This window comes from Nerophis lumbriciformis, linkage group LG14 (genome assembly GCF_033978685.3).
Source record: "Nerophis lumbriciformis linkage group LG14, RoL_Nlum_v2.1, whole genome shotgun sequence".
NCBI lineage: Eukaryota > Metazoa > Chordata > Actinopteri > Syngnathiformes > Syngnathidae > Nerophis > Nerophis lumbriciformis.
In genome coordinates this window covers 19,979,835-20,233,209 of record NC_084561.2, presented here as the reverse complement: position 1 = coordinate 20,233,209, position 253,375 = coordinate 19,979,835, and the positions used below count along the sequence as shown (strand labels likewise).

The 253,375-nt window shown below is 38.2% G+C and overlaps 2 protein-coding genes across 4 annotated transcripts; both read left to right on the top strand.

The window, feature by feature from the left end:
- The first annotated feature begins 10,576 nt into the window (after nucleotides 1-10,576).
- Nucleotides 10,577-250,262, top strand: rabgap1l (RAB GTPase activating protein 1-like). 3 transcript variants are annotated; one of them, XM_061975869.2, is made up of 26 exons: nucleotides 10,577-10,684; nucleotides 30,480-30,700; nucleotides 30,897-31,047; nucleotides 33,207-33,420; nucleotides 39,520-39,694; nucleotides 45,507-45,664; nucleotides 46,041-46,151; nucleotides 49,289-49,355; nucleotides 49,494-49,596; nucleotides 55,409-55,575; nucleotides 62,972-63,095; nucleotides 75,473-75,566; nucleotides 79,631-79,781; nucleotides 157,859-157,972; nucleotides 183,616-183,690; nucleotides 187,681-187,806; nucleotides 191,205-191,348; nucleotides 205,875-205,916; nucleotides 211,403-211,531; nucleotides 229,006-229,098; nucleotides 239,179-239,289; nucleotides 239,493-239,597; nucleotides 242,471-242,554; nucleotides 242,701-242,772; nucleotides 245,486-245,686; nucleotides 248,545-250,262. In XM_061975869.2, exons 2-26 carry the CDS (start codon nucleotides 30,563-30,565, stop codon nucleotides 248,698-248,700), a joined length of 3,105 nt encoding a protein of 1,034 aa, XP_061831853.2. In that variant the 5' UTR covers nucleotides 10,577-10,684; nucleotides 30,480-30,562; the 3' UTR covers nucleotides 248,701-250,262. The 3 variants fall into 3 exon arrangements, with proteins under 3 accessions (XP_061831853.2, XP_061831854.2, XP_061831855.2); XM_061975870.2 differs by lacking the exons at nucleotides 10,577-10,684; nucleotides 30,480-30,700; nucleotides 30,897-31,047; ... (13 more) ...; nucleotides 191,205-191,348; nucleotides 205,875-205,916 and adding an exon at nucleotides 208,132-209,564; XM_061975871.2 differs by lacking the exons at nucleotides 10,577-10,684; nucleotides 30,480-30,700; nucleotides 30,897-31,047; ... (14 more) ...; nucleotides 205,875-205,916; nucleotides 211,403-211,531 and adding an exon at nucleotides 221,054-221,300.
- Nucleotides 104,296-110,094, top strand: gpr52 (G protein-coupled receptor 52). Its single transcript, XM_061975872.2, has one exon. The coding sequence runs from the start codon at nucleotides 105,343-105,345 to the stop codon at nucleotides 106,504-106,506; it is 1,164 nt and encodes a 387-aa protein (XP_061831856.1). The 5' UTR covers nucleotides 104,296-105,342; the 3' UTR covers nucleotides 106,507-110,094.
- Nucleotides 250,263-253,375: the final 3,113 nt, after the last annotated feature.

Here is a 253,375-nt window from a genome sequence, read left to right as displayed (position 1 = left end):
ACGCAACACATGACGTAAGTGTCTATAATAGCCTACTATCAAAATGACTTTAAAAGCCTTATATAAGTGTTATAATTAAGACAACACATGATGTAATTGTCTATATTAGCTATACTAACCTACTATCAAAGGCTGAGGCAAATCTTTGTTGACAGAAATGTTGTATTTTAATTTTTATTCTACACATTTTTGCAACATTGGAAATTATTAATAAAATGGAGGCTTCTCACAGGATGAGATAACTTCTGGAAATTACTGGCTGAGAATAGCCAAAGGTATAGATGTGTGTGTCCAAGTTTGAGGAAGCGGCAGGCTGTCTTCTCTTAATGGATTTATTACAATCTTTGCAAGCTGGGTAATGTTTGCTGTGGTCTGGAACAACATGGCACACAAACAACTATGAGAAATGCACCCTCATTACATACAGATAATGTGTCATAAGACATGCAAATATAAATTAAACACACAGCGGACATAAGTAAAGGAAATTAAATGAACTCAAATATACCTACAAACGAGGCATAATGATGCAATATGTACATACAGCTAGCCTATTTAGCATGTTAGCACCAATTAGCTTGCAGTCATGAATTGACCAAATATGCCTGATAAGCACTCCAGCAAATCAATAACATCAACAAAGCTCACCTTTGTGCATTCACGTACAGCATAAAAAGTTTGCTGGACAAAATGAGACAAAGAAGGAGTGGCATAAAACACGTCTTTCTGTGGCAGCATCGGAGAAAGTTGTACATGTAAACAAACTACGGTGCGTTCAAGGATCGCTGAAATTAGTAGGACAAAACTTTGCTTGCCAAATACTCTCATCAGTGAAGCATGTTTATTATAAACAATGTGATTTGTAACAATTAGGAAGGTTTATGTCATATTTGCCCTCTTACAGAAAATATATTAAAACAACAATTTTTTTTTTCTTCATCTTTTTCCATTTTCACACATCGCAGAAAGAGGTCCAGGGAGCCACTATGGCGGCGCTAAAGAGCTGCATGCGGCTCTAGAGCCGCGGACTGCTGACCCCTGCCTTAGTCCTTCACTCTCTTATCTTCCATGCTTGGAAAAACAAAGTTATGTCGATTTCTAGCCATAAGCTAATGGGAGCGAGTAAGGTCTCATGGGAGTTAATGTGACATGTGGCACACCAACTAACGGCGGGGATGCTCACAGCTCGGTTTTTGCTTGCAACTTAAAGCATAACAAATTGTTAAGACTCAGCTCTTATCTCAAAACACTCTTAAGTTGAGGTACCACTGTACTGTGTTCATAAAAGTCAGCACTAAAGTGTTGTCACAGAGAATGCATCTTTCATTTGTTCACCTCGGTATTGTATTACTAAATACGTTATTTTACTAGCGACTCAATCTGTCGACAGAATGTGAGGATATTTTGACAACAACAACATGGATGTGATCACTAACCTTTGACAAAGACACATTTTGACAAATAAAAGTTTGTAAGTGCTTGACATGTTGACATATTTGTGTGATTATTCTTAAACTGTACATTCAGTATTTTCACTGTAAAAAAAAATTATGTTAAACGGTCATCTACTGGCAGCTACGGCTGCCAAACAAAAACGATAAAATTAAAGTCAAACATTGTAAACCAAATAATGATCAAAAACATTATATTTACAGACATTTTTATGAAACGTTTTGCGGAAAAATATCGTAATTTTACAGATTTTTACTAAATTATTAAGATCAACCACCTTTAATAAAGTGACGATGCAAACAGTTCTGCAGAAAAATACCTTTATTCTACAGAATATTTCCAAATTATTACGATCAAACACCTTTAATGAAGTGACAATGCTGGCAGTTCCACAGAAAAATACCATTATTTTACAGCTTTTTTCTGAATTGTTAAGATCAACCACCTTTAATAAAGTGACGATGCAAACAGTTCTGCAGAAAAATACCTTTATTCTAGATTGTTAGTATGGACATAGACTTTTATATAACAAGCTACATATTTAATGAAAGATAATTACTGTAATTTTACATGACTTTGAAAGTAATTTAAGAAAACAGAAAATGCTATGTATAATTAATTTGGTATTTTTCTGTAAAAAAAATAGAAATATACATAGTTTGTCATATTGCTTAAAATGACAGGCGGATTGTTTATTTACAGATAATGTCTTAAATTCCACAGTTTTATAAACTATTAAAAAAAATAGAAAAATTACAGTAGAAATTTAGAGTAACCATAAAAATAGTTTTTTTGTTTTTTTTACAGTGTTCATCAAGCACATCTTCATCGATAGGTGACATCATACGCAGATACGGTGTTAGCTTTCACTGTTATGCTGATGACACCCAACTCTACATGCCCCTAAAGTTGACCGACGTCACCTTGAGGCGTGTCTATAATCTAGGCCACCGGTTTCAAACTCAAGCCCCGCGGGCCAGATCTGGCCCTCCTTGTCATTTTATATGGCCTGCAAAAGCCTGGAAATATGTTTCAATAAAATACCTTATGTTCTTTCTCTACTTTCTTATTTTCTTACTAAAGGTACCGTATTTTCCGCACTATAAGGCGCACCGGCTTATAAGGCGCACCTTCAATGAATGGCCTATTTTAAAACTTTGTTCATATATAAGGCGCACCGCATTATAAGGCGCATAGAATAGACGCTACAGTAGAGGCCGGGGTTACGTTATGCATCCCGTAGTTGCGAGACCTGTTGTGGCTCAATATTGGTCTATATATAAGGCGCACCGGATTATAAGGCGCACTGTCAGCTTTTGAGAAAATTTGAGGTTTTTAAGTGCGCCTTATAGTGCGGAAAGTACGGTATTAGTTTTTTTTCTACTTTGACAGGGGAAAAAATAGTGTCCAATATTGCAACAAATATAATATATTATCTAACTTTTTTGGTCAAAATCCAAATACATACTAAAATATCTGCTTAACTTATGGTTTCGAAGCAAAGTACCTATCAAATTGTACACTATAAAAATGACCAATAGATTTTACTGTTAAATTGAATTCTGTGTTGCCCAAATAAAATTTAACAGCGATACTGTATTTCTATTTACAGTAATATGTTGTAAAAATAATAATAATAATAAAAAAAAACACTATATATTTTACAGTACAATATTTTACTGGCATCTAAGCTGCCAGGTTTTTTTCTGTCAAAAACAGTGGGAAAAATCGGCAGATTTTTTTTTTACTCTTTACGTAAAAAAAAAAGTAAAATATTTTAATTCATTGGCTAATTCGTTAATTATTTACTGTTACAAGCGGCCCTCTAATGGCAGTGGTGTGGCCCTCAATGAAAACAAGTTTGACACCACTGATCTAGGCAACTTTTTGCATCTTAACGCAAAAAGTTGCGTTAAGATGCCACTTTTTGCACCTTAACGCGAGGAAAGCGGAAATGTTGATTATCAGCCCTGGCAGACTTAGTGCTGGGCGATATGGAAAAAAATGTATATCACCATATGGATCATTTTATATCACGATAACGATATACCACGATATAGCTATGGTACGCTTTCAGTTCTATGAAAAATGTAACAACCTACATGACCACTTACCTTTGTTTCCCACTTTATTTGCAAGTGAAATCAACAAATACATTTGGTATAGCAAACAACAATAGCAACAAAACACATTTTTCAGGGTTCACTGCCACATGAACACCAACACTCATCGTCATTGTCAGCGATCACTCGAAACAAGTATGATTGTTCTCCTGTTGGTGGGATTGCCTTCAGGAGAACGCCTGTGCGTGAAATCTTTTAAAATGGGGAGACTGGTGCACAGACAGCCACCACACTGTCCTTAGCAAAGAGAAGGCCAGGGTCCAATGGCATGGAGACCAAGACAATTGGGGCCCATCTTTGCTGCAGCCTTCTTCCGCCTTTGTGACCGTTGTGGAGCTTCTATGCAACCATCATCCGGCCACTGCGCCGTTAAAGTCTTTTTCGACGAGGGAGACGCGCAGACTCCAACGTCACCTCTTGGCTGTGGGGAGCTGTATCCGGTGGCAAGGGAAACCCAGGACGGCCGGCAGCTCCGGTCTGTCGGAAGACGCCTATGGTGCGCCTACCAGCACTTGCTTTTCTCTCAGGGTGTGCTCACCTAGCCTTTTGTCGTCCCAGACTAACCCACAAGGCAGCGGGGGACATCAACACTACACGAATCCTGACAGGACAGTTTAAGAATAAACGGGATACTGCATGCAAAGGTACACCCTTACACTCCATTCAGAGGTATGGTAGAAAAACGACATGAGAAACATGGATAAGCACAGCAATATTAACGTTAGCTGCCACACATACTACCGCGGCTTCAGTGTGATCATCTGGGAAATAAGTAGTTTGCAGGCAGCAATGAATAAAGCCAGACTGACAAGTTACCCCCTCGTTTGGGTAGGAGTTCGTCCTGGGACTGCGTTTGCTGATTGTGGGGGTTCAATTTCATCGCCTACCCGTCCTGTCTCCATGTTTACTTACAATGATCCCCTCATGTGTGTAACCCAAGTAACCCGCTGGACACAAAGAGGGCACATAAAGAGGCATCATGACGCAAAATCGAAAGAGAAATGCGAGCCTACACGTCAACGTATCCATTTCTTTGTAAGAAAATATTGTTTTCTCCCCCATTTGACACCAAATACACTTACTGAATGTGCAATTATTGTTGTTGTTAATATGAATCATCTAATGGCACAAGCCCTACAAATAAAATACAGCCTATCACTTGAAACGATAAAAATATAAATGGCACGATAGACATTTTTCTATCGTGCTCACAATATGTACCGACACCTATTTAATAATACCACCTTAACATTTGACAACCAAACAATTACACAAGGCGACTCGGTAAAAAATCTGGGTATTATCTTCGACCCAACTCTCTCGTTTGAGTCACACATTAAGAGTGTTACTAAAACGGCCTTCTTTCATCTCCGTAATATCGCTAAAATGTGTTCCATTTTGTCCACCAGCGACGCTGAGATCATTATTCATGCGTTCGTTACGTCTCGTCTCGATTACTGTAACGTATTATTTTCGGGTCTCCCTATGTCTAGCATTAAAAGACTACAGTTGGTTCAAAATGCTGCTGCTAGACTTTTGACAAAAACACAAAAGTTTGATGATATTACGCCTATACTGGCTCACCTGCACTGGCTTCTTGTGCACTTAAGATGCGACTTTAAGGTTTTGCTACTTACGTATTGAATTGTATTTCTGGTCTTGTCATCCTCGTCCGGACAGAAGGGTGACACGGCAGTTCGGCTAGATCAAAAGAGACGTCGGAGACGCTGTACTGAACCAAAAGTTGCTCTATTACAAGCGAGCATCATTATACAGGACTGCAGTACCCGGAGGAGTAGAGGTCAAAAATGAAGGTACAACTTTTTTGCCTCATCTTCCGCGAGAACTAATCCAGTCCACACACAAATGTCCGTACTAAAGGGCCCTATGTTATTATGTGCCCAAACTGAAATACCTACTAGTTAACCTGGTCGTTTGCTATGAACATTGACTATATGCAAAACATAATATGAGTTAATTAATTCACTTCAGTATAAAATACTAAACGCTCTAGCTCCATCCTATCCTGCTTATTGTATTGTACCATATGTCCCGGACAGAAATTTGCATTCTAAGAACTCTGGCTTATTAGTGATTCCCAGAGCCCAAAAAAAGTATGCGGGCTTTAGAGTGTTTTCTATTCGGGCTCCAGTACTATGGAAACAGTTAGAGATGCTACCTCAGTAGAAGCATTTCAGTCCCATCTTAAAACTCATTGTTACGTGCGGGGGGTCGCAGCTTGCTGCGAGGTTCGTTCCCAAGGGATGCAAACGGACCACTCCGGACAGGACGTGCAGGTAGGAACATGATTTATTCTTCGAAACTCAAGGAAGTACCAAAAACCGAAAACAAGCCGAAGCAACAACGTGCCGATCGCACTGGAAGCTAAGGCTAACACTTAGCATAGGCAAGAAGACAAGGAATACTCACGTAACTGTAGCAAAAGCAAACAAAGAAGCCAGGCCGACTGACCGGCAAAGGCAGGCTTAAATGATTCCTCTGATTAGTGCTCGGGGAACAGGTGAGCGTCCCGAACACCAATCAGAGGCAGGTGAAAATAACATGTAGCCAAGGTAACTAAACAAACTCAAGGGGGCACAACAACAGGAACTAAGGGAGTCCAAAACTAACAGAAAATAACAAAAACATGATCCAGGCCACGGATCATGACACTCATTTATACACCCTAGCCTTTAAATAGGCCTCTTTTAGACCAGTTGATCTGCCGTCTCTCTTTTCTGCTCTGCCCCCCTCTCCTGCGTGGAGAGGTTATCAGATGACCCCGGATCTGTTTCCACGGAGGAAACTTAGGGGTTTTATTCACCTCTAAGTACAAATATATGAATCATTTTCTCCTCTTCATCTTTGTGGCGCCCCCTTGAGAACACTGCCTTGAGAAATTGCCCATACGGCCGATAAGAACGTACAGTATGTATCAAAACAAACAAACACATGCATCTAAGCTTTGTGTTATAGATATAGTTATAAAAAAAAAATGTACATGACACTTTTTGTTGTTTTATTTTTTTTTAATGACAAATAATTCTGTGTTCTTTTCAAAATGTTGTTTTTGTAATATTTGACTTAATTCTTTTAATATCGCAACTTTTTTTGTAAGTCAAAATTCTTATTTTCTTCTTTCACTCTCATACTACTTGTAAATGACAGCTTTTTTCCCCAACAGGGAATTACTGTACTTTTTTTCTTGATATTATGAGTTTTTTCCAACAAACATGATTTTTCTAATATTATAACTGTTTCCCGACTTAATTTTCCAAACTTTCTGTCAGGTTCAAACACTGATGACATCTATTAAACGAGACAAGGAGCAAGGAATTAAACAGACAGAATTAAATTTGGCTCAATTGAGGAGAGCGCGTCTGGGCTGTACTCTTGTACAGTCTCCTTCACGCTCTGGCGAAATATTGTACGCCACCTCTTTTATTTGGACTTTCCCTGATTACATGGCAACAGCTGTTTCTAAAGGGACGGGGGTCGTAAACAGCCATCGCCTTTGATTACAACAGTTCAAAGAAAAGGTTGTAAAACAATTCACAGAAAAGGTCCCTGGAGGGAAGTTGGGTCCTGCTTCTTCTACGCTTTGTAGTTCTCGGGTCAAAACAATATTTTTCTGTTGATTACAATACATGAGAGAAACAGAACACCTTCATGTTGCTTCCCATCCTACACAGTGGAGTTTTACAAGCCTTCTTGGTAGGTTCAAAGACAGCTGTTGTCTTCTCGCCAGGAACTCAATGTAACACAAAGTTTTGTGATAACTTAGATACAATTATTCTGACACATTCCTTTTTATATTTTTGGTTGTTTAGGGCAGGGGTGTCCAAACATTTTCCAGCGAATGCCGCTTACATAAAAACTGAAGGATGCGGGGGCCATTTTGACACATTTTGTACATTAAAGACAACAAAACCAATATAATGTATATCAATATATGTTAAACTATCTGAACAAAACATCTACATCTTATCTTTGTGTTATAGCTAAACGAGTCAATAGGTGTTGTTTAATATCTTATTATTCTTTCCTACTATTTAATTAGGCCCCTTTTAGACCAGTTAATCTGCCGTCCCTCTTTTCTGCTGTTTCCCCTCTCCTGCGTGGAGAGGTTATCAGATGACCTCAGATCTGTTTCCACAGTCTCCCAATGGACTGGACTTTCACATGAAGTCGGGACCCGGGACGGACCACTCCTCATCATCAGTCGGTCCTTCGTCTGCTTCACCCATTTATTTTGTTTCACCCTAAATGTGTGTACAAAAAGAACAAAAGTACACATCAAACAGTGCTCAATAACATTCCACTTTCACCAAAGGCAAATGAAGTATGTTTGACTTCCTGTTAGAACACTTGCCAGCACACCGCCTCACTTTTCTGCCTGAGCCTGCAGCGTCCTCTGGTGTGCCAACAGTGTATGACAAGCACATTTTGCTTCTATTCTAAATGGGTACACAGTAAAAACATGCTAAGACAGAAATAGCAACATATTGTTATCCATCCATCCATATTCTACCGCGTATTCCCTTTGGGGTGGCGGGGGGCGCTGGAGCCTATCTCAGCTACAATCGGGCAATTCAAAAACACCACATCACACTAACATATATGCTTAATCAATTAATTGATTATTTGAAGAGCATTTATTGGGATCGCTCTTCTCTGAAAGACTCTCTGCCTAACCCATGTCAGAATGATAGAATAGAATAAAAAGTAATTTATTGATCCCTGGGGGAAATTCAGCACCACAGTTCGCTAACAATAAACAATAAATACTTAGGTATTTTTTACATGTGAATGATATACATACAGTCTATTATACAGCATTATTCACATGTGAATAATATAAGTACAGTCTATTATACAGCATTATTCACATGTGAATAATATAAATACAGTCTATTATACAGCATTATTCACATGTGAATATTATTCACATGTTGAAAATGTTGAGATTTCAATATAAATATGCTTGATTTTGTATTTGTATTTATATTGAATTTGTATATGTGGATCGCTTTTTTGCTTTTGTGTCGATGAGACATTCCTCCCACAAACCAGAGGCACAAATAAATGTGACCTACACACTCTCCTGAACAACCAGCAGAGGGCACTGCAGCCAGAGCGGTCTGGGTACACAGCACTGTTATTATTATTATTATTAGGCATGCATGTGGTCGCTTGAAAACTCGAGCTGGAAGACTACGCATGCGTGTTCTGCACCTCACCGGAAAAGGTGAGGTGGAGAGTTTTCTCTTAATATTATGACTTTTTCTTTCAATCTTTTCTACTTCATTCTTATAACAATACTTGTTTCCCCAACCTAATATTTCAAACTAATTTCATACTTTTATTTGTTTCGCATTTAATCATAACTCTTTTTTAATAGCTCAAATAAAAAAAGAACTACACAACATTTTCTCTCAATATTATGCCTTTATTCTCCAAACATTTTCACATTATTCTCGTAAAATGACTGCTATTTTTTATTTTAAGTGTTACATTTCTTTTTAGTTGTTGTTGAATTGTAATTTTAGGATGCCATTAAAAACATTTAAACTCCCTTTATATCCCTTTGATTTAACTGGTTTAGTTTAGTTAAAGTATACTTGTCAAATATGAAAGTTCTAAATAAATGAAATGAACGTTTCCAAAACATTTATTTTGCATATGAGTGCTGCTCTTTTCATGCCTGAACTTATTTCTTCCACGAAAAAAAATCCCTAATGAAATAGCCCTGATAACAGTACTGTTGTTATTATTATTATTAGGCATGCATGTGCCGCTTGAAAACGCGAGCTGGAGGACTGCGCATGCGTGTTCCGCAGGAGAGTTTTCTCTTAATATTATGACTTTTTCTTTCAATCTTTTCTACTTCATTCTTGTAACAATACTTTTTTTCCCAACCTAATTTTTCAAACTAATGTCATACTTTTTTTTATTTTTTATTTTTATTTTTATTTTTTATTAAATCAACATAGAAAAAAACACACGATACACTTTCAACTAGTGCATCAACCCCAAAAAAAACCTCCCTCCCCCATTCACACTCATACACACCCACTCACACAAAAGGGGTTGTTTCTTTCTGCTTCCAATATTCTGGTTCCCACAACATGGACAACACTTCTGCAAGGGACACAGTCCCTGAAGCACACTTGATTGTTTGTGCTGCTGGTCCACTAACATTTTCATTTAATTACTTTTTTTTTTTTTTTTTTTATGTAATTATCCTTATATTGTTTTACTTTCTTTTTTTTATCCAAGAAAAGATTTATTTATCTTATCTAAAATTTTTTTAAAAAAAAGGACCTTATCTTCACCAGACCTGGCTGTAAATGAAATTAGCTTCGTTTAAAGTTTTTTTTTAAAACCAGGTCCAGTCCAGATAATGTCCAAGTCGGGTTCAGCAACACACACCTTCATTCTGTACACAGAAAAAAAAAAAAAAAAATTAATTAAAAAAAACAACAACAAAAAAAACAAACGACAACATACTTTTTGTTTGTTTCGCATTTAATCATAACTTTTTTAATAGCTCAAAAAACAAACAAAAAAAACTACACTACATTTGCTCTCAATATTATGCCTCTATTCTCCAAACATTTTGACTTTATTCTCGTAAAATGACTGCTATTTTTTATATTAAGTGTTACATTTCTTTCTTTTTTTGTTGTTGAATTGTAATTTTAGGATGCTATTAAAAACATTTAAACTCCCTTTATATCCCTTTGATTTAACTGGTTTAGTTGTCAAATATGAAAGTTCTAAATAAATTCAATGAACGTTTCCAAAACATTTATTTTGCATATGAGTGCTGCTCTTTTCATGCCTGAACTTATTTCTTACACGAATAAAAAAACCCTAATGAAATAGCCCTAATAATAGTACTACTGTATACAGCACTGTTGTTGTTATTATTATTAGGCATGCATGTGGTCGCTTGAAACTCGAGCTGAAGGACTACGCATGCGTGTTCCGCACCTAACCGGAAAAGGTGCACTTAAAGTGGAGAGTGATGCCTCCCTCCTGTGAACATAAACGATCTTCGGCAACATCTTGACAGCTAGCAGGGAACTCCTCATCGCTTCGAACAAGTAAGTTGACAGCGTGTTTGTCAACAAATGTGCTCGCTTTAACGGCTTTGTGACGTCCTATCAAGTGAGACAATTTGTTGTCGGTCGTATTCCCTTGTCGGGGGCCGGTTTTGGGTGTTGTTGAGGTGTCGCTCTTCCGAACAAGGATCCAATGTTATGGACTTCGAGCTGGTTAGCGTTAGCCAAAGTTAGCTTGGCGTTAGCTAGCAGGTCTTAGCCTGGCACTGGTTGGCACTTCCGGTTGAGCCTGCACTCACCTGCTCTGTGCGATGGCTGCACAACTATATGCTGCTCTGCTGTGCAAACAAGCACAGAAATAGCTTTTGTTAAGTTAGCTTTACGCTAGCTAATTTTGCATTGCCTGCATTGTCTGCATCAACTTGCTATGACGAGCCTGTTTTTTCCCAACCCTGGTTGTAACTGTGTAAACACATCTTCCACTTTTGGTTTAATAGCTGCTACAAAAAGGAGAAGCTGTTGATGCTGAGAGGAAAAAGGCATGCACACAAAAGAAAGTTTCACTTACACAATACTGCTTAACCCTGACAAACTATTTTTGTATCAGGGAATTGAATGCACCACACCTGCCACCTTTTGAGAGTTTTATTTTGAAAATCTCTGGGTAGTGTTCAAATGAAATACATTACAACTGTTTAAGCCAAGAATGTTACTATATCTTCAACAGAGTGTTGTGATGTGCATATATATACAAAATACTGTCATTATTTTACATTATGTATTTGCTGAACTGCATGGTGAATTTGTCACCGATTCTGTTCATAACTTTTATGGACAGAATTTCTAGGCGCAGTCAAGGCGTTGAGGGGATCCGGTTTGGTGGCTGCTTTTTGCAGATTATGTGGTCCTGATGGCTTCATCTGGCCAGGATCTTCAGCTCTCACTGGATTGGTTCGCAGCAGAGTGTGAAGCGACTGGAATGAGAATCAGCACCTCCAAGTCCGAGTCCATGGTTCTCGCCCGGAAAAGGCTGGAGTGCCATCTCCGGGTTGGGGAGGAGACCCTGCCCCAAGTGGAGGAGTTCAAGTACCTAGGAGTCTTGTTCACGAGTGAGGGAAGAGTGGATCGTGAGATCGACAGGCGGATCGGTGCGGCGTCTTCAGTAATGCAGACGCTGTATCGATCCGTTGTGGTGAAGAAGGAGCTGAGCTGGAAGGCAAAGCTCTCAATTAACCGGTCGATCTACGTTCCCATCCTCACTTATGATCATGAGCTTTGGGTTATGACCGAAAGGACAAGATCACGGGTACAAGCGGCCGAAATGAGTTTCCTCCGCCGGGTGGCGGGGCTCTCCCTTAGAGATAGGGTGAGAAGCTCTGTCATTCGGGGCAAACTCAAAGTAAAGCCGCTGCTCCTCCACATCGAGAGGAGCCAGATGAGGTGGTTCGGGCATCTGGTCAGGATGCCACCCGAACGCCTCCCTAGGGAGGTGTGTAGGGCACGTCCGACCGGTAGGAGGCCACGGGGAAGACCCAGGACAATTTTATTTTAATTTTTTTCGTGTTTTCTCCTCTTTTAAACCGTTCAATTAAGTGTTTTTTTTCATCATTAATTCTCTACAAAAAATCTTCCGGAAAAGGAAAAAAAATGTACGACGGAATGACAGACAGAAATACCCATTTTTTTAAATCAAAGAGTTCATGCAGTCCAGAGGTGAGGACACCGTGCTGCTGGAGGACACTGAGTGGATACTTGACCTTGCATTTTTAACGGACATTACTGGGAAACTGAACAGTTTGAACTGTGAGCGGCAAGACAAAGGTAAAACTGTCGCCGATATGATAAGTGCTTTAAATGCATTTAAAGCAGAAAAAAAGTGCTGCACTTTCCCTCTGTGCAGATGGTGCTGAAAGACGATGCTTCTGCATCTGAAGCTTTTGACAAAGTTGCAGAAAAGTACTCTCAGGTCATAAACAGATTTGGGCAGGTTTTTTTGAGAACAGGTTTTGTGACCCGGATCAGCTTGAGCCATGTGTGTCGTTCATTTCTAATCCTTTCATGAACGTGGACATATCATGCATTGCTGAGCAGTTAAGTGCAACATTCAGCCTGCATGCTGAACAGGTGGAGATTGCAATTGTAACACTGCAAAATGACCTCCACCTCAAAGCCCACCTGGCTGCACCAAACTTTTGGTGCCTTGTTGACACAGAAATGTACAGTGGTGTATGCGCAGCAGCTATGAAGGTTGCAAGCCTGTTTGGTTCAACTTATCTTTGTGAATCAGCCTTTTCTGACATGAACTTCATCAAGAACAAACACAGAACACGCCTCACTGATGCACATCTGCAAGACTCACTCAGAGTTGCAGTGTCAAGTTACACACCAGAGTACAACACACTAGTTAACAGCATGCAATGCCAGGCTTCCCACTAACTGACAAAGAAACAGATAATAGATTTGGCGTCCAGTTCAAAGTGTGACATGATTTATTAAAACATTTGAGAGTTGACTTTTGTGTTTTACATGAGTTATTATTTGTACAAACAATGGTGCAAAGTAATTCATGATTTCTTAAAAAATGTTAGTGGCTAGCTAGTTAAAATGGGATATTGTGATTTCACAAGACTGTCTTAGAAGTGATCATTTGAAAATGTTCAATTTGAAAAATGTGCACATAGAGAAAATATAAAAATAAAGTGTTGCATATTGATATTTCTGTTTCTATTAGGGCTGCAACAACTAATCGATTAAAATCGTTTATAAAAATAGTTGGCGATTAATTTAGTTATCGATTCGTTGGATCTATGCTATGCGCATGCACAGAGGCTACGTTTTTTTTTTTTTTTTTTTTTTTAATTTTTTAACCATTATTTATAAAATGCAACATTTACAAACAGCTGAGAAACAATAATCAAAATAATAGGGGTGTAACAGTACGTGTATTTGTATCGAACCGTTTCGGTACAGGGGTTTCGTTTCGGTGCGGAAGTGTACCGAACGAGTTTCCACACGGACATATTAAGTAGCATACTGCACGTTGTGTAAACAATACTCAAAATGCCGGACATTTGAGGCATTTATGAAACCCCGCCCTGACAGTTCGCAAAAGAGGACATGTCCGGTGAAAAGAGGACGTATGGTCAGTCTATCCTAGCCCGTTAGCTGCTAGCATGCTAGCAAAAGAGGATTAGTCACCTAGCAGTGACCGGGCTAGGTCCTGACCATACGTCCTCTTTTCACCGGACATGTCCTCTTTTGCGGAGCCGTCGGGCGGCGTTTCTTAAATGCCTCAAATGTCCGGCATTTTGAGTTAGGGTTGCGTGTATTTTCAATATACGTTCAGGGTTAAGAAGGTTAAAAACACAACAAATTGTGCGTGCAGCAGCATTCGTGAGGGAGGGGGAGAGCGAGAGAGTTGTGATAAACGTGCATGCGTCGTCAGGCTCTGCTTTTTATTGATACATTTATCAGATTTAATTTTTTATTATCTATAGCAGGCGTGTCAAAAGTGTGCATTTTTGTAACATTTTCCTTGTTTTATTTGGCAAGTTGAAAGAACATGGCGCAAGTATGCTGTTTTTTTCAATAAAATACTGGAAAGGATAGAAATGTAGTTAGTCTCTTTTATCCGATTATTAATCGATTAATCGAAGTAATAATCGACAGATTAATCGATTATCAAATTAATCGTTAGTTGCAGCCCTAGTTTCTATATATATTTATTGTGAGAAATCATTAAGATGATCAGTGTTTCCACAAAGATAAATATCATTAATTATTAATAACATAGAGTTAAAGGTAAATTGAGCAAATTGGCTATTTCTGGCAATTTATTTAAGTGTGTATCAAACTGGTAGCCCTTCGCATTAATCAGTACCCAAGAAGTAGCTCTTGGTTTCAAAAAGATTGGTGACCCCTGCTGTAGTGTAATGTCCGCAGCTAAAAGCAACTGCGTGAGAACGTATACTCGATATCACGATATAGTCATTTTCTATATCGCACAGAGACAAACCCGCGATATATCGTGTAAATCGCCCAGCCCTACTTTCCAGCATTATTTTTATTCACTGGAATAATGCAGGAATCGAACAACATTTGCAAGACATGATGAACTATGATGGTTTGCAGGTGAATGCTGGAATTAGGATTGTTGGGTCTTGGCAGGGTTACAGTGCATCAAAAAAGTATTTAGTGCTTCACTTTTTCCACATTTTGTTTTAGTTACAGCTAGAGATGTCCGATAATGGCTTTTTTGCCGATATCCGATATTCCGATATTGTCCAACTCTTAATTACCGATTCCGATATCAAACGATACCGATATATACAGTCTTGGAATTAACACATTATTATGCCTAATTTTTTTTTGATGCCCGCTGGATGCATTAAACAATGTAACAAGGTTTTCCAAAATAAATCAACTCAAGTTATGGAAAAAAATGCCAACATGGCACTGCCATATTTATTATTGAAGTCACAAAGTGTATTATTTTTTTTAACATGCCTCAAAACAGCAGCTTGGAATTTGGGACATGCTCTCCCTGAGAGAGCATGAGGAGGTTGAGGTGGGTGGGTTTGGGGGGGGGGGGGGGGGTAGAGGGTAGCGGGGGGTGTATATTGTAGCGTCCTGGAAGAGTAGGTGCTGCAAGGGGTTCTGGGTATTTGTTCTGTTGTGTTTATATTATGTTATGGTGCGGATGTTCTCCCGAAATGTGTTTGTCATTCTTGTTTGGTGTGGGTTCACAGTGTGGCGCATATTTGTAACAGTGATAAAGTTGTTTATACGGCCACCCTCAGTGTGACTTGTATGGCTGTTGACCAAGTATGCTTGCATTCACTTGTATGTGAGAAAAGCAGTAGATATTATGTGAGTGGGCCGGCACGCAAAGGCAGTGCCTTTAAGGTTTATTGGCGCTCTGTACTTCTCCCTACGTCTGTGTACACAGCGGCCTTTTAAAAAGTCATAAATTTTACTTTTTGAAACTGATGCCGATAATTTCCGATATAACATTTTAAAGCATTTATCGGCCCATAATATCGGCAGTCCGATATTATCGAACATCCCTAGTATTTGCTGAACTGCATGGTGAATTGTGTTTGGTTGTGTGTGGCTATGCCTCAATGCCGGTTGTCACAACAAGGTACTGCAGTATGGTGATAGTCTTTGTTCAATGTTGTTTGTTAGTAACATTACAATAAGAGGTACTTTCCAGCATTATTTGTATTCACTGGAATAATGCAAGAATCGAACAACATTTGCAAGACATGATGAACTATGAAGGTTTGCAGGTGAATGCTGGAATTAGGATTTTTGGGTCTTGGCAGGGTTACAGTGCATCAAAGTATTCAGTGCTTCACTTTTTCCACATTTTGTTATGTTATAGCATTATTCCAAAATGGAATAAATACATTTTCATCTTCAAAATTCTACACACATAATGAGTGTGATTTTTTTATTTTTTTTGCAAATGTATAAAAAAAAATCACAGCCTTAGCTTAATACTTTGTTGATGCACCTTTGGCAGTAACTATAGCCTCAAGTATTTTGAAATACGATGCCACAAGCTTGCCACACCTATCTTTGGGTAGTTTCCCCCTTTTTTCTTTGCCCATTCGTCATTGCAGCACCGCTCAAGGTCCATCAGATTGGATGGGAAGCGTTGGTTTTCATCCAGGGTGTCTGTGTACATTGCTGCATTCATCTTATTCTAGTCAGGGAGGTGACCAAAAACCCGATGGTCACTCTGTCAGAGCTACGGCGTTCTTCTGCGGAGAGAGGAGAACCTTCCAGAAGGACAACCATCTCTGCAGCAATCCAGGCCTGTATGGTAGAGTGGCCAAACAGAAGCAATTTCTGAGGTAAACATTTGCCAACATCATAAGACTCTCAGACCATGAGAAACAAAATTCTCTGGTTTAATGAGACAAAGCTTGAACTCTTTGGCGTGAATGCCTGGTGCCATGTTTGGAAGAAACCATGCACCGCTCATCACCAGGCCAATACTATCCTTACAGTGAAGCATGGTGGTGGCAGCCTCATGCTGTGGGGATGTTTTTCAGCGGCAGGAACTGTCAGACGAGGCAGGATAGAGGAAAAGATGAATGTAGCAATGTACAGAGACATCATGGATGAAAACCAACAATTCTCATCCAACTGGATGGAGCTTGACAGGTGCTGCAAATAATAATGGGCAAAGAGGAATGGGTGAAACTGCCCAAAGATAGATGTGCCAAGCTTGTGGCATCATATTCAAAAGGACTCAAGGCTGTAATTGCTGCCAAAGATACATCAACAAAGTTTAAGCAAATGCTCTGGACATGTGTATTTTGTTTTTCTTTTTAAATACATTTACAAAAAAAAAAAATTAAAACATTTTTCTATTGTCTATTTTGGAATAAGGCTGTGTATGTATGTGGTAAAAGTGAAGCGCTGTGAATACTTTCCGGATGCATTTTATGTACTCCACAGCAACATTCCCTCTAAGGTGCGCACCTGCGCAATCGCGCACTGCTCACGCGTCCTCTGCGCACAGCAAATCTATGCCGCGCAAAAAATCAAATCCCACTCTAAACAAAATAAACAAATCGTTTGTTTTGTATGATTTTGCAATGCAACTGTGAGTAACAGGTGACGAAAGGCGGCCACAACAGATAAAACAATGTTTGTCAACACTTCAATTATTGTAACGTCTGTGGAGACACTTAAAGGAGGACAGGAATTCCATCGGTCCCTTTATTTAGCAAAATTGTTTGTCGGCCATAACCACACCAAAACAATGTGTAAAATACTTTTATCTAGCAAAACTGGTCGTTGTCTACCGTACAAACCAAGCCAAAAGCAACTTTTTGTCATTTGTTATATCAACAGCAGCCACTTGTTCTCTCTCTCACCTGCACCAACACATACACTATGGCAATTAGCCACTGGTGCGTTTATGGCCACACAAAAAGTTGGACAACTCCAACACTACACGTAAAGTGTACATTTCAGGTCGTTTTACTATGACTCCTCAATCAGTGTGCTTATTCTACTGTCATTTGTTAAGAATGTTATTTTTTGGATATTAATCATGAAATGATGTTACAGGACTACATAATTGCTAATAAAAATATTTATTTTAAGGACAGAAAATTAATAAACACTTCATCTCATGCAACATGTGAATGTTTTAAGGAGAACTAAATGTGATCTCTGAAAGGGGTACACAATCTTTCCAAAGCAGGACCCCCACCCAAGCATAAAATACAATATCTAAGTGGGCCAAATCACATATATTAGAAAATAATCTCTTGAAATTGACTAGTCACTTGATTATAATAATAAGACATTTAAATTGTTATGTCAGGTTTGAGACAAATGTGCTGCTGGTATGACCACAGTGTGCACGTCTGTATTCCACTGAATGCTCAGGGTGTTTGTGCGTTTGCTCACACACGTGAAAAATTAGAGGGAACATTGCTCCACAGAATGCTGTTCAACCATACAGTGGAATGTGTAAAATTAAATTCAAATCCATCCGATATAATCCATCCGATTTCCGCGGATTTTGAAACTACACCCTTGTGTGGTGTTCGGGTCTGTGGGACCCGTTTTCATTTTTTATTAAAAGAAAAATTATACAATAAATTAATTTTTCAAACTGAGACTCACTGACTTTGGCTCATTTTCTGTGAAGAACATATATGAGAATACATATTTAATGACCACACACCATACACCCCCCCCCCCTCCCTACACATTTCTATTACATATAAGATCACAAAATAGAAGTGTGGAAATTGATGTTCTGTGTACCACACACACACACACACACACACACACACACACACACACACACACACACACACACACACACACACACACACACACACACACACACACACACACACACACACAGCAGGCCTAGACAGGAGGAGGACAGAGTGTAGGTACACAGAACTTCAGAGGGTCAAATGTGCGAGAAAATGAGAGCAGGCAGTGTTGACAAACAATGTTGCAACCTTGTGTGGGAACTGCAGGTGCAGAAACACAAAAGAAGAATCCCTGTGAGATGCAGAAACTGGCAGAGACATTTCCGTGCAACGTTCATATTGTTGTTACTCAGCCAGCGTTTGTGGGTCTGATGGACCCGTTGCATGTTGTGGCTTTTAATGCCTCACAATCAAACACTTTTATGTTAAAATACTGAACAGATGTTTACCTTATCCCAATAAACATCTGCCACAAAATGCAACGGGTCCATCAGACCCACAAACGCTGGCTGAGTAACAACAATATGAACATTACACAAGGGTTAAAGGCCTACTGAAATGCGATTTTCTTATTTAAACGGGGATAGCAGGTCCATTCTATGTGTCATACTTGATCATTTCGCGATATTGCCATATTTTTGCTGAAAGGATTTAGTAGAGAACATCGACGATAAAGTTCGCAACTTTTGGTCGCTGATAAAAAAGCCTTGCCTGTACCGGAAGTAGCAGACGATATGCGCGTGACGTCACAGGTTGTGGAGCTCCTCACATCTGCACATTGTTTACAATCATGGCCACCAGCAGCGAGGGCGATTCGGACAGAGAAAGCGACGATTTCTCCATTAATTTGAGCGAGGATGAAAGATTCGTGGATGAGGAAAGTGAGAGTGAAGGACTAGAGGGCAGTTGGAGTGATTCAGATAGGGAAGATGCTGTGAGAGGCGGGTGGGACCTGATATTCAGCTGGGAATGACTAAAACAGTAAATAAACACAAGACATATATATACTCTATTAGCCACAACACAACCAGGCTTATATTTAATATGCCACAAATTAATCTAGCATAACAAACACCCCCCCCCCCCCCCTCCCGTCCATATAACCTGCTAATAGAACTCAAACACCTGCACAACACACTCAATCCCACAGCCCAAAGTACCCTTCACCTCCCCAAAGTTCATACAGCACATATATTTCCCCAAAGTTACGTACGTGACATGCACATAGCGGCACGCACGTACGGGCAAGCGATCACATGTTTGGAAGCCGCAGCTGCGTACTCACGGTACCGCGTCTGCGTATCCAACTCAAAGTCCTCCTGGTAAGAGTCTCTGTTGTCCCAGTTCTCCACAGGCCAATGGTAAAGCTTGACTGTCATCTTTCGGGAATGTAAACAATGAAACACCGGCCGTGTTTGTGTTGCTGAAGTCGGCCGCAATACACCGCTTCCCACCTATAGCTTTCTTCTTTGCTGTCTCCATTGTTCATTGAACAAATTGCAGAAGATTCACCAACACAGATGTCCAGAATACTGTGGAATTTTGCGATGAAAACAGACGACTTAATAGCTGGCCACCATGCTGTCCCAAAATGTCCTCCACAATCCGTGACATCACGTGCCGGCGTCATTATACCGAGACGTTTTCAGCTGGATATTTCGCGCAAAATTTAAAATTGCACTTTAGTAAGCTAACCAACACATGCCGTATTGGCATGTGTTGCAATGTTAAGATTTCTTCATTGATATATAAACTATCAGACTGCGTGGTCGGTAGTAGTGGGTTTCAGTAGGCCTTTAATAGAAAATAGTTGAACTACAAATAATCTGTTACAGAGTAAATCTGTTGCCAAAGGTTGCATTATTTCCCCCTCAAAAAACTACTTTACAAAAGTAACACAAACTTGTACTTTATTTTAATGTGGTCGAAGTTAACCTAAGTAAACAAAAACAGGGAGGGGATGGATGATGTCATCATCTAATTTGCATAACTAGTCATGACACAACTGAGTCAACAATCATTAAAAAACAAAAAAGCATTCACACTTTTCGTCGCTATTAGCGGCTACACGTGTTTGTACCATTGCGGAATGAAACGAAAGGGGTGAATTATCTTGTCCTCATTAAGTGAGTATGTGCAGTCTGTTAGGCCCTTAGCATCACACAGGGCAACTAGTTAGCATGTAGCAGCTAACATGGACAAAATGATCACAAAACCAAATGCCACTGCACCAATGTGGGAATATTTCAGTTTTATCCTTTGGAACAAGATGAGCCTATCGACACCGAACAAATACGTGCGATTACAACAACAGCCACTGGAAATACAGTACAATCACTCGACGGTCCAAACTCACTTTGCACTCCATTCGCGTTTGGTGAACAAGCCAGGTCAGTGTAAACAAAATAGTGTGCGCTCACACAAAGTGTGCTTAAATACATTGCCAAAGACATGCTGCCATTTAAGACTGTTATAAAACTAGCATTTAAAAAAAAAGTGTTGTCCTGTCATGTTGGTGTTCCTCACTCGGAATTTGCCAAACTTTTCATTTTATTTTGCAAATTACCTGATAATACATCTTTAAACTGTAGTTTTCATTGTTACTCTGCACTTTTGTTTAAACATGTCCTAACTTGATTATTAAGTAATGTACAACTCTACCTCTGCCTGCATGTTCAATGTTGAAGTGCAACTTTGTTTGTCAATACTTTATTTAGCTATTTTATTCATTGTCATGGTTGTGTAAATTTGAGCCCCACCCCCATCCCCTCCTTAAGATATTTTATTGCTTTTAGTTGTAATTTGGATTCAAGTGCAACATGTTACGAACAGACAAAGTATATTTTATTGTTATTTGTTTGTTTTATTTACTTTGGAGATTTAAAAATGTTCATCCCAATTACGTTAAAATACACGAGAAATAAAAGTTTATTGCATTTGAAAGGATATACCTGTATTATCATTAAATTAATGGTTAATTTGGTCTCATAAAATCATGGCAATAATATGGTTTGTGTGTGTGTGTGTGTGTGTGTGTGTGTGTGTGTGTGTGTGTGTGTGTGTGTGTGTGTGTGTGTGTGTGTGTGTGTGTGTGTGTGTGTGTGTGTGTGTGTGTGTGTGTGTGTGTGTGTGTGTGTGTGTGTGTGTTAATATAAATAATCAAACAAAATGTATCGGCCCAGGCCTAGCTATCATCGAATAATTTGTACAATTGTAAATAAGTCTGCTTACAGCAGGGTCAATGGAAGGTCCTCTATTTTGCCCACGAATCCAAAAAATACCATTTAAAAAAAAAAAAAAAAAAAAAAAAAAACAACAACAAACAAACACCAGCAATACTCCATTTACATTTCGTAATTTGAATATTGACCAAGTATTAGTGATATTGTTATTAATAGCGCTAACGCAGACAAACTATTTATAGCGGCGCTTTGATCACAAGCCTGTTTACAATTTGGACATGATCAACTGGCGAGGTGTGTCCTCGCTTCCTTGCTCCTTGGCAGTTCATTGTAGATCATAAATCATGCATCTCACCGAAACAGAAGAAGCCTGAGGACGTATTTCAACAAGTTGGTATATTTTGACAGCCATTTAGGACCCGGAAAGGCTTGATTTTATGTGAATCGATACCCAGACATCGGTTTGTACAAAAGATACAACTACCAAATTTGGTACCCATCCCTACCAGCTACGGTGTTTAGCGTAACAATATGCAAAATAACAAAGGATCATGTTGCTCGATATGTTGCTGTTAGTCATTTTTTTTGGAAAAAAAATAAATCTAGAATGCTCTGAATATTCGCTAAATATAGCACAAAAGTTGCTAACACTAATCACATGTAGTCCTAGTGCAGGGGTCGGCAACCTTTACCACTCAAAGAGCCATTTTGACCAGTTTCACAAATTAAAGAAAACAATGGGAGCCACAAAAATCTTTTGAAATTTAAAATGAAATAACACTGCATACAAAGTTTTTTTTTTTGCTTTGTGCTATGTATAAACCAAGGGTCTCAGACACGCGGCCCACACCTTGATATGAAAATTGAATGTTGGTGCGGCCCGCGAGTTTTATATCAATGGCGCTTGACAGCGTCATACTTGTCAACCCTCCCGATTTTCCAGCAGACTACGAATTTCAGGGCAACTATTCTCTCGAATGTGCCGTGATGGTACAGCATTTAGTGCCCACTACAACCAGCGTGCCGGCCCAGCCACACATTGTATGGGGCTTCTGCTTGCTCACGTAAGTGACAGTAAGGCATACTTTGTCAACAACCACACAGGTTACACTGACGGTGACGGTATAAAAAACTTTAACACTCTTACTAATAATGCGCCACACTGTGAACCCACATCAAACAAGAATGACAAACACATTTCGGGAGAACATCTGCACCATAACACAACATAAACACAACAGAACAAATACCCAGAATCCCATGCAGCCCTAACTCTTCCGGGCTACATTATACACCCTCGCTACCAAACCCCGCCCACCTCAACCGACGCACGGAGGCTGGGGGTTGGTGTGTGGGGGAACAGGGTTGGGGTGGGGGCGGGGTTTGGTGGTAGCAGGGGTGTATAATGTAGCCCGGAAGAGTCAGGGCTGCATGGGATTCTGGGTATTTGTTCTGTTGTGTTTATGTTGTGTTAAGGTGCAGATGCTCTCCAGAAATGTGTTTGTCATTCTTGTTTGGTTTTGGTTCAAAGTGTGGCGCATTATTAGTAAGAATGTTAAAGTTGTTTTATATGGCCACCGTCAGTGTAACCTGTGTGGCTGTTGACCAAGTATGCCTTGCTGTCACTTGCGTGTGCAAGTAGAAGATGCATACAACAAAAGGCTGGGCTGGCACGCTGTTTGTACAGATTGTAGAGGGCGCTGAATGCTGTACCATCATGGCACGCCCTTATTATTACTGTTAGGGTGAAAATCTGAGAATATTAATCCCCGGAAGTTTTCTGCGAGAGGCACCGAAATCCGGAAATCTCCCGGGAAAATCGGGAGGGTCGGCAAGTATGCAGCTGAGCCGCATCAGAGTGATCAAAGAGCCGCATGCGGCTCCGGAGCCGCGGGTTGCCGACCCCTGTCCTAGTGTGTGGTAGAAGCAGAGTTATGATGCCATCTACTGTACATGGTTGTAACGACAGGCTGCAGTCACAGACAGTCCTACCATAATGAACAAGGGCGTAACAGGTAGAACCGAAGCAGATTTTGACTGTCCAAATCTATTTGTGGCAAGCTTGCACAAATCTAAGACAGACATCAGGGGTCTGTAACCTTTGCAATCAAAAGTGACATTTTGGCCCCTTTTCCTCCAAAGAAAAATAGTGTAGAGCTGCAAAACATAATACAGCTTATAAACTTTTAAACGTATTGATCTTATAATTTATATTTTACAGAAAAAGCAATCGGCCCATGCAAAATCAAACTTTTTTTTCTCATGGGATTTTTCTTTTTTGGTAAGTATTCATTGTTAGCTTATCCTAGGGGTTATACACTCAAGTAGCGAACATCTTGCTCACTAAATACACAGGCTTCCAGTCTCTTTTACTTGCCTTCTTTACACCTCATGACTCAGCCTGTACACATTCACGGCCTCAGCCGGAAATTAGAAAACTCTTTTTAAAAATGCCTACTTTGCTCACTTCGGTGTTAAAAAAAATCTAAGGGGAGCCACAGCAAAGAGGCTGAACAACCACATACGACTACAGAGCTGCGGGTTGCAGACCTCTGCTGTATATTAACAACAAATGACAGCACGTATTCTGACAGACATTGAAGTCGTCTTACTTCACATCACTTTTAGTTTGTATTCTTTTAATCCTTTCATTATTCAGATTGATCCAAAAAGTCAGAAACTAAGATACAATCTTATGCCTAGAATGAGGGTTGATACTTTTTTTTAGGACAATTAAACCATCAAGTCTTTATCATGTGTCAAGGTCAATGAACTTGATTGTTGTGATTATTAGATACAGATTTTTGCTTTCGTGTCTGTCAAAAAGCATAATTCAGTTTGCAGAGACACACACACACACACACACACACACACACACACACACACACACACACACACACACACACACACACACACACACACACACACACCCTCTCTGATGTAATGCAGCCTGTGGGCTCAGTGTGTTTTGGTTGACGTGTAGCTGGTCGAAATCACTCACAAGTCAGGTTTTCCTCTCTAATGGTTGGGTTGCGAGGCTGCCAACTGCGTTGGAGGAGCAGACCGAGACTCGTAATGACTAGCTTTTGTTTCGGCACTTTTCCACCAAGAAGTTCAGTTCAGTTCAGTGCAGTTGAGCTCTGCATGGTTAATTCAGGAATAGTAAACTCTCTGGTCTGAGGTGTGTTCCCTCTCTGGCCTGACATTGTTAGACTGTGCAAGTGTATTTTGTATATAATAGTACATGTAGTGCAGCCATAATGATAGGCCTACGAAATTACCGGTAGCTATTTGGCTGAAATGTGTGCATGATTCATTCAGACTCTATCAGGACAGACCGGCTATATACTATATATATTACAACAACATATGTTTCTGTTCGGTCCCTTCTGGAAATGGCCCATTATTCGCCTGTGTTGTTCTGGCCACTTGCTATAATTGAATTAGTGTGATTGGAGCACATGATCCTGTTCCTACCCACTGTTTTCATATTAATCGGCAGGGTATGCATAAATGGAATCATGTGCCTGAAATGAATGAACGCCTCCTTTTATAAGATGGCTAGGCCTGGGCCGATAATACATTATTGTGATGGATGATATATTGTCCCACAAATATTGCCGGTAAACGAAATTATTGTAAGCGTTATTTTGAGACCAAATTAAGCACTAATGTAATCATAATAATACCATTCAAATGCAATAAACTTTTCATTAGTTTTTTTTTTTTTTTACCATTGTAACTGGAAAGTTAAGAACCTTTAATTATCCTAAATATGTTAAGAAAAAATTATAATAAAATGGAATCTCAATCTCTGTTAGCAAAATGTGCACTTCAATAAATATTGAACATTTTGGAGTGCAGTTTTTCCCTAGTTGAAAAGACGAGTCAGATATTTTATTTAGTTTTTTGTTGCTATCAGTTTCCAAAGTCCTCCCTGAGCTGCTCCCTAACCGTGGTGAAGAAGTTTGCGTGTCCCAATGATCCTAGGAGCGATGTTGTCCAGGGCTTCTGTGCCCCTTAGGCCATGTCTACACTAAGCCGGATAACCCCTTAAACAAATAATGATTTAGCCTAAGCCCCGTTTCAGCCACACTAAACCAGGGTTTAAGGTTCCCCTCCTCGGACAAATTTTTACACGGGTAAGTGCGCCGGGTATTTCTTGATTCTCCGGCTCTTAGCTTTGTATGGACTCATTGATCGTTTACAAACTGAGTTTGGAGAGGAAGTGACGCCAGAAAGACCGTGCACCACACAGGAAGTGATGTCAAAAAGAACGCGCCACAGCCAGCTTCATAACAACCGGAGCTAACTACTGGAAAGATGGAGGCAAGTCATGCAGACATGCCCGTGTTTGTCCTTCTTCTACATGTACAGACGCTTGTGGAAATCACACATCAATACCTTAAGTGAAGGAAACGCGCGATTGCAGCTATTTCGGATACAACACATCTCAGACGGCAAGAGAACTTTCAAATGTCCGGGTCAGCTGTGATTCTACTTACCGAAAAACTTCGTCCCTTCCGCCCGTGGATGTGATACAGGCAGTGTGTGACTATACATATTGCTTTATGGATGTGACTGTGAAATGACCAGGCAGCGTGCATGATGCCCGCATCTTCGCTAACTCCGCCATTAGCGCGCAGCTGAAAGATGGAACCAAACAACTGCTGGAAGATGAAGATCCGGTCCCTGTTTTTCTTTTGGGTGACCCAGCTTATCCCCTGACGCCATATCTCACGAAAGAATACCCCAATGGCGGAGTCAACCCACAACAACAATACTTTGGGTATTCTCTGTCTAGATTAACTGTTGTAATTTTTGTAAAATGTTCTTTATCACATTGTCTACTTTCTCATGTTGGTTAAAGATTGCTCGGGTGTGATTCACTACAATAGGGCCCCACAGCACACTGGATTCTAGTTAATTGAAATACCACAACACTGGATATTGTTCAAAGGAGATACATTTTAATTTAAAAATTTGCACACAAAACACAGCAAACCAATGTAAAATGCACAGCAAACTATTTACAATATAGCTCTTTTAAATAACTTCGCAGTGAAGTAAAGTCATCTACTGGAGAGCTTGGAGCAGATGGACGCTCAGGTGGATTTTATTTTATTTTTTCTCCGCGCATGCGTACTAGGTCGCTTTGCGCCGGCGGACGGAGAGGCGCGGGGGTCTTAAACGATTGCATTCTTGTGTGTGGACACGGATAAGGTTAGGTGAGATTTACCCTGGATAACCTTATTGGCTTAGTGTAAACGGGGCCTTTGCGTCTCTCATGACTAACAGGTCCTAGGTGAGGGACCAGAAAAAGAGCAGCTCAAAGACTTCTATGAATACCAAAATTTCCCTCGCCTGGACGCGGGTTGCCGGCGCACCCCTCTGGAGCCAGGCCTTGAGGTGGGGCTCGATGGCGAGCGCCTGGTGGCCGGGCCTGCCCGAAGAGGCAACGTGGGTCCCCCCTCCAATGGGCTCACAACCCATAGGAGGGGGTATAGAAGTCCGGTGCTCTGTTAGCTGTGCGGCAGCCGAAGGCAGGGCCATTGGCCACTGAGTACTTGTTCTACGCTCACGTTGGCAATGACAGTGAGACCTGGAGAAGCGTGATTGGGAGAAATGGCCGCCCTGATCTGAACCAGAGTGGTGTTTTGTTATTGGACTTTTGTGCTCATCACAGATTGTCCATAACAAACACCATGTTCAAACATAAGGGTGTCCATTTGTGCTCTTGGCACCAGGACACCCTGATGATCGACTTTGTTAATGTTGAAGTTAATGATTGTCACACACACACACACACACACACTAGGTGTGGTGAAATTAACGTCTGCATTTGACCCATCCCCTCGGTCACCCCTTGGGAGGTGAGGGGAGCAGTGAGCAGCAGCGGTGACCGCGCTCGGGAATCATTTTGGTGATTTAACCCCCAATTCCAACTTGTGATGCTGAGTGCCAAGCAGGGAGGTAATGGGTCCCATTTTTATAGTTTATGGTATGACTCGGCCGGGGTTTGAACTCACGACCTACAAGGCCACTGAGCAGGTGTTGTTGTATCATCAGATTTGTGTCATATTTAGGACAATTGGGTGAAAAGCGGGGCAGAGCTTTCAACCGTTCATCACCTAGTGGTAATTTGGCTCTGATGGTGGGGGAGCATGCCGGACAGTCCTGGCAGGCCCAAACGTATAGTGAGGGTTTGCTGCGAACGTCTGGCAGAGTCTCCCGTAAGAGAGAGTTTCAATTCCCACCTCCGGGAGAACTTCGAACATGTTACAAGGGAGGCACTTGATATTGAGTCCGAGTGGACCATGTTCCTTGCCTCTATTGTCGAGGCAGCCGATCAGAGTTGTGACCCCAGGGTGGTCGTTGCCTGCCGTGGCGGTAATCCCAGAACCAGCTGGTGGACACTAACGGTAAGGGATGCTGTCAAGCTGAAGAAGGAGTTTTGTTGGGTCCTTTTGGCTCATGGGACTTCGGAGGCAGCGGACAGGTACCGACAGGCTAAGTGGTGTGCGGCTTTGGCGGTTGCAGAGACAAAAACTCGGACATGAGAGAAGTTTGGAGAAGCCATGGAGAATGACTTCCGGATGGCTTTGAAGTGATTCTGGACCACCATCCGTCGCCTCAGGAGGGGGAAGCAGTGCACTGTCGATTGGGGATGTTGTGGATTGGTGGAAGGAATACTTCGAAGACCTGTGGAGAGTGCTAAGAGAGTATGGGGTATCGGACTGCCCGATTGTCACCGGTTCTGTTTACAACTTTTATGGACATAATTTCTAGGCGCACTCAGGGCGTTGGAGGGGATCTGATTTGGTGGCTGTAGGTATAGGTCTCTGCTTTTTGCAGAGGATGTGGTCCTGCTGGCTTCATCTGACCAGGATCTTCAGCTCTCACTGAGTGTGAAGCGATTGGGATGAAAATCAGCACTTCTAAGTCCGAGTCCATGGTACTCACCCAGACACGGGTGGAGTGACATCTTTGGGTTGGGGAGAAGCTACTGCCCCAAGTGGATTAGTTCAAGTACCTTGGGGTCTTGTTCAGGGCCACATGCTTACGTTCAAGGAAACTTGTTTTGTTTTTATTTCTTGTTATTGTCATTATTATTAGACTCCTCGTCGTCTTGTTGCCTTCAAATAATCATTCATTGGTTACTGTTCTTAAAGAGGAATTAAACTTGTTCCACAATGTCTGTGAAACACATATTTCTGTTTTTCGCATTCTAAATCTTAAAATAAATTCTAACGAGGTGGCTAACAATGGAGCTAATAGGGTTTTAATATATTCTGCCTATAGAGTCCTCTAAGAAAACTAAAAAAAAACCCAACGTTTTATATACTGTACATGTTGTGAGTATGTATGTAATGTAGTAACAGGCACATTCCTAAGAATAAGTATTATTTACTGTATTTTGGTCATTTTATTGATTGATTTCACAGAACGCATAGCATCGTTCGCTGTTTCCAACATAACCAACTACATTACTACTAATCATGACAGACTTCATGAAAACTAACGATGACTACTTTGGGACAAATTATGTACATGTTTTAAAACCTGGGTGCTAAGCAGATCCGGCAATAGTGAAGTACTAAGCATCATGCAGCAGTATTGGTAAATGCTAAACTAGAAATACAAACTGCAAACATAATAAAACAATCACTTACTGTACAATGTCCGCTTTCACTGTGATGTCGACTGATGGGATGTTTAAATTTTCCAGCACAAGACATGTGTTCCCTGTTTAGGTGATGAATTCACTATAATCCTCACTCCACAGGTAAAAAATGCTGGGAACAAACAAGCATCTTGTCGAGTCTTCCTAAGTTCCTACCATGTCTTCGGTTCTAAGTTGAATTTCAAAGTTGACCACATTCTCTGCTTATGACCACAACCTTCTACTAGACAAGTGTGAGACATGATTCATGATTTGGAATTAACTTTTACGAACTTAAGGGTGATACAGCAGCTCAATAAGTCAAGAGCTGCAGTAGCTATGTTACTATGTTATGTTAATTCCTCGGCTTTAGCTCTTACACTGTAACGGAGTATTGTTGGCGTTTTTTTTTTTTTTTAGAGTGCTTTTACAGGCAGAATAGATTACCATATTTTTCGGACTATAAACCACTACTTCCTGGTTTGTGCCGGAAGTATATTTGTCCATAGTGTTTCTGCTCGATATAATTCTTCATTCATCACTCCAAGCAGCGTTTGTAAATTTTACTATAAAAATAAAACAATTCATACTTACTAAACCGTCCCATTTGTGATGTCTGCAGGGGTATTTTTATGCACATTTGTACGTGCTATCCTGATGTAATCAAGCTAGCGTTGTTAATATGTTAACGCGCTTACATGTGTCTGTATTAGTATAAATACAATTAGCATCCTTTTTGTTTGTTTCAGTTTTGTAAATTCACCAAAAGGAAGTTATTGAGTCTGTTTAGCTGATTGGAGAGCTAGCTACCGCAGCTAGTGGGTCCATGACGATGACTTCTGTTTTGTTTGATCAGTGATTTTATTGCCGTGTTACAGACACCGTATGAAAACAATTAAGGTATGTAAATAAACATTTACAAAATTTTTCATCCCGAATTATTTCTGCGGCTAATATATGTACAAATATATTTTTTTACTTCTAAAATTTGGTGGGTGTGGCTTAAATACTGCTGCGCTCTATAGCCAGGAAAATACGGTAATCCCATTAGCTAAATTTTTAGCCGTCTCGTACAAATTGGTTTTTTTTACAATCTATATTGCACAAAAAAGAGAAAAACGTGTGTTCTTGTTCCAAATAAGGATTTTGAATGATTTCTTGGTGGAACTTAATACAAATGATCCATCAAGTCAAAAACGCAGCACGCTCGACGGTAAACATTGTTCTTGTCCATGTAGGATACAGAACTGGCTGACTTGGCGAGAAAGGGGGAGAGAGTCAACTCTGGTCTCCCCAGACCTTCCTGAGAGAAGAGTCAACCATGGATGACAGCCACTCTCTGAGCAAAGTCAGCAGTTCCACAGAATCCGTGGCCACCGTCACCAGCGAGGAGTTTGTTCTGGTACAACCCACTGCTACAGGGTCACCACAAGGCTCTGAGGGCAAACCAAGGCTTAAGGTCAGAAACTCGCCATGACAGACTCTGTTTTCTTATGGAGAAACATGGCCGTACTATACAGTAGATAGTATGGATTACTCCTATAGTCCAGGCAGCTTCCTGCCTTTCTCTATCTTTATGACTCATCTTCTTCACGGTTTGTTAGCGATACTTTTCTCTTCACCGCCCTCCTTTAATGTGTACGCTCTTCCTCCAGATGTCTTGGAACGGGAGTGAGCAGCTGGAGAAAGCCATGGAGGAGGTGTTGGATGATGATGATGACGAAGTCAAGGTGGAGAAGAGCAGCGTGGAAAAGATGGAGAAGCACAGCAACATGGAAATCCAAGTCCTAGAGCGCCAAACAACAGGTAGTCATTCTGGATCAGTCCTATTTACAATCGTTGTCCAGTTGTTTTATGAATTTAATACACAGTGGTACCTCGGGATGCCAGTTTAATTGGTTCTGTGTCACAACGCGTACCTTAGAAAACTCGTATTGAGAAACAAGGGCCATTGACATTAGTTGAAATCAATTTAACCGGTGCTTGGTCCCCCGAAACACCACCATTTTAACATGTAATATGCCTTTTAAAAAGAAAAACGTTTTTGATGAAAAATATTGTATCAAAAACTATACATAAGAATAGAGGTCTTCAACAGGGCGTCTGTGGAGGTACTGCTGGGGATGCGTGATATTTTTATATTTCCCATGCAAATTTTTTAATAAGTCATTAAACATACATTAACGTTGATCCAACACACTAGTGAACCGATATATGTAGACAGAAGACGTCTTTCAGTCAGCAATACACACATTGATGAAGTTCCTAACGGATAAATAAAATACTTTAATTGAGCTGAATAGAATTTAATTCGACACAAGGAGCTCTTTCAAGCAGGGCACTGGTTTTGTTGGTATGAATGGATGTGCTACTGTAGTGCACTACATTGTGTTTGTGTGATCTTCCTATACTGCCAAAGTATAATTTATATTTTAGGAACGTACACTAGAATAAATGTAATTTAATATAATGAATATGTAGACGATGAACATCATCGCTTTTTTTTTTTCAGACACGGTCGAAAACAAACTTCATAAATAGTATATAGTTTCACTGGTCACAACATTAGGTACACTTGTCCACTCTTGTGGTATTGTGCGCATGCCACAATTAGATGAAAATAATACTTGAGCCTATCTTATCTCATGGTCCCTCAGACCAAATCGCAATGGTGCCATCTTTTATCGTCAGAGTTTAGCGGCTAATCCAATTTCGTAGTGGTCAGTTGACAAAACAGTCCGGTGTATCAGGTTGTGGACAAATAGACACGAAGATATTCCTCCTTTGTAGACATCAGAGCAAGAAGGAATGTCACGCGAGCCTGCAGGCAGCAGCCAACACAACATTCTTACAACCTGAAGCAGAAGGGGATGAGGCTGGCAGACAGTAGTTTTATGAAGTAATGTAATAACATTGTACAATATTTACTATTTACCTTGAAGAGTGGACTCCTACGGCATCTCCCTCGAGTTGCTTCTCTGGCAAACACACCATCAGCATTATCTCTATATTTTCATTTTAGCTATTATTTTAACATTTTGGGCTGCCTATGTTCGATTCATTCTGCTTTGGTACGGTTTTGAAGTAGCAGTGATATGCTCAAACTGATTTACCAACTCGGTCATGTTTTGTGAGGAAGTTTTTCTTTAAGTCAATGAGTATCATATGCTTCTTCTTCTCAGCACCCTCCTTCGCCCTCACTTTTTTCATTCCCATGATTGAAAGTTATGTTGATCTCTAGCTATAAGCTAGTAAGACCAGATGCCTAGATCTTACGAGGTTTACTGTGGAATTCGCTACGCCAACAAGCAGTGGGGAGGCTAGTAACCCGGATTTTTGCTCGCAACCTAAAGCATAACAATTAGCTGGGAGACAGCTTGTATCCCGAAAAGCTGAGGAACTCGTTTCCTGAGGTACTTTTGTACTTCAAATCAATTTAGACATTTAGCACTAACTGCTACACAATTTGTCAAATAATTACCAGTAAGTGTATTCCACAACTTTTGGCACTTTTGTGAACTGAGAGGTTGTGTGTCAAATATAAGCTAGTCAGCAGTGGAATTTCATCTGCTGTGCTCATTGTTCTCCTTCCTGTTTGTGAAGCGTGAACATTCCAGGTCATTTGAACGAAGAGCCCCTAACATCCTGTGCCATTCTGTCACTTTTACATTTTCTGGCTTTTGGTTTGTTTTCCCTGTATCTACGTCTCTCTCTTTAGCCAGTGTTGAAAACTTGGATAGTGGCTCCCACTTCCTCTGGTAGCATAGCAGGCCTGTAGGCGCCACTTGTGAATGAAACTCGCATTTGGCAATATACAAGTGGCAAATAAATTTACCCAACCAAATTGGCCACCTATTGCCTGACAATGGGGCTTGAATATTAAGTACAGCAAAAGTATGAATGTGGACTGAATAACTAGGACAAGAAAAACAAACCTCAAACACAGTTTTTATGTCTGCCAACAGAGGAACCGCCATCCTGTCCAGCACCAACAAGCCCCACAAACCAAGAAGAGGACAGCGTGCAGTTCAACAAGCTGTCCTACCTGGGCTGCACCTGGGTCAAAGCTCCTCGTAATGAAGCCGAAGCACAGAAAGCAATGGCCACTTTACTGGCTGAGAGTGCCATACCGATCCCCATCACCCTCCACGTCCCCTGTGGACCAGATGGCTCTGTGAGGTCAGTCATGATTGCCCTGAGAATTAGTTCGATAGATGAAGAGAAACTTAAGTCACATGAACTGCAACCTAGTACAGTAATGTGTTACCGCTGTCAAGAAGGTTCCTCTTTGTTGTCTATTGTTGGGTTCAGAAGAAGGTATACGCAAAAAGCTATGTGCAAAACCTTGTGGAGATGTGGAGTAAGGATGGGCGATATGGCATAAAATCTATATCATGATATATATTGCAGCCCCCTGCATATAAATGATAATCGAGGCAATTCAAAACAGATGATAAAAACTACCAATTTAATTGCTGATGTATGCAGTAACATATTGCGTTATTTCTGGTTGTATTATTTTCTCAAAACTAATGTCAATCTACTTAATTAATTTAAATTTACAGTTAATATCTCGTTACGCTCTGTTGTAACATGGTTTTATCTACTCTTTTGTAAAATATAATAAGCTAGTTTATATTAGTTTTAGGTGATACTACAAATTTGGGTAGTAAGTATTTACAAGGGTGGAAATAGTTCATATCAATGCTGATACTTCAAATAAAAATAAAAAAAGATCACAATTATAATCAGAAAAAAACACAGGATGGCGGTGTAACAATATCAGTTAAATATTCTAATTATTTCCAACTGTTGGCTCTGATATAAATCCTTTGGTTTTTGCCCCTTGAGGCCTCATGTGACCAGGGACTTATTTCCAGAGTTTGTAAACAATAATAGAAACAATAGATGTTTTCGTAATAAAAAAATATTGAACTAACCACTACAGACATCACACATGGGACGGTTTAGTTGGTATAAAGAGTTTTAGTTATACTGTAAAACTTATAAACGTTGATTGGAGTGATTAACGAAGAATACATACGAGTAAGAATGCCATGAAAGATTAGAAGACGGAACGGCACTCTACTTCCGGTTGTTAGAAAGCACCAAAAGGAACGAATATTGCAGCACCTGCAGTCCAAAAGGTGGCGCCATAGCACAAACAATAAATCACCCTCTTTGTGTTTTGCTCGCTTTTTGTTTTTTAAAATATTTTTTTATCATGGTCCGTCTAATAAGTCGCAGGGTTCAAAGTGTAGTAAAAATGTAGGGGCTTATTGTCCAGAATTGATGGTACTTTGTATCGTTACTGTTTATATTTTTATCGATCCGCCCAACTTTGTTTACATTCAAGTGCTCTACCTGAGCAATTAGCATATCCTCCTACAGTGTATAGTGTAGCATGGTTAGCTATTCCTCGTCCTCCAGTGAAAGTGATACTTAAAAGACTGTGTTTATTTGCCGCCATGCGAGGATTTAGTGACTTAGAAGTGGCTTTACTACACACTGGAGGGACATTAACTGCTTGCTAGAATGCTACATTCCGTGTTCGTTAGCTTTTTGTCAAATTTGTAGGACACATTTAGATGATATAACATTAGTAGTAAAAGCTCTATTGTTGCCCAAAGTAATATAATTTATATCCTCCATGTCGCTCAACCCTGGTGTGTGGCATTGACCAAGCAGGAATTGACTACATTTCTGTGGCTATTTGTGGCATCCATCCATCCATCCATTTTCTACCGCTTATTCCCTTTGGGGTCGCGGGGGGCGCTGGAGCCTATCTCAGCTACAATCGGGCGGAAGGCGGGGTACACCCTGGACAAGTCGCCACCTCATCGCAGGGCCAACACAGATAAACATTCACACTCACACGCACTTATTCAAAAAGTCCCACAAAAGCAAAAATAATTCTTTAAACCAATCTGTGGAAATTACTACAAAATGATTAGCAGAGATAATTTGCGTCAATTAGTACACTTCTATAGGGGCACCTTTCATTGCACAAAGGACATCGAGCTTGTACTCGATTTCTTACTCTGGCGCTTAGTAATGGATATGGCATAAGTAATCTTTTACTACAGGTGGCTCATTATCGTTGCTCAATAAACATTTTTTAAATAAAAAATAAACAACTTAAAGGGGAACTGCATTTTTTATTTTTATTTTGCCTATCGATCACAATCATTATGAAAGACATGACGACTGATGTTTTTTTTAATGCATTCTAAATATTAAATACATTTGATCAAAAGTGTGCTTACAATGGAGCTTATGGGTGTCAGGCTTGGTCAAAAATGGGACTCAGATGCAGAGTAGAGAACAATCCGGCAGGCTTTTATTTTGAAAGTTTCTTTTCACCTCCAGAGTCAGGGCAAATCAACATAGGCTATAACCTGACTAGTCGGCGAAAAAAGATTCCACAAAAAGGAACAACCGAAAATCACTCCGAAAGTAGGAAACACAAAAACAATAACGAACTAAACTTGGCGCAGAAATATAATCTATGAAATTTATCATTAACAAAAAACGTTCCAAAAGGAGGAAGAAACAATGGCTATAAAACTTCTACACTGTATCTTATCTAAAAAAGGTTAACAAAAGGTGTCACTCAAAAATTGAGGAAAAGGGAGAACTGTAAGAAAAAACTGAAAACTCACCACTTCAACTGCAAAACTAAGGAACCAAAATCACTCTGCTGAGGACGTGAAAAAGAAAACTCAAAATATCAACAAGCTAATTCAGGATCAAGATTTTCAAACAAGAGACGAGGCAAGGCTTGGACAGGACACTAGACAGGCACGAACAAAGGGAGGCGTGGGCTTATAAGACACATGAGGGTAATGGGGAACAGGTGGAAACAATCAGGGATCAGGGATGACGTCAGACTGATGACACAAAAGGAAAGGCAAGTGACCTGAAACGAGAGAAGGGTTACACTTTTCAAACTAAAACATGCAATTCACAAGACAGAAAAAACCAAGACAAGACATCCCTCACTGAGGTGTGACAATGGGAGCTTTTCAATTTCGCCTCTAAATCCCTTAAAAACATCCAAACACCGGGTTTTATGTACATCATGTAAGTATATGTTGTTAGTAACGAGTACATTTATTTTAACATTTAATATTTGTTTATTTTGATCATTTTAAGCATACGCGGCGCATTAATAAAAAAAAAAAGCATCACGTTTGCTTTTTTTTTCTTCATCACTGATTTCTGTTCATGAGAGCCAACAAACATAACAAAACATCACTTACTGTACTATGTCTGCTTTCATTAGGATGCCGACTGCTGGGATGTTCATATATTCCCATTTAGATGAAAAATGTCTCATAATCCTCGCGAAGAAACTCGGTGCGGGGTCGTGGTGTGGGGCCGGAGCTAACAACCACTTTTCGTGTCTTTCTCACCAGTTCCAGATCCTTAATGGCTATCATAGTGTCCCACCTTGTCGGATTACCTACTGTGCAAGTGAGATGCATGATTTATTATCTGCAATAAACTTGCAGGCAGTGAGGAAGCAGCAGACCACTCAATGATATAAACATAGGGACACAAGCTTGTGACCTTGGCACCGCTATAAATAGTTTGTCTGCGTTAGTGCTTGTAATAACAATATCACTAATACTTGGTTAATATTCAAGTCACAAAATGTAAATGGAGTATTGTTGGTGCTTTTTGAATGGTTATTTTATTGGATTTTATTGGCGAAATAGTGGAGCTCCCATTGACACAACCTCTGACTTTTATTTACGTTTATTTAATATTTAGAATGCATGAAAAAAAAATTCATCTGTAGTCATGTCTTTCATAATGATTGTGAACAATAGGCAAAATTCCCAAAAAGTGCAGCTCCCTTTTAAATTGAGGCACCACTGTACTTTGCTATAGATTTAATATAGGGTTAGGCATTTATATGACCGTGATAAATTTCAAGTTGATTACGGTAATTGTATGTGAGCATATTAACTTGATCAAGCACAGCGGAAATGTCCGCGACTCTCAGACCATAAGAAACAAAATTCTGTGGTCTGATGAGACAAAGATTGAACTATTTGGCCAGGCATCATGTTTGGAGGAAACCTGGCACAGCTCAACACTAGGCCAAAACCATTCTTACAGTGAAGCATGGTGGTGGCAGCATCATGCTGTGGGGATGTTTTTCAGCAGCAGGAACTTGGAGACTAGTCAGGATAGAGGGAAATATGAATGCAGAAATGTACAGAGAAATTCTGGATGATAACCAAATAACTTTAAACGAGCCAACTGATGGGATGTTTGTTTGATATTAAAGAAACCTAAATGTGCCAAGCTTGTGGCATCCTATGCAAAAATACTAAAGCCTGTAATTGCTGCCAAAGATGCATCAACAAAGTATTGAGCAAAGGCTGGGAATACTTATGTACATGTGATTTTTAAAAGTTTTATTTTTTTTAATTACATTTATACTATGAGGTGTGGTCCGCCTACCGCCCGAATGCAGCTGAGATAGGCTCCAGCACCCCCCGCGACCTCAAAAGGGACAAGCGGTAGAACATTGATGGATGGATGGAAAAACCGAAAACAAAAAAACTTTTCATATTGTAATTATGGGGTATTGTGTGTAGAATGTTAAGGGACAAAAATTAATGTATTCTATTTTGGATTAAGGCTGTAACATAACAAAATACTGGAAAACTTTCCGGATGATCTGTAATCATGGCACTGACCTGCAAAACAAGATCTAATTACATCATATTACATCACACAACAAACACCCTTTTATTGCTTTGATACAAAAATATTCCACTTTATTTCCAAATAATCATACATCATGTAATGAGATTGATAGTGGTCATTTTTTATTTAGTGATAGTAGGGATTTCTCCTTCCTCTCCTCTGGCAGCTAAGGATTAGCACCTCTGCCCCAACCAACCAAAATGTAAATAAACACCATACTCCACGATTTATACTAATGCATAATAAAATAGCAAATAATCGATGCATAAGTGGTCCATGATTTAGCTGACAGAAATTTTGGCAAATTGATCTTGTTTCAAACATTACCCTGTGTAAACTTCTGAGCCACATGTCCAAACTAATGAAGAGAGGGGCTAGACCGACATTGGCCGTGAGAAAGCATGCTATTTTGTACTTGCAGTGTATCTTCCTGATGTACTCTGCTAAAAGAATCTTAAGGCTTCCAAAGTTTTAGTAAATTTTACAGACACACACAAAATATATTCACATTCGTAAATCACAAAGGTAAATAAAAAAATAAAAAACATAATAAATAATAGCATCGGTATTTTCAGTCAAATTGAACATTTGTTTTAACGTAAGTATGTTGAAGACTCCATGCATTTGAAGTTATGTACCCAAATAATCTGTTGTAATCTAGTGGTTAGTGGTGCCATAGCACATATACACACAACATGTTCTCAAAACCACATTTACACACCTTTCTGTAGCTATAACAACCCACCACGATCATTCTCTATTGCATTTAATTTGTTTGTTGGCAGATTTTTCATTTGAAGCAGCAACTATGCAAAAACACTGTACAGTATACAGTCGCAACTAGTGGTTGCGATGTGTAATTACAACCAAAACAAATGTTCCTTGTATTTCTAAGGGAAGCGGTTAGATCCATTTAGTATATGTAGTGAAAGCATTATAACATGTCAAGTTTTCAGTCTATATTAAAACATTTTTTTCCAATTGGAGTCAATGGGCAACCAAAATGGGGAAAGGAGCTAAGTGTATAGTAAATGAACATCTCCTGTTTGAAAGAACTTTGCAAAAAGTGCCATGGTGCCATTTTAAAGAAAAGCTTGTTCAAAATATGGGGCCAGATTTAAGTCCTCTAACCTTTTTAAATTTAACTGATTTTTCGGAGATGGAAAATAAAAATCCCTAAAATGTTTGGTTTTTTTGGTCATGGCAAACACATGGGTTGAGATACATGAAAAATAAATCTTTTTTAGCATATTCTTATTAAGAGACTTTGTGGCCACCCTCAGCATTTGCAATGGGAGTTTTTATTGCATGTCTTTGTCAATCGTCACGAAAGTTAAGAGTGTTTTATTGTTTCCTCGTTTCATTAACATAGATTAACTTCTTTTTGTACTTAGAAGACCGTAGATAATTTAAAAATGATTACTTTGATCAGTGTCTGGTAACAGTTTGATTATTAATTTAATTTCCACCTCTTCACATGTTCCATTAAAGTAGTCTTTTAACTGGTGTACAACATTTCACTTGTAAATCTTGTGTGTAAAATGATTTTCCCAGGGTTCTGGACCAGGCCTCGGGTACAGAGATCGCCTCCTTCCCCATATACAAGGTCTTGTTTTGTGCTCGTGGACGCGATGGTTCTTTGGAAAGTAACTGCTTTTGCTTCACTGAGAGTTACCGGAGCTCTGAAGACTTCCAAATACATGTCTTCTCTTGTCAAATCAAAGAGGCGGTAAGTCATTATTACCCAGGCAGCGCGACAGACACACTCGCACCGCTTTTATTGCTTCATGGAATATGTCATGTTCATCTGGAAGTTCAAGTGACAGCTGCATTTGTTTTGATGATGAATCCATTTAGTCCAGGCTGTAAACAAACTAGCAGTTTCATTAAATATGTTGAATATTAGCATGATATATGATGAAAAGCATCAACGAAAATGTTTAAAAAATTAAAATAATATATATTTGTCCACTAATGTCATCACTTTGGGCTGTACTATTCAATTAGCGGCCCGGGAATGACCCTAGACCAGCCCTCTCGAGTTATGTACAAAGACAGAGATGTTAACATTTTGCAGAAAATTAAATAAAAATTAGGCCTGTCAAAAATAAATGATAAATCACAAAAATATTGCATTAATCATGTATATATGCAGATTAATTATGCAATTTATTTCTAATGCACATGCTCCTTTACCTTAACTACATGGTTACCTGAAAGGCACTGCAAAATACACCTTTACTGAACTTTAGATATAGCATGAATACGTTTTGAGCAAATAAATGACATGCATTCAAGTAAAACATTTAAAAACATTTTTCCTGTATGACATTTGTGTCCAATATTGGGCTCTTTTTAAAAGTTAATTAGTGATTAATAACTCATGATTAATCATGAGTAATCTAAATTTAAAAGTGTGATTAATATGATTAAAGAAAATAAATCAACTGCCAGCACTAATAAAAACAATAGAGCACTTTTGTTATCGAGAGGAACTTTGACCAGAATCAGAATCAGAATCAGCTTTATTGTCATTACGCAAGGTAACGAGATTGAGGCCATTCCATACAGTGCGATGTGTGCATGCTAGAAAAACAATGTGCAAATATATAGAAATATAAAAAATGTAGAAGTGCAATGAATATGGTGTGAAATTAATATATACATGAAAAAACAAAACAAAAACAGGGTGGTTGGTGGAATGGGTTATTGCACCGAAGAGAAGGCAGTTATGAGGGACAATGGGGCAGTCCGTTCAGGATGGTTATGGCCCTGGGGAAGAAGCTGTTCTTTAGCCTGTTTGTTTTGGTTTTAATGCACCTGTAGCGCTTCCCAGAGGGCAGCAGGTGGAACAGGTCAGAGCCAGGGTGGGTGCTGTCCTTGATGATGGCACTGGCTCTGTTGAGGCAGCGGGAGGTGTAGATGTCCGTCAGAGAGGGGAGAGGGCGGCCGATGATCTTCTGAGCCGTCTTGACCACTCTTTGCAGCCTCTCCCTGTCTGCTGCAGTGCAGCTGCCGTACCATACCGTAATACAGTAGGTCAGCAGGCTCTCGATGGACGAGCGGTAGAAGGTCAGCAGCAGGTCAGGCTTCAGGTTGTACTTCCCGAGGACTCTAAGGAAGTGTAGCCGCTGCTGAGCCTTCTTGATGATTGATGTGGTGTTGACTGTCCAGGAGAAGTCATTAGAGATGTGGACTCCAAGGTACCTGAAGGTGTGGACTCTCTCTACACGCTCGCCGTTGATGTAGAGGGGGGCAGGGTCGGTGCTGCTCCTCCTGAAGTCGACGATGATCTCTCTGGTCTTGCTGGTGTTGAGAGCGAGGTTGTTCTCCGAAGACCAGGCCGTCAGCTTCAGGACCTCCTCTCTGTAGGCAGCCTCGTCACCCCTGGAGATGAGCCCGACCACTGTGGTATCGTCGGCGAACTTGACGGTAAGGTTGTCACTGTGGGCCGGACTGCAGTCATGGGTGTAAAGGCAGTAGAGGAGGGGGCTCAGCACACAGCCCTGTGGGGAGCCGATGCTCAGCGTGCGGGAGGATGAGAGGTGCGGGCCAAGTCTCACATTCTGGGGTCGGTCCGTTAGGAAGTCCCTTATCCAGGCGTTTGTGAGAGGGGGGAGGCCAAGAGTGTCCAGTTTATTGCAGAGTCTGTCCGGGATTATTGTATTGAAGGCAGAGCTATAGTCCACAGAGAGCATCCGGACGTAGCTCTGCTGCTGCTCCAGGTGGTTCAGAGCAGAGTGGAGAGCAACAGCGATGGCGTCCTCTGTGGACCTGTTTGCCCGGTATGCGAACTGGTGGGGGTCGAAGTCTGGAGGGATATAGTCCTTGATGTGCTGGAGAACAAGTCGCTCGAAGCACTTCATGATTACCGAAGTGAGGGCCACTGGTCGGTAATCATTCAGGCTGGTGATGGGAGACTTCTTCGGCACCGGGATTATTGTAGATGACTTCAGGCAGGATGGGATGACTGCCTGAGCCAGGGAGAGGTTGAAGATCCTGGTGAGGGGGGGAGCGAGCTGGTGGGCGCACGTCCTGAGCACCTTTCCAGGTACTCCGTCTGGTCCGGTAGCCTTCCTGGGGTTCACAGCCAGGAGCACTCGTCTGACACTGTGCTCCTGTACAGTGAGTGGAGTGGCGCCGGTGGGGGCGGGGGCAGGGCTGGAGCAGATGAGTGTCGCTGGGGGGTTTCGAAACGGGCAAAGAAACAGTTAAGCTCCTCTGCCAGTGTCGCACTCTGATCCGCAGTTGTCATATTGCAGCCTCTGAAGTTCGTGATGTCATGAATGCCCCGCCACACCTCCCGTGAGTTTTTGCTGGACAGATGGGACTCTATGCACCTCCTGTGGTCCGCCTTTGCTTTTTTAATCCCTCTCTTCAGGTCGGCTCTAGCAACACTGTACAGTGCCCTGTCCCCTGACCTGAAGGCTGCGTCGCGGGCCCTGAGGAGTGTGCGGACCTGGCTGGTCATCCAGGGTTTCTTGTTGGGGTAAACCCGGATGGTTTTTTCCACAGTCACATTCCCGATGCAGAACTTTATGTAGTCCAGCACCGTTCCTGTGGCTGTCTCCAGCTCCTGTTGTTGGAAGAGGTCCCAGTCTGTGTGTTGGAAGCAGTCCTGAAGTTTGGGGAGTGCATCGTCAGGCCAGGTCATAACAGTCTTTGTGATAGGCCTGGCCTGGCGTCTGATGGGGGTGTAGGTAGGAGAGAGCAGGAGGGAAAGATGGTCTGACTGTCCAAGCTGGGGGAGGGGTGTAGCTCTGTACGCGTGCTTTATGTTGGTATACACGTGGTCCAGGGTGTTCTTGCCCCTTGTAGAACACTTCACGTGCTGGTAGAACTTAGGGAGTACAGTCTTCAGATTGGCCTTATTAAAATCCCCTGCTATGATATGAACACCGTCGGGGTGGGCCCGCTGCTGTTCGTTGACGGTGTTCAGCAGAAGAGAGAGCGCTGTGTTTACTTTGGCGTCTGGTGGAATATACACAGCCGTGATGATAACAACAGACAGCTCTCTCGGGGGAAAAAAAGGCCGACATCTAACAGACATGTACTCCACGTCCGGGCAACAGTGCTGTTCAGTGATTGTCCCGTTGTTGCACCAGTTCTCATGCACGTAGATACAGAGCCCCCCTCCTCTGCTCTTACCGGAGTCCTTAGTTCTGTCCCGGCGGAGCAGAGTGCGTCCGGCTAGCTGCATGCTAGCATCGGGTATTTCCGGGTGAAGCCAGGTTTCGGTGATAATCATAGCACAACAGTCCCGAACATAGCGGTTTCCAGCAAGTTGTAACTCCAGGTCGTCCATCTTCTGTACAAGGGATCTGGCATTAGAGAGGAACAGGCTTGGTAGAGGTGGCTTGTGGGGTTGTTTCCTAAGCCTGAGCAAGACGCCGGACCTGCGGCCACGCTTCTGCTTCCTCTCCCTCCTCCGTCTACGCCGTCTCCCAGACCCGACAACAAACCACGGAGAGCCCTGTGCTCTCGCTATGTCATCTGGGATGTTGTGCTCGTGATGAAAGTCGCTCGAAACAGATATCTGGTGCGAGTTACCGATATCCAAGAGTGACTGGCGGGTGTACCGGGTGTTTGCAGTACACGTGGTGCACAAAAGGAAAAAAAACATGAAGAAAAGAAGGAAGAAAGAGCACTGAAATGGAGAGCCGTAAGCCGCTGCGTCTGTGCGCGCCGCCATCTTGGGGGAAAAAAAAAAAAAAAAAAAAAGTGTTGATAATGGACATTTTAATCTCATAATGGCCAGCATCCACTGCAATGGACACTTGTATGTTTTGCAAAACGGGGCTATTTTTTCCTGAATGTTTAATGAAGTGGACCAAAAAGCAAATGTCCACTGCAAAGAATGCTGGTTCTTAAAATAATAATAGTGATTGGAGAGGTCCGGTTGCCACAATCCTTCGCTTTATGGAAATGTGGCCTTCGTAACAATTTGATTGAATAGCGCTGACTTAAGGGATATTTAGTATTATTAGTATTTCACCGGATCGTTGCTATTTGCTTGTTGTAACTCTCAGAACTACTTACACACAATTACTTGCTACTACCTGCTTAATTACTTAAAAACTTAGGATTTTTTTTTTTCAACTGTAGTTCTAATACACATATTGAACTATTAAATATGTGTCTCAGACAGTTTTATTTCATATTTGCACGATGTTCTAAATTTGAAAAGGAATAAATTGAGTAACAGAACAGATAGTAACAGGAGTGAGTTTTTAGCATAGAGTTAGCAAGTTCATGAAACATAATCTTGTGGCATTTATGCTTCCAGCTTGTTTACACTAAGCACATTTCAGTAGTTCAACAAAAAGTTGTTATAAAAAAATAAATAACAGTAAAGAAATATTTAGGTAACAGGACTGTATCCCTGAGTCATAGAAATACTGTATCATCAAATATGGAGAAAGTAATAATAATAATTAGATTTATGTAGCACTATAGACACTCAAAGCGCTTTACAGTGAGAACTGAGAACCCATCATTCATTCATTCACTCCACATTCTCACAGAAAAATAAATGACTAACCTTACTTTTGGTCGTCTTCTCATGGTCTGCAGAGGATCTAAATCCGTGGTTCCCAAACTTTTTTCACCAAGTATCACCTCATAAAACACTTTGTTCTTCAAGTACCACCATAAAGACCAACATTAAAATACAGTAGTGTAGTAGGCTTAAATATTTAATAAAAACAAGGCAGAGGTTTTATTTAACAAGTATATTTAATATTTTTGGCCACTAACATTACACAGAGTTTGAATTTAAATATTTAATATATTTTTTGGCTATATGGAGTTTGAGTATTACTGCTCTAAATGATGCAACTTCCTTTGGAAATACTGAAATATATACATTTTTTTCAAAATGTTTATCTTTGCTCAGTTTTTTATTTGTTCCATTTTATGTTTTATTGTGGTTTATTTGTTGTCTTAACTGTATTTGTATGTGTGTTTTAGCTGTATCTTGTTGTCTTTTAGTTTTTATGCCTTTTTTATGTCTCAGCAATGATTCTGTTAAGCAGTTGGGATGAGGAGTAAAAACATAACATATCTGAAGGAATTGGGTATAAGTTTAAGATGCAGGGACAAGAGCATATTGTCTAATATTTTTGATACTTCAAAATATTCCTTTAAATAGTGTCTATTAGCAATGCAATCAGATGAATAGCATTTTTAATTTAATTTAATTTTACTGTTAACCTTATTATGCATTTATACCTTTTATTTCCTTGTGTCGCAAATGTCACAGATTTGGTAGAATGGCTCGCATATACTAAAACTATAATATCCAAATTTTGTGTTGTAAAGTTTTAAGCGTTTTTTTACAATCCTTTTGCAAGTACACTGATTAGCTAGCTGAGTACAGTCTTTGTTTTTATTGTCTTCTTAGGGAAAATAACTTTTTTTCATCATGCCATAATAATGTGCAATAATGCTGTTTCCTCTCCACACATCTTCCTCTCCTCTTATTCTCTTACCTGCCCCTCTACCTCACCTAACCTTAATCTCTTTTGCCCTTTTCCTTGTAGGTCAGTCGAATCTTGTACAGTTTTTCTACAGCCTTTCGCCGATCTTCACGGCCGGCCGACATCAGAGACGCGCCGTTGTTGAGTCCCCCTGACAGCGACCTCTTTATATTCACCGTCTCGCTGGAGATTAAGGAGGATGACGGCAAGGGCAACTTCAGGTGTTCGTCAACACATTCATAAAAATACAGAGAATCTTTTTTTTCCAAGGACAAAAATTTGCTCATGAATATACCCTCAGTGAATTTTTTGTTTTTATTAAGCACAAATGCTGTAGGCATGCATAGAAGCACTATTCATGTAGTGCTTGACTTAGAAATAAACTGTCAGCTGGATAATACGTAGATTCACTGCATTGCTGTAATATTAACAAAAGAAAACTGTTCATTGTTGCACTTTCCCTTTCCCAGGAATGATTAATGTAGAGATTTATTTACATTGTCTCCTATGCTCTCCTATCTCCAAAGCCCAGCAAGATAAAATACAGTGTGAAAGAAGGCAGAAGGTTTATGTTTAATGTCCCTTTCCTTTTTACAGTGCAGTCCCCAAGGACAGAGACAAATTGTACTTCAAGCTCCGGCAGAGTGTTCAGAAGAAAGTTGTGATTACAGTCCAGCAAATTGGCAACAAAGAACTCGGCATTGAGAGGTGAGAGATGAGAGGCTACCATGTGATCTAATGTCATCTCTACCGAAGTGCCGAAATGCATGAGTTTTTTTTTTTTTTTGCGGGGCTAAGAAACAACAAAAAAACAACAGAACAACGTCAGCAAATGTGATGTATACAAATATGTTACCAAAAAATTATAAAGAACCAATTAATTAAGTAGATAGTAATAACACAGAAACAACAATGAACAGCAAATAAAATACCAATATAAATAACAATATTATTGTTGAATAATAATACATATATATACATGTAAAAAATATTTGAACATCATTGGTACTTTAACTTTTAGTTTAACTTAATTACAAAAGAAAGCAGATAAAGATGAGGGGTGGGGGGGAACAGATTATATAACCTATACATTGTTAAGGTAAAAATAGGTTAAGCTTTAGCAGTGTGCCGTGTTAAAACCCAAATGCATGGCTAATTGAAAATGCCTATTATCACGTATGAAAAAGTTTGTCTTTGCTTGACTTTAATGTTATGACTGATAACTCAGCTGCTATTAAGTGTCAGGTGGTTAAAAAAAAAAAAATCTAGTGCTTATACCACAAATGTCAAACTCAAGGCCCACAATATTCTTTTATATGGCCTGTGAAAGCCTGGAAAAATATGCATCAATAAAAAACTTTTTGAAATGATTATTGCACTTAAGTATTTTTATTTCTACAAAAATGCACGTATTACATGTAGTTGCATAACCTTTAAATTTTTTGTCTAATAATGCAACAAACATCATACATTTCAAGTTTTTTTTTTGTTAAAATAGTAATTAAATACCTAAATATCTGCTCGACTTCTGATTTCAAAACAAGTTATCCATTAAATTGTACACTGTAAAAATGACACAGCCCAGTTGCCAGAATTTACTGTCAACCCCACAAACCCCCCCCAAAAAATAGTACCGCTATTGTATTTACAGTAATACACCTTAAAAACAACAGGAGATTTTACTGTAAAAAATGGCAGCGGAGTTACCAGAAATGTACAATTAAAACAGGTAAAATGTGTTCATTTACACTAATACTGTATGCTGTAAAAAACTCTTAAAATGTTACCAGTCCCTCCAGGAATTTGCGATGTCGCGATCGTGCCAATTTAAGCAAATTCAACCAATCCCTGCGAATTATGCGCAGCCTCGCAACTTTGTCCAATGACCGCAACTTTCCCGCACATTTTGGCCAGCGTAATTTTCGTCAATGGTATTTGTCTCGTAACGAAACTCAAACGCTAATTGTCTAACCAAAATGTATGTTTACTTCTTGTGTAGACGAAGCAGGAACAACATGTAACAATATAGCAACTTTATTGCTCAAACAGCGCAATTGTTGTCATCCCATGTAGCTCAGACCTACTTCCGGTTCCCGTCTACGGTGCTAAACTCATTTTGCAGATACACACCCAAGAGTCTTATATTTTGTCAATGACGCTATCTGGCTCGTGTGATAACTGTTACTTTTGTCTTTTCCACGCAATTTCTCTTAAATCTGTGTAGTATAAAACGAATAAAACACTAAGACAGTATTTGTTTGCCAATTTTTGTTTAAAATCTATGCTTTTTAGTTTATGGAACATTTAAAGCGTTGTTGTTTTTGGAATCTCAAATCACTGCAAATTTTGCAGCAATTTTCTAAATTCAGGCATTTTAGGCCGTAACAATCACAAAAAAATCCCACGAAATCCTGAAAGGAATATTTTACGGTAAAATTCTAGCAACTGCGCTGCCAGTTTTTTCCCGCATTATTCTACAGTTTTTTACAGTGTATGTAAAAATAAATAATCAAATGAACAGGAAATTCCATCCATTCATTTTCTACCGCTTGTTAATATCATGATGCAAATCCTTGTATATTTAATATCTATATGTATTCACTGTTACAAGTGTCCCTATGTGGGCAGCAATGTAGCCCTTAATTAAAAAGATTTTGAAACCTCTGGCTTTACTGTACTGTGAAGTTACAACAGTTAATTGGGTGAAAAGTTGAACCATTAGAGCACAATCCAAAATAATGCCATAACAGTGTTGCGTGCTTAAACCCTGTTCAACTTCCTGTAGCTTCTTGGGTTTTATTCACACTCTAGCTGCATGCCTGCACCAAAGAACTAGGTCATCCTCACCCCTTTACCCATATTGCCTTCCCAGGTACTTACCTCCAGTTTTCATCACAGGGCGTCAGACAACATGCCCTTTTCTTATCTGTGTCTCTCGACATTTTGTTTTTGCATTGTGGATCATGTCTATCATCTGTTAATTGCTTAGTGGCTATACAGTGTGCTTTTAGAAGTGTTTCCATATGCATGCGTTGTCATGCTTTGTATATTTCAAAATTAGTGCTGGTAAATTGTCTTAGCATTTTCTGCAATTTAAGCGCTTTGAGTGTCTAGAAAAGCGCTATATAAATCGAGTCTGTTACCATTAATTCATGCATCCTCAGTTATTTTTGAGATATCCCCATGTGGACCACCGGATGGCACCCTAAACAAACTTGAAGGACCAGTGGAAATTGCAGTTTATTAGGATGAGCTTCTATGTCACACACTGTATGATCAAAGCATTGTTCAGTTCAGTAAATTATATTCCAGACATGCATATCAGATTACATCTGTGCACAAACTAAGGTTGACAGTTTCCATTTTAACATGTCCAAAAAGGAGTAGGAATGTCCAAAAAGGCGGAGGAAGAAATAGATCGCATTAAACCCCACCCCTTCTCCACATCAGAACAATTCGTAGAGCAAGACAACATTTAATTTTGGTCAATCCGTGTGTTCAGTATTGTAATTTTTTTAAACTGATGGCAGTAATATACTGAGAAACAATACTGCAAGGTTTGTTCGATATTTTCTTAGCTCCGTTTCGGCTTCAGTGGTGATTAGACTTGCATTACAGTCCACTTCCACTTTAACACACTGAAATACAGTCATATGCATTTTGTATATTGTATTTTATATACACTTGTGTGTGTGTGTATATTATGTTTTCATGTGCCAGTCATTTTTCTGTATTTAAAAAAAATGCAATCTGGGGATTAAAATTTGTAGGATAAATTAGAAAAGCAATGACGAAGTAATAAGTAATTGTTGATGTGAATGCAGCTCCTGTGTTTTTGTCGTTAGGTGTTTTGGAATGCTGCTGTGTCCAGGACAGAAAGTCTGCAATAGCGACATGCATTTGCTAGACATGGTAAGAAATACTTATTTTCAAAATACAGATTGTGTGTTATTCAACACTACAATTATTTTGTATGTGTTTATTTGGAATACTGATGGGATGTTTGTTTGATAGTAAACAAACCTAATTCAGTGCACAATACCTGCCCAGGAATTGATGGGGAAGGGCCCGGATGGAAAAGCCTATGTGATCACAGGAACATGGGACCCCAACATGGCAGTCTTCCAGCCCCTAAATGAAGACACCCCGAAAGGTTTTTGACTATATTCTTTGAAAGCAACATGTTACTAAAGACTCTGTGGTATAAATGTGATTTTCCTTTACAAACCATACAGTTATTTTTGTGTCATTATATAATTCTCTAGGGTTTACTTTTTGTATTATTTTTTTTTTACTGCCACAAACATCTCATTTACCTGTATATTGTTGTTGTTTTTAGCTTGAAAAGGTTTATGAGCTTTGTTTTGCTGCTCTAGACCAGATTTTTGGTGGCAGAGGCAGCAAAATGGCTCTTTTGATGGTAAAGGTTGCCAACCCCGGTATAAAATATCAAGTAATTGGAGGCTGTAGTATGGTCGTCTATAACCACATTTGTAGTTTATTAAGCAGGTCTTTATCATTACCTGAAATGTATAATGAAAAATAAGCGTTCGTGGTTAATCGGTCCCTCCAGGATTTGCGGTAATTCATGCAAATAAAACCAATCCCTGTGAATTATGTGCTGGCTTGCATATTTGTTCAATGCCCGCAACTTCTCCGCACATTTTGGCCAAAAAGCGTCATTTTTGTCTTTCGAATTACTTACGCTTATGTTTTTTCTCGCATCGACGAAGCAGGAGCAACAATGTATATCAATACATAAACTCTTTACACTTTAACTTAACTTTATTGCTTGTAAGCAACAATTGTCGTCACCCTGCAAAGCTTAAACCTACTTCTGGTTCCTGTCCACGGTGCTATGACTTCGGGAAATATACGCTAGTATATAGACATTTACTTCCTTGGTTATTTGTGTATGTTTATTTAACCTTTATCTATCCAGTGTAAGGCAATTAAGAACAGATTTTAATTTACAAAGCTGACCTAGCAGAGAGGCAGAATTATTAGAGAGACGTTGAAGTGTGACGATAAACTTTCATCGTATCTTTTTTGCCAACAAATATTATTGCCGTATGTTGCTTTCAACAGTTCACAAATGCTCTTAATGTGTGGGGGAAAAACACTTTTCCAGCGTAAAACACACGCAGAGAATGTCTGCAACCTGTGGATGACACTGCAGACAACAGACAGTAAGGAGGAAGTCTTTGGTGGTGTTTCTTTCTGTAATTATAATTAGCAATTACTTTTAGTTATTAGATAAAACAGTCCAGTAATTTGACAGTGATACTCTATTTTTGTGCTTTTCCTGCCATTTAGTGTCTACTTTAGAAACTTATGTGGTATAAAACGAGTAAAACATCGATACAATATTTGTTTTCCAATTTATGTTGAAATCCTGCGCTTTTTGGGGTTAAGGTTACAAGGAACACTTAACAGATTGATTATAAATTCATAAAATCACAAGTTAAATCAATGTTTTGTTTTTTTGTTTTTTTTAAGCCTTACAATATCTCAACTTTTGGCAAATTTTTCTAAAAAAGCTTGCCGTGAATTCAGGCAGCTTACGTCATAATATTTTCTTCTCTTTGCTCTTCGTAATATTTTCTCACAAATATTAGGTTGGAATTATTATAGCCACACCTTAGCACTATGATGCTATACTTGGTTGTCATGCAGGACTTGCATTTGAGCTCGGATGTGTTTGTTACTATTCATTGTACAGCTTAACATGTAGTCCTGTGTCAGGCAAGTCTAGTGTCAGTTATGAACACACTCACAAGCAGATGTGGATATTCACTCACATGATAAACTGAATTAAATGCAGCAGTTGGAGATTATTTTTTATCTAATTCACTTTGCACTGTTTTATTTCCCTACTTCATACAGCCCACCATGTGGGTCATTGAGTTTTATACACATTGCACTTAATGACTTAGTTGTGCACGACTGAGCCCCTCATAATGTGACAAAACAGGACTTTTCCCCTTATTTTATTAGCCAACTTTTATGGGACTACAATAATAAATACAGTTAATCAAAAAGTTATACTCGAACAGAATATATATTTGACTCTAATAAGAGTCTTATTTGTTCCTGTTGTTAACTCTCAGGGGACAAAGGCTGACTTTTTTGTCTTTTAAATACATAATTTTTGCTGTATTTTTTGCCATAATGTTTGTTGTATTACTCCATTATACATGATCTTTCCTAAAATAATTTTTTTCATGTTAAATTTAAAAACATCAATGACCAATTCTTTCTCAGGTGTTCAACACACTAGCAGTTATGCGGCAATTCCCCAATGCCAAACAGTTATTTGTTTCTCAAAGGGCATAAGACATTTTGGAATCATATTTTTTTAAATTTATTTGCTGAAATCTTTCAATCAACTCATGCCCTAAACAAAAATACCAAACATAATGCTTTTTTTTTTTTATTACATTTTTAACCCATTTAAGGCCTGTTGATCAAATTATGTCATGGTTGTCAATTACTATGAATTTTACAAATACCTGTGACATTATCTGATCAAAAGACCTTTAAAGTTTTAAAGAAAATAACATTACATGTTTGAGGTCTTTATTAAAGGTCCAGAACTGAAGTTTGTTGAGAAATTTGAGCAAATAAGTCTTGTTTTTATGCCCATCTAGAAATTTAGGGACTTTTTTGTCCTGTTTAACGTTGAAGACAATTAAAATTGAAAGTTCCAAGAGGGTTAAACAAGTCAAGAAACTAAAGTGTTTAAATTGATTCATTTTGAGTCCAAAAATATAAAAGTATGTAATCATAATTTATTTAAATGCCTCCAATTCAGACCAAGAAATAAATCATGCAATACAACGACTGTTTTCTTCCAATCAAGTTAAAATCTTCCTCCAGTGGTGAATGGGTAACGACAGTACTCTCTCGTTTATCGCCTGAATGCTTAATGAATTTTTGCGATGTAGGATTCATATTCATGAATCAAACATTTTTATAAAGTACAAAAAACTTTGTTTACACATTTTTAATAAGGTTTTTAACATTGTTAGAGCCATATCCGTAATTTTACATGTACACTTGTTTTAACTCATATAAAAGCCTTTTACGTACAGAATGGCATCTTTGCTCTGACTGTCGTTGATGATTGCAGCACTATGTGGAAAGACCTCGTCACACCGTGTCAGGTGACATTTGATGTGCTAAAACCACGGTCATTAGTTATGTCAAAAGTTGGTGAAGTTGATTATCCCGGCGAAGATGGCGTCGACACCCTGTCCTTAGCACTAAGCAGTGCAAGTCCTGCTGCGTTGGTGCCGATTTTTTCGTTTGACATTGCTTATGTCAAAGGCTCACCAATATGGAGATGTGTTATTGATGAAGCAGGAGTTGAAGATGAAGTGCATAAACAGTTCTGCTCTCCACGTAAGATGAAAAACAGGCACGTAAATAATAGCTCTGTCGATATCAAGACAGAAGTTCTCCATGGTGAATATTTATTGTGATCACCACAACATAAGAGAAAAAAATACAAATAATGTACTGCAATGAGAATTAATTTTGGCCAAAAATACCTAAAAACAGCTTGAAAACAAAAATAAAACCATGATAGAGAGAAGCTGCAACATTCGAATTACAAGGACTGACTGTATTCTTGTTTGATTACTCATTTCATTATTATAATTCAGGAGAGTTTCTTGCAGTAGAAGCTGTACGTGACACAATGGCGAGTTATTCCTTTGGTGCCATTGTGGCGCCACCATTGCTATCCGTCCAACTGGCCAATCTGGTACTGGAGTCACAGGAACACGTTGTGACAGCAATAGTTGGCAGAATGATCACCTAGATCAGTGGTCCTCAACCTTTTTGTAACTGCAGACCGGTCAACGCTTGAAAATTTGTCCCACGGACCGGGGGTGGGGTGTTTTTTTGTTTTTGTTTTTTTTTGTCATAAAAAAATGCAATCGTGTGCTTACTACAGACTGTATCCCTGCAGACTGTATTGATCTATATTGATATATTGTGTAGGAACCAGAAATATTAATAACAGAAAGAAACAACCCTTTTGTGCGAATGAGAGTGGAGTGGTTTTTTGGGTTGGTGCACTAATTGTAAGTGTATATTGTGTTTTTTATGTTGATTTAATAAATTAAAAAAAAAATATATTTTTTTTTATTTTTTTATTTCTTGTGCGGCCCAGTACCAATCGATCCACGGACCGGTACCGGGCCGAGGCCCGGTGGTTGGGGACCACCGACCTAGATGAATTAATAGACGTTCTCAGGAATATTAATATGTAGCATTAAACACATCGGTGAAAAAATGTATTTTGTGTCGATCTTTTTAACATTGTTGAAATCAAATGTTGGCAAAGCCCGAACGACCACCTCTGCGTGTCGCCAAAGTATCCGCAGGCTGAAGAAATGTGCATACCTTAGAGCTTGAGGTTGGCGTGAGGCAGTCCACATCCTTCCATCAAGTTCACTCTTGATACATCTTAACTTATTGTTAAAACGGGCATATGCCAGTATGTTATGCGCTAGCAAGCTTAATACATGAGAACAAAAAGACAAAGCAGGAAGGATCATTAGTGTTGCGAACTAGGGACTTTGTTGCTTTTTTTTGGTGAATAATCCTTTCACTTTTAGATACTCTTTATCAAAAAAGATCCCCTAGTGACGAATCTAGTGGAAACTCTGCAATGAAAGCACCACTCTGCAATCCAGCCTTGTCTTGTGAAAATCAAATAAAATAAGAAAGCTTGTTTGTATTTTTCAACATATTTGTTCTGTTTTTCACATGTTTTTATCACAGCAAATGCACCATTGCAAATTATGCAACTTCGAAGGTTACATCATTACAACTTCCCCAACCCACCCGTGCACCCTGATTGTCATCATACCACTGTGCTGCAATAAATCCTCTAAATTGTGCCAAAGACTTAGTTTTTTCAAACTGGGTTTTATAATGACTGGATTTTGTAGATGGATGAGGAAATATTTACCCAGTATGATCTGGTGGCTGGCGCAGCATGGCTGCCAGGGGGAATTGCCTCGCTGAATCCATTAAAGCTAACAAATTAGAGAATGTGGCAACTTGCTGACTGGATGGCTCAGTGAGTTTGACTCCAAGGTGAGATGGCAGGTCTGTCAAAGCTGTCTACTTTAGGTTTTGCAAAGCCCACTGCACACACACACACTTTCTCGTTTGAAAAATTAGACACAATTTTGATTGATTGAACTGTTGGATGAAGGGCAAGTTTCATCAGTTGTTTTTATGCTGCAATGTACAAGTTTGTGTCGACACTATGGCTGCGTTAACACTTGTGGTGGGCACTCTGTGCTCTGGTCTGTGACGTAACTCTAAACCAAAATGTCTGCTGGTTAAAAGTTAAAGTACCAATGATTCACACACACACTAAGTGTGGTGAAATGTATCCTCTGCATTTGACCCATCACCCTTGATCACCCCCTGGGAGGTGAGGTGAGCAGTGAGCAGCAGCGGTGGCTGCGCCCGGGAATCATCTTGGTGATTTAACCCCCAATTCCAACCCTTGATGCTGAGTGTCAAGCAGGGAGGTAATGGGTCACATTTTTATAGTCTTTGGTATGACTCGGTCGGGGTTTGAACTCACGACCTACCGATCTCAGGGCGGACACTCTAACCACAAGGCCACTGAGTAAATACATACATTGTTATTTTTATATTCTGCTATTCATACCAGCTCAAAACCTAATTTTAATTAATCGTAACAGTGGTCTGTGTAACGTTCACAAAGTTCACTTGCAAGCGTGCTTAGACCCATTCGTTAAGCAATCGTGGTCAGCTTGGTTTGTGCTGTAAAGATTGCATGATCAGAGATTTTTGTGTGAACAAAGATGATCTAATGGGAAATGTTAAAAGAACTGTATTGGCATTTTTTGTTAAAACCATGTAATTCCTCTAGCAACACTTATTTTTCCTTTCTCCTCGACTGTCTGTTGCAGATAGGCAAGTGTTCATGACCGTGGCAGTGGACCTGGTTGTAACTGAGGTGGTGGAGCCAGTTCGCTTCCTGCTGGAAACTCTAGTCAGGGTTTATCCATCAAATGAACGGTTCTGGTACTTCAGCCGCAAGACTTTCAGCGAGACCTTTTACCTCAAACTCAGACACGTAAGTTCACTGCTACCCTTAGTAAACCTGCATGCAATACATTTGTTCAAATCACTGTCTGAAACAAATCAAAATGGTCCTCAAAACCTTGTCGTGGCACATGAACCAGGTATTTGAGTGACAGTCAATTAACAGTGTTTTAATGATGACTTCAAATTGGGGGTGTCCCAATCCGATATTGATAGTGCATGGTCCGATATCAGCAAAAAAAAACTAGCATCGAATTATGCTTGTATCTAAAATCGCCGATATACATACTGTAAGCGCTCTGATACAAGCAGTTCTGCATAGGATGGGTATCTTTCACGTTTGAACCGATATTATACCACTTCCCGGTACCTGGGAATTGATACCCATCCATCCATCCATCCATTTTCTACCGCTTGTCCCTTTTGGGTCGCGGGGGGTCGCTGGAGCCTATCTCAGCTGCATTCGGGCGGAAGGCGGGGTACATCCTGGACAAGTCGCCACCTCATCGCAGAGCCAACACAGATAGACAACATTTACCAACGATGCCAATTCTCAGTACTTTTGTCTGCGTCTGCTTTTTAATGTAATATCTAAAACTTAGGTCATTATGATAACTGTGCTTTCCAATCTTGTTTTCCTATTACATTTCTGATTCTCATTCGCAAGTACGAAATAGCAAACTTTGCATGCCTTTGCAATTCCAAGACGTTAGATGGCAGTAATGTGCTGCTTAGCTCGGAAGTAGTTTTTGCTATGAAGCTGAATGTGCCGGTCTAGTCTTATGTTGCGCCTTACAAGGTGCTTATACTGTAATTATTGTACTTATTACATACTTGCTGTTTAAATGTAACTTGTATCTTCGTTGTAGTTTTCATTACCAAATTGAAGGTGTTGAAATCGCCAGCAAAAATTGGTAATGCTAATCGGTAGCATGTCAAGTTTGAGAAGTCTCAAGGCGTCACTAACACCCTGGATACAGAGATTCTCCCAAAGTCCGACCATAAGGATGAGAATCACATCCTCATTGTGGAGGTTTTCCTGCTTTACACTTACCAACCTTTGAGCGACGTGCTGAACCAGCGTTACTTTATTTCCATCCCGTATGAACAATGCCAAAAGAGATGTTCGAGGCCTGTTTGTGCATGTACTCGAAACACAAGAAAATAAATATAATAATAATAAATTAATAAAATAAAAATCTATAGCAAATCCAATGTAAATTAGCATCGAGCTAGTGTATTTTGGAAAAAGTTGAGCTTTACTTAAAGTGTTTTTATCAGAAATACTTGCTTTTTTGTCATTTAAAATTGTAAAATTGCCTAGCGGCTGTTTGTCTGATTGCTACCTGAGTGATTGTTTCCTCGCCAAATGTTTAATCTGCAATTGGACGGGACTTCACAAGATATGTATTTTACGTGAATCGATACACTGTAGTACCGACGGAATTCGGTTGGTGCCTATAAAAGTACCGTATTCGTTACCCATCTTTACTCCTGCAGTGAGTTTACTTGTGCAAAGCTGGACAGTCAGTAACATCTAAATGTCCTGCAATTAGCACACAAGGTTGGTGTTTTTGGTGTTTTAATGAAGTCTTTTACAAAAGGTAAACATGGTAGGCTATATTTGACTAAGAGATAGCAGCCACATGACAGCTAAGCACGTAATAGCACACAAGCTAGACATAAGTAATGCATATCTTTAGTTGAACAATATTGTAGTCTAAAACACAACAAAAAATGTCAAATAATTAGACTCGCATATTACTTAGCGCAACAGAGTCTCCAAGGCAAAACGCATATTAGAAAGTATCGAGTAAAAAACATGTCTGCATCATTTAATTTACTGCGGCATGAGCTTAACATCATGAATTATTGTGATCACTATGTGTTGCCAAAAAAATAATTACCACTTCAACTTAATTAAACACAGCATAAGTCTTATTCCAGACTGTTAATAATGAATAATACAGTGTTTTTCATACCTGCCATTGTTCTGTTTCACTAATTTCACTTGATCAAGTGAAATCTTTCTAACATTCCACACTACAAAATTATAAAGGTATCTATGATTTTTGCTAATATTGCATTGGATCGATATCAATATCACATCGTCACTTCGAAAGTGATGAAGCTTTTTCAGGACAATATTATGGTAGATTTATTCTTGTCTTTCATGGCAGGATGCGTGGATTCCATTCCCCATGTAAAGAAAATATAATTAAGTTAGTTAATTTATTTGAGGATAGACTCAATAGTCATACTGTCTTGCTCTTCGTCATATCAACGAGTAAAACAGAAGATCCCTCTTTAAAGCAATATTTTACTGTTATTGCCGTTATATTTTTCTCCCTTTATACATCTAATTACATTAGTAAATTGAATTAAAGTCGAATCAAGAGACCGCACTGTATTTGAGCATGGTTATCAAATTTAAATCATAGCAACATTGTTAGGTTAGTATGATGGTTTTTGAGACCTTCTGTTACCTTCCCAGTAATATGCTAGAGTAATGCGGGTTTCTTCACATCTTCTCTGATTAAAATGTGCTGAAGAATGAGAACACCGTGTCTTACATTCCACTAAGTTATGACCATCCTGCATCTTCTACCATGGAACAAAAAAATCTACTTTAGTAAGCCACGGGGAGCTGGCAAAGCAGTGGAGTGTGGGGAAGCTTTACATTGTAGCAAGGTAATAAGTGGCTCTGTCTCATTATTGCCGTGTTGGTAATTAACGACGGCAGTCTGACTTGTACGCCTGATTGCCTCTGGAGTTATCTCCTTAGTAAATGGAAGACTGGTGCAGTGGTTAAGAGCTAATTAAAAGATTATATTGTGTGGTGTTTTTTTCCAGGAAGATGTCAATCAGGACACATACTGCTCAAGTATATCATCTTATTTTAACTCAAAAGAGTACCGGTATTAACTTTAGTCATAAAATATAATTGGTAAATGTTTTCAGTTTTGGTGCCTGAATAATGAGACTTTTGGACTTACAAACATCGCTGTAGGGCTATTTAACTATGTGCTAAGTTTAAAACTTGGGAGACAAACATTTTAGCAGAAAATTCCTAAAAATACTGTTGTATAGATGAACGTGGACCACTGTAAAAACATTGGCAGATCCTTGCATTGACATGTTAACCTTGCTCGAACGCTGGAGTCCTAACATGTGATTTACATACAGTAATTGAGGCGTACCTCAGAGCACCCCCTAGGTCTTCTCCTTTTTGGCAGTTACAAATTGTTTTCCTAATATAATTTATGTAAGTAAGGGGTTGCTGTAGCTTGTTTACTTCAGATGCAGCCAGTAGTCATTTATTCAACTTCTTTAATTATACTTCCCTCAAGGTTCCATTTAAAGTCCTCTCTTTTTTATCATTTGGGTTATTCAACTGGTGGCCTGTAGTAGGGATGTCCCGATCCGATATTTGGATCGGATCGGCCACCGATATTTGCCAAAAAATGCGTATCGGCCGGTCCGTGTTTTCCAACGCACCGATTTAAATAATACATTCCACTTTTCTGCTGCTCCCTAATTTCCGTTCCGCATTTTCCAGCACACCTTCAACACATCCACAGGTCTGTGGATTCTCACGCAGTTGCATTTAGCTGCTGGCATTACACTACAGGCTCTTCTCACTCCTTTTCTGTGTCTCCTTCTCACAGACAGCAAGCGCACCTTCTTACACACGTCATATACTGTCACGTCATACGTCACATACGTATACGCCCTCCCCCAGCAGAGAGGTAGCAGCATGGCTAACGTTAGCTGTGATGCTAGCGCAGCCGCCATGGTGCGCGCCTGTGCAATTGCGCACTGCTCAAGCGTCCTCTGCGCACGGCAAATCTATGCCACGCACAAATAAAAAAATAAGCGCATAACAATTTTCGACACACGGACACGACAGAGAAAACAGTTTTCGTCATCATTGTTCAAATATTGCAACGTCTGTCGAGACGCTTACCTCCATTCGGTGCCACACGTCCACACCACCAAAATGCCGAGGCAAACATTTCCAGATCAACACCGTATGAAAAAAATAGTGATTTTTTTAGTTGTGATTTCCTTCTCTGCATGAAAGTTTAAAAGTAGCATATATTAATGCAGTATGAAGAAGAATGTTTTAATGTAGACACATCGAATCATCATACTGCTGTGATTACATGCATCAAGTGTTCATTCAAGGCTAAGGCAAAATATCGAGATATATACATATATATGGTGTATCGCAATATGGCCTTAAAATATCGCAATATTTAAAAAAGGCCATATCGCCCAGCCCTAGTTCAATGATGCCATTTCTGTTTGTCATGTATAATTTTGTCTATTTTGTGTTTATCCTTGAATAAACAGGTCAGTTTCTTGTTACCAACCATTGTGTATTATTCAAACTCACCTAATTCAGCTGGCTAGTTGTTATCAAGAGTACTAAAACCCTTTTCAACATGATTCTGACAACTAAGTAGGCTAAATAACTTTAAACTTTAATACATGCTCGGATAGGCCAGCATCGGTCAGTATCGGTATCGGATCGGAAGTGCAAAAAAAATATCGGTATCGGATCGGAAGTGCAAAAACCTGGATCGGGACATCCCTAGCCTGCAGGTTCAGTAAAAGACTTACATTTTTGCAGCAGTTTCTTAAAAACACTAGAGTGTTGTCAAAGAAAGAATCTTTGATTAGCTTGTTTGCATAAGTCCCTTAAAAACAGCAGAGTGCTCCAGTAAGACACAAACCACATCTCAACTGCTGGTTCTCCGGAATATACAAAGTTGGACTAATAGTGAAGGGAGAAATGCCGGCCCCTGTCCTTAGTTTTCTGGAAATGCGGCCCCCAAAACAATTTTGTGGAATATCCCTGCATTAGTCTATCTAAGTAGTAGTAGTGTGTGTATGCCATAAAGGAGACCACATTAAAAATGATATATCTCACAGTCTAGTCTTAAAACTTTGGTTAAATAAATTTTTTCATGCAAATGAATTGGTATCCTAAAAAATCTGATACAAATTATATATATATATATGATAATATTACATAATATCCCCTTTGTATGCAACAGAAGGGCACTATCTCTGTTCAAGTGTTATTTGGCCATGCGATATTGTCTTCTCATTCTTGTCCTCATCAGTGACTTTAAAAATTAGATGTTACGGGGGTGGACGGATCAATACTGCATCAAAGCTCATTGATCCACTTTACCAGGTGCAGTAGAGAGGCGCAAGCATTACAGTAAATAGATTACAAATAAACATCAGGTGCTTATGACACCCAAGGTCAGGTTTGATTTTGTATTTATTCCCTTCTCCATTATTCATTCTACTTTTGGAAAAATACTCAATTTACTCCAAATCTTAAAAAATACATTTTGGCAATTTAACCAAGTCTTTAATTATTACAATTAACTTTAAGAACATGTTGTGCTATATTGAACAAAAATATAATTGCAACACTTGTTTTTGCTCCCATTTTTCCTAAGTTGAACTCAAAGATCTAAAACTTTTACTAAAAACACAAAAGGCCTATATTTCTCAAATAGTGTTCACAAATCTGTCTCAATATGTGTTAGTGAGCATTTGTTCTTTGCCAAGATAATCCATCCCACCTCACAGGTGTGGCATATCAATATGCTGATTAAACAGCATGATTATTGCACAGGTGTGCCTTAGGCTGACCACAATAAAAGGCCTCTCTAAAATATGCAGTTTTGCTTTATTGCGGGTTTGGAGGGGTCAGAAAAGCAGTCAGTATCTGGTGTGACCACCATTTGCCTCACAGCTCCTTTGCATAGAGGTGATCAGGTTGTTGATTGTGGCCTGTGGAATGTTGGTCCACTCTTATTCAGTGGCTGTGCCAAGTTGCTGGATATTGGCAGGAACTGGAACACACTGTTGTATACTCGGATCTAAACATGCTCAATGGGTGACATGTCCGGTGAGTATGCTGGCCATGTAAGAACTGGGATGTTTTCAGCTTCCAGGAATTGTGTACAGATCTTTGCAACATAGGGCCATGTATTGTCATGCTGCAACATGAGATGATGGTCTCGCGTGAAGGGCACACTAATAAGCCTTAGGATCTCGTCACGGTATCTCTGTGCATTCAAAAATCCATAAATAAAATGCCCTTGCGTTTGTTCGTAAAATATGCCTGCCCATACCATCACCCCACCCCCACCATGGGCCACTCGATTCACAACGTTATTATCAGCAAACCGCTTTCCTACATGATGCCACACACACTGTCTGCCATCTGCTCTGAACAGTGAAAAGAACACCTCTCCAACATGCCATACGCCATCGAATGTGAGCATTTGCCCATTCAAGTAGTTTATGACGATGAACTGCAGTCAGGTCGAGACCCCGATGAAGACGACGAGCATGCAGATAAGCTTCCCTGAGATGGTTTCTCACATTTTGTGCAGAAATTATTTGGTTACGCAAACCAATTGTTGCAGCAGCTGTCCGGGTGGCGGGTCTCAGACGATCATGGCGATGCACCTGCTGGATGTGGAGGTCCTGGGCTGGTGTGGTTACATTGGGTCTGCGGTTGTGAGGCCGGTTGTATGTACTGCCAAATTCTCTGAAACACATTTGGAGCTGGCTTATGGTAGATAACTGAATATTTAATTCACGTTTAAATAAATAAATGTTTATCCTCATCACCGTAATAAATGTTTATCCTCATCACCGACTGACAGAAAAATGTGTTGTGTAAAATCCCTGGAATTCCTAAATGGTAAATACCAATGTCAAGTGAAAAGTATTGAATTAAGACAGTCAAACACATAAAGTGGAGGTAGAGCTGGAAAATATTACCCAAAATGCATATCACATTCAATTGAATCCCTTCACGTAACAGTATATATCGCGGTATAAATGTTGCGATATAAATGTTGCGGTGTACAACTTATAATGGAGGTGTTTCTGAAGAAACACTTAGCAACCTTAGCAAAGCTAAATTGATAAAAAAGAAAAAAAAAGAAAAAATAGAATGTAATTATTGTGCACAAGAACAACAGAACTTCTAAAACGACAGAGCACAAATATCTACTGTAGCTAAATTTATATAGTTTCTACGTCATACCGTGTATACTGCACAGCCCTAAGCAGAGGTATTGGGTTTTCCTTGGGGAGCAATGTACAGGTATGTACATAATCATAAATACTTAAAACTGCTTCCTTTTTAAAAAGCCTTTTACTTTTACTTTCACGTTATGCCCCAAAACTTTGAAGACCTACACAAAGCTCAGGTTATAACTGCAGCTTGCTCAACTTAATTTTATGGCACCTCACAATCCTGAAGGTAAATTAAAGGGGGTCGAGTAGGATATCTTGTCAGTGTTCACTATTGACTACTTCTAGTTTTCCATTATTTACCTAAAGTGACCTGTAATACAATGCAACCATGTTGTGTGAACGTTCAGCATGCACCAGAGAGCGCAGGCCAGAGTGATGCTGTGTATGAGGTGGTGAGTCTTCAGAGGGAGGCAGAGAGAAACCAAGAAAGACAACTGGCCTCACCCACCGAAGAGGAGGAGGCAGATGATGGTAAGAGTATTCACTCACTCTTTTTGCTTGCTAAGTTGCACTACCATTTTACAGTTCATAATTACGAATTTCAAAACATGTGTCGAGCTCAGGACTAAGCACCACAACTTTGTATAAGGAAGATAAAAAGCACATGTTCTTTGTTATCACTACATTATACACTTTAGGAATATTTTTAACAGTAGATTGTTAGCTACAGATGTCTTACTGATTTTTTGGGTTCATATGTCCACTCAATGACTTGCCTCCACCAATGGACTACAATGATGATTTGTGTACTGTCTGTCAAAGGAGATCAGGTTTTCCCTCAGCAGAGGGTGGAAATTTTTGAGACCGTGCTGAGTCATATGCATTATCAGTTTATGCTAGCATTGATGGTTCACTTACTTCAACACTAATATTGTTACTGGAAACTGCCTTTTCCACCCCATTTATAACTGTAAACAGTTATTTGCTAACTTTGACCTGAATTTAGTAGACTTTAAATCTATGTATTGATATGTTATAATATCATGATATAGACCAGTGGTTCTCAACCTTTTTTCTGTGATGTACCCCCTGGGAAATATTTTTAATTTAAGTACCCCCTAATCAGAGCAAAGCATTTTTGGTTGAGAAAATGAGATAAAGAAGTAAAATACAGCACTATGTCATCAGTTTCTGATTTATTAAATTGTATAACAGTGCAAAATATTGCTCATTTGTAGTGGCCTTTCTTGAACTATTTGGAAAAAAAGATAGGTTTTTATTTATAATTATAAAGGATTTTTGAATTGTTGCTATTTTTAGAATATTTAAAAAAAATATCACGTACCCCTTGGCATACCTTCAAGTACCCCCAGGGGTACGCGTACCCCCATTTGAGAACCACTTATATAGACAATAACTGGACAACAATACATCTGGCTTAGGAAATGACCAATTGTTTATCAAAGCAATGATACATTTTTGTAATCCTTTTACCGAACTGAAAGGTACCAAAATAAAAAGTTGAAGTTGCTAGTTGCCCACCTGTTGTGTTTTTTGAACACAATATTAAAGCAGGTCTATTTAGCTGGCGGCCCAATCTGGCCCAGGAATGACCAAGAGGTCAGTTCAAAACTTTGGAGATGAACATTTTTGTCCAAAACATTACAGCACAGGTGTCAAACTCAAGGCCCGAGGGCCAGATCTGGCCCGCAACATTAGATGTTGTGGCCCCCTTTGCCATTTTATGTGTTCCACCTAGTCATTTTACCTGGCCCGCCTCATTATTTGTTGTGGCCCCCTTTGCCATTTTATGTGTTCCACCTAGTCATTTTACCTGGCCCGCCTCATTATTTATTGTTGCCCGCCATATTATTTTATCTTGTCTGTCACATTTTATGTGGCCCACCACTTAATTTACTTGGCCCGCCACCACATTTTATGTGTTACTCTATTTTATTTTATGTGGCCTGCCACATCATTTAACGTTGCCCACGTCATTTTATCTGGTCCGCCGCATTGTTTTATGTGTCCTGTCACAACATTTCATGTGTTCCTCCATTTTATTTTATGTGGCTCGCCACATCATTTAATGTCGCCCACCACCTAATTTTACCTGGCCTCCCACATTAGTTCATGTAGCGCACCACATTATTTCACGTGACCTGCCACACCATTTCATATGTTAAGCTATATCATTATTCTGGCTGGCTACACTATTTAATATGGCCCGCCACATTATTTATTGTGTCTTGTCCGCCACATTATTTTATTTAATGTCCCCCACCACATCATTTTATCTGGCCAGCCACTTTAATTTATGTGGTGTGCTGCATCATGCACATGTCCTGCGAAAGGTTGGAAATAATAAAGCTCTTTCTGGCTAAATGCATTTCTTCTTTGAAATTTGACCGGCAAAAGATGTACTGCTTGCAATTGCATTTGTTTTACGCTTTAATATTATCTGATCAAGCAAAAGGATATTTGAAGCATTTTTGTCACCTTGACTAAGGATTCAAAAGCATCTTCAATCTGTTCGTAAAGAATATAATAATAAAAAAAAGTAGCCTCTGCAAATTGTGTAACTATACATTTATATTTATATATATTCACTGTTTCAAGCTTGCAATGTGGCCTTTTAATAAAAACAAGATTATCACCTGTGCACGAGAGTGCTCCTGTTGTATAGAGGAACCTGGACCACTGTAAACATGTTGGCAGATCCTTGCACTGACATTTTAACCTTACTATTCAACCGAACACTGGGGTCCAACCTGATGCTTTCCTCAAGACTCCAGTTTAAGTCCTCTCATTTTTGGCAGTTACCATTTTTTTCATAAACTTGGGAGATTTTTGCAGCAAATTCCTAAAAATACTGTTGTATAGATGAACATGGACCACTGTAAAGACATTGGCAGATCCTTGCATTTAACCTTGCTAGCAAACAGAACGCTGGAGTCTAAACTTGTGATACAGTAAATGAGGCGTTCCTCAAAGCACCCCTTTAGGTCTTTGTTTACTTCAGATGCAGTCAGTAGTTATTTGTTAAACTTCTCTCGCTAGTTAGTGTTCCTCAAGGTTTCATTTTAGGTCCGCTCTGTTTCATCATTTGGGCTATTCAACTGGTGGCCTGCGAATTCAGTTAAAAAAAACGTGAGAGACCCACATTTTTGCAGCGGATTCTTAAAATTATGAGAATGATGTCATATACATATGGTCTTTGACTAGCTTTTTTGCAGACAAAATAGACCAAAATCGAATGTCTACTGTAGAGGACGCTTGTTTTACTGAAGATACAAAATAAGACCGTCCTCCCCGGTCCTTGACTTTCTAGAAATGTGGCCCTGAAAACTTCAGATGCAGTCAGTAGTTATTTGTTCAACTTCTCTCGCTAGTTAGTGTTCCTCAAGGTTTCATTTTAGGTCCGCTCTGTTTCATCATTTGGGCTATTCAACTGGTGGCCTGCGAATTCAGTTAAAAAAAACTTGTGAGAGACCCACATTTTTGCAGCGGATTCTTAAAATTACTAGAATGATGTCATAGACATGGTCTTTGACTAGCTTTTTTGCAGACAAAATAAATAGACCAAAATCGAATGTCTACTGTAGAGGACGCTTGTTTTACTGAAGATACAAAATAAGACCGTCCCCCCGGGCCTTGACCTTCTAGAAATGTGGCCCTCAAAACTTCAGATGCAGTCAGTAGTTATTTGTTCAGCTTATCTCGCTATTCCTCCAAGTTTCATTTTAGGTAATCTCTTTCATCATTTGGGGTATTCAACTGGTGGCCCGCGAATTCAGTTAAAAAAAACTTGAGAGACCCACATGTTTGGAGCGGATTCTTAAAATTACTAGAATGATGTCATATACATATGATCTTTGACTAGCTTTTTTGCAGACAAAATAAATAGACCAAAATCGAATGTCTACTGTAGAGGACGCTTGTTTTACTGAAGATACAAAATAAGACCGTCCCCCCCGGTCCTTGACTTTCTAGAAATGTGGCCCTCAAAACAATTTAGTTGCATAACCCTGTGGCCTGTACTAAACCATCAGTTGATTGTGCATGCTGCATCATGAATGTGTGAATGAGGTTCACTTCCATTCCAAGGCAGCAAATGCCATCATCTACAATATGTGAAAACGACAACATTAAAAAGTGCATTGAGTACATGCACAGTGGATATATGCTGGATAAATGCAGCCCATTTATTATTTACTCCACAAAATCACAGCAGTTCAGAAATAACTGCTGTGAGACTTTCACCAAGTAGAACAAGGCACTTTTCTGTGTCGTATATGGAACACGTTTTATTGTGTTTCCATTTTTAAGGGTTCCAAAGTAACTGCCAGTCCCAGGGATAGGATTTGATACACTTGTGCAAGGGCTTAATTCATGTCCCAACAAAATCGGAACCTAAACTAGAGGTACTAAATAGTGTGCAGCTCTCCACTAGGTGAAAATAATGTGGTCTGGATATCAGCACAAAAAATTACTGGCAAAGAACAATATTAAAATATATAATAATACAATACAATTTCTCATGTGAAACTAATTCAAAGCGGAACAGTCAATATGCAAAACTATAATGATCACAAGAGCGAAGCAAATGACCATGAAATGCTATAAAGACGCTCTGCCAAGTCTCCAAGGGTGCGATAAATTAAGCCAACACTATACACACACAACACATCATCCATCTACAAAGTAGAGAGAAATCCATAAGGATGTTTAATGCAATGATTGTAGTTAAAAAATGCAATGCACTTTATTGACCTGTGATTTTAAAAAAAAAAGAAAAAGAAAAAAAAGATTTTCACAAAAAAAAATATATGTGCACAGTAAGCTTTTGCTACTGTTTCATTGTGATATTGACATTAAAATTAAAACTATGTCAGAATAATAACAACAGTAGTCTTGTTGGAGCAGGACATCACTGTGTTTGCCTGCTGCCCTGTCACTTAGAGCCCAGGCACAAAAGTGGTAGCCTTTTGCTTATAATTATTCTTATTAAGTGTTTGCACTAAAGATACAGGACAACACAAGGAAATAATTTTTATTTAATATTTATATATTGTTTCAAGACTTAAACAGCAAAGAAATATATGTATTTACACAAAAAACATAAAGTTGTATCTTCGAAAACTGTAAACTAAAAGGGCTTAAGGGTGAATCCTAATATAATAAAAAAACATTCTAGAGATGTAAAGTAAACTACATAAAAAAACTAAATACAATGTCTTACCTTCCCAACTGAAAAACAGGACAAAACAGATTTGAAGTAAAATAAGGTTTTCAGCTCTTCTCAATTTAATCACACTTGTAACAAATATTCTGGGGATAGCTTGGCCAGATAAGAGTAGCTGGAAGGAGCTCTTCTGCTTTCTGGCATCCTATGTTGCCTTTTGCTGGTCCTCTGACACAGTGGACCCCAACGTCCGGACCAAATAAATTTGTTCCAAAACATTAAATTGTTTTGTCTTCCAGGTATCTTATTTTAAAAGGAGCCTCACTATGGGTCACACTATTGCACTTTTGAGGCTCCTTCATCATTGCGCGGCGTTCCGATACACTAGCAAAGTGAGTTTATTTTGGTAATGTAACTGTAGTTATTCTTGTGATTTTATTCATATTACATTATATCGCCTTACAATCCCTCGTGTAGCAATTCAATCACTAAAGAAAAAATTTAATGTCAGTCCTAAGCAGTGTTGGAAATAACCTTTTTTTTTTCTAACACCATTTATTTTTCTCGTGACGAGTTATCTAATTATGTCGTGCGTCTCAACATTGTTACCGTTACTGAAGATGTAAAGTGGCACGCTGCCTCTGAGGTGGTCATGTGTCAACAAGTCGGTTTCAGAAGCAGTTTTTTGTTGAATCTAAAACTGCCTTGCAAATCGTTTGCGTTTCTGTATGGATTGGGTGGTGACAGTAAATTGTTACCATGGTGACAGGAAGTGACGTAGTTCATGCGAGGACCGATCATGTCTTCCGGTACCGATTTTATAGTGACAGAGGGGACACAACTGCCTTGCATACACGGGGCGTGATTTGAAGTGGGTGTGGTTTTAAGGCATTAGATGCATGTTTTGGAATAATACCAATGGGAAGCAAATTGTTTTTTGTACGAAATAACACAATTAATATAATTGAATAAATTACTTAGTTTTTACAAGATTGCATTGTAATACAGTTTAATATTTACAATGTATGTCCTGGCAGGGAATCAAACCATGTCCCTGGGAACAAAAGATCCCATACACTACAATTTACGTTCTTATTTCATTAGCACAAGTCCTGGTCAACAACATAACTACCTTTTGAGTGGAGCACTGGACTCCTCTTGTTTGTATGTTTTATTTGTCTTACTTGTTCGTGATTTATATTGTTTTCATTCTGTATGTGACCGCTGATTGGTCAGCTGCTGCGTGCTGTCAATCATTGTCACGTTGGCAAGAAGGCAGCCAAATAAAGTCTAAAGGGAGAAGCTCGCAGCTTAGGCGGCTGTTTTCCACCTGGTACTAGTGTTTGACTTGTCTGTATTCAATAACATTGTTTTTGGACATTAAAAATAGCAGGGGACAAAAAGTGCTTTTTGAAAAAGTGCCTGTTAATGCTGAACTAACACAGCTGACGCTGCTTTCATCTCTTGGAAAAAGGCACCGCCTTTTTAAAGTGGAACATTATCACCAGACCTATGTAAGCGTCAATATATACCTTGATGTTGCAGAAAAAAGACCATATATTTTTTTAACCGATTTCCGAACTCTAAATGGGTGAATTTTGGCGAATTAAACGCCTTTCTATTATTCGCTGTCGGAGCGATGACGTCACGTTGTGACGTCACATCGGGAAGCAATCCGCCATTTTCTGAAACACATTACAAACACCGAGTCAAATCAGCTCTGTTATTTTCCGTTTTTTCGACTGTTTTCCGTACCTTGGAGACATCATGCCTCGTCGGTGTTTTGCCGGAGGGTGTAACAACACAAACCGGAACGGATTCAAGTTGCACCAGTGGCCCAAAGATGCGAAAGTGGCAAGAAATTGGACGTTTGTTCCGCACACTTTACCGACGAAAGCTATGCTACGACAGAGATGGCAAGAATGTGTGGATATCCTGCGACACTCAAAGCAGATGCATTTCCAACGATAAAGTCAAAGAAATTTGCCGCCAGACCCCATTGAATCTGCCGGAGTGTGTGAGCAATTCAGGGACAAAAGACCTCGGTAGCACGGCAAGCAATGGCGGCAGTTTGTTCCCGCAGACGAGCGAGCTAAACCCCCTGGATGTCTTGGCTCACACCGTCCCTTATGCCACCGAAGATGATCAAGAGAAGAATATCGACCCTAGCTTTCCTGGCCTGCTGACATCAACTCCAAAACTGGACAGATCAGCTTTCAGGAAAAGATAGCGGATGAGGGTATGTCTACAGAATGTATTAATTGATGAAAATTGGGCTGTCTGCACTCTCAAAGTACATGTTGTTGCCAAATATATTTCATATGCAGTAAACCTAGTTCATAGTTGTTAGTTTCCTTTAATGCCAAACAAACACATACCAATTGTTGGTTAGAAGGCGATCGCCGAATTCGTCCTCGCTTTCTCCCGTGTCGCTGGCTGTCGTGTCGTTTTCGTCGGTTTCGCTTGCATACGGTTCAAACCGATATGGCTCAATAGCTTCAGTTTCTTCTTCAATTTCGTTTTCGCTACCTGCCTCCACACTACAACCATCCGTTTCAATACATGCGTAATCTGTTGAATCGCTTAAGCCGTTGAAATCCGAGTCTGAATCCGAGCTAATGTCGCTATAGCTTGCTGTTCTATGCGCCATGTTTGTTTGTGTTGGCATCACTATGTGACGTCACAGGAAAATGGACGGGTGTATATAACGATGGTTAAAATCAGGCACTTTGAAGCTTTTTTTAGGGATATTGCGTGATGGGTAAAATTTTGAACTGATTTTTAATGGTTTTAACCCTTCTGAAATTGTGATAATGTTCCCCTTTAAAAGCACACACTCATGCACTCTGATCTCATGAAACATATGTCAGATATTTGAAGGTTTATAAATGGTAACGTAATAATTACTTTCAATATTGATTGATTACATTTATTAAAGTGTAATTTTGTCAGTAATTCAAATGCTTTTTTGGGAAAGTAACTATAATCGATTATTTTTCGTAAGTTATTCAATCAAATACATTTAAAAAAAGCCACATCTATAAATATGTTTTTACAGCTTATTGTTTTCATCGCAAGCAGTGTCCATTTTTTTCGTCTCAAATCACTGACATGTATTAACAGAGAAGGGAGGAAAATTGTCTCTACTGTGTACAATTGACCCAGCCAAAGTCATGCTTTTGCCTCCAATGCTGTAGCTGATGGCTTTCAACTGTCACTGGGGGAGCCATTCACTGGGCTTGTTCTATAACGCTCCTCTCTCCTACCCACGAGACGAAAAAATAGAAACACTCAGGGACACGGAGCTGGAGGTCAGCCTTATTGTGTACCGAGATGAATACCCTCAGAGTGTAGAAGCTTCGATATGAGCGCACACGCGTCTAATTAATTTTTTGTTCGTGGAGGCTTCAATGTGCCTGAAGCTGACATTCTTTTTCACTTCATGGTTCTGCCACAGCATTATTTTTGCCTGGTATTGTATTTTATCACCCTTTCCTACACACATAAACATGTTACAGTTAGGTATATCCATTGCAATATTCATCATATAATACAACACAATGATAGTTGTAATTGATCCTGGTTAATGCAATATGAAATCAATCTGCTCTATCCAATGGCAATCAATGTATAGTTTATTTTATGACATCTAATGATGTCGATGTTGTCATGCACATACAGTAGCAGGCACAGAAGTGTCAGAAGGAGCCATAATGAAAGTATAGTGAATGCCCCTCTCTCCCGGGCACGTGATCTCAGCAATCTGAGCACGGAAGCAGCTTCATTGTGCAGGTTCTGAACAATGTAAAGGGCTCTAAGAGGAAGTATAAAGCGCCTGAAAATCTCCCGCTCTTAAGATGTAGAGAAGTCACAGTGTGCAGAAAATAATGGCTATGTAAAATACATGTCTCAACTCACTAATTCGTAGAACATTTCAAAGTATACATTATTTTTTTAGATGGTTGCTGTTGAGTGATAGATATCCTTGCCAAAAAACTGCTAAAATATTAAGTTTAGTTTTGGTTAGGAGATTAGGGATGTCCAATTATATCGGACTGCCGATATTATCGGCCGATAAATACTTTAAAATGTAGTATCGGAAATGATCTGTATCGGTGTCAAAATTATCGGTATCTGTTTCAAAAAGTAAAATTTATGACTTTTGAAAACGCCGCTGTGTACACGGACGTAGGGAGAAGTACAGCGCGCCAATAAACCTTAAAGGCACTGCCTTTGCGTGTCGGTCCAATCACATAACATCTACGGCTTTTCACACACACAAGTGAATGCAATGCATACTTGGTCAACAGCCATACAGGTCGCACTGAGGGTGGCCGTATAAACAACTTTAACACTGTCACAAATATGCGCCACGCTGTGAAACCACACCAAACAAGAATGACAAACACATTTCGGGAGAACAGCCGCACCGTAACACAACATAACCACAACAGAACAATACCCAGAACCCCTTGCAGCACTAACTCTACGCTACAATATACACCCCCCGCTACCCTCTACCCCCCCCCCCCCCCCCCCCCATGCCTGCCCACCTCAACCTCGAGCATGTCCCAAATTCCAAGCTGCTGTTTTGAGGCATGTTAAAAAAAATAATGCACTTTGTGACTTCAATAATAAATATGGCAGTGCCATGTTGGCATTTTTTTTTCCATAACTTGAGTTGATTTATTTTGGAAAACCTTGTTACATTGTTTAATGCATTCAGCGGGGCATCACAACAAAATTAGGCATAATAATGTGTAATTCCATGACTGTATATATCGGTATCGGTTGATATCGGAATCGGTAATTAAGAGTTGGACAATATCAGATATCGGCAAAAAAGCCATTATTGGACATCTCTAGTTAGGATCCGTGACATTTTATCGGTAAGCATAACGTAGGTAAAATAAGTGTTTGATACCACCTGCTGAAATGTTAGTTTACCTCATTTGAAGATATGAACAATCCAGAAAGAGACCTTGTGTGGAAAAAAATAACATTAAATAGAGGTTTCAAATACATTTGCATTCTATTTAGGGGAAATATGCCTTCTGATCCCAAATGTGTCTGTGAAGCACACAAATTGGCACAAAAAAGTACTCCTAATCTCAATTTGTTGTGTGGATAAAAGACACCTGTCACATAAACAGTCTCTTCCATTGACACTTCACAACCACTAGACATGTACAAGACTAGAATGGACTTCAAGACCAGAGATTTTTAGGCTCTGATCTCTTGATGGTCAGTGTGATGTACTGTTGTTGGGTTTACTGTGATTTCTGGCCTATAGAGCACACCTACAAATAAGCTACACCCACCTCATTTTTGGTTCCTTTTTATTTTGTACATATATTGGCCGAACAAGTATATAAGCCGAGGGCTGTCAAATGATTACTTTTTTTAATCACATTTGGGAATTTGGATCAATCGTGATTAATCACAGGTGATTACCGTATTTTTCGGAGTATAAGTCGCTGCGGAGTATAAGTCGCACTGGCCGAAAATGCATAATAAAGAAGGAAAGAAACATATATAAGTCGCACTGGAGTATAAGTCGCATTTTTGGGGGAAATTTATTTGATAAAACCCAACACCAAGAATAGACATTTGAAAGGCAATTTAAAATAAATAAAGAATAGTGAACAACAGGCTGAATAAGTGTACGTTATATGAGGCATAAATAACCAACTGAGAACGTGCCTGATATGTTAACGTAACATATTATGGTAAGAGTCATTCAAATAACTAACATATAGAACATGCTATACGTTTACCAAACAATCTATCACTCCTAATCGCTAAATCCGATGAAATCTTATACGTCTAGTCTCTTATGTGAATGAGCTAAATAATATTATTTGATATTTTACGGTAATGTGTTAATAATTTCACACAAGTCGCTCCTGAGTATAAGTCGCACCCATGGCCAAACTATGAAAAAAACTGTGACTTATAGTCCGAAAAATACGGTACTTGCTTGTATAGTGGAAATTAGGTTAATAAAATACCCCAATATTTGTGTACACATGCATTTTTGTTGTCAGAATGTCATCCAGGCACATTTTTAAATGTTTTCCTTAAATGCTTTTCACTTAGTTGCACAAAACTTGGTAACAGTTGTATCAAAAGTTCTTCCATACTGTATTTTGGAGTAAAATTTGCCAGCGAGCACACCAGTTGGAGCCTCCTCACTCATTTGTGTACTGACATATGCATTGATCTGATCACTGACCGTATAGGGGTTAAGGTAAAAGTTTGCACGTGCAAAATAAATTGCATAATTAATTTAAGTGTGCTCATGAATAATGCGAAAAGTTTTGTGATTAATCACATGAGTTAATTTCTTAATTCTGACAGCCCTAAATGAAACATCAAATATTTACACAGGCGCTTGTGCTCCAAAAAACTTAACAAAAGACAGTGCCTGTAACGTGGCGTAAAGTAGCCCAGTAACGCGGTCTTCTTCCTTCTCCTCCTGCGGGCTATAACTGCCAATGTCGTCTTCTTAGGTGCGTGGCGGTCTGGTCGTCTTTGGTCCGTTAGTGGTGGTGGCTTTCCGTTCCGAGCATTTTGTCATTTCTTCTCCATAATGGGCTAAATGACTGGCTGACTGATTTTGTTAGTGCGTTTGATTTAATGTGAACAATTTCATTGGTTTGGTATGACGAGGCAAAATTTATTGGCAGCATGTAAATTGTGAACTTGGAAAAATCCATAATTTAGCTGGAGGATAGTATAAAGCGCTCGGTTCAAAGCGTAGGAAAAAAGTAGAGGCTTATAGCCCGAATATTATAAAAATCTTGTATCTCCAAACCCCTCAACTACATATGTTACAGTGGTATCCTGCTCAGACGTTAACCAGTTTGTAGTACTGCATAAACACACTTAATCCTCAAACTTATCCTGGATAAGCAAAAATCCTGCATCGGTGTACAAGCCTATCTTAAGAAGGCGGAAGTAGTCATACCATCATTCGAGACTGGCCAATAAAAAGGCTTCTAATATTGTTCAGAGTAGGGTCCAACCCACAAGATTGGAGCTGAAACGCCACCAAAACTTCAGGAAAAGCAAACAAAATATATACTTTCATTAAAAAATAGTTTTAATTTAACTAAAACAGATTTTGTATACATTTTGGTAAACAATTGTTTGTCAATCCTTTTTTAAAATTATTTCAAATCTTTTTCTCTTTTTTTTCCAAATTGTTTTGATTTCAAATCCATTTTTTTGTTTGAGTGTATACAATATACACATTACTTTTCAAATGTAGGTACCCACTTCAACAATATTTCCAACCACATACATGTGCTAAAGTGTACATGCTGAACATACTCACAATAGACTACGTATGTTTTGTTCTAGTGGGTGGCTTATGTGTGGGAATCAGTCTCTTCACCAACAGTGCAGAGGCTAGACAGGCAGTTAATTCTGCTGCTTCTATGTACAAGTGTTTTGCTGTGCTGATTGCTTCTTGTTTGCCTTGCAAACTGCCAGATGGAGGAACATTACAATAATGGAATGTGTATGCCCAGTAGAGGCTATCCATCCTCTATTAGATTGTGTGGTTATAACACAAAGGCACAATTTAAATGCATAGCACGAGACATTGGATTGAGTTTTTGTGTTCTCATTTGGCCAAACGTCGCAGACATCAAGGGTGTTACCTTCTTTTAAACAAATGTCTAATACATGTTCTGTGGTGCATTTGTGTTTTGTGTAGATAGTGACAGCGAAATCTCCAGCGGGACGGGAGATGTTTCCAAAGATTGTCCTGAAAAAATCCTTGAGTCGTGGGGAGGAATCCTCACCAGATGGTAGGACCAAAAAACTTTACCTCATAAAAAGTAATCATTTTCTGGAGACTTTACTCACTTTTACACATATTTAGTTGAATAAAACATGTAACACAAGTATAAGATATTAATGGTATTACATTTGTTTGCTATTTGCTAAACTATTGCTGAACAATGATTGACCTTGCAGCTTGTACTCGTTTATGCATCAGTACAAAGTAGCTATTCTGGATTAGGGATGTGCCGATCCGATATTTGTATCGGATCGGCTGCCGATATTTGCCAAAAATTGTGTATCGGCAAGGCATGGGAAAATGCCGATCTAGATCCAGTTTAAAAAAAAAACTCCGGTCCGTGTTTTCCAACGCACCTATTTAAATAATACATTCCACTTTTCTGCTGCTCCGTAATTTCCGTTCCGCATTTTCCAGCACACCTTCAACACATCCACAATTCTCACGCAGTTGCTTTTAGCTGCTGGCATTACACGACAGGCTCTTCTCACTCTTTCCTGTGTCTCCCTCTCACAGACAGCAAGCGCACCTTCTTACACACGTCACATACTGTCACGACATACGTCACATACTGTCACGTCATACGTCACATACGTATACGTCCTCTCCCAGCAGAGAGCGAGGTAGCGGCATGGCTAACGTTAGCTGTGATGCTAGCGCAGCCGCTAAGGTGCGCGCCTGCTCAAGCGTCCTCTGCGCACGGCAAATCTATGCCACGCACAAAATCAAATAAAAAAATAAGCGCATAACAATTTTCGACACACGGACATGACAGAGACAACGGTTTTCGTCATCATTGTTCAAATATTGTGACGTCTGTCGAGACGCTTATCTCCATTCGTTGCCACACGTCTACAACATCAAAATGTCCAGGCAAAAATTTCCACATCAACACCGTATGAAAAAAATAGTGATTTTTTTAGTTGTGATTTCCTCCTCTGCATGAAAGTTTAAAAGTAGCATATATTAATGCAGTATGAAGAAGAATGTTTTAATGTAGACATGCAAGCCTTGAAAGAACATTTTCAAAATCAAGACTACATTTCCTGCAAATGGGTGCATTTCTACCCTATATATATTTTAACTTTAGATTTATTCTCATATCAAACTCTTTTGGCTGTCTTTTTGACACTTACATCAGGCGCCCCCCTCCACACCCTGGATTATAAATAATGTAAATAATTCAATGTGATTATCTTGTGTGATGACTGTATTATGATGATAGTATATATCTGATAGTATATATCTGTATCATGAATCAATTTAAGTGGACCCCGACTTAAACAAGTTGAAAAACTTATTCGGGTGTTACCATTTAGTGGTCAATTGTACGGAATATGTACTTCACTGTGCAACCTACTAATAAATATCTCAATCAATCAATCAAAACACACAGAATCATCATACTGCTGTGATTATATGCATCAAGTGTTCATTCAAGGCTAAGGCAAAATATCGAGATATATATTGTGTATCGCAATATGGCCTTAAAATATCGCAATATTAAAAAAAGGCCATATCGCCCAGCCCTAGTTCAATGATGCCATTTCTGTTTGTCATGTATAATTTTGTCTATTTTGTGTTTATCCTTGAATAAACAGGTCAGTTTCTTGTTACCAACCATTGTGTATTATTCAAACTCCCCTAATTCAGCTGGCTAGTTGTTATCAAGAGTACTAAAACCCTTTTCAACATGATTCTGACAACTATGTAGGCTAAATAACTTTAAACTTTAATACATGCTCGGATAGGCCAGTATCGGTCAGTATCGGTATCGGTCAGTATCGGTATTGGATCGGAAATGCAAAAACAATATCGGTATCGGATCGGAAGTGCAAAAACCTGGATCGGGACATCCCTATTCTGGATAATAGATTTGTAAAGTTACAAAGGACTTAAAGTTAGTCCTATTTGCAGATGACACGACTGCATTTTTTTTCAGGAGAGAACACACAGAAGTTAATACAAATAAAAACAGAATAAATAAACAAATTAAAGTGATGGGTTGCCAAAAACATACTAAAACTAAAATAATGCAATTCGGCAACAACTGAAGAGAAAGTCGAACACAAATGAACACACTGAAAAGGTGAAAACAATTTTTTTTTTTAGGTGTAATAATAGATGATAAAATTAATTGGAAATCTCATATAGAAAATATACAACATAAGAGAAACATTTCAATAATGAAAAAGCTGAATATGTTCTGGACCAAAAATCACTGTATATTCTCTACTGCTTGTTACAATAGTGTTACCATATCTAAGTTATTGTGTAGAAATATGGGGAAATAACTACAAAAGTACACTTCATTCACTAACTGTGTTACAGAAGAAGTCAGAATAATATACTGTATAACGTTGGCTATTGAGAACATTCAAATTCTTTATTTATTAAATCAAACATAATTAAATGCAAGGCAAAACGGGATCTTTCTGTGTGGAGTTTGCATGTTCTCCCCGGGACTGCGTGGGTTCCCTCCGGGTACTCCGGCTTCCTCCCACCTCCAAAGACATGCACCTGGGGATAGGTTGATTGGCAACACTAAATTAGCCCTAGTGTGTGAATGTTGTCAGTCTATCTGTGTTGGCCCTGCGATGAGGTGGCAACTTGTCCAGGGTGTACACCGCCTTCCGCCCGAATGCAGCTGAGATAGGCTCCAGCACCCCCCGCGACCCCAAAAGTGACAAGCGGTAGAAAATGGATGGATGGACAAAGCAAACTATAATCTTCTACCAATTGTTCTCAACAAAAGAGAAGAAAAATAACCTTAAAGAAAAATGTAACTTAAACATTTAAATGCAAGTACAACACTTTCGACCATTAGTATCTCAGTATGTGGAATTAAATTATGGAATGGATTATGCAAATAATTCAAACTGCGTACTAATATGATCCAGTTTAAGGAACTGTTCAAACTAAAATGTTTACAAAGTATAAGGAAGAAGAGTCTTGATAAACATTTTGAATCTTATTTAAAAATGGGATCATTTTATTTCTCCATTATGTGGATCAAAAGTTACTGAACTCTTTATTGTTATTACTATTATTTATTTACTTACTCATTTATGTATTTATTTAGTCACTGTTTTGTGACTAAATAATGGCGCAGTTTGGAGAGTGGCCGTGCCAGCAACCTGAGGGTTCCTGGTTCGATCCCCATCTTCTACCAGCTTAGTCACATCTGTTGTGTCCTTTAGCAAGACACTTCACCCTTGCTCCTGATGGGTCGTGGTTAGTGCCTTGCATGGCAGCTCCCGCCATCAGTGTGTGAATGGGGGGTGAATGTGGAAATAGTGTCAAAGCGCTTTGAGTACCTTGAAGGTAGAAATGCGCTATACAAGTATAACCCATTTACCATTTACCATTTTGTTAGAGATTAAGTACAAAGGAATGTGTTAGAAAGCTCTACTTCTTCCTACTCCTTTTTAGACATGCTTTAATGGAAACTGGATACATGTGATAAATCGTATCGGAATTGTATGCATGTTTGAAATAAACTCACCATAACTATAACCAACATATTCTTCCTTCCAGATAGCCCTGTTAAATTTCACTGGTTGTTATGCTATCATGTTGTAGTTGGTATTAAAGTTACCGTATTTTTCGGAGTATAAGTTGCACCGGAGTATAAGTCGCACCTGCCGAAAATGCATAATAAAGAAGGAAAAAAACATTATGCAACTTTCATAAACTATGAAAAAAAACTGCGACTTAAAGTCCGAAAAATACGGTACTCTGATGAAAAAAACAGAATCACTTGTAAAAATAATTTGAGTATTGGGTGTAAATGCCATTTATTGTTGCAAAAGCTAATTCTTGTTGATGTATGGCATCGCAGTATGCCAATTTTGTCTTCCTTTGATGAGTTATATGACTTCCCTTCAATCACATAAACTGAAACCATATGCACTAATCCAATTAGTTCACCCAGTAAATCCAGCTGTACCATTATATATGTTTATTCGTTATGCCTAAATGGTAATCCAGTTTGGGTTGCAATACATTTAGAGCAAGAAATTAATAATGCTGTTTCACTGTGCTATTTATAATAATACTACTGTGTGTCAGGCATGGGAACCTGTCCAGTCGTCCAAAGGGTTTGCACCCATTGGTCCGCAGCGGCATTCCTGAGCCACTGAGGGCTGAAGTATGGCAGCTGCTGGCCGGTTGCCATGACAACCACGACCTGCTTGAGCACTATCGCATCCTCATCACTAAGGTAAATGAATGACAGACCAAGACGGGGTATTTTCTTTTAAAAAGTTCATTTTGGCTTGCCGGTGTATGTATGCCCGGACAACATGGAAAGACAGCCACAGGTTTTTAAGATTTAATATTTTAATATTTAACAAAAACAATGACTCAGCCTAACGTTTTAGGTGTTATTATTATAAAGTTCCTTCAAATTGATAATCTATTGAGAATTGTTTTTTTTAAAAAGTGCCCCCGTTTTAAGTATTACATCTTAAATATTGGAAAGAATGTGTATGAGGTGTGTTTTTGAGTGGGAGATTAGTTAATCAGCTTGCTGCAAGAGGTAGCAGCAGCAGCTGTGGGAGGAAGTGATATAAACACACAAAGAGGACAAAGATCTGTGCTTTTATGGGTTATATACTCTAGTCTTTCTCTGTCACGCAGAGAGATGGGTAAATCTACCTACCACAATCGAAAAGCACAAGGGATGAAGGCAGGAATAGTCTGGTTAGAAAGATGGGGAGAGTAAAAATGATGGACCCATAAATGATGTTGTCATTGAAGGAAGTATTAAGGCGGGGGAATCCTTGTAAACACCGGGCAAGCTGGCAGATTTCTCTCCTTCCTGAGTCACATGTTTTAGTTGTGGTTCACCTGCTGTGTAGATGTCTGTCCTTATCTTCCTCAGCTTGTTACTCCCTTTTATAACTATATCTGTTAAATTGCATAAGCATTTCTGTCTTATTGTTTCTTTTTTCCTCCAGATCGCTTTATACTATTTGATAATTTTTTTCCTTGACACAAAGATCCCAATCTTTTCATGGTTTTGTTTTATGACACAGTCTTTCTCTTCATCCGTTTTTCCATTGTTACATAAGGCCAAGCCTTTTTATTTCAGATGATTTATTCTCAATTCACTGACTGGTACACACCCACCTCCTCTGTCTTGCTGGAGTACGGTATTGATAGGCGGGTGGTCAGGCTATTAATAGCTGCACCAAATGAATGGAACTGGGGGAATATGAAGGAGAGAGGCAAAGAAGGAACAATGACAGTGATGGCTAGGATGATGTGGAGCATATTAATGCGCATTGTCTGGGCTCAGTGACAACATTATGCTAAATGAGTTCAAAGTAATTGAACGGGCGTCCTTATTAAAAAGGTTTAAGTGTAAATAATTGCTTTCTATTGGCAGGATATCCGAGCAGGTGATTTGTCTGTAATTATTTCACATCTGATGGATCTTAAACCGATTGGCAACTACATGGTTGATGTCGATTTTTGATCCTATAAATCCTTTTTAAAGGGGAACATTATCACAATTTCAGAATGGTTTAAAACCATTAAAAATCAGTTCCCAGTGGCTTATTATATTTTTCGAAGTTTTTTTCAAAATTTTACCCATCATGCAATATCCCTAAAAAAAGCTTCAAAGTGACTGATTTTAACCATCGTTATAATCACCCGTCCATTTTCCTGTGACGTCACATAGTGAAGCAAACACAAACAAACATGGCGGAAAGAACAGCAAGCTATAGCGACATTAGCTCGGATTCAGACTCGGATTTCAGCGGCTTAAGCGATTCAACAGATTACGCATGTATTGAAACGGATGGTTGTAGTGTGGAGGCAGGTAGCGAAAACGAAATTGAAGAAGAAACTGAAGCTATTGAGCCATATCGGTTTGAACCGTATGCAAGCGAAACCGACGAAAACGACACGACAGCCAGCGACACGGGAGAAAGCGAGGACCAATTCGGCAATCGCCTTCTAACCAACGATTTGTATGTGTTTGTTTGGCATTAAAGGAAACTAACAACTATGAACTAGGTTTACAGCATATGAAATACATTTGGCAACAACATGCACTTTGAGAGTGCAGACAGCCCAATTTTCATCAATTAATATATTCTGTAGACATACCCTCATCCACGCTCTTTTCCTGAAAGCTGATCTGTCCAGTTTTGGAGTTGATGTCAGCAGGCCAGGGAAGCTAGGGTCGTTAGCTCGCTCGTCTGCGGCAACAAACTGCCGCCATTGCTTGCCGTGCTACCGAGGTCCTTTGTCCCTGAATTGCTCACACTCCGGCAGATTCAATGGGGGTCTGGCGGCAGATTTTTTTGACTTTATCGTTGGAAATGCATCTGCTTTGAGTGTCGCAGGATATCCACACATTCTTGCCGTCTCTGTCGTAGCATAGCTTTCGTCGGTAAAGTGTGCGGAACAAATGTCCAATTTCTTGCTACTTTTGCATCTTTGGGCCACTGGTGCAACTTAAATCCGTCCCTGTTCGTGTTGTTACACCCTCCGACAACACACCGACGAGGCATGATGTCTCCAAGGTACGGAAAACAGTCGAAAAAACGGAAAATAACAGCTGATTTGACTCGGTGTTTGAGAAAATGGCGGATTGCTTCCCGATGTGACGCCACGTTGTGACGTCATCGCTCCGAGAGCGAATATTAGAAAGGCGTTTAATTCGCCAAAATTCACCCATTTAGAGTTTGGAAATCGGTTAAAAAAATATATGGTCTTTTTTCTGCAACATCAAGGTATATATTGACGCTTACATAGGTCTGGTGATAATGTTCCCCTTTAAAGATATCGAACACTTTATGGTTAGTATTTTATTTGTAGTAATATATTGGCAATGGGGGACATAGCTATTGGCTTTCCTAAAAGTCGCTAAATGACACCATCATTGTCTAATTTGCATTGTTGGCCATGATACTTGTGTGCATACAATTGTAATGGTTGCTGTAAGAAAGCAATATTGTTGTGGTAGAGACAACAAGTGAGTAAAAAACCTTGGTCAGACTTCAGGTCAGTTCCGATTTTTTTTGCCCATATGCAACCTGTATCGGATTTTTTAATGTCCAAGTGAACAGTGCAATTGCAAATTTTTCATATTCGACACAGGCCTCTTTTGTATGTGGAAAAAAATCAGATATGTATGCGATGCGTCCTTAATGTGAAACGCTCCCGTGCTCAGGTTGCATTCATAGCAGGAAACTGGTAACAATTATGTGTTTTAGGGAACTCACATGAAAGTTCCACCACTCTTGTCTCCGACTGCTTGCCCACAGACATGTTCTTCAAGCAGACATTGAATCAAATTTACGCGCAATAATTTGGTTCAGAAAATGTTGAGTTTGATTGCACAGAATCCTTGATATTGCCACAAATGCACCAGGACTCAGACCAACTAGTGTGGAAGCCTTGTTTACTTCAGTAAGCATCGCAGTGCGTGCAACGTCATGTCCGCATGCGAGTCAGATTGCAATCATATTAGAAACATTTTTTTTTTTGTAATGTAAACCGCCACTAAAAAGATACGATTAGACAAAAAATCAGAATTTAACATTTGACCCTGCAGTGTAAACGTAGCCCAAAAAAATTAAATGCAAAACAAATGTTTTGTTACAAATTAACTTTCATCTGTTTTTTTTTTATTTTATTTTTTCTGTCACAAACAAGACAACTCTTGCCAACTCTTAAGTGTTTTGAGATGGAGGAGGGGACCACAGCAGCACCCGCTGCTCAATGACGAGCAATACGTTGCTTTCATGTCTCCAATAACGAGACATGGGAGTAGAGATTTTTCCCGTTCCGATTCCACTTTCGATTCTGCTTAACGATTGTTTAGTTTTTTTATCGGTTCTCTTATCGATTATTTCAGCATCAGCATCAATTTTGTGTAGTTTAGAGGTGGCATTACCTTACAAAGCCTACAGTGAGGTTTTAAGAGGCACATATGTAGCATAGAAATGTTTTATTTCTGTAAATAGATATAAGAAATAAATATTCTTCTGTAGAATTTAACAAAATAAATCATATGTGGAGATTACACAAGAATATAACAACCATGTGTATTACATGCAAAGTGAGATATGTAAATAAAGACTTGACATATTTCACTTCGCATGCAGTGAGTTAATATCACCTTAGTTTCACATTTGTAGTTGAATTGCTGACATAAATGGACTTTTGCACGATATTCTGATTGAGTTTCAACTGTATAAAGGGAATGACTGAGTGAGAATTTGTTGCAAGGAAAACATGCAACTTTTCTCAGACTTCAATTGAACATTCACCTACCGAATAAAAGAAGTGTCTACTGTGGCAAATAGGTGCAAGCTTTTGACCACAAACTTAGTAACTGATCGGTGACATTCGTTTAGCGACAGACGTGGACTGGAGCTAGTACTGCCTACCTTGCAGCCAGTCAAAATCTCTCTCTTGTCATTCTCACCTAAATGAGAAGGCATTAATTTCACTTTAACAAATAATAGCACAAACATTATAGGTGGTGTTATGTTAGTATCTGTTGTATTTACGCCATGGGACTGCTGCTAGAATGACATTGGAGCAGTTCAAAAAAGCGGCATTCATTTATTGTTTTTGCATGCTGTGTGTTCAATTGTTTTAGCATCTCGCTGGTATACCATGCTCTTGATGAAATAGCAGCCTTGCAATAATTATAAGTAGAGATTTCTGATAATATCGGACTGCTGATATTATCGGCCGATAAATGCTTTAAAATATAATATCGGAAATTGTAGGAATCGGTTTCAAAATTATTGGTATCGATTTAAAAAAGTAAAATGTATGACTTTTTAAAACGCCGCTGTGTACATGGACGTAGGGAGAAGTACAGAGCGCCAATAAACCTTAAAGGCACTGCCTTTGCGTGCCGGCCCAATCACATAATATCTACGGCTTTCCACACACACAAGTGAATGCAAGGCATACTTGGTCAACAGCCATACAGGTTACACTGAGGGTGGCCGTATAAACAACTTTAACACTGTTACAAATATTCGCCACACTGTGAACCCACACCAAACAAGAATGACAAACACATTTCGGGAGAACATCCGCACCGTAACACAACATAGCCACAACAGAACAAATACCCAGAACCCCTTGCAGCACTAACACTTCCGGGACGCTACAATATACATCCCCCGCTACCCCAAACCTCCCCACACCTCAACACCGCCCCGCCCCCCCAACCTCCTCATGCTCTCAGGTAGAGCATGTCCCAAATTCCAAGCTGAAGAAAAAAAAAGTAATGCACTTTGTGACTTTAATAATAAATATGGCAGTGCTATGTTGGTATTTTTTTTTTCCATAACTTGAGTTGATTTATTTTGGAAAACCTTGTTACATTGTTTAATGCATCCAGCGGGGCATCACAACATAATTGGGCATAATAATGTGTTAATTCCACGACTGTATATATCGGTATTGGTTGATATCGGTATCGGTAATTAAGAGTTGGACAATATCGGAATATCGGATATCGGCAAAAAAGCCATTATCGGACATCTCTAATTAAAAGTATTGCTGTTGCAATCTTTTCTTTTAAAAAGACAATGGAGCTTTTTTGCCGCCCTGGGCGCTATGTTGTTGTCTGACGTCACTACGCATGTTGCGTTATTCCAACCCGCATGAATCGTTAAGAGAATCGTTGGAAAAAATGGTAAGCGATTCCAAGGAATCGATACACTGGCAACGGTTCTTCTTCAGAACTGGTTATCCATATACAATCCCTACCAATAACACCAAAAAAGTCATGACTACACACTAAATTTGCGACAATGTTGACAACACTGATCTCTCCTACGTCTTCCTATTCTCGTTTAGAGACATAACCCATTTTGTGTGGTCAGCAGCTCGCGCCCAAATAGGTTTATGGCAGCCCACCACAAATAAATTAATGTATGGAAAACATAAAAAAATAGCACATCCACTAAAATTAAAAGTAAATAAGAAATTAAATATTTTGATTTTTATGTCATTATACTTATGTCATTAGAATATGGGTACTAAATACAAAATCTAGCACCCATTTACAAGGAGACATACACACACATAACTTTTTAATCTTGTTGACGTCTGGGTTGGTAGCTACTAATTTATTGATCATTTAGCAGCTTGTGGCCGGTGAGCTTGATATCATAAGATTGCAAATGTCTTGTTTGGTGTTGCATTGCTCACAATTACAGTCATCACACACAGTCACAACTGCACAATTTGCTACACACACCATAGCCTCAGGACATCTGAGACATTTACAAATAACTCTTTCTCAGCTGGCGCAGCACTATATTTGTGGTTAGGTTTGGGTTTTGCTAGTGACATTTTAACAACCTTTCTCGTACCCCTAGAGCTGAACAAGCCCAAGGTGTGCTACTACGCTTGAACCCACATCTTAAAAAAGCTCGGCCAGGTTTTTCGAGGCCTGGTTTTCCATAGCCCAATCACACACAGAGCAGCCAGTTTATTAAGAGGTCAGGACCTCTCCATGACAACATGGTCTGACGGCGCAATTTAGATGCCTGGAACAACAATTTCACCATGAGGGTCATTACTCTGTAAGAAACTTTATGACAATGGCTAGCCTTTTCTGTTTGAAAAAATATGTTCTACTTTTATTCAGTCCCTATAGTATTTCACGAGGCCTAAAAGGGCAGATTGTTTAAAAAGTTGCAGCAAAAGTTGCAATGTTTTGAGGCTTATTTTCCTCACTAACATTACCTCATCTTGTGATTTTGCAAATTTGTTCACAATGTTTTAGGTGTTATCTGTAATCTAAACCCCAAAAGCCCAGGATTTCAACAAATTTAACAAAATATGCTTTCTTTGCATATTAAACTCCTGTGCAGCGCACATGAACATTGACAGCCATTTACCAGTCACCCTAACACAGGCGGCCCATGAATGACACCATACCCAGATTCAGGTTCAGTTCAGAGACAAACCATTTTGCAGAAAATTCCTAAAACACTGGAATGCTCCTGTTGTATAGAGGAACTTGGACCATTGTAAACACATTGGCAGACCCTTGCATTGACATTTTAACCTTGCTTGAAAACAAATTTGTGAATTACATAACTGAGGCGTTCCTCAAGGCACCCTTTTAAAGTTATCTCCTTTTTGGCAGTTATACATTTTTTTCCAATGTGATTTATGTAACTAAAGTGTTGCTGTAGCTTGCTTACTTCAGATGCAGTCAGTAGTCATTTCTTTATTTTCTTTAGTTATACCAGTGGTGTTCCTCAAGGATCCATTTCAGAAAATACCAGAAAACATTTTCAAGATTCAAGATTGTTTATTGTCATATTCACAGTTAAACAGACAGTTTGCCGTACAATGAAAATCTTACTTTGCTAGTCCACCCTTCAACAAGTCACACGGTACTTAGCTAAAATAAAAATAAAATAAATAAATACAAATGAAAATGATGTTTGTATTCCAACTAGAGATGTTCTGATCCCGATCATGGGATCACATCGGGGCTCATATTTGCCTTTTTGAACTTACTGATTAATCGGCTGAACAGCTGCCTCGTTTGTCTGGTCTTTACCACAGCTGTGTCCCAATGTGTCGTAACGTGAAAGTTTCATTCAGAAGGGATGCACACTCAGGGAAACGTATTTCCATATTCCTTGTTACACACATACAGATGTTGCATGCGTGAATTCCAAGGGTTTATGTCTTGCCAGAACACCGGCTCGAACTTGAGAGCAAGCTGTGAACATGTCGTCTATCAACAGTGGGAATACGTTTTTAAGATACTAATCCTCACAACAATGCCGGGGAAAAAACAAAGTTTATTTCAACTACATTATCACTGGAGAATGAGAGGAAAAGGAAGGGCTAAGCATGCTACATGCACACACCGAGCAGTCCGACACAACAAGCTAACCACTAAAGCGTCAATGTAAAGCAGAGAGGATTGATCCATATGTCGATGCTATCAATACTTATTATAGTATCAATACAAATGGGGATTGATATTTTTCTTGTTCTTATTACAACATTTTTTTTGGGTTGTTTTTGTTATGGTTTACAAACTCACAAAGTCTCTGGATACAGGAGGACTTTGAGGACAAAACTCATGATTTAAATGCGAGCCAATAGCACTTTTTGTTTAGTTATAGTATATATATATATATATATATATATATATATAAAAACAATTTTTCCCCATTTTTAAAACACTTTAATTATATAATATAACATGTAAAGATGGTTCTTTGTTCAACATTTTGCTGTGAAGACCTATCTTAATGGCACTTTTTGGCTTCCTTCAAAAACAGTTGGTTTTGAGAGGCGGAGTTTTTAGATGCAAATGAAGACCTCCTTGCCACGACCCCTCACGCTGATTAGTCTTTCGTCCTAGCCCCGGCATCCTTGTTTATGACAGTAGATGTTTTTTGTTTTGTTTTGCTAACACCGTATGGAATATGGTAGGGTAGGGATGTAGTGGTATCAAAATCTCACGGTAAAATATTATCACGGTGTTAAGGCCATGGTACAATATTATTGTGGTATATATCCAAAAGAAAGTGTTTAAAATGAAGTGTAATCAAACACAAATATAATGCTAAAATGTTCTAATTATATTTATTACTACAAACATGTATTTTAAGAGCATTGAATTGTGCAGGTACATCCACTATTTCAAGAAAATATATAAAAAAACTTAGCTCTGCCAAATAAGTTATGTTTTCGCCAGGATATGTTTGTGTTTGTTAGGAACATAACTCAAAAAGTTATGGATTGATTTTGATGACATTTTCATGAAATGTCCAAAAAACTATTCCATTCATCTTACGAACACACTTTACTTCCTGCTTACGGCGTTCCACGCCCCCCCCCCCCCCCCCCTTTCCTCCTCCCCACGGCCCTGCCCCACACACACCTTGCGGCCTGCGCTGCGCAGAGGACTCTGGGAGATGTAGTTTATTTTCAGACCCAGCCAACGCCAAAGAGACAGAAAAAAACTACACCCCAAGGTTTTGTTTGATACCATCACGCATCATGGCATTACTGTGAAGACTTTGAAATCAAAATACAATACCATTGTGCCCCTAAATTTTAAATTTTTTAACGGAATGAGACACCCAGAATGCAATGAAAATAAAGAATGTGGGGATTTACAATATTAACTATGAACAATAAAACACTGAACATAAACAACATATGAACATCGCTCATCTTTTACATCTTAGACAACTTCTTTGATCAACATCTTTTACAATCAAGCAAAATGCAACAAACACTGCGAAATATGAATGCAAAGGGTAAAAAAAAATACAATCTGATATAATATTACTTATGCAGGGATTGGACTAAGTTGGAATGTCATGCATATTTTGCGGGTGTTTGTTGAATGTGAATGAAGTGGCATAATTGCAGCATCTCAACATTCACAAGGGTCTACTTATTGTATGTATGTCGATTCTTTTTGCCGCACCTAATGATTTTATCAATTCCTCACTGACTGTGTTGATAGACAGACTGTATTTTGTTTTTAAAGAAGAAAATACAAGACACAAGTCCCAATGCCCCGTTATATTCTAGGAAGAAATCAGACGGTACATGTGCAACGGGTCATTAGCAGTGTCATTTGCAAGAGAAAAGAGACATTCATGCTCATAAACTGCGAAATTACAATTTCAATAGATCCTGGCAATTGAAATATAATATAGTACAGTAGAACTGAATAAAGTAGTATGAAAACTAACTTATTTTCTCTCTTAGTTATGTATACTTATAAATATAATTCCACCATCCAGTTCAAAACAAGTATATTTTTGAATCTATACATGTCTAAAATCCACTCGCTTATCAGTATGGGCTCTTTTTGTTTTATCAATCAAAGCCTTTTTAAAGAGAAGAACACTCGTGCTTCCAGCTCTTCCATGTGTGTTGGGGCCAGCTGCACTACATGGTTGCCACACAGCCGATCCACACCACTGCCACCCTTTCCTTTTTTACAGCATGGGTCTATTCACAACCCCCTCCATCTCTGTGTGTGTCTCCATAATGTAGCCCTCCAGCTCCAATTCACATATCCATTGCATGAACCCAGCAGGCCCTATAAAAGGACACCCTTCTCTTCCCTCACAATTTAACAAATAACAAATCCGATACATTTTTGTACACAAACTGTCAAATAGAGACAAGTGGCAAGTAACAAAAATGTACATCTAGGTTATTACTTGCGTGTAGTCGGGTATTTCATAGCACTGTTATTTCTGTTATAGTCATAATTGCTGACATATTGTAGTGACTGCTCCTACCTTGTGTGTGTGTGTGTGTGTGTGTGTGTGTGTGTGTGTGTGTGTGTGTGTGTGTGTGTGTGTGTGTGTGTGTGTGTGTGTGTGTGTGTGTGTGTGTGTGTGTGTGTGTGTGTGTGTGTGTGTGTGTGTGTGTGTGTGTGTGTGTGTGTGTGTGTGTGTGTGTGTGTGTGTGTGTGTGTGTGTGTGTGTGCGTGCGTGCGTGCGTGCGTGCGTGCGTGCGTGCGTGCGTGCGTGCGTGCGTGCGTGCGTGCGCGTGCGTGCGTGTGTTAGCATAGCCTCCTAGCCATCCTGACACTGATATGACAGCAAGGATTAGGGAGATCCAGCCTACAGCATTTTCTCCAATCACAACATTTCTGTGTGCCTTTCTTAGTACAGACTGTAGCCACACAGACTGGGGGAAGCTGTCTCCTCCTCGAAGCTCATATTAAGTGAAATAAAATTTAACAAAAACATGCAGTGATGGTACATACACAGTACAACGACCACCATGCATTTTGTGTGATAATAGAAGCGTTTGAAAACGGGTTGGAAATGCTACTAATTTGGCTGCTGGCGTATGCGATAACATTTTGCATCATTGCACTCAATCATCATATTGCACTGATAATCTTCCGGTCTTCACAATATACAATGAGAACTGTAGAGAGAGGAAAAAATAAATTAATACATCTTACAAAAAATTACACACAGCGAAAATAATTATTGCACTTTTTTTGGAACGTTGCGTCTCATTCACAATCATTATGACAATGGATGGATTTTTTTTGGATGCATTCAAAATAGTAAATAACATAAATAAAAGTAATCTTACAGCAAAGCCAATGGGAGCTCCGCTATTCCACCCATACAATCCTATAAATAACCAAAAGTGCTAACAATACTCCATTTACATTTTGTGACTTGAATATTAACCAAGTATTAGTGATATTGTTATTATAAGTGCTAATGCAGACAAACTTTTTATAGCGGCGACATAATCACTTCCGTGTTTCCCTAAGTTTAGATCATCGAGGGGTCTGCTGTTTCCTGGCTTCCTTGCTCCCTGTAAATTTATTTTAGATCATAAATCATGCATCTCACCTGGACATGAGACATCTGAGTAGGTAATCCGACAAGCTGGGATACTTTGTTAGCCAATTTAGACCTGGAACTGGCGAAAACGGCACGAAAAGTGCTTGTTCCCCCCACACCCCCACCCCGTTTCCTCGTGAGCATTATGAAACATTTTTTATCTAAATAGGAATATATGAACATCTTAGCAGTCGGCATTCCTAATGACCGCAGACTTTGTACTGTAAGTGATGTTTTATTATGTTTGTTGGCTCTCATAAAGTCTGCAGTGAGCAGAAATCCTTGATAAGAGGAAAAAAAAGCAAACGTGATGCGTTTTTGAAATTATAGCACAGCGTATGCTTAAAATGATTAAAATATGTAAATATTAAATGTTATTACAAATGTGCTCATTACTACATTACATATATACTCACATCATGTATAGAAAACCCTAATGGAAGTGTTTTTTAGGGGCTCTATAGGCAGAACTACCTACTCAGTGGCCAAGTGGTTAGAGTGTCCGTCCTGAGATCGGTAGGTTGTGAGTTCGAACCCCGGCCGAGTCATACCAAAGAATATAAAAATGGGACCCGTTACCTCCCTGCTTGGCACTCAGCATCAAGGGTTGGAATTGGGGGTTAAATCACCAAAAATGATTCCCGGGCGCAGCCACCGCTGCTGCCCACTGCTCCCCTCACCTCCCAGGGGGTGATCAAGGGTGATGGGTCAAATGCAGAATTTCGCCACACCTCGTATGTGTGTGACAATCATTGGTACTTTAACTCTTTAACTTTAACTGAACGCCTCCCATATGCCACATTGCAAGTGGAATTTTGATCGAATTTATTTAATATTTATCTGTATGTGGGATTCAACTATGGAATGGATTGACTAAATAACAGTATACTAATATGAGCCAGTTAGAAAAGCAGATGGTGTTCACAAAGTATATAAAAGAACTGTTGAAATAAAGTGATTGATTTTAGTATCATGTACTCATTGTCGGACTGGGGTAGAATATGAATAAATTCTGCTCCATACTAATTTACTCATTTTGAATTATTTGTCACTTCTTATTTCTGGCTACTCTATTCAGTATACCTCTCTCTACACACACCTGGTCGAGACAGACAGCCACCCCACAGAGCCTAGATTCTGTCCTGGGTTTCTTCCCATTGGGGAGTTTTTCCTAGCCTGCAATGTGCTTGCTCTTGTGGGCTTTAGTTGGTTCTTTCTTTTTTTATTTTTGCTGCTTACGGCACCGACCTGGGACCGGACAAGGTGTGCTTCTTCCCACTCCTTTCGGACGGTTGATCACTTGAGAAAAATGTGTGCTTGTGAAGTTTTGACATGTTCACAATAAACAAATAAATTGTATTGAAAAAATGTAATCATTTCCGGTAGTAATATTATCAAAATTATTATTGTCTGCTTGCTAGTTACTGTTAATAGCTGGTTACTTATGTTGTCACATGGTTCTAGCTACATTTCTGTTAAAATGTATTAAGAACTTATTCTTCTGTTTTTTCAATACTTAAGTTTTGCGCAAAACTACACATTTGTGTATCGATCCAATACCAAGTATTGTTAGCAATAGAGACGCCCGATAATGGCCTTTTTGCCGATATCTGATATTACGATATTGGCCAACTCTTAATTACCGATTCCGATATCAACCGATACCGATATATACAGTCGTGGAATTAACACATTATTATGCCTAATTTTGTTGTGATGCCCCATTGGATGCATTAAACAATGTAACAAGGTTTTCCAAAATAAATCAACTCAAGTTATGGAAAAAGTGCCAACATGGCACTGCCATATTTATTATTGAAGTCACAAAGTGCATTATTTTTTTTAACCTGCCTCAAAACAGCAGCTTGGAATTTGGGACATGCTCTCCCTGAGAGAGCATGAGGAGGTTGAGGTGGGGAGGGGGTAGAGGGGGCTTATTTTGTAGCGTCCCGGAAGAGTTAGTGCTGCAAGGTGTTCTGGGTATTTGTTCTGTTGTGTTTATGTAGTGTTACGGTGCGGATGTTCTCCCGAAATGTGTTTGTCATTCTTGTTTGGTGTGGGTTCACAGTGTGGCGCGTATTTGTAACAGTGTTAAAGTTGTTTATCCGGCCACCCTCAGTGGGACCTGTATGGCTGTTGACCAAGTATGCTTGCATTCATTTGTGTGTGTGAAAAGCCGTAGGTATTATATGATTGGACCGGCACGCAAAGGCAGTGCCTTTAAGGTTTATTGTCGCTCTGTACTCCTCCCCACATCCGTGTACCACTATGTACAGCAGCGTTTTAAAAATGTTGCTTTTTGAAACCGATACCGATAATTTCCGATATTACATTTTAAAGCATTTATCGGCCGATATTATCGGACATCTCTAGCTAGCAATATTTTTCATACCAATGCTGATACTTCATATTTTTAAGATCATTGGATTATTAAATTTTGATCACATTTCTAATCATACAAAAATACAAGATGACTGTGAAACAATATAAAAAATATTGGCTCTGATTTAAATCCTTTGTTTTTTGTCCTTAAAGTCCTCCAATGTCCATGGACTGGTTACCTGAGTTTGTAAACTATAACAGAAATGACAAAAGATGGTTTTGGTAATAAAAATATATTATATTAATCCAACCACTAGTATCGACCTTACCCTGATACTATATGTGGTGTCGTCTTACTTTTGTCTTTTTGAACAAAAGACACCTACCATGACCACCCCCGAACTGTGAACCATCACTGTAGACACTTTTCACCTTTGATCACTAAAGACACTTTAACTGCTGCTGTGACCAAATGTCACCTCCATATTTATACTGTTGACTGTCAATTAGAATGTGCAATAATGTTATGTTACTTACTGTGCCTTGTATATACATTTTTATTTTTATTTTTTATTTTTAGCTAAGTACCATGTGACTTGTTGAAGGGTGGACTAGCAAGATTTTCATTGTACGGCAAACTGTCTGTTTAACTGTGCATGTGACAATAAACAATCTTGAATCTAGCCGCTCACGAAAATGTTACTTTGCATTCAGGACGTGTTGGTTCTCTTGGTGCTGTCAAATTTGCTAGACACAGCTAGAATGTGCATTATCAAGATATAACGATAGAATCAAAAGCTCTATTGTTGGCCAAATTTATATAATTGACATCGTATATATCGTCCATATTGCGCAACCCATACGCTACGTGCAGGGCTGCCTTAACCTAAGGGGGATTTGGGGGACCCGCCCCCACACCCCCGAAAACACACCTTACAAAAAAATCATGATTTTATCCAACAGAATGTCTATCCATTTTTCTACCGCTTGTCCCTTTTGGGGTCGCGGGGGGTGCTGGAGCCTATCTCAACTGCATTCAGGCGTAAGGTGGGGTATACACTGGACAAGTCACCACCTTATCACAGGGCCAACACAGATAGACAGACAACATTCACACTCACATTCACACACTAGGGCCAATTTAGTGTTGCCAATCAACCTATCCATGTCTTTGGAGAATGTCAACAATGCAAAAATATAATCCCTTTTTAAAATAAATACGCTCATTACTTCCGGGAGACTGCTTGTGTTTTTAGCTCAGGAGTATAGCTCTGGCCTTTCACACGGGCGCTCCACTCGGACCAGTAAGAAAAAACAATACAGCCGTTTTGTTATTCACAATCGGCTCGACAAAACTGACAACTCGGTCGGTATAGCTTGGTTGGTAGAGTGGCTGTGCCAGCAACTTGAGGGTTCCAGGTTCGATCCCTGCTTCCGCCATCCTAGTCCCTGCCGTTGTGTCCTTGGGTAAGACACTTTACCCACCTGCTCCCAGTGCCACCCACACTGGTTTAAATATAACTTAGATATTGGGTTTCACTATGTTAAAGCGCTTTGAGTCACTAGAGAAAAGCGCTATATAAATATAATTCACTTCACTTCTGTGATTGACAGCTAGGAACACCAATCATCGCATTCCACTATCAAAATCGGGGGGCCCTGTGCTTCAGCCCAGGTAAGCCCTTGCATTAAGGCTGCCGTGGCTGTGGTAGAGCTATTAACATGCTACAGCCTCACACGTACAAAAGACAAATGTCTTTCTAACTGTTGTAGAACCTGAATTTGGAGCCTTTAACAGACAAAACAAATACCCATCTTTTTTTCTGTTGTCTCCTATGAAATATTTACATCTAACCTTTACATATTAATAAGAGATGCATCATGACCTACTTGCAGCAAGGACAGCACGAGTGGAAGAATAATGAATACAAATATCTCAGCCTGGGTGGTCAGGCAGGTCTTCACCACCATGTGGTGTGAGATTAAACGGAAAATGATCGATGGTGATTTCAGCATGCAGCTTGTCTTTGACCTTAAGCTCTTTCTCACCGAGTCCACGCCATGTACACTATATACAGTACGCAGCATACATTGTACCATTGAGCTGGAGTAGTGGCATGCAATTGTTTAATTGTTTTTGGCGTACAATAAAAAAATGTCTAATGCATACATTTTTTTTTAATGTTATTGCAAAGAGCCACATCATACACATAGGCACACATGAGTATCACCCCTCCCTTCCACACACACACACACACACACACACATACACACACACATACACACACGCACGCACACACACACATTTTGGTAAGCCAGATTTATTGTAAGTTTCACACACCAACATGATAATGACAGAAATGGACTCCTACACTACTAAGACCAAAGGCCAGCCATTGTGTGCACTGTCTCACATAAACTAACCAAGTTCAAGGCGCTGAAGATTTGAAGCTTTAAAATGTGCTAATGACGCCTGATATATAAGACAGAATGTCTTGCCATTATAGTACATTCAACAAAAAATATAAACTCTCCTACTTTGTCCAAAAAACGGTTTGCTGTGCATTTTTCCCCTGCCATTTTGAGAGCAAACTTGACACAAATTGTTTACTAAGCCTGCACGATTTTGAGAAAAAACGTTATTGCAGGAAGCAGGGGTTAGTACCTGTGCCTCACAATACGAAGGTTCTGGGTTCGATCCCCGGGCTCGGGATCTTTCTGTGTGGAGTTTGCATGTTCTCCCCGTGACTGCGTGGGTTCTGTCTCGGTACTCCAGCTTCCTCCCACTGCAAAGACATGCACCTGGGGATAGGTTGATTGGCAACACTAAATGGTCCCTAGTGTGTGAATTTGAGTGTGAATGTTGTCTGTCTATCTGTTGGTCCTGCGATGAGGTGGTGACTTGTCCAGGGTGTACTCTGCCTTCCGCCTGAATGCAGCTGAGTTAGGCTCCAGCTCCACCCACGACCCCGAAAGGGACAAGCGGTGAAAAATAGATAGATGGATGGAACCTAATTGCGATTTTTATCTCCAAAATTGCGATTCAATTTGCGATTTTTAAATTATACATAAAAATACATAAACCTGGGAAAATAATGAATGAAGAAAGACATGTTGATTTTGGTCAATCAACATTTTATTGTCTCAAGGTGCCACACATCAGAAACAATATGCAATAATTGATCAAAAATGGCTTTATGCAGACTTAGAGCTTTTTGTCTACATCATGCTCTTAAACTGAAGAAATAATTAACCGATAACCAGGCCTGGTCTAATGCATTGATAATTTTAACATTCATCACCTGTGATTGTGGGTCAAATGATACTGGAGCATCGATGGATTATGAAACACAAGAAGTGATACCGTTTCCCACAATACCTCAATGTGTGTATCTCTTTAAGAAAAAAAACATGTTACAGCTACTGTGTCGTTTCACTGTGAAATATCCAAACTTTATCAAAAGTGTCTTTTTTTTGACATTGTTTTTCCCGTTACTATGATAAACATTTTTTCCTGTTACTATTTGGCTCATTAACCAAGTTGCACATTTTATATTGTTTTCTGCTTACCTATTCATCTGGAAAGTTATTATATTTGCTATTAATTGTGTGAATGCTCCAAAGCGTTGACACATATGGTTTTCTACACCAAAATTCATCTATTCTTATTATTCAACTTCAACTTATTATTCTTCTTCTCCAGATTTTGGCACTCTCTACCTTCCACATTTTTCACCCGACTCAAACCGTTCCAACTTCAAACTGTTCAGCCTATTCGGGAATCGCGGGCTTTCCCTTGACAGATTGTAAAAATTCCCAGATTTCCCAGAATTCCAGCTTTTCCGGGACATTTTTCCCATTCAAAATGAATTGGCCATTTTTCAAACTTCCACCTTTTCCAAATTTTTCAACCGATTCAAACCATTCCACCTTCAACACATTACACCATTCTGGAAATTCAAAATTCTTTTTCCAAGTTCAAAAAAATTCCTGGATTTTCCAGAATTCCTGCTTTTCCAAAGCTCTATGTCCATCCTTTTTCTGGCGACTACTCCTTCCACATTTGTCAACGCATTTCAACCGTTCCACCGTCGAAACATTACTCTTAATCAGGACAAAAAACTAAGTTGTTTTTTGAACAGGAAAAATTCCTGGTTTTCCCAAAATTCCAAGAATTCTGTAATACCATTTCTCAATTCAAGTCAACATTTCTCCACCGATTTGAAAAATTTCAACACCAACCTTTTCAACTCTTTCGGATCATTCAAGTTTTTTTACCATTTTCAAAATAATTCCTGCTTTTCCCGACATTTTTTCTGAAATTCCCATTGAAATTAATGTGACATTCTTCAAACTCCCACGATTCCCACATTCTTCAAACCATTCCACCTTTAACACATTCCACCATTCGGGAAATTCAAACTACCTTTTTTCCAAGTTAAAAAAAAATTCCAGATTTTCCCAAAATTCTCTAATACCATTTACTACAACATTTCTTGCCCGATTTGACCAATTCCAACACCAACCAATTCAGCTCATTCAGATAATTCATGCTCCTAATATATATATTTTTTTAAATCCCGCTTTTCCCAAATTTCCAGGAAGTACCCATTGAAATGAATGGGACATTTTTCCAAGTTGCACAATTCCCACATTTTTCATTTTATTCAAACCATTCCAAAATTAACACATTCCACTCACCCTGAACATTCAAACTAACACTTTCCCAAGTTCCAAACCAAATTCCCATTTTCCTGGAAAATCAAACCCTTGAACATTCAAACCATTTCTACATTCACCCTACATTCCATTAGCATTTCAGTTCAGTGTCAGCTCTTCAACATCCAAACTATTCTTACATTCATTCTACATTCTGTCAGCATTTCAGTTCAACTTCAGCATTGGAGCATTCACACGCAATTCCTTCAGGAATTGCTTCTTCTAGTTGTATGTGCTAGTCACATTTAGTGATTTTTTTTTTTTTATCCAGCAGATGGCACCACTATTAACACATTATCATTGCTGTGTCAGTACAGCCAGTGAGTGTGCCACACACTGTTTTGGTCTATTTTATTTTGTCATTGTTACAGATGTGGTGAAAAATTGGACTTGTACAAATGTCCACTTCACAGAATGCGGGTTCTTAGCATTATATGATTCATAATTGATCTGATAGTCTTACCGATTTAAGGATTTCTCCCAAGTGCTAATAGTAATCATAACTTGCTTTTACTGTTAGTCATGTTTGCAGGAAATTAATCATTATGCTGCATAAGTAACATACAATCAGCATTCTTCAATAAGACAAGCTTAAAGACATCAAACATTGTACATAAGACACTAAATACTCATGTTTTACCGTATGTTTATAAGGCTTTATAGTAGAAGAGAGTCCAAAGTAGGAGTGATACTGGGGTTGTGCAGGGTTGAATTATGAGATGCACTTAATGTAAATCAGCCTCCACCTTTTGTTTCCTAGTGGCCCCGCTGGCTCAGTTTGGTAGCGGAATGAATAATTAACAGTGGCCTTCTGGTCATGTTTTTCATCAGTGTCCACCTACAAAGGTAAACAGCGCTGTGCAGAGCTCTCCATTGACAAGCTCCTTACAACGTGACAGCTGTTCCATTTGTATCTGACTGACCAAATTATACAAAATAGGTGAAAGAGCTAATCTAATCTTAGAAACCGCTACCCTGCTAACGCTGACACATAAAGGGCATACAAAATCTATACAATGTTTGTCCATCAGTTAGTTATCGACACTTAATTCGCAGTAGATGGTTTGGAATCAATTATTGATGGGTCAAAGAAATCAGTGACTTTAAAGAGAGGAAGAGGGACAATATATAATGTAACACGATCATTTTGATGTTAGTTTGCAAAAGTTATTTTGCTGAACAGCTATGCAGAAAGGAATATGATATTTGCAATGAGCCAAATAGTAAACAGGAACAGAAGAACATTTACCTTATTCTGTGCTATAAGATCAAAATTATGTCACACTTGGAAACATTTCATTTTTCTCAGTACCATTTAGATCAATTATAATAACGGAAATTTATCAAACACATCATGCCACTCCTCCGACTTTTTTCGGTAGTAGCTGTCACTCGTGGGCCGGAAGAAGCAATTCCTGTTAAACACAGTTTGGTGCCTCACAGTCAAATGACACAAAAGTCTTATCGGTAACGTATTATTTTTATTTAAAGTGTCATACACATCAAGGTATTGAGGGACACAGTATCACTCCTTGTGTTTCATAATGCATCAATGCTTCAGTATCGTTTGACCCATCACTAATTATTACATAGAGAGGGAGGTTTTAGTATGGATGCGTATTCTGTCGGGCTATTGAACTACAGAATGCCCTGTAATGACACCATACCGGCCCCTCAGTTCTGTTCAAAACTTGGGAGACAAACATTTTTGCAGCCAATTCCTAAAAACACCAGAGTGCTCCTATTGTATAGAGGAACTTGGACCATTTTAAACACATTGGCAGATCCTTGCATTGATATTTTAACCTTGCTAGCAAACATAAAATACCAGGGTCCAAACTAGTGATTTACATAACTGAGGCGTCCCTCAAGTCACCCCTTTAAGTTTTTTTACTTTTTGAGAGTGACAATTTTTTTCATTAATGTTATTTATGTAACTAACTAAGGTGTGTAACTTGTTTACTTCAGTTGCAGTTAGTAGTCGTTTGTTCAACTTCTTTATTTGTAGTGGTGTCCCCCAAGGTTCCATTTTAGGTCCATTTGAGCTATTCAACTTCAGTTAGAAAAATTTGTGGGAGGCTCACATTTTTGCAGTAGATTCTTAAGAACACTAGAGTGATTTCGTAGAGATGATCTTTGACTATCTTTTTTGCAGAAGGTTCTTAAAAACAGCAGAACACTCCTGTAACTCTGAAAAAAAAACTGCATCAAAAACAAATATCTGCTTTAGAGCATTTACTGGTTCTGTTTCACCTGAAGATAAAACATTAGACTTATACTGAATGATAAAGTCTGGCCCGTCAGTCTTTGGCTTTCTGGAAATATGGCCCAACAATTTAGTTGAATATCCCTGCTGTCATATGTGGGCACATGTTTAAAGGGGAACAACACTTTTATTTTTATGTATTTATTTATTTTTCTGCCTATCGTTTACAAACCTTATGAGAGACAAGAAGACAAAAGTTTTTTTGTTTTTTTTTACATTCTAACATGTAAAAATCTTGGTGGCAAGCAAGCCAGCTTAATGGGAGCAATGAATTCTACCTCTAAACACTTTAAAAATGCATTCAAAAACCATCAACAATACTTAATTTACATTTCGTAACCTATATATCTTGTTATCGTAAGAGCGAACACTGAGGAACTGTTTTTTTCCTAGTGTACTAACACATTTGCGTGCAACGGTATAAGCTATAAAAGCTAACGACAGCAAGAGACATACTTGCCAACCCTCCCGGATTTTCCGGGAGACTCCCGAAATTCAGCGCCTCTCCCGAAAACCTCCCGGGACAAATTTTCTCCCGAAAATCTCCCGAAATTCAGGCGGAGCTGGAGGCCACGCCCCCTCCAGCTCCATGCGGACCTGAGTCCGCTTTCCCACGATAAAAACAGTGTCCCTGCCCAATCACATTATAACTGTAGAATGATCGAGGACGAGTTCTTGGTTTCTTATGTGGGTTTATTGTTAGGCAGTTTCATTAACGTCCTCCCAGCGCGGTAACAACACACAACAGCAGCAGTCACGTTTTTTGTCTACCGTAAAGCAGTTCGTCTGCCGTAAACAGCAATGTTGTGACACTCTTAAACAGGACAATACTGCCATCTATAACATCAATAACATATACGGCTTTTAGAGAGTGCAGTGCACAACTGCGCACACAACAAGGAGACGAAGCAGAAGAACGAGGAAGATACAGCCATGGCGACGCCGACGACGAGTAAGATGAAGAAATACGCTTTGTTGCACCTTTCCTGCCTGAGTCCGGCGATTAGTTGCAAATCTTGCTTTATTGATTGCTTGCACACAGCCAATCCAACACAAAACAAACTAGTCCCGCCCGCACTGACGCTACCGCTCCCTCTCTTCTCTCGCCCACACACTCACTGACGTCACTCACCTCACATGCTCACCTATTAAAGGGCCACACACACACATACGCTACTCATAACAGCTTGTAAGTTCCAAGCCGCAGCTGCGATTGGACCTGGATAGCCTCTGGGAAGAAGTAGTGGACTACCAAGTGCTTGGCACTGAAGATCTTCCTCAGGAAGCAAAGATTGACCGGTTTTGGGCCATGCTAGGGAGAGATGGAAGATTCCAGTCTCTAATGCATTTGATGAAAGCACTTTTTTTGCGTGCCACACATCAATGCATCATCAGAGAGGGTGTTCAGCATGGTTAGAAAAATAGTGACAGAGAATAGAACAAGGATGGACAATTCAACCCTTAACTCAACAATGAGTAGATGAGTGTTATGTGCGTGTATATGTGTAAATAAATGAACACTGAAATTCAAGTATTTCTTTTATTTATATATACATATACATATACATATATATATATATATATATATATATATATATATATATATATACACATATATATATAATAAAATAAATAAATATATATATAGCTAGAATTCACTGAAACTTGACTTGGTGAATTCTAGCTGTAAATATACTCCTCCCCTCTTAACCACGCCCCCGCGCCAACCACGCCCCCTCCCCACCCCCGACCCCCCCCCCCCCCCCCCTCCCCTCCCCCCACCTCCCGAAATCGGAGGTCTCAAGGTTGGCAAGTATGGCAAGAGATAAGAAGCACGAAATGCGTTTGAGTTTGTAATGCACAACACTGCGATATGACACCAAACTGCATTGACTGAAAAACATGAACAATCATATTACAGTATCAGTAAAGTATTAGCCCACATTTCATGTTTTGTTTGTACACAGCTCGCCAGACAGCGTATTTTTAACCAGATAAAAAACCCATTGAGATCAAGATCTCTTTCACAAGGGTATGCTGTCTGTCATGATACATGCATGATGTGTTGCGTGTATCATTATCAATATAAAGTGTGACTCACTCGATGGACAGTTGTCTGTTTGGTCCAGCTGTTCGGGTAAGTTTTTTATTTAATTAAGCACTCCATTTATGTCGAATTAGCTTGGCTTCAAATTCCACATTTTGCAGCTTCGATTCACCTAACCTCACTCTCTTGGCTTCCGTCTGCTCCAACGTTTCACCCTCTCCTTCATGCTGGCTTCTAGAAGCAGCAGTTCATCCTCCAGAAATTCAGATTTAACAAGATAAGGTTGTGAATCTTCATTTGTCCAAAAATAGTCATCGTTGTTGTTTGTTACCGAATCTGCCATGATTAGAAGAAGTAAGAACACACATTTTTTGCCATAAGTGCTGCTATGGAAACGGAAATAAATGCGCCTTGGAATTAGTTCTGCCAATGATTAAAGCAACCAAAATACAGTAAATATTGTACATATTACATATACAATATATATATATATATATACTAGCAGTATGTATATAAAATGTTAATGGAGGGTTTTGAATTGTTTTAGAGGGCTTTGAAGGCAACAATGGTGACTGCCATTACCCGCATTTTGAGAGTGTTTTTTAGCATCTTTAAAATCCCCGACACAAAAAAAGACATGCGTGTTCTTCCAGCCATCCATTTTCTACCGCTTGTCCCTTTCGGAGTCGCGGGGGGTGTTGGAGCTTATCCCAGCTGCACCCGGGCGGAAGGCGGGGTACACCCTGGACAAGTTGCCACCTCATCGCAGGGCCAACACAGACAGACAACATTCACACTCACATTCACACACTAGGGCCAATTTAGTGTTGCCAATCAACCTATCCCCAGGTGCATGTCTTTAGAGTACCCGGCGGGAACCCACGCAATCATGGGGAGACCATGCAAACTCACCACAGAAAGTCCCGAGCCCAGGATCGAACCCAGGACCTTTGTATTGTGAGGCACACGTACTAACCCCGGTTCCACCGTGCTGCCCCATGCGTGTTCTTGTCTCTCATAATGATTGTGAACGATAGGCAACATTTCAAAAAGTATGATGTAATTTTTACAGCTCCTCATTTTATTTTACATGATCTAATGGTAATAAAAATGAGTGGAAAACCCGAGAAAAAGGTCAAGAGTTTGCTGTTAAACAACAGAGCTATTACTAATATATGTCAAAGGAATGTATGGCAATATACCACTGCAAAAGAAGATGTAGTCTGATGCACAGAATAATGGCTTGAAGCCTCAGGTGAAGCTGGGAGGAGAGGAGTCAAACAGTGAGCAAAGAGGCTGATCGAGCAAGGAAGAGGGAGGGTTCGTTCCTTAGTGTGTGTGGGTAGAGAGGGAGAGAGAGGGAGATATTGAGTGTGTGAGCTAGAGAGATTGTGAGGAGAGGGAGGGAAGTGTAAGCCAGTCACAGCATCTCTTCGTACTGCACCAGGGCTGAGGGACTCGTCCCATTGTTTCGCTTGCTACAGAATTAGCACAGTTCCATCTGTGCAGTCACCTTTTTTTTTTTTTGTCTTTTTTTTTTTTACTTGCTGCCTTTGACAGAATCATTTTGGTCCCTTTCTGATTTTATGCCTGCACTAAAGGATTTACTCATAAAAAATTGGATTGTCCTGTGTTACGGACATTTTGGATAGGACAGTGGAATTCTGACCGGGACTCTGCTTTTTATTTATATTGCTATAGCGGATTTCGCTTTGGTTGCGCAGCAAGTGATTTTTCCCCCCTTTCTCTGAGCGACAGACATACTGAGAGAAGAGTTAACGGAGAGCTCTGCAGGACCCCATGCCTCAATGCCTCCACATTTAAACATAATTTTAAGCATTGAAAGGAATTGAGTCCCCCTCGTGCTTCCTTCAGAATGCAAGTAAAGTGTATGAGATTGAGAAAAGTAGTTTGCTGACTGTCCCCACAACCTCTCTCCAAGTGTGTGCCACAGGATTGCCGAGGAGTCCAAGTGAGTGGAGCAGCGCTGAGTTATTCAGCTGGCCTCTCATAGCTCCTGGAGAGTCCTTTCTCCTGCCTCCCTGGGAGTCTGACATTTTATGCCTTCATCAGCCATTACGACTGTTGGATTTTTTTTCTACTAGAAGTCCAGAACTTTGATAGCTGTATTTCCTCTTTTTGACTTTTATTTTAAATTACATTTTTGGAGCACGCCTGCAGAAAAAAAATTTGTAATTTCGATCTTTCGATTTTTTTTTTAAGTGTTGGTTTCTGCACATGGATGCCTTGAAAATACACCCCAACCCTGTGTGTGTTGAGAGGACTGTGACATTATCTCCTGTGGAGAGATCCCCTTGTTTTTTTTGCCCGTGTCTGTGTTTTGACTCTCACAATAGTTAGGCCCACATGGGTTCCAGACACTGACAAGAGGACCACTAAAATAAGGGAAGCTTACCGTTGAATTATAAACACACTAACCCCAGTACAGCCACGTTCTGGATATTACTGAAGACGAGATTGAGAAATGGGTTTCTTTCTTTTTTTTTTTTTTTTTTGCAACAAGACTCCCAAGAGGGAATTTCCTCTGAAATTAAATGTATAAACCAACTCTGCTGAGTAAATTTAATCTGAAATGGATGCCAATATGTTGCATACATACGGACTCTGATCTTGGAATATGTGAAACATTCTGTTTAATTCATTAAGCTTTTCATCAGGCGTTTCCCCTTGCAAACTCTTTCATCTGGGTTTTGTTGAAACAGCTTATTCCCTGGGCTATTGGTGGCAAACCTTTTGAAACTGGAAGATAAAGACCACAGGGCTGCCAAGCAAAGCAGCATGGAACCTCACCTTTAGGATGGATGCTCACTTCATCTATGAATCGACTCTGCTTCAGTTTTATCGAAGGAATATGTTTTCCAAACCATGCTGTGCAAGTGGAAAGGAAGAGCCTCATTCAAAGGCAGATGGCAGATTGACGATTTTACTCCTGTCAATGTTCCCTTGATTGAGACTCGTCAACGTGAAAGAGAGCTGTTAAGTTGTGTTAAGTGAAGCTGACTACAGTGGCCCCAGAGAGGAGTAAACCATTTGAACTTCCATGCTTTTGCCTCATTCAAGTTATACCACCTTGGATAAAACCCAGACAATGAATTTGTCTGATACAACGGCGGACCCAGTGCTTGCAGGAAATGGCAGCCTTGGCAATGTTTTTTCTGGTGCCACGAACCACTCCTGTCCCTTAGGATGGGGGCTGAAAGGAAGCTTAGAAGCTTGCATCCTGGAGACTGCTGTCGTCGTACTTCTGACAGTGCTCATTATTGCTGGTAACTTGACTGTAATCTTTGTGTTCCACTGTGCCCCGCTACTGCATCACTACACCACCAGCTACTTCATCCAGACTATGGCCTATGCTGACCTTCTGGTAGGTCTCAGCTGCCTGGTACCCACCTTGTCTTTGCTCCACTACCCAGCAAGTGTCCAGGAACCCATCACATGTCAGGTGTTCAGCTATGTCATCTCAGTTCTCAAAAGTGTTTCAATGGCTTGTTTGGCCTGTATCAGTGTGGACCGCTATCTGGCTATAACTAAACCACTATCCTATAACCAACTGGTAACACCATGCCGGCTACGGGGCTGCATCACCCTCATATGGGTTTACTCTAGCCTTGTCTTTTTGCCCTCTTTCTTTGGATGGGGCAAGCCAGGGTATCATGGGGATATTTTTGAGTGGTGTGCACATTCGTGGCCCACTTCTGCCCTCTTTACAGGCTTTGTGGTGTGCTTACTGTATGCTCCTGCTGCCCTTGTGGTCTGTTTTACCTACTATCACATATTCCGCATTTGCCAGCAGCACAACAGGGAGATCAGTGAACGACGGGCGCGTTTTCCTAGCCAAGAGATGGAAACTGTTGAAGGAGGGGCTGATGGGCAGCAGGGAGGACATGGACCAGATCGGCGTTACGCGATGGTGCTCTTCCGCATCACCAGTGTTTTTTATATGCTCTGGCTGCCCTACATCATCTACTTTGTGTTAGAGAGCTCCCATGTCCTGGATAGCCCTGCTCTCTCCTTCATCACCACTTGGTTAGCAATCAGCAACAGTTTTTGCAACTGTGTCATCTACAGCTTGTCCAATAGCGTCTTCCGCTTAGGCATGCGTCGGCTCTCACAGACAATTTGCTCTTTCAGCCACTGTGCCGCTGATGACCGGGACTTTGGGAAGCCAAAACCAAGAAAAAGGGCAAACTCATGCTCCATCTGAATACATGCGTTTTAAGTTATTAAGACATACTGCTTTGTGATGACACCTGTGTTATTCCCATGGACACAGTCCACAATGATTTAAATTTTGAGAAAACATTGTTATTTATTTGTTTAAAAATGTTGTTTTAATCATAGTCACCTTGTTAATGTGTTAGAACTACAATACAGTGGTGCCATGGTTCCCCTGCCTATTTAAAAAAAATACATTAATGCCAGAATAACATTTTTTGAGGGAGTTGAATGAAAAAGATAATCTGACAAAATGTCTGCTGAAAAACATGTTTCACGGTCAATTGCTATTGATTAAACATTGTTGACATGCATGATGCAGTTTGCGAACGTGAAAAATGCTTTCTGCTGAGACTGTTAATATACTGTATGGGTAATTGAAAATGATTACTAGTTGTACTGTAATCCTCAATTACTGCACTTTTTAGGACTGTTAACTTTTTCAGTAAACTACTATTGAAATTCTTAATTTGTTTTCTCTGTGGGAGAAAAACAAGCTTAGCTGTAAAATGTTATTTTAAAATTATTTTGGTATATTTATTGTCCCTTTGCCCATCATATTGAATTATTGAAACAGCAAATTACATTTTTTATATTTCATTAGGGTTATATATAACTGCCTATTACCCTTTAAAAACATGTTTACTCTTTACTCTTTTGCAACTCAATGTTTTTCTACATCTAACTTAAAGACATTAGCAAAAATGTTTCACTTCTTGTTTTGTTGAGGAGACTATCATACAAAGATTTACTGGAAAAAAGATATTTGATAGCATGCTACTGTCTGTATATGATTATAAATATTTTAAAAAACATTTAATAATGCTGTCTTGGTAATTTGATGAATAACATCATGTTGTTTTGTTTAATTTTGGTTTATTGTCACGACTACGTTTGACAACACAGCATCGAAGTTTGTATCAGTTTTGAGAAATGTGGTCATGTCGGCATTTGAACAGTGTAGTAATTGTCCCTCAGAGACAAACTATATGGCACAGCAATATTTCAAAATGATCCACCACCTTGCTTTGCACATCCATTGGTATTGTTAGCACCACCAGCTGGTTGTTGCCAAGTAGTGAAATCCATGCAGGCCTTTGTTACAGCTGTAACTAGTTGCTGTGTTTTTTTAAAATCCAAACTAATTTGAATTCCCTGACTCCTACCTTGTAGGTTTCATCACCTACGACTAACCACTCTTCAAGTAAACTTTAGTGCAATTCGTCATCAAATGACTAAAGGAAGAGTTTGTGGAAGAAAAGACATACTTTGTCATAGTTTTTTTTGCTACAGTTCTTTTTATTATTCAAAAGAGCACACAGAGAACAATTTAAACGTAAAGTTATTTCACGGTTAAATGCTCTCTGTTGGTTTAGCTGGGTTGGTTATTTGGTTAAGGTGTCTTGCATAAATCAGTCAGGTAAAATGTCTTGCTATTATAGTGACTTTGACTTTCCTCTTAAACGTTTTTTTTTTTTTTTTAAAGTCTGGTTAAGAATGACCAGATCGTGCCGGATAATTACACACCGATGTCTCCACTAAACTTTACTCTCTGTTCAAAACTATGACATTATTGCCAACAGACTGGTTATCCACAGTTATTTAGATGATCCTTGCAGGCCAACAGTGAAATTCTTGTCAAGGTTTTTTTTTTCTGGTGATTTCTTTTGATCAAAATGGGTTAAACTGTCTGACGTCAACATTGTATCTGTAAGATAATGACGGTAGTCTAGGTTCTGTGAATTCCCTTCAACACTATATCCAAAAATGTGGCTAGTATAAGAAATAACAATAGGTTAACACAGAATAGCTGTGTCAAACGCTAGAGATCTGTTCTATTGATAGAATGCTCTGTTAACAGGAATTAGTACTGTGGAGTAGATGCAATTTATGGGGCCTGACTTTGTGTAACGATATGGTAAAAAATACAACAGTAGTCCTAAAATTGATAGCATGGTTGTTACCATGTAATGTGCATTTTTTAACGTGATTGTCCAAGTGAATTTTACAGTATTTGGTCAAAAATTGCAGAATTTATTATTGTTTTGGCGTGATTTTTAAACAATCATGTAAATTTGTATGTTGGCTTCATGTTTTAAACCTCCGAGGGCCATCACATGCATAAAGTAGAGTTATTTAAATCGGTGTCTGTATTCCAAAAACCTAACTGAAGTGGTAGGATTTTACACTAACTTGTTAAAACAAAATGTTTTAATTTCAAGTGCAGTAAAAAAAAATGGATGAGTTTAATGACATTACTGTATATGTAAGTCTTTACACAATATGCTGTATACTGTAAAGTGGGTGTGTTTCAAACCTGTTGTACAAAAAAGTATAATGTACCTATTGTGTTAAATTAATCGGTTTCTGATGTTTTGACTATAGAGGGCCGTGTATTGATAGCACAATATCTATTTTTTTATTTTCTGAAATTTTGACAACGGTTTTGTTGTTGCCAACCAAATAAAGGTGACAATAACAAGAACTTCACATGTGATATTTCTCTGCTCAGATTCATATTTGTTAAGATAAATGTACGTACGTATGTAGATATAGTGTCAGTGTATTACTCAAGTATATGTACACTTTTAGAGATGCTGTACCACAGATGCATATTTAAAAGCAACAACCTGTTTTGCATCTAGGAATCTTTGTTTTGTTGGAGTACTTTTTGTCATTTTGTTCATCTTTTTGTGACTGTAAGAATTAAGGGCCTGATTTACTAAGTTCCGAACACCATGCGCTAAACAGTATGTGCAGTCTATAAAATTGCATGTACTATTAGTGGGCGTGTTGCGTGTGATCTATTAACACTGGGTTTACAATTTAAAGGTGGTGCAAACCGCCTTATTTAAAGCAGGTTTTTGCATGTACTATGCGGAGACGCTGCGTGTACCCGTACCCTTTGCTGTGTTTTCAAACATGCAGGAGACATCTACCACTTTTTATGGTCATTTTAGACACAGTCTTTCTCCATTTTTTTCGGCACTGAAGGTGCGCCCCTCGGAGAGAAGCTGCACTTACTGTGCTCAATACGTAAAAAAAAGGCTTACTTCAAGAAGTTTTTTTCAGGTAGGAGATATGTTAATATTATATATTATAAATGAAAAACAAATGTCTTAAAAAAAAAACTCATCAATAAAATTAATTTTAATCAGCACCTTAAGTCACCCAATATTCAGTTATGAAATTTTAAAAGGATGTTGCTGCGAAACGGTGATGCGTGTTGATAAATTACATTGTGCGTGCTATATGATATATTTGCATCTTCTCCTCCCAGTATTGTGGGCATTTTGACGATGAACATATAGAATTGCATAATTAAGACACAGAGGCAAAATGGATTGCACGCCTTAATCTGCTCATTAAACAGGTGCAATACACTTTGCGCACGTTTAGTGCTAAGAAGTTTGCACCTGTTTGAGTACATGCAAACCTTTAACAAATCAGGCCCTAAGTTGGTTAAACAGTAGGGTCTTAGTTAATCTTTTGAAGCATGCAGATTAGGAAAGTAAAATCATACAAAGAGATGGTCCTTGATCTCTTGTCCTTTCTGCAATTTTTTAACTTTTTAAATGTGTTAATTTTAGGATCAGTTAAAGGGTACCTACAGTCGTGGTTAAAAGTTTACATACACTTGTAAAGAACATAATGTCATGGCTGTCTTGAGTTTCCAATCATTTCTACAACTCTTAGTTTTTTGTGATAGAGTGATTGGAGCACATACTTGTTGGTCACAAAAAACATTCATGAAGTTTGGTTCTTTTATCAATTTATTGTGGGTCTACTGAAAATGTGACCAATTCTGCTGGGTCAAAAGTATACATACAGCAATGTTAATATTTGGTTACATGTCCTTTGGCAAGTTCCACTGCAATAGGGCGCTTTTGGTAGCCATCCACAAGCTTCTGGCAAGCTTCTGGTTGAATGTTTGACCACTCCTCTTGACAAAATTGGTGCAGTTCAGCCAAATTTGTTGGTTTTCTGACATGGACTTGTTTCTTCAGCATTGTCCACATGTTTAAGTCAGGACTTTGGGAAGGCCATTCTAAAACCTTAAGTCTCGCCTGATTTATGGTGGTGGTAGTATTATGCTCTGGGCCTGTTTTGCTGCCAATGGAACTGATGCTTTACAGAGAGTAAATGGGACAATGAAAAAGGAGCATTACCTCCAAATTCTTCAGGACAACCTAAAATCATCAGCCCGGAGGTTGGGTCTTGGGCGCAGTTGGGCGTTCCAACAGGACAATGACCCCAAACACACGCCAAAAGTGGTAAAGGAATAGCTTAATCAGGCTAGACTTAAGGTTTTAGAATGGCCTTCCCAAAGTCCTGACCTAAAGGTGTGGACAATGCTGAAGAAACAAGTCCATGTCAGAAAACCAACAAATTTAGCTGAACTGCACCAATTTTGTCAAGAGGAGTGGTCAAACATTCAACCAGAAGCTTGTGGATGGCTACCAAAAGCTCCTTATTGCAGTGAAACTTGCCAAGGGACATGTAGCCAAATATTAACATTGCTGTATGTATACTTTTGACCCAGCAGATTTGGTCACATTTTCAGTAGACCCATAATAAATTCATAAAAGAACCAAACTTCATGAATGTTTTTTGTGACCAACATTTATGTGCTCCAATCACTCTATCACAAAAAAATAAGTGTTGTAGAAATGATTGGAAACTCAAGACAGCCATGACATTATGTTCTTTACAAGTGTACGTAAACTTTTGACCACGACTGTATGATGAATTTAGTCTTTTCTGACTTAAAAATCTTGTTACAAAGTTAGATACTCATGATAAACAATGCCAAAGGTTCATGCAGTTTTTCGTGTCCTTAAACACAGTTTTGGATGTCTTTGTTTGCCGGGGTTTCAGTCTGACTACATTATGACGTCACTACAGATGGATGTTAGTATTTGGACATTAAAGGGGTCTAATTTATTTATTTGTTCCTACATTTAAAACACATAACATGTAATGGTGGTTCATTGATCCAAATATTGTATAGATTATGTTTTACAGTCCATCTTCAAACCGCTTTCTGACCGGCTCTTCGGTATGCGACGTTTTCTGGGCGGTCTAATTTACGTGCCTCCACTAAGACTGTGCCTCTTCCCGTAAGCCATCTCGTAGTTTTTATCGCTTCCATATTGAGTCTACTGACATATTATATAAGTTCGAACTATACGCTACTTTGTATTAGAAATGGCAAAAGCAGAGATTGCATGTGCATGTACAAGCCAGTCTGCACCACATCAAGAGGGTAGAGAAAAATAAGTAATTTTTTGACTACAAACTCAGACTATAATGGCGGACTCGCGTAAAGTTCTCCGGGGAAAGTTTACCATACATGGAGATCCCTGCTGACATCACATGTTGGAAAAATATCACAAATGGGGCAAATTCCAAACGGCTCGTTTCAAAGAAGTATAACGGAAGGCCAGATTGTTTTATAAATATCTCCAATGTTTTTATTTTTTTATTTCAAATGTTTGGGACTGAAGCAGATCCCAAATATATACAAAACCCAAAACCAATGAAGTTGGCACGTTGTGTAATTCGTAAATAAAAACATAATACAATGATTTGCAAATCCTTTTCAATTGAGTAAACTGCAAAGACAAGATATTTAAAGTTCGAACTGAGAAACTACTTTTTTTTTTTGCAAATAATCATTACCTTAGAATTTAATGGCAGCAACACATTGCAAAAAAGTTAGCCCTGGGGCATTTTTACCACTGTGTTACATGGCCTTTCCTTTTAACAACACTCAATAAACGTTTTGGAACTGAGGAGACCAATTTTTGAAGCTTTTCAGGTGGAATTCTTTCCCATTCTTGCTTGATGTACAGCTTTAGTTGTTCAACAGTCCAGGGTCTCTGTTGTCGTATTTTAGGCTTCATAATGCGCCACACATTTTCAATGGGAGACAGGTCTGGACTACAGGCAGGCCAGTCTAGTACCCGCACTCTTTTACTATGAAGCCACGCTGTTGTAACACGTGGCTTGGCATTGTCTTGCTGAAATAAGCAGGGGCGTCCATGATAACGTTGCTTGGATGGCAACATATGTTGCTCCAAAACCTGTATGTACCTTTCAGCATTAATAGTGCCTTCACAGATGTGTAAGTTACCCATGCCTTGGGCACTAATACACCCCCATACCATCACAGATGCTGGCTTTTCAACTTTGCGCCTATAACAATCCGGATGGTTCTTTTCCTCTTTGTTCCGGAGGACACGACGTCCACAGTTTCCAAAAACAATTTTGAAACGTGGACTCGTCAGACCACAGAACACTTTTCCACTTTGCATCAGTCCATCTTAGATGAGCTCGGGCCCAGCAGAGGGTGTGGCTTTCGCTTTGCTTAGTAGAGTTTTAACATGCACTTACAGATGTAGCGACCAAATGTAGTTACTGACAGTGGTTTTCTTAAGTGTTCCTGAGCCCATGTGGTGATATCCTTTACACACTGATGTCGCTTTTTGATGCAGTACCGCCTGAGGGATCCAAGGTCACGGGCATCCAATGTTAGATGCAGTGATTTCTCCAGATTCTCTGAACCTTTTGATGATATTACAGACCTAAGATAGTGAAATCCATAAATTACTTGCAATAGCTCGTTGAGAAATGTTGTTCATAAACTGTTCGACAGTTTGCTCACGCATTTGTTCACAAAGTGGTGACCCTCGCCTCATCCTTGTTTTTGAATGACTGAGCATTTCATGGAAGCTGCTTTTATACCCAATCATGGCACCCACCTGCTACCAATTTGCTTTTTCACCTGTGGGATGTTCCAAATCAGTCTTTTTTGCCACTTGTGCCAGCTTTTTTGAAACATGTTGCAGGCAACATATTCCAAATGAGCTAATAATTGCAAAAAATAACAAAAGTTTACCAGTTCGAATGTTAAGTATCTTGTCTTTGCAGTCTATTCAATTGAATATAGGTTGAAAAGGATTTGCAAATCATTGTATTCTGTTTTTGTTTACCATTTACACAACGTGCCAACTTCACTGGTTTTGGGGTTTGTACATAAAACGGAACTACAGCATGATCCCCTTCTTTCTAACAACTATTTTTGCGCAACTGCCAGTTTGCACGTCCTTTTTAGACATACCGGTACTAAATATAGACTTGGAGCAGTGGCTCCAGAACAATTTCTGTCTTGATAGACTGAACTGCGTGTTTTTGTGTTATTTGTGTTTGCATTTTCTCCTCCCAGCATTGTAGGTGATCTGAGGATCAGCATATATTCTGCTTATTCATGAAGACAGACACGCTTAATGGATTGTGCTCCTTATTTTCCTCACTTAAGAGACACGATCATTTGCGCACAGTTAGTAGATCAGCTTTGTGTGTGTTATCAAGTTTGCATGTGTTTTAATACACACACAAAAGTAACTCTTAAACATCTACTGATTATAATGTAATTGTTATGAAAATTATGAAAAAAGGTAATCAGGGAGATATCAGAACCATTAATGTACATACGGTAAGTAACTTATTTAAAACCGGACAATTCCCAGACAAAATGAAAATAGCTTGATTAATACTGATTTACAAGACAGGAGAAAATCATCAATTCAGAAAATTAAATAACTATGTCATTACTCCCACAATTATTCAAAATGATTGAAAAATTATTCAACAACTGAACAGACACGTTTATAAACAAAAACGAATTACTTTCAGAGATGGGTACAGTGAAAACATCTCAACATTGATAGCATTAAATATGAATAATTAACACCGCTATAGATCATAAACAGTGTGTGGCTTCAGTATATATGTATCTCACAAAAACATTTGATACATTCAATGACAATATCCTAATCAAGAAATTATAACGATACGGCATTAAGGGTGTCGTTTGGAATTGGTCGAAAAGCTACTTAACAAGATTGGAGATCACACATCAGATTGATATTATGCGGTGTACCCCGAGGGTTAGTTCTCGGACCAAAATTATTCAATCTATATATTAACAGCATCTGTAAAATCACATCAAAAAAAATAATACTATTTGCAGGAGACCTTTCTGCATTCTCTAAAAAGGAAAATAAGGAAGGATGAAAGTAATGAAAACTATTACAATAGAAATACGCAAGCTAAAAAGATGGTTCAATAAAAACAGATTGTGCTTAAATTTAAGTAAAAAAAGTAACATTATTCCAAAAAACAAAAACAGATACTCAAACACGAATAACTGGTGTAGACTGTGAAAAAGTACGACAAACACATTTTAGATGTTAAATACAATTTGCATAAAATTAGCTAGAAACTACTTAAGTATATGCAACATAAAGTAGCAATAAATATGCCAATATTGAATAAGGCAAAAATAAATCCTGAATCAAAATTCAGTCCAGTTTCTTTGGTGTTACCATACTTTAGTCTCTGTGTAAAGCTGTGGGGACAATTGTAAAATCACACTTGACTCACTAACAGTACAACAGAGAAAGATCAGATAAGGTTCAATATAGAAAACACACAAACTCTAAACCGTAAATATTATATACAATGCAAATAACAATGATCTGCCCAACAATGTGCAACAGTAATTCTTGACAGAGTAGTAAAATACTATCTTGGAAATAAGCTGAATTTTAAGCATTTACATGCGTGCGCAATATTAAAATTATTTTGTGATTAATTCTATAATGCTGCGTAGAATATTTTAAGCAGTGTTTGTTTTGAGTCTGGCAGCTGCAGAAAGGACCTGTGGTACCTCCCTCCCACACATTTCGAGTTAAGGAGTCGCTGAAAGAGCTGCTGAGTGTTGGTGTCCTGCAATGTTTTGTAGTTGTCCATCAGCGATGATAGCTTTACTACGACCCTCATCTCCTTCGCTACCTGCACTAAATGCAGGGGAAGTCAGGACAGAGCTGCCATCCTTATCAGTCTGTCTATAGGTTTCCCCTGTCAGCTCCTGCAATTCTGCTGCTGCCCCAAAAGACCAGTTTTGAAAGATGGCTGATACAACTATGGAGTCATGACATGTTTTTAGGAGAGTTCTTGCACACCAAAGGCCCGACCCCATAAAGTCCCATGCATTGATCCGGAGGTAGTTTGGCTGACCTCACCAGAGAAACCTGGGGTTGTGATGTAGTCTGCTGATGAATGATGACCGTATTGTTGGCCACAATTCCATGCTTGCAGGCAAATTACTGTCCATAGATGTTTGTAATGTTGGATAAAATAGATGTCTATTGTTTAACTTTACATTTAAATGGGATCTCTGATGATTTTAATCTGGACTCAAACCACTTCCTTGTGGTCTATACCAGTGGTCCCCAACCACCGGACCAATTGGTACCGGGCCGAACAAGAAATTAAAAAATAAATAAATAAATTTTAAAAAAAAAAAATCTTTTTTTATTTTTTTTATTAAATCAACATAAAAAACACAATATATACATTATATACCAATATATATCAATACAGTCTGCAGGGATACAGTCCGTAAGCACACATGATTGTATTTCTTTATGGAAAAACAAATAAAAAAATATATATCACCCCCGGTCCGTGGGACAAATTTTCAAGCTTTGCAGCTACAAAAAGGTTGGGGACCACTGGTCTAGACAACATATGTATATTGGATATGCTTTGGTGTAAATTTTGCTCCACAGTCACTTTATTAACCCGTTATTTTGAGTCCGCCTGCAAGATGTTAGATTCTTGAGGCGTTACCAAATTGCAAATGAAACCATACCCCACCCATTCCAAAAGTATCATAATGTAGCAGGGTTTCCAAGATATCTGTGGTGGTGGGGGCGTGTTTAGGGGCGTGGTCACAATAACTTATATTTTGGACAATTTGCTATGAAACAATTTGTTTAAAAAGCCTCAAAAAATGTTTTTATACATTTAAAAAAAATTTTTTTTTATCAATTAGTATTAACATATGTTATATCATCCTTTTGCCATTTTTAAATGTTACTTATTGTTCCATACACTTTGTTGAGAATTTTTCAACTGTCTAGAGACTTTTAGTGACTTTTTTTTTTTTAAATGACTAGCAACAAATCTAGCATTTTCTGGTGTTATTAAAAGAATTTACTTGTGTTTAGAGACTCTACTTGTGTCCCTCAATGTCCCAGACGAAAAGCAAGCTGCAGCAAGCACGACGTCACACTTGCTTTGCGCTGCTGCTCAAGTTGGACTTTCTCTCCTTAAAAGCTGCCACACTCTTAATATTTGCACATTTTGTAGATGGCTGTCCATCTACATATATAGATACATATCTGGGATACTTTAAAGTACCAGTGGAGTGGAAAATTATGCGCTTATTTGTGTTTCATTGTATCCATTACACCATATCCAATTGTATTCACAATAATGTGAAAATACCGTTTAAACATCACAAAATTCCACAAATTCAGTCAGCCTATTTTGAACATTCCGCTCCGAAACCCAACGGTAATTTTCGGAGATTCTACGTCACTGGAGTAACGCTTCTGCGTTTGGATCATGTTATTAGATCGGTCATACTGGAAATATGCAAACATTTTTAAGAAATGTGCTGTTTATCATTCACAATCTTAATGTAAGAAAAGAACACATATGCTTAGCGTAAATAAATAGGTAACCATTCAGTCAACAGATCGAGGGTCCTTCGTTGTGCTCATTATACTCTCTCTAAAAACATCCAGGAACAGCAAACAATACTCAATTTACATTTCGTGACCTGAAAATTTACCAAATATGAGTGATATCGTTATTATAAGCGCCAACATAGACAGACTATTTTAACGACACTTTGATTGCAGTTAGCTAATGCTAGTTTACGCTGCTATTGGTGACACACTAAGCCAGGGGTCCTCAAGTACAAATCTTGAAGGTCCACAAATGTTTTTTTGAAACAGGCTGGGTCCGTTTATTATCGGTCAAGCTTATATAATAGCAGGAGGTAGGTAGTTTAACATTTTCTTAAAATTAACAAAAATAAAATAAATATCCAATAAAATACATGAAATATTTTCTTTGAAACAAAAATAAATAAGAACTTTGAAAAAATTTGTCCTCTGCATTTGACCCATCCCTTGATCACCCCCTGGGAGGTGAGGGGAGCAGTGGGCAGCAGCGGCGCTGCGCCCGGGAATCATTTTTGGTGATTTAACCCCCAATTCCAACCCTTGATGCTGAGTGCCAAGCAGGGAAGAATGCTGGTATGAGCTTTTAAACATAACCCGTTAACTGCTGCCAATCAAATGGTGAATAAGATACTCTTTAGGGTTCATATGTTTGTAAATCTGACTGTGATGAAGTCAGTGCCTCACCGGCCATCAACCTCACCGCACGTTACTGCTCTGTTGCTATTTGTTATTGTGTCATAGATTTAACAAAAATCTTGTTTGATGTTTCATATGGCTTTTTCAGCCTCGTGATTTCTTTTTTTCTTAGCTCTGAATCATGAGGAAATGTCTCTTCAAATTCGCGGTGCTCTTTCAGATAGTGACGTTTCAGATTTTCACTTTTCACCAGAGCAACAGTAGTGTTGCATAGTAGACACATTGGTCTGGTACTTGCAGTAGGTAGGATGAAAACATATTGCTCTGTCCATTCTTCCTTGAAACGTCGGTTTTCCCTGTCCACCTTTCTTTTACCAGCCTGAGCCAACTTGGAGCATGCCATTGTGATTTGATTCACATTCAGTGACTGACAAGTGAACAGTTAGCGAAGTAGCGATACGAGACAACTGTGTGCCTGCAGCGAAAGGTTCCATGCACTGTGCACATGACCCAGGTGGTAACAGCCTATCAGCGCGTCGTTGTGAAAGAGATGACAACCCATACCCCGGAATTAGCCAATCAGAGTGGCGTTCTCTCGCTCTCACTCCGTCTCTCTCTCTTTCTCTCAGAGAGAGAGAGAGAGAGAGAGAGAGAGAGAGAGAGAGAGAGAGAGAGAGAGAGAGAGAGAGAGAGAGAGAGAGAGAGAGAGAGAGAGAGAGAGAGAGAGAGAGAGAGAGAGAGAGAGAGAGAGAGAGAGAGAGAGAGAGAGAGAGAGAGAGAGAGAGAGAGACGGAGTGAGTGAGACACGAGAAGTGTAAACGAAACGTGGAGATATTTGACTAAAAACAACAAAGAACGTTGACATGCGCTAGCGATAACTCACAGATAAATACAATTATTATATTTTTTTATAATAATTATAATTATAATAATAAAAAAAACATTTTTTTAGTTATTTATTTTTTTTACTATAATTCGTGCTGGGTCCGGACGGACACGTCGCTGGGTCCGGACATGGACCGCGGTCCGCCTGTTGAGGATCACTGCACTAAGCCGTCGGCTGCTTCTGCTTCGTCTCAAACTTTCTAAAAGTCAATTCTAGATGATAATACATGCATCTCTCACCTGTTAGTAGACACATGTAGCCATGGACCGACAGGCTGGTCGACTTTTACATCCCCAAGGTGGCAAAAAGACGCTTTTATTAACCGTTTATGAGGATGGTGATTGAATCTTTATCTAAACAGAATTATGTGAGCGTTCCTTGGTCAACATCCCATATTATGTTTTAATATGGTTAGTTTGTATGTTTAGCACCTAGCAACGCTGCGGATGTTAGTGTCACAATAAAGTTTAATTCGGGTAGCAGTCGGCTTCTAAAACTTATTGCTCATCCTCTTTTTGTTCGGGCTCAAGAATATAAGGTTCTGGATCATACTTTTTCCCAAAGTCATCGTTGGCTCTCACAAAGTCTGTTTGTCTCTATGCATTGTTGTTAATAGGGAAGGGATCTTTGGTTCCTCGTGCGACGTCACGCGATCACATGACTGGCTTCCTCATTATCTCTCAAAAGGGCTTGGGAATCTCTGTGAGATTGATACTATTTTGATCACATCTATTTATTCACACACTTTGGAAGTCTTTTGGTGTCATAAATCAGATATAAATGATAATAGCTTCAATATAGAGGCAACTTGTTTTTCCACTCTACTGGTACTTCAAGTTACGTCCACATCGCAGGAGACAAGCAACAACGCTCCAGACAAATTGCGCGCATTTTGGTAACCACATTTTTGGTGCATCACTATTAAATAGTGTGCAAATAATAGGCTACATATATATATATATATATATATATATATATATATATATATATATATATATATATATATATATATATATTTATATATATTTATATATACTGTATATCCAATCATTCTGTAACAAGTTGCTGGTGGTAATGTTTTATGTTCGTGTGGTTTTGATTCAATGTTCATTTTTCCCATGATCCCAAACATACCGTCCGTGCCTATAAGCGGATTGGTGGAGAATGAGAAAGTGTTGTTGTGTGTCCGGGGAAGTACAGAGACGAGAATGTTTGCACCGGAGGTAAAACCTGTTGGAATTGGGCCGTTTGTTATCATAAAATTGGCAATAAAAGTTAACAATAACTCCAGAATATACAGTATGTGACTTCTTCTGGACGCTACAATACACTATATTACTTCAATTTGTTTTCACGTCAAAATTATTTATTTTCAAGTTGCTGCAGCTATAATTTTGCCGTGGCGGTGCGCTAACTTCAGGTACATTAAGGGGAAACCCTACGTATCTTTTGAAAATGCCACTGTTTAAATATATATCTTGAAGTCGTCGCCACTAAATTTTTTTCCACACACGGTCGAAAAAAACTTTAGAAACATTATATAGATTCACTCGGTCACAACATTAGGTACACCTGCACACTCTCCGAGCGATGTAGACACTGCATAAGAATATAATAATACTTTATCTTACCCTTTTTTGTATTTCTTCATGGCCTAAAGCAGGTCTTCCTCTGGCTGAGAGCTTGACTTTTCAGTTTTTTCTGTTTTTGAGATCTCCATAAGTCATGAAAATTGGAAATCAAACCACAGAGGCTTTGCGGAGATATTTATAAAACAATCTTGCCTTCTTAAAAACTTGGTCCAACCGAGTCGTTTGAAATTTGCGACTTTAGTGACATATTTTTAAGGGGTGTAACGATTTGTTTTAAGAACGATTTGATTCGATTCAGAATTTCTGGTTGCCGATATGATTAAAAAAAACTATACTTTTTTTTTTTTTACGATACGATCCGACATGTTTTAGTGAGTTGAAATCGATTCAGTAACTTTTTAGCAAAAAAAATAAAAAATCAACCAGTTTTACTGTGAAATAAATACTGTACACTGCAGGGGAATTTTCCTACATTCCTGTTATTTATTGTAAGAGAATGAGGTATAAATGAATTATGGATACAAACAAGCTAGTAAACAACAATTAACGGCCAATGCATTCACATCCTATTTGAATAAAGTGCAACCAACAATTTAGTTTGAATAACAAGAGGAATTTTTCTGTTGTCATTTTCAAAATTCATGCAATTTTTTTATAAAACTACGGTAAACAACATTGTAACAGTAGATTACCTGTTAAATAAAGTTCCCCAATCCGGCAATATCTGTATGTTGCTCTCCGCCCTGGTGTTGCCGATGACGGACAATGTCCCAGGTGTGCGAAAGCATGTACTGTATGTCCCCTCATCCTTGTTGATGGTGTTGGCCTCTCGCTCCTTAATTTCCGTAGCCTCCTTGATCCATCTCTTCTATTTATTTATTTCTTAATTAAAGACTTCTCCTTGTGTCCTGGAATTTGGGTGCGTTGCTGTAACTTGCTACGTTATCACTTCTGTTGTGTCGGTCGCGTCTGTTCTGGATTAAAGTTGTGTTGCGGCTTTATTATTGTGTTGTCTTTTGTCTTTGTTGGGGCTTTTGCAATCATGCTGAAGCTGAACGTTTTTGTGTTGTAATTTAAGATATTGTAAAGCCCCACAGTGGAGAAGGAGAGACCCAATTGGAGATACACTCTCAGACGCTTTATTAACGGGCGGTAACAAACTCAAGGAGTTAAAACTCACATATACAAGAGCTGCTGTTCGCCACAACTCACGCTCAGACACTCAACACGCATACACCCAAACTCTTGCGTGACCCCGTTCACTCTGGCGCTCTCGCATATTGTACACACAACGGATTATGAAGCGCATAATGCAAATACTTTCTGCACAGTCCGTTGCTACAGAGCTCCAAACTTCATGTGACCTTCCAATTAGCCCACGTACAGTACGCAGAGAGCTTCATGGAATGGATTTCCGTGGCCGAGCAGCTATATCTAAGCCATACATCACCAAGTCCAATGCAAAGCGTGGGATGCAGTGGTGTAAAGCACGTCGCCACTGGACTCTAGAGCAGTGGAGATGCCTTCTCTGGACTGATGAGTCACGCTTTTCCATCTGGCAATCTGATGGACCAGTCTGGGTTTGGAGGTTGCCAGGAGAACGATACATTTCGGACTGCATTGTGCCGAGTGTGAAATTTGGTGGAGGAGGAATTATGGTGTGTGGTTGTTTTTCAGCATTTGGGCTTGGCCCCTTAGTTCTAGTGAAAGGAACTTTTAATGCTCCAGGATTCCAAAACATTTTGATCAATTCCATGGGATGGCACTTCAAGTTCATATGTGAGTAAAGGCATGTGGCCAAATACTTTTGGCAATATAGTGTATTTTTCGAAGGAAAACTTGCCGATCACAGATCGATATACTTGAAATTTAGGAATATAAATCGATGCAACGATCAATCGTTACAACCCAAGTGTTTTGCTTTGATTACGTCAGCAGATATCGCCATACATGATAGAGGTTTACCCAAAGAGCTTTGCGCAAGTCTGCCACTTTTATAAAGCAAAGTTGTAGTCAATAAGTATTATTCTCTATCCTCTTATTGTGGGGCAGGCTGGGACTGTAGGAAGACTCCAGCATGTAAATAAGACCGCCCTCAAAACGGCGCGTTCTACATAGATAGTCGGAAAGAGTCGTCTGTAAAACTAAATATATTGGTAATTTGGACCAAACTACCACCATTACATGTTATGTAGACCAGTGGTCCCCAACCTTTTTGTAACTGCAGACCGGTCAACGCTTGAAAATTTGTCCCACGGACCGGGGGGGTATTTTTTATTTATTTATTTTTTGTCATTAAAATACAATCATGTGTGCTTACGGACTGTATCCCTGCAGACTGTATATTGATCTATATTAATATATAATATAGGAGCCACAAATATTAATAACAGAAAGAAACAACCCTTTTGTGCGAATGAGTGGGGGAGGGAGGTTTTTTGGGTTGGTGCAGTAATTGTAAGTGTATCTTGTGTTTTTTATGTTGATTTAATAAAAATAAAAAAATTATTAAAAAAATACATTTTTTTTCTTTCTTTTTTTTTTCTCTTGTGCGGTCCGGTACCAATCAATCCACGGACCGGTACCGGTCCGCGGCCGGGTGGTTGGGGACCACTCATGTAGACCATAAAGAAGAGTTTTAGATGTTAAAAAAAAAAAAAGCGTAAATTGACCCCTGTAACGTCTAAATACGTGCTTCCACCTGCCGGGGATGTCACGACGTAGCCAGACTGCAAAACCTCGCAAAACGAGGCATTCAAAACTGCGTGCAAGCTCAACCCAAAATGCACAAACCTTTTGATTTGATTTAACATTTTTTTGACACGGTTAACCAACATTGTAACATTTATAAGTCAGAAAAAAATAAATTCATAATCGGTGTCTTAAGAGAAACAAATACTGTACATACTTGGCCACGGTCTCTTTCAAACACAATGTTTTTGAGATTAATCAAGCAACTCCCCATTAAAAAGTGAGGTAAACGGTAAGAAAAGAAGAGTAGCTTTTTTGTGCATGAAGCTGTATGTTTTAAGGTTGGTTCCACAGGGGATGATCAAGGGTGATGGGTCAAATGCAGCGAATAATTTTGCCACACCTAGTGTGTGTGTGACAACCATGGGTACCGTACTTTCACTTTTTTTTTTTTTTTTTTACTTTTCAGTGAAGGAGGGTTTTTTCATGTTCCTTACTGAACATTTCCTGTGCTCCAAACTAACAGTGGCTTCCAAGTAGCCAATATTAATGACCTTCACTCTACAGTGTAAGGAATTCTCTTTTATTTCCACAAATTGGAACATGGGGTGCTTACTTCCTCTTTCTGCTTTCACCAAGGAAGACCACCGGACCGTCTTTTAAAGTTGAAAGGTGCTTAGATAGGTGCTTGGTGTTTGGTGGGTTTGAATTTTTCATAATGGATATGCTTTTACCGCATGAATTTATTTTGTCTACAGTTCAACATTAGCACAGGTATGTGCTCCACTGAGTGCTATGAAAATATGTGTTTTGTACTATGTTCATTAAAAATAAATACATTTTGCAAAGAAATTTCAGATAGGTGGTTTCTTGTCAATCAATAATTTATGTACTCTATGACTTATGCATGGATGCATTAAGTAGAGGTTTTTAAGCTAGTGAAGGCAATATCTTTACACGGAGACCTTCATAATTACGCTTTTTCTGGATCTTTATGAATGTTAGACTGGCATGTTGTATTATTACTAACCCAGCTGCCAGCCTTGATGATGTGGTTGATGTTGGCATTCTCAAAAAAGTATGATCTCCCAAAACGTTCATGTATGACTCAACCGAGTGACAGCGAAAGGTCATTAGGATGATACACAGCCATTCCCTGATTTGAGAGAGTGATAACTGGTAATAGTCAGTCAGCCCACCAGCTGCTCTGTTGTCAATATGGGCCTGATTTACTAAGATCCATATACCTCCAAATGCCACGCGCTAAACAGCGTGAGCAATCTCTAAAATTGCATGTACTATTAGTGGGCGTGCTGCATGTGATTTATTATGACTGCATGTGCATATGTAAAGTAGTGCAGACCGCCTTATTTAAAAAATGAGGATTTTGCGTGTACTATTCAGAGCATCATGACGTAGACACTCTTATTTACTGCACATTTATGATATCATGCTCCTACCTTCAGTGTAGGTCATCTTACCTTACAGTAATTAGTAATAGTTACAAATTACTTCTCCCAAAAAGTAATTAAAAGTTTGAGTTTATTTCGAACATCCATGCAGTTTCTGTATCTAAAAGTATTTACCTCATTGTAACAGTAATTATTTACTCAGCAAAGTAATCGTGACATTATTTTTTATTTCGTTTTTCTATACGCTATTAAGTTCAATAACATCTTTAATGCCAAAAGTTTTTATATTAACAGATTGAAGAATAAAAACACTACATACAGTATTTTAGAACATTTGGCAATTATCTGAACTCAATAGATTGCAGTGTGCCATTTGATTTGCAGAGAAATAAAAACTTAAAAAATATATATATATATTCCGTAAAGTAACATTAAATATTGCAAGAACAAAATGCATTATGGTACCAAAAATCGAAACTTAGGTAAAAAGACACAAAGGAACATGTGGCCTATAAGTACCGTATTTTTCGGACTATAAGTCGCAGTTTTTTTCATAGTTTGGCCGGGGGTGCGACTTATACTCGGGAGCGACTTATGTGTGAAATTATTAACACATTACCGTAAAATATTAAATAATATTATTTAGCTCATTCACGTAAGAGACTAGACGTATAAGATTTCATGGGATTTAGCGATTAGGAGTGACAGATTTTTTGGTAAACGTATAGCATGTTCTATATGTTATAGTTATTTGAATGACTCTTACCATAATATGTTACGTTAACATACCAGGCACGTTCTCAGTTGGTTATTTATGCGTCATATAACGTACACTTATTCAGCCTGTTGTTCACTATTCTTTATTTATTTTAAATTGCCTTACAAATGTCTATTCTTGGTGTTGGGTTTTATCAAATAAATGTCCCCAAAAAATGCGACTTATACTCCAGTGCGACTTATATGTTTTTTCTCTTCTTTATTATGCATTTTCGGCCGGTGCGACTTATACTCCGGAGCGACTTATACTCCGAAAAATACGGTAGTGCAATTCTCTGCACCTGTATGCCAAAATACAGCCTGAAAAAAATTCTGATAAAAATGTCATCAATTTTGGTGTAAATAAATGACATACATTCCAAAATGTGATGAATCTGATTTTTCTTTTTTAAATGTGGCATCTGGGATTGTTGTTGGGTTAGCAGCAGCAACAAGTGTCATGTTGGCATATATTGATGTGAGGTGCGATTCGAGTTGCTGAAGGCAAACGTGGATAAACACTTTTTTCCTGGAAATAGCGTGCATGTCACATAAACATGTTTGCCTTACCGTGCCGGTAGTTGCAGTTTGAGATCGTTACCTTTAAATTTACCTGGCTCTGGCAGCCGGAGCACAGCGGTCTGGTTGTGTCGTTCAGAGCTTGCAGTGAGACAGCGTAAGAAGGGCATGATCCGCTCACCCAGCGAATCATCATCGGCGCATTTACAACGGCGTCATTATCTCTACCTCTTCTCTCCCCAGGCAGCTGCTATGTGTCCGAAACCTGACACTATGCCCTTCATTCAACCAAATTGTAGTAACGAATCACTTCACATTCTCATTAACGGCAATGGCATTGCAACGATTGGAACAGTAATTAATTAGATTACTCGATACTGTAAAAAATAACGCCAATAGTAACACTGTTATACTCTTAACACTGATATTACCAACACCGCCTGCCGACCTGTGACGTTATTCTATGTTTTCAAACAAGCAGGAGACATGTACTACTTTTTATGGGTATTTTAGAAGCAGTCATGCAGTGCATCTACTGTACAATCAGGTCTATTTTTTTTTAACCACTGAAGGTGCGCTCATTAGAGAGAGGCTGCACTGTAACTCCTCTCAAGATGCAAAGACATCCATCCATCCATCAATTTTTTACCGCTTGTCCCTTTCGCGGTCACGGGGGATGCTGCAGCCTATCTCAGCTGCATTCGGGCGGAAGGCGGGGTACACAAGTCGCCACCTCATCGCCGGAAAATGGATAGATTCTATATGGAAAAAAAAAACTGTCAGACATTTAAGCAATGTAGGTCGTGATTACAGAATGAGAAGCTAGGTGATTGCGGATAAAGACATTTATTTTGAGACTAAACAATCAAACAAACAAAAGACGAGTACAATGTTCCCTCTAAATTTTCATGTGTGTGAGCAAACGCAAAAACTCCCTGAGCATTCAGTGGAGCCCATGTGAGCAACATCAGACGTGCACATTGTGGCTACACCAGCAGTACACCTGTCCCAAACCTGACTAAATAATACATTAAATCTCCATCCATCCATCCATTTTCTACCGCTTGTCCCTTTCGCGGTCGCGGGGGGTGCTGGAGCCTATCTCAGCTGCATTCAGGCGGAAGGCGGCGTACACTCTGGACAAGTCCCCACCTCATTGCAGGGCCAACACATATAGACAGAAAACATTCTCTTATTATTATAATCAAATGACAGCAGTCATTTCCATGAGGTTATTTTCTAATATAAGTGTTTAGGCCCACTTACAATGACAATAACAAAAAATATTGTTTTTCATGAACTGTGTACTTGTATTGTTTGTCTGGGTTGAGGTCCTGCTTTGGAAATAATTTGTACCCCTTTCAGACATTGCATTTAGTTCCCATTAAAACATTCACATGTTGCACAATGAGATGTAAGCAGGGGATCATGTGTACATTCCTGCAACTTCCTGTTTGTAAAAAATATATTTTTATTAGTATTTATTTAATATACTAACAGCATTTCATGATTAATATTTATAAATTAAGATTCCTAATAAATGACACTAGAATAAGCACACATTTGATTGGTAAATCATAGTGTAACGACCTGGAATTACACTTTGTGTGGTGTTGGAGTTGTCCGACTTTTTGTGTGGCTGTAAACGCATCACTGGCTATGTGCCATATGTGCATGTGTTGGCGCAAGTGAGAAAGAGCGAGTGGCTGCTGTTGATATAACAAAGTTGGTTTGTACTGCAGAAAATGACCAGTTTTGCTAGATATAATTTTTTTACTAATGTTTTGGTGATGTGTTTATGGCCGACAATAAAGAGTTTTGGTCAGTAAAGTGATCGATGGAATTCATGTCCTCAAAGCGTCTCGACAGACGTTACAATATTTGAACAATGATGACGAAAACAGAGTGTCGTGTCGAAAATTGTTATGCGCTCATTTTTTTATTTGATTTTGTGCGTGGCATAGATTTGCCATGCGTAGAGGACGCTTGAGCAGTGCGCAATTGCACAGGCACGCACCTTATTGGGAACATTGGACGAGTACTGCTCGGATGAAAAAGTACGAAAAGTGTAGAGATGCTACACAAGACCAAATTAAACAGAACGCTGGATGACCGCAAAGCCTAAACGTGTGTAGAAGTGAGCATCCACAAGCAAAACAATTCACAATGTCCCAGCACCAGCCAGCAGCAACAGATGAACTCAAATGTTCTTGATTACTAATGCTAAACAGGTGTGGAGAATAACGCCCAAAGGCAGGAGTCAAGTCACTGCATGGAAACACAAAAACAGAAGTGCCACCTAAATAAAAACATAAGGCAGGAACTCTAACACTCCACACAGGAAAATACCAAGAAACTCAAAATAAGGAACGGCCTGGTGCGAGCACTGATCATGTAGCCATGTGTGGAACTTTCAGTTTGCACGTCCTTCTGACACGTGCTATATAAACCGCTCACATTGCCCCTGCAAAATAATTGTATTTACATCTTGTCCTCCCAGTATTGATGGCTTTTTGATGATCAGCACATATTTTGCATATTTATGAAGACGGATTGCATGCCTTCTTCTGCTCACTTAACAGACGCAGTCCACTTTGCACATGTTTAGTAGATCAGCTTTGCGCGTGCTATCAGGTTTGCATGTGTTTTAGTACACACACGCCTTTAGTAAATCAGGCCCTATATACACTAAAAAGAATATCCTAATGAATGAATAAATACATAAAAAGTTGGACTGGACCTGATTGTTGCCCTTGAATTTCAACTGCTTTACTTAGCCTGTGTGCCTATTGTGCCTCCAATAACAAAGTGGACCTACTCTGCACAACCAGTTTTCTTACCGATTGATACCTGTTTTGTGTATTTAGGATCTGCATAAGTCTAGAAAATTTGCAAACAAACCATGAAGGTGTTGCGGTGATATTTAAAAAAATAAATAAATAAATCTACTTCCTCTTAAAGAGCCGTATGGAATTTGCCCAATTTATAATAATGTAGCTAATATTTTATTAGTCGCCTACAGTGTTTATCACAGTACTGTGGCGGTGGGTTGGGGAAATTTGCATAATTGGCCATGACACGTGCATGTATTTGTAGTGAATGCCTTAAGATAGAGAGGAATACTGTTGTTGGAGAGACAAAAACGGAATACAAACATTAAAAACTGAATAAATATGTTAATATATTGAACAGTTAACTTTATTCTCTCACTTCTGTTTTGTCATTAAAGAAAAATGTCACAAACAAAACAGCACTGCCTGTGAGTTCTTTGAGAGAGAAAAGGCTGCTCGTTGAGAAAACTGATACACACATTTATGTCAGTCTCCAAAAGTTGTCAATAAGAGCAGAATAAGTTGCTAGATTAGTTACAAGTCGCTTTTTAAATTGTTTTTGGAATACTTGTTAAATATAGCAAACACTTCACTGAATTTGCAATGGAGATCCCTCCTGCTATGAGGTCCTAATCTCTTACAAACCAGGTGTAAATGAGGTGCGTTAAACAGGGTTACTGCTACCTGCTGTAAAAAATTGTAACGACAATATACATTAAAAAAACTGTTTGTGAACAAAGCCAAATAAATCTGTCACAATCCAAATGTATTTGTGGTGGGCCGCCACAAATAAATGAATGTATGGGAAACACTGGCCTACCGTATTTTTCATGAGATAATTAAAAAGCAGATTAATGTCAATTTCTTTGAATTTTTCACAAATTTTGTCATGATAAATTCCAGCAAACCACTTGTGAATTATGTGCAAACATTAGTAAAAGGCTGAAAACTACGGAACACTTTGCATTGAATGAATTTCATCGTCAGTATATTTTATGAACGTAGAATGATGTACCTGTATGTGGTTCATATTCCAAGTGCAAGATACTGCTGGTGAAGCAGACTGAAGCAGGTGTGTGTGATGCAAATTGCTCCTCCCAGAACTGATGTCTCTTCAGTGGAGCAAATGTTCCATGAATGTCATTTATTGGTCTGTTTGATTTCTGTATTGCCTGTATTAGTGTTGTCCCCAGTAACCATTTGTTGTCTGTGAGATGGCAACTGCATGAGCCGACCATGTTATTCATCACTATTTCCGAATTGAATGTATTTTCACAGTTTTAAAGACATCAGCAAAGTTACCCAGCTTGTAGGCTCTTCATTCCGCATGGAAACATGCCTCAGGCTGATTGGAAATGAATGCTGCTGTTCTGCACTGGCATTTGCATTTTGTTCACATTATTATTATGTATATGGTAATTGGTATATTTATGATCTATGTAGTGTGCTGTTTTCTTGTTTATCAAGGAGGAGCAAGCAGTTGATGGCCAGTTTGTTTAGACTTAGTCCGGGTGAAAAAGGTTATCAAAGCTTGTGGATTTTGTCATGAGCAGGTTGTACCCTTTGAATGTGTGCACTTATTGCAGAGCAAACATAACATAAACATAACAATCAATGGTCAGATATTTCTAAATTTTCTTGGGAGAACAACTTGCCATGGCTTTGAACCTGATACAAACCCCGTTTCCATACGAGTTGGGAAATTGTGTTAGATGTAAATATAAACAGAATACAATGATTTGCAAATCCTTTTCAACCCATATTCAATTGAATGCACTACAAAGACAACATATTTGATGTTCAAACTTTATTTATTTTTTTTGCAAATAATAATTAACTTAGAATTTCATGGCTGCAACACGTGCCAATGTAGTTGGGAAAGGGCATGTTCACCACTGTGTTACATGGCCTTTCCTTTTAACAACACTCAGTAAACGTTTGGGAGACACATTTTTTAAGCTTCTCAGGTTGAATTCTTTCCCATTTTTGCTTGATGTACAGCTTAAGTTGTTCAACAGTCCGGGGGTCTCCGTTGTGGTATTTTAGGCTTCATAATGCGCCACACATTTTCAATGGGAGACAGGTCTGGACTACAGGCAGGCCAGTCTAGTACCTGCACTCTTTTACTATGAAGCCACGTTGATGTAACACGTGGCTGAAATAAGCAGGGGCGTCCATGGTAACGTTGCTTGGATGGCAACGTATGTTGCTCCAAAACCTGTATGTATCTTTCAGCATTAATGGCGCCTTCACAGATGTGTAAGTTACCCATGTCTTGGGCACTAATACACCTCCATACCATCACAGATGCTGGCTTTTCAACTTTGCGCCTATAACAATCCGGATGGTTCTTTTCCTCTTTGGTCCGAAGGACACGATGTCCACAGTTTACAAAAACAATTTGAAATGTGGACTCATTAGACCACATAACACTTTTCTACTTTGTATCAGTCCATCTTAGATGAGCTCAGACCCAGCGAAGCCGACGGCGTTTCTGGGTGTTGTTGATAAACGGTTTTCGCCTTGCATAGGAAAGTTTTAACTTTCACTTACAGATGTAGCGACCAACTGTAGTTACTGACAGTGGTTTTCTGAAGTGTTCCTGAGCCCATGTGGTGATAGCCTTTACACACTAATGTCGCTTGTTGATGCAGTACAGCCTGAGGGATCGAAGGTCACGGGCTTAGCTGCTTACGTGCAGTGATTTCTCCAGATTCTCTGAACCCTTTGATGATATTACGGACCGTAGATGGTGAAATCCCTAAATTCCTTGCAATAGCTGGTTGAGAAAGGTTTTTCTTAAATTGTTCAACAATTTGCTCACGCATTTGTTGACAAAGTGGTGACCCTCACCCATCCTTGTTTGTGAATGACTGAGCATTTCATGGAATCTACTTTTATACCCAATCATGGCACCCACCTGTTCCCAATTTGCCTGTTCACCTGTGGGATGTTCCAAATAAGTGTTTGATGAGCATTCCTCAACTTTATCAGTATTTATTGCCACCTTTCCCAACTTCGTTGTCATGTGTTGCTGGCATCAAATTCTAAAGTTAATAATGATTATTTGCAAAAAAAAAAAGTTTATCAGTTTGAACATCAAATATGTTGTATTTGTAGCATATTCAACTGAATATGGGTTGAAAATGATTTGCAAATCATTGTATTCCGTTTATATTTACATCTAACACAATTTCCCAACTCATATGGAAACGGGGTTTGTATTTCCAGAAGGTAGACTTTATTTTGTCTATTTCTGCTGGCTTGTGGCTCATTAGTAGTAAGTGACTTGCAGCCAAGTTCCCCCGCTACGGCACGGGCGGTTTGCATTGCCCTTGAGTCCAGAACTTTGTGTGGCGAGGATCTGGCGAGAGTCTGTTAGAAATACTCTACCATGTAGGTCAACAGCCAATGGAGGAGCATTATATTATTAATTAGTTATAATAATACATGTACAATACATAATCATAATAATTATTCATAATTATACAATATAATAATTAAAGATGCAGAAATAATCTATTCATAAATCGAATTGTGAGATGCCCAAAGATTCCCAGTCCAAGTACATACAGCCATCCTGCACCTTCTGCTTATTGCACTTTGGGTTCAATGCCAAACTACTGTACTTTTGTTTATCTTGCAAGTGTAATGGCAATGTATTAGCATCTAATCTGATCTGATCTAATACCTGCGTTATCCTGTTCACATAATTTATCATTTTCTCTGCTGATTAACTGGGACAGTATCAGTTTTGGGACCTTGCGATTGAGCCAAAAAAGTATGAAGATTTAAGATAGTTGTGTTTGGTTATCATACATAACAAGAATAGGGTAAACAAAAATGCAGACAAATTAAGTGTTCTTACAAATCATAAACTGAAGACCTAGCCATCCTATACAGTACTTTTTTACAAAAGAATAGTAATTGAATTGTATTATCCCATATTACTCATCCTATTATTATTTCAATCACATTTTTTTGTAATAGCCTGCATATTACCTGCAAGCAAAATCAAAACATTACTCTTAGATCGCAATGTTCCCAACATAACTTAATGAAATGTGGAACCAGCCTGACCATTAAAATGTCATGGCACAGTTACAAAAACAGATGAATTAGCAATCTGTTCAATAGGCCAGATGTTGCTACCCGCTCTAAACCCTCCAGGGAAGCCTCGCGCAAGTTCCTTTCCAACGACCAAGGATAAAGGTCTCAGGAGTACTGTTTTTTAATTAGCGGGCTGCTGTACTCTGGGTATCATACCAATAGATTACCCCACAAAGTCCACTGAAATGAAGGGAAACAAGGTGAGCCTCAGTGTCAGTAAAGATCCTCAACCACCTGCATGCTGCCATATGTTAAAATATAGACAGCTGTAAAGAACACTTTGCTTTCACATTGCTCCTACCTTGAAACTGAATTCTGCAATGCTTGTCTTGTGTTTTAAATACACACACAGAGTACTTACAAGCAGAAACCGTGTGTACACAGAAAGGAAAAATGGACGTATTTTGGCTCAAAAACTAATGATAAAGGTGAAGCTATAACGCTGAAACGCCACTCAGCAAGAGGTGCTTTAAAACATGGCTAGCCAGCTAAGGTCCATCCGCAGTTGGCAGTGGTTTAGTTACTTCTAAATCACTAATCCTTGCCACCATGGCGACAAATAAACTACGTTTCTGACAAGTATCCCCCCTGCAGGACGAGGAATAGCTAAACATGCTTCACTACACACCGTAGGACGATACAACAGCTCACCGCTAACAACAAGTTAGTGGTGCGGAATGTAAACAAAAGGGTGAGTCTACACAGATATTGATTGTAACGATACCAAGTACAAGAGCCGTATCTAGTCAATACTACAATGACTTCACTGATATTTTTCATCATCACATTCTTTTTTCCTCTTTTGAAAATGTATATGTTTACAAACTGAGGAAATACATCCCTGGACACATTAGAACTTTAAATATGAACAATGTATGACCCTGCAAGTATTTGGTATCGGATCGATACCCAAATTTGTGGTATCATCCAAAACTAATATAAAGCATCCAAACAACAGAAGAATAAGTGTTTATTACATTTTAACAGAAGTGTAGATGGAACATGTTAAACAACCAGATAGTAACAGTAAATGAACAAGTAATAATAACTAATAATAATAACTGGGATTTATATAGCGCTTTTTTAAGTACCCAAAGTCGCTTTACATGTAGATTAACAATCCATTTTCTACCGCTTGTCCCTCATAATTTTGACAAAGTAATGGAATGAGTAATGACACAATATATTACTGCATACGTCAGCAGCAAAATTAGGAGCCTTTCTTTGCTTACATATAGTACCTTAAGAGAAGTTGTCTAGTATGTTCACTATTTTATTTAAGGCCAAAGTTGTTTTTTAATTGCAATAAGAAACGTATGTTTAATGTACCGTAAGATTTTTTGTTAAAATAAAGCCAATAATGCCATTTTTGTGGTCCCCTTTAATTAGAAAGTTATCAAAATACAAATATTGGTATCGGGACAACCCTAATATCTACACATTATATATATATATATATATATATATATATATATATATATATATATATATATATATATATATATATATATATATATATATATATATATATATATATATATATATGCATATATGCATATACTGTGTGTATATATATATATATATATATATATATATATATATATATATATGCATATACTGTGTGTGTGTATATATATATATATATATATATATATACACATGCATATACTGTGTGTATATATATATATATATATATATATATACATGCTTATACTGTATGTATATACATGCATATACTGTATGTAGATATTAGGGATGTAACGGTAAACTGCAATAAAATTCCAGACGGTTGGTAATACCATTTACATTTTTATTATCAAAAAAACGTCATTTATTAATGCATTTTATCCAACACTGCTTACTTCCTTAAAAAACTGAAGCGCCACAGCGCATGTGCATATGCGCCATTAGGCTCGAGAAAACATGGCGGCAGCGACTACACAGACTTTGCTTTGAAAATGTTCCCTCCGAGTTAATGGAGCCGATCGCTTCGTTTCACTTCATACTTCCGTGGAGTCCTGGTGTGGGTTTAAGAGCGCAATGCTTTTGGAGGAGAAAAATATTTGGTGTTGCGGTTTCATTTTGAAAGTGCAACTAGCGTCCTTCCGTCAGCTGCTGGGTCTGAGAGTTACCATGCAGCAGGCAATGTGTCTGGAATGTTGTTACAACTTGTTTATAAAGTCTTTAGTTTGTTTACTGGGATGCTCACTCATCCTTTAATTTAACTGCTAACTTTGTCAGTGGTCAAATAACATCAATACTAGCTAAAATGTTTTGTCATTTCATCAAATTGAACGCAGGCTGAGTTGTCGGTGAGGCACAAAGATTGTGTAATAGCTGTGAGAGGTATCACTCCTGTTAATTTTTTTGGCCAAATTGTTGCACTGAAGTACATGATTGTTGAGGATCAAAGCTTGTTTATTTGACTTTATCTTCATTAGCTAAACTGCTTTGTGTTTTATATTGATATCAAAAAGTAAACACCATGTTTTTTTTACATTACTTGTGTTTTTTTCTTTCCACAAAGTTATTACTTTAATAACCATTCATGTGACAGCATTTTGTTAACGTTTTATAATGTATAATTAATTCCTATATGGCAAATTTATGCTTAAACTCTCAATGGATCTCTCCCTATACAACATGTACATGCACACACATTAGTACATGTAAATGTGTGTCCATCCATCCATTTCCATCCATTTTCTACCGCTTGTCCCTTTCGGGGTCGCGGGGGGTGCTGGAGCCTATCTCAGCTGCATTCGGGCGGTAGTACATAACTTAAAAATACCTCTCTCTATAAAAATGTAAAAATAGAGATAAAGGCATCATGTAATAAAAAAAGCTGTATAATCCTGATTAATAATCGTGATTTCAATATTAATAAAAAATAATCTTAATTATTATTTTACTAGTTAAGTCTTTATTTGAAGGGAAAATGCACAGACATTAAGCTCTGTTATTATTTTGCCCATAATCGTGAAGTACTATGTGTAAGACTAGATCTCTCGCGTTGCTTTCATATGCATGTTCAACTTTCTACTTGAGATACATTATACATTTAGAATGTGTTGTGTTTTAAAAAAAAAAAAAAAAACTTGGTAAAAGATTTCAGTATAAGTAGTTCTTGAAAATTTTGAGCACATTTAAAATTGCCGCGATAATAATAACTGTGATAGTTTTGGTCACAACAAGAAATGTTCATACCGTGACATCCCTAAAAAAAAACAAAAAAAACCATATATATATATATATATATATATATATATATATACACACACATACATACAGTACAGGCCTAAAGTTTGGACACACCTCATTTCAATGCGTTTTCTTTATTTTCATGACTATTTACATTGTAGATTGTCACTGAAGGCATCAAAACTATGACATCTGTGAAGTGAAAAGCCTTTCAGGTGACTACCTCTTGAAGCTCATCGAGAGAATGCCAAGAGTGTGCAAAACAGTAATCAGAGAAAAGGGTGACTATGTTGAAGAAACTAGAATATAAAACATGTTTATTTCACCTTTTTTGTTAAGTACATATTTCCACATGTGTTCAGTCATAGTTTTGATGCCTTCAGTGACAATCGACAATGTAAATAGTCGCATTGAATGAGAAGGTGTGTCCAAACTTTTGGCCTGTACTGTGTGTGTGTGTGTGTGTGTGTATGCGTGTGCGTGTGTGTGTGTGTGTGTGTGTGTGTATATATATATGTGTGTGTGTATATATAGATACATATACATATATATATATATATACATACATAAACATATGGGTTTATACATATATAACATACTTTTATACATTTGTGTATATGTATTGTCTATACATATACTGTATACATACGTGTATATATACAGTATATATGTATTTATATGCATGTATATGTATATACACATATGTGTATATATATATATGAATGTGTATATATATGTACTGTATATTTGTATATACACCTAAATATGTATATATGTATATTCACATATGTGTGTATATACACGTGTATATAGTCACATATGTGTATATATATATATACACACATATATGTTTATATGTATGTGTGTGTATGTATATAAATACAGTATGTATATATGTATTTATGTATGTATATATATATATATACATGTACGTATATCTGTATATATACTTATATATGTATACACATATATATGTATATATTATATTATCATCCAACATCCTTAAAACCCGACAGTATGATGATGAATCTTCTAAGAAAAAATGGTTGTGTAAACTCTAACTGTAAGATTGTATAGTAGCCGTTACAGTAGTGTTTAATCGCAAAACCAGAAACTTCTCTTCATAGAACTAAAGCACTAAGAACAACGGACCATGATGAATTGTGATTGGACTTTGACTTGTGGGGAAATACAGTAATTATAGTTTGGGCTGGCTGAGGTTTATTAATATTAAGTGTCATAATGATGAGGTCAGATGAGGCGTATTTTCTGAATGAGTAGCTTTTTCTGTTTTTGTTGTTCATGTGAATTGGTCCATATACAGTATAGACCATAACCATTGTCTAAACTGGCTCTCAATCAGAAGCTGAAGCTGAACTAACTATAGCAGAGAGTAAAAGGCTAAAGTGACCATCATAACATTTTAGTTTTCTCTGTAATAATATTTCTGTACATCCAGTTTGAATCGTGGTCGCGGTTGCCATGGTTTTAGTGCTCGCGGCATCCTTTACGATTGGCTAAGCTGTCACTGAAGGACTTAGTGGGATATGAGTGTTCAGCTGTCTGTTGTGTCTTGTTGGTTTAGCAAAGCGTGCCACTTGCAACAACCGGTTCCCATGGGCCCCTTCCCCTCCCAGGAGTTATGTAACATTGTCACATGAGAAGGGCTGACTTCTGTGTATAAAATGGAATATTGAAGGTTTATTAATTTAACATTATATTTTCATCTTCTAAAAATTCGCCTTCCAGTTCTGTCGAGGGGAAACAGTCATTAGTAATGTATTTGGAGAACCGTTGATGGACTGACTCAAGTTTTAATATGATCAGTGAGGTTTATTGAGTAATTTATTTAACTACGAGCGAATAGAAGTACTTTTTTTTTACTAACATGTATTTTGGTAATGGTAAAATAATAATAATAATACATTTATTTGTATTCACAGTGCTTCACTTTTTCCAAAAAAAATTTTGTTACAGCCTTATTCCAAAATGTAATGAATTCATTTTTGTCCTTAAACTTCTACAGACAATACCCAATAATGGCAATGGGAAAAAAATATTTTTTTTAACATTTCCTAATTTATTAAAAATTAAAAAAATAATCAAATCACATGTACATAATCATTCACAGCCTGTGCTCAATACTTTATTGATGCACCTTTGGCAGCAATCACAACCTCAAGTATTTTTGAATACGATACCACAAGCTTGGCACTCCTATCTTTGGGCAGTTTCACCCATTCCTCTTTGAAGCACCTCTTAAGCTTCATCAGGTTGGAGGGGAAGTGTTGGTTTTCATTCAGGAAGTCACTGTACATTGCTGCATTTTTCTTTCCCTAGTCTCCCAGTTCCTGCCGCTGAAAAACATCCCCACAGCATGATGCTGCCACAACCATGCTTTACTGTAGAGATGGTATTGACCTGGTGATAAGTGGTGCCATTCACTACAAACAGTTTAATCTTTGTCTCATCAGACTAGAGAATTTTGTTTCTCATGGTCTGAGAGTATTTCAGGTGGATTTTTGCAAACTTTTTATTAGGGAAATTGCTTCCGGCCACTATACCATACAGGCCTGGTTGGTGGATTTCTGCAGAGATGGTTCCTTCTGAAAAGTTATTCTCCTTCCACAGAGGAATGATGTAACTCTAACAGAGTGACCATGGGGTTCTTGGTCACCTCCCTGACTAGACTAAGATGAATGCAGCAATGTACAGAGACATCCTGGATGAAAACCAAGCTTGAGGCATTGTATTCAAAATGACTTGAGGCTGTAATTGCAGCCAAAGGTGCAAAGCATTGAGCAACGTCTGTGAATACTTATGTACATGGGATTTATTAGTTGTTGTTTTTTATACCATTTTCCAAAATTTCTTTAAAAAAACATTTCACATTGTCATTATGGGGTGTTGCCTGTAAAATTATGAGAACAAAAATGTATTTATTCCCCTTTTGAATAAGGCTGTAACATAACAAAATGTGGAAAAAGTGAAGCGCTGTGAATACTTCCCGGATGCACTGTATGCCTCACAGTTTACCAAAGAACAATGTGTAGTAAAGTATTGTAAAATTTATAAATACAAATCTGGTTAAATTAACCTATCATAAACTATTTTTTATGCAACAAAATACACTCTTACCAGACCTTTTAGCTGCATCAGCAAGATCAATATGTTTAAATGAAATTGTGTTTAATATAGGAGATGTGAAGTTGGACAGCAGGTTTGGGCACATCAGCAGTTTTTTATTTTTAGCAGGGTGTGTTAAGTAGGTTACCTGTCGTAGAGGTCTGAGTAATAGTACGTCTGCCCAACATGCCTGCAGGCTACAATTAGAGGAAGCCTCTGATTCCCGTCTGTGTACATCTCTCTCTCTCTTCTCCAAAGCGCTCTCCTTCTCCACTTCCGTCTCGCTGTTATCTCCTCTTTCCATTCTCTATGTCTTTCTCAAGCCATCACTCTTCCCCCCGTATTTCCATCTGTCTTGTTTTGTGCCTTCTGTCAGTCAGTTTAAAAGCCACCAGGGGATATGCCTGAACAGTGCATATAGTGCAAGGTAATAACACGCACACACACCTGCAGAGGGTGTCCTGTCGTGCTAATGCTTTATTAATCTCTCCATATGTATTATGTAATCTGAAAAATGTTGAGAGAACCTAGCTTGGTGTGAAACATTCCAGCTCGTCTCTGCACTGTGTTAGTCTGAAGTGTTTGGAATTTGAGTGGCAATAAAGGTTGACATTTTCTGTGCAGATACATTGCTACATGCTAAGATATATTTTTATCCCCGACCTTTCATGTTTCATGCATTTTTTAGTGTCCATTTGATACACACTGGTGCCTCAATTTACAGGCACATCATGTTCCACGACCAAGCTCGTAACTCAAAATACTTGTATCTCAAATCAGCCACGCCCATTAAAATTAATTGAAATAAATTCAATCCGGGATTTGCCTTCCCAAGACATTACAAATTTAACATGCAACGTGCCTTTTGAAGAAAAATCAGACTTTTAGAGAATAATTATTGTTTGAATTGGTGATTATTAAAGCATACTTTTGTAGGTGTCCCCTTTTGGCTGATTCTCTGTCGGGTAACAATAGGATCAATGAAACACTGACATTTTCCAGTGGCAAACCGAAGAAGTCAGAGCCAACTGCAAGCTGTGCCGGTCCACCAAGGGCAATGCAGACCGCCGAGCCAGGACACAGAACAAACGGAACAAACCCCTCCAGCCACACACGTACACACACACATACACACAGATACACACAAATACGCATTCAGACACGTCCGCGAGGCTAACTTGCTGGTTCCGGCAACCAATCAGAAATGTTTTTACTGGTTTGGTTCTCTGGTTCGGTCGTCCACTTAGTCTATTTTCTACTAACGTTCTCAGTGCTAGTGGTTGGAGGGCAGGATTGTGTCGATCACTTGCTGTGGGTGTGGACAAATACTTCTTCAACCTGCGGCAAAAATCAACTAAAATATTGCCTGTAACTTAAAGCAAAACAAGCTGATACATAGCTCACATCCTAAAGTATAGGTAGGTTAAAGGGGACTAAAGGTGAGGAAAATAATCGATTTTCAGATGCATGGCAATTCAGACATGGACGATTATAAAATCAATTAGATAACATCAATAATCGATAATCAATTTATTTATTGTAAATAAAGTAATGCAGACAGTTCAAAAATGTAGTAGTTCACTGAGAGATCTGACCAGTTTCTCTATTTTAGGGAACTTATGCTCCAGTTTTGCACACATTTCCAATATTTGATACATGTTGGAATTAATTTAACTGTTTCCTATTACAAATGTACTGTTTTTTAAAATTGCAAGTGATAAAGGCTTATTAAGTGAAACGTAAAAAAAGTTTTATCAATACTGCATCAATATTAATTAATTATTGACGCATCAATAATCGATTTTTAATCGAATAGTAGCTTCCGAATCGTAATCGTAATTAAATCGTGAGGTGCCCGAAGATTCCCACCTCTAAAGAGGACCTATCATGCAAAACCAACTTTCCTTACCTATAGGTACCTGTTTTTGTGTTTTTGGGATCTGCGTAAGTCCCGAAAAATTTTAAATAAGACCATGGAGGCATGGCGTGGATATTTATAGAACAATCTTACCTTCCTTTATACTTCTTCCAAACGAACCGGAATTTGCCCAATTTTTGACGTTTTTCCCAAGTGTGTTGTCAGCGGTTATCTCCATACGTGGTAGAGATTTACCCGCAGAGCTTTGAGCGAGTCCGCCATTGTAGTCTGACGCTGTAGTAAATAATTTCAATTTGTTTCTCTATTCTCTTGTTGTGGGGCAGACTGTCTTGTACATGCACAGGCGTCCTGCGCTATTGCCATTTCTAATACAAAGTAGAGTGCACCAAAGAGGTTCATTAGGTCTTCAAATAATTATGCAATTTTGTTATTCTTATAGCCAGACCTGACCAAATTAGAGTACAGTATGAACTTGTATCAGACTCAATATGGAAGTGCTAAAAACTACCACATGGCTGGGAGAAAGGAGACACAGTCGAAGTGGAGGCACTTAAATAAGACCACCTACAAAACGGTGCATCCAGAAGAGACAGTCCGAAAGCGGTTTGAAGATGGTCTGTAAAACATAATCTATGCAAAATTACATATTATATAGACCACAAGGAAGTGTTTTAACTGTCTGAAAAAAACAAACATAATTTTACCCCTTTAAGTACTGTACATATGCAGTACCACTGCATATGTACAGTAGTTAACCTGAGAACCAGCATCCTGTGCAGTGAACATTTGTTTGTGGTCTTTTGTCAGAGTTGCACATTATGGAAAAAATTATGTGTTAGGTATGTCTTTATAAATGTCCCACTGCAGTGGCTACATCAAGATAAGTCTTTTTTGTAAACAAGTTTTACCTTCTTTCTCATGGGTGTAATTATGAAGGTTTGAATGTCCTGATTTGGCCAGGATTATTAAGCATAATCACACTTTAAAACACCATCACACATTTTTTTCTTCAACTTGGCGAGCAAACGGAAAACCATTAAAATGGCTTTCTGCTAAGATGAGCTTTGTTTATGTGGTACTGCATCGGGTGGCTGGTCTTATCACAGCAACAGATTCTCTGTCACTCTTGCTGCTCCAGTCTAAGAATGGAACAAACACATTGCCTATTGCCCTTTGGATCGCCTTGAACGTCTTTTCCACTGAGTGAACTGTGGCAGCAGTGGACAAATCGGTCCTTTGGATCCTTTGGATGGTAGTGATAATAGCAATGATGCTGAACTCTCAACTTCTGTCTGTGACACTTTGACAGCTTCTATATCTTTCTCCTGACCCCAGATTATCTATCCAGAATTTAACTCTAGCATACCATCATTTCATTGTTCATTTCAGTAGGGGTCAAAGGAACCTGCTCGAAAGTAAAATACACCTTTTCTGTTCCATATAATTTGGTGCCAAGAGCTGCAATCCAACAATACAGGGGTCCTCAACCATCGATTGATTTGGCATTGGGCAACAAAGGAAAAATTATATTTATAATGAAATCTGCAGACGATTGAGTAAAAATGACAACTTTATGATAACTCCTTTTTGCACCATTCAGAACACAAAATATTACAGCTGGACGACTAAAAAGTGTGAGAGAAAGTACCTCTTGTGATCTTTTTCAGCAACAATTAAAATTAGCGGTTCAAGAGTCTTTATTGCGACTTGTAATTTGCAATCTCCAAATCTGCTCTGTTTATCCTAGTAACTGGCTTCAGGTTTCAATGTATCACAGATAACAGCGTCATCAGGGCTCTGACTGATTCCCTTTTACCAGTTGTATTATATTCAACATATGTATATGGCGTTATTGACAGTGGGAACTAACTGCACAAATCGATAAACAGTGGTAACTTCAGATAAGAGTTTAATTGGTTCTGTGATGCAGTTCGCACCTCCAAGAACTTGTATTGCAAAACAGCAATGCCCATTGAAAGAATTGAAATCAATTTAATCAGTGCTTGGTCCACCAAAAACACCACAATTTTAACATGTAAAACGCCTTTTAAAAATAGTTGGGAAAATACATTTTCTTTAAAAAACATGAAATAGAATGTACTACAAACAGCTACTGTTTTGTAGATCACCAATGTACAGTATTTACCTTGTCGAGCAGATTTCTACGGTGTCTTCTTCCAGCTGCTTCTTCGTCAAACACACCATCAGCAGCTTTTCCATATTAACATTGATAAATGTCCACCTTTAAGATATCATTCTAACGTCCTTGGTTAATGTTAAACCCATTCTGCTTCAGTATGGTGCAGACTATATGCTCGTACTGCTTCGGCAGGTTGACTACACACTCGGTCACGTTTTTAATTATTTCTTTCTTTAATTCAATGAATAATCAGGTTTTTTTTTTCAGCACTGTCCTTCACACTTACTTTATTATTTCCCATGGTTGATAAAACAAAGTTATAATCGATCTTTAGCTTTGAGTTAATGTTAGCGAGTAAGACTAGATGTGTTGGTCAGATCCTACGGAGTTCCCTGTGGCATTTGCAACGCCAGTTAGAGGTGGGAAGGCTCTTAACCCGAATTTTTGCTCCTAACCTGAAGCATAACAAATAGCCAAGTGACAACTCGTATGCCTAAAAACTTGAGCTGGGGCACTCGTATCCCAATGTACTACTGTATAGAGCAGTGGTCACCAACCTTTTCCAGCCCAAGACTCTGGTGTCGTTCTACGGTTGGAGTGTCACTGATGTCATATTAATACTTTTTATTCTTATATTTTGGCGATCAACCGGTAGGGTCCCAAAGATTGACTGGTCGATCGCAATCGACGGGTTGGCGTTCCCTGGTACAGAGTATAGAAACTTTATAAATTGTTACACTTCAGCTCTCACACCAACAACAACAGTCTGCCACAACCCAGATTTGTGTGGTTGTTTTCATTTGCCTTTATGGTTCAGCATAAGGATGACTGGGCAAAAATATCAAGCTTAGTTATGGGTTTGTGTTCGTCATTCCATTATTTTTGTGTTTGTAGAACAGTGCACATCGGGGAGGTAGAACGGGGCTACTCTGACAGAAAATTGATGGTGCTGATGAGGCTGCAGTTCCTGCTGAACACCTCAGCCTCCCTGCAGAGATTAAAGAGCTGCTAGCATCAGCATTCGCATGCTTCACTTTGACACATTCCTCCAAATGAGCAGCACAGAACTCGTGTTTGGATAGTACTTAGTTGGAATAAGCATTCAATTACTAGCTTGCATATTTAGTGTATTAAAATAACAGTCCACGCCAAAGTGTCACTGATATTCACCAAACCAGTTCAGATCCCTTTTATATTGCTTCTGCTGATCATTGTATGTCAGATGTGTTATACTGTCCGGCCCGCCAAAGCTTTTCATTTGGCCCTCTGAACATCACCCAAGTAGGCTTGATGAAACCATTAAAACTAGGGTTGATCATGCATGTAGTACTTCCGCTAGCCCGCAGGGGGAAACAACGAGGCATATGTGTCACTATGAAGCATCAGTGGGCTGAGTAGAAAAAGACTACTCATTCAACCCTGGAAAAAAAAATCGAAATAAATTGCAACAATCTGACTTTTTACAAAAACAGTATGAACGTTCTACCCCGAGCAAGGATGGAGTCATTTTTTTCTGGCGGACCTTTTAAGCAATTGACACATTAATCCATAGCTTCATCATGAAACTTGGTCAAACATTCGTAAGTAAATATAATTTGTGTATAAAGATATTTAGTTTTTGTATTGAAATCGCTGACTATAAGATGTCTTGTTTATTGGTGGTTGTATTTGTATTTGTATTTGTCTGAGAGTAACGTTAAAACCCCATTTCACACATGGAGTGCTATATTTCACCAGTAGAGAGCGACAACGCTAATAGTGATAAGTCACATACAATGTTTGGTGTGAGAATGTTGTGTAATTTCTATATATGTAAACATTTAAAGTTTATTATGTGAATATATTAACACTAAACCTTCTATTTTACTTATGTAAAATACACAATGGACGTTATACTTTTGTTATGTTTATTTTATGTTTATATTTTCAGTCTTACAAACTTAAATGAAGGAAGAAGTGTAAAGAAATACAACTAAAGAAGGAAAATAATTCAAAAGAAGGAACATCGATCCTCAACAAAAAATAGAGCTTCCTTTTCTTCATACTGTTAACTAGCTGCACACGCTGGACACGAGTAACAAGGACAGAATAATTAATTTATTGACAGTGCGATGTGTTAACTTTGCAATTAAGTAAACACAGTTTCAGAGAAATATTACCTGCGGAAGGCACTTTCTGACTAAACATCCACATTTTTATGTCCGACCCCTGAGCCCCTGGGCTTTTAAAACTGCGGCACTCTTTATGATGTAGTTGAATAGCCCTGATGTACATGTATGTTTTGGAAATGTTACTATTGGTATACTGCATATTATCCTTTTTAGGGTCATAGCTGAGCTGGGGCCTATTCCAATTGACTTGGCTGAGAGACAGTGTACACCCTTGACTGGTCAATGCACATTCTATGATACAGCCAAAAGTATAAATTGAGAAAATCTAAATCAATATAGGTAATCTTTAAACATGCAGTATACTATACTGCACCCTTGATTCTATTTTAGTTGTGTTATTGAACTCATTATATTCTGAATAAAGTGGCATGTTGGTTTATTAGATGAGTAAAAACATATCAGGATGAAATTCGTAAATTATAAGCTAAAATTGTTAGTGGGAGACTTTCTTTACACTAAATACTTTACGACAAAGCAGCTTCTAAGTCCGGGGAAAGAAAGTGTTTCAGTTCCACTTCCTTGTAGGGTTTTTGAGTAATGAGGCTCCTAATTAGCAGGGACATGCATGGTTTATTAAATCAAAGTGTTTGCGACTTTCAATGCCAAGCAGATTCTTATTAGTGCTCATTGATATTTGCTTGGGAATTACAGAAAATGTGTTCGTCATTTATTAGGTTTCTTGTGAAGAATATGCATTTATGACTATATTTTATTAGCGATTTTCTTACATGTAGTTTGTGTCAATTGGACTTAGCACGTTTGCCACCTGACAATGTTTTTTATTGCGCTACGTTATTCTTTCCTAAATTGATGCAGATGGCAAACTTAGAGTACATGGGAAATGTGACTATTAAATATTCTATAATCCCTATATCAATCAATCAATCAATCTTTATTTATATAGCCCTAAATCACAAGTGTCTCAAAGGGCTGCACAAGCCACAACGACATCCTCGGTACAAAGCCCACATACGGGCAAGGAAAAACTCACCCCAGTGGGACGTCGATGTGAATGACTATGAGAAACCTTGGAGAGGACCGCATATGTGGGTAACCCCCCCCCCCCCTCTAGGGGAGACCGAAAGCAATGGATGTCGAGTGGGTCTGACATAATATTGTGAGAGTCCAGTCCATAGTGGATCCAACATAATAGTAAGAGTCCAGTCCATAGTGGGGCCAGCAGGACACCATCCCGAGCGGAGACGGGTCAGCAGCGCAGAGATGTTCCCAGCCGATGCACAGGCGAGCGGTCCACCCCGGGTCCCGACTCTGGACAGCCAGCACTTCATCCATGGCCACCGGACCTGTGCCCCCCCCCCTCAAGGAAAAGGGGAGCAGAGGAGAAAAGAAAAGAAACGGCAGATCAACTGGTCTAACAGGGGGGCTATTTAAAGGCTAGAGTATACAAATGAGTTTTAAGATGGGACTTAAATGCTTCTACTGAGGTAGCATCTCTAATTGTTACCGGGAGGGCATTCCATAGTACTGGAGCCCGAATAGAAAACGCTCTATAGCCCGCAGACTTTTTTTGGGCTCTGGGAATCACTAATAAGCCGGAGTTCTTTGAACGCAGATTTCTTGCCGGGACATATGGTACAATGCAATCGACAAGATAGGACGGAGCTAGACCGTGTAGTATTTTATACGTAAGTAGTAAAACCTTAAAGTCACATCTTAAGTGCACAGGAAGCCAGTGCAGGTGAGCCAGTATAGGCGTAATATGATCAAACTTTCTTGTTCTTGTCAAAAGTCTAGCAGCCGCATTTTGTACCAACTGTAATTTTTTAATGCTAGACATAGGGAGACCCGAAAATAATACGTTACAGTAGTCGAGACGAGACGTAACGAACGCATGAATAATGATCTCAGCGTCGCTAGTGGATAAAATAGAACGAATTTTAGCGATATTACGGAGATGAAAGAAGGCCGTTTTAGTAACACTCTTAATGTGTGATTCAAACGAGAGAGTTGGGTCGAAGATAATACCCAGATTCTTTACTGATTCGCCTTGTGTAATTGTTTGGTTGTCAAATGTTAAGGTGGTATTATTAAATAAATGTCGGTGTTTAGTGGCTATAAAATCTTAGTTCCTTATAACTGCTGTATGTCACGGATAGGCAGATGCCTGCAGGTCCTTAACTTTTTACTGTGCTGCAAGCATTACATCTTGCCCTCTTCCAAGTTTAAACTACACTCAACATAACACACACGTACGCTCATTATTATTATTTTTTTGGTAAGGTAATGAAAGTCAATTGGCAAGTTAAGTTATTAAAGTTGTCTATCGTAACAAAGACATGACTTTAAGTTGTTGGTGGCTTCATTAAAAGTACTTTTGTGAGTTTGCACGCACTCCTTTATTGCAGTACTTGGGGGTACTTGAAGGTATGCCAAGGGGTACGTGAGATGTTTTTTTAAATATTCTAAAAATAGCAACAATTCAAAAATCCTTTATAAATATATTTATTGAATAATACTTCAACAAAATATGAATGCAGGTTCATAAACTGAACATCAAATCAAGTAGGCTATTCCATTCATTACAATGCAACAATGCAATATTCAGTGTTGACAGCGAGACTTTTTGTGGACATGTTCCATAAATATTGATGTTAAAGATTTATTTTTTTGTGAAGAAATGTTTAGAATTAAGTTCATGAATCCAGATGGATCTCTATTACAATCCCCAAAGAGGGCACTTTAAGTTGATGATTACTTCTATGTGTAGAAATCTTTATTTATAATTGAATCGCTTGTTTATTTTTCAACAAGTTTTTAATTATTTTTATATCTTTTTTTCCAAATAGTTCCAGAAAGACCACTACAAATGAGCAATATTTTGCACTGTTATACAATTTAATAAATCAGAAACTGATGACGTAGTGCTGTATTTTACTCCTTTATCTATTTTTTTCAACCAAAAATGCTTTGCTCTGATTAGGGGGTACTTGAATTAAAAACATTTTCACAGGGGGTACATCACTGAAAAAAGGTTGAGAACCACTGCTTTATTGCATATGTGTATGCAATAACTGTAAGCAACAACCATGAAAGCCAATCATTTTACATGGCCCTGATGACAATTTTTATTCAATTACATTTATGTTCAATCTCTTCTTTTAAACTTCTAATGTTAACATATGTTATTGTTAAATTGTTTTTATTGTGAGCCGGTGACAAAATCTGTTCTCTTTTACACAATTGTGCATGCAATATGAGGCTGAACACTGTATCATACTATACGTTTTTTATATCCGTTGATATCGATAATTAATGATATTTTTTATTACCTATGGAAAATATGTACTAGGAGAAAAATATAACACTTGTTACCATTTTTATATTAAATATAAGGTTTCTCTGATTATAATCCCTTCAGCTATAAAGGCAGAAAGGAAATGAAATATCAATACAAGCATGGAAAACAACAATTAATCAATGTAAACAACATTCTAAAATCACATTGAACACCTAACAATAACACTTTTAAGGTGAAAAATAAGGACTATTTAAGAAATGCCAAATAAAGTGTATCAAAATAGTGCAAAGTGTGAAAATGTAAACAGAGAGAAACCTGAGAACTATTTTCTGCAGGTTTACTGCCAGAAGGCAACGTGGTCTGTGTAACATTTAATTTGGTTTGTTATTCTTATTTAAGTATGGAAATGAATTTATGCTATGTAGTAATTATTATTTAAATACTATTGGACCAAATTATTATTTTTAAAGTAGCACATTTGTTATATTTTGTTATTTATTTTAGTTATACAATCCTGCACTTCAGTTCCTACCTGTTGTTTCTGTACATCTGAATAGGGAACGATTGTGGATTGATAAGAAAAGATGAGCATGGTGAAGGACTACGGTGCGTTTGAAAAAAATCAAAAAACTGCCATACTATCGAGGTGACTTTTCCTGTTTTATCCGGAATTTTTTTGCTCTTTGCAGCACTCATTTTTAATTTATTTCACTCTCGACAGAGAATCAACAGCGAGACTGGGCAACCAAACATGATGGTTGATACTGTTACACTATTGGCCATTTAGCGTGCCCCTTTCTATTTCACAACCACTTCCTGTTTTGCTAGCTTACCAGACCATGCAACCAACTAAGCTTTATTCTTTCTGTTTTTTTCCAACCAAAATATATATATTTATCTAACGTTTTATCAAACGCATTTTATATTGATATTGTTTACATGTCTATCGCGAAATACATTGAAACCGTTTTATTGGCCCAGCCTTATGTTATATATAGTTAAAGTCCCATCTTGATCGCAGGCTGTATTTTGATAAAATTAGTAACTGTGATCTCTGACCAAATGGCTATGACCTGTGAGGGTCTCTGGGGAGGGGGGGTCAATTCTAAGACCCCTAGTGTTCACCTTATATATGCTGCTATTTGGCCACCTCATACGCAGTTAGCTACAGTGTGTCCCACCGCAACTATGCAGATGACACTTATATCTATAAGCCACTGACAGCCGGTGAACTTTGGCCTGTTGATTCACTTTGTCATCGTATCAAACAGATCAGTGTGTGGCTGCAAAACAATTTTTTTCCGCTTAACTCGGGCAAAACTGAAATCATTGTCTGTGGCCCTCTGAAGCAAAGAGAACATATTATTAGTCACCTTGTCACCCTCTCCCTGAAACGTATTCATCTAGGAAAATCTAGGAGTAATAACTATTATTTATTTATTTAACCTATAAACCCAGGAAAGTCCTACTGAGATTAAACATATTTTTCAAGGGAGTCCTACACATCCATATAACAGTGCGTGCAGTGCCACTGAGATCAAGGTGGGTGAAGTGTCTTGCCCAAGACACAGCGGCCGTGACTAGGATTGCGGTAGCTGGAATCAAACATGGAACCCTCAAGTTGCTGGCACGGTGGCTCTACCATCCGACCCACGCCCCCCAAAATTTGGACTCAAACATGAACTTTAACAGCCACATTAAGTAAATAACATCACCAGCTTTGTCTCACCTAAACAACTTTCCAAAAACAAAGGAATATTGTCTAAAACAGACTTGGAAAGACTAATGCATGCTTTGGTCTCCAGCAGGTTAGATTACCGGTATGGTAATAGCCTTCTCACAAGCTGTAAAGCAGATACAGTACATCTAGAATGCTCCTGCTTAAGTCCTGACTAGAACCAGGAAATACGACCATATTAGTCCAGTGCTTGGGTCACTGCACAGGTATTTTCATGGTCTTGTGCCAAAGTACACCTCTGACATGTTAGACCCATATGAACCATCTCGGGCTATGAGAACCTCAATGAGTGGTCTTCTGCTGGTGCCCAGAATTTGGACTAAACATAGTGAGGCCGCACTTATATTTATGCTCCTAAAATCTGGAATAGACTTCCTGTAGATGTGACGTAATGTTCAAATCCAGGCAGTTTGATTTAACTGTGCAAATGACAAATGAAAATATTTGAGCTACAATTTTTTATTTTAATTCTTCTGATTTATTTTTAAATTCATTTCAGATTTTCTAGCATGGCTTTCTGTGACATTTAGACAGTCAGAGACAGAGGTTACAAAGTGCAGTAGCTTAGCGCTTTCAAATCTGTGTACTTCATCATCATCATTTCTTTTTATTCCTTTCATGAAAATGCATATACAAGCCATATACAGTTGACACTTTCATTGTTTTTTTGTTTCTTATACATTTCCATGATCAGAAAGGAGCAGATGGAAGAATACTATTCTTATATTTATCTGCCCCCTTTTTAACACAAATTATTTAGATGACTTTATCACTGTTCCCTCCACCAACACCCGAACTCCAACATACTTTTAATTTTCAAAAAAATCAGTTTGATATAATTCCAGTTGTCTCTTTTTGTAACTCCTTTTAAATTCAAAGATATTCTTGCAACTTTTTAAAGGGGAACATTATCACGAGACCTATGTAAGCGTCAATATATACCTTGATGTTGCAGAAAAAAGACCATATATTTTTTTAACCGATTTCCGAACTCTAAATGGGTGAATTTTGGCGAACTAAACGCCTTTCTATTATTCGCTCTCGGAGCGATGACGTCACGTTGTGACGTCACATCGGGAAGCAATCCGCCATTTTCTCAAACACATTACAAACATCGAGGTCAAATCAGCTCTTTTTCGACTGTTTTCCGTACCTTGGAGACATCATGCCTCGTCGGTGTGTTGTCGGAGGGTGTAACAACACGAACAGGGACGGATTCAAGTTGCACCAGTGGCCCAAAGATGCGAAAGTGGCAAGAAATTGGACGTTTGTTCCGCACACTTTACCGACGAAAGCTATGCTACAACAGAGATGGCAAGAATGTGTGGATATCCTGCGACACTCAAAGCAGATGCATTTCCAACGATAAAGTCAAAGAAATCTGCCGCCAGACCCCCAGGAAAAGAGAGCGGATGAGGGTATGTCTACAGAATATATTAATTGATGAAAACTGGGCTGTCTGCACTCTCAAAGTGCATGTTGTTGCCAAATGTATTTCATATGCTGTAAACCAGGGATCCTCAACAGGCGGACCGCGGTCCATGTCCGGACCCAGCGACGTGTCCGTCCGGACCTAGCACGAATTATAGTAATAACATTTTTTTTTTTATTTTTTTTTTTTATTATTATAATTATAATTATTATAAAAAAATATAATAATTGGATTCATCTTTGAGTTATCGCTAGCGCAAGTCAACGTTCTTTGTTGTTTTTAGTCAAATATCTCCACGTTTCGTTTACACTTCTCCTTGTCTCACTCACTCCGTCTCTCTCTTTCTCTCTCTCTCTCTCCCTCTCTCTCTCTCTCTCAGAGAGAGAAAGAGAGAGAGACGGAGTAAGAGCGAGAGAACGCCACTCTGATTGGCTGATTCCGGGGTATGGGTTGTCATCTCTATCACAACGACGCGCTGATAGGCTGTTACCACCTGGGTCATACACATGTGTACAGTGCATGGAACCTTTCGCTGCAGGCACACAGTTGTCTCGTATCGCTACTTCGCTAACTGTTCACTCGTCAGTCACTGAATGTGAATCAAATCACAATGGCAAGCTCCAAGTTGGCTCAGGCTGGTAAAAGAAAGGTGGACAGGGAAAACCGACGTTTCAAGGAAGAATGGACAGAGCAATATGTTTCATCCTACCTACTGCAAGTACCAGACCAATGTGTCTAATATGCAACAGTGCTGTTGCTCTGGTGAAAAGTGAAAATCTGAAACGTCACTATCTGAAAGAGCACCGCGAATTTGAAGAGACATTTCCTCATGATTCAGAGCTAAGAAAAAAAGAAATCACGAGGCTGAAAAAGTCATATGAAACTTCAAGCAAGATTTTTGTTAAATCTATGACACAAAAACAAATAGCAACATGGGTTTTGGGTAAACACAAGAAGTCATTCTCTGATGCAGAAATAATTAAATAATGCTTGACTGAAGTGATGGGTGCCATGTTTGAAGGCAAAGAAAAGGAGGAAATGACAGCTAAAATAAATCAAATCCCACTCTCTGATGCCACAGCTACCAGACGTGCTGAAATACTGGCTGGTGATTTGTCCAAGCAGCTTTGTGATGATAAAAAAAAAACGCAGAGTGCATATCCCTAGCAGTGGATGAGTCCACTGACACCACTGACAATGCTCAGTTGTTGGTGTTTGTGAGGTATTATGATGAGGAAAAGGGGGAGTTTATTGAAGCTGTTTTGAGCCTGGCAAACCTCAGTGGACAAACAAGGGGAGAATACATCTATAAAGCAATATCAGAAATGCTGAATGAAAAAGGGATAGATCTGAAGAAAGTTGTGTCCATTGCTACTGATGGAGCTCCAGCCATGTTGGGGAGAAAGAAGGGACTGGTTCCGCGTCTGAGAGAACACCACCCTGGCCTGATATCTTATCACTGCATAATCCACCAGTCTGTCCTTTGTGCAAGTCTTGGAGAAGTGTACTCTGAAATCATGAGTACACTTCTCATGATTTCAGAGAAGTGTACTTAATGACACTGGCCTGGATTTATTCAGTGGCAATGATCATCAAATGTTTTGTGCCAAAGTTCAAAGTCTTGGTTTCAACCCCAAGAGCCCAATTCTCCCATTGAGCAGCTGTGTTTTACACAATGGGGATGTACTGTACCATAGTTATATTTGCAAATGAATGAGATCTGCTGAGATCATTTGTTTACCAGGGATAGGAGGGTTGTGTTTAAAAGTATTTATTTTTTGTTAAAACTGAAAGTTTTATTTAAGTTCTTATTTATTTTTGTTTCAAAGAAAATCTTTCATGTATTTTATTGGATATTTATTTTATTTTTGTTAATTTTAAGAAAATGTTAAACTACTACCTACCTCCTGCTACTATATAAGCTTGACCGATAATAAACGGACCCAGCCTGTTTCAAAAAAACATTTGTGGACCTTCAAGATTTGTACTTGAGGACCCCTGCTGTAAACCTAGTTCATAGTTGTTAGTTTCCTTTAATGCCAAACAAACACATACCAATCGTTGGTTAGAAGGCGATCGCCGAATTCGTCCTCGCTTTCTCCCGTGTCGCTGGCTGTCGTGTCGTTTTCGTTGGTTTCGCTTGCATACGGTTCAAACCGATATGGCTCAATAGCTTCAGTTTCTTATTCAATTTCGTTTTCGCTACCTGCCTCCACACTACAACCATCCGTTTCAATACATGCGTAATCTGTTGAATCGCTTAAGCCGCTGAAATCAAAGTCTGAATCCGAGCTAATGTCGCTATACCTTGCTGTTCTAGCCGCCATGTTTGTTTGTATCGGCATCACTATGTGACGTCACAGGAAAATGGACGGGTGTATATAACGATGGTTAAAATCAGGCACTTTGAAGCTTTTTTTAGGGATATTGCGTGATGGGTAAAATTTTGAAAAAAACTTCGAAAAATAAAATAAGCCACTGGGAACTGATTTTTAATGGTTTTAACCCTTCTGAAATTGTGATAATGTTCCCTTTTAAGTCTTTGTCTAGAGAATTCCATGCTTTCACACCAGCAACAGATAAGCACATTTGCTTAAAATTTGTTCGCACTCTTGGATGTTTAAAGTCATACGGCCTTCTGTGATTCTCATCTTCCGACGTGAACACACATACTTTGTGTCCATACCTGGGTTCAAATGGTTTATTTGAAGCACAATGCATATTTATTAAATGCTATGCGCGTTTCTGTATGAGATTCAACTGTGCAACTTCATAGATTATTTAAATGTTTGGCCCCACTGCGACATGAGCAATCAGGCTCCAATATTCTTATACACATTTAAAAGGTCACATGATTAGAGACGCTGCTTTTAGTAAAATTAAATGCTGTAAAGTTGCTATAGGGAAAAAATACAGTGCATTGAAGCGACAGCAGTAATAAAAGCAAACACAAGGAACTGCAGAAGGACAAAATTAGGGCTGTGAAAACTGAGTTAACTCATTAGATTAACCACAAAGATGAATCTTATACAGAATAATCATCTATTTTATTAAGTGAAGCATTTATTATTTATTATGGCGTCGATCGCAAGGGACTGAATCTCACTGTTACAGAGGAAGACATTTGCGCGCCATTTGCATCAAATGCTTTGCAAACATTCCGTGAGGAGGAAAAAGAAACATCGAACTTTCACACATCAAACTTTATCAGCCCCCTGAAATACCAGCATCGCTACAACAGTGTTTTAAAAGCCTACCAAGACACCTGCTGCTGAAGAAGCTGCCCCAAAGCCACCTGCAAAAAAAGGTGTGCTCAAACGAATTAATCTAAAATAAATAAAACATAGACATATATTGTGCATAAGTTATCGGTTCTTCAGAAAATAATTTGTGCATCCCTAAATGTTATAATTACGTTTTTGTTGAATTCTGGACCAAATGTCAGAACTACTGTTTTTATTTTTAATCGGCTTCAGGATTATAAGGGGATCTTTGAAAAATGTTATTACCTGTAAAGGGAGTCCGTGGTCCAAACACGTTGGGACCTCTGCCTTAGGCACAGTATCCCTAATGTAGACTAATCCAAAACCCAAACTATGTATGACATTTTTATCTTGACATCTTCTACCATGACATCATCCTGCGCTAAAAGGCTGTTTCCTCGTATTCCAAAGTAAAGGCCCTTTCCATTTCCAAGATATATTTCTGCAAATTGATTCCGAGAAGTACCAGGCAGCTTGCGTTCTATCACGCCATAACACTAGGGAGGCTTTTAATATTCATTATGCAGCATATCAATGACCGCAAACATACTGTACAGGCAGAGTGATAAATAAATATCTTCAGTAACAAGAAGAGCAGAGTCCTGCAACAGATGGTATGGCTCAAACAGACTACCCAACCTCAACATCATCTAGTCGGTTTGTGATTTTATGATTAGACAGACATGGGCGGCCTAAATCCACAGACAATTCTGTGGCAGCAAGAACTTTCAACTTTAAACAAGGAGAATTCACACAACTTCAAAGGAAACCCCAGTATAAGGAAAGTGGAATGGAGGTTAAAGGAACATACAGGATGACTGCACAAGCTGGATAATGCAGCAATTTTGCAGCAATGCCACTCCGTAAGATGATTCTGCCATATTTTTTTTTTTGTACTCAGAAAGTAGCAATAGACATGACATTTCTCTCCCATACTCCCCCTCTTTGATATTCTCGGCCTTAATTTTCTTTCTGATAAATACATCAAGGCCAGTCAGGCTCATGGTTGGTTCATCTGCAGCTTACAGTGAGTTATAAAACTGAGCTCAAGAAAAACAATGAGGACAAACACAAGTATGCTGGATGGAGATGCACATAAAAATTAGTTAATTAATGTTCCTGCAAAACTGGAAATATAATAGGAATATATATTTTCAATGTATAAATAATCAGCGTACCTAACATTTTAGATGGTGTTAATGACTAATTACCGTATTTTCTGGACTATAAGGCTCACTTAAAATCTTTTTTTTCCCTCAAACTCGACAGTGCGCCTTATAACCCGGTGCGCCGAATGTACGGAATAATTCTGGTTTTGCTTACCGACCTCGAGGCTATTTCAGTTGGTACATTGGTGAAATGATAAGTGTGACCAGTAGATGGCAGTCAAACATGATACGTGTAGACTGCAATATGATGGCAGTCACACACAAGAGATACGTGTAGACTGCAATATGACTCAAGTAAACAACACCAACATTTTTTATGTTCCATTGAAAATATAGAACATTACACACAACGCTAAAAAAATCTATCAAAATGTTTTAGTACGACTTTGGTAAGTTATAAAGCCGCACTGCTCGATGGATTGTAATGTGCTTCAACATACTAGTATTATTATGGTGTGTGTATAAGGTAAGACATATCTGGCGTTTTGTTTCGCAATATTATGCAAAAGCAACTTTTCTTACCTTCTGGTACCTGCTGATCTGTATTTGGGATCTGCATAAGTGCTGAAAAATTGCGCGCGTATGCCTTAGTAGTCTGTGTTGACACCGTAGTTGATAAGCTTCTTCTTTTTCTCTATCTTCTTGTTATGGGACATTCATCCTCTGCTGTTGCCATTTCTAATATAAAGTAGTGTAAAGTTCTTACTTATATCTGTCAGTAAACTCGCCATGAAAGCGCTAAAACATACCAGTGTAGTGAGTTTACATTATACACCCAAGGAACTTTAGTTATTAGAGAGTTCCGGTCGGACGGTTTTTCACGGGACACATTTCTGGCGTTGTTTTGATTTAAGTAAAGTCTGAATGTCATTTTAACAGTTAGCTCCATCTTTTGCCACTTCTTCCACTCCTGTCCTTGCACGCTACACCGGTACAACAAAGATGACGGGTAGAAGACGCTGCCGAAGGTGAGCCACAAAACGGCGCATCCTGAAGCGACTGTCAGAAAGTAGTTTGAAGATGATCTGTAAAACATAATCTATGCAACATTTTGACCAAAGAAGCACCGTTACATGTTATGTAGACCACAAGGCATTGCCACATTACCTTAAGGCCGAATGCTGCTTTTGTTCATTGTAACCAGAGTCGTGTATAAAGAGATTATGACCTACTTGGTTTGCAATTGTTTCAGGCCATCTCCTAAATGATTGGTCAAATGGCACTCACTGGGCACCATGTTTGCTTCCAACTTTGCAGCAGGCCACAGTGTGTGTGTGTGTGTATATATCTATACACACATATACATAAATAAATATATATATATATATATATATATATATATATATATATATTTGTATATTTAATTTTTAATGCAATGGTGCAGTGATTACAAACAATTGATTGGAGGCAGCCACACTATTCAAAATGTGTCCGTAATTGTTGGTGCAAAGCTAATGAGGGTAGGTTTTTTGGTTGTTCTGTGTATTTTTTTTTACGTGTATTGCGCCGTCGGGAGCGTGTTAGAGAGCCTGCTGGTCACTCAACACTGCATGAATGTAACAGCGGAGTGCATCAAATACTTTGTTAAAATATAAGCATGTTTTATCGTAAGTTGATGAGCTGGAATATGTATAAAACTATAGTTGTATGGTTTATTTTGTCAGGAAAACTAAAGTCAGAACGACAGCAATGCATGCTTCCGGGCACTCTCATTATACACAACTCTGATTATAACACATTGTTACTGTTATATGGCTGTAGAGAATTCCTCTGAAATGCAATTAATTTAATCAAAATTGTCAATTACATTTATTTGTAATTTTGCACAAGCGGGATTTAGAAGCAAGTTAAAAAGTAACAATAACCATACAATTTTGCTTTTTTTTGCTTTTATATATGTTCCAATCGTGTATTTATTTGTTTCAGGATTCAGCTCAGGAGGGAGTAATCACCCGAGATATCCACCGAACTTTTCCTGCACATGACTACTTCAAGGACTCAGAAGGAGATGGTCAGGATTCACTCTACAAGATTTGCAAGGTGAGAATAAAACTGAATTTAAAAGCAAGTCTATTTCAAAATACCTACTTTCATTAGCTTTACATAAGAGTGCAAACATTTGTTATAGGATCCCAACTAAGGATTTCAATATTCCTTCATCATTGTCTCAAACATATTGGGAATATCATCAGAGCATCGAGTAACACATTTTAATATCACGCAAACCTCAGAATTGGACTTCAAAACTAAACACAATGATTAGGAGAAACGTGTTTGAATGTGCCTTTCTAGACTGTAAAGATCGATAGTGAGTGTTAATTATGCAACACAATTCCATAGCATGAAACTAAAGGAAAATCACAGCACTCCGCTGGTTATGTACTGTTACTTTTTGTTTTGTTGTTTGTTTAACTAAAATGAATGCTGTACAAATAAAAAGTACATGTACACTTCTGAATTTGTTTTAATATATAATTAGCCAGCATTAGACAAGTTTGCTTTTTTTGTTCGGCATTTCCTCATATTAACATTTAGGTTTACATGAATCTGTTCTAAAGACACTGCCCTGCTGGAAGTCACTGAACAGTAAGACATGGATAATTATGATTGTTTTTCAGTACTTAAATAGTTGAGAGGGCCTCCAAATTAAAGTGGAAAAAGAACAGACTACATCACTTACTGTTTCTGGTTTAGTCTTGTGTTTTTATTTTTATTTGTTGGTTTCACTGTCTTTCAGGCAAAGACCGAAACAGCCTAACTAGTATTGTTAAGTCTTGCTCTAAGATTACTGGCGTAAAACTAAGAGACTTAAACCTCTTCTACAACCAGCAAATCCTCCGGAAAGCAAAGAGCATTTTAGCCTTCCCTAGCCATGTCCTTGCGGGTGAATTCTCTCTGTTGCCTTAAGGGCGACGTTATGCCCTTCGTATGTGTAAAACAAATCACTTTTCCAAATCATTTGTCCCCTCTGCACTCAGACTCCTAAACTTTTAAATTCTTCAGAGGGTTGTATTGTTGTACTGTTTATGTATTCATTGACTATTTATTTATAGTGGGCCATGTGTAGGCTTTACGAACCACGACAAGCTGCTGCTCAAACTTAATTGCCCCTTGAGGGATTATTAAAGTTGTTTGAATTGAATTCTCAGGGCGTTCAATGTTCGCAACTGGACTGCTTGGTTTGTCTCGGAAGACGTTTTGCCGCTCATCCGAGTAGGCTTCATCAGTTTGTGCTCATAGACTTAGATTGGTCAGATCAAGTCCAACGGTGTGACCAGAAGGTGACCAGAATTTAATTGAAATTAGTAAAGTTAGAATTACACATTCAGCAATACACATTATTATGGCTGCGGTTTTTATTCACTAATGTTTTTGTAGTATTGAAGGGGACCTACGATGATTCGAATCTACATTTAAAGAATTTCCTTGTGGTCTAGATCAGTAGCACCCAACCACCGGGCCGCAGCCCGGTACCGGTACGTGGATTGATTGGTAGCGGGCCGGGCCGCACAAGAAACTTCCACCAAAAAAAAAATATATATTTTTTTTTTTTATTATTATTTTTATTAAATCAACATAAAAAACACAAGATGCACTTACAATTAGTGCACCAACCCAAAAAACCTCCCTCCCCCATTCACACTCATTCGCACAAAAGGGTTGTTTCTTTCTGTTATTAATATTTCTGGTTCCTACATAATATATCAATATAGATCAATACTGTCTGCAGGTATACAGTCCGTAAGCACACATGATTGTATTGTTTTATGACAAATAAAAAAATTACAAAAAAACAAACAAACAAAAAAAACATTCCTCCTCCCCCCCGGTCCGTGGGACACATTTTCAAGCGTTGTTACAAAAAGGTTGGGGACCACTCGTCTAGATAATATGTATTGGATAGGGTTTGGTGTAAATTTTGCTCACAGTCACATCTATAACCTGTTTTGTGAGTCTGTCTGCAAGCTTTGTGTGTAAAGGCGTTCCTAGATTGCCAATGAAACCATGTGCCACCCTCTCCAAAATATACATTTATGTTTTGAAAACGTAAACTTTTAAATGTATATTTTGTAGACGATGGTCATCTATTTCTTTTGCTTACAGGATCGAAACAATACTTCATGAACATTATGTCGATTCACCCGGTCACAAAAATAGATACACCTTCACACTCCCTGATTGATACAGCAGCAGCATTCATTTTGTAGTTTTAATTTTATAGACATAGAGCAGGCTAGAGGACATGAAACGGGAAGGAATATACGGAAAGTCCAGCGGCAGCCGCCTCAGCTGTGTGGGCTCAGCAGAGCGCGATGATTTCTGACACAATATGTCCAAGAATGCCCATATTAGTACATCAGTCAAACTGTGACGTCACCCATTCCCCAGTGTTAAAAAAATACTCCAAAAGCCTGCGGACAGAGGAATCTAAAACTGTGCAAGCTCACGCCCAGTTGCATGAACCTTATGTTTTGACAAGTTAGCATTGTTTAACAAGAGTTTCTATTGTTGTAAGATTTATAAGTCAGAAAATGAAAATATCACCATAGGTCTGTCATGATCCGTGGACCGGATCATGTTTTGTTTAGTCATGTTCTGTTTAGTTTTGGACTCCCTTAGTTCCTATTTTGTGCATCTCTGGGTTTGTTTTGGTTACCATGGGTGCTGATTGGTTTCACCTGCCTCTGATTAGTGTTCGGCACGCTCACCTGTGGCCGGGCACTAATCAGAGAGCTATTTATTCAGGTTGTGCCCCACACTTGGTCTGGCTTCGTTATTTGCTACAAGTAGCACGTTACGTTGGATGACTTCTAGTTTCCATGCCCTGCGCTAAGTCTCGCCTTAGCTTCCCATGCGATCAGCACGCATCCCTTTTGTTTTGTTTTCTGTCTGTTTGTATTTACGGTGTATGATTTATGGACAATAAATCATATCCTACCTGCACGCTTCGTCCGGAGTTGTCCGTCTGCATCCTGGGAGAACGACCACGCATAAACATGCGACCCAACTGTGACAAGGTCCCCTTTAAGTCATTTTGAGATGGTTTTCTATAGTACAGTTTACAAACCCCGTTTCCATATGAGTTGGGACATTGTGTTGGATGTAAATATAAATGGAATACAATGTTTTGCAAATCCTTTTCAACCCATATTCAATTCAATGCACTACAAAGACAAGATATTTGATGTTCAAACTCATAAACTTTATTTTTTTTTTGCAAATAATAATTAACTTAGAATTTCATGGCTGGAACACATGCCAAAGTAGTTCGGAAAGGGCATATTCACCACTGTGTTACATGGCCTTTCCTTTTAACAACACTCAGTAAACGTTTGGGAACTGAGGAGACACATTTTTTAAGTTTCTCAGGTGGAATTCTTTCCCATTCTTGCTTGATGTACAGCTTAAGTTGTTCAACAGTCTGGGGGTCTCCGTTGTGGTATTTTAGGCTTCATAATGCACCACACATTTTCAATGGGAGACAGGTCTGGACTACAGGCAGGCCTGTACCCGCACTCTTTTACTATGAAGCCACGTTGATGTAACACGTGGCTTGGCATTGTCTTGCTGAAATAAGCAGGGGCGTCCATGCCCCAAAACCTGTATATACCTTTCAGCATTAATGGCGCCTTCACAGATGTGTAAGTTACCCATGTCTTGGGCACTAATACACCCCCATACCATCACAGATGCTGGCTTTTCAAATTTGCGCCTATAACAATTCGGATGGTTCTTTTCCTCTTTGGTCCGGAGGACACGACATCCACAGTTTACAAAAATAATTTAAAATTTGGACTAGTCAGACCACAAACCCTTTTCTACTTTGTATCAGTCCATCTTAGATGAGCTCAGGCCCAGCGAAGCCGACGGCGTTTCTGGGTGTTGTTGATCAACGGTTTTCGCCTTGCATAGGAGAGTTTTAACTTGCACTTACAGATGTAGCGACCAACTGTAGTTACTGACAGTCGGTTTCTGGATTGTTACTGAGCCCATGTGGTGATAGCCTTTACACACTAATGTCGCTTGTTGATGCAGTACAGCCTGAGGGATCGAAGGTCACGGGCTTAGCTGCTTACGTCCAGTGATGTCTCCAGATTCTCTGAACCCTTTGATGATATTACGGACCGTAGATAGTGAAATCCCTAAATTCCTTGCAATAGCTGGTTGAGAAAGGTTTTTCTTAAACTGTTCAACAATTTGCTCACGCATTTGTTGACAAAGGGGTGACCCTCGCCCCATCCTTGTTTGTGAATGACTGAGCATTTCATGGAATCTACTTTTATACCCAATCATGGCACCCACCTGTTCCCAATTTGCCTGTTCACCTGTGGGATGTTCCAAATAAGTGTTTGATGAGCATTCCTCAACTTTATCAGTATTTATTGCCACCTTTCCCAACTTCTTTGTCATGTGTTGCTGGCATCAAATTCTAAAGTTAATTATCATTTGCAAAAAAAAAAAAATGTTTATCAGTTTGAACATCAAATATGTTGTCTTTGTAGCATATTCACCTGAATATGGGTTGAAAAGGATTTGCCAATCATTGTATTCCGTTTATATTTACATCTAACACATTTTCCCAACTCATATGGAAATGGGGTTTGTACTTTAAAATGACCATTTTCCTCAAACTTTTGTACAGTAGAGCTATAAGTCCAAACAAAAGTTGCAGTAATTAGAACTGATACATTACTAATACATTATATTTGCATGGCTGCCAGCTGATACAGCAGAAGCCGTTACTTCTATCTTTTTTTATTGGCTTTCAATTGGTTAATGTTAATTTCTTGCTAAACTATAAGCTACAGGTCATGCCCATTTCAATAAATGAGGGTATATTTGAAGTAGAGAAGAAGTGAGACTGCTGCCAGCACAACAACAACAACAACATTCCATTCAGTTTTAATCAATGGTCAAGCGGGCAGAAGTCTCACTTCTTTGTACCTTAACACCTGTCGGGTTGCACCACAGTAGAGTGAAACCATCTGGTCAGGTCCCCTCTTGAAGAGGATAAATACTTAAGATCCTGCACCAGGCCCTCAGACTATTGCTGTCCAATTCAAGTCTGTGAGCATGAACTGATGAAGCTTGCTTGGATAAGAGGCAACACTTCTTTGATTGATTCAATGCCCTGAGAATACAATGACCTGGATGAATGAGAATATTTACAGGCATCTTTGCTTTATGTTCTTATTTATTGAGATGCATTTGTATACAGCAACAAATGTGTGTGCCTGTATAGCACCATCTCTTTGGGATTGACATTAAAAACTTGTGTTCTGAACTTTAATGTATGTACCTGGAGTAAAAGCAGCTTAAAAGGAGTGGATTTTGGGTACTAAGAAGCACAATATGGATATCTGGATGTTCTTGTTGATAAAAGTCAAGTGGAGGTTTTTTATTTTTTGAATAAGTAATTAGAACGTCTCACCTTTGTATTTTTGGACTATCAGCACTGTGGGAGGACCTGTCAGGATGGGTTTACATCCGGTCTGAACCCAAGTAGGTCAGTGGCGAGCTAGCCTTCATTTATATGCAAATTCATGTAGATTTACTGCTGATAAGGTTGGCTGGATCTTGAGGCATGAGTGGGTTACAGGCGCTGAGGAGCCAGGACGCACTGTATATTCATCGTCGCATGAATCTACTTGGCAATATGCGTGGAATCTTTAATTTTCTAACCTTTATTCTCCTGGAAAGGTCAGTTGAGCCGTGTGAACTTTTCTACTGACAGTCTGCTCCATTTTGTTCATGTTTCATTCCGTCCCGCTTTGGTCTAACCTGTTGAAGCAAAGGCATCAAATTGTGTTCATTAAGAAGGCCTCCTGCAGCAATCTGGGATTAAGTGCTGCCTCGCTCATGAACATTTTGACAGTGAGTTGCTGAGAAACACTTATTCTTAGCTTGAGTAGGGTCTTAAAAACCTGTGAATCCTTCAAAAAATATCCCAAATATTACCATGGAAACAGAACTTCAAACTTCAAGATAAGAAAAAGTGTATGGAAAAAGATATGCCTCATCAACCGAGCTAATGTTGCATGTATAAGTGATTACTGGGGGGAATATATTAACTCCTAATTTAACACATTTGTTCACTCATTTTCCTACTCATTTCTGCTTCCTTGAAAATATATCAAAAGATTTTTCTACCACTTTGTATATTTGAGCAAACATTTTTGCTTCAAGAAATACACTTAGCCAATCTAAGGTAGGGATTGGTAGCTTTCATGTTTGAGCCAATATGTTACCAATTCCCTATACCGTGGAATCAATAATAACTCAATGGTCCCAATTTTTTGTAGTTCTGTGTGTGTGTTGATAAATGTTAATTGTTATATTTTTTTTAATATAACATTTTAAAAAGAGCTGATTATGATGCTGTCCAGTTGTTATAGCTTGTTTTTCTTATTACTTTTGTACATTTCTGAGTCTAATTTACAAGTATTATATGTGCATGCAGTTGCAATTCCAAGGTAGTAGTGTATAGGCTATGATGTGTTGCCAAGTCAGGGAGGTGTGTTTTTAATGAAGTTGAATGTGCCATTTAATAGTCTTATATTGAACCCTACAAAGTGTTTATACTGTATGTATTGCACTTAATACACACCAACTGTTTGATTGTAACGTTCATTTTAGTTGTAGTTTTCATTACCAAGTTTGGATGTGTTGAAATTGTTATTGCTGATCAGTAGCATGTATATAGCAAAGCCAATAGATGGAGTTCGGTCGGTGCCAAAAAAGGACCAAATTCGGTACCCATACCTAATCACAAGGCACATACAGAAGTTTGCATACACTGAGTATGGCCAATGAATGTCATAATAATTTTTGGCTTATAATGAACCATTCTTTTTTTGAGAGTAGAATGATCAAACAACGTACATAGGTAATTATTTTTAAAAGCAAGAATTGGTTGTACAAGTTTGAAATTATTTTGTATTTCCTTTCACTAAGACTGAAAATATTACAGAGCGGCTCAAATATATACATACACACACCCCCACTAACACTTAGATAAAGGTCTCTTAGCAACTACTAGCATAATTCTGACTGCATATTTTAACACTCCTCTTGGCAGGATTATACAATCTTTCAAATTGGTGAGTTTCCTGGCGCAGAGAAGCATAGTAAACACATTTTACCGGGGTTGAGGTCGAGGCTTTGCAGCGGTTATTCCAGAAGCTCATTGTTAGCCTTTGTTATCCATTCCAAAACCAGTGTTGACGTGAGTTTGGAATCATTATCCTGTTGGAACACCCAACTGTGTCCGAACTTTCAGTCTAGCTGTTGATTAGAGTAATTTAAATAATTTAGAGCACGGGTGTCAAACTCATTTTAGGTCAGTGGCTACACGAAGGAAAATCTACTCCCAAGTGGGCCGGACTAGTAAAATCATGGCATGAGAATTTAAAAATAAAGATAACTTCAGATTTTTTTCTTTGTTCAAAAATAGACCAAGCACATTCTGAAAATGTACAAAATTTCAGATTTTTTTATTTTTTTTACACTTAAATGTTGCGGTTGACAGTATTGTATTTTCATTTGTCATTATTTCTGTTTTCTGAATAAACAATGTGATAATTTTCATCAGTCAAATAGGTGGAATTGAGTCTGGCAGAGTTTTACAATGCTCTTGTTGGTGTTATTTTTTAATCTATCACAAGATGAAATGAATAATAAAATTATCAAATTACAGGCGGCAATTAATGTATTGTAATCATTTTCCTCAACTGATGTACTAACATGTGATTTATTCTGTACATATGTAGCATCATCTACAACAAAACTTGTGAATTTGGACTCATTTCTCTAATTATACGTGAAGTTAGAAGGAGATACATATTATTTCAGCATATGTGCACCAGAAAATGTGTCCCCAGTCATAAGTATAACACAAAATGTACAGACTATCAAAAGCATTGATTTGGATAGAAATGTCACAGGTCACGTTACCAACATTATTTTTGAAAATCAAGGCATGAACATAACAATCCACATTTTGTAGACTATCACTAGTAAGTAGCGTAAGTACGTAATGTCCAAACACGGAAGTGTTGCCTCTATCTTAGCACGGCAAATAGCTCTGCCCCTTCTGAAGTCATGCGTGCTCTAGCAGCAGAGGATACAAAGAATTGCTATCGCGACATCCAGTGGACACATTTAGAACAGCAGTTTATTTTATTGCAAAATTTCAGCTCATTTTAATACTTATCTAACTTATCTCGCGTGCCGGATAAAACCTTTTCGTGGGCCACACGTTTGACACCGCTGCTTTTAGAGAGAGTCCTCCCGCTTCATGACTACTTAAAGTATTAGTCACCAATTCTTAGGTTTTAAATTAGCGCAACACTGATAACCAGGGGTCGGCGATATGTACGATAGGGTTCGTACGGGTGCTTAAAAACCTTGAAAATGCTTGGATTTTAATGTTGTGTTTTCAAGGTTTGAAAAATGCTTAAATTTTGGGTGAAGTGCTTGTAAATGCTTGGAAATGTCCATCATATTTCTCGGCAGTCTGACTCAATAGGCTAATTATAAAATGGAAAACAATAAAATAAGTTTCCTTAAAAATGAAAGCTACACGCTTGATCTGTTGGCTTTGCACGAGCCCTTACATTAGGTTGTTGTCGTGCCAGAGCGGGGGGCGTGGTTAAGAGGGGAGGAGTATATTTACAGCTAGAATTCACCAAGTCAAGTATTTCATATATATATATATATATATATATATATATATATATACATACATATATATATATATATATATATATATATATATATATATATATATATATATATATATATATATATATATATATATGTATATATATATATATATATATATATATAAGAAATACTTGACTTTCAGTGAATTCTAGCTATAAATATATATTTATTTTATTATATATATTTATATATACTGTATATATATATATATATATATATATATATATATATATATATATATATATATATATACATATATATATATATATATATATATATGTATATATAAAATAAATACTTGAATTTCAGTGTTCATTTATTTACACATATACACACACATAACACTCATCTACTCATTGTTTAGTTACGGGTTGAATTGTCCATCCTTGTTCTATTCTCTGTCACTATTTTTCGAACCATGCTGAACACCCTCTCTGATGATGCATTGCTGTGTGCACGCACAAAAGTGCTTTCATCAAATGCACTAGATGGCAGTATTGTCCTTTTTAAGAGTGTCACAACATTGCTGTTTACGGCAGACGAACTGCTTTACGGTAGACGAAAACGTGACTGCTGTTGTTGTGTGTTGTTACCGCGCTGGGAGGACGTTAATGAAACTGCCTAACAATAAACCCACATAAGAAACCAAGAACTCGCCCTCCATCATTCTACAGTTATAACGTGATTGGGCAGGCACGCTGTTTATATTATGGGTTAGCGGACTCCGGTCCGCATGGACCAGAGTCCGCCTGAATTTCGGGAGATTTTCGGGAGAAAATTTGTCCCGGAAGGTTTTCGGGAGAGGCGCTGAATTTCGGGAGTCTCCCGGAAAATCCGGGAGGGTTGGCAAATATGAGGGTATTGGTAACCCTAAAACTGGAAAATTGATCTTGAAAGTCCTTAAAAAGTGCTTGAATTTGGCAGTGGAAAAGGTGTACAAACCCTGGTACGATTATTAAGTGCCACAAGAGACAAGGACGAAGAGTATTTTCATGTTCATGTTTATGTCTTTACACATGCGGTAACATATATATCTCATCATATTATTTGGTATATTATTTCAAAACAGCTCATCTTTTGGCCGCTGAAGTATGCAGTAACATGCTTAATTTCCAGTTTTCAAGCATAGACGCTTAAAATAGCTTCTCCCTATAGTTGTTGTAGTATAGTCTCTCTAGTTTAGGGGTGCCCAAACACTCCCTTTAATGTTGGAGCTGGAACTAATAATTTTAATACAACGGTCACTTTTTAAATGTGCACATTGCTTTGAAACCAACCGTAGGAGAAGACGTTTGCGAAGGTGGGCTGTGCGCTCTTTTTTTTCTACCTTTATTTCAACAATATGGTATATACAATTCATACAATCAGAACATACAAGTAAACATGTCTCTATACATTTTATCAACATTTACCTAAAACATGTTTTTCTCTAACTTTTTCAGACATTAATAAAAAAAAATTTAACCCAACTATCATAAGGAAATAATAAACAAAATAAAAATCCAAACATGTGCAAGGGATAACAATAGCAATAGAACAAACTAATTTATAATAGCATCATATAAAACATTTTTTTATGTTGTCTTTGATGGAAATTGTCTTTAGAATATATTTTATAATGTGGGAAGTTTTCATGACCTTTTTGTTTTTCCTTTGTCATCATTAGTGAATGTTGACGCAAAGCTAGATGTATTTGGATATGCACGTCAAGGTACATAGGAGGAAGAGCAAAACATCTTTTGTACGCAATCTACAAGAAGCCTTTAGCTAACACACAAAATACACAATCATTTTCTCGTTCGTCCTGACTCACTAGTAAGAAGCACTGCTAATTATGTAACAAAAGTTAGGGAAAAAAGATGATTACAAAGCAAAATGTCCCTGTGTGGGATTATTTAATTTTCAAACATGAACATGCAAGTATGCCATGATGTCATTAGCAGAAAAAACCCCCCAACAAAGCAAACATCCCGGCCGAGTTTTTGCAACCGGGGGGAAAAATTGTACTTCAAGATGTTCAATATTTTTTTAAGTGCAATTTTTGCTGACAGATATTTGGTCAATTTAGTTTTTGTTTGTTTACCTATTTAGGATAATCACGTTATTGACCTTAAATACATTAGTGCTTAATTGGTCACACAATAATGTCAGCAATAATTGTGTTTATCGGCAATGATTTGTGGAACAATTTATCGCCCAGAAAAATATGTTTTTGGCCGAGGTGTTATCCACCCGGTTAAGCCCCTCCTTCACCAGGTCTTGGGTCCTTCGAATAAGAATGCAGCATGCCAGCTACCAAGCTAAAAACCTGAGCGGTCAAGTCTGTATCCAACACTGCTCCAAAGGTTGTCAGAGAGTGAGGACGTACACAGGGCCCTACTACACTGGTTGGTCTCCGTTCTACAGGCATATAGAATTACAAAAAACATTGTTTTGATTTTACAAACTCCGTTTCCATATGAGTTGGGAAATTGTGTTAGATGTAAATATAAACTGAATACAATGATTTGCAAATCATTTTCAACCCATATTCAATTGAATGCACTACAAAGACAAGATATTTGATGTTCAAACTCATAAACTTTATTATTTTTTAGCAAATAATAATTAACTTAGAATTTCATGGCTGCAACACGTGCCAAAGTAGTTGGGAAAAGGCATGTTCACCACTGTGTTACATGGCCTTTCCTTTTAACAATACTCAGTAAACGTTTGGGATCTGAGGAGACACATGTTTTAAGCTTCTCAGGTGGAATTATTTCCCATTCTTGCTTGATGTACAGCTTAAGTTGTTCAACAGTCCGGGGGTCTCCGTTGTGGTATTTTAGGCTTCATAATTCGCCACACATTTTCAATGGGAGACAGGTCTGGACTACAGGCAGGCCAGTCTAGTACCCGCACTCTTTTACTATGAAGCCACGTTGATGTAACACGTGGCTTGGCATTGTCTTGCTGAAATAAGCAGGGGCGTCCATGGTAACGTTGCTTGGATGGCAACATATGTTGCTCCAAAACCTGTATGTACCTTTCAGCATTAATGGCGCCTTCACAGATGTGTAAGTTACCCATGCCTTGGGCACTAATACACCCCCATACCATCACAGATGCTGGCTTTTCAACTTTGCGCCTATAACAATCCGGATGGTTCTTTTCCTCTTTGGTCCGGAGGACACGACGTCCACAGTTTCCAAAAACAATTTGAAATGTGGACTCGTCAGACCACAGAACACTTTTCCACTTTGTATCAGTCCATCTTAGATGAGCTCAGGCCCAGCGAAGCCGACGGCGTTTCTGGGTGTTGTTGATAAACGGTTTTCGCCTTGCATAGGAGAGTTTAACTTGCACTTACAGATGTAGCGACCAACTGTAGTTACTGACAGTGGGTTTCTGAAGTGTTCCTGAGCCCATGTGGTGATATCCTTTACACATTGATGTCGCTTGTTGATGCAGTACAGCCTGAGGGATTGAAGGTCACGGGCTTAGCTGCTTACGTGCAGTGATTTCTCCAGATTCTCTGAACCCTTTGATGATATTACGGACCGTATATGGTGAAATCCCTAAATTCCTTGCAATAGCTGGTTGAGAAAGGTTTTTCTTAAACTGTTCAACAATTTGCTCACGCATTTGTTGACAAAGTGGTGACCCTCGCCCCATCCTTGTTTGTGAATGACTGAGCATTTCATGGAATCTACTTTTCTACCCAATCATGGCACCCACCTGTTCCTAATTTGCCTGTTCACCTGTGGGATGTTCCAAATAAGTGTTTGATGAGCATTCCTCAACTTTATCAGTATTTATTGCCACCTTTCCCAACTTCTTTGTCACGTGTTGCTGGCATCAAATTCTAAAGTTAATGATTATTTGCAAAAAAAAAAATGTTTATCAGTTTGAACATCAAATATGTTGTCTTTGTAGCATTTTCAACTGAATATGGGTTGAAAATGATTTGCAAATCATTGTATTCCGTTTATATTTACATCTAACACAATTTCCCAACTCATATGGAAACGGGGTTTGTATATTGATGATTAAAATTTTCAGATTTTGATTGGAAGTACAGGCGGAAAACCTTTTAATTGTCTATTCTCCATTGGCTGGTGTACAGAGTCAGAACACTAGATGCTTGGAATTGTACATCCAGTGAAGGTGCTCATGCTTTGAAAAAAAACACAAAAAGGAATGAATACATGTCGGGTAGGGCTGGGCGATTATATGATCGTGATCGATGATTGCGATTAATGACAGATCACAGTGATTAGCTGTTAGCATATTTCCTCCATCAAACATGGGGGGAAAGCCTGTTAGAAGGTACCGCACTAAACGCAGTAGTACACAGTAGGGAAGCAACGATGCTTGATATAATCCTGCACGGCCTGCCTTAATCCTGTGTGTGTTTGTGTACGTTTGCGTGTGTTTGTGTGTGTGTGTGTGGTATTCCGATATTGTCTAACTTTTTAATTACCGATACCGATATCAACCGATACCGATATGAACCGATATATACAGTCGTGGAATCAACACATTATTATGCCTAATTTGGACAACCAGGTATGGTGAAGATAAGGTACTTTAAAAAAATAAAATAAAATAAAAAATAAAAATTAAATAAGATATATAAATTAAAAACATTTTCTAAATAAAAAAGAAAGTAAAACTATAAAAACAGTTACATAGAAACTAGTAATTAATGAAAATGATTAAAATTAACTGTTAAAGGTTAGTACTATTAGTGGACCAGCAGCACGCACAATCATGTGTGCTTACGGACTGTATCCCTTGCAGACTGTATTGATATATATTGATATATAATGTAGGAACCAGAATATTAATAACAGAAAGAAACAACCCTTTTGTGTGAATGAGTGTGAATGAGTGTAAATGGGGGAGGGAGGTTTTTTGGGTTGGTGCACTAATTGTAAGTGTATTTTGTGTTTTTTATGTTGATTTAATAAAAGAAAATTAAAAAAACGATACCGATAATAAAAAAAACGATACCGATAATTTCCAATATTACATTTTAACGCATGGCCGATATTATCGGACATCTCTAATAATTTGTATTGGAATTGTCAGCACAAAACCCTAATCAGTACATCTCTATCTTCAACACATAAACAACAAGGTATGTGAACATGTTTTATTAATAAGGTTTTAAATATGAATAAAACTTTTGTGAAAATGAATAGTAAATTGTTGACGCTGCCTCTTAAAAGAATCAAAACCAAGAATCTTTGGGAACCGGAATTAAAACGAGGAACCAGAATTGCAACCAGAATTGTCCAAATTCAAATACCCCACTCTATTTAATATGAAAGTTGTGTAATCATTACACTATGGGAGAAAAACTGTGAAATTAAATAATTAAAAAATTAAAAAAACATTACTTTCGATGATGGTTGTTTGTAAACGTCTGACCGCAAATATATACTTAACAAACCTGAGTAGCAGGAGTAAACGTCACTCAGCGATGTCTGCACTGAGATTTGAACCGAAAACTGTCTTCAGATCTGACCTTTGAATAGACAGAGAAGCATAGTAAACACATTTTACCGGGGTTGAGGTCGAGGCTTTGCAGCGGTTATTCCAGAAGCTCATTGTTAGCCTTTGTTATCCATTCCAAAACCAGTGTTGACGTGAGTTTGGAATCATTATCCTGTTGGAACACCCAACTGTGTCCGAACTTTCAGTCTAGCTGTTGATTAGAGTAATTTAAATAATTTAGAGCACGGGTGTCAAACTCATTTTAGGTCAGTGGCTACACGAAGGAAAATCTACTCCCAAGTGGGCCGGACTAGTAAAATCATGGCATGAGAATTTAAAAATAAAGATAACTTCAGATTTTTTTCTTTGTTCAAAAATAGACCAAGCACATTCTGAAAATGTACAAAATTTCAGATTTTTTTATTTTTTTTACACTTAAATGTTGCGGTTGACAGTATTGTATTTTCATTTGTCATTATTTCTGTTTTCTGAATAAACAATGTGATAATTTTCATCAGTCAAATAGGTGGAATTGAGTCTGGCAGAGTTTTACAATGCTCTTGTTGGTGTTATTTTTTAATCTATCACAAGATGAAATGAATAATAAAATTATCAAATTACAGGCGGCAATTAATGTATTGTAATCATTTTCCTCAACTGATGTACTAACATGTGATTTATTCTGTACATATGTAGCATCATCTACAACAAAACTTGTGAATTTGGACTCATTTCTCTAATTATACGTGAAGTTAGAAGGAGATACATATTATTTCAGCATATGTGCACCAGAAAATGTGTCCCCAGTCATAAGTATAACACAAAATGTACAGACTATCAAAAGCATTGATTTGGATAGAAATGTCACAGGTCACGTTACCAACATTATTTTTGAAAATCAAGGCATGAACATAACAATCCACATTTTGTAGACTATCACTAGTAAGTAGCGTAAGTACGTAATGTCCAAACACGGAAGTGTTGCCTCTATCTTAGCACGGCAAATAGCTCTGCCCCTTCTGAAGTCATGCGTGCTCTAGCAGCAGAGGATACAAAGAATTGCTATCGCGACATCCAGTGGACACATTTAGAACAGCAGTTTATTTTATTGCAAAATTTCAGCTCATTTTAATACTTATCTAACTTATCTCGCGTGCCGGATAAAACCTTTTCGTGGGCCACACGTTTGACACCGCTGCTTTTAGAGAGAGTCCTCCCGCTTCATGGCTACTTAAAGTATTAGTCACCAATTCTTAGGTTTTAAATTAGCGCAACACTGATAACCAGGGGTCGGCGATATGTACGATAGGGTTCGTACGGGTGCTTAAAAACCTTGAAAATGCTTGGATTTTAATGTTGTGTTTTCAAGGTTTGAAAAATGCTTAAATTTTGGGTGAAGTGCTTGTAAATGCTTGGAAATGTCCATCATATTTCTCGGCAGTCTGACTCAATAGGCTAATTATAAAATGGAAAACAATAAAATAAGTTTCCTTAAAAATGAAAGCTACACGCTTGATCTGTTGGCTTTGCACGAGCCCTTACATTAGGTTGTTGTCGTGCCAGAGCGGGGGGCGTGGTTAAGAGGGGAGGAGTATATTTACAGCTAGAATTCACCAAGTCAAGTATTTCATATATATATATATATATATATATATATACATACATATATATATATATATATATATATATATATATATATATATATATATACATATATATATATATATATATATATATGTATATATATATATATGTATATATATATATATATATATATATATATATGTATATATATATATATGTATATATATATATATATATATATATATAAGAAATACTTGACTTTCAGTGAATTCTAGCTATAAATATATATTTATTTTATTATATATATTTATATATACTGTATATATATATATATATATATATATATATATATATATATATATATATATATATATATACATATATATATATATATATATATATATGTATATATAAAATAAATACTTGAATTTCAGTGTTCATTTATTTACACATATACACACACATAACACTCATCTACTCATTGTTTAGTTACGGGTTGAATTGTCCATCCTTGTTCTATTCTCTGTCACTATTTTTCGAACCATGCTGAACACCCTCTCTGATGATGCATTGCTGTGTGCACGCACAAAAGTGCTTTCATCAAATGCACTAGATGGCAGTATTGTCCTTTTTAAGAGTGTCACAACATTGCTGTTTACGGCAGACGAACTGCTTTACGGTAGACGAAAACGTGACTGCTGTTGTTGTGTGTTGTTACCGCGCTGGGAGGACGTTAATGAAACTGCCTAACAATAAACCCACATAAGAAACCAAGAACTCGCCCTCCATCATTCTACAGTTATAACGTGATTGGGCAGGCACGCTGTTTATATTATGGGTTAGCGGACTCCGGTCCGCATGGACCAGAGTCCGCCTGAATTTCGGGAGATTTTCGGGAGAAAATTTGTCCCGGAAGGTTTTCGGGAGAGGCGCTGAATTTCGGGAGTCTCCCGGAAAATCCGGGAGGGTTGGCAAATATGAGGGTATTGGTAACCCTAAAACTGGAAAATTGATCTTGAAAGTCCTTAAAAAGTGCTTGAATTTGGCAGTGGAAAAGGTGTACAAACCCTGGTACGATTATTAAGTGCCACAAGAGACAAGGACGAAGAGTATTTTCATGTTCATGTTTATGTCTTTACACATGCGGTAACATATATATCTCATCATATTATTTGGTATATTATTTCAAAACAGCTCATCTTTTGGCCGCTGAAGTATGCAGTAACATGCTTAATTTCCAGTTTTCAAGCATAGACGCTTAAAATAGCTTCTCCCTATAGTTGTTGTAGTATAGTCTCTCTAGTTTAGGGGTGCCCAAACACTCCCTTTAATGTTGGAGCTGGAACTAATAATTTTAATACAACGGTCACTTTTTAAATGTGCACATTGCTTTGAAACCAACCGTAGGAGAAGACGTTTGCGAAGGTGGGCTGTGCGCTCTTTTTTTTCTACCTTTATTTCAACAATATGGTATATACAATTCATACAATCAGAACATACAAGTAAACATGTCTCTATACATTTTATCAACATTTACCTAAAACATGTTTTTCTCTAACTTTTTCAGACATTAATAAAAAAAAATTTAACCCAACTATCATAAGGAAATAATAAACAAAATAAAAATCCAAACATGTGCAAGGGATAACAATAGCAATAGAACAAACTAATTTATAATAGCATCATATAAAACATTTTTTTATGTTGTCTTTGATGGAAATTGTCTTTAGAATATATTTTATAATGTGGGAAGTTTTCATGACCTTTTTGTTTTTCCTTTGTCATCATTAGTGAATGTTGACGCAAAGCTAGATGTATTTGGATATGCACGTCAAGGTACATAGGAGGAAGAGCAAAACATCTTTTGTACGCAATCTACAAGAAGCCTTTAGCTAACACACAAAATACACAATCATTTTCTCGTTCGTCCTGACTCACTAGTAAGAAGCACTGCTAATTATGTAACAAAAGTTAGGGAAAAAAGATGATTACAAAGCAAAATGTCCCTGTGTGGGATTATTTAATTTTCAAACATGAACATGCAAGTATGCCATGATGTCATTAGCAGAAAAAACCCCCCAACAAAGCAAACATCCCGGCCGAGTTTTTGCAACCGGGGGGAAAAATTGTACTTCAAGATGTTCAATATTTTTTTAAGTGCAATTTTTGCTGACAGATATTTGGTCAATTTAGTTTTTGTTTGTTTACCTATTTAGGATAATCACGTTATTGACCTTAAATACATTAGTGCTTAATTGGTCACACAATAATGTCAGCAATAATTGTGTTTATCGGCAATGATTTGTGGAACAATTTATCGCCCAGAAAAATATGTTTTTGGCCGAGGTGTTATCCACCCGGTTAAGCCCCTCCTTCACCAGGTCTTGGGTCCTTCGAATAAGAATGCAGCATGCCAGCTACCAAGCTAAAAACCTGAGCGGTCAAGTCTGTATCCAACACTGCTCCAAAGGTTGTCAGAGAGTGAGGACGTACACAGGGCCCTACTACACTGGTTGGTCTCCGTTCTACAGGCATATAGAATTACAAAAAACATTGTTTTGATTTTACAAACTCCGTTTCCATATGAGTTGGGAAATTGTGTTAGATGTAAATATAAACTGAATACAATGATTTGCAAATCATTTTCAACCCATATTCAATTGAATGCACTACAAAGACAAGATATTTGATGTTCAAACTCATAAACTTTATTATTTTTTAGCAAATAATAATTAACTTAGAATTTCATGGCTGCAACACGTGCCAAAGTAGTTGGGAAAAGGCATGTTCACCACTGTGTTACATGGCCTTTCCTTTTAACAATACTCAGTAAACGTTTGGGATCTGAGGAGACACATGTTTTAAGCTTCTCAGGTGGAATTATTTCCCATTCTTGCTTGATGTACAGCTTAAGTTGTTCAACAGTCCGGGGGTCTCCGTTGTGGTATTTTAGGCTTCATAATTCGCCACACATTTTCAATGGGAGACAGGTCTGGACTACAGGCAGGCCAGTCTAGTACCCGCACTCTTTTACTATGAAGCCACGTTGATGTAACACGTGGCTTGGCATTGTCTTGCTGAAATAAGCAGGGGCGTCCATGGTAACGTTGCTTGGATGGCAACATATGTTGCTCCAAAACCTGTATGTACCTTTCAGCATTAATGGCGCCTTCACAGATGTGTAAGTTACCCATGCCTTGGGCACTAATACACCCCCATACCATCACAGATGCTGGCTTTTCAACTTTGCGCCTATAACAATCCGGATGGTTCTTTTCCTCTTTGGTCCGGAGGACACGACGTCCACAGTTTCCAAAAACAATTTGAAATGTGGACTCGTCAGACCACAGAACACTTTTCCACTTTGTATCAGTCCATCTTAGATGAGCTCAGGCCCAGCGAAGCCGACGGCGTTTCTGGGTGTTGTTGATAAACGGTTTTCGCCTTGCATAGGAGAGTTTAACTTGCACTTACAGATGTAGCGACCAACTGTAGTTACTGACAGTGGGTTTCTGAAGTGTTCCTGAGCCCATGTGGTGATATCCTTTACACATTGATGTCGCTTGTTGATGCAGTACAGCCTGAGGGATTGAAGGTCACGGGCTTAGCTGCTTACGTGCAGTGATTTCTCCAGATTCTCTGAACCCTTTGATGATATTACGGACCGTATATGGTGAAATCCCTAAATTCCTTGCAATAGCTGGTTGAGAAAGGTTTTTCTTAAACTGTTCAACAATTTGCTCACGCATTTGTTGACAAAGTGGTGACCCTCGCCCCATCCTTGTTTGTGAATGACTGAGCATTTCATGGAATCTACTTTTCTACCCAATCATGGCACCCACCTGTTCCTAATTTGCCTGTTCACCTGTGGGATGTTCCAAATAAGTGTTTGATGAGCATTCCTCAACTTTATCAGTATTTATTGCCACCTTTCCCAACTTCTTTGTCACGTGTTGCTGGCATCAAATTCTAAAGTTAATGATTATTTGCAAAAAAAAAAATGTTTATCAGTTTGAACATCAAATATGTTGTCTTTGTAGCATTTTCAACTGAATATGGGTTGAAAATGATTTGCAAATCATTGTATTCCGTTTATATTTACATCTAACACAATTTCCCAACTCATATGGAAACGGGGTTTGTATATTGATGATTAAAATTTTCAGATTTTGATTGGAAGTACAGGCGGAAAACCTTTTAATTGTCTATTCTCCATTGGCTGGTGTACAGAGTCAGAACACTAGATGCTTGGAATTGTACATCCAGTGAAGGTGCTCATGCTTTGAAAAAAAACACAAAAAGGAATGAATACATGTCGGGTAGGGCTGGGCGATTATATGATCGTGATCGATGATTGCGATTAATGACAGATCACAGTGATTAGCTGTTAGCATATTTCCTCCATCAAACATGGGGGGAAAGCCTGTTAGAAGGTACCGCACTAAACGCAGTAGTACACAGTAGGGAAGCAACGATGCTTGATATAATCCTGCACGGCCTGCCTTAATCCTGTGTGTGTTTGTGTACGTTTGCGTGTGTTTGTGTGTGCGCGTGCGACCATCCCTTTCCACCGTCGCAAAAGTCAGGCTCGTCGCCCATCCATCCATCCGTTTTCTACCGCTTGTCCCTCTTGGGGTCGTGGGGGGTGCTGGAGCCTATCTCAGCTGCATTCGGGCGGAAGGTCCATCGCGACGTGATTAATGTTCAATCAGCATTGTGCCTCTTACCCCCTTATACAGCTGGAAGTGTAACCCAGAAGAACAAAATAAAGAAATATGACTAACACTAGCATACACGTTGAAATACAACATTGACAACGAGCAGCTCAACAGTAATCTTGCCCTGAATGCGGACTCGCAGGCAGTCAGGCACAGAATGTCTTTGTGACTGAACTACTGTATTGGTCCCGACTGGGAAAATTAGCACACTCACTAATTTAATCAGAAAAAGTCAATTTTTCTATCTAGATATTTTTAATCAGACTTTTTGTTTATGTGTTTGCAAAGATTCAACTCTTTTGATATAACATGTACTGAAAAACTGCAGACACTTTGTGTTTAATCATTTTGGAGTTTGTGGATTAAAAACAATGTTGTTGCTGAAATATTAATTAAACTTGTTTTATGTGTTGGAATACATTATTTTACAGTACCTCAAATTCAAACTACATTTTAATGTACTTTCATTAAATATAAGATGCAGTACATGGGTGTTAAAAAACTCCACAATCTGGGTCACCCCTTGCCTTTTGTCAAAGCGCTGGTGAAAAGCAATAATAAGAATACAGATAATTTACCCTTTAAAAGTGTTGTTTTGTAAATGTTAACTTGAAATAGAAGTCTTATAGTATTCAGTACACCACTGATACTTTTTTTACTGCAGGTGACGAGCAAAAAAAAAAAAAAAAAAATAACTTTGAGAGGAAAAAGTTATTTTCTTTAACCCCACAAAACGTACCAAAAAGAACCAAAACTGTGGCTCTAAAACCAGGTACATACTGTAAAGTGGGCTGTACTGTTCCACTTTTAGTAAACACAATTATAAATGTCAGCTGTTAGCATGTATTATACCTCCATCAAACATGATGGAAATGTCTGTTACAAGATACTACAGTAGTAATTGCCTTTAGTTTAAAAAAAAAAAATAGTGATATTAATTGAGATCGGATGATATGAAAAAATTCATTGTGACAATTGTTTTTGCCATATTGCCCGGCCTAAATGTCGGTATAATGTAACTATCTATCTATCAGCAACTTTTTAAAACCTTGTTGAAGCTCCTGAATTGCAAACCCAGAGAAGCGTTCTGCAGTATTTGCAAAAAGACATATATCTTTGCTCAATGGGTATCAAGTACATATGCTATCAGGTAATCACAAGTCGGCAATTGTAGGCAGGCAGCAGTTAACGGTGCCAGATTTATTTGGCCTGACGGACAAAGCAACTTCTGCTGTCGCCACCACAACTGGCAGCTGCTGCTACCATTACAAAAAAATAATAATTCTCAGATTAACCAATCTTGTGAGCAAATTCTGACTCACTCGAGAGTAATAGTCAATGTTCATCTATTCAAGATTATCATTGTCAAATGTTTACACTTTTGTCTTTGGCAGTTGTAAGCTTTTGACTACATATAATAAATAACCCTCTGCAGTAAGATATAAACATTCAATTTGTTTTAAGTTCCATTAAACGCATTACATTGGATTTGCTGATACCAGCAGAAACCTACCGTATTTTTCGGACTGTAAGTCGCAGTTTTTTTCATAGTTTGTGCGACTTATACTCAGGAGCGACTTATGTGTGAAATTATTAACACATTACCGTAAAATATCAAATAATATTATTTAGCTCATTCACGTAAGAGACTAGACGTATAAGATTTCATCGGATTTAGCGATTGTTTGGTAAACGTATAGCATGTTCTATATATTATAGTTATTTGAATGACTCTTACCATAATATGTTACGTTAACATACCAGGCACGTTCTCAGTTGGTTATTTATGCGGCATATAACGTACACTTATTCAGCCTGTTGTTCACTATTCTTTATTTATTTTAAATTGCCTTTCAAATGTCTATTCTTGGTGTTGGGTTTTATTAAATACATTTCCCCAAAAAATGCGACTTATACTCCAGTGCGACTTATATATGTTTTTTTTCCTTTTGTATTATGCATTTTCGGCCGCTGCGACTTATACTCCGGAGCGACTTATACTCCGAAAAATATGATAGTTCTTTTGTTTAGCTACTTTACATTGAAGCTACCATAGCAGTTAGAATGACTTTTTGTTTTCTCTTTTGCTTGGTGTCTCCCATGCTTAGTTATTGGTCTTCCAGTGGTAATGATCCTTGTAAGACATGTAGTTTGATTGCCACCTTCGAGGAAAGGTGGCACTTCCTAAGAACATAAACACCAGCTAGCCACCTGTGTCAGCTGGGAGACCAAAAAATAAATAGTTAAACGATGTGTCCATTAGAAAAAGATGCTGTTGACTAAGTCATGGTCGATTACATTGACTAATCGCTGCAGCGCTTGTGTAAATCTTTAATTCTCCATCTTAGATGTTCACTTAAACTTTCCCACTGTTCCAAGTATTAGTTCAGTTTGATCCAATGAGTGCAGTCATACAAATAATTGTATGCTGGCACAGAGAAACTGTCAGCTGCAGTCAATCACAATCACTAACAGGAAGTTATTAGGGCTTGGCTTTGTCAGGTTGACACTCTGGAACCATCAGCACCACTGATTAAAAGATTTTGGCGAATGCATAGATTTGACCCTGTGTGAGTGACAGAGCATTTAAGCTGGCTCCTAAACTATTTTGAAACAACACAAGAAAATAAGTGTTTGGGAAAGTTTAAGAAGTGTAGATGGAAGCGTGTTACATTAGAAAGTAGGCAGATATTAACAAGAAATTAACAAATAGATTAGAGAGAGGAGAGTATAACAACTGTTGCTGTAGAGCGATTGCTGCCAGGCAGACCTACACTGTTTCAATATCCATTTGTCTGTTCTCAATTGTTGATGACTGATGATAACAACCAAACCTAACCCCCCCCCCCTCCACACCCCGAATTGTAAATAATTCAATGTATACACCCTGATGATTATCTTGTGTGATGACTGTATTATGATGATAGTATATATGATAGTATATATCTGTATCATGAATCAATTTAAGTGGACCCCGACTTAAACAAGTTGAAAAACTTGGGTGTTACCATTTATTGGTCAATTGTACGGAATATGTACTTCACTGTGCAATCTACTAATAAAAGTCTCAATCAATCAATCAATCAATCACACGTGTAACAGAAATACAAATCAATCAAAAAATCAGGGTAGTGTCAGGTTTTGATCGATACTGGAATAATTAGGTCAATATTTTTATTTTCCCCAAAATCTTTTTTTTTCTTCCGTTTTTGTTAATGTTCAAAGAATAATTCCCTAGACACAGGAGGACTTTGAGGGCCAAACCAAATGATTTCCATGAGTAGTAGATAGTAGTTTTTGCTTTTGTTTAGTTATTGTGTTTTATTATTTATTATTTTGACCAAACTCACCATTAATACATTTTAAAAATTACAGTTTAAACATGTGATTGGTATCTGCCGATTTCACTCATGGATGATTTGTAGGGATGTCCGATAATGGCTTTTTGCCGATATCCGATATTCCGATATTGTCTAACTTTTTAATTACCGATACCGATATCAACCGATACCGATATGAACCGATATATACAGTCGTGGAATCAACACATTATTATGCCTAATTTGGACAACCAGGTATGGTGAAGATAAGGTACTTTAAAAAAATAAAATAAAATAAAAAATAAAAATTAAATAAGATATATAAATTAAAAACATTTTCTAAATAAAAAAGAAAGTAAAACTATAAAAACAGTTACATAGAAACTAGTAATTAATGAAAATGATTAAAATTAACTGTTAAAGGTTAGTACTATTAGTGGACCAGCAGCACGCACAATCATGTGTGCTTACGGACTGTATCCCTTGCAGACTGTATTGATATATATTGATATATAATGTAGGAACCAGAATATTAATAACAGAAAGAAACAACCCTTTTGTGTGAATGAGTGTGAATGAGTGTAAATGGGGGAGGGAGGTTTTTTGGGTTGGTGCACTAATTGTAAGTGTATTTTGTGTTTTTTATGTTGATTTAATAAAAGAAAATTAAAAAAACGATACCGATAATAAAAAAAACGATACCGATAATTTCCAATATTACATTTTAACGCATGGCCGATATTATCGGACATCTCTAATAATTTGTATTGGAATTGTCAGCACAAAACCCTAATCAGTACATCTCTATCTTCAACACATAAACAACAAGGTATGTGAACATGTTTTATTAATAAGGTTTTAAATATGAATAAAACTTTTGTGAAAATGAATAGTAAATTGTTGACGCTGCCTCTTAAAAGAATCAAAACCAAGAATCTTTGGGAACCGGAATTAAAACGAGGAACCAGAATTGCAACCAGAATTGTCCAAATTCAAATACCCCACTCTATTTAATATGAAAGTTGTGTAATCATTACACTATGGGAGAAAAACTGTGAAATTAAATAATTAAAAAATTAAAAAAACATTACTTTCGATGATGGTTGTTTGTAAACGTCTGACCGCAAATATATACTTAACAAACCTGAGTAGCAGGAGTAAACGTCACTCAGCGATGTCTGCACTGAGATTTGAACCGAAAACTGTCTTCAGATCTGACCTTTGAATAGACAGACGTGATTAATTTATCCTCCAATCTGCTGCCCACATTTTAGTTATATGTTATTAGTACATCAAAAATAAACCACAATGTACAGTTTTATGTCACTATGATAACCAAATAGGTGTGTACATTACGAGGTAGTGTCATACTTTACCCCTCTAATCCGCTTATGTGCTCACCCTAACAAATTTAGATTTCTCCCACCAGGACATCCCTCATCCATCTGTCAGCCTACACGTCTCCTTGCTGAGTTGGGGATGTGTGAATACCACACTCCATCAAGCATGTCAGCATGGATATTATACTTCAGACAGCTCCACAAGACCTCTCTCCATTACCTTCCCATCAAACCCCAAATTAACCGAAATGATCACTAGTGGACCTCTGGATGTCCACATTTATTTCTCATAATGTCATGAAAAATGTAATTGGACCTTTAATTATCAGATATTTGACTGCTTATAAAGCCAATAACTCAACATCGGAAACGTTTAGATTCCTCCCTATCGTAATGCAAATGATTGACAGCGATGACTGAGGATTAGTGCTTTAATTGGTTTTATAAATGTGTTACTGTTATATTTTTATGTTGATTGTCATTCATAAATGTGTATCTTTTTGTCCCTCTTCTAGGCCTATTCTGTCTATGACGAGGAAATTGGTTATTGCCAAGGTCAGTCATTCCTTGCTGCGGTTCTGCTGCTGCATGTAAGTACTCATTTAATGCATTCAACTATCACTAATATTTTAATGTTACCTGGAAATGATATGATTGATTATCTTCTACATTATTAGCATGTACAAATATGAAATGCATGTAATTTGTAGTTAATACTGGTTATCAGGCTGACATTTCAAAACTAGCCCAATACTAAACATTTTTGGTTTTTTTAAATAATTTGTAGTTTTATTTAATTATTTTGTTACATTGTTGTCTAATGTTTTTTGGACTCATTTAATGCATTAAACTATCACTAATATTATAATACTACTTGATTGTTTCCTACATTATCAGCATGGCCGAATATAAAACGCTTTTGTTATTTTTATTAATAATTTCCATCCATCTATCCATTTTCTAATGTTTGCATCTTTCGGGGTTGCTGGTGGTGCTGGAGCCTATCCCAGCTGCAATGTGTTTTATTATTTTAATGTTATTGTATTGTAATATATAATTTTTTATTTGAGACATTTTATTTATTGTTTAGTAGTAAAAAAAAATGTATGGATGGATGTAGGGTTATCAGGTTGACATGAGCCAAAACTAGCCCAATATAAAACATTTGTTTTAAAAGGAAACTGGAATTTTTTTGGATTTTTGCCGATAATTCACAATCCTTATGAGAGACAAGAATACATATGTTTATTTTTAATGCGGACTAACTTCTACATAAAAGTCTGCTTACAATGGCGCCAATGGGAGCCATGAAGTCATCGTGTCTATTGTGTTTATTCCGACCATAAAACTCAATAAATAATCATCCAAAAAACACCAAAAAGACTCCATTTAAATTTTGTGACCTGAATATAAAGCAAGTTGTCAGGTTCAAACACTGATGGCATCTATTAGACAAGACAAGAAGCAAAGAATCAAACAGAGACAGGATTTAATTTAGCTCATGAGGAGAGCGCATGTGTGCCTGCACCCTCGTACATGGCTGCAGCTGTTTCTAATGGGAAGGGGGTCATAAACTGCTGCCGCACTCGGTCATAAACAGTTTAAAGAAAAGGTGCCTGGAGCGGTGTCAGGTTCTGCTCCCTCTCTGCTTTGTAGATCTCGGGTCATGACAAGGTCTTCCTGTGGCTGTCCAATAGATCAGGGAAACCGACACCTCCACGTCACATCCCATCGCACACAGTGGAGTTTTACAAGCCTTTTGCTTTATAAGAACAAAGACAGCTTTTGTCTTCTCGCAGGGCAGCTTGAACTCATGGGAAAACAAGTTGTGTGATAACTTATATACAATTATTCTGACACAAGTATTAGCAATATTGTTGTTATAAGCGCTAACGTTACATTTAGCGGTGCATTGATCAGAGAGAGGTAACTTCCTTATGCTTCTGTTTTGACATCATCAGCTGGGGAGCTGCTTTCTCGCCTCCGAGCTCCATCCATCCATCAGGTTTCTACCGCTTGTCCCTCTCGGGATCACGGGGGGCACTGGAGCCTATCCCAGCTGAAAGTTAATTCTAGATTATACAAACCCCGTTTCCAAATGAGTTGGGAAATTGTGTTAGAAGTAAATATAAACGGAATACAAAGGATTTGCAAATCCTTTTCAACCCATATTCGATTGAATGCTCTACAAAGACAAGATATTTGATGTTCAAACTCATAAACTTTTTTTTTTTTGCAAATAATAATTAACTTAGAATTTCATGGCTGCAACACGTGCCAAAGTAGTTGGGAAAGGGCATGTTCACCACTGTGTTACATGGCCTTTCCTTTTAACAACCCTCAGTAAACGTTTGGGAACTGAGGAGACACATTTTTAAGCTTCTCAGGTGGAATTCTTTCCCATTTTGCTTGATGTACAGCTTAAGTTGTTCAACAGTCCGGGGTCTCCATTGTGGTATTTTAGGCTTCATAATGCGCCACACATTTTCAATGGGAGACAGGTCTGGACTACAAACAGGCCAGTCTAGTACCCGCAGTCGTTTACTATGAAGCCCCGTTGATGTAACACGTGGCTTGGCATTGTCTTGCTGAAATAAGCAGGGGCATCCATGGTAACGTTGCTTGGATGGCAACATATGTTGCTCCAAAACCTGTATGTACCTTTCAGCATTAATGGTGCCTTCACAGATGTGTTGTTTGTAACATATACATTTTAATATTAAACATTGTGTTTTATTTGTTTAGTATATAACGGTTATTGGGTTGACGTGGGTAAAAAATAGCCCAATATAAAACATATAAAGTATCATTTTTTTAAAATAATTTTTACTTTTTTTATTATTTGTCAAATCTTTTTTTAATAACTGTTTTAATTTAATTTAAATTAGTTTTATTCATGTATGTTGATATATTATTTCAATGCAAAACGTGTTTATCATTTGTATTATTTATGTATTTAAATAAAGTGTACTTGTATTTTATTGTTATTAATGTATATCTTTTTATAGTTATATATATATTTTTATTCATACATATTATTTTTTATGTTTTAAGTTTATGTGAATTACCAGGTTGACATGGGTCAAAAGTAGCCCAATATAAAACGTACTATAAAGTATAATTTTTTTAAATAATGTTTACTTTTTTATCATTTGTAAAATATACATATTTTTCATCTTTGTTATTCATGTATGTTGATGTATTATTTCATTATAAAACTATCATACATATTTATTCTTTTTATTTTGTTGTTTTTTTTGTTTATGTGGATTACCAGTTTAACAAGGGTAAAAAATAGCCCATCAGTCTTCAGAGAAAAAACTGAGAAACTTGAGTCGACTGAGTAGATTATATCTCTTTTTATTTCATGTCATCTCCAAAAGAAGACAGTTTAGTTGCCACTTATAGTGTTTTAGAATTAGGTAAATCCAGAAACTATACTCCATCATGTGACTACACATAATCTACGGAAATGTTATTGACTCATTTACATGTAGTTGAAGGAAACTTTACTTTATTTAAATATTACTTCATTTCTTTATTTATTTACTTGACTTTATGGGTTTAGGGAGTCTTAAGAAAATTGCTTTGCCTACTGTTGGAACGAGGACAAATTGATTGCAAAAATTTGAATGCAAACCAAAAAAATGAAAAGAAGCAGCACAAGCCTTTCATTTATGAAGGTTACTGACACACACTCAAAAACGTGTACACCCACGCTGTTGCTTTCTCAGTGTATTTCTTCAATTAAAAACAACGTTTTACTCAAGGTAAGCAGCTGAAAACACACAGAGGAGTAGTTCCCTGCATGTCAGTTTTAGACTGATGGAAAAGGAATGGTGGTAAAGGAGAAGAAAGAGTGATGGAAGGGTCGAGAGTTCATCATCATGAGGCGGTCTGAGGAGAGACTATTGGACAAAAAGTGGAGACGATGTCATGATTGTGCGCCATAAGTAGAGAGTCCGCAGGTAGGGAGGACAGGGAATACATGTGAAAAAATTGAGATGAGCAGCAAAATGTGAGGAAGTGATGAGAAAGAGGATTTCAAAGCAAACAGTCATACAGCATCGGTGAGGGGAGAGTTTGTGTAGACGACAGAGGCAGGCAGGTTAAAGAGAAGGAGGAAGCTGAAGGGAGAGGTTATAGAGGAGATGTCAGGAATATTAATAGGGGCTCAGGTTCACCTGCAGGAGCACATTCAGCCCCAAACACACTGTCACTGATTAAATGCCACCTCATGGCCTGTGTGTGTATGTGTGTGTGTGTTTGCACGTGTGTGTGCATTTTCAGGAGTGAGGAGAAACCAACCTTCATGGCACACAAACACTCCCCACACATACCACTCCCCACACATACAGTAGATACATCAAGCCCTACTTGTGATTTAGGGCTATATAAATAAACATTGATTGATTGATCAATTGATCAACACATATTATCATTCACGCACTGGTTTTGATGCAAGAGGTGATGTAATGGAACAAGTAATACACAAATATTTGTGTATTTCTATTGTCTTTAAAATGTGCATGACAAAGGTTTAGCTTTTTTTTCTAAAGTTATTGTTTTTTTTGTTTCAGATGCCTGAAGAACAGGCCTTTTGTGTGTTGGTGAAAATCATGTTTCAGTATGGCCTTAGAGCTCTGTACAAGAACAACTTTGAGGATCTTCATTGCAAGTTCTTTCAGCTTGAGAAGCTCATGCAGGTCAGTCATAGTATGTTTTTACCACCTAGTTTCAAATGGCGAGACCGTGTGAATGATCCATCATATTTCAATGAAGACCCTGACTGGGCTGACTGATAGGTACAGTGTACTTCTATATGATAATGGTTGGACTTCTCTTTCACATCAAACACTAAGAAATTAATGAAATAAAATCAAACAATGTGCTTGGGATTACAATAAATTGTTTAATAATCAGTCATTTCTTTACATATTTAAACTTTTTTATTTACCTGTTATAAATGTTTGTCTGCATAGCTACACCTGCACATTTAGTTAAAAAAAAAAAAAGTTCTATGCTTATAATGATCAGTTTTCTGGCCAAGAGGTAGAGCTTTTAGAGTACACTTAGAAATTATTTGTCACTGTCAACCTTGTCACCAAAATTCACTGTGAAAATCCGTTTTAGCAACTCCCCATGACCTCAACTGTCCGAGAGAACAAACAGTAGCAGTGTAACAATGAATAAAAACACTAAGTTTAACCGTATAACAACAAGTATCGTTAAATATGTTAGTTGTATTGCAATAGGTGTGTGTGTGTGTGTGTGTGTGTGTGTGTGTGTGTGTGTGTGTGTGTGTGTGTGTGTGTGTGTGTGTGTGTGTGTGTGTGTGTGTGTGTGTGTGTGTGTGTGTGTGTGTGCGCATGTGTGTGTGTGTGTGTGGGTGTGTGTGTGTGTGCATGTGCGTGTGCGTGTATTTGCACGTGCGCTGCAGGGAAAACATGGCCCTTGACTTTAAAAACTATTTTAAACAAAGTTCTTCTTTAATTAACACATTAGAACGATATGGCTTCACAGTGTTTGTCTTGAACTGAGTGAGAAGCTATTTAACCAACAGGGAGTAAGAAATATGTGAAGTTAGTTGAAAACATGTCTACAGCGCTAAATATAGCTTGGGGTGTACCCCAGGGATCAACACTGGGACCAAAATTGTTCAATGCATATTTAAACAGCATTTGTAAAGTTACAAAATGCAGAGAAGCTAATCCAAATAATAACAGCATAAATTAACAAATTGAGGAGATGCTTTGACAAAAGCAGACATCTTCGAGTCTCAGTAAAACTAGAAAAAATGTAACTAACCATAGGAGAGAAAGTCAAACACAAATACAAATAGAGTACATATTGACAGAGTAAAACACATCAGATTTCTACATGTAATAATAGATGATACAATGAATTGAAAATCTCATATAGAAAATATACAACATAAGGTAGCGATAAACAAATCAATAATGAACAAAGCTAAATATGTTCTGGACCAAAAATCACTCTATATTCTCTACTGCTCGCTACAGTAGTGTTACCATATCTGAGTTATTGTGTAGAAATATGGGGAAATAACTACAAAAGTACACTTTTCTCACTAACCGTGTTACAAAAGAAGTCAGAATAATACATAACGTCGGTTTTCGAGAATATTCAAACCCCTTTTTTATTGAATTAAATATATTAAAGTTCAATGATTTGGTGCAAAAAAATGATGCTAAAATTATGCACAAAGCAAACTATAACCTGCTACTCAAGAACGCACAACAATTCTTCTCAACAAAAGAGAATAAATTAACTCAGCTCAGCTAAAATGTATTCCAAGTACAACTCACTCTACGCGGCCTTAAATTAAACTTAAAACATTTGTATGCACGTACAACACTCAAAGCCTTTAGCATATCAGATTTGGATTTATTGGCCAAGTATAGTATGTGGAATTAAATTAAGGAATGGATTGGGGCAAGCAAAGAAGTCAAACAATGTACTAATATGATCCAGTTTAAAGGGGAACATTATCACAATTTCAGAATGGTTAAAACCATTAAAAATCAGTTCCCAATGGCTTATTATATTTTTCGAAGTTTTTTTCAAAATTTTACCCATCACGCAATATCCCTAAAAAAGCTTCAAAGTGCCTGATTTTAACCATCGTTATAAACACCCGTCCATTTTCCTGTGACATCACATAGTGAAGCCAACACAAACAAACATGGTGGAAAGAACAGCAAGCTATAGCGACATTAGCTCGGATTCAGACTCGGATTTCAGCGGCTTAAGCGATTCAACAGATTACGAATGTATTGAAACGGATGGTTGTAGTGTGGAGGCAGGTAGCGAAAACGAAATTGAAGAAGAAACTGAAGCTATTGAGCCATATCGGTTTGAACCGTATGCAAGCGAAACCGACGAAAACGACACGACAGCCAGCGACACGGGAGAAAGCGAGGACGAATTTGGCGATCGCCTTCTAACCAACGATTGGTATGTGTTTGTTTGGCATTAAAGGAAACTAACAACTATGAACTAGGTTTACAGCATATTAAATACATTTGGCAACAACATGCACTTTGAGAGTGCAGACAGCCGAGTTTTCATTAATTAATATATTCTGTAGACATACCCTCATGTCAGCAGGCCAGGGAAGCTAGGGTCGATATTCTTCTCTTGATCATCTTCGGGACGGTGTGAGCCAAGACATCCAGGGGGGTTTAGCTTGCTCGTCTGCGGGAACAAACTGCCGCCATTGCTTGCCGTGCTACCGAGGTCCTTTGTCCCTGAATTGCTCACACACTCCGACAGATTCAATGGGGGTCTGGCGGCAGATTTCTTTGACTTTATCGTTGGAAATGCATCGCAGGATATCCACACATTCTTGCCATCTCTGTCGTAGCATAGCTTTCGTCGGTAAAGTGTGCGGAACAAACGTCCAATTTCTTGCCACTTTCGCATCTTTGGGCCACTAGTGCAACTTGAATCCGTCCCTGTTCGTGTAGTTACACCCTCCGACAACACACCGACGAGGCATGATGTCTCCAAGGTACGGAAAACAGTCGAAAAAAACGTTGTGACGTCATCGCTCCGAGAGCGAATATTAGAAAGGCGATTAATTCGCCAAAATTCACCCATTTAGAGTTCGGAAATCGGTTAAAAAAATATATAATCTTTTTTCTGCAACATCAAGGTATATATTGACGCTTACATAGGTCTGGTGATAATGTTCCCCTTTAAGAAACTTTGCCATACATAATAAACATCTTGAACCTTATTGAAAAAAATTTGAATCTTATTAATCTCATTCATCACAATTTACTTAACTATGTATGTATGAAAACCGTATCTATTATTTATTTATCTTTTTATTTACTCACTCATTTAGTTATGTATTTATCTATATGTTTGTGTTACAGTTTGAGTACAGGAAGTGAACAAACAAATGTGCTAGTAATTTCTAGGAAACGGAAAAGGAGCAAGATTTAATCAAGTGTACTTCTTGCTACTCCTTTTCGGACATGCTGTAATGAGAAACTGGAAATGTGTGATGTACCATGTTGTAACTGTATACATGTTTGAAATGTACTTAATATTTTTGTATCAATGCCTTCTATAGGAACAGCTACCCGATCTATGGTCCCATTTCCAGGACCTGAACCTGGAGGCACACATGTATGCCTCCCAGTGGTTCCTCACTCTCTTCACGGCCAAGTTCCCCCTGTGCATGGTTTTTCACATCACCGACTTGCTGCTCTGTGAGGTACAGTTGACAGCACTGCATTTTAATATAATACAAGTCCTAGGAGAGGTACAAGGGATGGTTGGGTTTTTTTGAAGGTGAACAGAAAGTGGAAAGGCAGAAGACACTCAATAAAGGTTACGGCAGATTGGGCAGAGGTTAGTGTGTGCAGTTAGTATAAATTAATAAGATAAAGGGATGAAAGAAAAAAGGACAGGAGGGATGGAGTTAGTTGGATCATACTCAGCAGGTGTCAATGGCCCTAAGTAGAAGGCACAGCTTCAGCACTAATCCATATTGTATGCACTCTGCCCTTTGATTTAATCTGCCCATGGTGTCTAATCAATAAAGATGCACATATAAGGCTTTTAGGTTGATAAGATCATAGACTTAAAGACATTACAATTGCATACTCTTGTTCTGAAACTGATTTCTTGAAAGATTTGAAAGTCAATTGTTTGTTACTAGGCTGTTAATATTATTTTTGGTGTAGTCGTATCCTCCTGAGAACCAGCGTCCTCAGCATTGGACATTGTCTTTTGCACAACAGTACTATTTTTTTTTAAAACTCTGACAAAAGAAGTAGACCACAAACAAATGTCCACTGCAGAGGACGCTGGTTCTAAAGAGGATATACAAGTACATTTTTCTTGTCTAACCCGGTCATACGCATTTATATACACAGGTTAAGTAGTTGTGTCTAGCTCACTTCATCAGTGTGAGGGATCATAACAAACCCTTCCAATCACTCCTGATCCTCAACAGCTCCCTAATATCGCATCTAATGCCTATAATTATTCATAGTGTCATCAAAAGAGATTTAGATTACTGTTTCTCTCCAATGAGACACCTTATCCCACTTAATAAAAAGAAGCATCCCAGGGAATATTCATTTTTATGTGTTTATGTGTTTATTTTTAAATGGCAACTCTTTTTTTTTAAACATTTGTTAATTGGGTTTTAGACTCATATACTGTAGTTGACAGGAATTGCCAAACATGCATCAAATGCTGTTCCCCCCAACAAGTAAAAAATAGATAAATAAAATAAAATCAATAATTAAATAAATATAAGATAAACCACAGACAGATGCATTCTTGAATAATCTTAGAGAGATATAGCAACCCACAAGCACAGAAAAGGCTCACCAACCACCCACATTTCAATTGTGATTCAATCAGGGTTAAATTGGAGATCAGTTTTTCCTACATATCTCAGAAAGACACCCCACAGTTCTTGAAACTTTGCAGAAGAACCAGCATAATCTTTTCCAATTTGAGAAAATAAAGAACATCTTTAATCCAGCGGGTGTGGCAAGGAGGCGCTGTTGCCTTCCAATTTAACACAATGAGGCTTCTAGCCAACAAAATAGTGAATAGTGATTTTTTGGGGGATTTGTTGAGGGTAGATGACTTCGGTGCTACCCCAAATAGTTTACTTAAAGGATTTGGTTCAATCCTTCTGCCAGTGATCACAGACAAAGTGTTAAAAATGTTTGTCCAATAGCTTGATTATTCCTTTTTGGTGACAATACTAATCTCACCTTGTTTTACGATATAGGTGGGTTGCATTCCTCATGTTATAAAATACTTTTTTCATGGTAGTCCATTTTAACACATTAAAACGATAAATTACAGGAAAACTGGAAGGGCCATTCCATCAAATCAGCGATATTTGCTTGTTTTGACTGTGTCAAAATAAACGTAAATTTATGTCTATTTTCAACTCTGATAATATACATTAGCGGTGTCCCGATCCGATATTTATATTGAATATCGGTCCAGTCTCAGCAAAAAAATATATCGGCGGCTTCCTCCCACTTCCAAAGACATGCACCTGGGCATAGGTTGATTGGCAGCACTAAATTTACCCTAGTGTGTGAATGTGAGTGTGAATGTTGTCTGTCTATCTGTGTTGGCCCTGCGATGAAGTGGTGACTTGTCCAGGGTGTAACCCGCCTACCGCCTGAATGCAGCTAGGATAGGCTCCAGCATCCCTCGCGACCCGCAAGGGACAAACGGTAGAAAATGGATGGATATTTGCTTGCATGTAAAATGTCCAATATATAAGCGCAACATGTTGGTCTTTTCTTGTATTTTAGTCAAGTCATTTGCAAAAGACAAACATGGTAGGCTATATGCTGCTAGGAGCTTGCAGCTACACAACAGCCAAGAACACAAGCATGACATACAAGTGTCCTTAATTGAAAACAGTTCTCCACAGGCCAATGGTAAAGATTGACTGTCATCTTTCGGGAATGTAAACAATGAAACACCGGCCGTGTTTGTTTTGCTGTAGTCGGCCGCAATACACCGCTTCCCACCTACAGCTTTCTTCTTTGCTGTCTCCATTGTTCATTGAACAAATTGCAAAAGATTCACCAACACAGATGTCCAGAATACTGTGGAATTTTGCGATGAAAACAGACGTCTTAATAGCTGGCCGCCATGCTGTCTCAAAATGTCCTCTACAATCCGCGACGTCACGCGCTGACGTCATCATACCGAGACGTTTTCAGCAGGATATGTCGCGCGAAATTTAAAATTGCACTTTAGTAAGCTAACCCGGCCGTATTGGCATGTGTTGCAATGTTAAGATTTCATCATTGATATATAAACTATCAGACTGCGTGGTCGGTAGTAGTGGGTTTCAGTAGGCCTTTAAAATGTGTACTATTGGCCGCCCGCAGTCAACTTTATTTAATTTTTGACAAATTTCCTGAGTTTAAGATTAATTTGGATTACAGGACTAAAAGTAAAGGGATGAGTTTTTAGCACGGACTTGGCAAATACATGACATATGGCCACATGGCATGTATGCTGCCAATAGCATGTTGACAATAATCACATTACACTTATTCAACAAAAGAATGTAATTTGTGCACTCATCAAATATACATTTTACAGTTAATGCGATTGTGCATTTTTATACATTGTATTTATTGGCATGATTGGGTGGAATGACCCAGAAGTACCCACCAATATCAATCTTTTTGGGTAGTGAAAATTTCAAATATACTTTGCTCCAAAAGTGCCCGTGCAATTCTCTTGCCTGTCCTCTGCTTTTCTTTCAACCAACCTTCCCTATATTTTCCTATTCATTCTTCTTCTATTCCACCCTATTTCCTGCTCTCCCACTAGCCTCCTGCAGAACAATAAGAAGCTTCCCAGGTTTTTCTCAGCCAATGAGGCGCATGATAAGAATCTGTTCGTTAAACCTTCATTCTCATCTCCTGCTACTCTTGACAGCTGTTCTCCTCATGCATCATTTTCTCTACTTCTGTTCCTAACTGTGTTTTCATTCTCTCTATTTTTTGCTCAGTTCCCACTGTTGGAAATAGTAACAACCTGCTCCAGGGTCAAACTGTTACCATCAGAAAACATTTACTAGCAAGACGGTAACCACTATAATGATATGATGTTAAAGGTAAACGCAACATTTAAAACACTTCCTTGTGGCTTATATACTACTGTATGTATTGGATATACTTTGGTGTAAATATTGGTGTAGGTTTTGCTCCACAGTCACGTTTTTTAAATCAGTCTGCAAATGAAACCAAACCTCACCTTTTGAGAATGTACACTATATGAGTGTATATTTTGAAGTTGTCATCGCAATTTTTTTTCACCAGACATCGTCTAAATAAACCTCATAAACATTATATAGATTCACCTGGTCACAACATTATGTACACCTGCACACTCTCTGATCAATTTAGAGCTGCATGAAAAAGGCTTCTTTTAGCAGCATTTATGTCATTGCATGTTGCACGTCGGGATTACTAATCATGCACATGCCACGATTAAATGAAAATAATATTTTATTCTACCCTTTTTTTTTGGTTTCCTCATAGCCTGAAGCAACGCTTGACTTAAATAGGTCATATTATGATTGTTTTTCTACATTTAAACACTTTTTCCACCGCACATTGAAAAATTAAAGAATGCGGGGGGCCATTTTGATATTTTTCATTTTCAAAATCAATACAATATTGAACTTTTTTTTTTTTTTTTTACCTTTCGGACTCCCCTCAAGTTTGGTCCTGGATACCTGGAAGGGTCTCAGTCATAAAAATGTTTTAAAAAATTATTCATATATTATCATTTTTTAATTATTATTACCGTATTTTTCGGAGTATAAGTCGCACCTGCCGAAAATGCATAATAAAAAAGAAAAAAAACATATATTAGTCGCACTGGAGCCCGGCCAAACTATGAAAAAAAACTGCGACTTATAGTCCGAAAAATACGGTACTCAAAGCTTAAATCTCTAGATCAACTTCAGGTCTGTCTGTCAATATTAAGTAAAAAAATAAAAAAATAAAATAAAAATATGTTGTATGCTCTTTTTGTTAAAGAACCCTGTTAGTGGAATATTTTATGTAAAGTAATTGGTGCCTTAAATAAATTGATAATTCATAACAACATTGATTTTAATTAATTATAATTTTTTAAGCAATGACAGTTAAAAAATAAATGAATGAAAAATCCAACTAAAATGCTCGGGGACTGAAAAAGGGCCCTACTCATAAAAGTGTTAAAAATAAGTCTTACATTTTTTACTTTCAACACTTAAGTCTTTAGGTCTACTTCAGACTTATCCGCTGATTCTAAGTATTTCTTATTTATTTTTTTGTTTGTTTTATGCCCTTTTTGTCAAAGAAAACTTAGATTTGTTTATCGGGCAAATACACAAAATATGCAAAATGTTCACCAAAAATATTTAAAAGTGGAAAATTTGATGTGAAGTAATTGGAGCCTTGAAGGCACATTATTTTTTGAGTAATCACAACTTTAAAGAGAAAAACAGTCTGCTTGGCAGCTTTGTGCTGTTAGAGTCAGTATTTCACCTGTTTGCTCTTATATTCCACTTTTTTGTGTTTTGTTTTTATTTGTTTTTTTAATAGTGTTTTTGGAATATGCTCTGGGCCGTTAAAAAATTAGCTGTGGGCCGCAAATGGCTTTCAGGCCGCGCTTTGGACACCCAGGGTCCATATAATATGTAATGGTGGTGCTTTAGTCAAACATTTGCATACATCATGTTTTGCAGACCATCTTTAAGCCGCTTTCTGACTGTGTTCAGAATGAGCCATTTTAAGGGGGGTGGTTTTACTTATGTGCCGAAGCCCTCTTCCATGCCAAGTCCCTTTTGACTGCATCTCCACCCTGTCAGCCATGTTGTAGTTTTCAGAGCTTCCATATCGAGTCCACTGACAGATATAAGTTAGACCTATACCTGCTCTTTATATAAATATTAGCAGCGGGGGATTTAAGCATACATGTTGATGTACGAGCCAGTCTGCCCCACAATAAGAGGATGTAGAAAAAGAAGGAACATATTGAGTACAACTTTGGTATACAACTGAATAAAAATAGCAGACTTGGGCAAAGCTCTTTGAATAAACCTCTACCATATATGGAGATATCCGTTAATGTAACTAAAGCAAAATACGTCACTAAAGTCTCAAATTCCAAATTGCTCATTTGGAGCAAGTTTGGAAGAAGGCAAGATTGTTTCATAAATTTCTCTGTCATGCCATGGTTTGATTTCACATTTTTAGGACGTATGGGTACCATTAAAATGTAATATCGGAAATTATCGATATCGTTTTTTTTTTATTATCGGTACTGGTTTTAATTTTTTTTTTTTAATTTATTTTTTATAATTAAATCAACATAAAAAAACACAAGATATTAGTGCACCAACCCAAAAAACCTCCCTCCCCCACTCATTCACACTCATTCACACAAAAGGGTTGTTTCTTTCTGTTATTAATATTCTGGTTCCTACATTATATATCAATATATATCAATACAGTCTGCAAGGGATACAGTCCGTAAGCACACATGATTGTGCGTGCTGCTGGTCCACTAATAGTACTAACCTTTAACAGTTAATTTTTACTAATTTTCATTAATTACTATTTTCAATGTAACTGTTTTTATATTGTTTTACTTTCTTTTTTATTCAAGAAAATGTTTTAAATTTATTTATCTTATTTTATTTTATTAATTTTTTTTTAAAAGTACCTTATCTTCACCATACCTGGTTGTCCAAATTAAGCATAATAATGTGTTAATTCCACGACTGTATATATCGGTTGATATCGGTATCGGTAAATAAAGAGTTGGACAATATCGGATATCGGCAAAAAGCCATTATCGGACATCCCTAGTACCAACAGTTGAGAAAAGTTGGTTTTGCATAATAGGACCTCTTTATAGTCCAAACAAGAACGTGCAGCTCGCTGTGACATCATGACGTAGCCAGACTGCAAAACAAAAGCATGAACATTATAATTTGACGGTATCATATTATATCCAACGGTATACATTTTTTTAAACAAAAATAGTTTTCCTTTAAAACAGGTGAGCTACCTAGTTGTTTTTTTTAAATAACGGGTAACATTTAATTATTTTTTTAACATTGGTAATTTATCAAAAAAGAGGCAAAATGTCTTATTGTGTCTTTAAAATATTGGAGGCTAACAAGCTACATTATGACGGGACATCCCTGCTTTAAATTAATCAGATCTGTCGTCACTTTTTGTCTATGTGCAACAAATGCGGGGACTGATGTGTGAAATTTGGGAAGGAAAATATTTTCCTTTGCACAAGAAACCAAGCTTGACTTGCAGGAGTTGAGTTATATATGCAATGATGATGCTCAAAAAGGTTATTCTTATTCATATACTTTTTACATTTTCTTGTAGTCAGACAATATTTTCGGTATGTTAGATGGACTTTGTTATTTACGGTAAAAATTCCATCTGATACACCAAAAATATTGTCTGACTACAAAAAAATGTGTACGCAATATTATGGTAAATGGGTTATACTTGTATAGCGCTTTTCTACCTTCAAGGTACTCAAAGCGCTTTGACACTATTTCCACATTCACCCATTCACACACACATTCACACACTGATGGCAGGCGTTGCCATGCAAGGCGCTAACCACGACTCATCAGGAGCAGGAGTGAAGTGTCTTGCTCAAGGACACAACGGACGTGACGAGGTTGGTACAAACCCTGTTTCTATATGAGTTGGGAAATTGTGTTAGATGTAAATATAAACGGAATACAATGATTTGCAAATCATTTTCAACCCATATTCAGTTGAATATGCTACAAAGACAACATATTTGATGTTCAAACTGATAAACTTTTTTTTTTTTTTTGCAAATAATCATTAACTTTAGAATTTGATGCCAGCAACACGTGACAAAGAAGTTGGGAAATGTGGCAATAAATACTGATAAAGTTGAGGAATGCTCATCAAACACTTATTTGGAACATCCCACAGGTGTGCAGGCAAATTGGGAACAGGTGGGTGCCATGATTGAGTATAAAAACAGCTTACCAAAAAATGCTCAGTCTTTCACAAGAAAGGATGGGGCGAGGTACACCCCTTTGTCCACAACTGCGTGAGCAAATAGTCAACAGTTTAAGAACAATGTTTCTCAAAGTGCAATTGCAAGAAATTTAGGGATTTCAACATCTACGGTCCATAATATCATCAAAAGGTTCAGAGAATTTGGAGAAATCACTCCACGTAAGCGGCATGGCCGGAAACCAACATTGAATGACCGTGACCTTCGATCCCTCAGACGGCACTGTATCAAAAACAGACATCAATCTCTAAAGGATATCACCACATGGGCTCAGGAACACTTCAGAAAACCACTGTCACTAAATACAGTTGGTCGCTACATCTGTAAGTGCAAGTTAAAGCTCTACTATGCAAAGCGAAAGCCATTCATCAACAACATCCAGAAACGCTGCCGGCTTTTCTGGGCCCGAGATCATCTAAGATGGACTGATGCAAAGTGGAAAAGTGTTCTGTGGTCTGACGAGTCCACATTTCAAATTGTATTTGGAAATATTCGACATTGTGTAATCCGGACCAAAGGGGAAGCGAACCATCCAGACAGTTATCGACGCAAAGTTCAAAAGCCAGCATCTGTGATGGTATGGGGGCACATTAGTGCCCAAGGCATGAGTAACTTACACATCTGTGAAGGCACCATTAATGCTGAAAGGTATATACAGGTTTTGGAACAACATATGCTGCCATCTAAGCGCCGTCTTTTTCATGGATGCCCCTGCTTATTTCAGCAAGACAATGCCAAGCCACATTCAGCACGTGTTACAACAGCGTGGCTTCGTAAAAAAAGAGTGCGGGTACTTTCCTGGTTCCGCCTGCAGTCCAGACCTGTCTCCCATCGAAAATGTGTGGCGCATTATGAAGCGTAAAATACGACAGCGGAGACCCCGGACTGTTGAACGACTGAAGCTCTACATAAAACAAGAATGGGAAAGAATTCCACTTTCAAAGCTTCAACAATTAGTTTCCTTAGTTCCCAATCGTTTATTGAGTGTTGTTAAAAGAAAAGGTGATGTAACACATTGGTGAACATGCCCTTTCCCAACTACTTTGGCACGTGTTGCAGCCATGAAATTCTAAGTTAATTATTATTTGCAAAAAAAAATAAAGATTATGAGTTTGAACATCAAATATCTTGTCTTTGTAGTGCATTCAATTGAATATGGGTTGAAAAGGATTTGCAAATCATTGTATTCCGTTTATATTTACATCTAACACAATTTCCCAACTCATATGGAAACAAAGTTTGTAGAAGATGGGGATCGAACCAGGAACCCTCAGGTTGCTGGCACGTCCACTCTCCCAACAGCGCCACGCCGTTCCCATGATGACGCGTGACATTCTGCATGAAGGGTATTTTAACTATTTGCGCAACTTTGGAGAAGTATTTACCTGGTAGAACCTCAAGTTGTATGACCTAAGGGGTGTTTTTTATATAGATGTTCCACTGTATTACTATTTTTCTTTAGTAATTCATGTTATCTTCCGTGCCATCACAAGGTTTCTTTACACATTGTTAAGCCTTTGTTATTGCAGAAGGCTCGGGGGCAATTCATGCCCTTGAGTTGTTCAGTGGCATCCCTGCCGATTCCCCAGCAATGTCACATGATGCATGCTTTATTACAGTCACAGCATACGGAAGGAAGCAACTTAGCTACCTGACTGACCTGGCTGCTGTCCATTGAAAAATGTCTGAAAGTGTAAAATGCTTGAACTGGACACTTGACCAAATGACTTTAGACATTTCAGACTGCAAAAAGACTTTCGTTTTCATACCTAGCAACTTATTGAATGTGAAAATGTCAAACAGCATTACATTTACTCAACATTTGTGGGGGGTTGTAGGAGAACACTGTATGGAAACAAGTTAGTTTGCAACATTTAATACATTACTGCCAAAAAGTTAGGGATATTCTTATTTCGGGTGAAGCTAAAATGCTTAATTTGATATTCTGTACATGGGGAACTGAACTTTTTCTGGAATTGTGCCTATCATTCACAATCCCAATGTAACACAACACAAAGGCCTTTCTTTTTTTATGCATTCTAATTTGTATTATACGGCAAGTACGAGGTGAAGAAAAACGTATGTGTGCTTGTCTTGCATAAGGATTGTGAATAATAGACAACTTTCCAAAAAATGTGCAGTTCCCCTTTAACAGAACTTGCTGCTCAATTTGCTGCACTCTAACAAAGAGTTGGTGTGTGATCTACGAAAGCACCAATACATAGGCTGGTTCACTAAGAATTGGCACTTAAACAGTCTTCTTCTTCATGCTGTTCACATTTCGACATCATAAGACCCAGACAACACCTAACAATTGATAACAGTACCTAGTGGTTAGCTCGGCTTCAAGCAGTTTTCAGAGGCTAATGACCAAAGAGCTAGGGGTTTCAGAGTGTCACCGAAACATTGGAAATAATCACAAAAATTAAAACTGAATGCCTTTAATTAGAGTTTAATATATATATATACATATGTATGTATGTATGTATGTATGTATGTATGTATATGTATGTATATATGTATGTATATATGTATGCATGTATGTATGTATATATATGTATATATGTATGCATGTATATATGTATGCATGTATATATGTATACATGTATGTATGCATATATATATATATATGTATGTATGTATATATGTATACAAGCATATGTATGTATGTATATGTATATATGCATGTGTATGTACAGTATATATGTATGCATGTTTGTATGTATATATGTATATATATATATGTGTGTATATATATATATATATATATGTGTGTGTGTATATATATAGATAGATAGATAGATAGATATATATATATATATATATATATATATATATATATATATATATATATATATATATATATATATATATATATATATATATACATGTACTTATATACTGTATATACACATGTACCTTGCCATTGAGATCTGTGTTAGTTTAGACATGATCAGATTAAGTGTACTCCAAAAGCCTTTTTGTGAGTAGTGTCCACTTCCTTTACATTCCTCCACTAATCTGCCTTGTCGCTTTCCCAGTCTGTGATCACCACCTTCTTATGCTCCCTGTCCGTATAAAAATAAATTTCACTCCCAGACAAAACTCTTCAATCCTCACTCAGCACTTTAGCGCCATCTTAAGGCCTATGTGTACCAGTGTGTGAAGACAGAACCCCCCCCCCCCCTCCCCCCCCCCCCTCCCTTTCTTTATTTTTAGTGAGGCCAGGATATTTTTAGCTCTGTGTTGCCATGTGGACTCATCACAGAGACCAAGGAGACGTGGGTGTTCCTGTGCAGAGCTGGCATCAGCTCAACATTTTCTTCATCTGTCACATTCTACTCCAAATGTAATCCAATCCAGTTTCGTTTCCAGACTGCTGCACATAAAACAAACAATAGAAAGTAATTCAATTAAAAGCATTTAAAATAACATTGGATACAATAATAAAATCAATAATAAAATAAAATAAGATAATAAAAAAAACAAAATAAGTAAAAACTAATCTATAAAATAGAATAAAACAAACAATATATCAACAATTCACTTAATGATCACATTGCTTTAGGATTCAATGTAACAACTAATTTGAATAACAAGCAGTTTTCTTACTGATCTTTAACAGGTGGGTTGCGACCCAAAAGTGGGTCTGTTTTCTATTGCCTGGTAGAGATCTGACGTTGGCGAACAAGTTTAATCTTTTCAACTTTCTTTTTTTGAATGATAAGAACCGATTTCCAGTTGCGAGTTGTTTGTGAGTCGTTCTTAGTGATTTAGAACACCGAGCAGAAGTTATTTAACTAAGACCAAGAGACAGTTTAAAGCCTATTTTAAGCCTATTTTAATTTTTAAGGTTCATTGTTTGATAAAAGCGTGAATCAGTAGATATTATTTTACACTTTTTCTAATTTGAGAATATAATTAATTTGGAGTTATCTGCTACCCTAGTGAGAATAAGCGGTATAGAAAATTAACCTGACTCTCGCCAGATCCTTGTAGTTCGCTGAGCTCCATACAGACATCTGGGACTTCTCAATAGGAGTTGCATTTCAGAAGGCGGGGCCTTGTGAAAAAATCATTGTATGTGATTGAATAAACCACTTGTCCGTTATTTTGAACGGCGTGCTACTTCAACCACTCACATCAAAATCAACCCGTGACGCTGATGAGAGCGAATCCAAAACAGAACAGCCGAACGATAACGACAGAGCAATAACTTTTACTGAAACAACACAGCAATGTCAGATTCGACAAAACAGTTGCAATAGCAGAATCAATGTCAGCACACGACTCCTTGCTGCGTGCCGCCATTGTTGTTTGAATCAAACAGTCGCTTCGGCGCTACGTCACATCTATGAAATCCCGCCCGGCGATCCTGATTGGTTCATTATTTTTTGCTATCTTGAAGGAGTTTGCATTGCCTTTGAACCCAGATCCTTGTGTGGAGCTCAGCGAACTACAAAGATCTGGCGAGAGTCAGGTAAATAGAAAATGGATGCATAGATGCATTTGGAGGTTTATCATCCACATTATTAGGAAATGAAGACAATGTTATTGAAATATTTTACTTTGTATATGAGTTTAACATCTTTAGTTGAACTACTGCAATGAATGAACTTTTAAAAGCTATATATGGAGATGTACCTGTCAGGAACTTGCGTGGTGTAATCGGCAGGACCGCAGGATGCAAAGAGAGGAAGTGACGTGCATGTAATAAGGAGGTTTAATGGAGAAAAAGACCCAAACGGCACACTATAAACATTGGTCACAACAGACAAACAAGCCAGTGTCGCAAGGAAGGAGACACTGACGGTTAAACTCCCCGATTAGTGATCAGAGGCAGGTGAGTCCCCTGATCAATAATCAAGAGGCAAGTGTGGAGAACATCACTCAAAAACAGTGGTGGTCACTGCAAGACATAACTAAAACAGGAAGTGTAACACAAATAAGCGTGCGAGCCAGGAAAAACACAAAACACAGGAAAACAACCCAAAAACTGTCAGGCAGATCATGACAGCACCTGTATATAAGTATTGGGTGTGTTAGATTACAATGTCCTCCAGTGCATTTCACAGCGTTGACTTAGTTAATGTACTTATTAACTGAACTATTAAAGTCATGTTTAATTTTTTTTTTTCGGTCATGAACCTACGAAAAAAGTTTGCAAAGTTTAATGTGTGCGCTGTTTCTATATATTTTTTTTTTCATTCACTCTATATCAAATGAAAATAATTGATACAACATTAAAATAAATCATGAATGAAAAGGAGTAGAAATAAGTGGTTCTTAAGACAAGGTTTCTTTTTAGGTTGTAATTACTTTCTCTTTTTACAAATGTGTTTTGAATGTTGTTTGGTATATTTTTTTACGTGCTTTATACAAACCCTGTTTCCATATGAGTTGGGAAATTGTGTTAGATGTAAATATAAAAAGAATACAATGATTTGCAAATCCTTTTCAACCCATATTCAGTTGAATGCACTACAAAGACAAGATATTTGATGTTCAAACTCATAAACTTTATTTTTTTTTTGCAAATAATAATTAACTTAGAATTTCATGGCTACAACACATGCCAAAGTAGTTGGGAAAGGGCATGTTCACCAATGTGTTACATGGCCTTTCCTTTTAACAACACTCAGTAAACGTTTGGGAACTGAGGAGACACATTTTTTAAGCTTCTCAGGTGGAATTATTTCCCATTCTTGCTTGATGTACAGCTTAAGTTGTTCAACAGTCCGGGGGTCTCCGTTGTGGTATTTCAGGCTTCATAATGCGCCACACATTTCCAATGGGAGACAGGTCTGGACTACAGGCAGGCCAGTCTAGTACCCGCACTCTTTTACTATTAAGCCACATTGATGTAACACATGGCTTGGCATTGTCTTGCTGAAATAAGCAGGGGCGTTCATGGTAACGTTGCTTGGATGGCAACATATGTTGCTCCAAAGCCTGTATGTCCCTTTCAGCATTAATGACGCTTTCACAGATGTGTAAGTTACCCATGTCTTTGGCACTAATACACCCCCATACATCACAGATGCTGGCTTTTCAACTTTGCACCTATAACAATCCGGATGGTTCTTTTCCTCTTTGGTCCGGAGGACACGACGTCCACAGTTTCCAAAAAAAAATTGAAATGTGGACTCGTCAGACCACAGAACACTTTTCCACTTTGTATCAGTCCATCTTAGATGAGCTCAGGCCCAGCGAAGCCGACGGTGTTTCTGGGTGTTGTTGATAAATGGTTTTCGCCTTGCATAGGAGAGTTTTAACTTGCGCTTACAGATGTAGCGACCAACTGTAGTTACTGACAGTGGGTTTCTGAAGTGTTCCTGAGCCCATGTGGTGATATCCTTTACACACTGATGTCGCTTGTTGATGCAGTACAGCCTGAGGGATTGAAGGTCATGGGCTTAGCTGCTTATGTGCAGTGATTTCTCCAGATTCTCTGAACCCTTTGATGATATTACGGACCGTAGATGGTGAAATCCCTAAATTCCTTGCAATAGCTGGTTGAGAAAGGTTTTTCTTAACCTGTTCAACAATTTGCTCACGCATTTGTTGACAAAGTGGTGACCCTCGCCCCATCCTTGTTTGTGAATGACTGAGCATTTCATGGAATCTACTTTTATACCCAATCATGGCACCCACCTGTTCCCAATTTGCCTGTTCACCTGTGGGATGTTCCAAATAAGTGTTTGATGAACATTCCTCAACTTTATCAGTATTTATTGCCACCTTTCCCAACTTCTTTGTCACGTGTTGCTGGCATCAAATTTTAAAGTTAATGATTATTTGCAAAAAAAAAGTTTATCAGTTTGAACATCAAATATGTTGTCTTTGTAGCATATTCAATTGAGTATGGGTTGAAAACGATTTGCAAATCATTGTATTCCGTTTATATTTACATCTAACACAATTTCCCAACTCATATGGAAACGGGGTTTGTACATCATTTTTGGAATATTGTACTCTACCAATTTCAACAAGTTTAACTGTTTAAATAGTGGGTGTGTGGGTATACAGTACCATTAAGGAATTTAATTGAACCTCCCTCAAACTTTCAGGCTAACTAATCTGTCTTTTGACTATTTTTTTTATCTGAGTTTGACAACATATACTGTTATTTCTAAAATGATCCTGTGTGTTTCAGGGTTTGAACATCATCTTCAATGTAGCCCTGGCCCTACTCAAGGTTAGTAACTTAACTCATGAACTCACACATTCTCAATTTTAAACCAAAAAATACCAGTATCAAAAAAACAAAAACAAACATACTAGTATCAATCAGTTATTGCTTTTCACTGTATTTAGGTTATGTTAACGTCCCTCCTTTCATTTCCTCTTGACTAATTACAATGGGGATTTACTAAAAATGTACTCCAAAAGGTTTGACCACTTGAAAGCAACATTCTATCGTCAAACAGTCATCATTAAACAATTACATTTAATTGAAGGAGAGCAGTGAAGAAATGTACTGGAATAATTTGGTATTTGCAGCCAAGAAGTGAGGACATGTTTTATACATTTTACACAACCACTTAGTCATAAGCTGCCTTTTGTCATATACTGTATGGTCTGTATCAACTCTTCATGAGGATTTATTTTGCATTGCTAAATGAGTTAAATTTACAACTTGGTTCACCAGGGATGTGTTAATAAGTGTGTTTGCCTTTTGCTGCTGATTTATCAGTGTGCGGTTTTGTGAGTGACAGACACTTTGACATTGAAGAGAAATTTAGGTAGACAAAAGAATCAAGTATTCTTAAGTTGAGGTTTTCCCTCATTTCCTCAACCACTTTATGGTGTAGCCGCCTAAAGAGATTGCTATGGAATTCCTGTTTGTTGTGATACCAGATCTTCTTGTGGTTGCTGGCATCATCGATTTGTGCTAGCACGATTGTCATAATGCATGTTGATGCTTCATTTGCTATCTTTATGTATGCCACCACTTTATAAAGTACTGTATACAGGGTAGAACTTATGGAATAGGCTATGACTCAGACAAACCACCCGTATTTACAATTCATTCCTTAGTGTGAGAAGTGTTGTTCAAACTGTCTGTTTTGTTCAAAACAATTCTCTATCTTCTAAAGGGCATTGCAGAGAATTTATTTTCTGTTCAGAAGCTCAAACTCTGAATCCTGCTGGTTTTCTTTTGCACGGTCTTCCTTTGCTCTACACTTTGTATGTCATGTGTAGTGCTGACATGCTCTGCACTTATTTTTCCATCAGCGTGGCTCATTTCTTGCTTCAGTTCGCGTTTTATAGAGTAATTTTAAATTTAACATGCAATGTTTTCCACCTAACCAGTGTTTGTTACTATATGTTAGCAGAAACTCTACTACGGAATCACAAGTACAGAAAAATGGAGAACTACCGTATTTTCCGGACTATAAGTCGCAGTTTTTTTTCATAGTTTGGCCGGGGGTGCGACTTATACTCAGGACCGACTTATGTGTGAAATTATTAACACATTAGCGTAAAATATCAAATAATATTATTTAGCTCATTCACGTAAGAGACTAGACGTATAAGATTTCATGGGATTTAGCGATTAGGAGTGACAGATTGTTTGGTAAACGTATAGCATGTTCTATGTTATAGTTATTTGAATGACTCTTACCATAATATGTTACGTTAACATACCAGGCATGTTCTCAGTTGGTTATTTATGCCTCATATAACGTACACTTATTCAGCCTGTTGTTCACTATTCTTTATTTATTTTAAATTGCCTTTCAAATGTCTATTCTTGGTGTTGGGTTTTATCAAATAAATTTCCCCCAAAAATGTGACTTATACTCCAGTGCGACTTATATATGTTTTTTCCTTCTTTATTATGCATTTTCGGCAGGTGTGACTTATACTCCGAAAAATACGGTACATTTGAACCATGCACCATTTTTTATGTGGTTACTGAATTACTACAGTGCATGTAAAAAGTACAATTTTAATATTCATGTCGTTTAAAAGCATATTATAGCGTATTATATATCAGCTCTGTCGCCACATATTATGAATGATTAATTATATTTATTATGATAGCAATACCAAATTTAAAGAAATACATGTATACAAATACAAAACATGTTTTATTTAAATAAATAAATTAATTACAAAAAAATTATATATATATATTTTTTCTTTATTATAAAACAGTTGTACACTCAAAATTATAGAAATAATGTATGCTGTGTCAGAAAGAGCGACGTGGTGGATTCAACACTGACGATGGGGAAGGAATGAGCATGTGAGGTGAGTGGAATAGGATTCCACTACCAGCCTCCTATTGGCCAGCCATGACGACATTCTATCCCAGGGCCCCCTCCTCCCGCCATCATGTTCTCCCCTCCACTCTCATCCTCCTCCCTCCATCTGTGCCAGCTCCCGCCCTCCCTTGCTTTACTGTCATCATCCACATCACTCTTCACTACCGGAACATAAGATGTAGTGTTGGCTAACTGGATGTAAAGGAGTGCATATTTTTCTTTTTTTTACATCCTTCCATACCCTGGATGCGTACTTGAAACATCTCCTTGCAGTTATCCTTTCTGTGTCCACGCTGCGACTCAGAGCCTCTGCCTCCCTGTGTTTTAGTCATCTGCTGGATATGTATTTTTGCAACATGCTAGCTCAGATGGAACCGGACTGCAACGGCGCTAGCCATTAGCAGTTAGCATCACAAAGTGAGCGTGATGGCGAGAGAAGCAGTGGTCTGCAAACAGTGTGTTTTCTTTCTCCTTTTTTCTCTTTTTTGCCTCGCCCGAGCTGCTCACCAGAACAATTGCTCCTGATGGCACAAGCCTACTGACTGACTCACACGTGCATCCATTTAGTCTCTCAAAGTGACTTTCCATCTGAAGAATCTGCTGCTGCTACTAATGGAAAAGCATCGGACTGTTTTCTGGACCTGTTTACGTGTTTTTCTACCTCTCGAACGTTTTATTGTCCTACAGTGCTGCTTGGAATGTGTGCTGTAGACAAACTGGTCTCATTCCAGTTTCTCTTGTGTCAGAACAGGGGTTCTAATGACAGAATTAATGCTGTCAATTATAATCAACTAGGTGTGCCATTCAAGCTTCAGTCATGCTTACTTCCGAGGATTTTTGTCCATTTTGAAGTCTAATGACAAAGGAAAAAACAGAACAAGGCGGAGTTCCTATCCATACTGCCCGAGCAGCAGTCCACGTGTTGAGCAGCTTTGTTGCCTAGCAACAACGTACTGGATTGCAATTGTTAGGAGAGTTTGGTGCAGCACGTTAAGAGTGGCTTTCAAAGTCAGTCCGGCAGGTGGAAGACAGCGTTCATTCCAAATGATTTGACTTTGGTGCAACTGATGGTCATATCTGGGCTGTGACGCTGGTGTAAGATGAAGACTCAGTCTTAGCATTGCAAGCCATTGATGCCAGGCTGTGCTTGTGGATGTTGTCAAGCCACCCTCTGGCCTTGTAGTGCAGTGTCTTCGCCCACCACAACTCCATCAGTCGGACTCCTCCGGGACAACATCTCTGTCCTCTAAACCAGGCAAACTCATTGGAACCTTTCGGACGTCACGCTGGAGTCAGACGCCACCCTAGCCCCAAAGCGGGACGTCCCCTCTCCCTTGCTTTCTCCTGCCACGCTGCTGTCTCCACCACCCTCCCCTTTGCCCTCTCCTCCGCCGCCTCGCCCGGCCCTGACACCATCTCTGCAACTTCCAGCAGTACGAAGGGCAGTGGAGGATGGAGAGGGAACACCAGAAGAAGAGGCCCAAAGCAGTCAGGCCTCAGCAGACTCCTTCTGCAAAGTGATGGGTCTCCTTGGGATGGGACATCGACTCTTTGTCCCCAAGCTACTGGCGGTGAGAGTGGGGGCTGGGAATCTTGCATTTTTATGGAGTTTACAAAGGGATGGCGTTGGAATGCATCCCAATCAGCTTCTTTCTTTTCCACTGCATACCATATTTGTGTCTGTATAACGTGACCCAAAGTCATTTTTCTTGAATCTGGTAAATGTGTGACCTCAGCCTTTCAATGTCTTCTTATAGAGTTCCGTAAGCCAATTATGAAAAGGGTTGGTCCATTGACCTACAGTAATCTTTAGCAACTTCTCATGTCATCAAATCCTTACCCCACTAGATGGTGGTATTGATGTTTCACTTAGCACATTGCTTCAAATATCACCCATGATCTCAAAGTTGCATCCTACTGGACCAGTATTACGGATATCAATGTTGTTGAAAAATGATGTGCCATGTTTTCCAAAGGTATACAGCTATAATGTTGAATGGTTTGTTCAGTTTTTCCCAACCAGTGCAGCATTGCACATGTGTTAAATATAGCAAGTTTAAGGGCTGTCTCGCAATAGTCTCACTCCCAATTCCAGGGGTTTTAGTTTTTTGGATGTAATGTGCAATTAATTGGAATAAGGAATACTGAAGAGAAGACCTCTGGTGAATCAGAGTGCTCACAATGTGAAAAAAATTGTTTATCAGATGTTTTGGTTTATTTGTAGTTCATACATTTGTACAGAACAGTTATTACAAAAATATTGGGCAGGGGAAAATTACATATAAAACTTAAAAAGCGACAGCACTCAAAGTTATTCAACCCTCTCTAAATTGTTTATAAACTTACAGTACACAGCAATAAATCAACACAACAAAAAATATGTTACAAACAGCCACTGCTGTATTTTCAAACCCTGTGCAACCCCATAGCACCCAAAACTGGCATTAAATGTGTTCCTTATGTGATATTGTTCAATTAGGGTGAGCGGTCTGAAATATGGCAAAAGGCTTTTCACTAGTTTTTTGTTTGTTTGTTTTTTTAAATATAATTGCATTGTGTTTTTGATTGCAAATAGAACATCAATATAAAGTATACACACTTTCTCTTTAGAGCCATTTAGGCCCCATTGACTCCCATTATAACTGTTACTTTTACCAGATTGTATTCCTGGTATTTTGCTATGCTTTTTCCATGAAAACTAATCGAATCTCATTCTTGCCGATTAAAAAAAAAAACCCAAAAATATTGATTTGGTGTAATTTCCCCCCTTAACCAACAGATGGCGACAGAAAACCATGAGCAACATTATGAGTTAAATTGCCATTAATGCACTGACATGCAATACAAATGATTTTTGGGAGTTATATATAACATATATATATCAAGGCAGGTAAACATAAAAGATTAGTGTAAACTCAATAAACTCAACCAAGTTCTGTCTGCTTGTGCTCTGAGTAGGCACGGTAAAAATAAAACAATTTTGTCTACTTTTCTACGGTTTCAAAATCAATTAACCTATTCAAGGTTGTAACACTCTGCAATTTACTTTTTTTTTATAAAAAAAAAAAAAAAAAAAAGCCATAAAAAATGGTAATAATACAATATTTACATTAATAGATCTGAAGATGTAAGATATTTCAAGCATTAAAAGTTAAAACATTTTTTTTATTGCTGACCAATGACACTTATGAGTGGATTCCTTTTGGATCCTATGTAAGTGTATAGTCAATCTTAAGGGTTAAAACAAATTGGCCATCTATTGAAAGTTAAATGTACATTTCATAAATAAATGCACTTGACCACAAGAGTTGAATGATTTTGGGTGCAGCGGTAGGTCGTAACAAACCTGAACTACATTTTATATAATATTTCCCTGTCCTTCCCCTTGACCCCTTATATCTCCCTTCAGACGTCCAAAGAGGATCTCCTGCAAGCGGACTTTGAAGGGGCTCTCAAATTCTTCAGAGTTCAGCTCCCCAAGCGCTACAGAGCTGCGGAGAACGCCCGAAGGCTGATGGAACAGGCCTGCAACATAAAGGTTTGAAATCTCTAAGTATTTGCACTCACTGTTCTTCCTAGGCATGTATTGATTTCAACCCAGACAATGTTTAACTATTAATAAAGGAGAGGAGGGTTGCACATAAAATGGACCTATTCATCAAACACCTTTTGCAAACACATTGTTGAGTTTTCATATTAAACTAGCAATTGCTAATTTTGGAGTACTAAAGAAGCATTATGCCGTTTTGGCTTTTATTTGTCTTTGTTGAATATTCTGCAGTGTCATTGACCTAATTCCAATTTTATCTGATAAAATGTGGCTTTCATGGATGGTGGTCACAATTTTCGTACAGGCTGTTGATTGAAATTCCTTTAGATGCCAGCACACAAGCATGTTATCATCCTCCTGTTGACTTTAATGAGGCTGCTGGCATTTAGGGAATTTACCGAGGTCACCAGAGACCCAAACTTGTACAGAATGTATCTAATGTGTGTATGTCCGTGTGTATACGTGTATGTGTGTGTTAAGAGTGATAAAGGAAGGAAATAGTTGGCAGAGAAAGATGGAATTGATAATTACCTCCACCCTTTTTCCTGTCTCTTCTTAGTGACTCCAATGTTCTCCTTGAATCTACAGTTGTTTGCTATTTTACATTTAAGGCATTTTTCTAGATGTTGCTTCGAAGCTTTTTGTTGTGCTTCTCTCAGTGCAGGGCATTCTGCACTGTGTCAAGTTTATCTCTGGTGCTTTTAGTAGCATTTTGATTCTCTTATGCAATATTGAGCAGTAAGAAGTATCGTGGTTGGCTTCAACACTGCACTTCATTACACAAGTATTAATAAATGTAGAAAAAAATTGCACTTTACTACTACATACAGTACTTGTAGTTTATTCCTCTGTACTGCATGTAAGCCTTCCTTTTTATCTATTTGGTTTGACAGTTTCCTGCATTTATTATAGCAATGATGCACACATTAAACCGTCTGATAAATATGGCAACATTAAAAGATTCCATGTAATGTTTTTGAGCCTTTTGTAAGGAAATATATCATATCTGAGATGATATCATTAGCATATCAAACACAGTGTTGTGGTTTGCACTCCTCAAAGTGCATTCTCTGAAATACCAGTCCTCTTAAAACATTTTTTTTTAAAGTCTACTTTTAGACAATTGACCCTTCCACTTTTAAAATACAATATTCCTTGTGGGCAATCTCATATGGACCACTTTGTTCAGAATGAGAGGCTGAGGAAAAAGGATACAAATGAGAAAAAATGTTTCTCTATCAAATAAATCCATGCTCGCTAATTACATGCAATGTTGTAGTTTGTTTGGCATGGTATATAGGGAATTTAATTGACAAATAGACTACCTACATTATTTCCAAACAAAACTAAGCTACTGTATTTTCTGGGTTATAGAAGAAATAAATATGTTGACATATATTAGTCACACCGGACTATAAGCCGTAGATATATACCAGTGAAAAAGATTTTGTAAATGTTTATTTACATACCTTTATTGTTTCCAAACAGTGCCTGTAACACGGCAGTAAAACGGCTGATCAAACAAAACAGATCTCATCGTTATGGACAAGTGGTAACAACGCTAGCTTGATTACATTTCAATAGCACGTACAAATATGCATGAAAACACTCCTACAGACATCACATATGGGACAGTTTAGTAAGTTTGAATAGTTTTAGTTATATCATAAAACTTACAAACGTTGCTTGGAGTGAGTAATGAAGAATCCTTTCGAGCAGAATCATTATGGACTATATACTTCCTGTTCAAGGAACAAAACAGGAAGTGCATTTTCAACCCACAGCACCTGCAATGAGCGAACTCGTCCAAAAGACGGTGCCATAACACAAACAATAACACACCTTTTTAAATTAGCTGCACCGTTTTATAAGCTGCAGGGTTCAAAGCATGGGGAAAAAGTTGGGGCGGTATATACATCTATAGGTTAGTGTTATGTACATGGCAAAGCAATTGCTATATAATTCCAAACCATTAGGTAATTTTAGCCAATCAGAAGCAACATAATGACTAGAGATCTTCTGATTCCGATCATGGGATCAGAACAGGCGCATATGTTTTTGTTTTTTTTAACTGATGGGCAATTGGCCAATGAGCTGCCGAGCCCAGCCGATCTTTACCGCAGCTGTGTACCGCTGTTTGCAGGGCTAAAGATTGCACTCACGTGAAAGATTTCTTCAAAAGGGATGCACACTTACATTACATTTTTGGATTCCTTGTTACACACATGCAGGAGTTGCATGAATTTTGGGAGGTCGCATGTCTTCCTGGAGGTTACGTGTCTTGCCAGAACACCAGCGTGAATTTTAGAACACGTTGCAACATGTGGTTAGATCGATATTTAGCTTTTTCTTTTTGTTATGACAAAATCATTTTTGGGTGTTTTTTGGTATTGTATTCAAACTCAGGGAATGTGTTGAAGGCTTTGGGGTTAAAACCCAAATGATTTAAATGGGAGCCAATAGTAATTTTTGCTTTTGTTTAGTTATTGTGCACCAGCAACTTTATTTATTAAAGAAAGTTTATGTAGTGTTCAATACCACACATTGAATACATCATATGATTTACATCAATACTAGCACATTCTAAATGTAATAAGATAAAATAAAGCTTTATAAAAGTGTGTTATTGTGTTTACTTTAGTTACCGGTACTTGCTATAAAATATTTTAAGTTCTATAATCTATTGTCAAAGTATCAGATTAGGACTCAAAATCGGATCGAATCTGTGGCCGAAAAATTCGATTGTGATCGGAGGCCAAAAATGTTAATTTGGGACATTCTCAATTGAGGAAAAGAGAGTCGGATGAGTCAATCCTTGGGAAATCTAGACTTAGCAACACAATAGATAAGGCCGATATTGTGAAGGCGACAAGCAAAAAAAAAATTGTGATTTTACCAATGAAAATTTTCATCCAGGCCAAAAATTCTCATATTGTAAAGTTTCAATGACATAAATGGTAGTTTGCATTCACATTAGTGCCAACTAAGAGAACATTCAAACCCTTTATATATCGCATCAAAAATATTGATATTCAACGACATAGTGAATTTGCCAACAGCCAAAATTATGCGCAAAGCCAACTATAATCTGCTACTGAAAAACGTACAACAATTTGTCTCAACAAAAGAGGAGAAATACAACCTCAGAGAAAAATGTAACTTAAAACATTTACAAATGTTTACATTTGGAAAACTGTTCACACACAGTGTTTACAAAAAAGAATCATGATAAACATTTGAAACCTTTTGATAATCTTATTCATCTCACTATATGAAATACAACTTACTTCACTATTTACTGTATTTATTTGTTATTATTGTATTATTTATGGAGTAAATTCTGAACAAATTCAGAACAGGAAGTGAACAAAAGTGCTATGAAATGTGAAAGGGGTAGTATTAAATAAGCCCTGCTTCTTCCTACTGCTTTTCAAACAAGTTGAAAACAGAAACTGGAAATTGTGATGTTGTAACTATGCACGTTCGAAATCAACTCAAACCATACACTTTGTTGTAAGTGGCTATAGCTTAACTCAACATCTTTGAATTTGACTTTGACTTTATTCGGACAAACAACAAAATTAAAACACAAGCAAGCAATTCATAGATTGTCACAATTTTCCAGTTCTACCCCCATACTCCCCTTGTTTATTTACCATAATGATTCCCCATTCATTCACTATCATATCCTCCCATTCATTTTTTAGGCAATATAAACAATATGGTCGTAATCTCTCAAACGGTTCCAAGATCAGACAAAAAGGATTAGATATATACCGTACAATAATACCAGAAAACCCTTAAGCAACACTTATCTCTCCCTCTGTGTTTCAATGCATTACAATGATAGTATTTTTATAACTTTTCTTAAGTTGTTTTTACTCATTTTCATATGGTTGTAGTTATGGTTATATTTCACCCCACCAACAGAAATGCACATACTTTTAAGAGAACACTGGATTGTTTCGAAGTTATGTTCCCTCCTTAATCCATGCCTTGCCTCTATAAGAACTTTTTTTTTTTCTTTACAACCCATTGGTACAGTCTTAACTTTTACAAGAATATTTGACAGTAATTTTAAACTTTTTTTCTTTAAACACAGCTGATTGGTGTAGTCACTGTAACCCACTTACTGCACGATTCTTATTGCTCTGTTTTGTAATGTGCAATACATACTGTCTGTCGGGTGCATTTGTAAGCATTCCCCCACACCTCAACACAATCTATTAAACACGGCAACACCAGTGAACAGTGCAGGATTAATAATGCCTTCTCATTTAGAACATTTTGGACCCGCTCCAAAATGCTAATGTGTTTTTCTAGCTAAGTTTGTGGTGAAGTGTAATGCGAGGGAATTTGTTCTGATATGCTTTTTCAATTGTTTAATCATTAATCATCGATTTTGCCTGTATGTTTATTTTATGGTTACCAAAAAACATATATTTAGTTTTCTCCAAATTGAGTGAGGTTGTTTTCCATCTTATCCGAAACGAGTTTGCATGACATTAAATATAATTAGAGCAAAATGGTTTTAATGAGCTGCTCCACCCATCTAACAGCAGCTAATTTGAGGGACTGTTTAAAATCAAATCCTTAAATCAAAATAGTGACTTTATTGCATACTTTACTCAACTAAAACCAAATTGAGATCATATAAAATATATAATTCAATTCAAAACAGTCATCAGGAACATACAAGCAAACTAAGTGGAATTGCATTCAATGCAGTTTTATTCACATTTGTTTGCAAAGTTACTGCAGAACGTTTGTTATTTTTGTCTTTTGTACAGTGGCGCCTGCTCAGTCTTTCAAGTAGGGTAAGCTTATGTTCAGCTATTTTTTAAACACGAGTACAGTCTCCAACAAAAGATGCGAGATGTTACAAAGAAAATGTCACATAAAGGATTATAAAATTATCCATATCAACACGGAACAACAGCATGAAACTTGAAAAACACTCTGGCATTGGTTTATATTTCAAGGTAGCTGATTTGCTCATTTTGTTGTCAGTCAAAAAGGGATTGAGCCTCAGACAGTTAATCCAGTCATCATGTAGAAGCTCATCGTCCAGGCCCACTCTTTTGACACTCCACACCAGTGTTTTTCAACCACTGTGCCGAGTGTGCCGTGAGATAGAGTCTGGTGTGCCGTGGGAGAATATGTAATTTCGCCTATTTGGGTTAAAAATGTTTTTTGCAAACCAGTAATAATAATCTGCAAATGTGCCATTGTTGAGTGTCGGTGCTGTCCAGAGCGTGGCAGAGTACCCATGTTGTACTCTTCCATATCAGTAGGTGGCAGCCCGTAGCTAATTGCTTTGTAGATGTCGGAAACATGGTTTGTTGTGATCACAATATGCAGACGACAGTGTGCAGGTAAAAAGGCATCTAATGCTTAAACCAAAAATAAACAAAAGGCGAGTGCCGCTAAGAAAAGGCATTGAAGCTTAGGGAAGGCTATAAAACTGAACTGGATGCAAAGTAAACAAAAACAGAATGCTGGACGACAGCAAAGACTTACTGTGGAGTAAAGACGGCGTCCACAAAGTACATCCGAACATGACATGACAATCAACAATGTCCCCGCAAAGAAGGATAGTGACAACTTAAATAGCCTTGTTTGCTAAAACAAAACATACAGACGACTACTACAACTTCTACAGGAAAATACCAACAGAACAGGAAAAGCCACAAAATAGGAGCGCAAGACAAGAACTAAAACACTACACACAGGAAGACACCAAAAAAAAAAAACAAATAAGTCACAGCGTGATATGACAGTACTTTGAGACAAGAGCTATAGTCGTGTATAGTTGGTTATGGTTTGAATTCTTATCCAAAACTTGTGAGAACAACTTTTTCTTGTCAATATCAGCTGCTAAGTTTAATGTTTTTATGTTTTCTGCTGGTGTGCCTCCACATTTTTTCAATGACAACAATGTGCCTTGGCTCAAAAAAGGTTGAAAAACACTGCTACCCATAGTCCGATAGTCTGCTTTTGTCTTAAAAGATTAGGCTTGTGGTTTTTAGGTTTTTTAATATAGTAGCAGTTAGAGCAAGTTACTTCTCGCACACTTGTATGACAATTAAATGTTACTTCAAACATTGGCTGTACTTTTCATCCACAGTTTGGCTCTAGCTAGAATAATTTCACTCCCTATGGGGTGAAAATGGGTTCCAAATCAAAACAAATTATCTAGCGCCCGTAACGGCTTGTGTTTGGCCTTATAGTGCCCAGTGCACTTTTTGTAGAACAATCCTAAAAGTCCTTTCAGACACAAATTTGTTTTGTTACCACTCCACCTCCCTTATACATGTTTTCTTCAGTCAACGTATAAATCGGATCAGCTGAATTTCGTAAGCTGCTTAAAACAGCGAAAGAATTCACTGGCACCTTTGCTTGATAAGCACTAGAAGTATGGTGGCTTAGTCTTTCTGGGGATTATGGGGAGTATTTCAATTTCTCTGCCTCTTGGGTATCCTTTGGACTGAGGCTAGGGTGATGACTCTTGTAGAGTGCGTGGCAAAAGGACTCAAAAATTCAAACATCAAATGCTGCGCAACTTTTTAGAAACTACCTATTAAACTACAGGAAGGTGTGTGTGTTTGTGCTTGTGCTATGCAGGTCTACCGATTTGTGCAGAAATAGGATGAAGTAGATTTTAGATTGTATCAAAAACACATTGGTGGAGATGGGCCATTGTATCGAATCTGTGCCATTTGTTGTAACTCTCAAAATAAACTTAAATTATATTCTTTGTACAACTTTAAATCAGATAATACACATTGGAAATTTGTGGGGGGGTTTTAAGTAACAAGAGTGAGTTTTTATCATAGAACAAGAAAATACATTAAATAAAGCCACATTGTATTTGTGCTTATCGCATGTTGACAGTGATTCAACAGAGAAAAAATACATTAAAGAAAATATTTATGTAACAAAACTATGATGAAATATATAATCTACTATAGCATCATCTATATGAAAATGTGTACTGGCAACCGGACTGAGACAAAACCCAGCATCACAACTTAAGTGTGAATTTTGGCCAATTTGTTTTTGTTTAGTTTTTTGTATGTAAAAAACATATATATATATATATATATATATATATATATATATATATATATATATATATATATATATATATATATATACATTAACTTTAAATGTGTAAAAAAAATATTAAGGATTTATATTATTATATTTAATGGTAAAGTCTACTGTAATTTTTAGAGAATGGGTACATTATATTTTTGTCTTTTGTTTTGGGTGATTTCATTTCATCTTTTAAATTATATTGATTAAATATGCAAACAGATCAATGTGCAGAACACTTTGTTTTGTAAAAGAAAAAAAATACAGTTAATTTGATCATGCATTTATACATCGTGTTTCCTGGCAAGGCAAAACTATTCTTTTAAATAATTGTTTATTGCATCATGTTATTTTGGTAAATCATTCATGCAACCTAGTTTGTTAGTCTTTCTGTATTGACTGTAGTAAAGTCAGCTTTCTTCTCGGTGTGTGGAAAACATTCACTCATAGATGAATTACGATGTTTCGACCATTTGAAAAAAATGCACAAATGGTTTTAACGATTATGGCTGCCAATAACAGCATATTAAGCTGCAATAATGACTTGTTTAAAGGCCTACTGAAATGCGATTTTCTTATTTAAACGGGGATAGCAGGTCCATTCTATGTGTCATACTTGATCATTTCGCGATATTGCCATATTTTTGCTGAAAGGATTTAGTAGAGAACATCGACGATAAAGTTCGCAACTTTTGGTCGCTGATAAAAAAGCCTTGCCTGTACCGGAAGTAGCAGACGAGTAGCGTGACGTCACAGGTTGTGGATGTTGCAGCGAGAGCGATTCGGACCGAGAAAGCGACGATTTCCCCATTAATTTGAGCGAGGATGAAAGATTCGTGGATGAGGAAAGTGAGAGTGAAGGACTAGAGGGCAGTGGGAGTGATTCAGATAGGGAAAATGCTGTGAGAGGCGGGTGGGACCTGATATTCAGCTGGGAATGACTAAAACAGTAAATAAACACAAGACATATATATACTCTATTAGCCACAACACAACCAGGCTTATATTTAATATGCCACAAATTAATCCCGCATAACAAACACCTCCCCCCTCCCGTCCATATAACCCGCCAATACAACTCAAACACCTGCACAACACACTCAATCCCACAGCCCAAAGTACCGTTCACCTCCCCAAAGTTCATACAGCACATATATTTCCCCAAAGTCCTTAAAGTTACGTACGTGACATGCACATAGCGGCACGCACGTACGGGCAAGCGATGAATGTTTGGAAGCCGCAGCTGCAAGCGTACTCACGGTACCGCGTCTGCGCATCCAACTCAAAGTCCTCCTGGTAAGAGTCTCTGTTGTCCCAGTTCTCCACAGGCCAATGGTAAAGCTTGACTGTCATCTTTTGGGAATGTAAACAATGAAACACCGGCTGTGTTTGTGTTGCTGCAGCCGCCTGCAATACACCGCTTCCCACCTACAGCTTTCTTCTTTGCTGTCTCCATTGTTCATTGAACAAATTGCAAAAGATTCACCAACACAGATGTCCAGAATACTGTGGAATTTTGCGATGAAAACAGACGACTTAATAGCTGGCCACCATGCTGTCTGAAAATGTCCTTTACAATCCGTGACGTCACGTGCCGGCATCATCATACAGAGACGTTTTCAGCAGGATATTTTGCGCAAAATTTAAAATTGCACTTTAGTAAGCTAACCCGGCCGTATTGGCATGTGTTGCAATGTTAAGATTTCATCATTGATATATAAACTATCAGACTGTGTGGTCGGTAGTAGTGGGTTTCAGTAGGCCTTTAAAGCAGTTAATACAATGCAACACCCAGATGAAAATACATACAGTAGTTCAGTAGGAATACTTTTAAAATGACTTAAATTCAAAGGGGACAGAAAAAAATCAGTGGAATGAGTTGAGGCATCCCCATGGATACTTGTACCTGTTCTCAGGTCGTTCATGTGCAGCAGCTAACGTGGGAGGAGCTTGTTTCTTTCTCCTGTAAGAGCAGGTTGTTTTGGCATCATGTCTGACTGCAATGATGCGTCACTTCCTTGATTTTACTGTTGAAATGAAGTGCAGTAGGGAACATCAAATCATTGCACTTGACAACTTCCCTCTTATGTTATGTTAGTATATGTATAATCAAGACCTTTCAATAACCTAAATGCAAATGATAAAGTATTTGTGGGGAAAATCAATCAAAGATTTAAGACAACAATAAAGTGGAGAAGAAGAAAAAGCAAAGTCATCATCTTCCTTTCTTCATGCACTGCTAGTGTTACAGGAGAGAGGGTTGAGAAACAAACAGGTGTGTTGTACTGTTCGCTCACTTCCCCTGCCCCCGTCTTCTTAGTAGGCGGGGCTCAACTCCTGAGAGACTGTTGAAAGTAGCCAGTTGCCTTCTCTCCTATCAGAGAGAAGTGGTTTGCTGTCAGCTGCACTCCTCTCTCTCTCTCAGTCACCGTTTCTTCCTCAACTTTGTTCATTTCTCCTCCTCTTCCTCCTCGCTGCTGTTGCTGCTGCTGCTGCTGCTGCTGCTGCTGCTGCTATAAATTGAGTAGGAGTCAAGATGATGCAGGAAGTGTCCATCGTGGTGGCATATGATGCCCATGTAGTTGAGCGGCCGAGTGAAGAGGACACCTTAGCACGTTTGGTTGCTCACTCCAGACCTCTGAGAGCTCCTAGACCTGTGGTACGTCTGTTCTGTTGTGGTTGTATTCATGCATGTTGAATTGTGTTGCAAACTTATGACCATTTTAGTTCAGGGTATACATTTTTGTTCACTTGCATCAGTTGTCATTGTTTTATTTTAAACTATTTAAGCCATGAAGTAATGGAAACTACTTCTAATGATATTGTTGTAATCTCATGTGTATGAGTAGATGTACTATTGTCCTATTGATGTTTGTGGCAGCAAACCTTTTCAATCAGTCCATTTCCAATGTGATGTTTTACCTAGCTGTCGGTTTGTTTCAATTCCTTATATGAATTTGGAATCAATAGAGACCTTGTGTGTGTGGAAGCTGGTTTATTTGCCTCATGTGGCTAATTGAATCCCATGGCCTAGTTTTCCTGGGATGTCCAGTTGCCTTTGTCCTTATTTCAATATTCAAACTCTTCTGAACTGCCATAGCCGGCCGGGGGCCTCATCACACATACCCATACACACACATTTTATAATTATAATACCCAGTATGGCACCAGAGCTAAAGTATGTGATCACCTGCGGTTCAACTGTAGGCATCCATTTCTAAACGTGGGTCGGGTACCATCTCCTGCAGCACCAAATATTTAATCACATTTCCTGAGTCAGTGTGGTACTGAATGAAAAAGTTGTGTAATTTCGGAATGAGGCTGGCCAATGTATTGGCTGCTTTGAGTCAGAAATATGTGTATGTTTTAAGTAACACTGGTGTTGTTGAAGTGACCCTGCTGGCTTTCTAGTTGTAACATAGTATAAAGGTGGCTACAACTGTAAGAATGTTACTGACTGAGGTTTGAGATTTGATGCAACAACCAACTAGTCATTTGTGGGAAATGTCTTTTAGAGGTACCTGGGATTCGAATTGTAAAATATGATTTAAAACAGTTAAAATAGACAAGAATCTGTTAGCTCTGTTCGTGCGGTTCATTGTGTGATTGTAGTCCAAGATCAAACGGGGGGACTATGACCTGCCTGAAAGGTTTTGGTCCAGCTGCCTGTGGGCTCAAGTCCTGAGTGAGGCAAATGTTAACACCGACCACACTAACGAACCAATAATTGGATATGACGTCACTGAATGCTAGGCGATGCATTGCAACGGCCCATAGAACGCAGAGTCAAAATCATCAAAAATAAAAGTTAAATGTAAACCCAGAAGCAGAAGTTAAACATACATGGCTCTATTCAGCAAATGGGTCGTGTTGATCATTACAGTTCGATGAAGTTTGAGGACGTCGTCAAAAATGCCTTCTCCATGTAGCATCTGTAGTATCTCTAGGAACTTTTTTTATATCTAATATATCGTCTTCGTTACATCTGACCGAGGAAAAAACGTGCACTAGAAACAAAAGTCAGAGGAATGTATCTTACACGGAGAGTTCCGTCGGTATTACCGAATACCGATTCACATAAAATAAAACATAAATTTCAATACTTGGGTTGCAAGTGGCATCGCATCCTGCAAGCTCTTGGCGGGCAAACAGCGGACTGCCTCTAGAAAATGTTAGAATCCCGTGCCAACAAAGCAAGCATGCCTAATAGAAACTGCTGGAAAATGAAGTTCCACTTTTCAAGCTAACACAATGCTAACTTTCATTGGATATGCCATATACAGTATGATATATCCTGATTAGCATTGGTGATTTTGCATGCTGATTTTGCCACCTACAAATGTGGCAACCAAAGATAACTTAATTATCTTTTAGTCAAACAGTTAGTGTATAATTACTTGCTGTTAGTACAATACTTACTGGCTACAGCATCACACTTACAACAATCTGAAATCAATGCATATTGGCAAATGAGAAAACAAGATATAACAACTTGACAATGTTAAATGTTAATAAAAACATTTTTATTCTGACACAAATTAATATTTATTACCACACATGGGATTCAAATGGGAAAGATACCAATCCCGACCAAGAAGACATCATGGTGCTTTGGACGCCTGATGGTGTCAAACAATGTACACGTCACATATGCCATGTACATTGTGCGACGTAAAAGCAAATGTGAAGTGTGAATGTAAACCACACCGCACTACTGTATGTGACAATAAATTATCTTGTTTTACAATGTAAAACACTTTCAGTCTCTAGAGAAAAAGCACTATATTCATATCATTCACTTCACTCACTTCACTGTAGTAATACTGCCTGAGACTGAGCAAATCATTGGCCATGATACTGAACAACACACTGATTGATCTCATGTAGTAGCCAATTGCTTGGATTTACAGGAGGTCATGTCCGGCTCATTAAATATGTGTGCTGGTCAAGCAGCATCTGTTCTCAATGGGTACTAAGCGTCATTTAGCCTTTCTCGAAGAAAATGCCCTATGCTTGCGTTGTTTTCGGCTGTACGAACCGTTTAAATTGCGAAAAGGATAAACATTTCTTCAGAGTTCCTCAAGAGATAGTCAAATAGGGCGGAGGAATCCAAGGTTTAATGGAAGACGACAAGAAAAGTGGCTCGCACTCCAGTTCAAGGGAGCAGAGTCAAAGAATGCACAAGTTTGCAGTAACCACTTCGTTTGATATATTTTAAATGTATTTTGCTCGTTTAGTATTTCCCATTGAAGTATTATCTTGATATTGTTTGTATTTTAATTTTTAACAGACAAAAAATAGAAAGTCAGTGTAAATGATACTTTGTCAGGAAAGGTACTTCTATGTCTCCCCTCTTGTTTATTTTGTACACAAATGTGTCAGAGAACATATGACAACAGGACAAAAATCAAATATGGTGATGATAAAGTAATTAGTTTGTTAAATAGATATGCAGTCACAGGTGCTGTATCGTCGCAGTTTTAGTTTGTTTACATGGACGCGTACTCGCAAGGCGCAAAGTTGAATCATGAAATTCAACCTTAGTCGAGCAAAATGGATGCATATTTATCCGGGAGAGACTTGATACCATTCCTTGACCCAGCCGCACACAAATAAGTTGTAGGTCTCCATGCTTTTCCAAGTTTTCATCTGTTTTGTCACGTAGAATGACGTCTGGAGCACAAAATAGTTTGATATGTCTGGGAACTCCACCGGACAGATAATCCTTGATATCACTCGACAAATCCTTTTTGATTAAGCATAGGGATCTATTCCATTGCATAGTTATATTTTTTTGCTCATGTCTGCTTTTTGCAGGACGATCTAGTTCCTTTGCGTACTGTGCAGTTCGACCTAATTTGTTTGGTGTGTAAATTTTCATTTGCATAGATGACATGTATTTTAAAGTGAGAAGTGTATTTTTTACATTAGCAATATTGTTGTGCACAAATGTGAGTAAAGTCTAACAGCCTTGGATCTAAACCTGTTTTGATTTTGAAACAAAGTGGGAATTATTCATTGTGCAAACCTGCAAATTTAATAAACCATCCCATTCAAAATTGGCTTTTTAAAATGAGACTAACCAGTGTCTGTAATTGCAGGGTAGTTTATTTAAATGTCGAAAGAATTGATTTAGAAGACTGTAAGGTAAAGCAAGGTGGCCGCCCCCTGCCTTGACAGGAAAGTTTTATTTCTGAAAATAATAATAATACAAAATGTGGTGGTGAATAAAATGTGATTTGTGTTTGTTTCTGAAGATGGTTTATTGTAGATTGATGTTACACAATAAAAGTAAAGCATTTATTCCTTGTTAATGCTGTTGCGTTGTACATGCTCGCTAAACCTGTTTGTGTGATCTTATTCAACAAAGCCACAAGGTGTTGGGAAGTAGCTGCTTGAGTCGTTATGCATTTTATGAAACATTATCCATAGGATAAGTGCATCATATTTATCCCACAAAAGGGATTACCTGTAAGTACATTTATATGGAGTGAATTGTTTTTCACAGCTCTCCGGTCTCTGGTTAGAATAAATGATGTGCCAAAATAACTCTTACTGACAGGTGAAATACTTTAATATGATGTATTTTTAGGAACTGCTTTTATTACAGATATATGAAAAGCTATTCATGCCCAGCAGCTTCTTTGTGTGTATTCAAAGGAAAACAAAGATTAACTAAATTGTTGTGTGTGGCATGCTTTTTGGCCTGTTTGAACACACAAAGCTGCCTTTTCTTCCTACAGAGATAACAACAAAATGAGTCTGAATACTCTTATCTTTTCAGAAAATGTGTGTTGGACAGATTTCAACGTCACAGTCATTCACCTTTAGTAGGTACTCCAACCTAAAGGTCACTGTGAAAAGGAACAGACTGGGAGTGCGGGGTGAACGCCTTCTGTAAACCTCAACTAAAACAGTACTACATAATAAAAGCTAAATCAAATAGTTATATTGTAATTGCACCTCCAGGAAATGTATATTATGATTATATACGTCTCTTATTGTTAGTGATGGTACAGTGTTTCAAATTGGGGTTTTTATTGATTTGTATTGCATTGAAGGTTGTCTATAAAGCTTTCGCTGCTGTTTCGGTCGGGTCATTCTTGGAAATTTGTTTTGATCTCATTGAGGATTCCTCTAAACCAGTGATTCTCAAACTGTGGTACATGTACCACGAGTGGTACGCCAAAGAATCACTTGATTAAAGTAGTGTTTTTTTCCTATATTCAAACAGTGTTACTTGTCAAATAAAACCTGCCTTGTTTTCAATGAATAGTTAGGCCTACTACACTACTGCATTTTAATGATGGTCATTATAGTGGTAATGGAGAGGCTCGTTTTTTCTTAGGTGGTACTTGGTGAAAAAAGTTTGAGAACCACTGCTCCAGAGCAGGAATATTCTACTAAATGGTTTTGGGGGCCACATTCCCAGAAAGCTAAGGACCTGGGGGCCCAGACTTCTCCCTTCACTTTAATTCCTATTTTGTATATTCTCAAGAACCAGTGTCCTGTAGGTAGATATTGGATTTTGGTTTATTTATTGTGATACAATTATTGTTATTGAGTTACAGGAGCGCTCTACTGTTTTTAAGAACTTTCTGCAAAAACGTGAGTGTCTCACAATTAGTTTTTTTAACTGAACTCGAGGGCCACCAGTTGAATAGCCCAAACTATGAAAAATAGAAGACAACAAATACAATTTTGAGGAACATCACTGGTATAACTACAGAAGTTGAACAAATGACTACTGACTGTATCTGAAGTAAACAAGCTACAGCAACACCTTACATAAATCTCATTACGAGAAAACATGTGTAACTAACTGCCCAAAAGGAGAGGACTTAAAGGGGTGCCTTGAGGAACACCTCCATTATGTAAATCACTAGTTTGCACCCCAACGTGTTGTTTGATAGCAAGGTTAAAAGGGCAATGAAAGGATGTGCCAATGTGTTTACAGTGGTCCAGGGTTCTCTATATAACAGGAGCGCTCTAGTGTTTTTGGGAATTTGCGGCAAAATGTTTGTCTCTGAGCTGAACCTGAACCTGGGTATTGTGTCATTTCCACCAGTGGCATGGGCCACCAGTTAAATAGCCCTGCTCTAGATGGACTAATGAATAAGTAATTTTTATTAAGACTAGTATTCGTTAATCAACATGTTTATTTTAGGTTGATGTAGAACTGTAGCTCTCAGTGAGTCAGGTGCTTAACTTGTTAACATCAACAAGATGCAGACACGTCTTAAAGAAATATCACATGACCGGAATCCCCAGAAGTAACGGTTGCAGCTACGGTGGTGTTGTTTCCACACAGGGGAGATCAAATGACTGCCCACTTGAAGCAGACACACACATACAAATAGTTCAATGTCTGTGAGGCTTTGGGCTTCTGTAATTTATTTTCTTGCTTATTTTTTAGTTATAATGTACAGTATCTTTATTTAGTTGTTTGTATCTATCATATTATATCCCATACAGGGCAACCGTTTACATATGTATTAAGTTTACTTTTCAAATTCTGCATACTCTATTTGAATTGACAAAATGGATGTTGCAAGATTGTAGACTTGAAACTGCTGCATAAACCACAAAAAAACCACAGAGTTGTCAGAAGGGACAGGTTGTTCAAATTCTTACAGTGTAGTAGTTTCTTTATACGCAATAAACCATGACACTATTGCTTCTTGTAATGGTTCTCACCTGAAGATTGAAGACTAAAGATTATGGTAATCATTATTCTAGATGTGTACCGTCCGATTTTGATATTGGATATCAGTCCTAAGTACACATGGTTGGGTTTTTTTGCATTTAAGTAAAGTCTTTTCCAAAAGTTAAACATGTTAGGCTATAGGCCTCTTAGAGCTAGGGGCTACACAATGGCTAAACACCCTCAATTGAACAATATTGCATTTTAAGTCACCACATTTATCAATATAAACAAGATTTTAATCATTATGGTTGCATATTACTTACAGATACAATGTCTCCAAGGCTGAAGTGTGTTAGAATGAGTTAGACATCATGCAACTTACTCCGTCATAAGCATAATTTAATAAATTATTGTGGCCTTGAGGTGAAAAGACTATTCCCACTCCACTTTAACCTAAGTAAAGACAACATAAGTCCATTCCAGACGGTTAATAATAAATAGGTTGATGTTTTTCAAACGTACCATTGTTCTCTGTTTGCATCACTAAAATGTATTACGCCTTTTCTAACATTCTACTCTACAAAATGATAAAAAATATATATGATTCGTGCTAATATCGTATCAATATCGGTATCAGCCAATAGACAAGGCTCTAATACCAATAAGTGGAAAAAATTGTATCGGGACACTCCTAGTATATACAGTATCTTCCTAAGAACCAGCATCCAGTAGCTCACAAGCTACATGTGGGAGCCCTCTGCGTTAAACAATCAAATCTGTCCCCAACCTCTGTTGATGTGCAACAATGTATGTATATATATATATATAAATATATATATATATATATATATATATATATATATATATATATATATATATTTTCCTTGTGCACTAATTGACTGAAAGAGCGCAAACTTTCCGCGCGCTCCCCCGACACTGCGCCGCAAGCGCAATGTCACATTATCGATGGGAAAATGCATTTTTAGACCATATGATATGCCTCAGTGGCTAGGAGACCCCGAGAGTAACAAGCGGTAGAAAATGGATTAGAAAGGACAGATTAAAAAAAAATAATAATAATTTAAAAAAAAAAAAAAAAAAAACGTTTTTTGTTTGTTTTTTTAAACTTGGGACTTCCTGCAGGCTGAATTTTGGACACTGGCCCGTGGGCCGTAGTTTGGGGACCCCTGGCCTAGACAGAGGTGTGAAACAAAGGGCTGCACTGCATGAGTATTCCGATAAATTAAGTTGTAGTCTCACAATATATTCTCTTGAAAACCAGCATCCTCTGCTGTGGACATTATTGTTGGTCTATTTTCTTTTATCAATGTTACATACCGTATTTTTCGAAGTATAGGTCGCACCGGAGTATAAGTCGCACCTGCCGAAAATGCATAATACAGAAGGAAAAAAACATATATAAATCGCACTGGAGCTCGGCCAAACTATGAAAAAAACTGCGACTTATAGTCCGAAAAATACGGTATTTTGGCGGAAAATAGCCCTGTTATGCAAAACACAAATGTCCACTGTAGTGACATGTGGATGGCTTTCTTCAAAAAGCATACTGATCAAATTAATCTCACTGGTATCACTGTATATGAGTTCTACAACAGATATATAAATCCCCTTTAAAATACAGTTTTCTCATCTTCTCCTTGCAAGTTATATTAATATTGTTTTAAATATGTTATTAATTCTGCATCTGTGATTTTAGGTCCCAACTAAGAAGCTGAAGAAGTTTGAGAAGGAGTATCAGACGCTGAGAGAGAGTCAGCTCCAGCAAGAAGACCCCATTGACCGATACCAGGTACAAAATACATCTTTTTTAAGGTCCATTGGCCTTATTCAGAAAATTGTGCGTGGAACTGAACGTTATAAATTTAGTAAACACAAACCTAAAAATGTATGTATAAACTTAAAAAATCTGATTTATAAAAGCGTGCTGCGCATACTTCATATTGTAAATCCCAACTGCAGTGAAATGTGTGCAAAAGAGTTTGTCACACTACTTTTTTTTCTGAAATCATCACAAACTGTACTAACAACTTTGTGCCCTGTTTGCTACAGTTAACAGATTAACTACCCCTGCAGTATCACTTCCCTAAGAACAAATGTATACATCAAATTGCAAAGGGTTTGAAATATTTCATGATGAAGTTCACAGCATTAAAAATTGCCACAGTACTGAATAACTATTGGCCTATATCAAACCTGCTATTTTTGGGCAAAGTTCTAGAAAAAGTTGTAAACCAACAGCTCAGTGACATCCTGTATAACAATGTGTTCGATACATTCCAATCAGGCTTAGTTTAGACCAGTGGTTCTTAACCTTGTTGGAGGTACCGAACCCCACCAGTTTCATATGCGCATTCACCGAACCCTTCTTTAGTGAAAAAAAATATATATATATTTTTTAATTCAAGACAAAGTTATATGTTTTTGGTAACACTTTAGTATGGGGAACATATTCTAAGTAACAAAGACTTGATTTAGAGTTTTTTGGACACTAGGGGAACATATTCTAAGTAACAAAGACTTAATTTAGAGTTATTTGGTTAGGGTTGGGGTTAGAGGGTTAGGGCCATGGTTAGAGGGTTAGGGTTATAATAAGGCCATGCCGAATAAGACATTAATAAGTACTTAATAATGACGAGTTAAGAGCCAATATGTTACTAATTTGCATGTTAATGAGCAACCAATTAATGGTGAATATGTTCCCCATACTAAAGTGTTACCATCTTTTATTACTGGTGCACAAAATGAACCGTGCATGAACATCACATTGTTCAAAGAACAAAACCAACACAGTGCATAAACACTCAACAAATTACACACCTGCAAATCAGTGTGACTTCTGCTGTTGCCGTATCCGTAATACGCCGATAGGGAGAAGTTTTTATTTACACGATGAGTCGGGTGTGTCTTGACCTCCGCCGAACCCCTGAGCCCGACTCACCGAACCCCAAGGGTTCGATCGAACCCAGGTTAAGAATCACTGGTTTAGACCCTACCACAGCACTGAAACAGCTCAACATCAAGGTGAGAAACAATATCTGCCTGAACACAGACGCAGGAGATGTCTCAGTCTTGGTTCTGCTGGACCTGAGTGCTGTCTTTGACATGGTTGACCATACTATTAGGTTACAAAACCGGGAACATCTGGTTCTGCTTTTAACTAGTCCTAAGTAAGTCCTAACTCGAACAGGACATACTTTGTTGAAATTAGTAACTGTGTCTCTGACCAAATGGCTACGACCTATGGGGTTCTTCAGGGCTCAATTCTAGGACACCTGTTGTTCAACTTGTACATGCTGCCACTAGACCAGCTAATAGTCAACTTTAATGTGTTATGCCACAATTATGCAGATGACACTCAGATCTAAGTGTCACTGACGACAGGTGAACGTTGGCCTGTTGATTCACTTTGTCGCTGCATCGAACAAATCAATGTGTGAATGCTGAACAATTTATTAATCTAAACTCAAACAAAACCGAAATCAGAATCCGTATTAATGGCCAGGCAAAGAAGAATTGGTGGAATTCACATTTGGTACAGCTTTGATAGCTCACTTCTGCTGTGTAGTTACAAACAAACAAACATACAACACACAACAACAAAAAGGCATTCCATATGTTCAAAATTATTGTGTTCAGACATAATTTTGAACATATTTATTTAAGAAAACAAGATGAACTCAATCGATTTACTAAAAGGCATTCGAGTTAGTATGTGGCGTTGTTATTCCGAGGTTCTATTGAGTGTCCTTATGGCAGAGGGGATGGAACTTTATGTGAATCTTGTAGACTTGGCTGGCAGTGCTCTGTAGCGCCTCCCTGAAGACATGAGCGTGAACAGCAGGTGTATTGGATGGGAAGGGTCAAAGGTGATCTCATGGACTCTTTGAGTGATGCTGTGTCGGTATAGTGTGTCTATGGAAGGGAGCGGTTGACCTGTGATACAGCTGAACTTATCAACGATGTGCGTTGATAAGTGTTTTTTGCGTGAATGTGAGTCCAAATTACCAAACCAAACCATTATTGAGAAAGTGAGCATATAATCATTGTCTATGGCCCACTAAAGGAAAGATAAACTATTATTAGTCACGTTGATACCCTCTCCCTGAAACCTAATAATCAGGTTAGAAATCGAGGAGTAATAATGGACTCAGACTTGAACTTTAACAGCCACAGTAAGTCAACAACATCAGCAGCTTTTTACCATCTAAAAACGTTGACGCCTAAATAGGTTAATAATGTCTAAATCAGACTTAGAAAGACTAATCCATGCCTTTGTCTCCAGCAGGCTAGGTTACTGTAATGGCCTTCTCACTGGGCTCTCGAAACGAGCTGTAAAGCAGCTGCAGTACATCCAGAATGCTGCTGCTCGAGTCCTGACTAGAACCAGGAAATGCAACCAAATTAGCTGGCTTGCTGTTGCTCAGAGAATAGACTTTAAACAAGACTCTGCTTGTGTACAAGTCTTTTCATGGTCTTGTTCCAAAGTACATCTCTGACATGTTAGAACCATATGAACCATCCCGGCCTCTGAGAACCTCAGGGAGTGGTCTCCTACTGGTGCCCAGAGTCCAGACAAAGTATGTTGAGGCTGCGTTTCAGTTTTATCCTCCTAAAATCTTGAATAGTCTTCCAGAAGATGTGAGACATACCTCAACATTGCCAATGTTCAAATCTCGGCTGAAAACACTTTAATTGTGCATATGACAACTTAAAGTATTTACCTACACTCTTTGATTTATTTTGTATTAGGACTGTTTTATGAAGATTATATTTTAGGATTTTAATTTCAATTATGATTATTTTTTGTGATTATTTTATTTTTATTTTGCCTTCTTGTAATTTTGTGTAAAGCACTTTCATTTGTGCTCTATAAATAAACTTGCCTTGCCTTACTCTTCCCACAATCATCCATAAATGGCCATACTAATTAGTTCATGAATATGGTGATAAGTTTATGAATTGTTGTTGGACTGTCAATGAGGAAGACAGAGGTGGCAACATTTTTATATTTGTGCTTATTACGTCGAGAACTGTAAAGATATTATTTTCGGAAGGCTAAGTAAAGTCATATAGTCATTTGAATTGGAATGTCAATATTTGATCAATCATATTGTCAGCTCCTGATTGGCAACACAAAATTGGCCCTAGTGTGTGAATGTGAGTGTGAATGTTGTCTGTCCATCTGTGTTGGCCCTGCGATGAGGTGGCGACTTGTCCAGGGTGTATGCCGCCTTCCGCCCGATTGTAGCTGAGATAGGCTCCAGCGCCACCCGCGACCCCAAAAGGGAATAAGCGGTAGAAAATGGATGGATGGATATTGTCAGCTCCACTGTTGTTGAGATGAAGAAAAACATGTTCACATTTTAGCCTTCTCATGTTTGCCAATTCTTTCTCCAAATAATCTTCGTATCTATTATTTGCATGTTTTTATTTTGTCAAGTAATGCAAAGCAGACATTTTAAATCATAAAACAAATAGTCATTATGTGCAATATTTAAAGCTCTTGTGGGCAATTGGCACGCATACAGGATGATTTCAACATATTTTCAGCACAATTAAGATGATTTTTCTACAGTTGTTTATCTTATAAGAAATATTTGATATTGATAATGATGTATGAGTATTCTTGATATATGCTGCGCAATGTCCAAACTTCAACCCTCTGACGGTGCTTTAAACTCCCAAAGTCTAAATGTATTGAAAAAAGTTTAATTTAATAATTTCCTAAATTCAGAAAATGACATAAAATATCATGCTGCAATCCATATTATTTGGTTTTTATTACGAAAAAAAAAAACGTTTTACAATGTAGTCATGCGCAAAGTCATAGATGCACCTCCTGACATAAATATAAAGTACATTATTATTATTCACTTTAAAATGATCAAAATAAACAATACTTCAATGACCCAACACGTCATAACTGCAATTATATTATAGTACATATAATATACAGTAACTACAATAATACAGCTCTATATTTTGATATTTAGGCTCTAATAAATAAGTATACAATGCATCCAAAATTAGAGGAATATATATGGTAAAATATGTTTTGTTATGTATTTTATAGTGCACATACGTTTTTTTATTTGAAAATGAGCTTTATTTGGTGGTGACACCATCAGCATCGCTGATTTCCGTGTCAGAAACTTTGCATGAACTCTACAGATGGTCATCATCATCATCATCATCATTTCTTTTTATTCCTTTCATGAAAATGCACATATGCAAGCCATATCAAGTTGACACTTTCATTGTTTTTTTGTTTCTTATACATTTCCATGATCAGAAAGGAGCAGATGGAATTATACTATTCTTATATTTATCTGCCCCCTTTTTAACACAAATTATTTTAGATGACTTTATCACTGTTCCCTCCACCAACACCCGAACTCCAACATTTAATTTTCGATTAAGCATTTTCAAAAAAAGGTTGCGTAGAAATAGGCAACCTTTTTCGCATTACATTTTTCAATTAACACCAACGTTTGAAATGACAGTTACTTACGTACATTTAACCCCCTTTGAAGCAACTTTTTTGTGCACAGCAACCTTTATAAATGAGGCCCCTGGTATCTTGAATGTGTTATATTGAAGTCATCCTTACCTGGTGGTTCAATGAAATATGTACTTTTCTGCTGTACTGAAATATGTGACTGTTGTCCCAAAATTCACTATAGAAGCACTTTTCAAAGGCAATTGCCAAAGTTATTATTAGCAATTTTGCTAAGATTAGAGTTATGTGAGTGCACATTATTCTGGCCTCAAATTCTACACCTGCTTTTTTCACGGTTAACCATCATGTCTATTCTTGGTACTCTGCAGGAGTTATTTACAGAATGAGACATTCACATTGTCTAACAACTCTGCAACTTGTTCTCGTTTGTTCTGTTTTGCTGGACGTTTGTGACCTTATTTTTTCCCAAAAAAATTTAATTGCCTGTAAGTTTAAGTCAAACATTAAAGTATGTAAATGATAGTAAAGTAAATAGTTAATGTGGACTGTGAGCATATGTAGCGATAACGTTTGGATATCATATGTATTGCATTGACATATGCAGTGCATCCAGAAAGTATTCACAGCGCTTCACTTTTACCACATTTGGTTATGTTACAGCTTTTTTCCGAAATTGACTAAATTCATTTTTGTCCTCAAAATTCTACAGACAATACCCCGTAATGAGAATGTGATGTTTTTTTTTTTAATTATAATTTAAAAGTATCCACAGCCTTTGCTCAATTCTTTGTTGGTGCACCTTTGGCAGCAATTACAGCCTCCTTTTTGAATACAATGCCACAAGCTTGACACACCTATCTTTGGACAGTTTTGCCCATTCCTCTTTGCAGCACCTAAAAAACATGCCACCACCATGCTTCACTGTAGCGATGCTATTGGCCTAGTGATGGGCGGTGCCTGGTTTCCTCCAAACATAATGCCTGGCATTCACACCAAAGAGTTCAAGCTTTGTCTCATCAGACAAAATAATTGTATTTCTCATGATCTGAGAGTCTTGCAGGTGCATGTTGGCAAACGTTTTATTAACGTTGTTATACCCAGTTTACCCTAGGGTAAACTGGGTATAACACATGACAAAGCTTAACCTATTGTTACTATAACAATCTACAAGGTTAATGTAGGTTGCTTCTCTTTCTTTCCCTCCATTTTTCTGCATTCTTTCGTATCTCAAGTTATCATTAAGTATATGTATTGTTGCATTTGAACAACTGTATTGTTGATAATAAAGGTAAAATATTGGTATTGTTCATAATCAATAGCGCTATTTCTATTGGTATTTGTATTGCTCCATTTGTAGTGTAATAATGCTCATTGTCATTTCTGTATTATTTATATTTTCGCTAACTGCTTATTTGCTATCACTTTTACCATCATATTTGTACATGTCGTATTTGCTGATGTTGCTCTATTGTTGTTGTTGTTGTTGTGTTTGCTGTTGTTGTTTTTGTCTGTCTGTCTAATCCCCCTCTTGTCCCCACAATTTCCCCCTCTGTCTTCTTTTTTTTCTCTTTTTATCCCCTCCTGCTCCGGCCCGGCTGCACCAAATGATAATATAAATACATTTAATAAAGTCAAATACAAATAAGGCAACAAGAGAAGTATCCTACACTTCTCTTTTGTAAAGTAAATCTGAACAGCCGATATGGGCATCTAATCAACTATATGATTTGCCTGAGAAGCTGGACAGGACAAAATAATAAAAAAACAACAACAACAAAAACGCTTCCGTCTGGCCACTCTACCATACGGGCCTGATTAATGGATTGCTGCAGAGATGGTTGTTCTTATGGAAAGTTCTCCTCCCTCCACGGAGGAATGCTGTAACTCTGACAGAGTCAGACCTCCCTGACCAAGAACCAGAGACATCCTGAATGAAAACCAACGCTTCCCTTCCAACCTGATAGAGCTTGAGAGGTGCTGCAAAGAGGAATGGGCAAAACTGCCCAAAGATAGGAGTGCCAATCTTGTGGTATTGTCTTCAAACAGACTTTAGGCTGTAATTTCTGCCAAAGGTGCATCAGCAAAGTGTTTAACAAAAGCTGTGAATGTGTATGTACATTTTTAAAACGTTTTTTTTATTTTGTAATTAATTTGCTGCTTTAAAAAAAAAATTGTACATTGTCATTACGGGGCATTGTCTTTAGAATTTTTAAAATGAATGCAATTCCATTTTGGAATAAGGCTGTAACATAACAACATGTAAAAAAAAAAAAGTGAAGCACTGTGAATACTTTCTGGATGCACTGTATATAAATAAAAATAGTTGCACACAACATAACTACAGTACAAACTATATAATTCTGGTTGTGGAAAGAAGGCAGGAAACGTTTATTGCTGATAAGATGTTGGGCTAGAGTCATTTCCTCTTCCGCCAATAGAAAGGCTTTTTAAAATCAAGAAGAAAAAACGAGTTCCCTATTGTAGACACATAAGTACAGTGTTCGTTGGGGACTTGCATTACTTATGTCTGTCTTCACTCTTCTCTACCTTGCATCATTTCTGTTGTTTGCTTCATGCAACTTTACTTATTGTTCACTTTCGTATTTCAGTTCATAAGAACGACTAGAACCTAGAGGAGTGAGAAAGAGAGAGAGGGAAGCTGAAAAGTGTTCAAGTGAGAGGGGAAACTCCTGTCAGGGTCATGTGTTAAACTTTAGTTTGCAGCCTTGATAGCAAGACATTGTGACTCTGGATTGCAGATTGTGGTAAGCTGCTTCTGCTCCCTCTCAAATTATTATAAGAAAATTAGCAAGTCAATTATTGCAAATTTTTGTGAGGATATTAACCTGTGATATGGCTATTGTGCTATTGTAGCAGTGCAATCTACCCTGTGGCTCTCTCTGTAATTGCCTGAAATAGACTTATGTTAACAGGAAGTGACAAATGGTCTCACAACAGTGACATTTAAACTATATTCGCTAGTTTACATTAGATGAACATGTCCAAGCATCGCAATGTTATTTAAGCAGCCCAATAATACTTACGTTGGCATGTGTGAGTATGTTACGGGGTAAGTTGTAAATTTGAGGCAGAAGACATTGTGTAAAAGTGATCTGTGTCGGGTGACTTTGCTTAACCATGACAACAGTCTCATTAGAGCAGCGTTGTCATGTGAGACATGGCAGTCATGAGACTCCAATGATCTCCAATGAATCTGCTGTTAAAAAGCTAAGTACTCATTGAAATAAATGACAGAACAAAGTAATTTTGGACTATAATACACACCCATATATATATATCACACATACATATTTTATTAACCAGCATTAGATTCCTTATTTCCCTGAATTTCATTGAGTCTGTAGCATGTTAACATTTATAGTTCACAAAAGTTGTTTGTACACATCCCAAAATGGAGCAATTATCTAACTAAATACTTAAATACAGTTTAATAGGTGCATGTTATTTTACCTTATATATTAGGGGTGTCAAAATTAACCCGTTATCCCAGAATAATCAATCATAAATGTTACTTATCTGCTGAGCAGTATAGGGATAGGTATCGAATTTGGTACTTTTATACGCACCAAACGACGTCGCCAGATATCGATTCACATAAAGTCACATAAAATTAATTTCATGCCAACAAAGCAAGTATGCCTGATAGAAAACACTCAAACGTAGAGTCAGCCTCCACTTTTTAAAATGTGCCAGCTCGATGATATTTTTACATTGGATTTGCCTTAGACATGCTACTGATTACCATTAGCCATTTTACATGGCGATTTTAACACTTCGAAATTAAGTAATGAAAACTACAACTAAGATGCAGGTTACAATCAAGCAGCAAGTGTGTAGTGAATACATTACTTACAGTATAAACACTTTTTAGGATGCAACAAAAGACTACTCTGACTCGGCAACACACCCTAGTGTTTGCACTACTGCGGTCTAATGTTTTGGAATTGCAACTGCATACATGTAATACTTGAAAATGAGACTAAGAAGTGTAAGAAATCAAAATATAACAACTGGACAGCACAGTTCTCATTATCTGTTCAATGTTAAATGGAACAAAAAAAATATTATATTATTAAACAAATTAATATTTATTAACACATGGACACACACAGAAGTACCGAAAATGAGTACTGTTTACTATTGATTCTCAGGCACCTGAAATTGGTAGCGTATCGATTCAAATGTGAAATGTACTTATCCCTAGCGCAGAATGACTCAAAATCCCTGGCACATCTTCGGCAACACATTTCGGGTCGTTTGTCCTGGTATTGTATTGTAATGCATGCACAAACGGGATGTTGATCCAGTCGTGCCAGGCTAAATGACCAAACAACAAATGTGGGAAATATGAGTACAAAAAAACAATGACAAAAGAGTCGATCGACATAAATGAAGGAGGCTTTTTTCACCAGAACACTTCAATCTTAAAGTTGCAGATTACATGTACCACATTAACGGTTTGTTTAGATAAACAGTGTTTTTTGTTAACATCATGTTAAAGGTGTTTAATGAACATGTTAAATGCATATAATATATTTGTCAAGACGTGGACTATGGTGTGTTTATTTTCCCGAGATGCAAGTAAAGCTGGACTGGTCATGGCGTGAAGGTAAATACATATTTATTTATATCACTCAAAGGAACAAAAAGCGCACTCAAGGCGGATGTACAAACTTGACTAACGAAACAAAAAGACTTGCACTTGGGCAAAAAACTGAACAATTCAACAAAAACACTAACTGTGGCATTAATAGAAAAAACTTACTTGGACAAGGCATGAAGTGCGCAGAGGTAGACAGAGTGTGACAGGGGTATGAATGCGGGATGTCGCCAGAACGACGAACTGAAAACAATGAACTTAAATACTATAGACATGATTAGTGAAAGCAGGTGCATGACTCAAAACGTGAAACAGGTGCGTAACGTGACAGGTGAAAACTAATGGTTGCTATGGTGACAAAACAACAAAAGTGCACAAAAAGTCCAAAAACAAAACCGAACGTGACTAAAACAAAACATGATCACACAGACATGACAATATTCTATTGTTTCTTAAGTCTCTTCCCTCATGCAAAATTAAACGATTAAAATAATATAGATTAAAATGAATTATATTTACCAGTAAATGTGATTAAATCAAAATAAATCCACAGCAACCCTGTGATTAATAGTAGATATAGCGAGTATTTATCCATAGAGACATTTATAATTTTAGCATTCAGCACCGTGAAGTCAGCACAAGAATTCCCAGTAGAATGTTATGAGGAGGCATGTACTCATAAGAACATCTGAAACGTAGCTGATGATGCATGTACTGTATGTGGTGGACGTAGACGGCAGCCTCCTATCAAATACCTTACACCATTATGTATTTATTTGTGTTTCTAGAGGGAGAACCGCCGTCTTCAAGAGGCCAGTATGAGACTTGAGCAAGAGAATGACGACTTGGCCCATGAACTGGTCACCAGTAAGATTGCTCTTCGGAAAGATCTTGACCAGGTAATAATAACCACAAAAATAGATGTCACCTTTCACAAGCTACGTTGTACGGATCTATAATGCTGGTGCCAGCTGTCGTTGGTGAGATTGAACGTGTGGACTTGTGGTACAGCGTCAGTAGACTTCATATTTAGTGGCTGCTGGTTTACAAGATATGTTGTGTTGTAAGCCTTATGTGTAAATGACTGTTTACATGCATTCAGGCAGAAGACAAGTCTGACGTGCTGAACAAAGAGCTGCTCAGCACCAAGCAACGTCTGGTGGAGACGGAAGAGGAGAAGAGACGGCAGGAGGAGGAGACCGCTCAGGTAACATCTGGCCTCCCTTTACTGTCTGCATTAGAGTGCATTTGAATCATCACTCTTTCATTATATGAATGTACCAGGAAATGAAATCTAAATGCACCACTTGGGACTTGTTTTGTTTATACTTTATATAATAATAGTCTATAATAGTCACTAGTATCAATCAATAAAAGATAAAGATGCAGCATTAATAGGTCATAAGAGGATTGTTGACACAGACATAAAGGTAATTAACTTTAAAGATATAGCTTGTATCTTTCAGAGCGAGTGGTGATATTGATGTCCCCGATTACCAGTGAATACAGTAGTATCTCAACTTACAAGCTTAATTGGTTCTCTGACAGAGCTCTTAACCCAAAACACTCGCATCTCAAATCAACGTCTCCTATTGGAATCAATTAAAATCAAGCCTTGGTGCTTGTTATCCCAAAACAGCACAATTTTAGATGACTAACTTTTAGATGACAAATATTACAAACCCCGTTTCCATATGAGTTGGGAAATTGTGTTAGATGTAAATATAAACGGAATACAATGATTGGCAAATCATTTTCAACCCATATTCAGTTGAATATGCTACAAAGACAACATATTTGATGTTCAAACTGATAAACTTTTTTTTTTTTTTTGCAAATAATCATTAACTTTAGAATTTGATGCCAGCAGCACGTGATAAAGAAGTTGTGAAAGGTGGCAATAAATACTGATAAAGTTGAGGAATGCTCATCAAACACTTATTTGGAACATCCCACAGGTGTGCAGGCTAATTGGGAACAGGTGGGTGCCATGTTTGGGTATAAAAATGCTCAGTCTTTCACAAGAAAGGATGGGGCGAGGTACACCCCTTTGTCCACAACTGCGTGAGCAAATAGTCAAAGAGTTTAAGAACAACGTTTTTCAAAGTGCAATTGCAAGAAATTTAGGGATTTCAACATCTACGGGCCATAATATCATCAAAGGGTTCAGAGAATCTGGAGAAATCACTCCACGTAAGCGGCATGGCCGGAAACCAACATTGAATGACCTTGACCTTCGATCCCTCAGACGGCACTGTATCAAAAACCGACATCAATCTCTAAAGGATATCACCACATGGGTTTAGGAACACTTTAGAAAACCACTGTCACTAAATACAGTTCGCTACATCTGTAAGTGCAAGTTAAAGCTCTACAATGCAAAGCGAAATCAACAACACCCAGAAGCGCCGTCGGCTTCGCTGGGCCTGAGATCATCTAAGATGGACTGATACAAAGTGGAAAAGTGTTCTGTGGTCTGACGAGTCCACATTTCAAATTGTTTTTGGAAATATTCGACATTGTGTCATCCGGACCAAAGGGGAAGCGAACCATCCAGACTGTTATCGACGCAAAGTTCAAAAGCCAGCATCTGTGATGGTATGGGGGTGCATTAGTGCCCAAGGCATGGGTAACTTACACATCTGTGAAGGCACCATTAATGCTGAAAGGTACATACAGGTTTTGGAACAACATATGCTGTCGTCTAAGCGCCGTCTTTTTCATGGACGCCCCTGCTTATTTCAGCAAGACAATGCCAAGCCACATTCAGCACGTGTTACAACAGCGTGGCTTCATAAAAAGAGTGCGGGTACTTTCCTGGTTCCGCCTGCAGTCCAGACCTGTCTCCCATCGAAAATGTGTGGCGCATTATGAAGCGTAAAATACAACAGCGGAGACCCCGGACTGTTGAACGACTGAAGCTCTACATAAAACAAGAATGGGAAAGAATTCCACTTTCAAAGCTTCAACAATTAATTTCCTCAGTTCCCAATCGTTTATTGAGTGTTGTTAAAAGAAAAGGTGATGTAACACAGTGGTGAACATGCCCTTTCCCAACTACTTTGGCACGTGTTGCAGCCATGAGATTCTAAGTTAATTATTATTTGCAAAAAAAAAATAAAGTTTATGAGTTTGAACATCAAACATCTTGTCTTTGTAGTGCATTCAATTGAATATGGGTTGAAAATGATTTACAAATCATTGTATTCCGTTTATATTTACATCTAACACAATTTCCCAACTCATATGGAGCAGGGTTTGTACAAAAACAATACAATAGAATATACTTCTAAGAACTACAGTACTTCTATGAAGTAATGTAATAATAATGTACAGTGTTAACCTTGGAGAGTGGACTTCTACGGTATAGCCTTCCAGCGGCTTCTCTGTCAAACACAACATCAGCAGCTCCCTTATTTTCATGGTTAAATCACTGCCGTTTACGCATTATTTAAAAAAAATTTGTGGGCATTAGACTCATTCTGCTTCCGTATGGTGCAGACTGGCAGTGATACGCTCGAATTGCTTCGCCAAGTTGGCAACACGCTCTGTCATATTTTGATTATTTATTTCTTTAATTTAATGAATATCTTCCACTTCTTCTTCTCAACACTGTCCTCCACACTCACCTTCTTGTTTAATATGACTAGAATACCAAGTTATGTTGATCTCTAGTTACAAGCTAATGCAAGCCAGTAAGACCAGATGATTTGAGCGGATCTTACGGGGTTCACAGTGGCATTTTCGACGCCAATTAGTGGTGGGGATCCTTGTAACCCACATGTTTGCGCTTAAAACATAACAATTAGTCAAGAGACAGCTTTTATTTCAAAGGTTGGGGTACTCTTAAGTTGAGGTACCACTGTATAAGTATTCCACCATAAAACATTGCAGGTGTTTTTATGACCCCGGAGGCAATAGTTGGAATATATTGTCAGTCAGTCAGTGTTTGGCGCAGTTATTAAATGCCAACATGAACCTTTAGTAAGAGATGGCTTGTTCTTTTGTGTCCCATTACTCGTTTTCTGTCACTGAGGTTTTTTTTTTTTATAAATCACTGTCTATTTTTGGCACTCCCAGCTGAAGGAAGTTTTCAGGAGGGAACTGGAGAAAGCCGAATTGGAGATCAAGAAGACCACAGCGATCATATCCGAGTACAAACAGGTCAGAATATTTCAGCTGAAATCCTGTAAAGCGTAACATTTGACACATTTAAACCAGATATTACATAGTTTGTTTTCTTAGTCAAAACTACTTAAGTGCAGCCTTTAGTTCAAATGTAAACTAAGAAGCGTGGCCTGGTGTTTCAGATCTGTTCTCAGCTCAGCACCAGGCTGGAAAAGCAGCAGGCGGCAACAAAGGAGGAGCTGGACATTGTCAAGGTGAGGTTCTGGTAATTAATTTCTGTTGATAAGGCAGCAGAGGCAAGTTTGCATTTTAGAACCTGGTGTCCTGATATAAGCTTGTTCACTTCCGATACGATACTGATATTGGTGCCTTGATACAATATTAGCACAAATCATACATACTTTGTTGGGTGGAATGTTAAAAAAGGCTCAATCAAGTGATATGACTCAAATACGGAACAATGTTAGGTATGAAAAACACTAACATATTCATTATTAACCATCTGGAATGGACTTTGCTGTCTTTAATTAAGTTGAAATGGTGTGGGAATTGTTTTTTCACAGCGGGGCCACAATAATTAAACCTACTCAGTAGCCTAGTGGTTAGAGTGTCCGCCCTGAGATCCGTAGGTTGTGAGTTCAAACCTTGGCCGAGTCATACCAAGGACTATAAAAATGGGACCCATTACCTCCCTGCTTGGCACTCAGCATCAAGGGTTGGAATTGGGGGTTAAATCACCAAAATGATTCCCGGGCGCGGCCACTGCTCCCCTCACCTTCCAGGGGGTGATCAAGGGTGATGGGTCAAATGCAGAGAATAATTTCGCCACACCTAGTGTGTGTGTGACAATCATTGGTACTTTAACTTTAACTTTAATTAAGTAAGTTAATTTTGTGACGCAACAAGTTGAATGATCCAGACACATTTGTTACTGGATATTTTTCTAATACGCTTCTGCCTTGGAAATGTTGTATCTGTAAGTAATATGCAACTATGATTATTTGATTCCTGTTAGTATTGAGAAATGGGGTGTGTTGTACTGCAATATTATTCAATTAAGGACACTTATTATGTATGTCGAGCTTGTGTGTTATTCTGTGCCTATAAGCACAAACAGCTAGAGCTGTTGTATGGCTGCTAGCTCCTAGTAGCCTATAGCCTACCATGTTTACCTTTTGGAAATTACTTCACCGAAATACAAGAAAAGGCCTACCTTGTGTGTTTATTGGAGGACATTAAAGGCCTACTGAAATGCGATTTTCTTATTTAAACGGGGATAGCAGGTCCATTCTATGTGTCATACTTGATCATTTCGCGATATTGCCATATTTTTGCTGAAAGGATTTAGTAGAGAACATCGACGATAAAGTTCGCAACTTTTGGTCGCGGATAAAAAAAGCCTTGCCTGTACCGGAAGTAGCAGACGAGTAGCGTGACGTCACAGGTTGTGGAGCTCCTCACATCTGCACATTGTTTACAATCATGGCCACCAGCAGCGAGAGCGATTCGGACCGAGAAAGCGACGATTTCCCCATTAATTTGAGCGAGGATGAAAGATTTGTGGATGAGGAAAGTGAGAGTGAAGGACTCGAGGGCAGTGGGAGCGATTAAAATAGGGAAGATGCTGTGAGAGGCGGGTGGGAATGACTAAAACAGTAAATAAACACAAGACATATATATACTCTATTTGCCACAACACAACCAGGCTTATATTTAATATGTCACAAATTAATCCCGCATAACAAACACCTCCCCCCTCCCGTCCATATAACCCGCCAATACAACTCAAACACCTGCACAACACACTCAATCCCACAGCCCAAAGTACTGTTCACCTCCCCAAAGTTCATACAGCACATATATTTCCCCAAAGTCCCCAAAGTTACGTACGTGACATGCACATAGCGGCACGCACGTACGGGCAAGCAATCAAATGTTTGGAAGCCGCAGCTGCATGCGTACTCAGGGTACCGCGTCTGCGCATCCAACTCAAAGTCCTCCTGGTAAGAGTCTCTGTTGTCCCAGTTCTCCACAGGCCAATGGTAAAGCTTGACTGTCATCTTCCGGGAATGTAAACAATGAAACACCGGCTGTGTTATCCGGCACAACAGTCAGGGGGTGCATTCTACGGCGGGGGTGCGTTATCCGGCACAACACCTGCCGCAATACACCGCTTCCCACCTACAGCTTTCTTCTTTGCTGTCTCCATTGTTCATTGAACAAATTGCAAAAGATTCACCAACACAGATGTCCAGAATACTGTGAAATTTTGCGACGAAAACAGACGACTTAATAGCTGGCCACCATGCTGTCCCAAAATGTCCTCTACAATCCGTGACGTCACGCGCAGGCGTCATCATACCGAGACGTTTTCAGCAGGATATTTCGCGCGAAATTTAAAATTGCACTTTAGTAAGCTAACCCGGCCGTATTGGCATGCGTTGCAATGTTAAGATTTCATCATTGATGTATAAACTATCAGACTGCGTGGTCGGTAGTAGTGGGTTTCAGTAGGCCTTTAAGATGCTAACTGGCTGTCCAGCTCTGCACAAGTAAACCGACATATTCCGATACTTGTTGTTTTAGTCATATCGAACCGATATCAGTATTGTATTCGGACATACCTAGTGTCCATACACACAACACACAAAAACTCAAATCCAAGCAATATTAATGATCTGAAATCAGAGTAAAAACTATCTATTTTTGACTAACAGGATAATTGTTCTTAATATTTGCTCATCTAAGTAATATGTAGTAAAATATCACATAAAGTATATTGCTTCAAATAAGCAAAATAATTTGCCAACAGACCACCATCTAACAGTGACATTGCAACAATAAGGTGTTACTTATAGGTACAAATAATGTAATTATCAAAGTAGCTAGGTTAGAAAGAATAGAAAAATGTGAATTAACGGTAGTTCCCAACTCCTTACGCCTTCTAATTTATGTGTTTGTGTGCAGAGTAAAGTAACAGGCTGCGAGCAATGCAGGGACCTGTTCAGCACAATGGGGTCTCTCCAGGTGTCGTCGCCAGGCCATGACAAAGCCTCCTCAGAGCCGCTGGACGAGGAGAAGGACGGACTGAAGGAGCAGCTCAGGCAGATGGAACTGGAGCTGGCACAGACCAAACTACAGCTGGTGGAGGCCAAGTGTCGCATCCAGGTGGGCAGCAGGAAAAATTCTACTTGTATGACACGGTGTATCAACACTTAACATATGTATAATCATATAATACAATACAGTTATTGTATTTCATGGATAATACCAACGCACATTTTAATCAAGATAATGAGATCTGACCTACAGTACACTTCATTTGTACATAATTCATTTGTACAGTATAGTCAGGAAAAGAAAAAGCTGTAAAAGTAACAAAAGTGTACAATAGTGAGTGAAATAAGTAGAATAAAAAAATAACACAGTTACTAATTATCTTCTTTATTTATTTTATTAGTTTTTTGGTTTAAAGCATTGGTCTCAAACTCGTTCTTTTTGCGGGGTGACATTGCAATTATGGCTGCCGTCAGAAGGCCGCTTGTTACTAGGGATTTTGATACAAGGGTTTTTTCTTGCGTGCTAAAAAGTGTTGATAATGTAAGTATTGTACTTAAACACCAGCACGCATTTTAATTGTAGTTTTCATTTACAACAATTTGGAGGTGTTTAAATCGCTAGGGATGTATCAAATATCACGGTACTATATTATCACGGTGTTAAGGCCACGGTACGATATTATTTTGGTATATGTCCAAAAATAAATCTTGGTAAAAAAGGCCATAGTTTGTAATATGACGTGTCACAAACATAATGTTAAATTATTCTAGTCATTTTTTTTTTTTTTAACCCTAACCCTAAGTGCAAATAATTGTGCAGGAACATCTACAGTATTGTTTCAAGCAAATATTAAAAAAAATAACTCAAAGTTGATGTTTTTAAAATAACAATGTAAACATTCAGTGTCAAACGATAATATACAGTTAAGTGTCTTTCAACTTTTTACATTATAAGAAGCAGTGTCTTTTAAAGTGGTCATTTTTATATCAGTCAGGAAAATGTTGTTTCTCAGAAAAGTAATCTAACAATATAAATTGTAATGATATAAATGCCTCACAAACGTATGTCTGGATTCGCTGGCTTCAAATGTCTTTTCTGTGTGACGGTTTATGTGGTGGCGACTTGTCCAGCCCTGCTTTCTGCAACTGGAATATTGTCTTCATGAGAAAATTCAGTCCATTAAAGTCAAACAAGCAAACACCTGCAGAGCACGACAACCACTGTGATGAGAAGCTACTGAAATGATCGGTCGCTATAATCATGTGGTCCCCACTAAGCAACCGCATAGCCTTGCCCTGTTTAGTGGTACATGTATAAACCCCGTTTCCATATGAGTTGGGAAATTGTGTTAGATGTAAATATAAACGGAATACAATGATTTGCAAATCCTTTTCAACCCATATTCAATTGAATGCACTACAAAGACAAGATATTTGATGTTCAAACTCATAAACTTTATTTTTTTTTGCAAATAATAATTAACTTAGAATTTCATGGCTGCAACACGTGCCAAAGTAGTTGGGAAAGGGCATGTTCACCACTGTGTTACATGGCTTTTCCTTTTAACAACACTCAGTAAACATTTGGGAACTGAGGAGCCACATTTTTTAAGCTTCTCAGGTGGAATTCTTTCCCATTCTTGCTTGATGTACAGCTTAAGTTGTTCAACAGTCCGGGGGTCTCCGTTGTGGTATTTTAGGCTTCATAATGCGCCACACATTTTCAATGGGAGACAGGTCTGGACTACAGGCAGGCCAGTCTAGTACCCGCACTTTTTTTTACTATGAAGCCACGTTGATGTAACACGTGGCTTGGCATTGTCTTGCTGAAATAAGCAGGGGCGTCCATGATAACATTGCTTGGATGGCAACATATGTTGCTCCAAAACCTGTATGTACCTTTCAGCATTAATGGCGCCTTCACAGATGTGTAAGTTACCCATGTCTTGGGCACTAATACACCCCCATACCATCACAGATGCTGGCTTTTCAACTTTGCGCCTATAACAATCCGGATGGTTCTTTTCCTCTTTGGTCCGAAGGACACGACGTCAACAGTTTCCAAAAACAATTTGGAAATGTGGACTCGTCAGACCACAGAACACTTTTCCACTTTATATCAGTCCATCTTAGATGAGCTCAGGCCCAGCGAAGCCGACGGCGCTTCTGGGTGTTGTTGATAAACAGTTTTTGCCTTGCATAGGAGAGTTTTAACTTGCACTTACAGATGTAGTGACCAACTGTAGTTACTGACAGTGGGTTTCTGAAGTGTTCCTGAGCCCATGTGGTGATATCCTTTACACACTGATGTCGCTTAGCTGCTTACGTGCAGTGATTTCTCCAGATTCTCTGAACCCTTTGATGATATTACGGACCGTAGATGGTGAAATCCCTAAATTCCTTGCAATAGCTGCTTGAGAAAGGTTTTTCTTAACCTGTTCAACAATTTGCTCACGCATTTGTTGACAAAGTGGTGACCCTCGCCCCATCCTTGTTTGTGAATGACTGAGCATTTCATGGAATCTACTTTTATACCCAATCATGGCACCCACCTGTTCCCATTTTGCCTGTTCACCTGTGGGATGTTCCAAATAAGTGTTTGATGAGCATTCCTCAACTTTATCAGTATTTATTGCCACCTTTTCCAACTTCTTTGTCACGTGTTGCTGGCATCAAATTCTAAAGTGAATTATTATTTGCAAAAAAAAAAAATGTTTATCAGTTTGAACATCAAATATGTTGTCTTTGTAGCATATTCAACTGAATATGGGTTGAAAATGATTTGCAAGTCATTGTATTCCGTTTATATTTACATCTAACACAATTTCCCAACTCATATGGAAACGGGGTTTGTACTACCACTACACTAAATCCTTTCTGACTACAATACACAAGATATGTACGAGTTGACAACATGGCGGCTCGAGCAGAGGCTAACACACTGAGTTTCTTTTTGTGGCGCTGCAGGAGCTCGAGCACCAACGAGGAGTCCTGATGAACGAGATCCAGGCAGCCAAGAACTCTTGGTTCAGCAAGACGTTGAGCTCTTTGAAGAGCTCTGCCTCCTCTTCGGCCAACTCTTCATCGCAGAGCCCGTGTTCTCCAAAGGAGGGCCCTGCTTAGAACTCTTAACTTTGTTGAGGGAAACGAGTCAGAGGAACAAGCAGGTGGAGAAATGCAGTGTTCCTTTTCTGGCTATCTGGACTGCATATGGCTAGAAAAATGAAGGATGAAACCCATTCACAGGGGATCAAAAACATGAGCTGTATTAGTGAGGCTTGATAGGAATCCTGTTTAGGTTCAGCGGTCGAATGCGTTTGTTCCTTTGCGTCCCCCTCAAACCTCACCAGAGAGTTGAATGGTGCCCATCTTGTGGCCAAATATTGCTACTGCAGGATTAAAACCATTTAAATTTAAAAAAAATTGTAGGTAGCTCACGTTTTATTCTCACGTTATGAACACCACATAGCTACTCTGAAAAGGAATACTGCATTGAATTGTAACCCAGAACAACACAACATTTGTGTTTCTTTATAGACTTATAACTTAATGTCCTAACAAATGTTTAAAACTAATTATTGTTTTTTAATAAGCTTGTACAGTTCTTAAAGAGGTTAAAACAGGAAAAAAGAAAAAAAACTAGTCGATATTAGCACAGTGTGCAATTATTCTGGTTGAGTCTGAATGCTGACGGGCCAGAACAACATGCACAGCCCCTGCACTCTCCATATCATACTATGTTTCTTTTGTTAGCCATATTTCCAGTTGATGCCTGCAAGTATTTCCTGATTTTAATGGAAGCAGATCCCTTACATTATGAAGGCCTTTTTTAGAACCTACAGGTCGTGTTTTCCCCTTTTTAGTCCGTTTGTAGAATCAGCATATCTCAGTGATGCACATTTTTGCTGAAATTGCTACATATTAATCTTAATTGCAGCAATTTATTTAGGAATGTTATAGTCTCATCCATTAATATGCCATCTTCATTGCCAAAATTGGGAAGGGCACCACCAACACCTTATTTGCCGTTTATTGCAATAAAAACTAACCTTTTTGTTTAATAGTGGCGGTGGAGCGCAAATGATGACTTGAAAATATCTTAGCTGAGTGTGGCAAAGTTTTATAAAAAGAAAGATTTCAAGATGACTTTATTTGTTCCAGTACTTTTCTGGTATTTGCATTTATTTTATGTGAGCAGGACAATTTCTGCAGTTTCGGTGCCAATACGTTACTTTAATCCAGCCTTTGGACTCTAACCAAGCCAAGTGTGTGTGTTAAACCGTCTCAATGGGTTGCCTTTTTGTTGATGACCGACTGGTGGTCCTTGTGCAGCTTCATTGGACCAAATGCACCAGATTAAAAACGACACCAATAGGCCGACTTCTGTCATTTCCACACATTCCATCTGCAATGTGACCGTCCAATAACAAACTGTGGCCAAAACACTCTTCACACGCACTAGCTGTAACACTATTGCAGCGATCGGTTTTACAGTTTTAAGAAGCACAGAGTGAGGTTATTTTTAATGGACTGTTGATTCTTGTTGCAGACAGTACAGCTGCCCGTTTATAATCCACCTGTTCACTTTCACCGACTCTCGTTCACTTTACCCGCGAGACAACGAGCGACTTTGATGTTAAATCACTGTCTGACCTGCGTTAATAAATGTCAGTGCTTCTGTTCAATGATTCACTTTGGAGTTTTTATTTGATAACATGCACTCTGTGTTAGGGATGTAACGATTAATCGGTTTTGCTATTAAATATCACATTTATTTCATAGCAAAGGCTTCACTACACTGTGTGTTTTAGTTTTCTACTCGCTATAAAAGAACATAGTGGTGATTTAGAACAGTGATTCTCAAACTGTGGTATGCGTACCACTCGTCAGAGCTCTGCCGCTTGTGGTACGCGGGCTTCATCTAGTGCAGAGTGTCCAAACCTTTTGACTAGGGGTCTGCATTGAGCTTAAAAAATGTGGCCAGGGGCCGAAAGCGAACTGCATGCAAAGTAACTATATACAGTATGTATGTATGTATATATATATGTATATATATATATATATGTATATGTATATGTATGTATATATATATGTATATATATGTATATATATATATATATGTATATGTATATATATATATATGTATATATATGTTTGTACCGTACTTTTCGGACTATAAGTCGCAGTTTTTTTCATAGTTTGGCCGGGGGTGCGACTTATGTGTGAAATTATTAACACATTACCGTAAAATATCAAATAATATTATTTAGCTCATTCACGTAAGAGACTAGACGTATAAGATTTCATGGGATTTAGCGATTAGGAGTGACAGATTGTTTGGTAAACGTATAGCATGTTCTATATGTTATAGTTATTTGAATGACTCTTACCATAATATGTTACGTTAACATACCAGGCACGTTCTCAGTTGGTTATTTATGCCTCATATAACGTACACTTATTCAGCCTGTTGTTCACTATTCTTTATTTATTTTAAATTGCCTTTCAAATGTCTATTCTTGGTGTTGGGTTTTATCAAATCAATTTCCCCCAAAAATGCGACTTATACTCCAGTGCGACTTACGGTATGTTTTTTTTTCTTCTTTATTATGCATTTTCGGCCGGTGCGACTTATACTCCGAAAAATACGGTATACATACATACATACATACATACATATATATATATATATATATATATATGTATATGTACATGTGTATATATATATATATGTACATGTATATATGTATATATATATATATATTTATATATATATATATATATATATATATATATATATATATATATATATATATATATATATATATATATATATGTATATATATACATATACAGACATTGTATGTGTCCGTATATGTATATGTCTGTATATGTATATATACACATATATGTTTGTATAGATATGTATATGTATGTATGTTTGTATATATGTCTATATATATATATATATATATATATATACAGACATATATATATATATATATATATATATACATATATATATATACAGACATATATATATATATAGTTTTTTTTTCATTAATGCGCAGCGTATGCTTAAAATGATCAAAATACGTAAATATTAAATGTTATTATAAATGTGCCTGTTACTACATTACGTACATAAATACTTACATCATGTATATAAAACCTTAATGGAGTGTTTGGATGTTCTTTAGGGGCTCTATAGGCAGAATTGAACGGCACCCATATGCTCCATTGTAAGAGGACTTTTGATCGCATTTATTTACTATTTTGAATGCATTAAAAAAAAATCCCTCAGTCGTCATGTCTTTCATAATGATTGTGAACGCAAAATTCCCCAAAAGGTGAAGTTCCCTTTTAAGGATGTTTAATCAATCAAAAATATCAAGCAGTGCAATGCACCAAACATGGATAAGTGTGGAGAGAGTGGTTTTCCCCATCATCCCTTGTAATGGATTTTATGTTGATTGGATGCTTTTTATAATATTCACTAAGTTCAATGAGCAGGTTGTATTTTGTGTGACCGTGTTAGTTGAATTTTTGCGCTGGTTGATTTTTTTATTTTTTTTCTGCACCTTGACTAGGGAAGGTTGTTTAAATTGGGTCATACAAGTACATTTTGTGCCATGTATACTTGAAAAGTAAAATTAATGCCAGAGTTATTTTCGTTTGCCAGCAGAAGGTGACAAAATGGCAGCAGACAAACCACTGGATAATTATGTATGGTAAAGATACACCGCTGCGGTCAAATTGTTTAAGAACAAGTCAATTTGAAGACGTTGGCCCGCAGGCTGCAGTTTGGACCCCCCTGATCTAGTGGTACGCCAAAACATCACAAGTGCAAATTACTTAATTAAATATTGTAATGACGTGACTTGGGCCGTTACCAAAGGCACTTAATAGAAGTTACAATCCGACTACTGTTGGCCATAGTCAACGCCAAAATATCTAATTAATACACAAACAGAAATGTCTTACTCCGTCATTTCTATCACTTAACATGCATGAGAATCACATTTTTGCCACATTCTCCGCTTACGTCTGTCCTTTACCAGCCTCCCAGCCAATCAACATGCATGTAAACAAAGATGAACAGATAGGCAGAGAAAGCTGTACGTAACAATGATGCCTTCAAACCATGGGAAACCCCAACATCTGTTAAACATTCAATAAACTACACGTGGAACATAACATAGGACACACTCTGTCACAATGTAAGTAAGATTTTTTTTTAAATAAAAAGCGGTTTTATTTTCCTATATTCAAACACAATGTTACTGTTCAAACTGTGCAATGTAAAAAATAAAAAATATTGAATATACTTGTTAAATAAAACTTCTGCTTTGTTTTTAATAAGTAATTAGGCTGACTGCACTACTGTTTTTCAATGTTGGTCATTATGGTGGTCCTTGTTGACAACATTTTGAGAACCGCTGGAATAGAACAGTGTTTTTCAACACATTTTTTTCATTGAAAAAATGCGGAGGCACACCACCAGCAGAAATCATTAAAAACTGAAACTCAGCAGCTGATATTGACAGTAAAAAGTCGTTGTCGCAATTGTTGGATATGACTTTAAAGCATAACCAAGCATGCATCACTATAGCTCTTGTCTCAAAGTAGATGTACTGTCACCACCTGTCACATCACGCCCTGACTTATTTGGACTTTTTTGCTGTTTTCCTGTGTGTAGTGTTTTAGTTCTTGTCTTGCGCTCCTATTTTGGTGGCTTTTTCCTCTTTTTTTGGTATTTTCCTGTAGCAGTTTCATGTCTTCCTTGACCGCTATTCCC

Bases quoted from the DNA above. Each gene is read 5' to 3' on its own strand.
- rabgap1l (XM_061975869.2), top strand. From the start codon at position 30,563: ATGGATGACAGCCACTCTCTGAGCAAAGTCAGCAGTTCCACAGAATCC. The intron at 63,096-75,472 runs GTAAGAGTATTC...TGTTTTGTGTAG, and splicing joins AGAGGAGGAGGCAGATGATG to ATAGTGACAGCGAAATCTCC. The intron at 187,807-191,204 runs GTCAGTCATAGT...TGCCTTCTATAG, and splicing joins AGCTTGAGAAGCTCATGCAG to GAACAGCTACCCGATCTATG.
- gpr52 (XM_061975872.2), top strand. From the start codon at position 105,343: ATGCTTTTGCCTCATTCAAGTTATACCACCTTGGATAAAACCCAGACA.